Raw genomic sequence first — 281,319 nt, 5'->3', positions numbered from 1 at the left:
TTGTGGCGCTCATCTCACTTTATTGGCCGAGGGAGCTGGCGTGCAGCTTCCGGGTCATGTGGCCAGCATGACTAAGCCGCTTCAGGCGAACCAGAGCAGCGCATGGAAACGCCGTTTACCTTCCTGCTTGAGTGGTATCTCTTTATCTACTTGCACTTTGACGTGCTTTCGAACTGCTAGGTGGGCAGGAGCTGGGACCAAGCAACGGGAGCTCACCCCGTCGTGGGGTTTCGAACCGCAGACCTTCTGATCGGCAAGTCCTAGGCTCTGTGGTTTAACCCACAGTGCCACCCGCATACCTTATGGTATTATTAAATACCAGCAAATAATCCTTTAGAACAGAGATGGGGAACCTATCGCTCTTTCCAGTGTTATTGGGCTCCAACTCCCTTCACCCTCAGCTAACAAAACTAGGGGTGATGTGAGGTACAGGTAGTGCTTTTTTCTGGGGGTACGGTGGGGTGTGCACACCCCTAAACTTTTTGTGAATCTTTGTACTTTTGCCCATTTACTGTATTTATTTTCCCCTGATTTGAACTATAAAGTGGTGATTTTCTTGAGTCAAAATGAGAGTATCCCTTTTAGTGCAAATTTAAACATGTTTTGGGATGCAGTTTCCCCTAATATAAGGCATTTTTTCCTTGCTATTTTGTGCACACTTTACTCTAGTGCAGACATGTCTAAGCAGTCGGCTGCGATCGACAGGTAGATCCTTCCCCTAAAAAAAGCTCAATAACTTTGGGTGAAATTGAGAGTGGATTTCATGCTCTTTATTCAGCTCATAGTGGTGAGGAGGAATAGAAGTCCCCCCAAAATGTCTGCTTTATAGACATTATTTACACAATGGGCACCACGTGATTGGCTAATTCCGGGATTCTCCTGTAGGCCAATCAGGTTGCGGATTCACTTCCACCTGGAGCTGGATTGGGTGGCTCCTGTGGACCAATCAGACTGCTGCATTCTGGATCCTATTGTTCTGGGACCAATCAGACTGCTGCATTCTGAATCCTATTGTTCTAGGACCAATCAGACTGCTGCATTCTGAATCCTATTGTTCTAGGACCAATCAGACTGCTGCATTTTGGATCCTACTCAACTCAGTACATAACAGGGAAGGCTGTGGCTGCCCCATTTCTCCATTCCCAGTACTTTTGTTTGAAGCATGTTATGATGAAAGTTCTCTGTTTACCACTGCTTGCATCGCATCCCTGAACGTGCATGCTTTATCACATATTAACGCTGAATAAATGTGTTTTCTATGCTTCTTATTTAAACAAGAGCTCACATTTCGGTTTCTGACAGACACTTTAAATGATTCCCACAGCCAGTGACACAACGCCCGGTGCCATTATCATTTCTGTGCCATTGCCGGGTAAATAGTCCTCTGCAAAAAAACATATACATTACACAAATCAACGGGTGATTTATGCACTTGTCATTATTCATCGCTATAAAATATTATAATGCTATAAATAAGTAAAAACATTTTTGCAGCTGTAGCAAATGTTTGATTTGTAGATGTAAACTTGGCTGGAACCACAAGGAACCTTGCAAAAGTGCCAAAAACATAGTGAAGTAATTAGCAGATATATATAATATATATATGAGAGAGAGATGTGGAACACTATCTAAAAGTAATCCATGTTTAACTTTAACCACACTGATACCCGGCCACAAAGACAACCATCTCTCAGGGAAGTTTGCCCATCTTCTCATCCAAAGCCTGTGGAAGAGCAAGGATAAAGTGTTATACAACAGGAATGATGTTCCACATTACAGATGTGTAAAACAGCTGGGTGTATGATGTCATTCAAAACACTTTGCCACCTCTGCTACTTGCTGTTATTAAAAACAGACATTAATTTTCTTTACCTAATAACACTGTGTAAACCTGTTGTGTCAAATTCTCAAGTTCGCCCTGTTCTTAATTAGCCACGACAACCAACAGCTGCTTCCCATAAACTTCCTCAGGCTGCTTTGAACTTTGTCATGTCATGAGGCAGATGTGTTTGACTTCTGGAAGGCACGCATTTTTATTTCCATAACAGAATCTTCTTCAAAAGTGACTCTATACGTCCTAGGTTCCAAATCCTATCCCAGCGGAGGAGACACGAGAAATAATGGGAAAGGGGATGGAATGCATTCAAGGAACATGTTCTCCAGTTCGATTCCATTCTCTCTCTCTCTCTCTCTCTCTCTCACACACACACACACACATACAAACAGAAACACACCAGACCAGATGCTTCTCACATGTAAGTGTAATGAATGACATCAAGTTCACGCAAGTGTAAACCAGTTTGGGGTGTGTGTGTGAACTGGTGTTTTCTTATTTTTGCCAAAACAATATTATATATATATATATATATATATATATATATATATATATATATGGGGTGCGGGTCGCGCTGTGGGTTAAACCACAGAGTGTAGGACTTGCCGATCAGAAGGTTGGCGGTTCGAATCCCCATGACAGAGTGAGCTCCCGTTGCCTGGTCCCTGCTCCTGCCAACCTAGCAGTTCGAAAGCACGTCATGTGCAAGTAGATAAATAGGTACCACTCCGGCGGGAAAGTAAACGGCATTTCCGTGCGCTGCTCTGGTTCGCCAGAAGCGGCTTAGTCATGCTGGCCACATGACCCAGAAGCTGTCTGCGGACAAACGCCGGCTCCCTCGGCCTATAGAGCGAGATGAGCGCGCAACCCCAGAGTCAGTCATGACTGGGCCTAATGGTCAGGGTTCCTATATATAATATATCTGCTAACAACTTCAATGCTTCATTGTTATCTCCCAACCCAGAGAGAGAGAGAGAGAGAGAGAGAGAGAGAGAGAGAATAGGGCTCTGAATGATATGACTAAAGATTTACTCATATGATTTATGACTAAGACAAGCCCAGCTAGATCAGACCAAAGGCCTGCCTAGTACCACATTCTGTTTCCCACAGTAGCCAGGCGGATGCCTCTGAACAAATCACAGGCAGGACAGGAGGGCAACAGCCCTTTCCTGCTGTTCCCTAGCAACTGGTATTCAGAGGCTTCTGATCCTGGAAGTGTTATATGATCATCATGACTGGCAACCCCTGATAGCCTTTTCCTCCATGAATCCTACATACCCTCCAACATTTCTCCGATGAAAATAAGGACGTCCTACTGAATAATAAGGATAATACAGTGGTACCTCAGGTTACAGACGCTTCAGGTTACAGACTAAGCTAACCCAGAAATAGTACCTCGGGTTAAGAACTTTGCTTCAGGATGAGAACAGAAATCGTGCTCCGGCGGTGCAGCGGCAGCGGGAGGCCCCATTAGCTAAAGTGGTATCTCAGGTTAAGAACAATTTCATGTTAAGAGCGGACCTCCAGAACGAATTAAGTTCTTAACCCAAGGTACCACTGTAATACTAATAATAGTAATTATAATTTTATTATTTCTACCCCACCCATCTGACTGGGTTGCCCCAACCACTCTGGGCGGCTTCCAACATATATAAAAACATAATAAAACATTAAACATTTGTGGGGGGGACTTCCTTGTACAGGGCTGCCTTCAGATGCCTAGCAGTTCGAAAGCACGTCAAAGTGCAAGTAGATAAATAGGTACTGCTCTGGCGGGAAGGTAAACGGCCTAGCAGTTCGAAAGCACGTCAAAGTACAAGTAGATAAATAGGTTCCACTCTGGTGGGAAGGTAAATGGCGTTTCTGTGTGCTGCTCTGGTTCACCAGAAGCGGCTTAGTCATGCTGGCCACATGACCCAGAAGCTGTACGCCAGCTCCCTCAGCCAATAAAGCAAGATGAGCACCGCAACCCCAGAGTCGGCCACAACTGGACCTAATGGTCAGGGGTCCCCTTACCTTTACCTATCTCCTTACCTTGGAGGTAGCATACCTCCATACCCTCCAACATTTATCCAATGCAAATAGGGATGTCCTAAGGGAAAGCGGGACATCCCGGGATCAAATTAGAAACCGGGACGTCTTCTGTAAATCCCTGGAAACTGTCCCTCGGGGACAGGGGTGGTGGTGTCTGCATTACTTTCCCCTTCTGAGAATGTTCACCTCCTCCACCCTGGTCATGTTTGGTGGAATTTTTGACTTCCAAGCCATCATTTCAGCTTTTAGCTTCCTTAAAGAGTCTCTGGAGTTTGAGTAACATTAGTTACCAAGCTCCAGTGATGCTCTCAGAGCAGTACTTTGGGGCACAAAGGGTGGCAAATACGTTCCAGCAGCCTTAAGGGTTTTCAACGCAACATCTGGCAGAATGGGGACCTGCCTAAGCTAGATGGCTTTCAGGCAAAATTTCTACAATCTCTGCTGCAGGCACCCTAATGTGTCCCCAACTCCATACTTCTGTTAGAAGCTGGTGAATGCCCAATTTCAACTAAAGCATGTTGGGCTGCCCTAAAACATTGGCTCAGGATTTCAGTGTTTGATCAAGGGAAGGGTTTGTACCAACACCTGGGCAATGAGGAGTTTGTCAGCAAATGGCAGAAAACCATGGCTAGAAAAGCTACCTCTATTGGTCTGTCACCCCCCCCCCCAAGTTTATTACCTGCGTTATGAAGGCGCCCTAAGGACGTTAAAGCAAAGGTTATGGGATAATACACACAGTGATTTGCAATCTCGATCACACGCAGTCTGTAGTCCACTGGTAATAGGAGTACAATATGGGCATGTCTTTAAGTTAACATCTTACATTAAAAACCTGACAGTACCAAATTATCAAAGGTTATCCTCCAAAGCCAGACTAAACGTCTTTCCTTCTGCAGTGTTGGATGGCAGGTTGAGAGGAGTTCCCTACCAGGACAGACTTTGCTCGTGTGCTCAAGACATCGATTCTATAAAACATATTTTGCTGCACTGTGCGTAATATGAGCAAGCCAGGGCTGAACTGATATTACCCTTGCTGGTATCTTTCCAGTGTGGTGTAGTGGTTAAGAGCGGTAGTCTCGTAATCTGGGGAACCGGGTTCGCGTCTCCGCTCCTCCACATGCAGCTGCTGGGTGACCTTGGGCCAGTCACACTTCTTTGAAGTCTCTCAGCCCCATTCACCTCACAGAGTGTTTGTTGTGGGGGAGGAAGGGAAAGGAGAATGTTAGCCGCTTTGAGACTCCTTAAAGGGAGTGAAAGGCGGGATATCAAATCCAAACTCTTCTTCTTCTTCTTCCTGGGAAAATCAGAGGCTCACTATGTCAGGTTCCAATTGGAAGACCGGACAAACACTAGAACATTAGCAGTGGCGAAGTTTTTATTGGTGGTTGCAAGAACCAAGGATCCCTATCTTTAAGTCTGAACAAAATGCTTGTTTAACCTGGAGGTAGGCTGTCTGAATTGTGCATTGCTTTGTAACGATTTGTTGGGTCTCTGGACCGTAATAAAGATTGATTGATTGACTTTGGGGCAGATGTCCAGGGCCCCACTCAGCAGAAAAAAACAGGACCCGCAACATAGCAGGGCTGACCTAACACACGTTTATGTAAGTGAAGTAGTACACCCATTACTATCTAAGGCCAGAGTCTTAAAATGGCAAAATGTTACCAGGGAGTAACTCCAGAATTTCAAAAGCACCACTAGTGTTGATGGGAGTCCTATAAATGGCCTCTTTCAGAGTATTTTGGGGGTGAGTGGGCCAGAGATATTTGTGCCCAGCAAGCTCAAATTTTCTTTTTCGTATTTGGAGGCACCTCCACATCACCCCCACCCTGCCCAAAATATGTATTTGTGGTAGAAAGTACACATGTCACTCTATGTAAGTAAACAAAATACATGCTTTTTCCCCTACACAGCGATTCTCTATGTAATATATGGCAAAGGCTTCAAAGCTTTTCAGTATTAGCATTGCTGCTGTTTAGTTTGTGTCATGCATAACAAAACACACCAAGTAAAGGGCATGAAATCTTTGTGTCATTAAACCAGGGGCAGAATTTCCCTCAGTTTCTTCACGGAGACTTGGAAATTCACGCAAAATTCTCAACAGAAGGAACAAATGACCTACAACAGCTCTTGTTCTCCATGCTTGGAGAGGAGTGCTTAAAAATTAATCAGTTTAACAGCCACCTGCAAAACAAGTCTAGGTCACCCATCCAGAATTTGCTAGACTTCTCCTTTCTTCCTGTGTGTTCCATCTTCACATAGGCCTATTGTGATTTTGTGTTCATCCAACTGCTGTTTCCCCTGAGTAGTCATCTGTTTAACTGCCCTTAGCATCTGATTAAGTCCTTTAGTGACCGAGTGTATTGGCTCACTGGAGCTGGCAGACCACATGCAAGGGCTTCGGGAGTGTGCAGGGCTATCAATAAACTTGCAGCCCATTGGTGCTCACAAAGAAGCATCATGTAGTAACTAAGAACATCATTGGTCCATCAAGCTCAGTATTAGCTAGTAGCAGAGCAAATGTATTCCATGCAGGTTCAATCCCCAATATCAAGAGTTTGGAGAAATGGTTAAGTATACAGTGGTACCTTGGTTCTCAAATGCCCAAAACTCGGAAGTAAGTGTTCCGGTTTTCGAACATTTTTCGGAAGCTGAACGTCTGATGCGGCTGTCGGCTATTGTGTCCAGGGCGCCTGCACCAATCAGGAGCAGTGCCTTGGCTTTCAAACATTTCAGAAGTCAAACAGACTTCTGGGAATGGATTAAGTTTGGTGCTTTTGCTATTTATTTCACGTTTTTGTTTTTGAGGCTTTTTCAGTTAATTTGTTTGTGTGACTGTGTGGAACCCAGTTCAGCTAATAATTGATTCATTGATTGATTGATTGATTGATTGATTGATTGTGTGACTATAGAAATGGATAAAAGCCCCCTATCCAAACAATGACTATCATCAGCGCAGGTAAGGGGGGGGGATTAAATTTTTTTCATCTACAGTACTGTCTTATTTATTTTATAGTACAGTACACTGATTATTGCTTTCCCCATCACGGGGATTCAAACCGCCGACATTCTGATCGGCAAGTCCTAGGCTCTGTGGTTTAACCCACAGTGCCACCCACATCCCATTGGTAAAAATACATTCCAAATATCATTGAATTTGCCCATGGCAAGTCTGCATTTATATGCAAGTTGTTCATATGTTGAAAGTTTCTTTAAGTCTTCAATCCAATCGCAGAAGGGAGCCACATTTTTATTTTTCCAGTTCCTCAGTATCAGTCCTTTTGCTGCGGTAAGGGCACGGAGAGTCCATTCGTATCGTCCTTGTGTAAGGTTCCATGTGCTGGGTATATAATTCAAGAGGATGTTTTGCTCTGTAAATGTAAGGTTGTTCCATACAGTCCTGTTGATAGTTTCAGTTACCTTCAGCCAAAAATATTTCAATATAGGACAATGAAAAAAACATATGTTTTAGAGAAGCATTATCCCTATTGCATCTCCAACAGTTAGATACCTTAGATAGCCCTTTTTAAAACAAATGTAATGGGCTCCAGTATGTTCTGAATAGTATTCTTTGTTGTAATGAGCCTCAGTTTAAGGTCCAGAGACACCCTGGTTATAGCTGTTAAAACAGTTTTCCACTGTGTGGTCAAAACTGAGATCTCTAATTCTTTATTTCTTTATTTCAATCCTGCCCCAGTACTTGTATATTGATGTACTTGGATGTTGATGCTGCAGCGATGGCGGTGGCAGAAGGGCGGCCACCGCCTTGACCTCAACCTCCACATTTCCCCTTCCTCTGAGGCTTCTTTCTCCATGAGCCTGGGCAGCCCCTGAGTTGTTGGTTCTTCAGTGGTGGTGGTGGTGGGGAAGCAGTCAGGCATGGAAGGCAGAGAAGGAGGGCCGAGAGTAGCAGCGGTGGCAAGGCTCAGGCAGCGCGATGCCTCCCTTCCCATTGGAGCAGCCCCAATCCCATTCCTACTTGCGTGCAAGCAGGAGGGGGTGGGGATCCCTCAACTGGGAAGGGAGGCTTCACACAGCCTTTCGGAGCAGCCCCATCCCAACTCCTACTTGCGTGCAAGCAGGAGGGGGCAGGGATCTCTCAGGCAGCGCAATGCCTCCCTTCTCATTGGAGCAGCCCCAATCCCATTCCTACTTGCGTGCAAGCAGGAGGGGGCGGGGATCCCTCAGCTGGGAAGGGAGGCTGCCCGTTGCCTAACTGAGAGATCCCTGCCCCCTCCTGCTTGCACACAAGTAGGAGTTGGGAGGCTGCTCCAATAGGCAGCATGAATCCTCCCTTCACAGCTCAGTTGCTGGGGTCAGGGAAGGTGGAGGGAGCCCAGAAGCTGCATCTTCGAGCCCCTGCACCACCATCACATGGGGACTTCCGAGCAGCTCCTGAAGCCAGCCAGAGCCAACTGCTCTGGGCTGCTGAGACTGCCGCTGCTGCGTTTCCTGGGGACATTAGATGAAATCCGGGGACATTCCGGGGATGGAATTTGTCCGGGGACTTATTCGCAAATCTGGGGACTTTTCCTTGGGAACGGGGACGTCTGGTAACCCTATCCTAGCTCCCATTCTCTCCAACCAGCTAGGCCCACGGTTAGAAATGATGGGTGATACAGTACCAACATTTAGAGTACCAGGGGTTCCCAATGCCTGATTTAGGGGGTTTCCATTTTCTATGTTGCGTTTCCACCTTCTCCTGTGACTGTGCAATGCAGGGGGACACAGGCAGTGGTGTGTAGCGATGCTTTTCAGTTATTACTGATATTCTCAGGAAGCGATCTCTGATAAGTTTCCAAGGTACCCAAGGTTGTCCTGGAATAAAATTTGAAAACCACAGGTGTAGGGCAAAAGAAAATCCCGATTCCCCCTTTTCTTGGATCATAAGACGAACATGGCAAAAATGCATGAGATCATCTTTGCTGGCTGTCAGCCAGGCGTTTGAGCTAAAAGTTATAACTGCAGAGTATCTATCGTGAGTCCATGGATCAGATTGCTTGTTTTATTTGTCTAAGGGAGCTATCAGTCAGAGTGTGTTTGCAATAAACATTTTGGCACTTGTTCTGTGGCTTTTCCTTTCTCTCTCTCCCCCCCCCCCCTTTTGCGTTTGAGCCAAAATTTATAACAAGGGGTTATCAAGGTCATATCTCAGTAAGGAGACAGCATATCAATTAGATATAATTTACCTCATTTTGGACTGTGTGGTATGTCTTAATAAAAAAATCCGCCTGTATATTTTCTCCCAACTTTGCACTGATGGTCCAGATATATATTATTCATACGCAGTCAAAGTGAAAAAGTTTCTTCTGTCCTCCACATCTAAGCCTGTGGGGAGATGGGGAGATGGCAATGTGTGGGGGAAAGAAGCAGCTTGGGAACAGACTAGGCTTACATCATCCATAGGATTGAAACTATGGCCCCCTGGAAGAAGGAAAAGAGCCCCCATTGCTAACCCAGTGCCCACCAGATGTTGTTGGACTTCAGCTTCCATCAGCCCCAGTCACATGCCTCAATGTGAGGAGTGATGGGAGTTGTAGGCCAAAATATCTGAAGAGTACCAAGTTGGGGGAGGCTGGGATAGCGCCTATGAAGGCCCTGCAGCTGCCTCCCCACACGGCAAATGGGAGAAGGAATACACTGGATCATAACTGACCATTATTTAGGGGAGTCAGAGGAGGACTTCAGAGGTCTAAAATTAGGATGAAGAGGGGCAGGTTGCAGTTGGTTTAGAGTCTAAAGGATATAATACTACATAGGCTTACTTACTAGGGACGCGGGTGGCGCTGTGGGTTAAACCACAGAGCCTAGGACTTGCCGATCAGAAGGTCGGCAGTTCAAATCCCCGCGACGGTGTGAGCTCCCATTGCTCGGTCCCTGCTCCTGCCAACCTAGCAGTTCGAAAGCACGTCAAAGTGCAAGTAGATAAATAGGTACCGCTCCGGCGGGAAGATAAACGGCGATTCCGTGCGCTGCTCTGGTTTGCCAGAAGCTGCTTAGTCATGCTGGCCACATGACCCGGAAGCTGTATGCCGGCTCCCTCGGCCAATAAAGCGAGATGAGCGCTGCAACCCCAGAGTGGGTCACGACTGGACCTAATGGTCAGGAGTCCCTTTACCTTTACCTATACTTACTAAGTTTTGGGAGAAAGCGTTGGGTTGTATAATTGTGACCGTTCGGAAGAAGCTAAAAAAATTTCAGCAGAGAGCATTCTTCTGAACTATATGTGGGAATGTTCAGGGACAGAGCCGTCTTTCCCATTGGGTTTACTGGCGCGTTGCACCAGGGCGCCAGCCTCTCAGGAGCGCCCCAGTGAGTGGGGGAGCTGCATGGCTTTGCCAGTGGCCTCCCTTTCCCTCCTACACACCTGCCAGCTGTGCCCCATCAACCACATGGCGGGTGGGTGGGCAGCTTGCCTCCCAAGCCTACACAGGAGGAGAGCGGTCCCCGCAGAGGCTTGGGGAAAGGTCAACAACTCTGGGAAATGGGGGGGTGGCGTGCCGGAGGGATCTTTGCACCATGACGCCAGATATGCTTAAGATGGCCCTGTTCAGGGAGGCAGGAGAGGATATATCGTTTAATGATATCCTTCCAAACTTGTGTTAGCAAGTTCTATGTCTTAGCAGTTTAAACATTCCCCTTTAAACACTCAGCGGTTTGCTTGTTGCATGTTCATCTGAACCTCTCTATATAATATTCCTGGTAAGATCCCTTCTTGTCCTTCTTAAAAAGAATATACACGGTAATCTTATTAAAGTGAATATAAAAGCAGTTTACTCACATTCATTCAGTTCACAGTTAGATCCCTGAAGGCAGACTTAGGTTACAAAAGTATATATACATGTGGGACTATCCCATAAGGGAGTTAGTCCCAAGTGACTGCAGACAGGCAGTCACTCCTGCTCATACATAGAGAAAAATAAAAATGAAGAAGAGAGGAGCAAAAGAAGATGGTGTGTTCGTCTGCCCCAGATTAGGCCACACCCCCTCTAGTCACATGCAGAGGAAGTTTGTCCCAGCGCAGGAGGAAACAGGAAGTTTTCTCCTGGCTGGTACAAAGCATCCCCTAGCCTAGCAAGTCCATTCTAGGAATGTTGTACTTGACTGCCATGTGTTTCATATTCCACACTAGATACCTATTGTATGGAAGTTAACATTGGGAAAATGGATTCTATGCGCTCTCATGGTAGCCAAGAGACTCATATTGATGAACTCGAAGAATAAATATATGATCCCCTTGAATGAATTGATCGACAATATGATAACACTTGCAACTTATGAACAGACGGCTCAAAGACGTAGTCTTTGCATGGATAAATATGGCAATATTTGGAATGAGTTTATACAAAACGTAGTAGGCTTTTAATATTTACATATGTATTAGGATAATAATATCAAATTTTAAAAAGAATGTATGGGTTGGGATATTGTTCGTATTCATTCATATGTTGTTGTTTTTCTCTACACATTTTTGTGCCTTTTGGTTTTTTCCTTCTTCTCTTTTTACCACTTTATTTCTTTATAATTGACAACTTTTCAATAAGATATTAATACCTCCCCCAAACAGGAATATAATGCACCCCCTAAACCTGTTCTAGGTTTCTCCTCAACCCTTCATAGCAGATTTGGGGGGTGGGGCAACAATTTAGCTGAAGTTTCAGAAGAAGTTAACTTGTGCCAGGGCTGGCTAACCATACCAGTCTTCCTGGACTTCTCCACAGAATGGGACACGACCCCATTCCCTCCTCACTGGTCCAAATAGCTAGCATGCTTTGCCTTTAATAAGTCTGTGGCCTCCTTAATCCCAGCTTTTTAATTAACCCTTTTTGAATGCCTTTTCCTCAGCAGTCCACGGTAGAATTTCAAATTCTCAGGAACAGCCCTTCAACAACAATCAGAAGCCATAAACTAATTTGACAGGAAGGCCTCGTTAACATTGTTACGGCCACCCAGAAGTTGCTGGATCCAAGGTGCTTGGCTCCATCTTGTAGAAGTAATTTTGTTTAAGGCAAAGTTGTTTCTACAATGTAAACAGAAAACTCTGCTCCATCGTTGCAGCTTAGCCACGACCAAGCACCTTCATCATCTTAATAATGACCATATGTCGAAACAGCAGGGCCTGTCAGCTCTCTCATAGCTTGTAAGTGCATTTCTGTGAAAAGTACTTTAGGGAATGATTGCAGCGCAACATTATCTTCAACCAATGGGAATCTTTGTATGGTAACTAAGTGCATCAAGTGTGGGCTTGCTCATAGCAGCAACTATTCCTCTCTCTCTCTCTCTCTCTCTTGAGAGGTGCTCTGAAGAACGGTAATCTTAACCAGCGAAGCCCTGCAACAAAATGTTGCAGTGTGAATTGTTCTTGTCCATTCTTGAATGATACAGTGGTACCTCAGGTTACATACACTTCAGGTTACAGACTCCGCTAACCCAGAAATAGTGCTTCAGGTTAAGAACTTTGCTTCAGGATGAGAACAGAAATCGTGCTCCGGCGGCGCGGCGGCAGCAGGAGGCCCCATTGGCTAAAGTGGTGCTTCAGGTTAAGAACAGTTTCAGGTTAAGAACGGACCTCCAGAACGAATTAAGTACTTAACCCGAGGTACCACTGTATTCCGTTCCCACCCCCTCAGTTTTCTGTCATTGTTGTACACCATCTTGCCTAAAATACGATTTTATTTTATTTTTGCAAGGCGTATTTTCCTTGCTGATTTTGAAAAGCGCATTTCCCTCTAACATCTATATATTTTCTGTATATTACTTTCAGCAATGCAGGCGTTTTTATGGAGGGCTGCATTGTGAATTTCGAAAGACAGCTGTGTTTCGGCTCACGTACACTTTGGGAAAGTGAAAATTAGGTAGGTTCATTTTTGCATGCAAAATGAATAAAATGTATTTCCCCCCATCTCTAGATAAGGTAGGGGTTGTGGGTTTGGGTGGGCTTCTTTCCATTAAATGCTTCTCCAGCAACCCGCAGTCTCCCTGGCTGTCCGTGCTTCCCGATATGTCAATGTCCCGTGAGAGGATTTACCTCCTGACAACTTCTCCTGGGTTTTATTTGAAGCATGGGAAATCAAGAAGGCTGGCTACCCTAGAACCTGGAAATAGTGCACATGCTGAGTTTTGAGAGCCAGTGTGGTGTACTGGTTAAGAGCAGCGGACTCGTAATCTGGTGAACCGGGTTCGCTTCCCCGCTCCTCCACATGCAGCTGCTGGGTGACCCTGGGCCAGTCAAACTTCTCTGAAGGCTCTCTGCCCCACTCACCTCACAGAGTGTTTGTTGTGGGGGAGGGAAAGGAGATGGTTAGCCGCTTTGAGAGTCCTTAGGGTAGTGATAAAGCGGGATATCAGGTCCAAACTACTACTACTACTACTACTACTACTACTCTTCTTCTTCTTCTTCTTCTTCTTCTTCTTCTTCTTCTTCTTCTTCTTCTTCTTCTTCTTCTGTTCTTTCTATCTACCTTTTTAAAAAGAAAACGCGACTATTTCTGCACTGATTTCTTTCAAAGTAAATCCCAGTGTTGCACTATATGTGCCATTGGGAATGCATTCCAGAGGGCAGGTACCAGCACACTAAAGGCCCGAGCCATAGTGAACATGCATTAAACCTCAGGAACACTATAGCATCTTTTGCACAACAGGTGGCACTATGGGTTAAACCACAGAACCTAGGGCTTGCCAATCAGAAGGTCGGCGGTTCGAATCCCCGTGATGGGGTGAGCTCCCATTGCTCGGTCCCTGCTCCTGCCAACCTAGCAGTTTGAAAGCACGTCAAAGTGCAAGTAGATAAATAGGTACCGCTCCAGCGGAAAGGTAAACGGCGTTTCCGTGTGCTGCTCTGGTTCACCAAAAGTGTCTTGGTCATGCTGGCCACATGACCTGTATGCCAGCTCCCTCGGCCAATAAAGCGAGATGAGCGCCGCAACCCCAGAGTCGGTCACGACTGGACCTAATAATCAGGGGTCCCTTTACCTTTAACAGCATCTCTCTAGGTTGGAGGCAAAATAGAGGGCAGTATTAGAGGGCTCAGAGAACCCTGAGGTTTGCAGCAATACAATTTTTCTTTAAAGCTCTTCCTAGAAGTTAAGGACAACATTTTCTTGCAGGTCCATCTTGTAACTCTTTGTGGCCTCGTCCCAATCCTTTCACCTTGCATGTACAGTAGTACCTCAGGTTACATACACTTCAGGTTACAGACGCTTCAGGTTACAGACTCTGCTAACCCAGAAATAGTACCTTGGGTTAAGAACTTTGCTTCAGGATGAGAACAGAAATCGTGCTCCGGCAGCGCGGTGGCAGCAGAAGGCCCCATTAGCTAAAGTGGTGCTTTGGGTTAAGAACAGTTTCAGGTTAAGAACGGACCTCCAGAACGAATTAAGTACTTAACCTGAGGTACCACTTTATGTCCATGTAGTCATCCTCTCCCCCTCTGCCAGAGTGCTGTTTGTTAGTACAGAGCAGGGAGTCAGCAACCTAAGGTCCATGGCCTGGAAGCAGCCCATGGAGGTCGTTTGACCAGCCCATGAGCCACCCTCAAACGAAGCTGCCTACTCGTGCTCTGCACTAAACTCGCTTCCACAGTGCTGAAAATTGCATCTGCGCAGACTAAGATATAGAAAATCGTGAGCGCGAATGCGCAGACGCTGAAAATCACGAGCGTGCGCACTCACTCACACACACAATCCGGCCCAAGGAGGGATCTCCATGGGACCGATCCGGGCCCAGCAAGATAAACCTTGCTAACCGCTGGAAGAATAATAATAATAATAATAATAATAATAATAATAATAATAATTTATTATTTATACCCCACCCATCTGGCTGGGTTTCCCCAGCCACTCTGGGCAGCTTCCAACAAAACATTAAAATACAATAACCTATTAAACATTAAAAGCTTCCCTAAACAGTGCTGCCTTCAGATGTCTTCTAAAAGTTTGGTGGTTATTTTTCTCTTTGACATCTGGTGGGAGGGCGTTCCCAGGCTGTGCACCTTGTCCTTCAGGGGCACAGTTACCCTATTCAGGACTAGGGAGTCCTCCACACCCGCCTGCCTCCTGTCCCCCAAAAACAGTACTTCTGTCTTGTCAGGATTCAGCCTCAATCTGTTAGCCACCATCCATCCTCCAACCACCTCCAGACACTCACACAGGACCTTCACCGCCTTCACTGGTTGCGATTTGAAAGAGAGGTAGAGCTGGGTATCATCCGCATACTGATGAACACCCAGCCCAAACCCCCTGATGATCTCTCCCAGCGGCTGCATGTAGATGCTGAAAAGCATGGAGGAGAGGACAAAACCCTGAGGCACCCCACAAGTGAGAGCCCAGGGGTCTGAACACTCATCCCCCAACACCACTTTCTGGACATGGCCCAGGAGAAAGGAGCGGAACCACTGTACAGTGCATCTGACACCCTGGGTCCACACCAAACACTTTCGAAACCAGTTTCACTCCGCCTTGGCATTCAACACTTGCTACGTAAAATCTGGCTCTCTTGAGTCCCAAAACATCCCATCCATTTGACAGCTCTCCTTCAATCCATCTTCTCAACCCCAAACACTGGTGATACCAGGGGTGCCAACTTGAGTAAATATGGGGGGGGAGCCCTGCCCTGCATAATCAATCACACGATGCAGTGCATTTGAATAGCAATGCCCATCAACTTTGGGGGACCACGGCGTCCCGCTCAAATATTTTATTGGGAGGACCAAAGGGACCTTGGCCTCCCAGGAGTTGGCTCCTATGAGTGATACTCCAGGCTGCTAGCTTCTAAAGACAAACCAACACACATATTTTGCCTTTTGTTCACACAGTGTTTTTGAATACCCTTTCCTAAGAGTCTGAGATCCCCTTTCTGTCACATTTCCAGTCCAGTGTTTTGTACTGACACTCTAAAAACAGAGGGAAACAGTGGGAGGTATCTGGTTCCAACTGAGCTTGCTCAGGCTCATAAACCATTTTCTGGTTGCTCCTGAGAACTATCCCAGCTCCTGGACTTTTCTCAATGACACTTCATTAGCCCATGTGTGGAGCTGACACATCTCGCCTCTCCATCCACTGACCTTTTGGACAGTCAAGCAGCTCACTGCACTAAGCTAACTCTCCCCACCACTGCCAAAGTTGGAATTTGTAGTTGAAACCAAGCAGGTGACTTGAAGGCAGCTGTGAAAAGCTGAGCAGTCATAAAAGCGCAAGCTGCCCATTCAAAGAGAACCATCACTGTGCAAGCGCCTAAAGCAGACATAGCCAGCACTGTGCTCTCCACAGTTTATTGGACTACAACTCCCATCAGCCCTAGCCAACACAGTCAATGGTGAGAGATGATGGGAGTGGAGTCCAACAGCATCTGCAGGGAGCAAGTTGAGGAAGGCGGATCTAAAGCAGTAATCCACAGCGCTCTCCACTGGCTGGGCTTACGAATCAGAGGACAGAAATGAGAAGAACTGGAAGAAGTGTGAGTGCCTGGAGGTGGTTGGAGGATGGATGGCGGCTAACGGATTGAGGTTGAATCCTGACAAGACAGAAGTACTGTTTTGGGGGGACAGGAGGCGGGCGGGTATGGAGGACTCCCTTGTCCTGCATGGGGTAACTGTACCCCTGAAGGAGGAGGTGCACAGCCTGGGAGTCATTTTGGACTCACAGCTGTCCATGGAGGCGCAGGTCCATTCTGTGTCCAGGGCAGCTGTTTACCAGCTCCACCTGGTACGCAGGCTGAGACCCTATCTGCCCGTGGACTGTCTCGCCAGAGTGGTGCATGCTCTAGTTATCTCCCACTTAGACTACTGCAACACGCTCCACATGGGGCTACCTTTAAAGGTGACCCGGAAACTACAATTAATCCAGAATGCAGCAGCTAGACTGGTGACTGGGAGTGGCCACTGAGACCACATAACACCAGTCTTGAAAGACCTGCATTGGCTCCCAGCACGTTTCCGAGCAAAATTCAAAGTGTTGGTGCTGACCTTGAAAGCCCTAAACAGCCTCAAAGGCCCAGTATACCTGGAGCGTCTCCACCCCCATCTTTCTGCCCGGACACTGAGGTCCAGAGTCAAGGGCCTTCTGGCGGTTCCCTCACTGCAAGAAGTGAAGTTACAGGGAACCAAGCAGAGGACCTTCTTGGTAGTGGCACCCACCCTGTGGAACGCCCTCCCATCAGATGTCAAAGGAATAAACAACTATCTGACGTTTAGAAGACATCTGAAGGCAGCCCTGCTAAGGGAAGTTTTTTAATGACTGATGTTTTAATGTATTTTTAATCTCCTGTTGGAAGCCACCCAGAATGCCTGGGGAAACCCTGCCAGATGCGTGGGGTATAAGTAATAAAATTATTATTATTATTAGAAGCCCATTGCCCTTCCTTTTCTTCATCCTAGCCCTGGCCACAGCTCCATCATCTTGTTTCTGGTATTATTCCTCACCCCTGCATGGGACCAAATCTCAGCCTCTACTCTGGCCTTAAGCTGAAGTTGACATCTGGCTAGGTTGGTCAAGGTGTCAACTCCAGAGAGAAAGGGTCAGAGTCACAAGCCTTCTAGTGAGCCGAGTCTGGCTCAGTGTTCTGGGGGTTTGCATGCAGCGGCCCAACTGATAAGGGACATTCAGGAATATTTCATTCATTAATCAATAAAATAATATGGCAGCCAGAGATGACATATTCCAAAGTATATCTAGACGGAAGCTGAAAACTAGGCCTGTGCACAGTCCCTATTCCTCATTCCCTGGTCCAGTTCAGAGACTGATTTGGCATAGTGGATCAGCCCCAATCTAATCTGGGACCAGTGCCAGATTTACATATAAGCTAAACAAGCTATAGCTTAGGGCCCCACTCTCTTGGGCCCCCCCCCAAAAAAATTAAAGGAAAAAAAAACCTGGATGTACATTTCCAAAATATAAGATAAAAAACAAAACAAAGAAAACCTACATACAACAACAGTGTTTTGTGTTGTGTCGGCTCCTATGCTGTAAGTAATGGGCCCCGCCTGCTAGCCTGCTCCCTAAAATATCACTGGTTTGCTCATTTACTTTGATGAAATACATATTTTGTTATGTGCAAAAGGCTTTAGATACCTGTTAGGTCCATAAATTACCATATAGCATATATTCAACACAAAAAACAGAGACAATTTGTTGTTGACAAAGGACAGCTGGATATATAAAGGTCCCCATTACCTTCAGTAGCTTAGGGCTTCATCAGACCTAAATCCGGCCCTGTCTGGGACAGTCCGATCCCAACCTGAGCCTTGAACCCAACTGGGAGCCTTGCAGAGCCTTAAGTTTAATTAAGATTTTAAATCCTAATGAAATGTGGTTTGGGGGGGGGGAAGAAGGAGGTGCAGGCGGAGACTCTTGCCTGTGTCTCCTTCTCCCCACCCCACATGTTTAATAGATTCCTGCATTGCAGAGGTTTGGACTAGATGATTCTTGTGGTTCCTATCAACTCTATGGTTCTATGTGGTTGGTTTCAAGGAAGGGGGAAATAAAGACAGGTGACAGTCTCCTTCTTCTGCCCCATGCCACTGGCCACATACTGTATTTAATTAGGGTTAAAAACCTGATTAAACATGCAGTTACTGTTAGAATTCCTGATCTATGGTTGCAGTCATGGGATTGTTGTCTATCACATGACGGTGTATGTTTTGACCCCACAGAGTGGGAAGTGACAGAGACAGGATGTCTGTGTTACTGTGTTCCGTGAAGTGGGACTATTGTCCTTTGTTCTTTTTCTCTTTGCTGTCTGATGCTAGAGAGAGAGAGAGAGGGAGCCATGTTGCAGTGCTCCATGTGTGTTTATATGTGTGCTGGTCCCGGGGGGGGGGTTACCGTGCGGCGAGGTCTGAGTCCGGTCCTGGGTCAAGGGTCTGGAGGCTGTCCATCAAGGGTGAAGCAGGGTCCAAGGCAAGGAGCCGGGCATGGTCAGGAACTTCAGAAGAGCAGGTCAGGCTCCTGGCCTTAAGGCGAGCACTCCTCCTGAGAGAACCCAGTTCCCTCCGCCTTTCTGCCCTGAGCCTCTGCAGCTCAGGAGAGGCTGGAGGGTTACTGGCTCCAGAGGCAACTTCACCTTCCCCTGACAGGGCTGGGAGAGGAGCACCAGCAGGCAATGGGTCCTCAATCACCTCCGGAGCCAGAGCAGATTCAGCTGGTGTCTGCTCCTGAGGATCCAGCACAGGTGGGGGCCCTTCAGATTCAAGCCCCTGCCCCGGCTCAGCTGGCCCTGGAGGCGGGGACTCCTGTGCAGGCTGGGATTCCTCCGATTCAGCCTCTGAATCAGATTCCCAGGCCATCACAATATGTAAATAAAGTAGATTAGCCAAAATGCTGAGTTGCTGAGGTCTGTCACACAAGTTGCACAAACACTGCAGATCCCTAAGTGTGCTGGTGTCGGTTGGCATCGGTCGCTGTGATGTTCGGGCTGAAGAAAGCTTTTGAAGCTCCCCAACGATCAACCAGGAGGGAGGGAACATGCCAGTCGGGCATGTGTCTCTGCCAGGGTTCTACTCGAGTGTAGGCTGAACTCCTGACAGTAATCCAGTCCTTGGTGGACCTTACCTGATCTGGGGCTCTCTCAAACCACTCCAGTGCACACCCCTTTTGAAAACAACTGTTGTTGTGTTGACATCTGGGGCCAGGTCAGAACCATCCTGCAAATGTCCAAAGAAATCATATTACTGTATATATTTTATGGAGACGTACTGGTGAGGGTCGGCACAGTTATCACAATCCCAACCATATCTCCGGGAAACGTGCAAAGGAGGGAGTGGTTTTCAACACTAACCAGCGAAAGCTAACACAGTAGCAGATTTTTCCAACATTCACCAGACCATTTGAGAGTGTGTAGTTAACATTTCCAGGTTTATCTCTGACTCCATCAACATTTTCAGACATTCGCAAGAGGAGTCAGAAAATGGCGACACCCACCAGTGGCCAATAGCAGTCACAGGTCTTCATAGTAACCTTATGTTACAAATCAAAAAGTTTCTGCCAAGTTAAAATGATGCCATTACAATTCTACCCGTCCTCAGGCAATCTGGAACTGGTATTTTTGCATCATAGTCTTGCCCTTTTTAAAATTGCCAGCAATGATTACATTTTGGCAGCAAACAGGGTTTCATCAGTTTCTGGTATGTTTAAAATAAAAGATCTGTATATTTCAGATGAGATGGTATCAGCTTTATTTTTGATGTGCCTGGACTGAATAGTTTGCTTTGGGAACAACCAATCGCATGGCCTTTTGTGAGGATAGGACCATTAAATGGGTTAGTCACAAGATGTCGCTGGGCTTAGCTACACCTAGGTGGAGTCAGGAGTTTCCTGTGTCTGTTGTACTTTCGTTTAAGATAGACAATAAACTTCTTGTCTGGGTTCTCTCGACTTGGAGTGACCTCTAAGCCTTCCATGACACATTTTATTTCTTCTTCTTTTTCCATGTACGAACTTGCTTTGAAGTTCTTTGAAGTTCTCGGCCCAACCCAAGCCTTTGAGTGTTGGGATGCTTGAGACCTGCCCCTAGAAGGAAGTGCGTAGCAGCAGTGCCCTTTCACAAACTTGGGAGGCAAAGAGGGAAGGGAGTGTGGTGAAGGAACCGGCAAAATGGAAAATAGCCATCTTAAGTATGAGAACTTCAAACGGGCACTACCAGATGATGCTCATTCAGCCCCCAAGTCTAACTAAATCTTACCTTTCCCTAGTTTGGGCCTCTCATGTGAGGCTGTGTTGTAACATCGTCAGGCTTTTACAAAGCGCAGTACACAGGAAATCATATTTGAAGGCCATGGCATGTGTGGTATTTTTTTAAAGGTCACTTTGCTTTTTAATAGAGCCCTGTACTTTTAACTGCATTTCCCCTCCCGATTCATTCTTCCGCTAATCTATTTTTAAAACGATATCCCTTCCAACAGGAGGCATAGTAATGTAATTCCTCAGAAAATTAGCGACTGATAAACATCCAATTTTTGTGTGTGTGTGTTCTAGTCCAAAAGTTAATCCACCGCTGATCAAATCCCTTTGGAAGAGGAAAGCATACATTGTTGCTGGTGTGTGCTTCAGATCCTTTTGCAAGCAATACAAGCCCACTCTATTCAAGCCTTCAAGCCAACATTTAGGAAAGGCCATTTACATGTTCCATATAGTAAAAGCTATGGTTTTCCCAGTAGTGATGTATGGAAGTGAAAGCTGGACCATAAAGAAGGCTGATCGCTGAAGAATCGATGCTTTTGAATTATGGTACTGGAGGACACTCTTGAGAGTCCCGTGGACTGCAAGAAGATCAAACCTCTCCATTCTGAAGGAAATCAGCCCTGAGTGCTCACTGGAAGGACAGATCCTGAAGCTGAGGCTCCAATACTTTGGCCACCTCATGAGAAGAGAAGACTCCGTGGAAAAGACCCTGATGTTGGGAAAGATTGAGGGCACAAGGAGAAGGGGATGACAGAGGACGAGATGGTTGGACAGTGTTCTTGAAACTACCAGCATGAGTTTGACCAAACTGCGGGAGGCAGTGGAAGACAGGAGTGCCTGGCGTGCTCTGGTCCATGGGATCACAAAGAGTCAGACACGACTAAATGACTAAACAACAACAACAACGTTTACATGTTCAGAAGGTTCAGGCTGTATGTACTTAATAAGGCACATTTATGATACTGAAATGAAAACTGCACTGTATTAGAAGATGGCACAGTGACAGGAGTGATTTGCCTTAGACCAGCGTTCCTCAGTCTTGGGTCCCCAGATGTTAGCAAGCTTAGCCAATGGCCAAGAATGATGGGACTTGTAGTCTCAGGTGAAGAACACTGCCTTGAACAGGGGTCAGCAAACTTTTTCAGCAGGGGGCCCGTCCACTGTCCTTCAGACCTTGTGGGCGGCCGGACTATATTTTGGGAGGGGGCAGGGGAATGAACGAATTCCTATGCCCCACAAATAACCCAGAGATGCATTTTAAATAAAAGGACACATTCTACTCATGTAAAAACACGCTGATTCCTGGACCATCCGTGGACTGGATTTAGAAGGTGATTGGGTCAGATCCGGGCCCCGGGCCTTAGTTTGCCTACCCATGGCCTTGAACCATCCAAAAGGAGAACTAATAGTGAGTGGAAGTAGCTGTGGGTCTGGCTCTCTTATTGACTCCATCTTGATGGTGACTGAGACTGCTGCTGTGGATGGTCCTTAAATACCAAAAGCATGGTTACAAATTTACCTACATCTGGAACACTGACGGCAGAACCACATGTCGTTGTTTTGGTTTTACAGTGGTACCTCGAGTTAAGTACTTAATTCTTTCTGGAGGTCTGTTCTTAACCTGAAACTGTACTTAACCTGAAGCACCACTTTAGCTAATGGGGCCTCCTGCTGCCGCCGCATCGCCAGAGCACGATTTCTGTTCTCATCCTGAAGCAAAGTTCTTAACCTGAAGCACTATTTCTGGGTTAGCGGAGTCTGTAACCTGAAGCGTATGTAACCTGAAGCGTATGTAACCCGAGGTACCACTGTACTGATATGCAGCTACAGTTGGTTGGGAATATCTTCAGACTAGCAAACAGGTTTTTATTATCTCTTTCGCAACCACACCATTTCCTCCATAGTTATTTTTCTTCCTGTGAGGCAAGCAGCAGCTAGGGGGTGGAAGGATTCTGATCAGGAAAAGGAGGCAGAACTGGTAGCCTTCACCTTCCTCCCTCTCCATGGCTGTATATCACGGTTTAAAATGGTCCAATGTGGACAGGTGTCCATGGCAGGAGTGGAGTGCACCAGAAAGAGGCTACCTCTCACCTATGCTGCACTGCATGTTCATGTGGTGCCCAGTGTCAAATCATTTGTGGGCAATCAGATTCTGGACCAGGGTTCCATACACAACAGGAGCAGCTTCCTCGCTACAATCTAGTGAAAGTCAGCTTTTGCCAGGATGCTGTCAGCTGCTCCCGGCTGGTTGCCCAGGAAAGAATAAAGACAAGGAATTGTTTCTTATCGTCTTTTTTTTTATTTCAATATTTACAGGGAGAGGCTATAGAACCCAGCCTCTTGGATAATGGCATTGTCCTGAGTGAATCTCCACCTCCCGTCTCTCCCACTTCCTCAATCATCTCTCTTACGGGTGCTGCTACATGCCCTCTGTCTTTGAGCTCTTTGCTCTCCTACTTTTAAGGCTCACCAGGCTCTGGGAGATGGAGGGTCTGGGATGCTTTCTAATGACAACGTGTCAGCCAGGTGTTGTTCTGACTCTCCCATGATTTCCCAGCTTTCCCCCTCACCTGCCTCTGAGCTGCTACCTCCCTCAAACCCCTGTTGTAAATCTGTACTGTCTTCCTCTTCCTCCTCTCTGGAGGGGTCGGGATGGGGAGGCAATCTCCACCATTCCTCCTCTGCCCAGTCCCTAACAGCCTTTAACAGAAATAGTAGCAGTTCAAAAGCACATGCAAGTGCCCCCCCTCCAAGTTGATGGGCATTGCCATTCAAATAGTGTTCATGCACCATTTTGGGGAATCGATTGTGTGGGGTGGGGGCTTGCCTGCTCCCTCCCAAATATTTTCTTCAAGTTGGCACCCCTGATTTCAACAAATGTCTTGTGCATGATAGCTCTCTTCAGGCATCGAAGAGTGAGGGGGCAAGGTCACTGGCCCGGACCCCTCCCCACTGCCCTTCATACATTGGGGGGAGGGCTAAATGCCTGCAGCTCAGAGGTTTCTCCACCCTAGGCTCTCACACAGTTTAGAACCTGCATAGTTAGATGAAGTTTACGGCATATAATGCCTTAAGAGATAATATTATGAAAATGATATACAGGTGGTACATAACCCCAGTCAAGCTTGCAAAAATCTACCATTTGCCCGATAATAAATGTTGGAAATGTAAAGAAACTGAAGGTACATTCTTTCACCTTTGGTGGACGTGCCCAAGGATTAAGGTTTTCTGGGAGATGATTTATAATGAATTAAAAAAGGTATTTAAATATACCTTCTTGAAGAAACCAGAGGCCTTCCTCCTGGGCATAGTCGGCCAATCGGTGTTAAAGAAGGACAGAACTTTCTTTATGTATGCTACAACAGCAGCAAGAATACTTATTGCAAAGCATTGGAAGACACAAGATCTACCCACACTGGAGGAATGGCAGATGAAAATGATGGACTACATGGAATTGGCGGAAATGACTGGCAGAATCCGAACCCAGGGAGAAGAGTCGGTGGAAGAAGATTGGAAGAAATTTAAAGACTACTTACAGAAATATTGTAAAATTAATGCATGTTAGAATGATGTTGGATTGAAGTTAAGTGGTTTCTAGCTGTAATGGTATAAAAGAACATGGAAAAATTGTATTTTCAATACGTAAAAACCTAATGCTATAATATATTAAGATTAAAGATTAGGATTAAAAAGGAGGGAAAGGAATTGCTGGACTAATAAATTGAACTGGAATACAAAAAAGGGAGGTATGAGGAGGTCCGGGAAACAAGTAAATGTAAGAGAAGTGATGAAAAGATGGAATTGTTTTTAATTGGGTTTTTTTTTTTGTATTTTGTATTTTTCTTTTTTCTATTTTTCTCTTTCTTACTTATGTATCCTTCTTTTGAAACCTTAATAAATATCATTTTTTTAAAAAAATAGAACCTGCATAGTTAGGGTTCGAAACTGCTCGGGGAGCCCTCATTTACTGATCAGGCTCCCTGCTGCAGACACTGAACTCCCCATTTTTGGAGAGTGAGGCTGATGGGTGACATGGAATTAACGCAATAATAAGAAAAATGTATTCCTTTACACAACAGCAGCTGCCAGAATATTGATTTCAAAAAACTGGAAGGGGGAGAAAATCCCATCACTACTAGAATGGCAAAACAAACTCTGTGAGTTTGTAGAAATGGCAAAATTGACGGCAATTATTAGAGGCCAGTCAAATCAGAGAATAATTAGAGAGTGGGATGGAGTGAAGGAATACATGAAAAAATATGGTTCCGGAATTGAAATATTAATAGAGAATGTGTAAAGCGTGCAAGGGTAAGCAAGAAAATAATAATAGAATCCATTGAATAATTATTAAATTATAACAACACAACAAGATGGAAGAAGTAAAATATTGAGATCACACATGGGTGAAGGGGAGTGGGGGGTATATGGGAACCTATAATATCATTTATAATATAATTTGTTAATTGCGTTGTATTTACATATAGCAAAGGGAAGCCTAGAGCAATTAGATATATTTCAATTTAGGTAATATATGTAATAGGCTTATGTTAGAAAATGAATACGGATTTTGAATTTGATGTTTGTAATTTTTTTAGGTTTTGAAATATATATATTTTTAAAAGGAATTAACACAGTAAACCTCTGAGTGACCACCACAGCCAGGATTGTGTAAGAGATCTCACAGAAGCCATTCTCAAGAAAACTAGTTCTGGTGGATGTATTTTGGCTGTTGTTGTTATTGCTATTATATTTATTATCTGCTCTTCACCAGTGGGTCCCAGAGTGGGTTACAACCTTTTAATGTTTAGCATTTGGAGGGGGGGGGGCCAGGAAGAACATATCACATGCATGGTGAAGGAAAAAGGGAAAGGTAAAAGGTAAAGGACCCCAGATGGTTAAGTCTAGTCAAAGGCAACTATGGGGTTGCGGCGCTCATCTCGCTTTCAGGCCAAGGGAGCTGGCGTTTGTCCACAGACAGCTTTCTGGGTCATGTGGTCAGCAGGACTAAACCGCTTCTGGTGCAACAGGACACAGTGACAGAAACCAGAGCGCACGGAAACGCCGTTTATCTTCTCACCACAGTGGTACCTATTTATCTACTTGAACTTCTACTTGCTTTTGAACTGCTAGGTTGGCAGGAGCTGGGACAGAGCAACGGGAGCTCACCCCGTCACGGGGATTCGAACCGCCAACCTTCTGACTGGCAAGCCCAAGAGGCTCAGTGGTTTAGACCACAGCGCCACCCGCATCCCTGCCATGGTGAAGTGAAAGAACAGGACTGTACAGTGTTACCTCTGGTTACGAACGTAATTCGTTCCGGAGGTCCGTTCTTAACCTGAAGCACCACTAGCTAATGGGGCCTCCTGCTGCTGCCGCGACGCCGCGACGTGATTTCTGTTCTCATCCTGAAGCAAAGTTCTTAACCTGAGGTAATATTTCTGGGTTAGCGGAGTCTGTAACCTGAAGCGTATGTAACCCGAGGTACCACTGCACTGCATGATGCAGCAGCTATGGGTTTTTTCTTCCACTGCAAATATATGACTGATATGTTAAGAACACATTTTAGGTTGCAATCTTATACACACCTGGAAATAAGGTCAATGGATTGCATTATAATATTGTTAATGCAACCCCAACCCCCCACAAAAAAGATTTTTTTTAAATCAAAAGTGTATCTTAATCAATGTAACTCAATCTCCTGCTAATATAAGAAATGCAAAATAATTTATTGTGTTTAATATTAGCATGATTAATAACAACCACGTTTATTTGTTGCATAATCTATAAAACGTCTCAGAGTGACTTACAACTGTAAACAGAAGTTTTAAACAGCATATTCACCTAAAGGTCCCATCCCACAATATTATAAAGAGGACAAAGAAGTAATAATAGATTGTGGTAAAGGCCCAGCAGAGTTTCAAGGCTCTGCCTTTGTAAAGATTTGTCTGAAATAAAATAAAAAATAAATGCTTTTCTTCCAGAATTTTTTCCTTTAATAAAGAAACAATGAGCTAGCCCGCATTGCTTTTTCCTTCAAGAAACCGATCTTGTTGGCCGTGACCTCTTAAAAAAAAAATCCAGTTAGTATGTTAATCTCCAAAACAGCCACACTGTCAACAGCGAGTAATGTTGTGAATTGTACAAGCGTACTTGAGTTTTTCTCTCTCATGTGCACATGGTGTCCAGGGAGCTATTAAATGCATACACATGGCTAATTGCATGCTGTGGTATAATGAGGTGAGCTTTAGGAATGGCAAAGTTTTCCACTCCCTGCATTTCCAGGTGATGTCTGATGCCCTGTATAGAATAACAAAAAAGTTGCAAGAGTTCCCGAGAGCATGGTGTGATTCATTCAGTTGCAGACATTCTGGAATAGAAGCCTTTGAGACACGCCAGCAGCAAAGTGGAAGGACTCTCTGGCAAAAGACTCTTGCTTTTTCCCTTCCCCATACCCCAACAAAACATTCTAAACATATTTTCCCACTTTCCAAATATCAGTTCTGTTTCCACTTTCCCCTACCTAGCCTACTCACACACACACACATCCTTCCCCCCTACCCCACCCCTGTGTGTCTTTGTGTTTTTCCTTGAAGTGGAAAATGACCTTTATGTCTGATCTTGAAATTCTAATCGAAATAATTCACCAATGCCAATGACGTCTGCTTGCCCAAAACAATAACCGACAGAGAGAGAGAAAGAACATTTGGCAGCCTCAAAAAGAGCAGAATTGGCTATCAAGGTACGCCTTGTCTAGGCACACAACCTTACCAATACTGCTGGCCACACGACTAAGCATCTTGAGCCTGCCTACTCCTCCCCAAAGATTACTTGCTCAGAGACACAACAAGAAGATTGTTGTGCTGCTGGCCCCTGCCCCTGGATGGAACTGGTGTGGTAGCAGCAGCTGATATTTTTTGAAGTGGTGGGGAGCGAAGAGGAAGCGTCCTAAAATTGAAGTAGTCTAATGTGCAGGATTAAGCCTAATGGTGAGCAGCTGGTTTATATACTTACCGAAAACCATAAGGGGCTGGCTGGATCAAACCAAAGACCTATCTCTTCCACTGTTCCAACAAGGTCAGCCAGATGTTTCTCGTATGCTCACAAGCCAAACATGAAGACTGCCGCTGTTTCGAAGTCCCCTGTTCCTCGCCGGTATTTTGTGTTCTGAAGTCTAATGCTTTGGAATATTGGTGTGTTTGCTAATTCATGCCTCTCACAAATAATGGCTCACAGGAAGCTTCAGGGTGGCTTATATGATAATGTGAAGGACCATGATTCAATGGTCCAACCTGTAATGATCTCAGGCAGGCAAGGAAGCCCGGATAAGAAGGAATGACTCTCCGGCAGTTTTATGTACATTTATTTACCCCCCAAAAAACCCATCCAGAGCACAGCTCCTCGCCTGCTCGCATTGACGATAGTTGGTCAGTCTGAATCTTCATCCCTCCCACAGCAGAAAGGGCACCTAATTCCTGCCCTTCCCCTCTTGCCCTTCCGTTGTCCTCTGATCTTATCCAGTCTCCTAGAACGGGGACTGAGAGGCTGGCCTTCCCCCTCCCCACTTTCACTTGACACAGTCTCAGTACTCTGCTTATCTGCTGATTGCCTAGCAACGCTCTGGCTGCCTCCCAACTCTCCCGCTTCTTGAGAGCTAACAGCATCCTCTATGGGATGGGGGGGGTCGAACTGCCCCTTCTCGGCTCTGTCAGCCAGCTCTCATCTGCAGAGTCAGTCCCCCTTTCACTTAGCTCAATTTCTGACTCTGTCTCTTCCCCTGCGCTCTGGTGAGCTACGTTCCTGACACAACCCATACTTTGACTGGAAATGGTTCAGTCCCCAGCATCTCCAGGAAAGACTTGTTCTGGAGAGCCACTGTCAGTGAAGTGTGTAGACAGCACCACTGAGATAAATGGACCAATGTTCTCGCTTGGTGAAAGGCAGCTTCTTATGGATGTAAAATATGAGCAATAGATAGATATAGATATAGATATAGATATAGATATAGATATAGATATAGATATAGATATAGATAGAGATAGAGATAGAGATATAGATAGATATAGATATAGATATAGATATAGATATAGATATAGATATAGATATAGATATAGATATAGATATAGATATAGATATAGATATAGATATAGATATAGATATAGATGATATAGACATAGACATGGACATGGATATGGATATAGATATAGATATAGATATAGATGATAGATGATAGATGGATGATAGATAGATGATAGATAGATAGATAGATAGATAGATAGATAGATAGATAGATAGATGATAGATAGATGATAGATAGATAGATAGATAGATAGATAGATAGATAGATAGATAGATAGATGATAGATAGATAGATGATAGATAGATGATAGATAGATAGATAGATAGATAGATAGATGATAGATAGATAGATAGATAGATAGATAGATAGATAGATAGATATAGATAGATGATAGATAGATAGATGATAGATATCTCAAAACATCAGAGGAGCAATGTATGAAATGCAACCATAAAATCCATAATAAGAAAGTCCCATTGATCTGTCATATCTGATAGTCCTACACTCCGCAAATCAAGGTGTATTTAGGTATTCTTTTAACTCATGTAGGAATGAGTATGGGAGGGAGAATGTGGCAATATAATGCACTTAACCATCAAATATGTAAAATTTATATAAAGCTATAAGAATATCATCTGTATTATTATATGTTACCTGTTAGGGTTTCAGGATCACCTTTTATGCATACCAACATTAAAACTAAAAACCAATAGGAAGAACTAAGAACAGGAGTTGATTTTATTCTACTATATGCGCAGGTGATTGATTCCTTTGGACTGACATGAGCAATAAATTTCTTTTAGGCATCAACATAATATTAAGTCAGGGTGGAAATCCTGAGTGACTTTTCAGAAACATCAATACAGTGGTACCTCGGGTTAAGAACTTAATTCGTTCTGGAGGTCCATTCTTAACCTGAAACTGTTCTTAACCTGAAGCACCACTTTAGCTAATGGGGCCTCCCGCTGCTGTCATGCTGCCGCCACACGATTTCTCTTCTCATCCTGAAACAAAGTTCTTAACCCGAGGTACTATTTCTGGGTTAGCGGGGTCTGTAACCTAAAGCGTCTGTAACCCGAGGTACCACTGTATGTCTTTACAAACGTAGTTAACGTAGTGCTCTACATCTTAAGACAGCTACAGTAATAAACTGGGTTTCACAAGAACAAAGGAAAACAAATATCCATTCTTAGGATTTAGAAATCAATGTGATCACAGATTCTATTTTGCTGTTTTTACAGAGTTTGTCACAGAACTCTTGCAAGGTTGCAAAATCTACCTAATACCTTCTTTTTTCTGATTGCCTTGGGTGCAGTTCTAAAACCTGCTTTCTAGTACTGAAACTTCTTTGGTGGTGAGATGAAGTTATATCTTGAATGATGCTCCTGACAGATCTCATGCAGAGGCACTGATAACCAGAATAAAGTGTTTCTCAAGGACGTAATCCAGTATGCTTTGCCATATGGAATGAAATCCCATACTGCCATCGTCAATATCCTTTTGGGGGAAACTTAATATGAGGAATAAAGTGATCATAAAGAGGTGTGATTGAGATGAAATGTCAGCACTGTATGAACCTTCGGTGGATAATTTAATGACACATATTGGGCTGGTATCAAAGAAACCTGGCCAGGATTTTGAAAATCAGATTTTAATATAAAAGGTGATGCCCAGCTTTGGACTGTTGAATAAAATGGATTGTCTGCTCTTGTCAAGAATGAACAGAACATGGTGGACAAAGTTCAAGCAAACACATTCACCATGTTCACCATGGCAAGTGGGCAACCACTTGTCAAGTATAGTAATTTAAATCACTGAAATTGTAAATGCTTGTATGCATTAATATGTGTTTAAATTTGATTGGTTGGTAACTGAATTCTAGAGAGTTCTCCAGTGGTTTTCGTGTGGTTGGCCAACAATGGTCACATGGGAAGTATCTAGTGAAGGAGAGATTCCATTTTATGTGAAGCAAGAGGACTGTGTTTTAGAATCCACTGTGAACACTGCCAAGTTGAACAGAGCGTTGGAGTGTTTCTTCTCTGCTTGAAAGCAAGAGAGCAAAGCTGCAGGAGAGGGTGAAAGTTGAAATCTCTCATAGGAGCTGCTAATGGAGATACAGAAGGCTGAGTGCTGAGCTCTGGAAAGGGAGGAAAATACAGTTTTTTGGAAGTTAGAAGAGACTGTAAGCCCATGCTTGGAGAAGCATATGACTGTATATAGGTAAAGGGACCCCTGACCATTAGGTCCAGTTGTGACCGACTCTGGGGTTGCGGCGCTCATCTCACTTTATTGGTCAAGGGAGCCGGCATACAGCTTCCGGGTCATGTGGCCAGCATGACTAAGCCGCTTCTGGCGAACCAGAGCAGCGCACGGAAACGCCGTTTACCTTTTTGCCGGAGTAGTACCTATTTATCTACTTGCACTTTGATGTGCTTTCGAACTGCTAGGTTGGCAGGAGCAGGGACCAAGCAACGGGAACTTACCCAGTCGCAGGGATTCAAACCGCCAACCTTCTGATCGGAAGTTCCTAGGCTCTGTGGTTTAACCCACAGCACCACCCGTGTCCCATGACTGTAAATAAGATTAATTCATCTACAACCATAAGTTTATGCAAGTAAAGCTTTTGAATGCTAAAGTCTGAACATTGGTTTAATTTCCTAAGAAGGGTGTCAGTCATATATATAGGAACTGATGTTCTTAGCTACTCACTACTCTTACACTCAACACCACTCTCTAGTGAGTGTAATGAGCAGAAATCTTTCTTCCCAACTTTGAAGCCACAGAGATGGATGGGTCTGCATGAGTGGTTGTGTAGTGAGTCCCACCACGAACTCAGCTCTGATGTCAGGAGGAAGATGGAGGCGTTGCTTTGTTATGTGCAAATGGATTTAGATACCTATTTGGTCCATAAATTACCATATAGCAGGGGTCAACAAACTTTTTCAGCAGGGGGCCGGTCCACTGCCCCTCTGACCTTGGGGGGACAGACTATATTTTTATTTGGGGCGGGGAAAATGAACAAATTCCTATGCCCCACAAATAACCCAGAGATGCATTTTAAATAAAAGGACACATTCTACTCATGTAAAAACATGCTGATTCCCGGACCGTCCGCGGGCCGGATTGAGAAGGCGATTGGGCCGGATCCAGCCCCCGGGCCTTAGATTGCCTACCCATGCCATATAGCATATATTCAACACTAAAAACAGCAACAATTTGTTGTTGATAAAGGACAGCTGGACATCACCTTCAGCGTTTCTGTGCGCTGCTCTGGTTCACCAGAAGCAGCTTAGTCATGCTGGCCACATGACCCGGAAGTTGTATGCCTGCTCCCTCAGCCAATAAAGCAAGATGAGCACTGCAACCCCAGAATCGTCTTTAACTGGACCTAACGACCAGGGGTCCCTTTACCCTTTACCTTTTACCTTCAGTAGCTTAGGGCCTCCTCAAACCTAAATCTGGCCCTGACCAGAGGCATGTTAGGCACCACTGCCTGAAGGTGTTCAAGGCACCAATAAGAAAGAGTAACATCAAAAAGGCTGTACAATGGTACCTCGGGTTAAGTACTTAATTCATTCTGGAGGTCCGTTCTTAACCTGAAACTGTTCTTAACCTGAAGCACCACCTTAGTTAATGGGGCCTCCCACTGCTACCGCGCCTACGGACAATTTCTGTTCTCATTCTGAAGCAAAGTTCTTAACCCAAGGTACTATTTCCGGGTTAGCGGAGTCTGCAACCTGAAGTGTATGTAACCTGAAGCGTATGTAACCTGAGGTACCACTGTACAGAGAAGGGGTACAATGAGTACCTACTTTCTCACCCAACTCCAGAATGTAGCAATTCCTGACAAGAAAAGCTTGTGACCTTCAAGGCATTGGAAAATTTCTGACAAGAAAAAGCAAGTAAGCAAGTACACAACCGAGGTGTATAAAATGAAGCCCGGTGTGGAGAAGGTGGTTAGGGAAAAGTTTTGCTCCCTCTCTCATAACAAGTATGTGGAATGACTGCATCGGGGGCCAAGAGAACAACGTGCACGACTGCCTCTTCCCACACAGAACTTCAGTGAACTTGTCTTCACAAGCCAGAGAGCAGATGCAAAGTGCATTCTTCACCCTCAGTGAATGAGGCACGAAGGCCTCTGCAAGGCTCATTAGAGGCAAGACATGCAAGGGTGCTGTGGAAATTTGGGAGTGCCGGGATTGGGAACAGATGCTGGTGGTTTATTCTGGCAGCATGGCTCCCGCAACTCTGCCTAGGCTTTCAAGTCTGAGGTTTAGCAGGCTGCGCTATATCTAGGTTATGATGATATGGCCTCTTACTGTGAGACATACGGATCTGTCTAGCCTCGTATCGTCGGTTCTGATTGACAGCTGCTCTCCCACTCCCAGGCAGAAGTCTTTCTCAAGTTGTAGGTGGTGGTGAATTAGCAGGTGGGGATGTGCATAACCAGCAGGTTTATAAAGCCAAAAAGCAGAACAAGGTGAAATATAATAATAATAATAATAATAATAATAATAATAATAATAATAATAATATATTATTATTATTTATACCCCGCCCATCTGGCTGGGTTTCCCCAGCCACTCTGGGCAGCTTCCAACAGAATATTAAAATACAATAATATATTAAACATTTAAAGCTTCCCTAAACAGGGCTGCCTTCAGATGTCTTCTAAAAGTCTGGTAGTTGTTTTTCTTTTTGACATCCGGTGGGAAGGCGTTCCACGGGGCGGGTGCCACTACTGAGAAGGCCCTCTGCCTGGTTCCCTGTAACTTGGCTTCTCGCAGCGAGGGAACCGCCAGAAGGCCCTCGGCGCTGGACCTCAGTGTCCAGGGAGAACAATGGAGGTGGAGACACTCCTTCAGGTATACTGGACCGAGGCTGTTTAGGGCTTTAAAGGTCAGCACCAACACTTTGAACTGTGCTCGGAAACGTACTGGGAGCCAGTGTAGGTCTTTCAAGACCGGTGTTATGTGGTCATCCAGTTTTGCCTGCCTAAGCTAATATGGAGGTTAGACAATGTCTGTATTGAACATTCATTATCATTTGGTGTCAGGTTCATTGAATTATGACCCTCCCCCCTCTCACGGCAGACAGCCAAGGAAGTAGACAAGGAAGCTCTTGTTGTTGTTTAGTCGTTTAGTCGTGTCCGACTCTTCTTGACCCCATGGACCAGAGCATGCCAGGCCCTCCTATCTTCCACTGCCTCCAGCAGTTTGGTCAAACTCATGTTCGTAGCTCTTAGCCAGTCTTGATTCAATACTCACAGCAAGCAGCCTCTGTACGCTTCCTCTTAAGTTAATGGCATTGCTCCAACTGAGCTCCTCCCCCCTTAGTTTGACTTCCGAAATGTTCAAAGACCAAGATACAGCTTCTGATTGGTGCAGGTGCTCCAGAAACAATAGCCAACAGCCGCATCGGATGTTCAGCTTCCAAAAAACGTTCGAAAACCAGAACACTTACTTCCAGGTTTTCAGCATTTGAGAACCAAGGTATGCAGTTAAATCCCTCCTGCAAAATTCTTTCTTTCTTTCTGCCTCCCTCCAAAATTACTTTGCGTCCTTTCACTAAAGGCTGTGAAAAGCTGTGAAAAACAAGTGATGCTTTTCGTGGGGGCAAAAATGGTTGCAAAATTGACTTTTTTAAAAAATATAATTTTTATTAGTTTTTTTTAAGATATCATTTTCAACAGTAATTAAACATACTTTTACATCTTATTCAAATTTTTGACTTCCATCAATCCTGTCTGAAAATTTTCCAATCTCTCAGTATGCATTTCTTATCTTCCCTATTACATTTTAAACTCACAACCAATATCTCTATCTTTTTATACTTTGTAACACTTCGTATATTCCCCCTTACAAAACTTCTTGTAGTCCTACTAGCGTAATTTGTTGATTACAGTTGCTCTACAAATAATTCATATACTTCTTCCAATCTTCTGTAAATCTCTGGTCCCGCAGGTTTCGAATCCTTCCTGTCATTTTGTCCAATTCTGCATAGTCCATTAATTTCGTCTGCCATTCTTCTTTCGTCGGAATTTCTTCTTGTTTCCATTTCTTGGCTAATAATACTCTTGCCGCAGTTGTTGCATATAAAAACAATTTAACATCTTGCCTATTAATGTCCTGACCTATAATACCAAGTAAAAATGCTTCTGGTTTTTTTAAGAATGTGTATTTCACCATCTTTTTTCATCTCATTATATATCATTGTATATATTTTCGTGATATATAATGATATGCAAAATTAACATTTAGAAAGAGAACAAATGCCATGCCCGTTGCTGTGGGTTGAACATAGGGGGGGAGAACAGAGGGTGGAGGTGGGAATCCAGTCTTCCTGGTAAGATGTAAAATCAATTGCAATTGCTCTTGTAGGTAACACCAGAAGAAGTGCTCCATAGCTTCCATGAACATAAGTCCATAAATCTGGAGTGGCGAGGGGCCAGCAGCCCTCCAAGTATTGCTAAACTACATCTACCATAATTCCTGACCACAACACCTCAAAAGCCACAGGTTCGCTACAACAGCAGCAAGAATACTCATTGCAAAGCATTGGAAGACACAAGATCTACCCACACTGGAGGAATGGCAGGTGAAAATGATGGACTACATGGAATTGGCGGAAATGACCGGCAGAATCCGTGACCAGGGAGAAGAGTCGGTGGAAGAAGATTGGAAGAAATTCAAAGACTATTTACAGAAATATTGCCAAATTAATGAATGTTAGAATGATGTTGGATTGAAGCTAAGGGGTTTCTAGCTGTACAGGCCAAAAGAATATGGAAAAATTGGTTTTAATATGTAAAATCTAAAATTTAAAGTTATATTATATCAAGATTAAAGATTAGGATTAAAAAGGAGGGAAAGGAATTGTTGGATTAACATATTTAATTAGAATACAAAAGAGGGAGGTAAGAGGAGGTCCGGGAAACAAGTAAATGTAAAAGAAGTGAGGAAAAGATGAAATTGTTTTTAATTGTTCTTTTTTTCTTACTTTGTATTTTCTCTTTTTATTGTTAATTCTTTCTTTATTAATGTGGTTTTTTTTCTTGTGAAACTTTAATAAATATTATTTTTTTTATAAAAAAAAAAAGCCACAGGTTCCCTTGCCCCTACGGTAAACTAAATAAGATCATCATTATATTAATTGTTGTCTTTTGTTCTTTAAAAATATCGAATACAACTTATTTAAAATTCACAGCATGCCCTCCACATTTTTAAAAAATAATATTTCTTAAAAGTTCCATTTTAACAATCCAATCAAAACCACATTAAAAACATTCCAATGCCCTCCCCATTTTAGCTTAGCACTGTAGGGACACGGGTGGCGCTGTGGTCTAAACCACAGAGCCTAGGGCTTGCCGATCAGAAGGTTGGCAGTTCGAATCCTCATGATGAGGTGAGTTTCCGTTGTTCGATCCCAGCTCCTGCCCACCTAACAGTTCGAAAGCACGTCAAAGTGCAAGTTGATGAATAGGTACCGCTCCGGCGGGAAGGTAAATGGCGTTTCCGTGAGCTGCTCTGGTTCACCAGAAGAAGCTTAGTCATGCTGGCCACATGACCCGGAAGCTGTACACCGGCTCTCTCGGCCAGTAAAGCGAGATGAGCGCCGCAACCCCTGAGTCATCTGCGACTGGACCTAATGGTCAGGGGTACCTTCACCTTTGAATATTAATTGTATTGTGCCAGAAAGATGGTCGCTTTTAAAATGAATATCAACTCCAATATGATCACGTTGTTGGAGATGGTGGGCCAGGAGAGGCAAGTCACCAGAGGATCAGGGCCGCCCTATGCATCAGGGCAGATCAAAGCCGGCCAGCCCCAGTCCCAAGTTGCAGGAGCAACATTGTTGGTTGCTAGTTCCTGCCTGAACCCTGTCCTGCTTTCCTGCCTGAGCTCCTGACCCGCCCTGGCTCCCTGCTTGCATGCCTGTTCCTGACTTCACCCGACTCCCTGCCCTGCACCCAGCTTCAGCTACTATGGACTGCCTCTACGTTGCACCTTTGACCACGGACCGGATTTGGACCTCGCCTCTCGGGTAAGCCACAGGACCAGCACAGCATCCCTGCCAAATCCTGGTGGATCAGGCTGATGGTCCATCTCTTCCAGCATCCTCTTCTCTCAGTGACCAACCAGACGTCTATGAGATGCCTACAAGCAGAACCTGAATGTATCAGTACTGGTATCCAGAGGCAGAATACTTCTGATTTTGTTTTTTCTTTGTAATGTTTTGAAATTTTGGAACAGCTGCTTAGAGGTGCTTTTGCTTTGCTTTGCTTTCATGTAAAGCAGTCACAAAATAAATAAATATATTGATCTTTCAGCCAGGGAGAAATTAATTTTGGCTGTAGTATGCCTTGACAGCTTGCGCTGCCTTTCCAGAAAATGACGGTTGATGATTCTGAAGTGATCAGAATGGAGCGTTCAATCTTTCAGCCGCATTCTAGGTCTTGTTCATGCTAAATTCTTTCTCTCTCCCCACAACTTACAGGTGCACATTCATCCGTCATGCTCCTGCCACTACTTCTGGCACTGCATTTCATTATGCTCATTCCTGGTGAGTGTCATTTTCTTTGCTGCAGCCAAGTCTTGAAAGTTAACTCCGCCTGCTAAAATTATTAGATCGCAGTGCCAACGGAAGCTTCCTTCGGGGACTAACAGCGGATTGAGCACTGGGGAAGAAGGGTACTTCCTTGGGACCACAGTGGGGAGGAGGGCTCATTCCTCCTTCCCCATGGTTCGAATCCTGATCGGGGGTCCCTGCTGGTGTTCGTTTAGGCACGGAGCTAGAGATGAAGAGTGTGGACTTGATATCCCGCTTTATCACTACCCAAAGGAATCTCAAAGTGGCTAACATTCTCCTTTCCCTTCCTCCCCCACAAAAAACACTCTGTGAGGTGAGTGGCCCTGAGAGACTTCAGAGAATTGTGACTAGCCCAAGGTCACCCAGCAGCTGTGTGTGGAGGAGCGGAGACGCGAACCTGGTTCCCCAGATTATGAGAATACCGCTCTTAACCACTACACCACACTGGCTAAATAAATGCAGGTACACATTTAGCATCTCATCTGCTTTGACCCTCAGTCAGGGCCGTCTTTCCCATTGCGCTTACTGGCACGTTGCGCCAGGGCGCCAGCTTCTCAGGGGCGCCCCAGCGAGTGGGGGAGCTGCGTGGCTTTGCCGGTGGCCTCCCCTTTCCCTGCACGCCCGCCAGCTGCTCCCCATCAACCATATGGCTGGCAGGCGTGCAGCTTACCACCCAAGCCTCCACAGGAGGAGAGCGATCCCCACAGAGACTTAGGGTGGAAACTGCGCCCCACCAACTATATGGCTGGCAAGCATGCATCTTCCTTCCCAAGCCTCCATGGGAGAAGAGCAATCCCTGCAGAGGCTTGGGAAAAGGTTGACAACACTGGGAAACGGGGTGGGGTGCTGGAGGGATCTTTGCACCACAGCGCTGGATATGCTTAAGACGGCCACTATACCACAGCTGCTCTACATTTGCACACACAGCTGCACATGGAAGTACAGGATCTGAGCATCCTTTTCAGGCAACGCACTTTCTGCTTCCTGCACGCAGTCATTGGGGATGGTGTGGTGGTCCTAGCGGTCAGAGATATATGAATTTGGCAGCAAAGATTGTTGCCTCAAGCTTGAATCATTCTTCGTTTGATACACCATCTAAAAAAACCCCTACTTCGGGAAATTCTCTTTTAAGTCATTAGTTGGTGCTACCTTGTGCATATTGTATGCCACTTGACTTGGAATGAAGATACAATTTGGTAGCTATATAAAGTGTTGTAATCGAATTATTAGCCTGTCATGTTGCTTTTAGGTTACCAGGGCTATATGAATGGTAGAACTTCCCATGCAAATTATTTTTAATATATTTTTAATATTCTGTTGGGAGCCTCCCAGAGTGGCGGCTCCCAACAGAATATTAAAAACACGATAAAACATCAAACATTAAAAACTTCCCTAAACAGGGCTGCCTTCAGATGTCTTCTAAGTCAGATAGTTGTATATTTCCTTGACACCTGAAGGGAGAGTGTTCCACAGGGCAGGTGCCACTACCAAGAAGGCCCTCTGCCTGGTTCCCTGTAACCTCACTTCTCACAGCGAGGGAACCGCCAGAAGGCCCTCAGAGCTGGACCTCAGTGTCCGGGCTGAATGATGGGGGTGGAGACGCTCCTTCAGGTATACTGGGCCGAGGCCATTTAGGGCTTTAAAGGTCAGCACCAACACTTTGAATTGTGCTCGGAAACATACTGGGAGCCAATGTAGGTCTCGGCGGTCACTCCCAGTCACCAGCCTAGCTGCTGCAATAGCGATGGGTTCAGATTGTGACTTTGAGGTGAGGGAAGGGAAGAGTTCAGCTATCCTTCCCTGTGCAGCCTTTCTGGTGTTATCACACACACACCTTTATAGCTAGGACCAAAAAAACCACATTGGTCCCACCATCTTGTTTAGATTAGCCCCAAGTGTAGTCGACCTTCCAGAATCACACAAGAAGAAACAGCTGGTGGTTTAAGCTATGAATATGGAACCTGAGGCACTCCAGGTGTCATTGAACTACAATTCCATCATCCTTGACTATTGACCATACTGACTGGGGCAGATGGGACTTGGAGTCCAGCGACATCTTGAAAGCTTCATTTAAGCTATTCACCCTTCAGAAGGAGTGAAATGCCTGACCAGCAAAACACTTTTTTAATGACCAGCCACTCATTGTGTCTCCTTTTCTTACAGCACTGAAAGTAACTTTCTTTCTTTCTTTTTTAAATTTCTCTTTATTAATTTTCATACACACATATACACACATATGTACAGAAAATAAATTCTTCACGAAAAAAACAATAAGAACAACATAACTTAATTATAAGAAGAAGAAGAAAAACAAAGACAAACATGTAAATTATTGACTTCCCTCCACCTCAGTTTTGGGTTATGTAATACATTTTCCCCCGCAGTTTTTCTTTAAAACTTTTGTATGTCGACGGGTTATATTAAGCCTACTGTGATCTTTGGATTTTTTAAATCTACTTCAATATAGGTTATGAATTTATTCCATTCTTTAATAAACTTTGTTTCTGTCTGGTCTCTAATTTTTTGTGTTAATTTTGCCAATTCTGAATATTCAAATAATTTACTTTGCCAATCTCTTACTGTTGGGATATTGATTGATTTCCAATTTTGGGCGATTAAAATTCTAGCAGCTGTTGTTGCGTACTAGAATAAGGTCTGGTCCTCTTTCTTAATTTCATTGCCAATCATTCCCAGAAGAAAATTTTCAGGTTTTTAAACAAAAGTATATTTAAACATTTTTTTTAGTTCATTATAAATGAGCTCCCAGAAGTTCTTGATTTTTTCACAAGTCCACCACATGTGGTAAAAACAGCACTGAAAGTAACTTTCAATAGCATACTAAAAAGAATCAGTTGTCGTTTTCTGTATGAATCCTGTTCTAATTCATGGAAATTACTTGCAGTTTTCCGTAAAGAGACACTGATTGTGCAACTTCAGCTCAAGGTGTGTTGAAATGGAGCCACCCGAGCTGTTTTGTGCAAATGGAGAGATGCCCAAGAGATCTCGACAGCTGCGTCTGCGTTCTTTATTTACAGCTTTTCCGCTTTTGCCAGATACGAAACACATACAAAAATAACACTCTAAAAATATACATGGCGCATACAATTTCTACATGGGAGGTGCCAACTATGGAATTCTTTCTCCCATTCACTGAGCATATAAAGCAAACATCCCAGTTGAGCATAATGCAATGATGAATCACGGCTTCACAGCCAGAACACAGTTTATCCTGTGCAAGCTATCGGCACAGTCCACTCCATGCCCTGTTCCTGAACAGTCACTATGCAAACGCTATTCTCAGTGCATAGGAATGGGGCTGTTGGGTTCAGCAGTAGGAGAATCTTCAAAGAACACCATGCTAGGATGGAAATTAAGGGACTTATCTCCTATGTTTTACAGTGGTACCTTGGGTTAAGAACTTAATTCGTTCTGGAGGTCCGTTCTTAACCTGAAACTGTCCTTAACCTGAGGTACCACTTTAGCTAATGGGGCCTCCTGCTGCCACCACGCCACCGCCATGCGATTTCTGTTCTCATCCTGAAGCAAAGTTCTTAACCCGAGGTATTATTTTTGGGTTAGCAGAGTCTGTGACCTGAAGCGTCTGTAACCCGAGGAACCGCTGTAATGGTTTACAGTCCAATCCTGTACATGTTTACGCAGATATAAACCCCACTGAGCTCAATGAAGCCTTCCCTGATGCAAGTATGTGTGGGACAGCAGCCTTAACTAGTACAGTGGTACCTCGGGATGCGAACGGGATCCATTCCAGAGCCCCGTTCACATCCTGAATAGCACGTAAGACGTGACGGCACGTCTTTGCGTGTGCGCGGGTCGCGTTTTGCCGCTTCCGCGCATGCGCGTGACGTCATTTTGAGTGTCTGTGCATGCACAAGCGGCAAAACCCGGAAGTAACGCGCTCCGTTACTTCCGGGTTGCCGCGGAGCGCAACCCAAAAGCGCTCAACCTGAAGCACATTCAACCTGAGGCATGACTGTATTTATCTCTTGATGCTTCCATTAAACAGAATAAAGTTCCATACATAGAGTCCTAGACTCCAGAGAAGTAGTTCCATTAGTGCAATGACTTTTGGCTGCATGGTGGAACTTCCGCTCCGTGTACAGCCCCTGTACGACCCCTAATTTTGTCCTGGGGGTTCCCACAACTTTCCACAGCAGATTTGGGGAGGGTGCAGGGGCACACAAGGAGAGGAGAGGAGGGAAAATGCTTGTGCAAATGGAATCATACCGCCCACAGTTCAAACTTGTTCCCATGGACTTTTCCTACTTTTCTGTTTCATTGTCTCAACATTTTCATCTGACCAACCTCTATATGTCAACCAACATTGTTTTGAAATGTCTTCTACCAAGCCTTGTGGCTCATGCTGCTGACAAGAGAAGCAAGATTTTCTATGTCAGAAATGTTGAAACGCACACTTTCCATCTCTACCAACTGATGAACCCAGTTGCTGAGGAACGCTAAATTAAACTGAGTGTACCCAATTAAACTGTGACACCACCCCCAACTCCAGGAACAGATTAATTCATTTTTAATTTAGTCTAATCATTCCCAGGGTCGCTTTGAAAATAAGCTACGATTTACCAATGCTTTTCATTCCCAGAGCCAGGGAGAACCTGGGAAGAGCCTCCTGATAACCATTCATGGTACCAGTCTCTGCAGGTATGGCTTGTTAGAACATACAGGGCAATAGATGTTTATGTCTTGGTTTTGCATAAGCATTGTAGTTTCAAATATATTGATTTGCATAGATTTATGGAATACACTGCTGAAGATGCAGGTAATCTTCCTCTCTCTATCCACAACAGAAGTGGTGTGATTTGGGCCCCAGATTGTGGGTACCCAGCAATCCATGCACGCGTGAGAGAGATCTCTCCACCTGAAGAGATCACGTGTGGTCAAAGAAGAAGAAGAAGAAGAGTTTGGATTTGATATCCCACCTTTCACTCCCCTTCAGGAGTCTCAAAGCAGCTAACATTCTCCTTTCCCTTCCTCCCCCACAACAAACACTCTGTGAGGTGAGTGGGGCTGAGAGACTTCAAAGAAGTGTGACTGGCCCAAGGTCACCCAGCAGCTGCATGTGGAGGAGCGGGGAAGCGAACCCGGTTCCCCAGATTACGAGTCCACCACTCTTAACCACTACACCACACTGGCTCAAAGAGGGTTCTGGGTAGCCATGTTGATAAACGGGATACTATATTAGATTATAGGCCTCTTGTCTGATTTAGTAGGGCTCATACTATGTTCTTATCAGTTAATAAGTCTCTTCCTTTATATTTTCACCACTTGGGAAAGTTCTTTCTTTTTTTTTTTTAGTTCTTCGTCATGACTTCTTGGTTTATTTCTGTCGCCACAATAATGAAGCCACAGGTATTCTTTGGTTCATAACTCCAGCAGGAAAGGATGGCTAAAATGTCTTAGGTATTAATGGAATAGACGTCTTTTATAAAAAAAAACCAGTCTGATATAGCTTGTAAGTAAATCTTGGTCAGTTGCGAAAAGCCATTTAGGTTCAAACACTTTGTTTTAGGTTCAAACGCTTTGTTTTAATGGTAAATTAGCAACTTCGGTAAGTAAAATAGGCTAATCGTTTAGGTTTGCTTCAGTTTGTTAGAAGTGTAGCCATAGACATACCCACGGGCTCGGGCTTCTCGTCAGCGGAGGGTTGCGGGAACTAGCACCGAAGAAGTTCTCCCCCTTCTTGCTCAACTTTTAGGAGCTTGAAAATGGTCTGGGGGTCCTCTTCTTTCTGCTGCAGCAACGCCATATCACCCTGGAATCTCCTTCCAAGGCTTCGGGGTCAGCTTAGCCTTAGCTTCCCCTTCTAGCTCCGCTAACGAATGCATACCTCCCGACCTTGGCAAAGTGGGAGATATGAGTCTGTCCGTGAGCAACGACTACCCGGAAGACCCCGGCAGGCATTCTCAATAAGGAAGTGAAAGTTGGAGGAGTGACAGTTGAAGTACTAGGCCTCAAACCTTCCGGCCTAAAAGAGCAGGTTTTAGCAGGGAAAGCCACCCACACACACACACACACTCAGAGGTGGAGATTTAAAGCACAGACCTGGAAAGAACAGGGCAAAATTTAAGTGTAGATAAGCCCTTAGATTTAAAAAGGAGATGTTCCTGCCTCTCTCATGGCGCTCAACTCTTCCGGGCTGCCCTCGGAATGTAGAATCACTGTCATTTCTTTTAAATCTATTGTGTTCTTCAGAAAATGGGAGAAAGATTTGAGGACTATGTTAAGACCATAGATCTTCTTCTGCAGAAACTTGACAACTGGACGGAAGATCACTTGGGGGCTTTAGACCAGTTGGTGAATGAACGTGTCATAAACCTATGGGAATGGCTGGAGCAACATAGCAAGGATCTCACCGCATGGCTCAATATGTACTTGTGGACCCTCCAAGAGCTCCATAATAGGTATATGGAAGGTTCTGACTACAGGCTGGGCAAAGAGATCCTACTTCATGACAAATGTTGGGAAGAAAACATCAGCAAAGCAGACATGTGGTTGAAACACCCAAATACTACCCTAAACAAGTGGCTGGAGGAGGACCTCATGACCTTCAACAAAGCATTGGAGATCCCGGGCAACAGTGTGGGCAATTCACGGCAAGAGTCTACAAAGATTCATATCCAGCACCCAGAAGACCATGTTAAAATCCTAGAGCAGTTATTGGCTGACTACACAGCAACTGCCACTAAGTGCCTAGAGGGGTGCAGCACACTGAGAGAAGCATCTTCTCAGAAATCTGCCCCAAAGCTAGGAAGAGCACAAGCGACAGCACTGGGGGTTAAGTGCCTCAATGTCATGAAATGGCTAGAAGAGAATGTTGATGCCTTGGAACAGTGGCTGTTGGATTCCATGAATTGGCAAAAGAAACGAAAGATCATCATCTAAGCATTGTCAGATGTATTTGAATGAGTTCTGCATGAGATATCTCCCACCAGGACTTACGAAACTTAAACTGTGGGTTTCTACAGTCTATGAACTTGCAGGCTGTAATATTCCAACATGAAAAAAACCTAAGCAAATATTTCCTGGATTCATTTTTTTATTATTTTGGCATATAATTTGCTGCTTCTTTTCTACCCTTCCAACGAACCCCCTACCAATCTTTCTTTTTTTTTTTTTTTAAATAATATTTATTAAGATTTTCAAAAATACAGAAAGTAAGAATTAAAATACATTCAGAACCTTATTTTCATATATCCACTTTCTGGGACTCCCCCCTTCCCCCACCCCTACCATATTCCTTTTTCATGTTGTTGACTCCACAAGCTCTCGGTTCTGATTAAAAAACTTAATTTGTTTAGACCATTATTCGAATTTAAAATTTCTACATTCCTCATCAATACCCTTAATAAAAAAAAACAAAAAATTTATTTCCCAGGGCCCACCCCATTTTTATTCCACAATTTCCCTTTTTTTAATAATAAAGACACCCCACATAATAGAAATATCAAAAATAAGAATTGAAAGATATAATAGATGAAACAAAGCCAGTTCAAAAAAAGAAGTTGACAAGCCTTTGGATTTTAGTTCTCCCCCCCTGTCCCCGGTTTAATTTCCCCCTGGCCACCAAACCATGTTATCCGCCTGGAATTCTTACAATCCATAAATCGCCTATTTCCCCCAACTCCTTGCTGGCTTTTTTTTTTTTTTTTTTTTTCCTTTCATAATTATTTTTAAAACACTTAACTTCAGATCTTTAATAAAGCTCCCCCCATTGTTCTTTCCAAATTGTAGTCCAGTTTCCTCTTGTTCCGCTGCTGAAACGTTCTAATTCAGAAGCTTAGTAAGTCTGCAGGGATTATTGTTATTCAGGAACAAAAACTTACGTTCAGTCCCTTCCTTTCTTCAATAGAAAATTCTATTGTCTCCTTTAGCTGAACACCCTGTAGACAAAATATTATTTCCGTTTTGCAGCTTTCCCAGAAGATAACCAGTCCTGTAAAATTCCAATGGTATTTTTCCACTTACGTCCATCTTTGTAATGTCCCTAAACTCCTCTAGGGGGATTGTTGTAACTTTGTTTTCTCTAGTCCAAAAGTCCAATTGTTATCCATGTTTTCGCCATTTTGTATCCAAGTTTTAACAAGTTGTAGCAAATTGTAACAAATTTAGCCAGCAAAGTTCTCATAATAAAATCCTCTCTGCTTTCCGACTTTGACAGCTACTTTGACAGCTGTCAAAATCTCCGACTCTTTTCACCAGGCTCTCTCTTCAATCACCCCGGTTCCCAGGGGGGGGGGTTACGTTTCTTCTCCCTCAATTCGTCCTCCAGCACAGTTCTTATAATTCCCCATCGTGGAATTCTTAGTTTTTATCAGCAATACAAATCTTTTTGGACCTTGGTTTCCCCGTCCTTGTCTTGGAAGGTTTACAATAGGGGGGGGGACTGACTTCCTTTTTGGATCCCCCCCCGCTCGTGTCCAATTCAAAAAGAAATTCTTTTTTTTTCCTCCTTTTAAACCCAGTTTCCAAATTACTCACAGGTTGTTGTTAAAAAGTCCGAATTTTCAATGGAAGAAGTCAGCGCTCTCCGCCGGATGGCATGCGGCTGCGCTCGGCAGGGATAGCAGAGGACTCAAAGCACCACGCTTCTCCCCGGCACCCGATCCGTAGCCTTTAAAAAGGCTCCTTCACGAGTCGGGAGGGCGCTGACGGTGCCAGCCGAGTCTCCATGTCCACGGCCCTCGTGGCCGTGGTTTTTAAGGGTCCCCGCATCGCCGGTGCGGTAGGACCCAGCCCCTGCCGAGCAGGCTCCCTCCGGAGCTCGGAGGGAGTCCGCCATTCGGCGATGGCGCCAACCCGGAAGTCCCCCCCTACCAATCTTTCTCTCTAGATTTTATTTTCCATTTATTGCCTGGGCTTCTCATTTGGGCATCTCAGGGACGTGGCACAGACCATCCCAGGAAGAGCTATTCTTACCGTATTTTTTGCTCTATAAGTCTCACTTTTTCTCTCCTAAAAAGTAAGGGGAAATGTGTGTGTGTCTTATGGAGCGATTGCAGGCTGCGCAGCTATTCCAGAAGCCAGAACAGCAAGAGGGATCGCTGCTTTCCCTCTTGCTGTTCTGGCTTCTGGGATTCAGAATATTTTTTTTCTTATTTTCCTCCTCCAAAAACTAGGTGCGTCTTGTGGTCTGGTGCGTGTTGTAGAGCGAAAAATACGGCACTTAGTGTGGTACAAAGGATTCATCCGCACGTTTTTCACTTGGTTTGCTGTGACCAATAAGCTACCTCAGAACAGCGCCCACAAGCAGCTTCCATATCTCCTCACCATAAACAGCATGCTTCAGGTTCTCAGTGGGGTCTGTTCACAGGTTAGCTGTGAGTCATCAGTAGTTAAGCCACCACAGTCATGTCTCCATAGGACTAGCCTTGTGTGTGACTGACGGCTTCAGCCTCACTCTTCTGATATTCAGACAAACGTAAATGCAAGCGGACACATTTGGTCTGAGCTATTTCAAACATATTGCTGTGGGTCTGAATCACAGACTTGGACACCAGCATTCCTGAATTTCCAGTGGTTCAGATCGAGATCCCAGGTGTTTCTTGGCCTTTGCCTGCTGTAGCGAACTATTCTTCAAGTTAATTATGAGTTTCATGAGAGCTGCTCGTTGCCTTTCCAAAGCCTGGGATATTTTGGATTAGACTTACGCTTCCCTTAATGTCACAGAGTCCCTCAGACACATTACTCTGAATTCTAATTCTTGCTGAAGAAACACAAAGCCTACAAAGCATACCGCAAGGCCTTCAAAGCATGTCTGTTTATATTTGAGCTCCAGCCTGCTGGCTCACTTTCCTCTTTTTCTCTTGGGTGGAAAAGGAAGAGCAGGAGGTCAGAAAAGGGTAATCTTTTTTTAATGCAGTGCTTTGGATAAAAACACACACTGACACAGCCAGAGTGAGACAGATATTAATGACATTATAGCTTATTCCTCTTAAGTTCTTAAATTCTATTTATCTACATTGATGGCTTTATTAAGACAGGGTCTTTTGCATCCATCCTACTGTGGGTGCAAATGTGCACTGCGCATGCATTCATGTGTGCACACAAAGAACCTAAAAGCATCTGCACAAAATTGATGCCATTATTATTATTATTATTATTATTATTATTATTATTATTGGATGTTTTTATTAAAGGATTTTCTTAGTTAACAAGGGTGCATGCAACATCTCTGTTTTCGATTCATAGAGTCTTTTCTACAGGTCAGTTACACAGTTACATTCGGTGTGAGTCAGTTACATTCTCCAACCAAGTATGCCACACAATCCCATACTTTGAGGATGGAACAAAACAATGGGTGCACATGGAAATGGATACAACTGGAAATATCCCCACCATGGTGTACAAACTGATTCCTCCAAAACAAATTAAGAAAATCCCCACAATGCTAAACAGGTTCACACAGTCCATCTGGGATGTATTTTGGAATACCACACTGTAGGGCTGCCATAAGTCTGGATTTTCCTGGACGTTACTAGGATTTCAAAGGCAGAATTGATGTCCGGGGAGAATTTTGTGGGCTCCTTCCTCGTTAGTGCTTGGATTTATTTTTGTCAGACTTGAGTTCTTTCTAAGTATGAACTGTTTTTAATTTGCTCTTATGGCGAACCACCTTGGGAGCCATTATGGCTGAAAGGCAATTATGAATATAGTAAATACGTAAAAATGAGCTGCTTAGATGTGCATAGCATCTAAAGGCCCTGGAGAATCTGATGATTGGCTTAGATAGGGATTCCCCACACTGAGAAAAACAAAAAGAGGCACAATGAGAAAAGTCATCCAGGAAACTGCCTTATCAGGCTGCTGTAATGTTATCTCAACTCCCTGCCAGATCATATTGTTAAATCACTTCTTCTGCTTGAAGGCCAAACAATGTGCAACATTCAATGTGTTGTTGCATTTAATGCATAAGGTTGTTCTTTTTAAATGCAAATTGAACTCGCTGGGAGGTCATGCTATAATTGGGAAGGCAGTGGGAATTTAACCCTTTCTTCCCCTGCTTCATTCCTGAGGGAATTCCCACATGCACACCCTCTGAAGGGGTTAAACTGTATGTGGAGGAAATCCCCCATGACACCAAATGGGAGATTTCCTCCCCAGGCAAATTAGCCATGATCCTTCTGGATCATGTAATTTTAATAATAATAATAATAATCCCCTCCACACTTGCTGAAATCTCAATAATTATTGTACCTCCCCCTCCCCAGCTGATACTATTTGCATTTAAAAAACACCCAACCAACTACACATCAAATGCAAAGGCACATTTAACACCTCATCTGGGATGTATTTTGGAATACCGCACTGCAGGGCTGCCATATGTCCAGATTTTCACGGACATTACCGGGATTTCAAAGGCGGAATTAACATCAGGGGGGTGTTCTGAAAGGCGGCACTTTGTCCTGGATCATAGGCAAGTCAATCAAAAAATCGTTTCTTTACAATTCTTTTCATTATGTATTTTACATGGCTGTTTCTTTATGATGTTTTATGATGACCTATACCTTTTTAAAAACCACAATTTCAATGGTTTCCTAAAAAACACCTCAACAACCTTTTGAAATATGGCAACTCTACCACATTGGAAGTGGAAGTATAGCACAAAATGCATATTCGCCTGCATGTGGGAAGCCCAGAATTCTTAAAAAAGAACAATTTAAGATTCTGGAAGTTGCATCTCATGCAAGGAATAAAGTCTTTACGCACATTTATTACAGCAGGATTGGAGGAAACAGAGGTTCATATACTTCCAAACAATGCTTTGGATTTTAATACAATGTTAATCACTCAGATTGTGCTGGCGAGAGAACTTGAATTTGCAGACGCCTGAACTAAGCTAACTATGGCCTTAATCCAATACCATAATGTTTTAGACTTATTTTATTTCAGACCCCTGGAATTTTGGCAGGGTGTGTGTGTGTGTGTGTGTGTGTGTGTAACAAGTAGTAACTTTATCCACTCTGATCTTCCTTTGTTAATTATTCCTTGCTCAACTCTGAAATCTCCAGGTCAAATAAGTGTCCTGAGAAAGATCCACAAACCAACTTATCAGCACATCAAAGGTGGAATCCTGAGGGACACAGCAAATGTTCTGTAGTTGCACCTGGAAAATGTTTCCCACTCTGTACATAGATTATAAGATCTCAACATGCTGGGATACAACAGATCCTCTGAGTCAGTTTGCCAAGTGGACTCAGAAGTCGACAAAAACCAGGACACCAAACTTCACAGGATGGAAGAGTGCCTCCATTGTCCCTCCATTGAGGAGAAAGCCAGCAGGAGAGGAGGTTTATACTAACACACATCATTGATCCTCCTGGTACAGTTATGTCTGATTTGAAAGGCAATAGCAGCCCAGGACCTCAAACTGAAATACCTGGTACCCAAGAACCTTCAAATCAGGAATAGGAAATATGTAGCCCTCTAGATGTTATTGAACTCCCAGCTCCTATCAGCTCCTGTTCACATGGCCAGTGGTGAAGGTTGTTGAGTGCAGCAACAACTGGGCAGCCTCAAATGGAGATATCTTCCAATATCTTAAGGTCTTTCACGTGGATGTTGGAGCCAGCTTGTTCTCTCCTGCTCCGAAGGGCAGGACCAAAACCAATGGCTTCAAGTTACAAGAAAGGATATCCCATGATAAACTGTGTTATGTACTGAAGTTCTCACCCTGGACCAGCAGGGGGATACTGTAGATAGTTCAGGTCCACATATGCAAATAAGGGATCGAAAGTGACATTCAGTGATTGGATAGTTACAGAAAGTTCTTACAGTTACGTTATACTGGAGCTCTATATAAGCAGGCTGACTGAACCCTTCAGTTCAGTTCTGTTCTGACCTGTGAATAAACAAGAGCTGTTTGGAGAATCACTGTGTCGTCTGATATGTTCACCCACAACTTAACATACTGGGCCAAAGATTTTGGATATAATATACAGCTAAAAGAATGGGAGAGGTTGTGGAAAGAATAAAATTCACAGCATGTAATGCTTTGAAAGAGAATATGATAAAAATGATGTATAGATGGTATATTACACCTGTGAAATTAGCTAAAATGTATAAGACAAATAATAAATGCTGGAAATGTAAAGAAAAAGAAGGATCTTTTTATCATATGTGGTGGGAATGTAAGAAAGTAAAAAACTTCTGGGAAATGATATATAATGAGATGAAAAAGATGTTGAAATATACATTTTTTTAAAAACCAGAAGCATTTTTACTTGGTATTATAAGTGAGAACATTAATAGACAGGACATTAAACTGTTTTTATATGCAACAACAGTGGCAAGGGTATTGTTGGCCCAGAAATGGAAACAAGAAGAAATACCGACGAAAGAGGAATGGCAGATGAAATTAATGGACTATGCAGAATTGGATAAGATGACAGGAAGGATTCAAAACCTGCAGGACCAGAGATTCACAGAAGATTGAAAGAAATATACGAACTATTTGAAGAGCAATTGTGATCAACAAATTACGCTAATAGGACTACAAGAAGTTTTGTAAGGAGGAATATATGAAATATTGCAAAGAAGATAAAGAAGAGAGACATTAGTTATGATACTTAAATGTAATAGTGAAATTAAGAAATGTAAATTAAGTGGAAAAGATTGGGAAATTTTCAGATGTGATTGATGGAAGTCAAAAAATTGTAAAGATTTAAAAGTATGCTTTATAATCGTTGAAAATGATATGTTAAAAAACTAATAAAAATATAGAAAAAAAGAAAAAAAGAAAGGTGATCCCAACTAAACATCAGGGAGAACTTTCTGGTGGTAGGAGCTGTTTGACCATGGAACAGACTCCCTCAGAAGGTGGTTGAATTCTCCTTCCTTGGAGGTTTTTAGGCAGAGGTTGGATGGCCATCTGTCGTGGATGCTTTAGTTGAGATTCCTACCTAATAGGGGTTGGACTAGATGACCCTCAGGGTCTCTTCCAATTCCGCAATTCTGTTTTTTATGGCAGGGATTGGCCATAGAACATTTTGCATGCAGGATATGGGCCTACCCCTAAGCTGTGACCCCACCCCCACCCCCCACCCCATCAAGATGCCATTACTATGGTGAATTAAACATTACTACAAACCTGTATTAAAAATCTGCTGTGGGCTGAGGGCGACATCCGGTGTCTGCAAGTGGACTTCTAATAATAATGATAATAATAAAATTTTATTTATATCCTGCCCTCCTCAGCCGAAGCCGGGCTCAGAGCGGCTAACAACAATAAAAGTAACACAGTTTACATAAAATCACAATCAATTAATTGGAATACATTCTAAAACCAATTCATTCTAAAATCAATTCAAAATCAAATTAATGGCAAACATTGGGCTAGAGTTCTGTGAGGATTACCAAAGGAGGGGGTCAGGCTGTGCCTTGGCCAAAGGCCTGGTGGAACTGCTTTGTCTTTCAGGCCCTGCGGAAAGATGTCAAGTCCCGCAGGGCCCTAGTCTCTTGTGGCAGAGCGTTCCACCAGATAGAGGCCATGGCCGAAAAAGCCCTGGCTCTGGTTGAGGCCAGCCTAACCTCCCTGTGGCCTGGCATCTCCAAGATGTTTTTGTTTGAAGACAGTAAGGTCCTCCATGGGACATACCAGGAGAAGTGGTCTGCTAGTGCAATGAGATTTCCCTTTCCTCTCCTCCCCCTTACAGCCTACGGTGTCCCCAGAAATCTGCTCTAGGGGGTCCGCTCACATGCTGGACCAGTTTTGTGAAGAAGGGTGGCAAGGATATCGGAAATGCATTCTGCCAAGCCATTGGTGGCAGCCACGTTTGGTTTTCACCCATTATAATATGTATCCAGTGCCAGATTTACATATAAGCTAAACAAGCTATAGCTTAGGGCCCCACTGTCTTGGGGGGGGGGGAATTTAAAGGGGAAAAAACTGGATGTACATTTCCAAAATATAAGATAAACAAATAAAATAAAACCTAAATACAGCAACAGTGTTTTGTGTTGTGTAGGTTCCTATGATGTACATATTTTGTTATGTGCAAATGGCTTTAGATACCTATTAGGTCCATGAATTTTGTTGTTGTTGTTGTTGTTGTTGTTTAGTCATTTAGTCATGTCCGACTCTTCATGACCCCATGGAGCAGAGCACGCCAGGCACTCCTGTCTTCCACTGCCTCCCGCAGTTTGATCAAACTCATGCTGGTAGCTTCGAGAACACTGTCCAACCAACTCGCCCTCTGTCGCCCCTTCTCCTTGTGCCCTCCATCTTTCCCAACATCAGGGTCTTTTCCAGGGAGTCTTCTCTTCTCATTAGATGGCCAAAGTATTGGAGCCTCAGCTTCAGGATCTGTCCTTCCAGTGAGCACTCAGGGCTGATTTCCTTAAGAATGAATAGGTTTGATCTTCTTGCAGTCCATGGGACTCTCAAGAGTCTCCTCCAGTACCATAATTCAAAAGCATCAATTCTTCGGCAATCAGCCTTCTTTATGGTCCAGCTCTCACTTCCATACATCACTACTGAGAGAACCATAGCTTTAACTATATGGGCCTTTGCTGGCAAGGTGATGTCTCTGCTTTTTAAGATGCTTGTCATCACTTTCCTCCCAAGAAGCTGGCGTCTTTTAATTTCATGACTGCTGTTACCATCTGCATGGAGCCCAAGAAAGTAAAATCTCTCACTGCCTCCATTTCTTCCCCTTCTATGTGCCAGGAGGTGATGGGCCCAGTGGCCATGATCTTAGTTTGTTTTTTTTTATTGAACTTCAGACCATATTTTGCTCTCTCCTCTTTCACCCTCGTTAAGAGGTTCTTTAATTCCTCCTCACTTTCTGCCATCAAAGTTGTGTCATCTGCATATCTGAAGTTGTTGATATTTCTTCCGGCAATCTTAATTCTGGCTTGGGATTCATCCAGTCCAGCCTTTCACATGATGAATTCTGCATATAAGTTAAATAAGCTGGGAGACAATATACAGCCATGTCATACTCCTTTCCCAAAGGATTATATGTATAGGCCTGATGTTGGGAAAGACTGAGGGCACAAGGAGAAGGGGACGACAGAGGACGAGATGGTTGGACAGTGTCCTCAAAGCTACTAAAATGAGTTTGACCAAACTGCGGGAGGCAGTGGAAGACAGGAGTGCCTGGTGTGCTCTGGTCCATGGGGTCATGAAGAGTCAGACACAACTGTTGTTGTTTAGTCAACAACAAATACATATAATCAATGTCAGCAACGGTATCATCTCACAGTCTACTCTGGTGGGGTGAGACCCAAAGGTTTTACTGCAGCCAACCTGGTGTCCTCCAGATTTTTGAACAGCAACATCCATTCCCCCCTAGACAATGTCCCTGTGCTGGCTGGCTGGGCTGACGGTACATAGCTGAAGTCCAAAACATCTGGGAAACACTAGGTTGGGCAAGTTTGGCCTTCTGTTTCCAAACCCAGCCTGGCTTGTCTTGGTCAGCATTAGGAAACATGATAAGAAGACAGTAAAAATCCTTCTTTGAGGCTGGCAAATGCCAATGCCTTTCTATGCTCCAACAGATGGAAAAATATTCTAAATGTTTATATCAATCCCAAGGAAGTGGCATTGCTCTTTTATTTTATTTTATTTTTTGCTTGGCTATAGGTGTGAGCCACAAGCATGTCTGGAATGTGTTTATTGTGAATGCAATGAAGCTGGGAGAAGAGGAGATATTCCTGTCTGGTTGAACTAAGGGGAAGTCCGACAGATTCACATTTTCTTGCGTCAGCTGATAGAATCAAGGAAAGCAATTGTTTCGTTCAACCCGAGTCATCCATCTTTTGGCATTATTACTAACACATTTGCACCATCAAAGCCCAGCTTATCTGGGCATTGGCCAGGATTCCCTACCCAATGGCCCCCCAGTAGTGGCAGCTTCCCTGCCTGCCCCCCATTAACAGGTGGTGGGAAATTATGGGACCCTTCAGACATCATTTTCATCACGGTTATTTTTTCTTTTCTTTTTTTAAAAATCATTTTTATTTGATTTTCCGATACAAAAATATTTAAAAAATTCAAATACATATCCATATACAGAGATTCCTTCAAATCTCAGGACTTCCCCCCCCCCTTCCCTGGAGTCCCATTTTAAACATGTAAAACTGTGTCTCCTTCCAAACTTGACCTATTATATCAATCCATATTTTCCATGGTAATTATTACACTACAAAAGAAATCAAAATCCTGCCAGTGTTTCCACCTGCTTAAATAACTTATAAATTCTTCCCATTCTTTTGTAAAGTTTTCCAGTCTGTCCTATTTCGGTATAGTCCATCAACTTGTTTTGCCATTCTTTTCTGGTAGGAACTTTATCATCTTTCCATCTCTGGACTAGTAGCATCCGGGCGGCTGTTGTTCCATACATAAAAAGTCTTTTCTGGTCGTTTAGGATGCCAGTACCTGTAATTCCTAATAAAAATGCTTCTGTTTTTTTAACAAACTTATTTTAAACATTTTTTTTCATTTCATTACAGTGGTACCTCGGGTTAAGTACTTAATTCTTTCTGGAGGTCTGTTCTTAACCTGAAACTGTTCTTAACCTGAAGCACCACTTTAGCTAATGGGGCCTCCGGAGCATGATTTCTGTTCTCATCCTGAAGCAAAGTTCTTAACCTGAAGCACTATTTCTGGGTTAGCGGAGTCTATAACCTGAAGCATATGTAACCCGAGGTACCACTGTATATATCATCTCTCAGAAAGCTTTTACCACCTTACAGGACCACCACATATGATAAAAAGTACCTTCTTTTTCTTTACATTTCCAGCAGGTATTTGTCCTATACATTTTAGCCAGGTTAGGTAAAGACAAAGGACCCCTGACAGTTAAGTCCAGCCACGAACGACTCTGAGGTTGCGGCACTCATCTCGCTTTACTGGCTGAGGGAGCCGACGTTTGTCCCCAGACAGTTTTTCTGGGTCATGTGGCCAGCATGACTAAGCAGCTTCTGGCGAAACCAGAGCAGCGCACAGAAACACCATGTACCTTCCTGTCAGAGCGGTACCTATTTATCTACTTGCACTTTGACGTGCTTTTAAACTGCTAGGTTGGCAAGAGCTGGGACAGAGCAACGGGAGCTCACCCTGTCATGGGGATTCGAACCGCCAACCTTCCAATCAGCAAGCCCAAGAGGCTCAGTGGTTTACACCACAGTGCTACCCGCGTCCCAACTTTAGCCAGCTTTTTGTTGTTGTTTAGTCATTTAGTCATGTCCGACTCTTCATGACCCTCTGGACCAGAGCACATCAGGCACTCCTGTCTTCCACTGCCTCCCGCAGTTGGGTCAAACTTATGCCGGTAGCTTCGAGAACACTGTCCAACCATCTCGTCCTCTGTCGTCCCTTTCTCCTTGTGCCCTCCATCTTTCCCAACATCAGGGTCTTTTCCAGGGAGTCTTCTCTTCTCATGAGGTGGCCAAAGCACTGGAGCCTCAGCTTCAAGATCTGTCCTTCCAGTGAGCACTCAGGGCTGATTTCCTTCAGAAGGGATAGATTTGATCTTCTTGCAGTCCATGGGACTCTCAAGAGTCTCCTCCAGCACCAGAATTCAAAAGCATCAATTATTTGGCGATCAGCCTTCTTTATGGTCCAGCTCTCACTTCCATACATCACTACTGGGAAAACCATAGCTTTAACTATACGGATCTTTGTTGGCAAGGTGATGTCTTTGCTTTTTAAGATGCCAGCTTAGCAGGAGCCAGCTTAGCAGGAGTCAAATACCACCAGTACATCATTTTCATATAATTCTCTTTCAAAGTACAACAGGGCCATAAATTTCATTGTTTCATTGTTATCCCCCCCCCACCCTTATCATAGTCAGTAGCGGATGGTGGTGGGTGAGGGTGACAACACACAACTGAGATCCAGGTAGTTGAGTTCCAGAGGAGAAAAGGTGAGTTATTAGGGTGGCTGATGCAGTTGTAACACACCAGCAGGAGAGAGAGGTCATCCTATAATTTTTCATACCCTAAATGCTCAAGGAAGAGGGGTTTCCCTTCTTGAGTTTTGCTCAAGAATACGCCTCCAGACGGCAACAACGCAGTAACGTTGGGGAAGTATCACAGAACAACTAATAAATGTTTTGGGGTTTTTTAACGTGTGGATGGTCCAGTATAAATCTACCGCAAATGCACTGTTATTGCGTCAGTGACATATGCCAGAATTCACCTACACACACAAAAATAAACAGCTTGGAGGTGCCTTATCAGACACCACTGGAAATTTACCAAAGCATCTCAAAACATTAGGAATGAAGGATTTCAATTTAGTTTGCATTTAAAGAGGAACCTATCAAATACAGTGGCACCTCGGGTTACATATGCTTCAGGTTACAGACTCTGCCAACCCAGAAATAGTGCTTCAGGTTAAGAACTTTGCTTCAGGATGAGAACAGAAATTGTGCTCCGGCGACGCGGCAGCAGGAGGAGGCCCCAGTAGCTAAAGTGGTGCTTCAGGTTAAGAACAGTTTCAGGTTAAGAACAGACCTCCAGAACAAATTAAGTACTTAACCCGAGGTACCACTGTACACCCTTTCTGAAACATTATTCAAACCGACACACAGCAATCCATAGAGATTTGCATTTACCTGAAATTTGCAATGAAGTTCTCCAACCAATGTTTGCAAAAAAAGGTATACATTATGGGAAAGGTTTGTATTTTTTTAAAAAAGACATTGGTGAAGATAACATGGACAAAGGCATGGTATTAGAGGAAATTGCTTGCAAAACTGTGTACGTTGGTTAAAACTGCATATAAAATGTGAATTTTTGTGGGGATTTTTTTAGAAAATGCAAATTCCTGCAAAATGAACTGAATTAAAGATTAGAAAAATGAGAAACTTGGAGAAGTGAAACTGACAGGTCATTCCAACCCCACAAAGCACCTGGAAATTCTGGGAAATTTAAAACAGCTGCTTGAGGCCACAGATGCATGAATCTCTTGATTCCCAGAGTGGTTTGGTAATCAATCCCTCTTCCCAGGGAACTCTAGGAATTGCAGCTCTGTGAGGAGAATGGGGGTTCTCCTAACAACTGTCAGCTCCATTAATAAACTACAGTTCCCATGATTCTTTGAGGGAAGCCATTACCGTTGAAGTGGTATAACAGAGTATTACGTGTGTGGCAGATGTGACCTCTGTCACTTCCATTCTGTATTGTGTTTTACAAATTAGATTTTTGCTGAGATGTGTAAATGGCTTAGAGATTTCTGCTGAGATAGAAAGCAACGTACAAGTTAAATAAATAATAATAAATCAGAGAGAAAGCATAGATTATCCAACATGAGATTCCAAATGTATACCTGCTCACTCTCTCAGCCCTTACTTTTCCACTCCAAAAAAATATTTCAAATATTAAAATATCTGATCTAATTTTATTGGCTGAAAAAGCCATATAGATGCTAGGTGTGACAGGGATGAGGCCTTTTAATATTTAGGGAAGGAGCCTAGAAGATATTTTCACTTTTGAAGTGTTGGCAGGTATGCCGTCGTCTAGAAATTTATTGATATTGTGTAATAGGTCACCTAAGTCATATGATGGTCCCTTGTGATTACTGGCTGAAGAGCAAACATTTAAAAATAGGAGTATCATAAATAGCACATACTAAATAGCCTTTTCATGTCCTTTTTGATGAAGAAGCGCCACTCCCTGCAACAAATGTCCTGTCCGTGCAAAAGGTTCATAACATAACAATAAAAGAAGAAGAATCAAGCAGCAGTTTGGAAAATTCCCGTGCCAGAAGGAAATATTTTTAGAAAGTTTTGCATGATTCTACTTAGCCTTTTCTGTGGAAAAATATTTCAGCTGTCATAAAAAGCCCCCCCCCCCCACCTTCATTTTGGTGTTTGGATAACTCAGCAACGGCTTTGATTTAAAGCTTCAAGCTTTGCTATTTCCCTTTTGTGAGGTAAGGTGGCCAGTACTTGTTTAGAGGAGAGGGAAAGTAATTGATGACTTCGAATGCTCCAAAACGTGTTTTTGCAGTGCAGCGAGAGCTTCGGACACTACGAAAATAAACTGTCCGTCTTCTGCCTTCCCTCTCCAAAGGTGAGAGGAAGTCATTTGCTTTTCCATTTCCTGCTGTACAAATAGCCTCAGCATATAGGTCTGGCCAAGGACTCAACCTGAACTGGCCTACATTTCTTTCTTTCCTTCCTTCCCCTGCCAGCATCCGTCCTTTTGGAGGGACTTCAGCACAAGATAATAATATCCAGTGTTCTCCAGTGTGACCTTTTCCCATATTCCTGTGAGAGATCACCACTTCTGTAGAGGAGCAACTCACTCCTTGCCATGCTTGGATACTAATAATTATAATAATTATAATAATTATATTCTGCCCATCTGGCTGGGTTTCCCTAGCCACTCTGGGTGGCTTACAATGCATAAAGCACTCCATCAACCATTAAAAAACAAGATATCCTATATAAGCAACAAACAAACTAATAAATCAATAAAAACTAATAACAACAATAATAAACAGTTTACAGTTATACCCAAATTAAAATAACCACCAACCGCAACTGAACATTTAACCAACACCAATCCGACGAAAATGACACAGAGGAACCAAAATTAGAACCATTTAAAATGAATTTCATTTAGCTCAGTGGGACTTACTTCTGAGTAGACCTGGTTAGAATTGCACCGAAACCCCAAACCTTAAGAATTAAGCGAGGAACGCACTGTTTCCTGTTTTTCAGCTGCCACTTATGCCAAAACACCTCAGCTTTGTCCAAACCCCTCAAAAATCTGCCCAAATTGAGGGAATTTAAGCCTGACGGAATATATTCTTGTGGGTAATGCATGGTTTCCTGGATTCGATAGTCATTTATTTGAATGCTGGATGTGAATTTTCTTAACAAAAACTATTTTTTCAAATGAAAAAATGACCTAAACCTACTTTGATGTCACGTTTTCAGTAATGCAGTAAAGCAAGGGGGGAAAAAATGATTATTTTTTTTTAAGTGCGTGGAGGAAGGGAGACTGCTACACCTGCAGAGTTTTACCAGCTCACATTACAAAGGCCTCTCTGAAGTGGTTGGGGAGCTATTTCCATTGCAAAACAGCAAGTGTTCTTGAAAGTAACTCAAAGAGCCAAATTAGACAGATTACATCAGAGTATATTTCCCTGCAGTAGAAGGTGCTTTTGAAACACCTGCTTGACATATTTGAAACAACCACAGAGGGTAATGGGAGTACTGACCAGTTTAAGGAATGGTGAAAGCACCAACAAAAGTAACGTGAAAATGTCAGGTGGATTTTAAGGGGGGAAGGGACCCTTGGGTTGGAGCCAGACTAAAAAAACACAAATCCTGTACTCAAATTGGGTTGGCTGAGCTGACGCAAGCAAGATGAAGCTGCCACAAAGGATAGCTTGGTACAACCGCTCAAATGGCAAAAATGCAACAACAGAACAACACACACATACGCAAAGGGGGTGGGTTTCTGGGTGGGATTATGGCAGCACATGAAAGGTAAAGGGACCCCTGACCATTAGGTCCAGTTGTGGCCGACTCTGGGGTTGCGGCGTTCATCTCGCTTTACTGGCTGAGGGAGCAGGCATACAGCTTCCGGGTCATGTGGCCAGCATGACTAAGCCGCTTCTGGCGAACCAGAGCAGCGCACGGAAACGCCGTTTGCCTTCCTGCCAGAGCGGTACCTATTTATCTACTTGCACTTTGACGTGCTTTCGAACTGCTAGGTTGGCAGGAGCAGGGACCGAGCAACGGGAGCTCACCCCGTCGCGGGGATTCGAACCACCGACCTTCTGATCGGCAAGTCCTAGGGTCTGTGGTTTAACCCACAGCGCCACCCGCGTCCGAACAGGCTAATGCCAATCCTATACTCACTCAGACCATTACCCTGTTCACAGTGCAACTTTACTCTGATTCAATAGCCCTTTAGCTAAATGCTGGGTGTGAATTTTCTTTTTTTTGCCCCAATTTTTTTTTCTTGATTTTAACAGATATGACATATATGACATACAAAAGAAAGAACATTATAATACTAAAAGAAAAAACAAAAGAAAAAACAAAAATAAAAACACGTATTCCTTCTGAAGTTCATTTTAAATTCCATTATTAACTGACTTCCTCAAATCCCCCCCCCAACTGAATTTTATTGTATCACCTTGTAGCAGTTCTCCAAAATCATCTATATACTACAATTTGCTATCTTCATCTCTTTTCTTATTGACTTAAATCCATATTACTATACAGCATTCTTATTTTAATCCTAGGCCTATTTGATACTTTCAAGTACCTTCTAATTATATTACAATATTTAGCTAAATAATCTTTAAATTTCTTCCATTCATCTTGATGCTCCTCTTCTTCCTGATCGCGGATTCTTGCAGTCAGGTCGGCCAGCGTGTGGTTTCATAAACGGTATTGGTCAGTTACAATCATGGGGTGCCTATCCAGACCTATAACTTCTGCTACCTGCTCTCCCTCACTAAACCACCTCTCAGATATTTACTTGTCTTCCTAGCCCCTAACTGTTCCTGACTCAGCTTATTTCGCTACACTAACTCAACCTACCCACAGACTCCATCCCAATTCACTCCCACTCCAACCAACCTCCCAACGAACTCCCCTTCACCCCTCCCAGAGCTGGTTTTATAGTCCCTCTGACTCCACCCCCTGGGTCCTGATTGGATAACCTGTTTAACTATTTCACCTCCAGCACTCTCATATGTTAACGTCACAGTGCCTCTCAAAGTGCTCTCTTGCCCTGCACTGTGAAAGAAGTGTAGGGCAATATATGTAAGACAGTGCCCCAGTATGACATCAGTTGTGGGGCAGATGGCTGTTGCTTGGCCAAATGGAGAGGACGAAAGGGCCTACTTAGGCTCACAGGCTGCAGATTCCTCACCCCTGATATTGTCTTCTCCGACTGACAGAGACTATCCACGCAGACAGTTATTTTCCGCTGCCTGCTAACTCATCCCTTAATCGGGCACTTGGAAAGTACTACATACAAAATATATATTTTTTTAAGAATAATTTTTTATTAATCGACCAATCACATCAAATCAAACCAAATTACATAAATTCCAAATTACACAGCCAAATTTTAAATTTTTGTTGGCGGTACCCATATTTCAAGTTCCGAAGGGGATCCAATCAACTTCTTGCTTCTTACTGCTGTTTTAATGTCCACAAATCTAACCTTATGATGTTCACAGTACTATCCAGTCCTTTCTTATTGTTTTTCCACATCTCTTGTTGTTATTTTCATATATTTTTCCTTTCTCTTTGTGACCTCTGATAGTCTCCACAAGCTGGTTAGAACAGTTTGTAATCCTGCGTGGATATTATTTTTTTTATCCAGTAGCCATATCCAGACGTTTTCCATATAACATCACTTCCATACATCAAAACAGTCTTAGCGTCATTAATCTTCACCAATCTGCCTCCTTTCTCAAAACCTCTGAGGAGATTCACCAGGAATGCAGTCTGAAAACAAGTCCGTTCCTCCTCCCGGCTATAAATCCTTTGGCAAGATGGCAACTCCGAATTAATTGCTGCGCCATTCCAAAAGCTCTTATTGCTTCTCGATCTCCATAAAGCATACTTTTCGTTAAAGTTTATCTCCACACAGACCTTAATCATCCTGCTTGGGTCAGTTCAACCGACGATTCTAATGAGGAGGGGTTCTTGTAAATCACATAGAAGGAAAGTAAAAAAGGTTCCCCCCCCCCCCATTCAGTCCCGTTGTCAACATACCCAGCCTTTGGTGTATCTTCATCATAAAATATTCCTGTTTCTCCAACCCGTCGTCTTCTTTCACAGAGGTCACTTAAATTAGCAGACTTCACTCCCCTTCTTCACTTGAAATATGTGCATTTGCTTCTTTTGTAATTAATTATTCCAAATTGCTGCAGCTAGTGCGCGATCAGAGACAGCGTCCAGGAGAGCCGAGGTCCACACGGGGGCATTCTGCCTAGGGCCCTCACCCCCTTCTTTCGAATTAGGGGGTGATTTATGGGCACAGCAGGCAAGGGCAGTGTTCCCCATTTCCTTGGGGCAACAAGGGAGGCTGCCTATTCCCATAACCACCTCTTAATTACCCCGTGTGGGTCGGAGAGATGGTATTGTGGGCCATCTTCCAATGCGCCCCTAGTGGCCCCCGAAAGTACTACATACAAAATACGTTCTCTGCCACATCTTAATTTTGATGTCGGTGATACAGCCACCAGCTCTGCTGTCTTCAAAAGGGAATTGGATATTTTGTGGAAGATAAAAGGTATGATTAAGCTACCGGTCACAAAAACTGTGGGCTACTTCCAAGTTCAGAGATGGAATGCCTCTGAAAAGCGGTTGCTAGGGAACAAGAGCTTGCAAAATTCATTTCCTAAAGGTACAGTGGTACCTCGGGTTAAGAACTTAATTCGTTCTGGAGGTCTGTTCTTAACCTGAAACTGTTCTTAACCTGAAGCACTACTTTAGCTAATGGGGCCTCCTGCTGCTGCCGTGCTGCTGCTGTGCGATTTCTGTTCTCATCCTGAGGCAAAGTTCTTAACCCGAGGTACTATTTCTGGGTTAGCGGAGTCTGTAACCTGAAGCGTCTGTAACCTGAAGCGTCTGTAACCCGAGGTACCACTGTATCTGGTTGGCCACTTTGGAAGACAGGAAGCTGAACTAAATAGGCCTGTTCTGATCCAGCAGTGTTCCCATATTTGTAGGGGAAAGTATGCACAGCATGGTTCAGTCACTAGGAATTACATAGCTAATAATAATAATAATAATAATAATAATAATAATAATAATTTATTTATACCCTGCTCATCTGCTCATGAGCTCCAGGATCCTATAAAGTCATAAAAGTTACCACTCAGCACTTAACAGCAAGCAGTAGGAGAACAGAAAAGAAATGCTGTGAATAATCACTTGTATGGAAGCTTAAGCTGCGAAAACTCACCCCGAGGCATCTTAAGTGTCCTCGTGGCAGTAGAACACTGGATTTATAGGTGTGGGTTCAGACGAAACGGCAACTTCGTTTCACTTCCTTTCATTTCCGTTCTGCCACAAGTAGGAACCCAGGAAGCGGCTTGATTCTGAGTCAGGCCGCTGAGTTCGTCTAGGCCAGTATTGTCTGCACTTATTGGCAGCTGCTCCTCAGAATTTCTCAGCCCTGGAAGGAGTTGAACTCAGGTCCTTTTGCAGAGAAAGCAGTTGCTCTACCATAATAATAATAATTTATTATTTATACCCCGCCCATCTGGCTGGGTTTCCCCAGCCACTCTGGGCGGCTTCCAACAAAACACTAAAATACAATAACCTATTAAACATTAAAAGCTTCCCTAAACAGGGCTGCCTTCAGATGTCTTCTAAAAGTTTGGTAGTTATTTTTCTCTTTGACATCTGGTGGGAGGGCGTTCCACAGGGCGGGTGCCACTACTGAGAAGGCCCTCTGCCTTGTTCCCTGTAGCTTCACTTCTCACAGGGAGGGAACCACCAGAAGGCCCTTGGAGCTGGACCTCAGTGTCTGGGCTGAATGATGGAGCTGAGTAGAACATTTGTGAACTAGGTATTCACAGGCTGAAATGCCAATGGACTCCACCGAGATCGTGATCCCACCTGTTGATCACCAGGTAAGCCACTTTCTGCTTGGAAACTGCCATTTACAATTATGTTACAAAAATCCCATTATGTACGTAATAGTGTTTGTCAAGTAGTTACTGTGATGTTTAAATGTCTGCCTGATGCCTGGTGACATTTATAGTGCCTCTCATGAGCTTCACGAGGTCCGCATCTTTTGCCAAGTTCTTGACAGCATTCATAACATCCGCCATACATCTCACATAATGTTTAATAATGCCTGCTAAATGCTTCATGATGTTAACGATGTATCCGCCAAGAGCTTTGCGCCATTTGCCAAGTCCTTGACCACATCTGTAACATCTGACTCATGGCTTGTGGCGTTTAAAGCACCAATCTGAAGCCTGATGTAATTTCACAGAACCACGCAGTGATAGATGAACTTGGCCTGTAATCTCTCGGTGCTTTCCAGTATGGTTGACACCAGAAGGAGGTGATTCCGACAGAAATGGCTTGTTTTTTTCAATTAACTTTGACAAGTCATAAATAAACCTACAGATTAGGATGGGGAACCTGTGGCCTTCCAGACGATGTTGAACTGCAAGTCTGATCATCCCTGACCATTGGCTGATGGGAGTCAGAGTCAATCAATATCTCTGGGATTTGTATTCCTGGAGAGTAACATAGTTGGCCATATGGTGAAGAGAGTGGATTGAGGAAGACATCAGCTCCTTATTTTGAGTTTCGGCATTGCCCTTAAATATTGGGCTGTATCCAACAAAGTTGTCCTATTCATGCAAGGCCTTGTGCTCCTGCAAAAGAACTAAAATTTACATTTCATTGAAATTAAAATATCAGAACTTCCATTTCCTCTCCTCCCCAACCCCATTTGTTCAGGAATTTTCTCCTCTTGGGAGCTGGGTATATTGTTGTTGTTTAGTCGTTTAGTCGTGTCCGACTCTTCGTGACCCCATGGACCAGAGCACGCCAGGCACTCCTGTCTTCCACTGCCTCCCGCAGTTTAGTCAAACTCATGCTGGTAGCTTCGAGAACACTATCCAACCATCTCCAACATCAGGGTCTTTTCCAGGCAGTCTTCTCTTCTCATGAGGTGGCCAAAGTATTGGAGCCTCAGCTTCAGGATCTGTCCTTCCAGTGAGCACTCAGGGCTGATTTCCTTCAGAATGGATAGGTTTGATCTTCTTGCAGTCCATGGGACTCTCAAGTGTCTCCTCCAGCACCATAATTCAAAAGCATCAATTCTTCGGTGATCAGCCTTCTAGCTGGGTATATACTCAGAAAATTAAGCAGTGCTCTAACTCATAGAAATATCTCTGGAATAACAAAAGCAGAAGGGTTAAAGCAAATACCCTGGATGGTGAGAGAGAGAGAGAGAGAGAGAGAGAGAGAGAGAGAGAGAGAGAGAGAGAGAGTTCTGGCAATCACAAATCAGAGTTTGTATTATATCACAAAGTACATAAAATGGTGAAATGGATACTGCTTTGAGGTTATAATGTCATTAGGATAAAGTCGGTAAAAGATCATCTCAAATTGCCTAAATATATTTGATTCTTCTATAGACTTATTAAGCCCACATAGATCCCTCTTAAACTCTTACCTGGAAGGTTTGGATTCTGATAAAGGCTTAGAATACAGAGAGAGAAGAAACTATTCCAATATAAACTAATCAGTTATAAACTATTCAGACTATTTTAAAAGAAATTATATGATTGCCTATTCTGAAATTAGAAAATATATACACTCAGAAAATCCACCATAGTTTGAATAGCTTCATATAACAGCTAATCTTATTAGAGAATTAACAGAATTCAAGGTACTGGTTATAAAATCCGACATTAATTATTTGGAATTTATTGTCTGCTTTTGAAATATGGTTAGGAGCCTGAACAGGAGAAAGAATACATGATCAAGCGGCACAAGATGTCAGAAATAATATCTACATGACAACCTTGGAGGATCTTTGGAATAAAGCTCACAGGCTCCCCAAAAATATAAAGGGAAACTGGTCTAAAATAACACTGAGGTGGCATATGACTCCTGACATGGTAAGTAGAATAAATAAGAATTACTCAAAATCATGTTGGAAAGAATGAGATTATTAACATATGTGGTGGAAGTGCAATTTGCTAAAGGAATTATGAGGAAAGGTTATAGATTTAATATAAAAAAATGGGATATGAAATTATACCTGAATAAAAAATTATTAGTAGCATTAGTAGTATTAAACTCTATGGGTGATTTAATAAAACAAAGGATGCAGATAATTATTTTCTGATATAGCAGCTGCCACCAGCATATTGCTTGCAAAAAACTGGAGGTCTCAGGGACCACCAAGTATTAATGGCTGGAGAAAGAACATAGGGGCTTTTGCTTTAATATCACAGTCCTAATCCCACTTACAGGGACGTGGGTGGTGCTGTGGGTTAAACCACTGAGCCTAGGACTTGCTGATCAGAAGGTCGGTGGTTCGAAGCCCCGTGATGGGGTGAGCTCCCGTTGCTTGGTCCCAGCTCCTGCCAACCTAGCAGTTCAAAAGCACGTCAAAGTGCAAGTAGATAAATAGGTAAAGGCGGGAAGGTAAATGGCGTTTCCGTGCGCTGCTCTGGTTCGCCAGAAGTGGCTTAGTCATGCTGGCCATATGACCCGGAAGCTGTATGCCTGCTCCCTTGGCCAGTAAAGTGAGATGAGTGCTGCAACCCCAGAGTCAGTCACGACTGGACCTAATGGTCAGGGGTCCCTTTACCTTTACCTTTACCTTAATCCCACTTACATGGGAGTATTCCCCACTGAAATCAGTAGGGTCAGCTTCTAAGTAGACTTGGTTAAGGAGTGTGCTATTAGTTGGCATACTTTCTGAGGTCAAAAAAAATATCCTTCTTCCCAAGATGTAATATGGTTTTGAGATGTTCTGAAGTCTGAAGAACTGTTTGTGCTTGGTTTCTTTTTGTAAAGATGGTTTAGCTGGCAAACCAAACTGAAGAAGTGTGCTTGCACACGAAAGCTCATACCAAGAACTAACTTAGTTGGTCTTAAAGGTGCTACTGGAAGGATTTTTTTTATTTTGACTATGGCAGACCAACACGGCTACCTATCTGTAACTGTAAGCAAAATTTGGGTAAGTGAACATTTTGAAGAATAACCGTGTGTTCAGTTCGTATGTTGTTTTGGAAACTGTGAATTCGGTCAATTTGACTTCAAATCGAATTTGCTCCCTCATCCCTAGTCATGGCAGGAGAGAGAGAGAGATGGAGAGATTGGGAGAGAAAGAGAAAGAGAATGAAAATGATGGACTATATGGAACTTGCCAAACTGACCGGAAGACTCCGAGACCAGAGAGAAAAGACGGTGGAAGAAGATAGGAAGAAGTTTAAGGAATATTTGAAAAAATATGTTAATATTTAAACCTTAGAATAGCTTTGGAAGTGGATATAGGCTGTAGGGTTAGAAGTAGAAGATAGGGTATTTTAAAATAGTATTATTCGTAAGTGATAAAATGTGAAGTTATTTTAAGTGTGATTAAAAAAAAAGATGGTTAGAAATTATTATATATGTAAACTGCTAAAGATGAAGTAAAATGAAAATCAGATAGGTGGGACTTGGGGAAGACCAGTTAACAATGTTTAGAAAAATAAGGATATGACAAGAATTTGTTTGCTTGTCTTTGCTGTTTGTGTTTTTTATTTGTGTTATAAAATGAATTTAAAAAAAATTGGGGGGAAAGAGAAAGAGAGAACTAGGAAATGTATAAAAAGTTGAAATTGACTCTGGGCATGTCACATTAAACTGAGCACAGGAAGTGAAAAAATCAGAGAAGAGGTGATGTAATTACTGTCACTTACTTGCCAGTAGCACAGTGATGGAGGCTGACCACATTTCCCTGTCTCTGCTAGCACTGTCAAGAGGACGGCCAAAGTGAGACATGGAGAGGCCCAAGAGAATTGTTTGGATGTGCTCCAGTGGATGGGTTGACCAAACAGGAAATCAAGAGAGCAAAAACCTAGAAGTCAGGTCCATGTAGATCTGGTCTTGGGTTCCAAACTGCTGCCTGCATAGCTTCAAGCCACCCATCTCAATGGCCTCTTGTTGGCTACCTCTCTTTTGAGAACTTTCAACTGTTTGAGTGACAGCAGCCATGAAATTAAAAGACGCCTGCTTCTTGAGAGAAAAGCAATGACAAACCTAGACAGCCTCTTAAAAAGTAGAGACATCACCTTGCCAACAAAGGTCCATATAGTAAAAGCTATAGTTTTCCCAGTAGTGATGTATGGAAGTGAAAGCTGGACCATAAAGAAGGCTGATCGCCGAAGAATTGATGCTTTTGAATTATGGTGCTGGAGGAGACTCTTGAGAGTCCCATGGACTGCAAGAAGATCAAACCTCTCCATTCTGAAGGAAATCAGCCCTGAGTGCTCACTGGAAGGACAGATCCTGAAGCTGAGGCTCCAATACTTTGGCCACCTCATGAGAAGAGAAGACTCACTGGAAAAGACCCTGATGTTGGGAAAGATTGAGGGAACAAGGAGAAGGGGACGACAGAGAACGAGATGGTTGGATAGTGTTCTTGAAGCTACCAGCGTGCGTTTGACCAAACTGCGGGAGGCAGTGGAAGACAGGAGTGCCTGGCGTGCTCTGGTCCATGGGGTCACGAAGAGTCGGACACAACTAAATGACTAAACAACAACAACTGTTTGAGAAGGGGCAAGTTGTCACAATGGGTTTTGATGACGCTGCAACAGGTGAGCTGCATGTGGGGAGCAGTTCAAGCATGTCGACGGAAGGAAGCGACCAATGACAGCATTAAAGGAAGGAAGCATCCGTCGAGCACATGGGTGGTGTGCTATACATACAATTTTGACTGTGCCGCTCACATTGGAACAGAGGCAGCAGTAAACAAGAAGGGTTATAGCAAACAATCTCTAAACTGAAGCAGACCCAAAGATTGCTATCATTAGTTTATTTTCCTAAAGCTATTTATTATCATCTCCCATCATTTTGCAGCACTTCTTTTTGTGTTCATTGGCTTAACATTTTACTGTTTCCTTCGCTTCTGAAAAACAATCCAATAGGGGGCGGAACACCATGTGGCAAATCTCCTTTACATCTTTCCATAGTAAGAGCTTTTTATTTTTTAAAAAAAGATTACTGCAGATTATTGTATTAAAAGAGTGATTTGCAGAAATTCCAAGAATTTTCTGCCAAACATTCGCAGCCTATATTTGATACAGGTGCTTATTTGTAAGAGCTGGAGACAGACAATCTTTTAAGACAGCCGAGAGTTGCTTTGCTTCCCCCATGGCAGGCATCCCCAATCTTCAGCCCTCCAGATGTTTTGGACTACAATTTCCATCATCCCTGACCACTGGTCCTGTTAGCTAGGGATCATGGGAGTTATAGGCCAAAACATCTGGAGGGCCGCAGGTTGGGGGTGCCTGCCCCATGGTATATGCAGATCTCCTTTGTCCTACTGTGTAGCCTCTGGACAAACGGGTCCAGCAAGCTTTTGAAATATTACCTCTGAAATGGAGAAATGCTAGCTTTCCGCTTTCACCTAGAGTGGAACCTCTCTCTCGATGCAAACTTCTCCGCTTTGCAAATGCAAACCTGTACACAATTTTTAACTTCAGTGCATATAGACATCACATTTTATGAAACTTTGTGACTTTAACACTGCTCCTCATGGGTACAACCAGAGCACTTTGTGAAACGGTTGCAGACCCAGATCCCTGGCCTGCAGTGTGGGGGCAGAAAGAGCATCAGCACTGTGTGTGGGGGGGGGCTGTGTTATATTAAGGCTCAACGGTGCCAGCTGCTAACCCTGGGCCTGAGTGACTGTGAATTCAATGTTTTGGGTTTTTTTCAAAAAAAATTATTGATTTTCCAGATTTTTAAACAAACAAACAAACATCTTAACTATACTTAATCCAATCTTAGTGACATTGTTAAATGACTTCCTTGAATCCCCCTGGCTGAGTTTCACTGTATATCATTGTAACAGTTTTCCAAAACCAATTTTCTCATAAAATTAACTTAGTCACTTAACACCTTTCTTCCTTTTCATTTTAACTTTAAACATATTATTCTCTAACATCACATATTTCAATCCTAAGCCTTAGCCTATCTGGTATTTGCAAGTTTTTCCAATTAAGTTATCTTTACATATTTAACGAAATAGTCTTTAAATTTCATCCAATCGTCCTGGTACTCCTCCTCCCTCTGGTCGCGGACTCTTCCTGTCAGGTCAGCTAGCTCCGAAAAGTCCATCATCTCCATCTGCCATTCCTCCACTGTTGGGACTTCCGTGAATTCAATGTTTGGAGAATATTAGGTTCCTCAACCAAACCTGTAGTAGATTTCTGGTTTATGAGTAGTCACCCAACTACATTACAAGATGCATCCTCCTGAATGTTGGATTGTCCTCAAAGGGAATAAGGACTGGCCTTTGACCTTTATCCATTTCCAGGTACCTTTGAGTAAATACTTTCTGGTGCCCTCATCACTGCTGAAATTTTCTTTTGCCTGGTTGCTTCTTCAGTTTGCCTCCTTTGAGACTGAGAACCAGAAAACAGATTCAAGAATGCTAGTCAGCCAATTGCACAGTGACATTTTTATTCCGTGTAAATAATACCAAGGCATACAGGCAGAGTGACCTAACTTCTGAGTCAAGGGTATCTATGGTAGGAAAAATAATAAAGGTGACCCATTAAGTACTTCACCATTTTTTCCTAAAGACTTCATGGTTGTCACTTATAAATCACGGGCATTTGTTCCAGGCTGGCTTTGCTAATTACGGCGCTGAACATCTTTGAGAGTTCCCTATGACACAATGGCTTGTTGACTGGAGGTATTTACATCAAATTTGGGCCCAAATGTCAGTGATGTAATAATAGCTCTACAACAATTAGGAAGAGGGGGAGGCAGAAAATGCTAACCTGCAGGCCAAAAGTCTCATATAATCGTCTTCTTTTGGAGGGGGGGAGGAAATGCTCCCAGAGATTATATTTACTTCCTAATCAGGCAGTACAACGATACCAAACGGATCTGACCCTTTTTAAGTCAGAGAAGAATTTGTTAAACTCCCAGCAGTGGGATCAGAGCTTGATACATTTAAATCTTTCCAGGCATGTGTCAGCCAGCTCAAAAAAAAAACCCCATGAGCTCCAGGTTCCTATAAAGCCATAAAAGTTACCACTCAGCACTTAACAGCAAGCAGTAGGAGAACAGAAAAGAAATGCTGTGAATAATCACTTGTATGGAAGCTTAAGCTGCGAAAACTCACCCCGAGGCATCTTAAGTGTCCTCGTGGCAGTAGAACACTGGATTTATAGGTGTGGGTTCAGACGAAACGGCAACTTCGTTTCACTTCCTTTCATTTCCGTTCTGCCACAAGTAGGAACCCAGGAAGCGGCTTGATTCTGAGTCAGGCCGCTGAGTTCGTCTAGGCCAGTATTGTCTGCACTGATTGGCAGCTGCTCCTCAGAATTTCTCAGCCCTGGAAGGAGTTGAACTCAGGTCCTTTTGCAGAGAAAGCAGTTGCTCTACCATAATAATAATAATTTATTATTTATACCCCGCCCATCTGGCTGGGTTTCCCCAGCCACTCTGGGCGGCTTCCAACAAAACACTAAAATACAATAACCTATTAAACATTAAAAGCTTCCCTAAACAGGGCTGCCTTCAGATGTCTTCTAAAAGTTTGGTAGTTATTTTTCTCTTTGACATCTGGTGGGAGGGCGTTCCACAGGGTGGGTGCCACTACCGAGAAGGCCCTCTGCCTGGTTCCCTGTAACTTGGCTTCTCGCAGTGAGGGAACCGCCAGAAGGCCCTCGGCGCTGGACCTCAGTGTCTGGGCAGAACAATGAAAGTGGAGACACTCCTTCAGGTATACTGAACCGAGGCCGTTTAGGGCTTTAAAGGTCAGCACCAACACTTTGAATTGTGCTCAGAAACGTACTGGGAGCCAGTGTAGGTCTTTCAAGACCGGTGTTATATGGCAACCAGTGAGTTATGGCCCAGCAGCCTGAAAAAATATTTCCATTTGTGGTCCCAAGATGTCCCACAATGCTGTGTCTGTTACTCTTTCGTGTGCTTGAGCAGAATCCACATCACATTAAAAGCACCCGTCAATTTCCCACTGATAACAATGTTTGTGGATTGCTCTACTCATCCCTATTTAGGATTCCAGTTTTGGAATGCTGGATCTGGTGGCTACACTTTGCACAGAAACAAAGGCAAGGCACACAAGCATTTGACCTAGGCTTCATTATGGCCTGATTTCTGTGAATATTCACTCCACTCAATGCGAAACAGGATCAGGTTAGCAAATGAAATGCATGTCTCAAATACCTTTTCCACAGACCCTCCAAATGTCCCTATTTTCCAGGGACAGTCCCGGATTTACAGAAGCCATCCTCGTTTCTGATTTCATCCCAGAATGTCCCGCTTTTCCCTAGGACGTCCCTATTTTCATTGGAGAAATGTTGGAGGGGATGGAAGTTTTGCAACTCCTGAGCCAAGGAGATAAGGAACTATACAACCTTTAAAAGACATCTGAAGGCAGCCCTGTATAGGGAAGTTTTTAAAATGTTTGTTTTATTTTTATTTATATATATATGTTGGAAGCGGCCCAGAGTGGCTGGGGCAACCCTGTTAGATGGTTGGAATATAAAAAAAAATTATCATCATCATTGAAGAGGACATCCCTATTTTCATCAGAGAAATGTTGGAGGGTATGACAGATGCTCCAAGTGACCTTATTTCCAGGGACAGTCCCAGATTTGCAAAAGCCATCCTAGTTTCTGATTTGATCTCTCACATTGATTCCTATAAACTTGCAGCATCATTCACCAGTACGGAAGGGAAAGCAATTAGATTCAGGTTCCATTTAAAGGTGTGCTTACCTAATTCACATTTTTCCGAAACAATACGTGAACCAAAACATGTCCTTCCTTTGAAATTCTCACTTCACTGTATTTTCTGCAGTGCATTTCTCCAGGCAAGAATCGTGCAAGAAGATATGGATAAAAATTCATCCACTGGTGAAAAAGAACATGCAAAAATGCTGTGCATTAGGCAAGATTGCACACATTTTGGACTCGCACTCAGATGCTGGTGAATTTTCATGGAGACTTTTCTAAAAAATGCAAACTGATGTGGAAATGTGGAGATCTGAATCAAAACTGACGTTTTCACCCATCCCTAGTTATGAGCCAGACTGTTGTCAGAGTTAGGTTCTGGGCAGCAGCTGGAGGTGAACTGGAAACCATGAGACCAGCCAGTAGTCAGGACTGAAGAGCCAGCCAGGACCAAGGGAGGAGGCAGGAGAAAGAAGCAAGCCAGGATTCAGGACCCGAGGATAAGCAAGGAACATGACAAATCTCAGGGATATCTTGTTACTTGAGCAAGGCTTGGCTGGGACAGTAAGCCCTTGCATACTGTTCTTGCCTGAGGTCAGGTGGGACGAGTCAGTTTGGGAACTGAAGAAATACTTAACTGAGAAGTTGACCCCTGCAGTTCAGTGGTTATTCTTTGGTGGTCACTCGTAGCCGAGTAAGGTTGTCTTCCATGAACATGGTTTTAACAGTGAGTCCGTAAGTGACTGTGGAGGCCAATTCTGGATCCACACATCCTTCCACAGTGGGGACATTGGTTTCCAGGCGGGAGCTGATCACAGTGAGGGTTTGCCAAGCGTGCCTTCCTCTTAGCACGTTTCTCCCTTTTGTCCTGAGTTTGAGTGTCTTCAAAACCCATGACACCTTTGGTAAAGGTTGTTCTTCAATTGGAGCACTCGCAGGCCAGTGTTTCCCAGTTCTCAGTGTTTATACTACATTTTTTTAGATTTGCCTTGAAAAAGTCTTTGAACCCCTTTTGTTGACCACCAACATTACGCTTACCATTTTAAGTTGGGTGGCGCACTACACTGGGTAGCCACAGAGGGACCCAGCAGTTCCCAACGACAACCTGGGATGGAAAAGTTTGGTGGGAACCATGTTGTTGTTGTTTAGTCGTTTAGTCATGTCTGACTCATCGTGACCCCATGGACCAGAGGACGCCAGGCTTCCACTGCCTCCCACAGTTTGGTCAAACTCATGCTGGTAGCTCTTTACAGCATTGGATTTTCCTTTCGCTTCCAGGCATATCCGCAACTGAGCGACCTTTCGGCTTTGGCCCAGCCGCTTCATCAGCTCTGAATCTACTTGTACTTGTCCTCCACTCTTCCTCAGTAGCATGTGGGACGCCTTCTGACCTGAGTGGCTCATCTTCCAGCATCATAACTTTTATATGCCTGTTGTCTTTGTCCATGGAGTTTTCTGGGCAGGGATACTGGAGTATCCTGCTCCAGGTGGATCACGTTTGGTCAAAACTCTCCACTATGACCTGTCCATCTTGGGTGCCCTGCTCGGCATAGTTCATAGCTTCTCTGAGTTATTCAAGCCCCTTCGCCATGGCAAGGCTGTGATCCATGAAGGGGGGTGGGAACCATGTTGTTTAGTCGTTTAGTTGTGTCCGACTCTTCATGACCCCATGGACCAGAGCACGCCAGGCACTTCTGTCTTCCACTGCCTCCTGCACTTTGGTCAAACTCATGCTGGTAGCTTCGAGAACACTGTCCAACCATCTCGTCCTCTGTCGTCCCCTTCTCCTTGTGCCCTCCATCTTTCCCAACATCAGGGTCTTTTCCAGGGAGTCTTCTCTTCTCATGAGGTGGCCAAAGTATTGGAGTCTCAGCTTCACGATCTGTCCTTCCAGTGAGCACTCAGGGCTGATTTCCTTCAGAATGGAGAGGTTTGATCTTCTTGCAGTCCATGGGACTCTCAAGAGTCTCAAAAGCTTTTGCTGTGTGACTGTACTCATATGCGCCTGCCATAATACGAGATGCATCTTTGCATAAACAACAAGGTCATGGAATAGCAGAGTGACAGGCTGCAAATTCAACACTAATCCTCAACTATTAAAAACACCATTGTGGCATCTATTTGAAACCAGCCTAACATCTGGAGATCAAGTTGTAAGAGAAGCTGTCAGACTGGTGTCATTTCACAAGGAACAGCTAGATGCTTGCCAGGTTTTTTTGTTTTTTGTTTTTTGGGGTTTTTTCCCCTTTTTTCTTGGTGAGGCATTAAAAAGTATTACAGATTTTGGCCTCTTCCAAGGGGCAGGAAAGTCACTCCCACCTGTCAGCTCCCATTAACCAGGAGTGCAACCTTTCTTCTCCCATCTCTCAGCTATGTGTTCTAGCTGGGTTTCAGGGGACCCCTTGAAATGGTGAGTAATTTGGGAATACTAATCGAGAGCCCACATCTGCCAGCAATTACACTAATTCACCGAGGCACAGGGAAATTTTGCTAGCTTGCGTAAAATGGTAAATGCAACATGGCACTGGGATTTGAAGCCTACAGATAAGTCTGTCATTACTTCAGTCGCGCAACGCGCATTGTCAACGATGTCTGAGCGATCCGGCAGCGTTTTCGCCTCTTTGCTACTTCCCGACGTTCTTACCCGCAACTCAGAGGGGGCCCGTTGCTCAGTGGCAGAGAGCACATTCCTTTGCACGCAGAAGGTCCTGAGTTCAAATCCCAGCACATCTTTCAAGGTTCTGTGGTAGCAGAACAGGGAACAGTCTCTGGCTGAGATCATGAAAAGCTGCTCTGAGAGTTGACGGTACTTGGCTATTTTTGTTTTATTTCTTGACTGAAGAAGATTCATATAGCGCTTCATCAACAGCAACAAATCTAAGTAGTTAGCATAAAGTCCACCACTTTATGGACTTTATGGAGTGTGCCAGTCAGTAATCACACAGTTCAGAGTTGGAGCTAACTCTTTATTAACGAAAACATCATCTCCACAGACTTGGTTTTCATGCCTAATGAGCAGAGCAGCTCAATCCTGGTGGGGCCTACTCCAGGAAAATCAGTTGCCAAGACTGAAAGTTCCCACCTCGGGGCAAAGGAGGGGCAGAAATCCTTGCACTGACAGAACGATCAAAAGAGTGTTATACAGTGGTACCTCAGGTTACATACGCTTCAGGTTATAGACTCCGCTAACCCAGAAATAGTGCTTCAGGTTAAGAACTTTGCTGCAGGATGAGAACAGAAATCGTGCTTCGGCAGCGCGGAGGCAGTGGGAGGCCCCATTAGCTAAAGTGGTGCTTCAGGTTAAGAACAGTTTCAGGTTAAGAACGGAACTCCAGAACGAATTAAGCACTTAACCCAAGGTACCACTGTATTGAATTCCTCCCTCAATGATCAAAGAGAACCAATAAGAAAGAAGGACTTTTTCAGCTGCCAATTTCAGAACTGTAGAATGGACTTACAGAACTCCCAATCTGGCCATTACATAAAGGCAACTCCCCAACCCATATCAGATGAACCATAACTTCCAGAAGCATATGCACATGCAGGGAGTGTGCCAGATGTTCCCAGATACACCCTACTGTTTCCCCCCCAAAAAGGCGACCAAGGGAAGCAGATGGAGAGAGGCAGAGGCAGCGTAAAAAGGCTGGAATGGACCCACAGCTTCTGCCTGCACCAGTCTCCGGAAGCGACTGTGGTTGTTGTTGTTTAGTCGTTTAGTCGTGTCCGACTCTTCATGACCCCCTGGACCAGAGCACGCCAGGCACTTCTGTCTTCCACTGCCTCCCACAGTTTGGTCAAACTCATGCTGGTAGCTTCGAGAACACTGTCCAACCATCTCGTCCTCTGTCGTCCCCTTCTCCTTGTGCCCTCCATCTTTCCCAACATCAGGGTTTTTTCCAGGGAGTCTTCTTATGAGGTGGCCAAAGCACTGGAGCCTCAGCTTCAGGATCTGTCCTTCCAGTGAGCACTCAGGGCTGATTTCCTTCAGAATGGATAGGTTTGATCTTCTTGCAGTCCATTGGACTCTCAAGAGTCTCCTCCAGCACCAGAATTCAAAAGCATCAATTCTTCGGCGACGGTAGAGATCAGTAAAAGAGACAGAACACTGGGATAACCTGACCTCCTCAGTTTCATTTGCTTTAAATGCTGCATGTTTCTTATCCTCAGTAGAGGAAACCGCACAAGTCTAGCGTGATCCAACACAATCACCCATCAGGTTAAAATGTGTGTGTCTACGGATAGCTGAGGATTGAATCCTGCCCGCAAAGAAAGTGCTGAGGGAGTTCCCGGTGGCCACCGGGCCTCCTTTAACAGAAGATCCATCTGCAAAAGGGGACAGGGCAATTCCTGGCTACTCTTTGCCAGCTTCGGCCAAGGAGGGATTAGTCCCACAATGCATTTCATAGAAATGCTAGCCGAGCATTAATAATGTGGCTGAATTAGAAGCACATGTGGCAGGGAAGACGTGTGATATAATTGGCATGACAGAGACTTGATTAAAGCAAGACATTGACTGAGAGATTAAATTACAAGAGTGTAGAGCACGGAGGAGGAACAGAGGAAGGAGGAGGAGGAGGAAAGGGAGAACATTGTGTCAGCAGAAGCAGCAAAACAAGGAAAGCAGAGTCAGCAAAATCTGGGGATATTAAGCAAGGGAGGAATATGAAAGGAGGGCTGCATCATACACTTGTAGCTCAGCCGGGATGAAAAGGAGACTGGAGGTGGCAGAGTCATTGCAGATCAAGCAGCTTGGCCATCTTCATCTGCAATGTAGACAAACCTAGATCCCACAGAAGGGAGTAGCCACTACAGCCTAGGACCCTCGTACCTACGGGACCGCCTCTCCCGGTATGCCCCAAGGAGAGCCTCAAGGTCCATAAATAGCAACACCCTAGTGGTCCCAGGCCCTAAGGAAGTTAGATTAGCCTCAACCAGAGCCAGGGCCTTTTCAACACTGGCCCCGGCCTGGTGGAACGCTCTGCCTCATGAGACCAGGGCCCTGCAGGATCTGATTTCTTTCCGCAGGGCCTGTAAGACAGAGTTGTTCCACCTGGCCTTTGGCATGGCGCCAGTTTGATTCCCTCCCCCTCTTTCTTTTTTCTTTTCCTTTCTCCTCCTGCCATGAGGCTACATTTTAATATTTTAATGTTTCAATATTTTAATGTTGTATTTTAATTTTGTTTTTAAGTTGTATTCATTCAGCTTGTTTTTATTATTGCTTGTAAGCCGCTCTGAGCCCGGCCTTGGCTGGGGAAGGCGGGGTATAAATAAAAAATTATTATTATTATTACATAAGGATTTCTTATAATGCAAATAACCATGTATGCATTTGGAGAAGATGGCTGGTAAAAAGGAAGCAGCAGCACTCTTTAGGTTTCACGACTCCTTCAATGACAACCCAAGCAGGGTTGCCCCATTTTGTGCTGTATTATTTGTACATGCGTGCACACACACACACACAGAGAGAGAGAGAGAGAGAGAGAATGAGAACTGTATCCTGCAAAATTGTTGTGTGTTTCAAGAAATGCTGAGTGGGAAACTCAAATGAGCTCAAGAAAACAGAGGGCGAAAAACCCACTGCTCTGCCACCATGGGAATAAACTCCTAGGGGCCAAGGTCCCTTCGCCCCCTCCTCCCAATAAAATATTTTAGGAGGCTGAGCCTCAAATATATTCAAAGGCGTGGTGGGAGGAACTAGCTGGGGAACCCCCAAGGAAAGAAGGCTCAGAGCCTGGGGAGTGGTGGTGGGACAATGATGAGTGGTCAGAAGAAGAAGACTGGGAGATGTTGGAAGCTGAAGAGGTAACAGGGCTTGGTGAGCTGGGAGAGTGTAGGCCAGGCATAGGCAAACTCTGGCCCGCCAGATGTTTGGGACTATAATTCCCATCATCCCTAGCTAACAGGACCAGTGGTCAGGGATGGTGGGAAGTGTAGTCCTAAACATCTGGAGAACCAGGGTTTGCCTATGACTGGTCTAGGCAGAGAGGAGCCCAGAATCAGAAGTAGAAGCTGAAGGAGGAAAGGAGGGAGGCCAAGGGGAAGAGATGGGTCAGACAGGTGAAGAGGCACAGGTGTGACAAGGTTCTCTCCCCGCTGGTCTCCCAAAACCAGAAGAGGCATGAGAAGGATGGAGGAGAGATTTAGGAGGAGAGTTAGACAGCTCTGGGGAGGTGAGGACCTTTGGTCTCAACAACTGCTTCATGGGGGCCAGACATATCAGGGAGGAGTTCCTGTGTTCATTAGGCCTGACAATCAGCAGATCATGTTTTTGCTAATAAAGAGTTGACTCCAACGTGCTCAGTTTGGTGCTCCTGATGCAGCCTAGATTTAAACACATGGTCTAATAATCATAATTATAATCATAATAATAATTTATTTGTACCCTGCCCATCTGACTGGGTTTCCCCAGCCACTCTGGGCGGCTTCCACAGAGACCAAAAATACACTAAAATGTCACCCATTAAAAACTTCCCTGAACAGGGCTGCCTTAAGATGTCTTCTGAATGTCAGGTAGCTGTTTATCGCTTTGACATCTGATGGGAGGGCGTTCCACAGGGCAGGCGCCACTACCGAGAAGGCCCTCTGCCTGGTTCCCTGTAGCTTTGCTTCTCGCAATGAGGGAACCGCCAGAAGGCCCTCAGCGCTGGACCTCAGCATCCGGGCAGAACGATGGGGGTGGAGACACTCCTTCAGGTATACTGGGCCAAGGCCATTTAGGGTTTTAAAGATCAGCACCAACACTTTGAATTGTCCTTGGAAACATACTGGGAGCCAATGTAGGTCTTTCAAGACCGGTGTTATGTGGTCTCGGCAGCCGCCCCCATTCACCAGTCTAGCTGCCGCATTCTGGATTAGTTGTAGTTTCTGGGTCACCTTCAAAGGTAGCCCCACGTAGAGCGCATTGCAGTAGTCCAAGCGGGAGATAACTAGAGCATGCAGCACTCTGGTGAGACAGTCTGCGGGCAGGTAGGGTCTCAGCCTGCGTACCATGTGGAGTTGGTAGACAGCTGCCCTGGATACAAAATTGACCTGTGCCTCCATGGACAGCTGTGAGTCCAAAATGACTCCCAGGCTGCACACCTGGTCCTTCAGGGGCACAGTTACCCCATTCAGGACCAGGGAGTCCTCCACACCAGCCCGCCCCCTGTCCCCCAAAAACAGTACTTCTGTCTTGTCAGGATTCAACCTCAATCCATTAGCCGCCATCCATCCTCCAACCGCCTCCAGGCACTCACACAGGACCTTCACCGCCTTCACTGGTTCTGATTTGAAAGAGAGGTAGAGCTAACATAACAGTTGTTGCCTTTCTTATTGTTTATTTCTTGCTCTGTCTGGGGCCAGCATGGCTATGAAGACTTTGATCCATCAGAGAAATCCTCTTTCTGAATAATTTCTTATATTTTGTAGCAGTAAAGGGTTACTTCCAGTTCAGGAACAGAGATGGGTGATTTCAGCAGGAGGGGACACCAACATTTGTGCAGTTAGCGGAAATGTAGCACTTAGAAAAACCAAACCTGTCTTGGCTCACTTAATCATACTCACTGTCAGCATGGCCAAATCCTGCCACCAACTGTATAGGCACAGAGATTAGAAAAACTAAACTCAAAGGATCTGATCTGTTAGAGAAATTTTCCTCCCTCGGAACAGGCTTGCTACCATGAGCAAATTGTTTGTGCTGCCCGGGTTGCAAATGCAAATCGGCACCTTTCTATTTTTCTCTCCCGAACTAGCTGTCTTCGTTTAATCTATATAGTTATAAATCAATAGGCTCAGCTGCTAAGTGACAATGATGCATTTACAACGTCCAGGCACTTAAAAGAAAGGAAATGAATAATTACCAGTGTCATCATCAATCTTTCGCAAACCACATAGTAAGTAACAGACTCATTATTCTTAAAACCAAGCGCAAAGAAAGGCACACTTAGACCATTCCTCTGATGCTGCCCTTGAAAGGTCATGAACAGCCTATGGTTTGAATGTAACACAACCCCCTTGGGACCTTAGCATCAGTGGTATCCAACACGTTTCTGAACTAACCAATGTGCTGATGCAGGCATCTTATCAAGTTCATGGGCGCAATGGAGGATTTGAGATAACCAAACATTTTCGAAACAGAGCTTCAACTAATTAGATTTCAGGCATCATTCAAACTGGGTTCCCTTTACTTTGTTGTTGTTGTTTAGTCGTTTAGTCGTGTCTGACTCTTCGTAACCCCCTGGACCAGAGCACGCCAGGCACTCCTGTCTTCCACTGCCTCCCGCAGTTTGGTCAAACTCATGCTGGTAGCTTTGAGAACACTGTCTAACCATCTCGTCCTCTGTCATCCCCTTCTCCTTGTGCCCTCCATCTTTCCCAACATCAGGGTCTTTTCCAGGGAGTCTTCTCTTCTCATGAGGTGGCCAAAGTCTTGGAGCCTCAGCTTCAGGATCTGTCCTTGCAGTGAGCACTCAGGGCTGATTTCCTTCAGAATGGATAAGTTTAATCTTCTTGCGGTCCATGGGACTCTCAAGAGTCTCCTCCAGCACCAGAATTCAAAAGCATCAATTCTTCGGTGACGGTAGAGAGCAGTATGGTCCAGCTCTCACTTCCATACATCACTACTGGGAAAACCATAGCTTTTACTATATGGATCTTTGTTCCCTTTACTTATATCCTCTCTTTTTTAAAAAAGGGGAACACACACACACGGTTATTTCTTGTTTAATAGCATTGGGAGAAATTCAGTGCTGCACTAGAGAAATGCTTCCCCCCAGCATGCTGTCCCAGGGGTTCTTCTGACAGATGCACCCGAGCCAATTTTGGGGGTGCAGGAGGGAGGAAAGCCTATTGAGCAAGTGGAAATCCTCATGCAGGGCTGCCGCAGGATGGATCCGTGAGATGAATCCTGTCCATTAAGGTGTAACCAAGTATTGTGCTTGTTTGGAGAAGAGCCACAGCTCAGTAGTAGCATGTGCCTTGCAAAGGCCAGAGCTGAGAGTTGAGTTACGAGAGAGTTGAGCTGTTGGAATTCAAGGCGCCTTGAAGGAGTGTCTCCACCCCGTTCGTTCAGCCCGGACACTGAGATCCAGTGCCAAGGGCCTTCTGGCGGTTCCCTCATTGCGAGAAGTGAGGCTACCGGGAACCAGACAGAGGGCCTTCTCGGTAGTGGCGCCCGCCCTGTGGAACGCCCTCCCATCAGATGTCAAAGAGATAAACAACTACCTGACATTCAGAAGACATCTTAAGGCAACCCTGTTCAGGGAAGTTTTTAATATGTAACGCTGTACTGTTTTCAACACTTGATTGGGAGCCGCCCAGAGTGGCTGGGGAAACTCAGCCAGATGGGCGGGGTATAAATAATAAATTATTATTATTATTATTATTATTATTATTATTATTATTATTAGGCTCTGGCTATGGGAGAAGCAAGACCCTATTGGGGTGTTAGTGCTGTGAGCATCACAGGCTCAGCTTGTATATATGTGTAAATAATCCATATATCCTAAAGACACCACAGTCTCTGCTGTTCCTCATTCCGAAGAAAACATGAACCCTGGGTGAATGCCTGGAACCCCTGGAATCTCACCCTGCTTGGAGACTAGAATCATACAGCAAGACTGAGCTTAGATGTCTTGATGGTCTGACGCAGTGCAAGGCAGCCCCCTAAGTCCATATGTTAGCAATTCTGGAAGGAGAAGCATACGTTACATCACCTGAGCTGCTGGGGTTTTTTTGAAGAAAAGATGCCAAGTATTGAAAAGCTCACCAGAAATTCAAGCGAAAATTGTAGCAGGGAGTGACATGGCAACAGCTGAAGTAATAAAGTGGCTTCATTAAACCAAAGAGAAGGGGAAAGGGTAACATGAAGGCAAAAGAGACGTGAATTATTCTATTGAGTCTTACCATAACAAACACCAGTCACAGTATCTTGGCTCTCTAACAGCGCTTAATAAAAACCTTTTTAGCAAAGGGCGGAGAGTGCTTGTTTTTTGCTCTTCAGATTTCTTTTATTTGCTCGTGTGACGGGCTCGACAAAGCAGCCCCATCGCACCAGTTGTTTAGATTGCATCTGGAGCGTTAATCCTAAGCGGGGCAACTGTCCCAGGATATCTATTCCATTTGCAGATTGCCTCTGCAGCAGGGATGTTTTCAGCTGCTTTCTGATCTTGTACTTATTCAGCAGTTTCCAGATACAAAGAGAACTTCGCTAAATGCCAAACACTGTCCTCAGCCAGGGAAAAATATACAGCCAATTTGGAGCCTGACACCGTAGCTGATCTCAGTCTCTCTCAGCAACCCTCCAGGAGTCTTTCTGGAGCGTTGCCAGGCCTAGATAGCCAGTGTCACTGAGAAAAGAAAACTCTGGAGGACATCGTGCACTTGTGCCTTTTGCCCATTTTTAATTTGGATCACGTCTCAGGCTCAAGACAATCCTTTCTGGATCGACCAAAGCAGATGTAAAAATACACAAACCTTTTGGTGATGAACAGATACAACAAAAGGAAATAGACGCTAAAAATAACTGAAAACCTGCTAGATCCTAGATGGTATATATTGCTTTCACCTCAGTTCAGCATGACAGAAATTAATTATCCCTGTGGTGAAGCTTCTGAGGGAGCAGGCAGACTAGCATCTAAAAAGTGGAATGGTGTGATTTGGGGGTTGCCAACATGGCTGCCTTGAGTGTCTGGAGGCGGTTGGAGGATGGATGGCAGCTAACGGATTGAGGTTGAATCCTAACAAGACAGAAGTACTGTTTTGGGGGGACAGGGGGTGGGCTGGTGTGGAGGACTCCCTGAACCTGAATGGGGTAACTGTGCCCCTGAAGGACCAGGTACACAGCCTGGGAGTCACTTTGGACTCACAGCTGTCCATGGAGGCACAGGTTTGTTCTGTGTCCAGGGCAGCTGTTTAACAGCTCCATCTGGAACACAGGCTGAGACCCTGCCTGCCCGCAGACTGTCTCGCCAGAGTGGTGCATGCTCTAGTTATCTCCTGCTTGGACTACTGCAATGCGCTCTACATGGGGCTACCTTTCAAGGTGAATCAGAAACTGCAATTAATCCAGAATGCAGCAGCTAGACTGGTGACTAGAGGTGCCAGAACATGCCATCAACAGCTCCCTCTTTGTCTCAGAATGACAATGGCACCCACCTGAGAGGTGCCGGAACGGATTTCCACTGAATTCTGGCTGAAAACAAAGCCCTGAGTTAAACTGTGAAATTTGCAATGATGGCCACCAACTTTAAAAGAGGACTGGGCAATTCATGGAGCAAAAAGCAACTAATGGCTTCTAGTAGCCATTAGTAGCAATTCAAAGTGTTGGTGCTGACCTTTAAAGCCCTAAACGGCCTCGGCCGAGTATACCTGAAGGAGCGTCTCCACCCCCATCATTCAGCCCGGACACTGAGGTCCAGTGCCGAGGGCCTTCTGGCGGTTTCCTCACTGCGAGAAGTGAGGTTACAGAGAACCAGACAGAGTGCCTTCTCGGTGGTGGCACGCATCCCGTGGAACACCCTCCCTTCAGATGTGAAGGAAATAAGCAGCTATCTTATTTTTAAAAGACATCTGAAGGCAGCCCTGTTTAGGGAAGTTTTTAAATATTTAATGCTGTATTGTTTTTAACACTCGATTGGGAGCCTCCCAGAGTGGCTGGAGAAACTCAGCCAGATGGGCGTGGTATAAATAATAAATGATGATGATGATGATGATGATGATGATGATGATGATGATGACACATTCAAGGATACAGGCATATGTATGGAAAAGGGGATAGTGAAAGGAGATACGATGGCCATCTTCAAATATCTCAAAAGCTGTCACATGGAAGAGGGAACAAGCTTTTTTTCTCCTGCTCCAGAGGGTAGGACTAAACATCAGGAAGAACTTTCTGACCATAACAGCTGTTCGAGAGTGGAATGGTCTCCCTCAGGAAGTTGTGGACTCTTCCTCCTTGGAGGCTTTTAAGCAGAGGTTGGGTGGCCATCTGTCATGGATGCTTAGTTGAGATTCCTGCATTGCAGAGGGTTGGACTAAAGGACCCCTGGGGTCCCTTCCATAGCTGTGAACTTTTCCCTTTTCTTGCGAGGAATCCTATTCGGAATAAGGGAATTTCCCTTAAAAAAAAAGGAAAACATTGACAGCTATGGTCCCTTCCAACTCTATGATTCTATGGCAGGCACGTCCAAGAGGTGGATCACTGGACGTCTGTGGTAGATCACTGGCAGATCAGTGGCTCCCCCCAAAGAAGCTAAAAAAAGCTCAACAACTTCTTTGACCTGAACCCCCCTGTGATGTTCGTACAGAGCCCCCAGTCATCTCACGGACTATTGACACGTACACCACTAATCCGCTGCCACCAACCAGGTCCTCCCTGGTAAAATCACTTCAGTCTCAGTCAGGTTCTCAGTTAATAAAGAAGAATGTATTTTATTTCAGACACAAACTTTTCCGGCATTCCAAACGTTGTTGCTCTTTACTTTCTTAGTCTTATTTTCTTCTCTCTATCTCTTCTACCTCTCCTCACTCAAGAACCCACTGCCCTGTCTCTTTATTACCAACTGCCTACTGTTAGGATATTTCTGTTCCACCTTAAAAGGGAGCAGGCTTTGTGAGTCACAGAGTCTGCGTATTTCCTGTTCCACAGGATGTTTCTGTTGTGTCTTTGTTTTCGCGCTCTCTGTGTCAGAGACACTGAAGCAGGCAGTCATGTTTTTCTTTGTTCTGATCAATGCTGAATAAAACTTGTAAATAATGCTCTCCTGAGTGCAACTTTTGCTGTGCATTATCTGCTGATAGAACGTGCATGAGCTCGAGAATGATGGCAGGCTATTTCTGGAGCTCGTGTCGCTAATTGCTGATACTGTATCTACAGGAGATCGATGGGACGTCCAGAGATGGCTTGGGGGCCATGATGGACTTTGTCTCCCTGGCAGTATCCCAACAGTATCCCTGGCAGTATCCAAACTGCTTCTCCAACTGTTTTTCCCAACCAGCCAACCCACTAAAACTAACCAACTACCCACCAACAACCACAACTCTAACAAACTTTGGGCTAAGCCCTTTTATACACATGTAGGCTCCGCCTCCAGCTTTCCTATTGGTCTATATCTTTAACCCTTTCTTTTCCCCATGTACAGACAGGCTCTAAACGAATGGGCAAACACCACACCCCCAAAATGGGGTAGATCACTGCCAGTCTTCAACTCTGTGAGTAGATCACAGTCTCTTGGGAGTTGGCCAGCCCTGTTCTATGGCATAGGGAATGGAGGAGACAGTAAGTCACATGCTAGGAAGGAAAAGGGAGAGGGTGAAGCATGTTTTCGGAAGGATGAGGAAGGAATACACACACAAAAACAAAAAAATCTGTTCATCTGGAACCAACAGGCACAGCTGCAGTGCCACTTAATCCTGGGTTTACACCTGCTGAGGATTTGGGCCAAGTGATAGAACTTCAGTAATGTCAAGACTGCAACCCCCTTCCCCACCCTAAGCAAACAAGCAGCATAACCTGTTTCCTGAGCTGGCTTCAGTCAAGTGGAAAAGGTGCCAAACACCTGAAAATGCCATGTGTTAAATACCGAGCTAATAATATGCCTTCGTCAAGCCAAACATATTGCCGGTAAAACTCCTTGGCCCCTTTTCAGTAGCGGAACAATGACATCCAGCGGACAGTTCTGTTAATCACAGGGGTGTTGCAGAAGGCGGGGGGGGGCGTTGATGAATGCCTTCTAATTATAAAATAAAAAAATAGCCCCACCTAATCCTGTTCCCGTAAAGGAAGTTTCCACCCATTCCCAGCTCTGCTCCATCCCTTGCAAAACTTTAAGACTTTCACGCTGCCCGAAGTCGACTCTTTAAGAAACATCTCCCCCCTTTTCCGATTATTATCTTTGTCAGCTCGGTGGTTAACTAACAGAGGGAGCACCACTAAACACACATTTAAAGAGCTTCGTCCTCAGTTGCTGGTTAGCTCCAAGCTGCAATTCTAAGTCTTACTCACCTTAAAGCCCTAAATAGCCAAATTGCCTTGCTGCAGATGACCATCTAGTCCAGTCATCTGTTTCTGATGGTAGCCAACTAGGTGCTTCAAGGAAGACCCCAGGCAGGATATGAAAGCAACAGCCCTTCTCCAGCAACTCCTATTCAGCAGCAAGCCTGCTGAACCACTGAACACAAAGCTTTTTCATTTAGCTGTCATCATAGTCCTCTATTTCGAATGTTTGGAGATGAGTGCCATTTCTAACGTGGTTACCTGTACTTACCTGTACTTGTCATATACATATGACTGTATTTCATCTGATCCATCCACTGCAATGATTAAGTTTGCAGATGATACTACCATAATGGGTCTAATTACAGGTGGAGATGAATCAGCGTACGGGGGGAGGTTCAAAAAGTATCTACATGGTGCTTAGAGAATAACTTGCACCTAAATATTAAGGGACACTGGTGGCGCTGTGGGTTAAACCACAGAGCCTAGGACCTGCCGATCAGAACGTCGGCGGTTCGAATCCCCGCAACGGGGTGAGCTCCCGTTGCTCGGTCCCTGCTCCTGCCTGCCTAGCAGTTCAAAAGCATGTCAAAGTGCAAGTAGATAAATAGGTACTACTCCGGCAAAAAGGTAAACGGCGTTTCCGTGCGCTGCTCTGGTTCGCCAGAAGCGGCTTAGTCAGGCTGGCCACATGACCCAGAAGCTGTACACCGGCTCCCTTGGCCAATAAAGCAAGATGAGTGCCGCAACCCCAGAGTCAGCCATGACTGGACCTAATGGTCAGGGGTCCCTTTACCTTTAAATATGAGCAAGACAAAGGAGATGGTGTTGGATTTTTGGAGGAAGAGAGAGGAACTAGCCCCATTGTATATCACACTTAGTGAAGACCTCCCTTGGAAAAGCAGTATAACTCAGGTGGTTAGGAAGGCCCAACAGAGACTCCATTTCTTCAGGGTGTTGCGAAAGAACAATGTCAAACAAAAATTGATGATCTCCTTCTACTGGTCCACAAGTGGAAGTAGAAAGTGTCCTCTCATATTGTATCACAGTGTGATACGTTGGCTTGACAGCCACGGACAGAAAGTCTTTACAGAAGGTGGTGAACACAGCTCATGATATCATGGGCTGTCCCCTGAGCCCACTAGATGACATCGCAAGGGATCGTAGCCTTAGGAGAGCAAGAAAAATTCTCAGGGACGATTCACACCCAAGCCAGCACCTCTTTAATCTTCTACCTTGGGCAGGAGATATAGAAGTATGATCAGTCGTACCAACAGGCTAAAAAACAGTTTCTATCTGTGAGCTGTTATGCTACTGAATGGAAAATAATATAGTGTAACTGACAGTGTTGTGCGACAAACACACAAAGTGCAATGAGATTGAGTGTTTGGTGGGGGAGGGATGCTCGGTTAATTTCATTGTACACAGGTTGTACATTGACAATAAAGGTATTATTATTATTATTAAACAGCGCCACTAACACACAAGTATCAGCAGGCTCAGAAAAAACAAAACAAAAAAACAGTGGCTAACGCATTTCAGTTCCTACCTTAATGCCTCCTGCCATATACAGTGGTGCCTCACAAGACGAAATTAATCTGTTCCGCGAGTCTCTTCGTCTTGCGGTTTTTTCGTCTTGCGAAGCACGGCTAATAGCGGCTTAGCGGCTATTGGCGGCTTAGCGGCTTAGTGGCTATTAACGGCTTAGCGGCTTTAAGAAAAAGGAAACAAACTCGCAAGAACTCGCAAGACGTTTCGTCTTGCGAAGCAAGCCCATAGGGAAATTCGTCTTGCGGAACGACTCAAAAAACGCAAAACCCTTTCGTCTAGCGAGTTTTTCGTCTTGCGAGGCATTCGTCTTGCGGGGCACCACTGTAATTCACCATTCGTGGAATGCTTACAGGCTAAATCAGAATTTCCCAAACTTGGGTCTGCAGCTGTTTTTGGACTACAGCTGCCATCATCCCTGACCACTGGTCCTGATAGCTAGGCGTGATGGGAGTTGTAGTCCAAAAACAGCTGCAGACCCAAGTTTGGGGAACCGAGGACTAAACATTGGATCAGGGATATGAAAAACCAGGTGGTTGTGTTGGAATGAAATGGAGTATCCTGTAGGACAACATGGCTGGCAGACTGGAACAGGGAGCAAGCGCACTCCAAATTGCAACTCTTTGTTGTGGCACTACATGGAACTCGCTCCCTAGTAAGGCACATCAGGCTCATTTTGCATCTGCTTTTAGACATCTGGTAGACTGTTAAAACATTGGTTAACTCTACTGTGCTGCTGCTGCTGCTGCTGAGCTTATTTTCTATTTCCAGCTTTTTAATTTTATTGTTGTTTTACACTGATGGTTTTATTGTCCTTCTTGGGGTTGTTGTTGTTTTTAATGCTTTAAGTTTATGGTATTTATGGCTATTTTTATGGCGCAAACAGCCTTGAGGGCCTGGTATGAGCCAAAAGGGCGGGTTTATATTAACAAAACAAGTAGCATAAACAGCTTTTGACCCGGTTTGCAGCTCAGAGGAAGTAAACCTGGCTTCCCCCTCCAGACAGCTTTATCACCGGGGTTGAGGGAGCCATGTTGAGCGCCCAATCCTCTCATTTACTTATCCTTTAAGCAAATGGAGGCCATCCATTCTGACCTCCCTCCTCTCCATAGGTACACCTCTGACATTGGTTCATCCAGCCTATACTGACAAATAATTGAACGAGGAGGAAGTCATGTTTCTCGTCACCCTCACAAAGGCAGATTCAGAACAGTGCCAGATTACCAAATAGGCAGAGTAGGCCCTGTGCATTATAGGGCCCTTATGACAATGGATCAACATAATATTGATTTGATCTTGAATGAAAATTGCAATCCAGCTTTCCACTTGATTGGGAGCTGCCCAGAGTGGCTGGGGAAACTCAGCCAGATGGGCGAGAGATAAATAAATTATTATTATTATTATTATTATTATTATTATTATTATTATTACATAACATTATCCACAACTTCCATGTCATTCCCCCAGAATCCTTGGATGTACTTTTTCACACAGCACACAGTTGAACTGTGAAATTTGCTCCCACGAGATCTGATGGCCATAAATGTAGATGGCTTTAAATAAGAATTAGGTAGATTCATGGAGGGTAAGTATCGATGACTGCTAGCCATTGTCCAGTTTCAGAGCTGTATTCCTCTGAATACTAGTTGCTGGGAATCACAGATGGAGCAATTAGGTTCTGCATGACAGCCTCCCATAAGAGAGCCAGTGTGGTGTAGTGGTTAAGAGCGGTAGTCTCATAATCTTGGGAACCGGGTTCGCGTCTCCGCTCCTCCACATGCAGCTGCTGGGTGACCTTGGGCCAGTCACACTTCTTTGAAGTCTCTCAGCCCCACTCACCTCACAGAGTGTTTGTTGTGGGGGAGGAAGGGAAAGGAGAATGTTAGCCGCTTTGAGACTCCTTAAAGGGAGTGAAAGGCGGGATATCAAATCCAACTCCTCCTCTTCTTCTTCTTCTTCTTCTTCTTCTTCTTCTTCTTCTTCTTCCCATAAGCACCTAGTTGACCTCTGTGAAAATAGGATGGTGGCCTCTACTGTATGAACCTTGGGGCTCCTCTTGTGTACATTATTTGCAGTTGCCTAACTCCTCAGACTTTTGAATTATGGTGCTGGAGGAGACTCTTGAGAGTCCCATGGACTGCAAGAAGATCAAACCTATCCATTCTGAAGGAAATCAGCCCTGAGTGCTCACTGGAAGGACAGATCCTGAAGCTGAGGCTCCAATACTTTGGCCACCTCCCTGGAAAAGACCCTGATGTTGGGAAAGATTGAAGGCACAAGGAGGAGGGGACGACAGAGGACGAGATGGTTGGACAGTGTTGTCGAAGCTACCAGCATGAGTTTGATCAAACTGCGGGAGGCAGTAGAAGACAGGACTGCCTGGTGTGCTCTGGTCCATGGGGTCATGAAGAGTTGGACACGACTAAATGACTAAACAACAACAACTCCTCAGACCCCAGTTAATAGGTACAGAAGATGGGGTCTCTTGTCCCTTACTTAAGCATCCCACATATTAGTTCAACCATTTCCCCCCACAACTTCCTTCCTGACTTGAGAGAGATTGAGAGTCTTAATGTTGGAAGAACCAAGACAAAGTGTGAAAGAGGCAATAAAAAGAATGGAAGAGTTTGGGAAGGTATCAGGGTTTAAACTCAACAAAAACAAGACGAAAATGCTAGCAAAAAATCTGAAGAAAGAAGAGATGGAAGAATTACAAGTAGACTCAGGAATTGCGATAGCTAAAAAAATAAAATATTTAGGAATTTGGATGACAACGAAAAATATAAACCTGTACAAGGACAACTATGAGGTGGTATGGAAAGAAATTAAGAAAGATATGGATATATGGAGCAGACTAAAATTGTCATTATTAGGCAGAATCTCTGTGATAAAAATGAATATACTACCTAGACTGTTATTTTTATTTCAAGCAATACCAGTGGTAAAAGGGATAAGACAATTTAAGGATTGGCAAAAAAATTTAGTGAAATTTGTCTGGCAGTGGGAAAGGCCAAGGATAAAAATGAAGATACTAGTAGATAAGAGAGAGGAGGTTTTGATTTACCAGACCTGACTTTATATTATGAAGCTTTGTGCTTGGTATGGTTAAAAGATTGGCTGACTTTAGAAAACACTGACCTATTAGATCTAGAGGGCCACGACAATAGATACGGTTGGCATTCGTACCTATGGTACAACAAAGTAAAGGTACATAAAGGTTTTCTAAACCATGTGATTAGGAAATCTTTATATGAAGTATGGGATCGGAATAAAAACCTCCTGGAAAGAAAGACACCATGGTGGATATCACTAATTGAGGTGTTGACAACAACAAAAGTAAACATGGAAGGGGAAAGAGTAACATATGAGGATATTACTAGGAAAACAGACCAAGGGATAAAGCTCAAACCATATGACCAAATTGAAAAGATGTTAACAGGGTGGCTGCAATACCACCAGATCAGTGACTTATTAAAGGAAGATAAAAAGAGAAATGGGTTTGAAGATAAAAAATCAAAATTTCAAATTGAGTTAATAGACTGTAAAGATAAAATTTTATCAAGAATGTATAGTTTATTGCTAGAATGGTATACAAAAGACGAAGAAGTAAAAGAATCAATGATAAAATGGGCAATTGATATTGGGCATAACATTGAATTAGATGCGTGGGGAAGATTATGGAAGGAGGGTTTGAGATTTACAGGATGCATGGCTTTAAAGGAAAACTTGCTAAAAATGATGTATAGATGGCATTTGACGCCAGTAAAATTAGCTAAAATGTATAGGAAAAAAGAAAGAAAATGTTGGAAATGTAAAAAGGCAGATGGGGACTATTTCCATATGTGGTGGACCTGCGATAAGGTAAAAAAAAATTGGGAATCAATTTATAATGAACTCAAAAAAATATTTAGATATACTTTCCCCAAAAGACCGGAAGCGTGTCTATTAGGCTTAATAGGAACAGAAATTAAAATAGAAGATCGAAATTTGTTCATGTATGCTACAGCTGCCGCGAGGACCCTTCTGGCCCAAAGATGGAAAGTACAAGATATACCAACTATTCAGGAGTGGCAGGCGAAGTTGACAGAATATGCAGAACTTGCCAAACTGTCAGGGAGGATACAGGACCAGGGAGATCAAAGATACCAAAATAACTGGAGTAAATTTATTGAATATTTAAAGAAGAATTGTAAAGAGGTCAAGACACTAGCAGGATTGACATAATACCTCCAATGTATAATAGTACTAATATGAGAATGATGTGCCTGATGGAAAGAGGATAAATTTACCAGTTGTGGGGAGGGAGGGGGGTCGCGACTCGGCAGAGTCAAAGGGAATGTATGGTGCTATTACAATTTGTTGGAAAAGAATATGTAAGGAAAACAATAAAAATTCACTTGGGGGGGAAAAAAGAGAGAGATTGATGGTGTTGGGTGCCACTTTCGGACAGTTTTAAAACAAAGGGATTTGATGGTTTACACGTTTTCGCTGCTAGCTTTAAGCAGTCCATAACTTCCCATCGAAGCCTCTCTCTTCCCAAGCAAAACAATCCTTAGCCTCCGCAATTTATCCCCATACATCAACCCCGCCCAGACCTCGAACCATCCTGTGGCAAACTCTTGTCCAATTTCCAAGCCAAGAAAGGTTTCCAGAACAAACCTCCAAAACGTCTGAGGTTTCCCCATCTCTGCAAAAGCCACTTTCCAAGAGCACACTCCCAGCAATTTTGGACACAGCCTTATAAACTAACCATCATGTAGTCAGGAACATGTCTGGTTATATTTTATAATGAACATCTATGTTCTTGGGAAGTATTAAGCAGTGATGCGCAAACCTCAAACGTATTAGAAGTTCTCTGTTTTGATCTGAAAGGCTGGCAAAATGGCAGCAGGGGGCAATTGCTTCCATGCTGCAACAAGACTTTTTTTTTTTCAGTTGACAGTGTTGAAAGCCTCTTCTCAATTCATACTGCCCACAAGTCTTTTTTTTTTAAAAAAAAATAATATTTATTGCTTTTAAACCTTACAAAGAGAAGAAAAGAAAAGAAAAAAGAAAAGAAGAAGAAAAGAAAAAAAGAAACAACACAATACAATATATAAACAATACAGAACGCAACAATAACATTAACACATTAAACAAAACAAAAGCAAAAACAATTCAAAAAACACACATCATACCATCTCAATATCCTCTCTTTCATTCCCTCATTTCATCGACCTCCTCTCACCTCCCCTCCTGCATTCCACCTCTATTAATTGTTTCAGCAAATCCTTTCCATCTTTCTCTATTTTCTGTCATGTAATTATCTTAACATATTTTAACCTTATTTTCCATTAATACTATAATACTTATTTATGCTTAATTCCTTAAAATATTTCTACTAAAGCCCATGCTGCCCACAAGTCTTGTCCTTGGTAGGCTGATACCATTGCTCCAAATGGTACTGTAGAAACTGGGAAAGAAATACTCCTTGTCAATTTTTCTAAGGGCGCATGTGTGTTTTTCTCTGTGGAAGGTATAAACACACACAGTGCTTTTTTTTCTATTAAAAAAAAAACACTTTTAGGGGTACTCTCATTTTGACTCAAGAAAATCACCATTTTATAGTTCAAATCGGGGAAAATAAATACAGTAAATGGACAAAAGTACAAAGATTCACAAAATGTTTAGGGGTATGCGTACCCCTGCAGAGGGATGCGGGTGGCGCTGTGGGTTAAACCACAGAGCCTAGGACTTGCAGATCGGAAGGTCGGCGGTTCAAATCCCCGCGACGGGGTGAGCTCCCGGTGTTCGGTCCCTGCTCCTGCCAACCTAGCAGTTCGAAAGCATGTCAAAGTGCAAGTAGATAAATAGGTACCACTCTGGCGGGAAGGTAAATGGCGTTTCCGTGCACTGCTCTGGTTCGCCAGAAGTGGCTTAGTCATGCTAGCCACATGACCCAGAAGCTGTACACTGGCTCCCTTGGCCAGTAAAGTGAGATGTGCACCGCAACCCCAGAGTCATCCGCAACTGGACCTAATGGTCAGGGGTCCCTTTACCTTTACTTTTTATGTGTACCCCTGCATACCCCCAGAAAAAAAGCAGTGTGTGTGTGTGTCTTAAAAATGTGTGCAAACTAAGACATAACTGTGTGTAGGGTTGCCGTATTTTGAAGAACAAAAAAGAGGACCAATTTGCTGACTTCTACTTTTAACTATGGATTACTATGATGACTCTCATTTTACATTCCCATGAAAAAGAGGGTGTGTCCTGGAAAAAGAGGGCATATGGCAGCCCCTACAGAACCACACATGGGGTATACTGAGTATAAAAAAACAAATTACAGAGATGCACTTACATATAGCAAAGTTTTCAAGAGAAGTCTATATAACTCAACCCCATATTGCTGCTGTCTGAACTTTGACTTTGCAGAGAAACACCGTGCTCTTTCCTGAAAAGATGCCATATAAAGTTTGCTATAAAGGCGCTTTCGGGTTGGGTGAGCAAAATGATTCCAAGCAAGAGGGAGAGGTTCTCTGCAAAATTCAAAGGCCGTCCGTATGTGTCTTTGGCAGGGAAAGAGCCCATCCAGATCTCCTGGAGGAGTGAAAGGAAGGTGGGAAGAGCTGCCGCCATAAAGCAATGGTCAGGTAAGGTAAAGGTAAAGGGACCCCTGACCATTAGGTCCGGTCGTGACCGACTCTGGGGTTACGGCACTCATCTTGCTTTATTGGCCAAGCGAGCCGGCGTACAGCTTCCAGGTCATGTGGCCAGTATGACTAAGCCGCTTCTGGTGAACCAGAGCAGTGCACGGAAATGCCGTTTACCTTCCCGCTGGAGCGGTACCTATTTATCTACTTGCACTTGCATCTGGAGACAAGACTAATTGCACAGCCCTTCCCCTCTTCTTCCTCTCTGCTCAAAATCACATGAACCCGTAATCAAAGTTACTGTTGTGCAGTGGTGGTGAGACCCATGGCAAACATTAGCTTGTAAATTTTAGTTATGCCCCAACAAGCAGTGTTCATTTCCGCAACTTTCCTGACCCTTGACCACAGTATCTGGGAGGGATGGGAGTCCAACCCATCTGGAAGCCCAACGGGTTAACTATCCTGATCCAACTTTTGTCTCAATCTTTGCACAGTATCTACTTGATACACGCCATTACCTGCCAGCAATGCCTTTCTTCATTCGTACAACAAACATGCCAGACTGTGTGCACTAGTTGCAAGTTCTGGTTCATCTTCAAGGGTAGTGTCATCTAAAGTACACTCTTAACCAACCATCTTGGAGGCTACCAGAGCATTTATCGCTGTAGGCATGCTATCCCTGTCCAGAAAAAGCTATAGAGTGGTACCTTGGGTTAAGTACTTAATTCGTTCCGGAGGTCCGTTCTTAACCTGAAACTGTTCTTAACCTGAAGCACCACTTTAGCTAATGGGGCCTCCCGCTGCTGCCACGCCACCAGAGCATGATTTCTGTTCTCACCCTGAAGCAAAGTTCTTAACCCGAGGTAATATTTCTGGGTTAGCGCAGTCTGTAACCTGAAGCGTATGTAACCCAAGGTACCACTGTAGTTTACAAAAATATGTGCACTGTCTCTTTTTTCAACTTGTGTTTTCTACAGATCAGTTTCATTTGTTGTGAGACACCTACAGTGTTAGGTTAGGAAGAAATGAGGTGAGTGGCATGGGGTCAGGTGGTTATGCTTCTATTTTTCTACTTAGTGTATGTGTGGGGTTTTGTGTCAGTGTCACTTGTGTGGGTTGTCTTTACTATTCGCTTGTATTTCTTTGGTGGTGATAGGGGTTGGGGTGGCCTTGGGGGTGGTTGGTTGTCTTTGATTGGCTGTGGTGAAATTTGTTTTCGCGTGTGGGTGGTGGGTGGGTGTGGGTGGGTGTGTTTGGATCAGGTTAGCCAGATTGATTTGTATGCTGTTGGTGGATTCTTGTCATTGTCTTGTTGGGCTGTGTGTGTGATAAAGGGGAGCAATTCCAGGGTGAAGGCGTCTTCTATTTGTCCTCGTGTCAGTTTCAGTTTAGGGGACACGGGTGGCGCTGTGGGTTAAACCACAGAGCCTAGGGCTTGCCGATCAGAAGGTCGGCGGTTCGAATCCCCACGACGGGATGAGCTCCCGTTGCTTGGTCCCTGCTCCTGCCAACCTAGCAGTTCAAAAGCATGTCAAAGTGCAAGTAGATAAATAGGTACCGCTCCGGCGGGAAGGTAAACGGCGTTTCCGTGCGCTGCTCTGGTTCGCCAGAAGCGGCTTAATCATGCTGGCCACATGACCCGGAAGCTGTATGCCAGCTCCCTCGGCCAATAAAGCGAGATGAGCGCCGCAACCCCAGCATTTGGCCACAACTGGACCTAATGGTCAGGGGTCCCTTATCAGTTTCAGTTTATTGGTTAGTTTTTCTCATAAGGCTGTTTCCCATACTATTTGATACCACTGGTCCATACTTACTCCTGATAGGTCTCTCCAGTGTCTGGGTATGATGTTTCTGGCTGCTGAGAGTAGGTGGATTATGAGCTCTTTATGATGTGAATGGGCATTATTATCTTGGAAGATGTTTAGTAGGGCCAGTTCTGGAGAGAAAAAGCTATCGTTGATGCACCAACTGAAGACGGACGTAGGCATGCCTCCCCACTTGGGCCTTCTGAGCTTCAGGTTATCATGAGGGTTCTAGGAGCACCCCAAAAATACAAACCTTCTCCCTTCAGGCACCAATTTGGGGCCTTCACTGCCTCTCCTAATAAGGATGGAACAAAGAGAGGAATCTGGGTGTCATCAGCATATTGACGGTCTTTCTTTCCAGAGCCCTGCTCCATCTGTATGTAACACATAGTCCACTTTTTAAATCTGTTAAGCAGGATCCAGTCTATGAGCAATTTTTACTATCACGAAGTCCAGCTGAACAATATCTGGTTTCTAATTTTAACTTCTGAGAGGAACTTTTCTGTTTGGCCTGGCCTGGGTGGACAGGCATTGGCCAATGACTGGCGGTGGTGTTAATATGTCAGGAATTTAGGCTGGCATCCCACATCCTCCTGGAGTTGGTGAGGAGATTTATTGCTTCTCGGTGAACTCTCGCTTTTCCTGTCTGCTGCAGAAGATAGCCTGCAAGGAGGTCAGAGAACAGGAGACTTTGAGGGTCAAGCTTTGGAACCATTCCCAGCCTTGGAACTGGTGAATGAACTTGGTTGCCTGTGTCTGAGCCACTTCCCAGTCCTCAGGTGAAGCCAAGGTCAAGTTGGGAGACGGCTATCTGGGAAATGTCAGGTTGTTTAATTTTGTGTCAGAGGTCAGTTCATCTGGAGCGTTGCAAAACACAAATTGAACTTCTCTTTCCAGGGTATGTGTGTGTGCCCATGGTGAGGGAGAGTTCAGGATCCTTGTTCTGGCTGGGATGTTTTCTGCCTCAAGGTGGATAAACACAACTAATTTCCCCCCCTTAAACTGTGTTCAGGCAGAAGCATGTTGAGTCCTTTACAAAATCAGAAAGGGTTTGGTCGTCTCCTGTATGATGTTAAACCGAATGGGTGGGAGCAATATTAGATAAAACCCACAATTGCATGCAAATATCAGTTGCTACAGGACGAAGGCTGCTCTCAGGGACAAAAGACTTCCTTTTGGTGGTGCACACCTACAAATGGAAATACTGTCTTCCCTAATCATAATGGTTTCAACCTATTTCTGGTACTTACACTTGCAAAGGAGTTAAACAATATCTTCTGTCAACCAGCAGAGGTTGCCTATGAGGATAGGGGAGACAGCCTTACTCTTGCATTTAAAGGGTAAGAGAAGATTGTAAGAGATCCAGGGCATGGGAATTTATAAAGATTTTTAAGATCTTGATACTCTGGAAAGTGGTGTGAACATTGATGGTGCTAGGAAATTAATTCTGAAGGCCGCAAGATGGTGAGGCAGTAACAATGGCTTCAGAGATAATCTGAACCCATCCAACAACTTTCCTCAGCAACTCCACGCTTCCCCAGTGATCCTTCTGCCATTGTTCCCTACTGGAAGACACCTTGTTAAAAAACAACAATATTTGATGACATATTGACATTTAGTTTGCAGACCTGCCCCGATTTCCTTAGTATATACATCATTAGAGATTGCATTTGGGGAGTTCTCTTTCTTTTCTTCCAACAAAGCCTTGATTTAAATACGCAGAGACAAGAATAGAGTGTCCAAATTCCAGTGCAAATGATGATTCTTGGCTACTTTGAGCCACAAAATTTCATCCTCACTTTCTCAGAAGCCATCTCACTGCATTATCAACAGTCCAGCCCTAAGGTTCTTCTCTCAAAAAAATATAGCAATGCCTTTATCTGTGGTGAGACCACACCAAAATGATCAAGGCAATGGTGAAACTCCACAACATGGAAAGGTTGGAACACTTAGGGTTTTTTTGTTTACAGATAAGTAAGGGGACGCAGGTGGCGCTGTGGGTTAAACCACAGAGCCTAGGACTTGCCGATCAGAAGGTCGGCGGTTCAAATCCCCGTGACGGGGTGAGCTCCCGTTGCTCGGTCCCTGCTCCTGCCAACCTAGCAGTTCCAAAGCACATCAAAGTGCAAGTAGATAAATAGGTACCGCTCCGGGGGGAAGGTAAACGGCGTTTCCGTGTGCTGCTCTGGTTTGCCAGAAGCAGCTTAGTCCTGCTGGCCACATGACCCGGAAGCTGTACGCCGGCTCCCTCGGCCAATAAAGTGAGATGAGTGCCGCAACCCCAGAGTCATCTGCGACTGGACTTAATGGTCAGGGGTACCTTTACCTTCACCTTTAAGTGATTAAAAGAAAATATGACAGAGGTGCCTAAAGTTAGGCATACAAGTTTTTCTCCCTTTTTCATAACTCTAGATCTTGTGGACATCCAATGATGCTGGATGTTGGGAGATTCAGGAGAGATAAAAGACAGTACTGTACATATTCACATCATAGCTGTTAACTTTTCCCTTTTCTTGTGAGGAATCCTATTTGGAATAAGGGAATTTCCCTTAAAAAGGGGGGGAAAGTTGACAGCTATGATTTACATGGTGCATAGTTAAAACAGTGCTATTTTTCCTAGAAAAAGAGGTGCCAGAACTCGCCATCAACAGCTCCCTTGTTGTCTCAGAATGGCAATGGCACCCACCTGAGAGGTGCCGGAACGGATTTCCGCTGAATTCTGGCTGAAAACAAAGCCCTGAGTTAAACTGTGAAATTTGCAATGATGGCCACCAACTTTAAAAGAGGATTGGGTAATTCGTGGAGCAAAAAGCTACTAATGGCTTCTAGTAGCCATTAGTAGCAATTCAAAGTGTTGCTGCTGACCTTTAAAGCCCTAAATGGCCTCGGCCGAGTATACCGGAAGGAGCGTCTCCACTCCCATCGTTCAGCCCAGACTCTGAGGTCCAGCGCCGAGGGCCTTCTGGTGGTTTCCTCACTGCGAGAAGTGAGGTCACAGGGAACCAGGCAGAGGGTCTTCTCAGTAGTGGCACCCACCCTGTGGAATGCCTTCCCATCAGATGTCAAGGAAATAAACAACTATCTGACTTTTAGAAGACATCTGAAGGCAGCCCTGTTTAGGGAAGTTTTTAATGTTTGATGTTTAATCATGTTTTTAATATTCTGTTGGGAGCAGCCCAGAGTGGTTGGGGAAACCTAGCCAGATGGGTGGGGTATAAATTATTATTATTATTATTATTATTATTATTATTATTATTATTACCCCAATTGCTATGTTCTGCCTGTCCTGTTGGAAGCAGTAGGCCTGTGAAGACCGATTTCTGGGACTCTCAGGTGGGGAGAGGGCTGTTGAGTTCAGGTTCGGCTTTCAAGTTTCCCATGAGTATTTGGCTGACCGCTCTGAGACCAGAGAGTTCTGGACCAAATGGGCCTTTGCCCTGATCCAGCAAGCTCTTCTTAAGTTTGTACAGGTGAAACTCGGAAAATTAGAATATCATGGAAAAGTTAATTTATTTCAGTAATTCAGCTTAAAAGGTGAAACTAATATATGAGATAGACTCATGACATGCAAAGCGAGATATGTCAAGCCTTTATTTGTTATAATTGTGATGATCATGGCGTACAGCTGATGAAAACCCCAAATTAACAATCTCAGAAAATTAGAATATTAAATGAAATCAGCAAAACAAGGATTGCAAATAGAGCAATATTGGACCTCTGAGAAGTAAAAGCATGCATATGTACTCAGCACTTGGTTTGGGCCCCTTTTGCATCAATTACTGCCTCAATGTGGCGTGGCATGGATGCTATCAGCCTGTGGCACTGCTGAGGTGTTATGGAAGACCAGGATGCTTCAATAGCAGCCTTCAGCTCTTCTGCATTGCTCGGTCTCATGTATCATATCTGTCTCTTGGCAATGCCCCATAGATTCTCTATGGGGTTCAGGTCAGGCGAGTTTGCTGGCCAATCAAGCACAGTAATCCCATGGGCATTGAACCAGGTTTTGGTACTTTTGGCAGTGTGGGCAGGTGCCAAAGTCCTGCTGGAAAATGAAGTCAACATCCCCATAGAGATCGTCTGCGGAAGGAAGCATGAAGTGCTCCAAAATCTCCTGGTAGACGGCTGCGTTGACCCTGGACTTAATGAAGCACAGTGGACCAACACCAGCTGATGACATGGCTCCCCAAATCTCTTTTCTGATGAGAGCAGCTTTTGCATCTCATTTGGAAACCAAGGACCCAGAGTCTGGAGGAAGAATGGGGAGGCACACAATGCCAGATGCTTGAAGTCTGGTGTGAAGTTTCCACAGTCTGTGTTGATTTGGGGAGCCATGTCATCAGCTGGTGTTGGTATGGGACGCTCCAGCCACGCACATCCTTGCCTCGCTGGGGTAGGGTTGCACACAAACCCCGGTTGTGGCCATTGTCAGCTCCAGCTTCAGGAAAACTGTTGCTGGATTGCGAAGTTGTGCCAAAGAGACCAAGGGAATGAAGCATCCAGTTAAAAAAAATGTGCCGAAACAAATGGGAAGACCGGTGAGAGCAAGTCAGCAGGAGAAGCAGGTTCTAGAGCAGACAAAGGGGAGTGGGGACGAGGAAACAGGAAACAGGAAGGAAGAAGGGAAGGGAAGCTCCCACTATGGTTTCTCGCAACACGCCCCGCAAGAAACGCTTGCCATGTTTCCCTTGTGGTATTGTAGCCACCATTAACACAGTCCTGGAACTGCATTTGCCATTCTGAGCCGAGAGACTGTTATGGATCCAGGAAATATTAAATCCAACTGCTGTGGAGAAAATGTGTTTTATCAACAAAACTTTTTACAAAAAACCCATTTGATTTATCGTCTAGACTCACGGCTCAGACGAAGGCACTAAGCTGTGCTATCTCATGTGGTCAGACATGGACTTCTGTCTGGGCATTAGTCACTGTGTTTACTTTTCCCCCTTTCCACCGCCTTACTCATGTGACCCCTCCCACCTCATTATTGCTTTAGTCTACTTGATAGATCATAATTTATGTATTAAGGGGTGAGGCTTTCATGCCTTTGTCCGTAACCTGAGCTGAGGAATAGAGTTCTTGTTTTTTTCTTTCTTTCTTTCCTTTTTTTTGCCTGTCCCTGCTTGCCCGTCTGGTGCTCCCATCAGCTGGAATCTTAACATACGTTTAGAACGTACAGCCGCAAAGCCAACGCCAATAACTTAGCAGGATCATTTAATCATCGGCTTCACTTCCTCCCATTGACAGAGTGTGAATGTGTTAGTGTTGGATCTGTCTCATCGGCATGACTTAGCAACTCCCATCCAGGAGAGAGGGGAGGGTGCGCCCGTCTGTGAAATGTGCAGTGTTGCACACACAGACACACACACACACACACCAAGAGTTAACTCTAACTCTAGGTGCAGGCTGGGTACAAAGCATACACTGAAAGCACATGGCTTCCTCCAAAGAACCTTGGAAACTGTAGTGTGTTGAGGGTGCTGGGAATTGTAGCTTGGTAATTTACAGCAAAAAATAAAAAAAGTAGAAAGCAGAGACATCACCTTGCCGACAAAGGTCCGTATAGTTAAAGCTATGGTTTTCCCAGTAGTGATGTATGGAAGTGAGAATTGGACCATAAAGAAGGCTGATCGCCGAAGAATTGATGCTTTTGAATTATGGTGCTGGAGGAGACTCTTGAGAGTCCCATGGACTGCAAGAAGATCAAACCTCTCCATTCTGAAGGAAATCAGCCCTGAGTGCTCACTGGAAGGACAGATCCTGAAGCTGAGGCTCCAGTACTTTGGCCACCTCATGAGAAGAGAAGACTCCCTGGAAAAGACCCTGATGCTGGGAAAGATGGAGGGCACAAGGAGAAGGGGATGATGGAGGACGAGATGGTTGGACAGTGTTCTCGAAGCTACGAACATGAGTTTGACCAAACAGCGGAAGGCAGCGGAAGACAGGAGTGCCTGACGTGCTCTGGTTCATGGGGTCATGAAGAGTCGGACACAACTAAATGACTAAACAACAACAATTTACAGCCCTCTAGATTCTTGTGGGGGTGGGCAGGGGAGAATGTGTTTTAAGTGTATGATGTGCACACAGCCATGGCAGGAATATAGGATGCTGCCTTTTACTGAGTCAGACCTTACTGTATCACAGCTGAAAACATCCCTCCAGGCGTATGGTGCTCACCGACAGCACATCAGCTGGCAAAGGGCTTATTACTAGGGCCCCAGAAATGGAGTGAAGATATTCAGCTTGTTGCTATAGAAAGCAGGAATCCCAGAGATTGCCTAGTCCATAAATAGCATAAATAGTCCATAAATAGCAACACCCTAGTGGTCCTGGGCCCAAAGGAAGTTAGATTAGCCTCAACCAGAGCCAGGGCCTTTTCAACACTGGCTCCGGCCTGGTGGAACGCTCTGTCTCATGAGACCAGGGCCTTGTGGGATCTGATTTCTTTCCACAGGGCCTGCAAGACAGAGTTGTTCTGCCTGGCCTTTGGCTTGGAATCAATTTGATTCCCTCCCCCTCTTTCTTTTTTCTTTTTTCCTTTCTCCTTCTGTGTTGGAACTCCTATTTGGGGACTTCCCTGGCTTTTTTCTGGCCCGTGTAGGACCAGTCTGGATAGTTAGCCTTGGTGAAGACTTGACGTTTTCATCCCCCAAAAAGTTTTTGATTGAGTTTCCACTGAAATGCATTTTAATGCATTTTAATGTTTTAATGTTGTATTTTAAACTAGTTTTTTTTAAGCTGTATTTTAATCAATTGTTTTTATATTTGGTGTTAACCACCCTGAGCCTGGTCTTGGCTGGGGAGGGCGTGGTATAAATAAACTTTATTATTATTATTATTTGTCAGGGCTGCCTCAAGTCTCAGCTCACAAAAGACCAACGCCTATCTCTTCTTATATACAAAAGTGTTTATTGCAGTTCATTGTTTGCTTCACATCCGAGGCGCGCAGCCCTACGTCTGCTAGGCTTAGACCGCTGAAGTCCCCTCTGAATCCGTCCCTCCCCTGCACCAGTTTAAGAGGCTTGCGCTGCTCCACCTCTTTCTCTCTTTCCTTTTCTGCAGGGTCTTTCTGCCCGCTGGGGTTTCGCCCCTCCTGGATTCCTCTGATGCGGAATCAGACTGCTCTTGCCCCCTCCTGCGGGCTTTGGGACCTGGCCCCTCCTCCGGGCTCCCTGTACTTCCGCGCGCCTCTACATTTGAACTTGGCGCGCGCGCCCAACCTCTAACCTTCCTTTTAACAGCTACACTACTCCCTTCACTACTCCCCTCCCCTTCCGGGAGGGTGGCTTGCTCCGACCTCCCTCCTTTCTCTGCTGCCGGAGCTGCTTCCCCTGATACACTGAAACCTCCACCCCCTTCGCTGCACTCTGGCGGGGAGGCTGGTCCTGACGCCCAGCTGCCACTTTGGGATCCCCCGCTGGCCCCCTGCTCCTGACACGTCCCCCCTGGAGCTCCCCTGGCCTTGACCACCGGCGCCCCCTTCTGGGAATCCTCTGATTCGCTGGAAAGACTCATGGAATCTCTTGAGTCATTGTCATCCTCTTCCTCGCTGTCCTGGGATTCATCCCCATCGCTCTCCATCTCCTGCCTACCCTGTGCCTCTGTCCCTGAACCCCTGACATCCATCCCCCCCCCGAAGCCCACCCTTCCCACCTCCCGCTGCTCGGGCGCAGGTTCCGGGAGCTCCGTTGTAGCGGAGGTAGATGCTGGATACAGTTCGTCGACGTCGATCTCCTCTGCTTCCAGTTCAGTGTATGAGTGCTCGAAAGCGGGGTCCTCCCCCAACACATCCAAACCCTTCCCTCCCCCTGTTACTTCAGGCGATGCTGCTTGCCAAGGCCCCCTTCGCCACCCCACTTCTGGTTGATCGTCCCACCAATAAGAGCGGTCCTTGTCCACCCCCGAGCACGATCCCCTTGGAGGGCTCGATTCCGGCGTGGTCTCCTCTGCGGAGGAGAACCCCCGGAAGGTGCTGCCTGAAAGTGTGGGCGTAAAAAGCCAGTCGTCAAAATACTCCGCTGGCATGGGCCTGTGTGGGAAGAGTGCATGGAACTCGTCTTTAAGAAGAGGTTCCTCCAGAGCATAATCTGGCACCCAACTGTTGGCGCTGGCCGGGGTACCTTCCCTGGCGAGGAGGTATTCCACTCCCTCCTCCCCCCATCTCGAGTCCAGAATTTCCGTGACCTCGTTGAGTGTTGGGGTCCTCGGTGACTTCCCCCCCCCCTGGTGACTTTCTACGTGGGTCTGGTGCCGTCCCTGGCTCCTGAAATCTGTGTGGGGCCTTGTAGGGTGTAAGCACCGACCTATGAAAGACCGGGTGCATTCGGGAATCTTCTGGGAGGGTCAACCGAAAAGCTACGGGATTGATCCTGCCCTCAACTTGGTATGGCCCTAGCTGTTTGTGTCCTAGCTTCTTCTTAGCTAACGACTTGGCCGGCACCGCCTGGGCTGCTAACCATACCCAGTCCCCCACCTGGATGTCTTCTCCTGCCCTCCTGTGCCTGTCTGCCTGCACTTTGTAGGCGTGTTTAGCTAGTTCCAAGTGCCGTCGTAGCTCCTCGTGGACCTCCTGCAATTCTGCTGCTAAATGCTCAGCTCCCTGCGACTCCCCCTGCGTCGTTGTCTCCAATGCCGGGAAGGTTCTGGGATGTCGCCCATTGTTGGCAAAGAACGGTGTCACCCCCGTTGACGCGTGCTTCGTGTTGTTGTAGGCAAACTCGGCCATCGGTAAGTAGTCCACCCAAGTTGCAGGCTTTTGATTGGCGTAACATCGCAGGTACTGCTGCATGATGGCGTTGACCCTCTCCGCTTGGCCGTTGGTTTGCGGGTGTCTCGTCGACGCTAAGTTGATCTTGACATTCAGGATGCCCAGGAGCTTCTGCCAGAAACTGGAAATGAATTGGCGACCCCGGTCGGACAGGATGGACCGTGGTAAGCCGTGCACCCGGAACACGTGGTCTATGAACAGCTTGGCGGTCTGTTCCGCTGTTGCCACCTTCGCGCAAGGAATGAAGTGCGCCATCTTGGTGAACAGATCTACAACCACAAGCACCGCCGTCTTGCCCCGCGAACTGGGCAGATCAGTAACAAAGTCCAGCGCCACCCTTTCCCACGGCTGTAGGGGCGTCTCCAGCGGTTCCAGCAATCCCGCTGGCTTCTTGTGCACTGGCTTGGACCTCTGACAAGTGTCACACCTGGCGACGTAATCCGCGACCTCTCCCCGCATCTGGGGCCACCAAAAGTCTCTGGCTACTAAGTCCGCCATCTTTTCTTTGCCGAAGTGACCCGCGCTGGGTGCGTCGTGTAACTGCTGTAAAACCTTCGCGCGGAGATCGTCTCCCGGCACGTAGAGAGCACCTTTGCGGGTCAGCAGGCCGTCGCGTATCTGGAATTCGCCGTCCTTTGCTGTCCCTCTTCGCACCTCCTCCATCTTGGATTGTGCGAACGGATCCGTCTGTAGCGCGTGTCGTACCGCGTCCAGGTCCACGGCGGCGGAAGCGCACGCCCACGCTTGCGGTGCGAAAATGTGCCTGGCTGCGACTGGTGCCGCTTCCTCGAGATACTGCGGTTTCCTGGAGAGCGCATCCGCTATGACGTTGTTGTCTCCCGGGATATACTCTATCCGGAAATCGAAATCCGCAAAGAACTCCGCCCATCTCATGTGCCTCTGGCTCTGGAGCTTCGCCGTGCGCCAATACTCTAGGTTCTTGTGGTCCGTGCGGACCTGCACGGTGTGCTTGGCTCCGATGAGGAAGTGCCGCCACGCCTTGAAAGCCGCGTGGATGGCCAACAACTCCCTGTCCCAGATGGTGTAGTTCTGTTCCGACTTGCTGAGCTTCCGGGAATAGAAAGCGCAGGGCCTCCAGTTCCCTTGCGGATCTTCCTGCAAGAGGACGGCCCCCACTGCTCTGTCAGATGCGTCAGTCTCAACCCGCATGGGCCTGCCGGGATTCACGTGTAGCAGCTGGTCTTCGGACGCGAAGAGGCTCTTAAGTCTCCTGAAGGACTGCTCCGCCTGGTCCGTCCAGGTGAACTTTTTCTTCTTGGAACTGAGGGTGTCCGTGATAGCTGCCGTCTCTTTCGCGAAACCCCTGATGAACTTGCGGTAAAAGTTGGCGAAGCCGACGAACCTCTGGACCTCCTTCCGATTGCGCGGGCTGTTCCAGTCCAACACCGCGCAGACCTTGGCGCTGTCCATGGCTAGTCCCTTGTCGGACAGCCGGTAGCCCAGGAAATCCACCTCCGTCACGTCGAACTGGCACTTCTCCAGTTTGGCGTAGAGTCTGTGCTCCCGTAGCCTCTGCAGGACCTCCTTTACGTCTCTCTTGTGAGTCTCCTGCGATTCTGAGAAGATCAGAATGTCGTCGAGGAAGCATACGCACTTCTTGTAGAGGAGTCCCGCTAGCACGTGGTGCATGAATGCTTGGAAACAGTGGGAGCCATTTTGGAGACCAAACGGCATAACTCTGTATTCATAGGTGCCCAGCGGCGTGAACATGGCCGTCTTCCACTCGTCACCTTCCCTCATGCGTATTAGATTGTATGCTCCGCGTAGATCCAACTTGGTGAAGACCCTCCCCTTCCTCACCGTCGCGAGCAGGTCGTCAATTTTGGGCACGGGGAAGGCCTTGGGCTTTGTCATCGAGTTTATGGCCCTATAGTCCACAATGAGCCTTTTTTGGGGCGTGTCCTTCTTCTTCACGAAAAACACAGGACTGCCCCCCACTGCCTTGGATTCTCGGATGAATCCCCGCTTCAAATTGTGATCTATGAACTCCCTGAGTTCCTGCATCTCATCTTCAGACATGGAATACAGCTTCGCAGTCGGCAGCGTCGCCCCTGGTAAGAGGTCAATTGCACAGTCGTAGGGCCGGTGGGGTGGTAATTGGTCAGCTTCCTTTTCGCAGAAGACCTCCAAAAACCCCTTGTACTTGTGGGGCACCGCCTGCACCATGCCTAGATGCAACTGTTGCCCTTCCTCCTGGCCCTCCTCCTCCTGGCCGGTCTGGATGCAATGTTGTGCGCAGTAGGACGAGCCAAAGGTGAGCTGCCGCTGGTACCATGCTAATGATGGGCTGTGTCTATCCAGCCAACTCATGCCTAACACTATAGGCGTGTCTGACAGTTGGGTGACATTGAAACTGATGACCTCGCGATGATTCCCAATTTTCAGCAGCATGGGTGGCGTCTGTTGTACCACTTGCCCACCCAGCAACTTCCTGCCATCTACCGTGACGACGTTCAGAGGCAGCGTGGCTGGTAGTAGCGCTATGCGATGCTGCTTGATGAACTGCATCCCCACGAAGTCTGCGTTGCTCCCTGAGTCAATCGTAATGGGGACTTCCAGGGTGAGTCCATTAGGTAGCTGGAGAGTAGCAGTGAGCTGCACCACTGGCTTGGGTGGTAAGGGGTCTGTAGGCTGCAAAAGCGCTGGGGACTGCTTCACTGACTTGCCTGGCGGAGCCCCAGCATCTCTGCTTCCAGCCAGGCATTCTCGTTTCCCTGAAACTGTTCTCCTTGGAACGCTTCCCCTGTTACTGTTGCTAAGGCTGCAGTGTGCTTCTGAAGCCTCTGGGGACACTCTTTAGCCATGTGCTGTGCACTGTCACAGATGTAACACTTCCTGGTCCCTCTAGGAGGCTTCGCCTTGACTGCTCCGGACGCTGAGGCTCCGGCAGCTGTCTGAGCCTTTGCACCACCCAGCTCCATTGGTTCCTCCCCTCCCTTCAGCATAGGCGAGGGATTTGTACGTCCCAGGTCCCTGGGAAGAAAAGGAGGCGCTCTAGCTGGTGGGCGGACGTGACGCCCCTCCTCACTGTGCCAAGGGCGTTCTTCGTGGCGCACCCCTATCGTGAGTGCCCTCTGCACGACGTCTGCTAGGGTTTGAGGTCTGTCTCCCCTAGCCAGCTCATCTTTTACTGAGCCATGAAGCCCCTCCCAGAACAAGTCTCTCACTGCCAGGGAGTCCTTTTCCCAGCCCAGCACATTCAGCAATGCAAAAAAGCGAGAATGGTACTGACGCACTGTAGCCTTGCCCTGCCGCAATCCATGCATCTCCTGGCGCGCCACATCAACGTCAACGGTAGATTGGAAGCAAGCGTCCATGGCTTTGATAAATTCGTCAGAGTCCCTGCGGGCAAGACCATCTTCGCGCCACAAATTGCGTAACCAGGTTCTAGCTTCCCCATGCAAATGGGACACAATAAAGCCTACTTTCTCCTCCTCATCTTTGAAGTCTTTTCGAAGCAAATGCAGCGCGTATACGACGTCTGCTCTGATATTGGGATAATGCTTCAGGTTCCCATCGAAGTGGGCTACTAAATTGCCCCCCCTCCTTCCGAGTCCGATTCCCTCTGATCTGGACCCCGGGAACCCCCCTTTGCACGCCTGATCCCACCTGGCTTGCAGATCCTGGCATCGCGCTTCTGCTTCGGCAACTGTCTTCTGAGAGACCCGTACTGCAACGGAGAGTTCAGCGACTGCGTTTTGCAGGGTCGTTATCTGTTCCTCAGTAGTCATGTTTGCCAAACTTTGTGAGCTTTGCAAAAAAAAATTTTTGCGGTTTGGGTGAGGGGACTTACTGTCAGGGCTGCCTCAAGTCTCAGCTCACAAAAGACCAACGCCTATCTCTTCTTATATACAAAAGTGTTTATTGCAGTTCATTGTTTGCTTCACATCCGAGGCGCGCAGCCCTACGTCTGCTAGGCTTAGACCGCTGAAGTCCCCTCTGAATCCGTCCCTCCCCTGCACCAGTTTAAGAGGCTTGCGCTGCTCCACCTCTTTCTCTCTTTCCTTTTCCGCAGGGTCTTTCTGCCCGCTGGGGTTTCGCCCCTCCTGGATTCCTCTGACGCGGAATCAGACTGCTCTTGCCCCCTCCTGCGGGCTTTGGGACCTGGCCCCTCCTCCGGGCTCCCTGTACTTCCGCGCGCCTCTACATTTGAACTTGGCGCGCGCGCCCAACCTCTAACCTTCCTTTTAACAGCTACACTACTCCCTTCACTACTCCCCTCCCCTTCCGGGAGGGTGGCTTGCTCCGACCTCCCTCCTTTCTCTGCTGCCGGAGCTGCTTCCCCTGATACACTGAAACCTCCACCCCCTTCGCTGCACTCTGGCGGGGAGGCTGGTCCTGACGCCCAGCTGCCACTTTGGGATCCCCCGCTGGCCCCCTGCTCCTGACACGTCCCCCCTGGAGCTCCCCTGGCCTTGACCACCGGCGCCCCCTTCTGGGAATCCTCTGATTCGCTGGAAAGACTCATGGAATCTCTTGAGTCATTGTCATCCTCTTCCTCGCTGTCCTGGGATTCATCCCCATCGCTCTCCATCTCCTGCCTACCCTGTGCCTCTGTCCCTGAACCCCTGACATTATTATTATTATTATTATTATTATTATTATTATTATTATTATTCCCAAGCCATCTCAGGTCTGCAGCTTTGTAGCTTCAGGAATGCTACAGTGGCCAATCTCCCTGGGCACCTGAACACAAGACAATTGACCACACAATCCCACCCTCGCTAGTTCAGTGGGGAATTCTGGAAGATGTGATGGGCACCAGTTTAAAAGGGGGTTAGACAAAGTCAGATGCATCCTAACACCAGTCACTGAGGATCATGAGCAGGATAGGGCTCTTCTGCTCTATTCCTTTATTCCCTATTCATCTGAATATTGATATACCATCTGCTTACGTTATGGTACATCTGCAGCAGCATAACTGGGTGGCTTCATCTGCCCCACCTGCAACAAAACATATCTCTCCTGTGCCAGTCTCTTCAGCCACAGAAGGTGCTGTAAGCTTCCCACAGTTTGACCTCACCCCCGAAGGCGCACTCATCCATTATCTTCCAAGAAAAGACGGGTGCGAACTTTATGGTCACAGGACAGTGTAGAAAAATAAAACAAGTACAGTCTTGATAAAAACTACACAAAATTAAAACTGCAGCAAAAACAAAAAAGAGCAAAATCCAAACCAAACCAAAACAGTACAACAGAGGGAGATGCATCAAATTCATCCAAACCACCCTAAATTCTTTTGAAAAATTTGGAAGAGGTGTGTATTATATCTATCTATCTATCTATCTATCTATCTATCTATCTATCTATCTTACCCATCATTCACCATAAGGTCCCAGGGCAGATTGTAACAATTTTTTAAAAATAAAATATTAAAACAGTTAAAACAAATTAAAATCAAGAGTATAGGGTGTCAACCACCAGAATTAACAGGCATGTCTTCAGCATATGATGAAAACTCCATTATGAAATGTGTGTCTGAGAATGAGGTGTGGCAGAGAGAATGCCCTCTCTAGGGTTGTAGTCAACCCACTCTGGAGTTCTTTTTAAAAAAAATTAAGGATTTTCTAGGCTTACATAAGTACGTGCATCGTTTCTACTGATCAGTTACATTCAGTGTGAGACATTGATGTCGTATACAGTATATGGATGGGGAATAATAATAATTATAATAATAATAATATAACAACAACAACAATAATAATAATAATAATAATTAATAAATAATAAATTTATTATTTCTACCCCACCCATCTGGCTGGGTTTCCCCAGCTGCTCTGGGTGGCTCCCAACCAAATATTAAAAACACAATACAACATTAAACATTAAAAACTTCCCTAAACAGGGCTGCCTTCAGATGTCTTTTCAAAGTAAGATAGTTGCTGATTTCCTTGACGTCAGATGGGAGGGTGTTACACAGGGCAGGTGCCACTACCAAGAAGGCCCTCTTCCTGGGAAAGGGGGTGGGGGGTGAACTTACATCCATTTGCTTAGGGGGCTTTGGGTCAGCGTCACTTGGGTAGGTTCTCTTTCTCTTTGTTTATTATATTTCCTTGGTGGGCAGTAGACTTTGGTCACAATATTGGATTTGATATCCCGCCTTTCACTCCCTTTAAGGAGTCTCAAAGCGGCTAACATTCTCCTTTCCCTTCCTCCCCCACAACAAACACTCTGTGAGGTGAGTGGGGCTGAGAGACTTCAAGGAAGTGTGACTGGCCCAAGGTCACCCGGCAGCTGCATGTGGAGGAGCGGAGACGCGAACCCGGTTCCCCAGATTACGAGACTACCGCTCTTAACCACTACACCACACTGGCTCTCTTGAGATATTGAATTGGATGCTTGGTATAAATTATGGAATGTAAATATGAAATTTACTGCATGTACGGCTTTAAAAGAAAATTTGATGAAGATGATTTATAGGTGGTATCTAACACCTGTAAAGTTGGCAAAAATGTATAGGAGGAGGGCTAAAAAATGTTGGAAATGCAAGGAGGCTGATGGAGATTTTTATCATATGTGGTGGACTTGCAATAAAGTTAAGAATTTTTGGGAGATGATTCATAATGAACTGAAGAAAATATTTAAATATACCTTTCCAAAAAAACCAGAAGCCTTCCTGTTGGGTTTGATGGGGAAAGAGATCAAGAAATCTGACCAAAGACTGTTTATGTACGCCACAGCAGCAGCAAGAAACATGCTGGCCCAAAATTGGAAATTACAAGAAATTCCGACCATCGTGGAGTGGCAGATGAAAATGATGAACAATGCGGAGTTAGCCAAGCTGACTGGCAGGATTCGGGATCAGGACGATCAGAGATTCATAGAAAGTTGGAGTAAATTCATGGTGTATTTAAAGGATAATTGTAAATCTTTAACAACACTGACAGGACTGAAATAACTCCTGCAATGTGATAAGAGGTTTAGTATCAGAATACGCGATTAAAAAGAATAAGGGATACCTGTTGAAGAGAAGGAGGGAAGTCACAAGCTCGGCAGAGCTAAAAGTATGGATGTGGTTTGATGTATTGTATAAAACTGTGTTGAGAAAATAATAAAAAATTATTCTGAAAAAACAACATTATATTTCCTTGGTGATGAGATACGTTGGGAGGGCAGGGCGTGGTTGGCTGGAACCCACTATGAAACGTACCTACAGGTGGAACCTAACACTACGGAAACTAGCGCTGATACACCCAGATTGTTGTTGTTTAGTCATTTAGTTGTGACCGGCTCTTCATGACCTCAGAGCACGCCAGGCACTCCTGTCTTCCACTGCCTCCCGCAGTTTGATCAAACTCATGCTGGTAGCTTCGAGAACACTGTCCAACCATCTCGTCCTCTGTCGTCCCCTTCTCCTTGTGCCCTCCATCTTTCCCAACATCAGGGTCTTTTCCAGGGAGTCTTCTCTTCTCATGAGGTGGCCAAAGTATTGGAGCCTCAGCTTCAGGATCTGTCCTTCCAGTGAGCATTCAGGGCTGATTTCCTTCAGAATGGATAGGTTTGATCTTCTTGCAGTCCATGGAACTCTCAAGAGTATAGGATACACCCAGGAACCTCGCCTAAATGCTGGAGAGGCTGCACATCCAACCCTTTTGCACTGCAGTCCTATAACTGGCACTCTGGAGTTCTGAGAAGAGGGGAACGACCAAGAGGGCCCCAAGAAGGTGTCGGGAAGGTGGTGGTTTTTGGAAGACACACCTCAGTAGGGAAGGTGTTCCATATGCAGGAAGCCACCAATGAAAGGTCCTCCTTGTGGATACCCCATTTGGCACACCAGCAGGGGAACTTGGATCTTGCACTAGATTGGCCTTGGGTCTGCTTCCCCAGAGTTCTTCATAAATGTGCTTTTGACTGGAGCCTTAAACCAAGTTAAATCCCTGAGCTCCTGATTCGGTATGCAAGAGTACCCTGGTTCTGCCTGAACATCTGGTAACAGGAGAACACTATTGCCTACACATCCTACTTGTGTGATTCCTATAAACATCTGACTAACCCATGTTGGGACACAGGTGGCGCTGTGGGTTAAACCACAGAGCCTAGGGCTTGCCGATCAGAGGGTCAGCGGTTTGAATCCCTGTAACGGGGTGAGCTCCCGTTGCTCGCTCCCTGCTCCTGCCAACCTAGCAGTTCGAAAGCACGTCAAAGTGCAAGTAGATAAATAGGTACCGCTCCGGTGGGAAGGTAAACGACGTTTCCATGCGCTGCTCTGGTTCGCCAGAAGCGGCTTAGTCATGTTGGCCACATGACCCGGAAGCTGTATGCTGGCTCCCTCGGCCAATAAAGCGAGATGAGCGCCGCAACCCCAGAGTCGGTCACGACTGGACCTAATGGTCAGGGGTCCCTTTACCTTTAACCCGTGTTGGAAACAGGATACGAGACCAGATAGGCCCTTTGTCTGATCTAGCAAGGTTTTGCTTATGTTCTTCAGTTCATTCATGATTTCTTACTAATTTTTTTGCATATTAACACTTTATACAAGGCCACCATTTCTTATAAAAGGCTAAAACTTTGGGATGGTTTAAAACAAAATTGAAAGAGGGGGGGATTGTGAACATTTTGTTTAACTCCTATATATGCATTTGTTCATTTGTTTTAAGACTGAAAGCCTGGTATGTGTTCTTGAAAATATTTCCATATGCTAAAGGTATGCAAGCTTTTGCCAAAAAAACTGGCTATTAGAACAGCAGGCCAGTGGTTCTCTCTCTTGCTCTCTTTAAAGTGGGGGAACTGCTGTAGAGACTAGCTATTCACAGAGGAACTAAACCAACCCTAACTACAGTCACCTCGAGATGACCTACAACTCCTCAGATTACAAAAATGAAAAGGTTGTTAGTAAATCTGAGGCCAATTAGGGGTTCTTTTTCCTGGAGACATGATGAAATTTCCTGAAACAAAAAACTTTTTGCAAACTCTATAAAATATTTCTAACTTTGGTGGAAAAATAAATAATCTCCCTTTTTATCTTCTCATTCCTGAGGTGCAAAGCTAGCCCATTTCTGTTTGTGCAGATGGAGGGGAAACACCCCAAGACAGAGCCAAACGACAAGGTTTTTGGCAGGAGGGAGTCGAAATGTGAGGCTCGCTTTTTCTTTTCTTTTCTTTTCTTTCTGGCCGTCCATTTGTCACTGGAGCAGGAATCATTAAACTATGTACTATGTGGGTGCTGGTGGAAGAAACCAACGGGATGCGATGGGAGCATTACATGAACACAAAGTTTCTTAGGGTTTGAGGTTCCTCAAGTCCACCTCTTGTCCTGTATTACCTTGATAGCCGCCACTGCCCCTTTGCCAGTAAGCCACACTTCTCCTGTACTCACTTTATGCCCTGCAGAGGCCCTTAAGGTCCATGAATAATCATAGTTTAGAGGTCCTGGGCCCTAAGGAAGTCAGATTATCCTCCACCAGGGCCAGGGCCTTCTCAGTGATGGCTCCGACCTGGTGGAATGCTCTGTCCCAGGAGACCAGGGCCCTGTAGGATTTAACTTCCTTCCGCAGGAAGCTATTCCGCCTGGCTTTCAATTTGAACTTAGCCTGATCTTTTATTCCCCTTCCTTCCCTCCCCCTCCCCCTTTTTATGAAGATTACCCGCTCTGGGATCCCACAGCTGATTCTACCCTGGTCTCCTCGTTGGCCCAAATAGGACTAACTTAGCCAGCTAGCCCTGGTGATCGTCTAATGTTTATTGGATGGATTTCCCCCCTAAATTGAATTTTGATTTCTGAATTTACTGTTATTTATGTTTTATACTGTATTTTATGCTGTTTTTTGTTGCATCAATTGTTTTAAATTTGTTGTTAGCTCCCCTGAGCCCGGTTTTCTGAACCGGGAAGGGCGGGGTATAAATAAAAATTTATTATTACAGTGATACCTCGCAAGACGAATGCCTCGCAAGACAAAAAACTTGCTAGACGAAAGGGTTTTTTGTTTTTTGAGCTGCTTCGCAAGACGATTTTCCCTATGGGCTTGCTTCGCAAGACGGAAACGTCTTGCAAGTTTCTTCCCTTTTTCTTAACACCGTTAATACAGTTGCGACTTGACTTTGAGGAGCAACTCATAGAACGCGGTGTGGTAGCCTTTTTTGAGGTTTTTAAAGACTTTGGTGATTTTTGAAGCTTTTCCAAAACTTTCCCGACACCGTGCTTCGCAAGACGAAAAAAATCGCAAGACGACAAAACTCGCGGAACAAATTAATTTCGTCTTGCGAGGCACCACTGTATTATTATTATTATTATTATTATTATTATTATTATTAGGTCAGGTCTATAGCAGGCATGGCAGACTCGGCCCTCCAGATGTTTTGGGACTACAACCCTCATCATTCCTCGCTAACACGACCAGTAGTCAGGGATGATGGGAATTGTAGTCTCAAAACACCTGGAGGGCCGTGTTTGCCTATGCCTGGCCTATAGTGATTGACTCAAGCTCACCCAATCAATTTTATTTGGCAGAATGGAGATTTGAGCCTAGATCTCCTCAGCTCCTGCCTGGCACCCAGGTTCTCAGTGGTGGCATCAGGGCAAGACTTTGGGGGCAAACGTCAGGGGACCCACTCAGAATGAGGCGGACGGCCCCCAAATACAGCAGGGCTGGCTTACCACTGTAGCAGGAAACCCCCCCCCCCCCATCATTCAGTTTGTACAAACTTCACACACACTCACACTCACACACTACATACGCTACACTTCTGTAATAAATTCATAGAAAATCAACCATGCATCGGATTTGCACTGTTCCACTTTTATTTTACTCCATGAAGGAAAGACTACAAAATGGGGGAGGTTTGATACAGGGCACCATAATCCCTTCACCATACCAGCACATCCACAGGAGCCCTGCCCAGTTGCTATGCCAACCCTGATGATCCCAGACAGAAGACAATCAAGATCACAAAGAACTTGCATATGGGAGTGGATTCTGCATGGACTGGAACAAAGGACAATGATCAGATCTTCCCTCAGGGGGCAGGAAACAGCGACTACCTTTTGTCTTCAGAAAATGACTCATGGGGAGGGGTAGAAGGGAACCAGCCAGGTGACAGGACACTCTGGTTACCACCACAACTCCTCCCTCAACCCCTCCTTTCTGTAATGTATGCATGATGTTTCTGGGGGTGGGCTTGACCTAGAGGATGGGAATTTCAAAAGTTTTTCTAAGGTCTTGCACACCATTTTCTGTGTCTTTTCCTCTTTCCTGTAAGTGAGGGGAGCACCCTGTTGCAACAGTTCAATAAAGGCCAAGCCTACAGGCTGCTGATTTGCTCCAATTTACTCTGGTTGGTGTCTTTACTTTTTGTCCAAGGGAGCCCTTGGATTTTTCCGGTAACACCACATTGTGAAGAGCTTTCAAACAGTGCCCCACCCCCACCCCCCGGACTAGGAAATCCAGTGTCTATCATGGTCTTACTCAGGGGTCAGCAAACTTTTTCAGCAGGGGGCCGGTCCACTGTCCCTCAGACCTTGGGGGGGGGGCGGACTATATTTTGGGTGGGAAATGAATGAATTCCTATGCCCCACAAATAACCCAGAGATGCATTTTAAATAAAAATACATATTCTACTGATGTAAAAACACCAGGCAGGTCCCACAAATAACCCAGAGATGCATCTTAAATAAAAGCACACATTCTGCTCATGTAAAAACACGCTGGTTCCCGGACCGTCCATGGGCCGGATTGAGAAGGCAACTGGGCTGGATCCGGCCCCTGGGCCTTAGTTTGCCTACCCATGGTCTTACTAAACTGAAAACTATGGAGAGACCTGGTCTGAATAGAGATTGGATTCTTGTCTCATTACATATGCTAAAGCTATTCTTTGTCATCTGCATACTACCCCTTGCTTTTTCCTGTAGGACTAATTGCAGTCGTTAACAGTTGTCAAACAGGTTTACCATACCCATTGAGTCAATCACCCACCTCCTACTACCCTCCTGAGAAAAACCCAACCCCACCCTCCCACAATATATAAGGGTCTGGTGACTTCTGTGTATCTGAAGAAGTGTGCATGCACACGAAAGCTTATACCCAGAACAAACTTAGTTGGTCTCTAAGGTTTTAGCAATGCCTCAGTGCATGTGGGATTGTGAAGCTGCCATTTGCTCAGATCTACCAATGTTTTTGGAGGGACGCAGGTGGCGCTGTGGGTTAAACCACAGAGCCTAGGACTTGCTGATCAGAAGGTCGGCGGCTCAAATCCCCGCGACGGGGTGAGCTCCCGTTGCTCGGTCCCTGCTCCTGCCAACCTAGCAGTTCAAAAGCACGTGAAAGTGCAAGTAGATAAATAGGTACCGCTCTGGCAGGAAGGTAAACGGCGTTTCCGTGCGCTGCTCTGGTTCGCCAGAAGCGGCTTAGTCATGCTGGCCACATGATCCGGAAGCTGTACATCGGCTCCCTCGGCCAATAAAGCGAGATGAGCGTCGCAACCCCAGAGTCGGTCACAACTGGACCTAATGGTACTTTTACTATCATTTGTGTATATTGGAGATTGTAGGATTGATGACAGAAGCCCATTCAAAACTACACGGGAAATACAAATACCTTATTTAAGCCATTCAGAATTAGAACATTGGTTGAAGTATAATAATGTTGGGTTAGTAATATGGACAAAAAGGTGTTTAGAATTTTTTTATTAAGCACATTCCACAGTACAAAGCCTTATATCATGAACAATATCTGTACAATTCAACAGTTGTCCAATAAGCTGTTCATACACAAACTTTCCAAACAGGTAACTGGCAAACATAATTACAAGTTAGAATAAGACTATCCCAGTGCTTTGAAACATTAATCTAGCAGTAACATATAGCTGCTCAGTAATGATTAGCGAAACAAAGTCCAGAGTACAGCCAGGATCACTATCATTAAATCCCAAGAGTCAAGCTCCCTGGGTGCCAGTCACAAACTCCACAGCTATGTTACACCAAGCACAATCAAAAGTAGTTTAGGCTGCATCTTCAAATACCATTATTTCCCATGGAAAAAAAACATGAATTTCATCTTACACATGCATTAAAAAAGGATAGTTTTCCATAAATACCTTTTTCTTCAGGGCTGCAATAGAAAGTCTTTCACATGACAGCCATTCAATGACATGAGGGGGGAGGGTCATTCATATTACAGCTATCATAAGACAGTTGTGTGACTGTCAACCATATTAAAAACCGAGAACATGGGAAAGGCATCCTCTGATGGATTTGATCATATCCATGTCTTAAGTCTTTGAAGCAGTGCTCCGAGGGGGGAATTCATGAATTCAAAAAGCAGTTGATTTGTAACATCTAGGAAGGCAAAGAGTGGAATACCAGAAGCAGATCAAAAAGTTGCGCCTTTTGTTCACATCTCACGTGTGCTTTCTTTTGACTGACAAGCTGGCAGGTGTGCAAGTGAAAATATCCAGCCATAGCTGTTCCACTAAAATAAGCGATATTCATTCATTGGTCTTTTTTTTTAATATTGGTTATCAACATTCCTTGACCCCTCAACCAAAAGAAAAAAGGGACGAGGGAAAGAGAAAAGAGAAATCAGGAGTGGCGGCAAAGGAAAAACAAATACAAAACCATATGACTAAGGAATGACAGTATCCATATCCATGCCAACTACACAGTTCTTAGACCATCCAGTATTATATTTTATTAGTTAATAATTTTCAAAACTAGCATTAAGAAGAAGCCACTAAACAATATTGCCCAGCAATAACTTAAAAAGATGAGAGAGAGACTAGGAAGTTTGCTTTTGTACAGGGAAGCATATGACTAACTGCCACCACCAGTCATACTTTAAAGGAGAAGACATTCCAATGACGCGTTGCCATAATCCGCCGGGTTTCTCAACAGAACTGTTAAGGAACACAGACCATCTCTCTTAAAAGATCACAGTGGAATTGCAGTTTCTGCTTCAGTTCAACACATAAGCATGGTAAGATCAAGGACTATCTGAATGGATTGTAAAAGTTGTTTCCAGGTATGCAACTTTGGCCAACGGCTTAAGATGGTTTGCAAATATTGCAGCATGGAAAATCAGAACCACTTTTAACTTTTATTTTTCTCTTAAATAAAAAAAAGTTCTTGAAGTTTAACATTAAGATGTTTCACTTCATTTTTTCTTCTTTTTCTTTTTAAAAAAATCCCAATGGATACCAAAATCCTCCTATTCACAGAGAAATATTTCTAAAGCAATTCATCCCAACCCCATTATGGTGCCAGTAGTAAGAATGCCTTGATGCTTAAAAACTTATTCCTTGAAATCTGCATACAGTATCAGGAGACCCTGACTCCCAGCACTTGGAGGTTACAATGTTTATGTACAATATATCTACATGCTTATACAGTTACGGTATTGGAAATTATGAGGCAAGCACACATGAAGGATTCGACTATACCAAACATGAGGATGAAGAGGAGGAGGAGGAGGAGGAGGAGGACGGCTGTAGTACAAAGCACAATTAAAAGGACAGTGCTGTACACCTAGTTTAGATACTCTAGCCCAATTTACAATCGTTAAATTAAAGCAAATTACTGTTGCAGAAATAAGTAAACAATCATCCAAAATATTACTGATCCATTCAGAAATATCTCTATCAGTCCAATTGACACTCCTAGCCAACAGAAGAGGATCCGCATCAGTCGTGAAACGTAAAGTCTACAGGAGAAGGGTGGCTTTGAGAGCAAAGCCCTGTACATTCTGGGTATGTTTGGCACCCACATTTCACTGAGAATGTTTTTCTTCTTCAGAGTCAGATAAAAGTGCAAAGCAAATATAAATTAGGTCAAGTCCTTCCTTGACATCTGATTTACTCCTGGAAAAACAAGCCATCAGTTCAGTGTATATGGGCAATTTACTCATGAAGCTTTGGATCTTGCATTGCAGTGAAGGACAGACTGAATTTCTTCTAGCTGGACTCAGTGAATTCCTAGTCAATTTCTCAGAGGAGACCAGACTGAGTGGAGGAGGACTGGAAAAGGTAAGTTTAGATATAGACTTGTGCTGCTTTGCATCTACACAGCATCTAGAACCACTTCTGACTTTAGCGGTGGCTGATGTCTTCAGGTGTGTAATTGCCAAATGTCCAGTAGTTCAAAGACTGTGGAATCCTAAAAAAGAAGAAGTCTGAATTAATTTCAACAGTCTATAGTTGCTTACTGTCAGATTTTAGGCAACGGTGCACACATCTACAAACACCAGTGGTCACAGTTGTCATTTAGGGAACTCTTTGTTTCAGATGTTCTGCTTTTTCAGTGGTATTTCACCACTCTTTAAATACATAGTTTGTCTGGCAAGTATTTTTAAATCCTCTAGGGCTGGCTTGTTTTTGGTACAGTAGTACCTCGGGTTAAGAACTTAATTCGTTCTGTAGGTCCGTTCTTAAGCTGAAACTGTTCTTAACCCAATGTATCACTTTAGCTAATGGGGCCTCTCACTGCTGCCACGCGATTTCTGTTCTCATCCTGAAGCAAAGTTCTTAACCCGAGGTACTATTTCTGGGTTAGTGGGGTCTGTAACCTGAAGCGTCTGTAACCTGAAGTGTCTGTAACCCAAGGTACCACTGTACTTTATTTGGTTATTTGCCATTCTGTCCACTTCTAACCAATACATTCTGTGGCTGATATTTGGCTGGTGAGATGGTTTCTTCCCCCGTCTTCCAGCCATGCTCACCTGACCTGCAACTGATGTCGTATGACGTCAGGTGTAAGCCAGGTAAAGCTGTGGCTGCAATTTTTCCCAGTTTTTCCTCTGCAAGCCTAGCAGGGACCAGCTCCCCTTGGCAGCTCCTGAGCAGAGCCAACCCCCGTCAAAAGCAGGAATGGTGTGTGATGAGGAACAAAAAGCTACAGTGGAAGGGGAAGTCAGGAGACATCTATAGGGCTATCCACACAAGACAGCTCTGGAGCTAGGGCATTATCAAGATAGATTCAACTGATTTAAAGGAAGACCTTTTAATGCAGGCAAGAGTTAAGTTCTCTCTGCAATATTACAGTTATACAAGTGCAGTGCTTTATTGGATCTCCTGAAACTAATGCAACTTACTGAAATTAAGCACACAGTAATTAAACCTAATCTTCTATATATATTTTTCTTCCCAAGAGAGGCAAGCTTTGGTGCTCAGTTATGGACATGGGAATTTTGCCGCTAAGAGGCTAAAACATTTTTTATTTTATTTTCCACTAAAGTGTTTAAATAGCGGATTATATTAAGATTATCATATGGTAACAATTTTGATCCTGTTACAATAAAAAAGGAATTCAACAGAAGGCAATAAAATTCTCTTATGGCCAAGAGCGCCAGGGTTGTCAGAAATGATCGACTTTAAAAGGCATATTCATTTGGGACAGCGAGAAGGGAAAAGGTGCAGGATTTGGTTAAAAAGTTAGAAACCTACATTACTTGAGCAGAGCACATAAAACGGCTCCTCTATCATTAGTAATATTTGTTATTTTACAGCTTTATAAAACGGAGCAACATTTCTGCCTTGTGATGTGGGAAACACTGCAGAGAATAGGAAGCCGTTTTAAACAGAGCCTAATCACTGGCTGTCCGGCACAATCCACTTGGATTGGCAGTGGCCCTACCCTCCAGGGAAACCTGCGACCCTCCAACTTCCATCAACACCAGCTAGCATGGACAGCAGGCAAGGATGGTTTATTTTTATTTATTTCTATACAACCCTTCATCTGAGGATCACAGGGAAGTTTACAATATAAAAACACAAAAGTACTGTATTTTTCACTACATAAGACACACTTTTTCCCTCCTAAAAAGTAAGGGGAAATGTGTGTGTGCGTCTCATGGAGCGAATGCAGGCAGGAAAAGCCCCCAAGAGCTCTTGCGATCCATGCGGCTCTTGCGGGCTTTTTCCCAGGAGGGAGAAGGGACTGACTGGACGCTTCAGTCCCTTCTCCCTCCTCGTTTAAAGGGTGTGCGGCTCCTGCGGGCTTTTCTACGAGGTGGGGGACCCGCAAAAGCCATGCGCTCTTTAAAGGGTGCACCGCTCTTGGGGGCTTTTCCCTGAGAAGGGAGAAGGGACTGACTGGCCTCGTCAGTCTCTTCTCCCTCCTCATAGAAAAGCACGCAAAAGCCGTGTGCTCTTTAAAGGGTGTGCGGCTTCTGAGTATCAGTGACGGGCTGCCCTTCTCCCTCTGGGGAAAAGTCTGCAAGCGCCGCACACACGCTCCATGCGGCTCATGAAAGGAAGCGCTGTGCAGAGCCTGGGATGCATAAATGCTCTGCTCAGCGCTCCCTTTAAAAATATTTTTTTCCTTGCATTCCCCTTCTAGAAACTAGGTGCGTCTAATGGTCGGGTGTGTCTTATGGAGCGAAAAATACGGTAGGTAGCATATTAACAAGCAGAAACATTGCCCCCCACCCCAACAGTTTAAAAAACCATAGACTGTTTAATTAGCCAAAAGTCTGGGGGAAAAGGAATGTTTTTGCCTGGCGTCCATTGGAAGTTGCAGTTCGACATCTGAAGGTGCCAAGGATCAGAAACTGAAACGTCCAGCTTCCAGGGGACGTTGTTTTGCTACGGAGTTTTGCACTTTTCTGACAGCTGTTCAATGACTTGCCTACCTCTTTCTCTCTACTTAAGGGAGACACGGCTTTATGTTTCCAGGGCAACTCAAGTGTAAGCCAGGGTTTGGAAATTGCCCAAGGCCTGTAACAGCAAAGAGGTATTGCCTACAACTGCCCCCCACCCCCATTCACAATTATTTCCTGTTGTACATGATTCCCACAACCATGGCAGATCACGCCTCTCAGCTGACTGGTGCCCAATAGGAAAGCATGGGAGTGAAATCCCTTCACTGGTGATTGCTCCCTCCTCCAACATGTGCCTCTAGCCCATGGGTAGGCAAACTAAGGCCCAGGGGCTGGATCCGGCCCAATCGCCTTCTCAATCCAGCCCACAGACAGTCTGGGAAACACTGTGTTTTTACATAAGTAGAATGTGTGCTTCTATTTAAAATGCACCTCTGGGTTATTTGTGGGGCATGGAAATTCATTCTTCTTTTCCAAAATATAGTCCGGCCCCGCACAAGGTCTGAGGGACAGTGGACCGGCCCCCTGCTGAAAAATTTTGCTGACCCCTGCTCTAGCCAAATAACACACCGTCTCAAGGAGCCTGGGAAGGGGACATGAGATCCCCATTCCTTACAATTACTGTCCTCCTCATAGGAGGCATACACACTTCTTTGGGGAAAGCAGGGTAGAGAGGAGGAGAGGTGTGTTTATCACTCACAAGTTTTTGAGCATACCCTAGTGATAATTCGCTTTGTCCAGTAGCACCTTAGAGACCAACTAAGCTTGTTCTTGGTATAAGCTTTCGTGTCCAGGAGAGACCTGGTCTTAATAGAGATAATAGTGGTACCTCGGGATGTGAACGAGATCTGTTCCAGAGCCCCGTTCGCATCCTGAATAGAACGTAAGATGCGACAGCGCGTCTGCGCGGGTCGCGTTTTGCCGCTTCTGCGCATGCATGTGACATAATTTTGAGCGTCTGCGCATGCGGCGAAAGCCGAAAGTAACGCGCTCCGTTACTTCTGGGTTGCCGCGGAGTGAAACCCAAAAGCGCTCAACCTGAAGCACATTCAATTCGAGGTATGACTGTATTGGATTCCTGCCTCATTACATATGTTAATCATCTGCATACTACCCCTTGCTTTTTCCTGTAGGACTAATTGCAGTCGTTAACAGTCGTCAACAGGTTTACCACACCCATTGAGTCAATCACCCATCTCCTACTACCCTCCTGAGAAAAAAACCCCTCCCCCTGGCACTATATATAAGGGTCTGGTAACTTCTGTTTCAGTGTATCTGAAGAAGTGTGCATGCACATGAAAACTTATACCCAGAACAAATTTAGTTGGTCTCTAAGGTGCTGCTGGACAATTGTTTTTTTTATTTTATCTAAAGATGGTTTGTGCTTGTTCTACTGAAAAATCTCACTGAAAGTATGAACGACAATTCACTTTTGCCAGACCCACTACCAGGGATGGCAGTATAGTGGATACAAAAAGGGCATCCTTAAGATAGCAAGTCTTACCTTGGAGAGCAGTACATTGCAGACTGTTATCTGGAGATGTAAGTGTATGTTCTTGATGGAGAGCGCGTCTCATTTTGTGCATTGGGGGGCACATTTAAAAAATCCCAAATCAAAATGGTATCATCATGGGAACTACTAATGATCTGAAATTCATCAAATTGGAGTCTAAACACACGTCCTGAGTGTTCCTGAAAAATGGCAAAAGAGTTTGCAGTTAGGAGGGCAGAAGACTCTGTTTACCGTGTTCATACTTGCACTCAAATATTCATTTCTACTTGTAGCTGGAAGGAAATATGAATGCAACGATCGTGAGTTTTATAAAATGTTAGTCAAACTCAGAGTAGACCCCACTGAATTTAATGTTAAGTTAGTCACACTCATTTCTGCATTGCAGGGGTTGGACAAGGTGACCCGTAGGGTCCCAATTCCACAATTAATTTCAATGGGTCTACTCTGGGTTTGACTAACAAGAGCCTCGTGTCATAAAGGATTTCTTAAAGGAAGGAGGAAGCGTGTAGGTTATCATTCAGAAGACAAAGGGACTGGAGTAATTTAGCACAATAGTGACACCTTGGGACATTTTAGAAACTAATCAGGAAGAGCTGAATTTCACACAGACAACATGCCAAATATTTGCTTTCAACAACTACTGCATTCATTGAATTAGTTTATTTAATTTGTGCACCACCCTGCATGCGAAGATCACAGGGCAGTTCACGATCTAAAATGAGAACACAAAATGCACAATAAAAACAAGGCACACCAGTAATGCCCCCACTGCCTGCCTACAAACATGTTTAAAAGGGAACAGAATGCTGATCAGCAAAAAGCCTGGTTAAAAAGAAACGTTTTCACCTGGTGTCTACAGATATGTAATGAAGGTGCAAGGTGAGTCTCCCCAGAGAGGTAATTAAGAAAAACAGAGAGCCACCACAGAAAAGGCCCATTCTGGTGTTGCCATCCTCTGGCATAAACACACCAAATTTCCACTCCATTACAAGGTAGTAGATTTAGAAACAAGCAGACAAAAGTATGGTCAACATGTACTACTGTTGTACAATAATATCTGTATAGTTAATGTACATACCACCAATGTACGTAAGCATAGTGTACTTGCTGGGGCACGGGGGTCAAGAGCAGCTTGCAAGTCCCAAACTTTGATTTTGCTATGAAGCAAAGAGAGAAAAGGCAGTGAGAAAACTACAACACCCTCCGAGTACTAAGAACCACAGAAAACCAACCTCTCAAGTGAAAACAGAACTTTGCTTTCAAGCACATACCCATCGTAGGCTCCGCTTACAATCCTCTTGTTATCAAATCTGATGCACCTAACCAGTTCTTCGTGTCCTTCTAGCACTCTTAAACAGGCCCCGCATTCGATATCCCAAAGCCTGAAAGAAGGAACGCGTACAACTTTTTTCAAAAAAATAAAAGCAACAACGCATGTATTCCTTCTTATATACCTTTTGCAATTTCCATCACAGCTTGACCTAATTATTTCTGAAAAGGCTATACTCGACACAATATTGGTTGTGGATGCTGAATCACTTGGGGGCCACGCTGGACAGATTCCCTGGAGTAGGGCTCACTACTTCCCTCTCGCACCAATGGTTAAGCTTGATTACTTGGCTCAAAATAATTTAATGTACTAAGCAGAGCTTGCGTTAAGACCATTTTTCAAAACGGTAAGCGAGTTTCCATACAGCCTTTCCCTGTCCCAATTACTTTTGACCCTAGCACTGTCTCTCCTCTGAGCTGAAGCTACTGGGGAAACCCAGCCAGTTGGAAATGGTATAAATAAATTTGTTGTTGTTGTTGTTGTTGTTGTTGTCATTATTATTTGGCCAGACTCTGTGCAACACTGGCCACACATAACAGGCCAGCAGCTTTGTACATGTGCAATGGCATCTTCCTCTGACCTGCGGCCAACTGCTACTTGCACCAGGGAATCAAGTTTGTGACAAACAGCTAACCGAACTAAGAATGGCCGAGAAAAGCACACAGATCCCTGGGGGCGGTCTGAAGGCACGTGAGGCTGCTGCCTAGTTTAAGCTAAGCATTCCTGGGTCTGATCAGTGCCCTCCTGCGAACTAGATGTGTATCGCCTAGGTTCCACAATGGAAGAAAGATAGGACAGGCTATACATAAAAAACAAAACCTTTAAAAAAATGGGCAGTCAAATGAAAAAGGGGTTGCAATGAAACAATACTGTTTCCATTTATATTCACAGATTCCACCCATTCCTTACCTAATGGTATTGTCTGATGATCCACTCACAACAAGCCGATCCCTATACTGCAGGCAGGCAATGCCTCGCTTGTGCCCATTAAGAGTGCGAACAAATTCACATGTGCTTGTGCTCCAGACCTAAGAGGAAAATAAATATTTAACTGCAAAAGATAGAATGGCAATTTGGCACGTTTTGAAATTCTGCATTAAAAGAGAGAGATGAAGTGAGATGAAGGCAAAATGCAGTTTTCATTCCGAAAGCCTTCCCTTTTTCCCGACTGTAGATCACATCCCCCCCCCCCCCGGGAAGATTGGAGGGGGGGCACATATGTCAGTGGTGGGCGTGGTCAGAGGCCAAAGTAATGGATGTGACTCCAACCTTAGTACAGTGGGCTATATTTCAGCTATGCAAAAAGTCAGAGGATTCTACACAACCTGCCCGCAATCTCCCCATCCTTCATCTAGGCACACACCAGCCAAGCAAAAGCCCTTGAGGAGAGGATGTGCTTGGGGAGAATCACAAGGGCTAGGCAGAGAGAGCTGGAAGGTCACATTCTGCCCCTGGGCAAGAATAAAGTTTTCCCCACTCCCACTTAAATTGCTCTGCTTAACCTCGTAACAACAGTGTGCTACAAAGGGAAATATCTAAAAAAGCTTAAAGCTATTAAAGCAGCCTTTCTCAACAGCAAGTTCCCAGATGTTCCTGAACTACAACTCCCATCATTACTGGCCAAGCTGGCTAGGGATGATGGGAGTTGTAGTCCAACAAGATCTAGGGCCCCCTGGTTGAGAAAGGTTGCATATGGGGAATGCCAGACATACAACCACAATCCTTAGAAACTACTTTAATGGGTGTTTCAGCAACACGTTAGTCAGAGACCAAACTTATTCTCCCATAACTCCTTTCTGAATTTGCTATTTTGAGAAACTGGTTGTCCACTTACTTTAATGGTCCTATCACCAGAAGCAGATACAATATACTTGTCGTCGAAGTCAACGACGTTAACAGCTGCCCGATGGCCAACTAATACGCGGCGCAGAGTGATGTCAGTCGGTGAGGCCATATCCCAGACAGCAATAGATCTGTCCTTTGAACAGGTCACCATTAAGCCATTGCTGAAACGCAAGTGGAGCACAGCCTCGTTGTGATGAATCAGTGTGTTGAGGACTTCACCTGTGTTCACATCCCAAACTCTGCAAAAGCACATATACACACATCAAATCATTTGGGATCAAATGCTATGCAATCAAAAGCAAGTTTCATGGGTGGTGGTAGTGGTGAGCCTTTAATTGTTTCAAACCACAAACTGCTAATGTCACACTATTCCTGAACACTTATTTTCTAACCTATAACAATTAAATATCAGTAGTATGGCAGCATTGTTGCAGTCACACCACCGTCCATCTCCATGTTCAAGTGCTCAGAAAGCCCTGTCCACTTTCAGCGGATAATAATAATACCTTTATTGTCAATGTACAACCTGTGTACAATGAAATTAATCGAGCCTCCCCCCTCCCCCAACACTCAATCTCATTGCACTCTGTGTGCTTGCCGCACAACACACCAACCCCGAAAGTCAGTTGCACTATATTATTTTCCGTTCAGCAGCCTAACAGCCCACGGATAGAAACTGGTTTTTAGCCTGTTGGTACAACTGATTATACTTCTGTATCTCCTGCACGAGGGTAGAAGATTAAAGAGGAGCTGGCCGGGGTGTGAATCATCCCTGAGAATTTTCCTCGCTCTGCTAAGGCAACGATCCCTTGCGATGTCATCTAGCGGGCTCAGGGGACAGCCCATGAGATCATGTGCTGTGTTCACCACCCTCTGTAAAGACTTTCTGTCCGTGGCTGTCAAGCCAACGTACCACACTGTGATACAACATGAGAGGACACTTTCTACTGTGGATCGGTAGAAGGTCAGCAATTGTTCTTTACCATTGTTCTTTCACAAGAGCCTGAGGAAGTGGAGTCTTGGTTAAGCAAGGGTGGTAAGTCACTTTTACAGGGCTGCTAGGAGACAAAACCGCACGACTAGGGGCAGACCCAGGTCTTGAAAGCAATGTTGGCTCTCAAACTGCTGTAAGCCATCAGGATGATGTAAGGCAGCAGTGGTGTGTGGGAGAGGGTGCTTAGCCCTTCCTCTACGGAGCTTCTGTAACTGTCTTCCCAAGGTCTCCCCCAAATTCAACATCTTGGCTATATTATTGGGAAATGTGGCTGGCAGAAGAGGGTTATATCTTTTCCTCACGCCAACCCATTATCCACTGCCAACAACATTTTAGGTGTCGCACAGAGACTGAAGTGTTTCTGCAATCGTAACGACAGAAGCCATAATTCACAGTATTTAATTAATCTGTTCTGGGGTTTTCCCCAATCCTCCAGATCAGATTTACGGGGTCATGCAAGGAGAGGAGGAGGACAGGGACGTTCCACTGCACAGCTAAAAGTAGTTGTTGTGCTGGCAGAACTGCTTAGTTGGATACAGTCCTTAACTGGCCTGTAAACCCAAGACTGACTGACTAGTACCAGGAACATGGAAGAATCTAGAGAATTCCAGATTTAGGTGGGCAACCCCTCTTTTCTCAAGAAAGGTCGTACCTTTCACTGGCTGTGAATTTTCCCTTTGCATCATCCTTCTCACCAGTTTCGCAGCTACAAAAATGCTCACCTCACAGTGGAGTCAGAAGATCCAGTTACTATTACTCTTTCATCATATTGCAGACAGAGAACGGAGCCAGTATGTCCTGTTAATACTTTCAAACATTCCAATCCTGTTTTATCCCAGATCTGCCAAACAGAAACCGAAGAGAATTAGATGACTGCAGAATCACTATCTGTAAAGCCATGTTGAAATGACTCCACAGTCCCTGTGGACATAGGTTTCCCCACTTGTTTCTTCTATACTTTCTATGCCTTTCCGGAAACGCAGAAATACATAATTCACCTGAATATCTGAATTACAGCGTTGTGCAGAGGGAGGTTTTTTTATTAAAAAAAAATAATCACAGAATCCTGACTGCCATTATTCCTACATACCCCAGCATTACAACATTTTAAATAAAAATTATATTCTGGTTTCCCTGCTTACAAATAAGCTTGAGAATGCACATGTGGTTTTTGCAGAAGCAACAGAAACCAGAACTGGGTAAGATGGTGCAAAAGTGACTTCATTAAGATCTATGGTCCTCTAATGGCCCACAGTGCCCAAACCTCTTTTCTCCTCCTTCCCAAACACTGTTCATGTGTTTTCCTTCACACATTCCCAACTGCATGGGGAGCAGGGGGCACACAATTGTTTGCCTTGCATCTTCTGCCACATTCCTAGCAGCCTGGCAATGCCACCTTCCCAATGTTGAGGCTCAACGCAAAAAGGAAGCATTCACTATACTCTCATAGGGTGCCCATGTCGCTTAGAACCCTGAATGAACAGTATGGGGAGCCTATACAAGCCTCCCCACTGTAGAGTTTCAGCCTTAGCACATCGAGGGACTGCAAAGACAGGCTGCCAGAACACAATGAAAGGGACAGTGCCAGTGAGCACATTCTCATTCTCCTCTCTTGTGATGAGGAATGCTTAATTCAAGGAAATGAGGCAGGCTACAAGCACAGACTTTTTGTGCGTGTTTAAAAAAAAAATTTTTTAGAAGGTATATATTGTATTCATCTGTGTTATGCTCTGACATGCTCTCATACTGTGATAGCTGCCTTGAGCATTCTCTTTTAAATTGAATAACAGGGTTTAATACATGCTTAAAGGTAAAGGGACCCCTGACCATTAGGTCCAGTCATGGCTGACTCTGGGGTTGCGGCACTCAACTTGCTTTATTGGCCGAGGGAGCCGGCGTACAGCTTCTGGGTCATGTGGCCAGCATGACTAAGCCGCTTCTGGCGAACCAGAGCAGTGCAGAGAAACGCCGTTTACCTTCCCACCGGAATGGTACCTATTTATCTACTTCCACTTTGACGTGCTTTCGAACTGCTAGGTTGGCAGGAGCAAGGACCGAGCAACGGGAGCTCACCCCATCGCGGGGATTCGAACCGCCGACCTTCTGATCGGCAAGCCCTAGGCTCTGTGGTTTAATCCACAGCATCACCCGCGTCCCTTAATACATGCTTAACCAATAATAAATACATAAACCTCTGGAACAAAAGAGAAATTTTAAGAATTACATCCTGCTTTTTCAGATCTGCTCTTTCTTCTTCTTGCGAAAAGCAGAAAGTAGCAGAGGCTCAATGGGCAGCATGTTGTATTCTAGACTATTAGTAAGGGCTCAAGACTTCTTCATCTTCAACCAAGCAATATTCTACTTTTGTGCAGCAATGAATCATATAATTGTACAGTTGGCAGATGTGAACAAATGATCTCACCAGAAACAAGACAAAAAGTAGTCAAGAAAGGCCTTCTTACCTTGATGGAGTTGTCCCTTAAGCCACTGATAATCTTCTCATCATCATACTGTAAACAGTAAACCCCTTTACTGTTTTCAGAACGGCATTGAATTCTTTGCAAGTTGTGCCTTCCACATCGCCAGTTAGACTCTATAGTCTAAAAGAGACCAAAAAAAGGGGGGTGGGTGATGTAGAATCCCGACACACATGTATCACACATGTTTAAGACTACGTTGCAATTCCATACCCACTTACCTGGAAAGAAGCCTCACTGAACATAATGGAACATGAGTAGACATGCCTATGAGTAGATATGAAGAGGATTGTTCTCTAACTTATCCCAAGCCTTCCCTTAACCCCCCTCAGAGTTGTCATATCAGGTAGAAAGCAGCATCTGAGTTAATGAGCATAGAATTCTGTGGCAAAAGACGATTCAGTCTGCAAACCCAGTTCGTCCAAAGGAAAATCACACGTCAACATGCAAGTCACTGCAGTGTGAGACACCTAAATGCCAGAATTAACCTGGAAAGAGGATTTATGTGTTAATTTGAACAGATTGGCTGTTACAGCAACCTGAGAGGTAAGAGGGATTTTTAGATTGGGAATCCAAACCAGTCAGCTTTTGCCCAATCTCTAACTTGCAATATTAACAGTGGACTACCCTGCTGCTACACGATACGTTTTCAACCCAACTTGCACCATGGAGATTAAAAGCAGTGGATTTAATGGAAAGGTCGTCATAAACTACTCTCAGCCCAAACTTAGACCCTCTATTGAAGGTTAATTCCTCTGGGCAATGCCATAGGGCTGTTGTAAACCATTCAGAGCCTACCCTGAAATATTCAGTGTGGCACCATAGGGCTGTCATGGTCACTGTCTCACAGCAAGAGTCTCTTCAAATCTGAAATACTGGGACAGTGCACTGAATGTTCTTAGGAATTTGCATAATCAGGACTATTTTTTAAATGTGTCTGTTTTAAATAAAAACTGAGTTAGAAAGCACACAACTCTTCTTTTTGCTGCTGTATTTTGGAGGGTGGCCAATCTTGGGTTATGCTAAAATCTTGAATTTCTTCCCCAATTTCTATAGGCAACTCTCACTTCCATTCCTAGGGACATTTTAAAATAATCTAGGGCTGTATTCAACACGGCAGCTAGGCTTGCACAAGAGACATCTGTGCACCTGTCAGGGAACTGCCATCGGAAGGAAGGGAAGTGAAAGGGCTCACACAGGTTGGGAGAGACTCAGCAGCTGAAGAGGGAACCAGTAGGGGGAGAGGAGCTGGGCTGAGGGAAAGGGAGCTGGAGGGATGGCTCAGAGACACTTCCAGCGAAAACAGTGGGGAGGTTTCAGGACCTCCTGTAGGGACACCCACTCCTCGCCGGAAACTGTCACGCAGAGAGTCCAGAAGACGTGTTTCCGTTAAGGAGCTTTATGTTGGAAGCGATTCCGAAAGCAACCACTGTCGGAATCTGCCAGCGACTGACGGAGCCATGTTTAAGGGGCTCCGTTACAGACAGAGGTTTGCAAACTTGACCAAACTCTGAGGGACTAGGATTTTACACACAAGCAGCTCATCGTCCCATCACAGCATTCCGACAGTCTTCGTGAGCAGCTTGTGCAGGAGAAGGCATCATGAGCAACCCAGCCGGAACCGGAGAAGCAGGAGCTGGAGCGGGTCCAAGCCTGGAAGAAAGGTACCGGGTGTTGGAGGTCCAGCTAGCGCTGCAGACGGCGAGGCTTGAGGAGAGGAGGGCTCAGGATGCAGACAAAAAGGGGAAAGACACCCAGCTCGTCAGAAAGGTACCAGGATTGGTGCAGAAGTTTGGGGGGGAGCCCAAAGACTATCATGGCTTTCGGACAGAGATGCAATATGCCCTCAATCTGCAGTTTGATGAATTCCCTGACGAGGAATCACGAGTGGCTTTCGTGATTGGGCATCTTGAAAAAGGGGCGAGAGACTGGGTTAGACCCCTGATGGCAGCGAATAGTGACGTCCTAAAGGACACGATGAAGTTCTTTCGCGCCATGGATCTGATGTTTTCCAGCGATATTGAACAGGGAGTGGTCCGCAGACAGTTAATGGCTTGCAAACAGGGGAGCCGATCTGTCCGTGAGTACTGGACTGACTTCACCATGTTGATCCATAAATTGGGGTGGGATCTATCGGCGGAACCCATTCAAATGCTCTTTGAAGAAGGGCTTTCTTCGGCTGTGAAAGACGAACTTTCCCGGGCGCCCAGGGCGGAGTCTATGGACCAGCTGACCAAATCAGCGCTGACCATAGGAGCGCGCCAGGAGGCGAGAGCATTGGAGAGGCGGGAAGGGAAGGGGGAACGTTGGAAGGAGTTCCGCATTCCAGACATTCCAGAGCCAACTTTCCCGCCGGCAGAGCCGATGGAAATCGGAACAGCGCGCGCGCGCGCAGTTTCAAAGCCCAGTGAGGGGGGAAAGAAGGAGGGAAAAGGCGCCCGGAAATGCTATCTCTGCCAACAGCCAGGTCACTTTGCCAGAGTCTGCCCCCAGAGGAAGGAATGGCAAGGGATGGTAGGAGCTGTGGAGGGAAGAGAGGAAGAAATACCGAAGCAAGTAAAAGCCAACGCCTGGCTGCCACCGTCGGGGCACAGCAGCCAGGCCAAAGAGCAGTGAAAGTGCCCACGCCAGAACCTCCTAAACCCGCCCTAGTGATAGAAGTGGCGCTAGAGCTGCCAAACGGACACCCTCTAAAGATAAAGGCGCTGTTGGACTCAGGCAGCTCCTGCAATTTCATGAGCAAAGAGTTTGCAGCTGAACACCAGATACAGACGATCCCTTTAAGCAACCCCCTGCAGGTGACCACGATCGATGGCAGGGAGCTGTTGGGAGGAGAAGTCAGCTTGCAGACCGTCCCAATGATAATGAAGGTGGCAAGGCACACCGAACTGATAGCGTTTAATGTGGCCACCTTGGGAGGAGCTCCCATTATATTGGGGATGAGCTGGCTAGCGTTACATGATCCGCTGGTGGGCTGGCATCAGAGAGTGGTTTCTTTTGGTTCAGCACATTGCTTAGAACACTGCAAAGAGGGAAAGGGTTTGGCAGGGGCCCAAGCCACCCTAGCAGGGACTGAAGTAACGGAGAACGTGAAGGTACCACGACAATACGCAGATCTCCGCGACGTCTTCAGCGAAAGGGAAGCTGACCAATTACCCCCGCATAGACCCTTTGACTGTCAAATCAATTTACTCCCTGGGGCACAGCTCCCTGTAGGCAAGCTGTACGCCATGTCAGACAGAGAGATGCAGGAGCTAAGAGAGTTCATTGACAAGAACCTGAAGAGAGGGTTCATCAGAGAGTCCAGGGCGGTGGGGGGCAGCCCAGTGTTTTTTGTGGATAAAAAAAACACGAACAAGCCGAGGCTTGTGTGTGACTTCAGGGCCTTAAATGCAGTGTCAGAACCAGTGGCTTTCCCTATGCCCAGGATTGACGACATTTTGACAAGGGTCAGGAAGGGAAAGATTTTTACTAAACTGGACCTAAGGGGGGCGTACAACCTGATACGAATAAGGAAGGGGGATGAATGGAAAACCACCATGTTCACCCCTTTGGGGGCATTTGAATATTTAGTTATGCCCTTCGGCCTACAAGGAGGCTCCGCGTGCTTTCAATCGTTTATGAACCACGTCCTGGGGCCTTTGCTTTACAAGAATTGTGTGGCCTTCTTAGACGACGTGTTGGTGTATTCTGAGAATGAGGAGCAGCATGTGAGAGACGTCAGAGAAGTGTTGAGCAGGCTGCAAGCCAACCAGCTGTGGGTGAAACTGGAGAAGTGTCAGTTTCATACCAAGGAGGTGGAATTCCTGGGGTATTGCCTGTCAGACAAGGGATTGGCCATGGATCCCGGCAAGGTCCAGGCGGTGCTGGAATGGAAAACACCCAAAACAAGGAAGGATGTGCAGAGGTTCCTAGGATTTGGGAACTTCTATCGTAAGTTCATCCGAAACTTTGCCCACCTGACGGCGCCCATTACGGACTGTCTCAGCAGTAAGAAGAAGTTCGTTTGGACTGAGGAGGCGGAGCGAGCATTTGAGGAACTAAAAAGGGCCTTCGCCTCGGAACAACAACTCCTGCATGTGGATTTACAAAAACCGATGAGAGTGGAAACTGACGCATCAGACAGAGCTATTGGGGCGGTGCTTCTGCAGCCAGGGAAGGAGGAGTCAGAGTGGAGACCGTGTGCCTTTTTTTCGCGAAAGCTGAACAAATCCGAGAGGAACTACACGGTGTATGACCGAGAACTACTAGCCATTCATGAGGCGTTCCGGAGATGGAGGCACCTGCTAATTGGCGCACAACATAAGGTGCAAGTGTGCACTGACCACAAGAACCTAGAGTATTGGAGGACGGCACGAGTGCTCAACCAACGGCAAGTGAGATGGGCCCAGGAGTTCTCCAAATTTAACTTTGAGATTTGTTACGTGCCAGGCCCAGAGAACATTAGGGCGGACGCTCTCTCACGCAAACCTGAATATTTGGAGGGGGAGGGAGCACCCGAAGAGAGACATGTCATTCCAGAGGACCGCTGGGTGTGTGGGGCGGCATTGGTGGGACAAAGAGAACTGGTAGAGGAAACAGAGAATGATGAATACGCCCAGAATAAGCTCAGAGGTCTTAGGGGTGAGGGAGAGGAACCAGGGGGTTTCGAGGAAAGAAATGGAGCTTTGTATTACAAAGGGGCACTGTATATCCCTGAAGGAGACTTAAGGGGGAGGGTACTCAAGCAGTTGCACGACAGCCCCACGGCGGGGCATTTTGGACAACACAAAACCATGTGGTTGGTCACCAGGGAATTTTGGTGGCCTAAGGTGAGGGAAGATGTACGGGAGTATGTAAGAGGGTGTGAGCAATGCCAGCGAGCCAAAGGGGAGAGGCGGGCACCGGCGGGGCTATTAGAACCCTTACCAACCCCAGAACGACCTTGGGAGGCAGTGTCGATAGATTTTATGACTGATCTGCCGAAGTCCAAGGGGAAAACAGCCATCATGGTGGTGGTAGACCTACTAACAAAGATGTGCCACTTTGTAGCCTGCTCGCATGCAGTCACGGCGGAAGAGACAGCGAAGTTATTTGTAGAACACATTTTTAGGTTGCACGGGGTGCCATTGAGGGTGGTCTCAGACCGAGGAAAACAATTTACTTCCAGGTTCTGGAGGAAGCTCATGAGCTTACTGCAGGTGGAGGTCAACTTTTCGACTGCCCGGCACCCTGAAACCAACGGGCAGGCGGAAAGAGCAAACGGGGTCCTCCAGCAATACCTGAGGTGTTATGTCAATGACAGAGAGAATGACTGGGTAGAAAAGTTGGCGCTGGCGGAATTTGCCTACAACAATGCCGAGAATGTGTCCACAGGGATGAGCCCCTTCTTGGCTAATTATGGGTGTCATCCCAGGGCTTTCCCAGGGGGAGAAGGGGAGAGATGGGGTGTCCCGGCAGCCGAGCATTTTGTAGAAGAAATGGAAGCAATCCATCGTCAGCTCCAACTCAACTTAGAAAGGGCGAAGGAAGAATACAAGAGGCAGGCAGACAAGAACCGAAGGGAAGGTGAAACCATAAGGGTGGGAGATAGGGTGTGGCTGTCAACCCAAGGGTTGCCGTTCAAAGGAGGTTGTAAGAAATTAAGACCCAGGAGATTGGGTCCCTTTGAGGTCATTCAACAGGTCAACCCAGTGGCTTTCAGGCTCCGGTTACCCAACCACATGAAACTGCACCCAGTATTTCACAGGTCGTTACTGTCACCGTATGAGGGGGGACGAGAAGGGATGGCCACTCGGGGACCGGTCATAGAAGAAAGGGAATGCAGCAGCCATGTGGCAGAAATCCTCGACGCCAGATGGAAGGGGGATCAGGTGGAGTATTTGGTAGCGTGGGAAGGAGAACCGGAGTCAGAAAACACTTGGGTAATGGCAGAAGATATCAATGACGAGGTATTGATAGAAACGTTCCATCAAAGGTTCCCAAGGAAACCTCAGCCTGTGGAGAGGTTCCGGAGGGAATACTTTGGGACCACCGATGAGGAGGAGGAGTTGGAAGGATTCTCGGAATCGGAAGGGGAAGGGGAGATGGACTCTGAGGAGGAGGAGTACTTCGAGACCAGGAACCGCAACAGGTGGAGAGAAGTGTTCGGGACATCGGAAGATGAAGGAAGTTCATTCCGGGGTTTTGCCTCCTCACCGCCCGTAGAGGAGGGGGCGAGAGGGGATGAAGGGGGCCCTGGAGGGGAGGTGGATGTCAGGGAACTGCCATCGGAAGGAAGGGAAGTGAAAGGGCTCACACAGGTTGGGAGAGACTCAGCAGCTGAAGAGGGAACCAGTAGGGGGAGAGGAGCTGGGCTGAGGGAAAGGGAGCTGGAGGGATGGCTCAGAGACACTTCCAGCGAAAACAGTGGGGAGGTTTCAGGACCTCCTGTAGGGACACCCACTCCTCGCCGGAAACTGTCACGCAGAGAGTCCAGAAGACGTGTTTCCGTTAAGGAGCTTTTATGTTGGAAGCGATTCCGAAAGCAACCACTGTCGGAATCTGCCAGCGACTGACGGAGCCATGTTTAAGGGGCTCCGTTACAGACAGAGGTTTGCAAACTTGACCAAACTCTGAGGGACTAGGATTTTACACACAAGCAGCTCATCGTCCCATCACAGCACCCAACAAAACTTGCTCTTCTTCGCAAGTTCCCTTCACCCCCCTACGTGCCTTCAAAATTAAGTCAAGGGGGTGTTGAGGAACGCTCCAGAGCAGATTTTGGGAGTGTGAGGGGCAGGGAAGAGGGGAAGTCCCACTGCACAAGTGGAACTCTGCTTGCACAGTGTTTCACGCAACCCTTAGTATTTATTTATGCATCACCCATCCAATTTGCTGGGAGGTTCACACAGACACATAAATAATTCCAGGTGTGAACTATGAAATGGTTCTCTGTACCTTTTTTATATCTATGTGCCTCTTTTGTCATCCTCTTTTGCTCAATTCCCTGGGAGGGAGAAAGAGAAGGGGAATAATGGAGCACAATTCAATGGAGGAAGAGGCATAGAGAAATAACTGCCTTCTGTACCCCTTGTCTTGAGTCTTCACTAGCCTTTTCTGCCTGCCAAGTAATCGGTAGCATTTTGTTGTGCCATGACCACATCTTCTTCTTCTTCATCAGTAACTTCCCACCAGACTGCTAATTCCTCTCTCTCCCCCAATTACCTGCTTTTCTTTTCCGTCTAACTCAATGTTCGGTGTCTTGGATTGTTTTGTGGGGTTTGCAACTCCCTACAGAGGTTTTCCATGCCACAAAAAAGGGGTTTTGTAAACATTACAGTATCCCCCAAGCCTACTTATACCTCTCTCAGGTGCAGAAGTGGTGCAGTTTTGGCAACAAAAAAGATTTTAACTCCTCTCCAAAATTTGCAAATAGAGGGAATAGAGGTCAGAGCTTTCCAAACTGTGTGCGTCGACTGCGTCCAAACATTCGTGCGTCGACTGCAGTGTATAGATGTGTCGGTGAATTCTCCCTGCGCTCCTCCCAGGGCTGGAAAGGGGTTAGTTTAACCTCTGGCTCGCTAGTAAAACAGAATTACTGTGTCATGAAATGATGCATGTCTAAAAAGTGTGTCACCAACATGAAAAGTTTGGAAAGCTCTGCAGTAGATTATATATTTACTAGTGTGGCAAACAGCCAAACAGCGTGGACATTTACTTTCCCTCTCATGGGGAAACACTGTTTTGCCCTGTAGCTAATCACCCATAATTCCAGATTGTGCACACCTAGCTTTGTCTTAGAACAAGTGACCTTGCATTGTTTTCTGCATGCAAACACATAGCCAAGGAGAAATCTGTAAATTTCACAGTTGTTCCTCTTTGTCTACACCACTACAAATGGGTTGTACAAAAGGCGCAGGAGTTGCATGACCAAAAGTTCTGGACTGTACTCTTAGGTAATATAAACACTCCCAGGAAATGCATTTATTATAAAATGGGAAACTTGATATAAACCTGTCTTTTCTCCCCTTCAAACAACTGATTGAAACATAGATTTAAAATAAATTCAGTCTATGTTGGATGGGCATAAAATAGCCCTGCAAGACTCAGGTTGTACTCAACACAGAAACCCAGTTGATTAGTATTAACTGGCTAATTCATATGGTTATACATATGTGCTTCAGTTGTTTACAGTTCCCCACAGTGGCCACGTGGGCACTTGAATCGGTCACATATTTTGGCGTGCCACTGATTCTTGAGGTATTGCACATAAGTGCCTGTTCACCAAATAAAACACCAGTCAAAACAATTCTACCTAAGGGTTTAGGGAGAAACATGCTTTCCATTTTGTGCAATTTTCAGATTTTTAAAAAGCTCCTTTATAAAGTTACCAGAAGAAAATGTGGGCTGCAAATCAAAGCAACTGGAGCGTGTTATTCATCCTCGGGCCAGAGAGCTGTGAATCAGTAAGATCCACGCAGGTGCACAGTTTAATTCTATGAGTAGATGTGATTTCAGAGACACATTAATGTGGTGTTGCTACTGTGGGAAAATATTTTGTATTTTTGAGAATTTTTAAAATCCCCTTTGCCGTGTCAGTTGCCAGTATACTGGGAAAGTAGCCACAATACACAAAAAGTATACAGCTTCACAGAAATTGGCAGGAGTAGAAACATATGCGACTACAAAGCAGAAGGATTCGAGAGAACTAAATATAGCTGAGTGGGTGGGCCCTTTGAGGACCATCAGGAAAAGGCCCTGCTGAATGCAGCCCTCTGTAACCAGGCACATTGGAGGCTGCGGGTATGAAACATATTACTAATATATGCAGATCTGATGCAGGCATAACAGGCCAATCACAAAACCAAGAACCAGGAGCACCTAACACTGGTGCGCTTTCACTTTGCCATACTTGTGACTGATGCCTTGTGATGCCTCATGGATTGTTTCAACCTACTCTAATTGAGGTTGCCCTTGAAGACTGTACAGATAGAATTCTGATGCCTGGCCTTTAGCAGGAGTTGGGCTCAGGTAGGGCGTATTAAGTCATCTTCTTGCTGAATTGGCTGAGCTCTGGTCTCATTCCAAGGCTCTGGGTGCGATCTATGAAGACCTAAATGGCGTTGGCCCTAGGGAGCACCTTTTCCCACGCGAGTCTTCCCCTCTCGTTAAGATGTGCATTAAGATTTCAGCATCCTCCATATTGAAAATGGCAGAATTGTGAAGGGAAATTATGCAAAGCTTGCAGACTTTATAGGGGTTATGGAATCCAGCTTTTCTTAGTACAGAATTTGAGCTGCCTGATTGCTTATTTTATTTATTTCAGTATTGAGTGCATGCACTCCTAGCATCAGCTATGGAAAGTGACCATTTTCCTTGGATGGTCTTTCCAATTTATCAGCCTTGTAATTTACAACTGCCTTCAGGAGTCTGAGGCCACTGCTATACTATGTACTGTACTGCTGTACTATGACAATTACACGTGGGTTTTCTTTTGTTAAAAAAGGCTTCTAGCCAGACATGTAATTCTTACTAAAGTAGGAAGTCTGCGTGTCTGGACCATACTGTTTCAGTGCAATTGAGGGTTAATATGACATAATGCTCTTACCAACAAAACAAAACCCTCCATAGAGAAACAAGCATATTAAGCGAGAGAGAAACCCAGCCTAACCTTCTCTTTGATATTCTCACTTTCTTCACTGAGCTTGTTTTTTGTATGGACAAATGATCAAGTCATATGTGCCTGTCCTGCAGTTGGTGAGTGGTGTCACCCGGACAACAGATCTACTACATCAGAGCGGAGAACTAATCCTTAGAGATATTGACATCAGCCTAGAAGTAAATGATGCCTTTCTGCAACATTCCTAGCACCATACTACATAAAGAGAATACGGCCACAGAAGCTGCATGAGTGGCTCTCGATCTTCGTTCTAAGCCTTAATAGTTACTGTCACTTTGATTAGAAGGAAGAACAAGAGGAGCAGGAATAATGATCTCCATAACGCAAGGCAGCACTAAGGAGGCTGCATGTGTGCAGCTCTTAACTTTCATTTTTGGTCCCTGCCCTAGATAGCACCTGAAATAGCTCCACAGCAACTATAAGAGTGTCTGTGGTGGCGGTGGTGGAAGGAAGAAGAACTCTGAGGGCAAGTAGGGCAGAGATTCTCCAATCAAGTGTTCACAGGGCTGCAATTCCATTTTAGTCTACTTACTCTGAGGAAGCATATTGCTCATTGTGTTATCTTTCCAGCATGGCTGGAAATACCGTATTTTTCGCTCTATAAGACGCACCAGACCACAAGACGCACCTAGTTTTTGGAGGAGGAAAACAAGAAAAAAAATATTCTGAATCCCAGAAGCCAGAACAGTAAGAGGGATCGCTGCGCAGCAAAAGCAGCGATCCCTCTTGCTGTTCTGGCTTCTGGGATACCTGCGCAGCCTGCATTCGCTCCATAAGACGCACACACACTTCCCCTTACTTTTTAGGAGGGAAAAAGTGAGTCTTATAGAGCAAAAAATACGGTATATTGAAAATCAAGCAATAGATCAAGCCCAGAAGTCCTTGTAGTGAATAATGCTTCAATTCCTTGGTCACTTCTGGATGGATATATATCCATTTTTCTATCTTGTCTCGACGGACGGAGGGAATGTAGGTGGATATATTACCCCTCCCTTCCTTGGGTCCAATAGGTGGAATCTTTTTAATAGCTTGGCCACATTCTCTATCCCCACTTCAAAATCTTGCAGGGGAGGGGGGAGACAGGGAGCTTCCATATGTCACAAGACAGGAGAGCAAAAAACAGTGTTTGTAACTGCTCATGAGGAATAAATTATATCTGTACTAATTCTAAAGGAATAATGAAGAATTTGGCCCAGCATCATGGATAATATGGAAAAGGCCCAGGGATTTAGAATTGGGAGATCAACAGTACACCTGGCAATCTGCCTATTAACACAGTCTGCTAATAAGAGTCAAATTGTACTACAATATTTTGGGACTGTGTCCAAGCACATGATTAACTGAACCAAGTCAGATTTCCACAAAAACAAGTTTTGCATACCTAAATAAAATTTCCTGGGAAGAACCCAAAAGTAGTCTTCCCTTTAAGGGAGTTCCTAAAACAGTTAAATCTGGCAGGTCAGCACAATGGATCCAGGCAGTATCAGAAGTTATTGGACCACCCTGAATGCAAGAAAGCCTCTTCATAAAACTATTGCCCTCAACTGCCTGCCACTGTGGAAGGAGAGAAACCATTTACCTATTTCCAATAATCACCCCCTCCCAAACACAATGGCATCTTGTGCGTTTTAGGCACAACACTGTGTTCTTATAAGACTTTTGCTGGGGATTAAACACACATTGATGTCAAGTCTACAATGTCACTTGCCAACTCCTACTTGCAGCTGCATGTATTTTTGGCCCCAAATTTAAAGAGGGGTCAAAAAGGCCAGGTTACAACTCTGCTATGCATAATTCCTCACTGCCATTGAGTTTAACAGTTTCCTTTTAAACTGAATCAGTGCACTGATGTAGCTAATCACAATAAATTAAACAGTTTCCCGCTCACATTAGTAGCAAGAAAAATTATGTGCCTCAGATCTCTGTGTCCCCCTAGAAATAGCTGCTCCACGGTAGTGTAATTTTTGGTCCTTGGTGATCTGTTGATGTCCAAGCCTAAGCATCTTTTGAAAAACTTTCTTTTTGTTAGCGTCTAGCAGCAGGAGGGGAGAGGCTAGGAAAGGTTCTTAGCATTTTTCATGTCTGATTTACTTCTATTAACATTTTTAAAATGAATGAGCGGCCCCAACCTTTTGGAAACTGTGCAGGTTGCAAATTTAAACAAATAAAAAAAGATTGACTGCTGGGAAATAACAGATATAATAAAACTATTTGTATTACGTTGTACCTTGATGCCAATCTTTTTACTGTAACTATTAAACAGTAGGGCTGGGCGATACCAGCTTTTCAACATCATGGTATATCGCCAGCCAAACATTGCGGTTTGGCTATGTAAATGTGTTCTTTTATTGGGGGGGGCTATTGGGTTGTTGCTTTTATTTTTATTTTGTGGTTTTATATCTTGATTTTATTCTGTGAACTGCCCTGAGACCCCCGGCTATAGGGCAGCATATAAATTCAATCTATCTATCTATTATTATTATTATTATTATTATTATTATTATTATTATTATTACTACTACTACTACTGCAATGTTGAAAAAACAAGATGCCTTGGCCTCTGCTCGTGAGACACTGGGTGAAACTGCCCCAGCTCTCACCTTGAGAGCTGAGAGGGTTTCACCCAGGCGCTTGCAGGCTGGGATGATGCAACTTCTTTGCACAGCTCAGCTGGGGATCGAGAAGGTTCCCCCTCCCCAGCTGAGACAGCCCCGGTGCATTTCATGCAAGCGGGCGGAACATTGGGGTTCCTTTAACTGCTCGCTGCGGGGAGCGGCAACCCCGCTCCCCTCAGCTGAGCAGTTTCAGGGAGCTCCCACCCTGCCGGAGCCAGTGCCGACTGCTCGACATAGCTGTCAACCTTCCCTTTTTTTGCAGGAAATTCCCTTATTCCAGCGCCGTTTCCCACTGTTTCCCGCTGCTATCCCGGATTGTTAGATATCCCGTAGACTGTCCCCGGGACAGGAGAGGCTGCTGATCCCTTATTTTCGAGGCTGCTGATCCCTTATTTTCAAATCTGAAAGTTGACAGCTATGCTGCTCGACTGAGACAAGGGCAGCTGCACGCACCTCAGTCAAGCAGTTTCAAGATGCACAGGGAGGCACAAGCTGTAACAGCGCCTCGCTGATACAGCTTGTTTCTCCCTCTGGCTCATATGAGGGCAGAGTGCGATGGCAGTTGCACTCAGCGATATATCACTGGTGAAACCGCCGTCGCTCCTGAGTCCCTCTGCTACCACTGCCTGCTGGAAGAAGGAACTGTTGACTCCCTCCAGCGAACGCTGCTGGCAAAGGGACTCAAGAATGGTGGCGGTTTCACCAGCGATATATACTGCTGAGTGAAGCCGACATTGAGGTCTGCTTCTCATACCAGTCCTGGGCAATATATCTCCCAGGTCTACTAAAAAGCTATAAATACTCTCCTTTTACTCATAAACAAAGATCTCTAAAGAGACCATTCCCTTCAAATAAGAAATAAAATCCTCTAAATTTATCAATTTAGGGGGAGGGAAATAAAACGGTCCCCCAGAACAGATTACGTTCAAAAATCGAGGTACCACTGTATGACTATTCTGAGTGTGGGTAGGGTACAAAAATGTTCTTTCTACTAAAGTCTGGGAGCACAACATGCTGAAACGTTGCAGGCTGCATTATCCAGTCTATCATTATCAGCACCTTGTCTTTAATTAATTTAATTTGAAAGTTGTAATGTAATGTTCACTTATACTATATAAATTTATCTATTTATTTATTTATTTGTTTGTTTGTTTGTTATAGCTGGGTAAGTAACAAAGAGCAGAGGTTGCCAATCATTTTTTCCCTCTCGCCCCTGCAATTTAAGCACCCATTTGGAATGGGCAAAAAAGAATAAACCTCCTCTCCCAGTTTTTGAACCACTGCCCTCTCCCTTGCTTTCACCACCAGAAAAGCACAAAGCACAAAGGTTAGCTAGAATAGAAATTCTCATGATAATAAAGCTTTGAGACCTATGTACTCCAATTATCATCAGGCTTGCGATATGCTATTAGAAAAAAACCCCTAAGGAGAAATTTGATGATCTAAACTTATATTACTAATACTTTTATTATTTTAAAGCAGAAATAGTTACTTGGCCCTATTCTAGTGACAGGGCAGGATTAGTGACTAAGCTAAATTCTCCTGCGCTCTATTTGAGTAATTGTAACTGAGCAAAGAGATTTGCAAATATTGGAAGCTTTGCTCTGTTCAGCTTTCGGTAAGGCCAAGAGTCCTGATCCTCTGGGCACAGAAATGCTGACGTATACACCATACTCAGAGAGAACAAAGGAACGCAGACATGGATCTTTTGCCTCTGCTGTAATAAATGGAGTGGCCACCATCTGCAGACCAGCTCCATGTGCACAGAAAACCTGGATCAGAATACATTAGCTTCTTCCCCTGCAACTCAGTAAGTTATTGTGAGTTTATCACATCACCTAACTTACTCTGCTTTGATACTTTCACATTTCTCAATTCCTTACTTTACGGTAACACTTCTTAAATCCACAATTCTTTAAATCCACGGCTGCTCGTTCTCATAATTCTTTTTTAAATACTTCTACCAAAGATCCTTATAACACTGAAACACATTTCTAAAAAGCATGGCAGAAGAATGAAGTTTCATGAAAACGCAGCTTCAAACTCAGTACAGTTTAAAACAAGGTTTTCGAAAACATACCTCTATATCTTGTATTATCTTTGGGTACAGTGACCTGTAAAATGAATTAGGAGGGCCATCTGTGGGTCTGTTTTTAAACAGGTACTGATCCCTATAATAATAAAGAAGAGAGAGGTGAAATTTCGCGTTTAGAAACAACAAGCCTTGCAAAATGCACTAAGGGTAAAAGCTATAGTCCTTAAAGCTGCCTACTTGACAAGTCAACTGTTGCTATGGCAAGAACAAACCACGAGCGGAGGATGCCCAGTTATATTTGCCCGTCTTTTCTTATGCCCCACCAACCCACAACCCTGCTCATAGCCTGAGCTGGGGGTAAGAGTAGGTACAACTGCAGTGACATGGATAAGGATGGACCTGCATAGCTCTTGCATGCCTCCTGTTTTTGCTTTTCCTATAGTAGCAGAGAAACCGGACCCACCTCAACTTCCTGAGCAAGACCAAAGGGCAGGAGTCACCTAACAAACCCTGCCAGCTGAAGACCTGTGTGAAGGCTTCCACTTGCACAACAGGCCTTCCCACCCCCTCGTGTGTGTCCCCTGAAATTGGCTCAGGATTTGTGTCAGGAGAGCATCCATAAAAATCAGGTGGGGGAAGGTAAGGGGAGAGGATCGGTCTGCCTGGCAAGCTAATATGCTTGTGCAGACAGAATGTTTGCAATAGTACAATGTTAAATTCCACCCAAAGAATTGTGGGGCCTAGAGCATCTATGGCTTGCATGGCTCCTCCCATATCTTGATGGCGCAGGGGAGCATACCTGGGTATGGGTGTAATTCTGGGAGACCACTCCTAGCATTTCTGCTGCGTACAAGTTACATTGCTCATATGGAGTTTAACATATTCTACCACCTCATAGAAATGCACACTTAAGGTGGTTGGCATAATGGCTATTTACAGCAGAAAGGTAGCCAAGGAGCAAGAAGGCTGAAGGCCAAAAAAGGGGGAGTAAGAGCACACAAGTACCAATTTTTGAAGTCATTTACTGTCATGTAATCTTTCTACTAAGAGTTTAAGTAGCCCAGATGTGCCCAGTGTGTCTTGGAACTGTATCTGTTCTAAAGCAAAGGAGCAAATTTTGCACAGATACTTACCAGCCCCTTCTTTCCGATAGCCCCTTCCAAAGTGGATCGGTTCGTACCATTCTTTCAATAAGCTTCTTCCATAGCATTCCTTCTGAAATAACTCGCTGCCATTCCTTACACACCAGCTCTGCTGCACAGAGTGACCTGGCATCAAGGTAGGAGAGGATATTTTCTGCTATGTGATCTAAGCCTTGCTCTAGCAAGAGAGAAAAGAAAAAGAAATCACTGTCAGTCTTTTCATAGCCAATGACTCTCTTGCCTGCAAATGTACTGTGCATGCTATGAGGCTGTACTGCCTCAGGGGGAAAGCCACACACAACAGATTTAACCTTTTTTCTCATATTTATATCCAATTTATGGGACACAGGTGGCGCGGTGGGTTAAACCACAGAGCCTAGGACTTGCCGATCAGAAGGTCGGCGATTCGAATCCCCGTGATGGGGTGAGCTCCTGTTGCTCAGTCCCTGCTCCTGCCAACCTAGCGGTTCAAAAGCATGTCAAAGTGCAAGTAGATAAATAGGTACCACTCCAGCTGGAAGGTAAACAGCGTTTCCGTGCACTGCTCTGGTTTGCCAGAAGCGGCTTAGCTGTACACCGGCTCCCTCGGCCAATAAAGTGAGATGAGCGCCGCAACCCCAGAGTTGGTCACGAATGGACCTAATGGTCAGGGCTCCCTTTACCTTTACATCCAATTTATTACTGCACAATTTTGGATAAATGCAATGTAACACTGACTATATAGCAAATTGCACAGCACTGTGATAGACTTTGAGGAGCTCTTAGGCCTATGGGACAAAGTGCCTATGGATCCAAATGATGTTATCTGAAAAAAATGCCTGGGCTGGGATCCCAAGAGCTACTTTAAGCATGCCCAAAGGCTTACTTGCTCCCAGTGAAGTTTTTACATTTTTTCCCTAAGAACAGATCCCATCACCCCCCAGAAACTGTTTTGAAAGTGGCTTGCCATATGGCTAGGAGCCTGCCATTCCAGTTCAAAGCTCCATACTGCTCTGGATCCTGGCCTTCGTTCTTTATGGTAACATTGGTTACCAGGCTTCTAAAAAACCATTTTATCAAAGGCATGCCCACAAGCAGAGGCTGGATCAGAGTAGCATCTACACTCAACTAGAAGTCTCAAGCCATTTTCTCTCCAGAGCATTTATTTGTTTAAAGTAAAATAACTGTACATCCACACACATGACATCCACATACATTACATACTTGTTGGTCTTTTCTTACGTGTCGAACCTTCAGTCTAACACATTAGTATATTTGCCTGGAAGAGTCAACATGGTTGAATTAACCACCACGTGGACTGCCTGTGTTTTGATTCTTAACAACCCTCTTCCCAGGAACCTAGTGAGTTATGGATAGAACTTGGCAAGCTTATTATTTTCTTGGCTTTTCAAACTCCATTACTGGTTATCTAAAAAACATAGTATTTTACTAGTTAGAACACTGAAATACTGGTTGGCCAACAAATTGAAAAGCCACCCAAATTGTAGAACAGAGACCCAAGCCTCTTTTGGGGGGGCTGGGAGCCCCGAGGTTCTCCCATATCCTACAGATAACTATTTTGTGGGGTGGGGAGCCCCCAAGCACTGTTCCAGCAAGAAGTCCTGGGATGAATTCTTTGGGTCAGGAAAATGTCATGGTCTTCTCCACTGGAATTAGGAGACAATTGTCCAAAAGGATTAAACTGTTATTGATATTTTATTAACCAATTAACCTAGTACTAGGGAAGGCAGGAGATTGACAGTCATGGTCTTTCATTCCTGACACATTTTTAGGGTAACATTGAGAAAGTGTGGAGGTGGATATAATGGGAAAGTATTCTCCTGGTCTCTTGAAAGAGATTCGGAGCTCTTTGAAGTATTGGTTCTTGGTGCATTTTCTTCTGTCTTTGCACTGCTTGGCTGGAAACTGATTTCAGGAACAGGGGACGCCATCCCTGCAGTAACAGCTCAGTAGCTGGTGCTACCATCCTGAACTAGACACGCTGCTCTAAAGTTTCAACATGTACAAGCCTAGCAACCAATAATATGCACTTTCTACGCCAGCAAAGGAAAACCACCACATAATTTGGCACTGGCTGCAGAATTCAGTAGCCTGAGAATCCCGGCTTTGATGTTTCAAGAAGTTTCAAGCCGTTACGGCTGCAAAGACAAGCTTGGTAAAGTGTGGCTAATGCCCCGTTGGAAGCCAGAAAAAGAAGCTAAGTATGATTTGCAGTGGTCAATGAAGAGGCTTCAGAACTATAACCCTTTCCATGCTTTGAAGTGTCAGAATAAAGCGAGGATGGCATGAGCCATGTCTGTTCAATACCTGGCCAGTCAATTTTCCTTGATGCACAGAGTACCCACAACCCTGTGTCAATACTGTTCTGGCATCTGATGAGGAAACTATTGTGCTCTTGCACATTATATAGTTCAGGGGCAGCTGAAATCAAAGGGCAAAGCTTCCTCCTCAACACAGATGGAAGACAAAAACAAAAGTACCAACCACAAAAGCTATTCATATTGAAGTGTGCCAGCGGCATCTAACCGTGGTGACTTTATTAGATGGGAAGACGGAAGTGGCAATGAGCTTTTGGGAGATGACAGAAAAATTTTAAAAATGTTAACAGCTTATGCATTTCAAAAACAGTTTAATTTCCTTCAGACTTCACAAGCATCCTCTCTCTTGTGGTAAAGCAAAATTGGCGTGGAGCAGGTCAAAACAATTCTATAATCCAAAGTTAATGGATGAAACTAAGACTTTATAATGGAAGCTAGCAGCAGCTCACTTTCCAATAGCAACATTCAACCTTTGGACACTTTGGTTGCTTATATAGGCTGAGATTGCAGTTTATGAGTAATCAGAGCCCAAATTAAAAATATAAACACTTCTGTTTCTACAGTTCAAGGTAGACCAATCCATTCTCCTATAGATATTGGCCAGCCATTATAATGTATGGGAGTCTACCTATTCTGGCCAGTAAGAGGCAGACCTGCCAGAATCCTCACAGAAAAAGACTAAGGAGCATTCCTTATCACCAGTTAATTCTCTGTGTACAGGAAGGTAAAACTGCAACAGATGTTATAGCCTGCATGAGCAGTTGTATCAAAAGCATCCCACAGATCAAAGTGGTAGTGAGCTAAGTTCCCGACTCTAGCAGACTTGAGGGATGAGATAATAAACATTCATTAAAATGCTAGAATGCTCAGTTTATGTTTCATCCACTGTAGTGTAGCCATGCAGATGTATTCAGAAGCTGAGTGACAGCTCAAAACAGCTTTCCCCAACCTTGGGTTCTGCAGATATTGTTGGACTTCATCTCCCATCATATGAAGCCAGCATGGACAATAGTCAGAAATGGTGGAACATGTGGTCCAGACCCCAGAACACAGTAACTTCTTTGGAGGGGAGACCAAACTACTTGAAGACCGCTCCTGAAGACAGTTCGGAAACTTCAATTGGTCAAGAATTCAGCAGCCAGACTACTGGTCTCACACTGGTGAAATTCTCTTTCATCTGACACACACTTGAGCAAGGTCCTTGTTAGCATACCTGTAAGTTATCCATTATATCCATTATATCTGGCTACACTCACTTTTTATTGATTTCAATTTTGTATTGATTTTAATTATGTCAGTTTGGTTTGGATTGAACAATATTGCACAGATATTTTTTGGATACTGCTGCTCTGGGAACTTTTGGAAATTGAAGAGCCGGTTATAAAATCTCCACATAAAGTATTGTTGATCAGATTTTAGTTATATCCTTTCCTGCCTTCTTCTCCATGTTTTATCTTAACGGAATCATTTTTAAAAGAAAAGTTAATGAACGATCCCATGTGGCAAAGAACCAATCAGAACAAATAAATCCTGATGACTGTTACAGTGTGGTGATTTATCCCATGTGGAACAGAACTAAAGGATGTATTTTTACTGAAATTAGTGTTCACAGACATGTGTGTGCCTGGTTTGCTGTACTACTAAAAAAAGAACACACACTGCTGGTGACATGACTGGCTTCTGACAATATTTAATATATTATACTTAGTACTACATATAGAAACAGAAAACAGTATTCCATACCTAAAATTACTGGTTTCCCCCCTTAAATATAACTTACTTTAGTTTACCATGGTACCTCGGGTTAAGTACTTAATTCGTTCCAGAGGTCCGTTCTTAAGCTGAAACTGTTCTTAACCTGAAGCACCACTTTAGCTAATGGGGCCTCCCGCCGCCGCCGCGCCACCGGAGCACGATTTCTGTTCTCATCCTGAAGCAAAGTTCTTAACCCGAGGTACTATTTCTGGGCTAGCGGAGTCTGTAACCTGAAGCGTATGTAACCCAAGGTACCACTGTATTAGAATTCTTGATTTACCTTATATTCTCAATAACTCTTTCCTAAGGCCACAAAAGACCATCACAAGTTACTCAATATAAAAACAGATAAAAGCTAAACAGGATAACTGGAAAGCCATCAAAGTTAACTATGCAGGTTATATATAGCCCCAGGTCAGTTTTGCTTCTTAAACATAAGGATTTTTTTAATCCTTCTTGTTCAGTGTTAGAAATTCAGATATATAAACTAGGTGCCAAATAGCTTCTTAAACCAGGGTTACAGTCATCAAAACAGAATGTCTAGTTGCCATTTTGGGGCCAGACAGCTCTAGAGTCATATTTTTCAGTACAACTTTTTGGTTCCTCAAATTCATTCTGATCGTGCAGATAAAATATCACAGACAGAATTCTACAAGGTGTGCTGCTAGTGCATGAAAACAGTCAAGCTCCAAGGATCCACAGGCATGCATCTCCAGATGGTGGAGACGTCAGGTGCCATGAGGACATCTTCACTTGATGACAAGTGGTTGATAAAGGTAAAGGGACCCCTGACCATTAGGTCCAGTCATGACCGACTCTGGGGTTGCGGCACTCATCTCGCTTTACTGGCTGAGGGAGCCGGCGTACAGTTTCCGGGTCATGTGGCCATCATAACTAAGCCGCTTCTGGTAAACCAGAGCAGCGCATGAAAACACTGTTTACCTTCCCGCCGGAGGGGTACCTATTTATCTACTTGTACTTTGACGTTCTTTCGAACTGCTAGGTTGGCAGGAGCAGGGACCGAGCAATGGGAGCTCACCCCATCACGGGGATTCGAACCGCCGACCTTCTGATCAGCAAGTCCTAGGCTCTGTGGTTTAACCCACAGCGCTACCCGCGTCCCTTAAGTGGTTGATAGCCAGGTGCAAAATGTGCCTGGTGGATTTCTAACACTGTTCTGGTTATAAAGTGAGGGTGGGTAACTTATAGCCATCCAGCTTTTGTTGGGACTTCAACTTCCATTACCCCTACCCACTGGGAATGCTGGCTATGGCCAATGGGAATCTGGAGTCCAACACAATCATCTACTATGGTAAAGGAAAGAATTGCCTAGTGGCAGATATCTCAAACCATTAACTTATACCCTGGTGTACAACAAAAGGTACACTTGGGTCACCTAATGCTCTCTCATGGACTCAAGGGCAAAGAGCTAACTCAATGAACAAAATGGTCTTTTCAATCCAAGCCTGCTAGGTGCTAAGAGAGACTTAAGAGTGCCTTTTCATAGAGCAAACTAAGCAGTGGAGAACAGCTAAAAATGCAAAAGGGTACAGTTATTCAGGCTGCAGCACTCCTTCTCCACAAGACATTGTTTCTGTCAGATGTTCTATGAAAAAGTACACTGCAGTGAAACTTTCAAGAAAATATAAGCCAGCAGTAAGAAAAGTTGAGGCTATCTAAACACAACACCTGCAGGGTCAATTCCAGGCTCTATTTCAACAACATCTTATTCACAGCATGACAATACATCTTGCCTCGTCTGAAGCATACGCCTTCATTGCTAACCACAAACTAACTTGACAAGAACAGGCTATGCAAACTAAACATTCTACCACCATTTTTTGAAAGTTCATATCATAATTATCACTTTTTCCACTCAAAGGAAGCCAGAGACCACAACTATTTTCCATCTTGTCTGCATGCGGACAGGTGCAAAATCCAGAATGGATGGTAGCAAGCGAGAGCAACTTGAGCGTTATTTAAGTTTATACGAGACTATCTTTTTCAGAACATTTTATTTTAATGTAGCATTAGCCAATTATGGGATTAATTCAGAACAGCTGACAGGATAATCGGCCAAGGCCATGTGTGTGCCATAATCAAGATTATGCAAACATCTTTTCCCCCCTCTTGATTTCTAAGATTTTAAGATTGCCCCAGAACACTAATCTTTCAATGCCACTTGGTGCTTGCTCACAGTGCTAGTATTACAACACCATCCTTACAATTGCAAACTAACCAAACATGTAACAGGAAATGGAAACTGCTCTTCATACAGAATGCACAATTTGTATCATATACCAAGGTTTCATGCAGCCCAAACAACAGGCATTTCATTGCTCAATGAAGATAAACCAAACAAAACCTTTGCAGAAAGTATATTGAAAGGCCAATGGGCAGGTGTTAGAAGATCCAAAATTCTAGTATCTTCCCTCCCCCAAATGGGCAGTGGAAATTTTCTAAAGCACATGACTGAAGATTCTAGATACTGCAATGTGAAATCAAGACATTTAATATTTAATCAAAGCTGGGACATGTCAGATGGTAAAATATCGCCAGAGATCAATGGTGTTCCTGCAATTCCAAGTGCCTTTTGCTATGGATGGTCTAAAATTTGCATACAAAAGACTGTGGAAAACAGCGCAGAAGGAGAACAAATATCACAGCTGGCTTTAAAAAGGCATAAGGTTTTAGGACTACTAAATTGGCATGGTCCATATCTGCAAGGCCCATCCAGCCAGGAAACAGGCATAGGCCAGCTTTGTAGATAAGCCCACAAACGTATTAGCCTGCAAAAAGCCCCTCCCACCTTCTTCCCAAGGGATGTGGGTGGCGCTGTGATCTAAACCACTGAGCCTCTTGGGCTTGCCGATCAGAAGGTCGGCGGTTCAAATCCCCACGATGGGTTGAGCTCCCGTTGCTCGGTCCCAGTTCCTGCCAACCTAGCAGTTCGAAAGCACGCTTAAAAAAAGTGCAAGTAGATAAATAGGTACCGCTCTGGCAGGAAGGTAAACGGCATTTCTGTGCGCTGCTCTGGTTTTGGTGTTCCGTTGTGCCAGAAGCGGCTTAGTCATGCTGGCCACATGACCTGGAAAAACTGTCTGCGGACAAACGCTGGCTCCCTTGGCCTGAAAGCGAGATGAGCGCCGCAACCCCAGAGTCATCTGCTACTGGACTTAACTGTCAGGGGTCCTTTACCTTTTTTACCTTCTTCCAAAGTTGGGAAAGTGCCAACTAGGCTTTGGGAAGGAGATGGGGGGGGGGGGCTATAGGACCTCTGTCAGAGCCCTCTTGCCTCCTTCTCAAAGCCCAGGTCTCGCTTGCCTGGCTTTGGGAAGGCAGCATGAGGGCTGTGGAGGGAGGGAGGGTGTCAAATGTTGCCGAGGGCAGCTAGAAAAGGCCTCGAGGGCCGCATGTGTCCACTGGGCTGCTTGTTGGACCGCCCTGGCTTAGGGTGCGAGCTAGATCCAGGTTATGGAAAGAGCATGGAAAAAACTATGGAATCAGGAGTGGGGGAAAGTGACAAAGGAGGCTAACAACAGGTACCCTTATGTATAGCAGAGAGAAGAAGGAAAGGTCCAAAAATTCATTTCTTCAGGTAAGCCCATTATCACTCCTACAGACCTGCGCTTGACTAAATGCTTTAGAAAGATATACTAGAAATAGATCTCTCAGGAGGCCACTGGAGGACACATGCCATTGTATAAGGAAACATTTTTATATTCGCTCTTTCTCTTTACAACATCTCTGTAGGTAAATAATAGCCCCTACAATTTTGAGAAAGGCATGCAGAGGTTTCGGGTGAACAAAGCAAAGCCTCAAGGTCACATAGAGAGTTTCTGCAGACTCAACTAAACTATGCCAGCCCGTTGCCAACCATAAGGCTACCTTTAAAAAGAAAAAAATTACCTGTCTGGTGAGCCTAATACTGATGAGTCTAACCGCTTACCAATTTATACAGCTTTGACCTTCTGCTTGTTTTTAGATTCAGAACTTGCTTGCTTGCTGCATCAACCTGCCACTATCAGACAGCAGCCCATGCAGCACTTATCCTTTTCACTTATTCCATGCCATAGAGCAGTGTTGTCCAAACTTTTTTCAAAGAGGGCCAGATTTGATGAAGTGAAGGGCCGTGAGGGCTGACCAAAGGGCCGACCAAAGTTGTTGACCTTTTTTGAGGATTGAAGTTGTTGCGACTTTTTTAGGATTTTACCCCAGGGAAAAAACTGCCACTGGGGCCAGATTAAACCAACCAGTGGGCTGGACTAGACCCCCAAAATAGACTTTGGACGTGCCTGCCATAGAGAGTTTTGCGACCCATTACAGGTTCAAAGACAGATCCTCAAGCTTTTGGTGCAACAGTAACACCTCCCCAAATCCCACTCTTCTCCCCATACCATAAGAAGCTCTCTGTCCTATAGCATCCCTCTAGGTTACGGGGTCCTTCCTCATGAGTCAAGGCCGTGAGATACACAGCCAGTTTCTCATGCCTGTTTTGTATTACAGTTTCCAACTAGCTGGGATGTGTGGGCAAAACTCACAGGAATCGTTACTCATATGTCATTTAGGAGTGCCTCTGGCCCGTGTCTGGGATGAGAGGATTGCCTGGGCACCTTAAGTACACTGCTCTGAGCTCCCTGAGAAGGATAGAAACAGACATTATGCTCAGATACCAGAACTGCAGGAAAGTTAATTTAATGCACTCATTGCACAATGGTCATAAAAGTCTTCAGGTTTACAAAAGGAAGCCAAGCATCACTGCAGCTGTCCATTCCTTGCTCCCTTTTTATCTAGGGTTTTATAATATTCGAAGACATCCATATCAAGATTATACTAGGCACAAAACAGTGAATATATCTAATCAATATGTTGGGGAATAGGAAGACCCATTTCAGCATAAATAAGTCTAAAACTAATTACAATCCAAGTCCTGATGGCTGTCAAAGGAAGTCACAACAACTTCAGTGGGCTTATCTGTCTAGGATCAATGAAGTGTTACATCTAGCACAATAATACTGAGTCTCATAATGAACAAGTGTATGAAGCTGTTTCTTTAACTACCCATCCAGTTTTGAAACAAAACTTTTAGAAAGAAAAGCTACTAGGCTAGTTTTAATACAACGCACCTGGTACATGAAAACCAAAATAACTAGGTTAGTTGAAAAAGTATGGACCTTGTTTTACCTCTGAGACAGTTTCTAACAGTAGCTAGGAAACACAGCACTGAAAAATGCAGCACAAGTCTTGCATGTAAGTTTGAGAAGTTTAAAATACAATTCGCACTTCAGATAAAATCCCATTTAAAGACAAACAAGGCATATTCTATGTTTCGATGGAACAATACTGGCATCCAGTGGCCACTGCAATTATTCAGACATAGCTGACTGTTTTTTTAAATATGCACCGTACTGACTCCATTAACAAGAAATGATATTAGATCATAGCACACACCCATTTTGTACATTCCTTCTTTTAAATGTGATGCAGCTTACCTGGTAAAGCAGTGATGAAATCCCTTTGCAACATAGGCTTTAGGTAAGAATTAATATGTCCATGCTGATAATGACACATTCGTGAAATAAGGTGTTCCACAAATTCAACCTGATCCGATTCAGACCACTGGTCAAAATATTTAATACACAAGTCTTTTTCCTTTTCGTAGTTTCCTTCAGATGGTCGTTTCCTTGAGACTATCACAGATGAAGTTCCATTGCTTATCTGTTTTTTAAGAACACAAAATTAAACTATATCAGCATTTCAAATTCTACTTTTGGGGGAAAAGGTTAGAGTTAACTAAAATTAACAACAACAACAATCAATCAATCAAAAACAAAATAGCTACTGGAGCACCTTTTTTGCACTCTGGACCAGAATTTTCCCATCAAACATTAGTCTGCACACATTTGGTACATTCTTTTGACATTTCATTTCTATGTGGGTACTATTATGGATTTCAGCATCTGAATTGCTGTCCGTTGATCTCCCCCCTGCCCCATAAAGGAGTAAGTTGTGCACATTATTCCAGCAGTTGTTTATGATCAGTTTCTTGAACAAACAATACTTTTGATTGACGTACGTATACACAGTGATAAAGACAAACTAGCTAGTTAAGTGGCTAGATACAGATAAGCTTGCTGCCTTTAAGATGTACAGCATGAACAAGGCACCAGAGTTTTCACAACAGCTTGATCCAATTTCATAAACTGAAACTGTTGCAAGAGCTGCAGTCTGACATAACGAGTGTGGTTTCACGTAAAGCCAACCTGAACAAATTGGGTCAGCTACCAAATCAAATATCTGAGTGCATCTGGAAACTGCATCAAGACAGGCACCTATCCTAACTAGACTGTGGAAAAAATGTTCTAATCTCTACAAGTTGTCCACAAAATAAAATAAGATTCAGCAAAGACAGGAGAGCTGTTAGGGTAATTTCCACAGTTATTAACCTTAGGCTACTAAAAGCAATCATGTCAGCTAATTTCCTAATCTCTGATGAGAATCTCAATCATTGCACTCACAGCACCACCTAGTGACTGCAAAAGGCAAAACAGACGCCCAGAATTTGTGAACAAGGAATCCGAAATTTACGATCCACAGAGAAAAAGATTAATTCACAGTACCATGTATTAAGGCACTAGACAAAGCCCATTGACTGTTGAACTTTGGCGATAGCCCACAGGGGCTTCAGACATCAAGCAAGAACACTGACAGTCCACCTTAGAACTCAGAAAAAGCCTCCTGAAACTTATAAATATGAACCTTACAACTGTTCCTTGACCCCTTATTCAAGGGTTGTTAAAAAAGTAGAACAAATATTAGGAGAAATACGTAACATCCTTGTAATTTATATTTGCCTAGAATGAGGGCATGCGTGGATAATCAAGTGGCAAACTGAGCCTGCCACTTTTCCATAGCCACACAGCAATATACCGTATTTTTCGCTCTATAAGACGCACCAGACCATAAGACACACCTAGTTTTTGAAGGAAAACAAGGAAAAAAATATTCTGAATCCCAGAAGCCAGAACAGCAAGAGGGATCGCTGCGCAGCAAAAGCAGCGATCCCTCTTGCTGTTCTGGCTTCTGGGATAGCTGCACAGCCTGCATTCGCTCCATAAGACGTACACACATTTCCCCTTACTTTTTAGGAGGGGAAAAGTGAGTCTTATAGAGCAAAAAATACGATACCACATTTCTTGGCCAAGAAAATACAATCCATCAGCTTGCAGCTCTGAGTTGTATCCAACACTACCATTCCAGTTCTGCACAACAGAATTTCTTTCTCCTCTGGCACCCCCTGAGCACACTCCAAAATCTGCAGGCAGGGAGAGGAAGGGAAGGCTCTGCTGCACAAGGGGAACAGTGCTTGTGCGGTGTTGCATACAACCCAAGGCCTTTGAGCCTTAATGAGTTAGGGCGATGTGTTAAAAGTGTAGTTGCTATAGCTCTGCAGGTTCTGCGCTGTTCCGCTTTCCATCTTATAGCCAGAACAGCTAGTGTCACACAACCACTACATCCCTTCATGCTCACCCAATGATAAATGCCAAGTGACAGTGGCATGTTGAATGAACCCCATTTCCAAAACGGCTGCATTTGTAGCTGAGTAAAGTGCTATTTGAGATTAGGGAGCCTGAAGCAAAGAAAATAAGGATTTTGGCCAACAGAGCAGTGATGCTGTGATTATTAAAAGCTCCAGGAGCAAACCCTTCCAAAGTGAAGATGAAACTTAAAATATTATCCATCTGCGTTTATGTAACTGCCACCCTGTTGTAGACCACCAAGAAACCCAAAAGTTGAATTACCGTATTTTTCTGTATATAAGACTAGCCCCCCCCCAAATAATGTCCAAATTTTGGGGGCGTTTTATACATGGGGGCCATCTCCCCCCCCCATTTTCTTAAATCGGAGTCCCCAAAAATAGAGGGTGTCTTATATATGGGGGCGTCTTATAGACATAAAAATACGGTATATCCAAGCCATAACTAATAATAATAATAATAATAATAATAATAATAATAATTGTATACCGCCTTATACCTGTAGATCTCATGAGGCCTGAATTTTGTCTGGTAGCTCTTGCATATGCCAAACTTAAGAACATACCAATAGCATCTGAAGACACTATGGCTGGGGAAATGCCAAAGGTAATAATCCCAAAACAATAATAAAAGAAAAAGAAGAGAAAGGTGACATCAATTTGCTGCATTTTAAAGAAAAGCAGAAAGCCTACCTGCCACAGTGTGTTTTTCTTTGGAGACTCATCTTCATTCTGATCCTCCATTACTGATGTGTTCTAGGAAAAGAATACACATATAAACTAAATAGGCATATAAACTGAATTTTCTTTTGCATTATTATGAAAATTTTACACCAATTTCAGAAAGCAAATTCATAGTTATAAAATACATGCAACAGTTGTGTTTCTAGGTACTGATACCCAGCTATATAGATGCGCCAGGTACTGATATATAAAGTAAGTCTGCAACTTACACACATTTAATTTGTGTGCATTTAGCAATCTGCATGTGGCGAAAAATTAAAAAGGGGCCAGAAAGGAGGTGGGGTTCCGGGGGAAATGACTTTGGCAAACCCACCCACCACAGATCCCAATGTGTTTTGACAATATGCAGTTTTGGCTTTAAGCGCAACCCCCAAAATGGAACCCCCACATAAGTTGTGGGCTTAGTGTTTTAGTAAAGAGTAAGAAAGGAAGAGAAATGGAATTTCTTTGATCACTACTCATTTGGTTTTTTACTGGAAACAGTCCATTTTAGACATCAGTTTCTCATCCGAGAATAATGAAAAAAATGTTAAGCGACACACTTCCTTGTACGAAAACAAAGGTCTTTTAAAAAAACTTTGAACCTATAATAAAAAGTTATTGAACTCTGAGCCTTTGTCTATATAGTACTACTTCCTTCCTACATATCAGATTCTTCAACCTATGCATATTTCAAGTAAGAAGATAAATGCAACTGTGAGTTGCATCTAACACTATACACCGGTGCTGCTAACAGAGCGGTTTTGACTTCACACCCAGAGGTGCACTCCATTATATTTCAAGACAGATGGATGACAACAACAACTGCAGTTCCAACTCATGAAGCAGGATTTCTCTTTCTACTCCTCACTGGTGAAGCCATCTGCACCACCACCCACATCTTCTCTCAAGGGTCCTCCAACCCTCTGGAGCTGATTCTGGGGGCATGTAGCAGCGGGGGCTGTAGGGGAGAGGAGGAGAAGTAGAAATCCTGCTGCGTGGGCAGGAATCTGTTGTGCCTTACACAACAACACTGTCCCAAAGCCAGCTTCTTCTCTCCCAGATCTCCTTCCCAGGCACTACTTTGCCAAAGATCTCAACCATTGGCTATGAGACCTCATAATGCATTATTGAGGAGCAGCAGACCAATGATGGAGAGGCAATAGCAGGGTGCTAAGGGTCAAACTGTGGGACGTGGGTGGCGCTGCGGGTTAAACCACAGAGCCTAGGACTTGCCGATCAGAAGGTTGGCAGTTCAAATCCCTACGACAGGGTGAGTTCCCATTGCGCGGTCCCTGCTCCTGTCCACCTAGCAGTTCAAAAGCACGTCAAAGTGCAAGTAGATAAATAGGTACTGCTCCGGTGGGAAGGTAAACGGCATTTCCATGCGCTGCTCTGGTTCGCCAGAAGCAGCTTAGTGATGCTGGCCACATGACCCGGAAGCTGTACGCCGGCTCCCTCGGCCAATAAAGCGAGATGAGCGCCGCAACCCCAGAGTCGGTCACGACTGGACCTAATGGTCTGGGGTCCCTTTACCTTTACCTTTAAGGGTCAAACTACATGTGAAGTTAGTCATGTGCTTAAAACAAGCATGCTAATAATAATATACCCCGCCCTCCCCGGACAGAGCCGGGCTCAGGGTGGCTAACACCAATAAAATCACAGTAAAAACATAATAGGGGGAAAGGGGGGGGGGGACAAAAAAAACCCCAATTTAAAATACAGGTTAAAATGCAATTTAAAATGAAGCCTCATTTTAAAATAGCCTATAAATCAAGACCATAAGGGGAGGGAAACATAAAGGTGAGACTGAGTCCAAACCAAAGGCTAGGCGGAACAGCTCTGTCTTGCAGGCCCTGCGAAAGATGTCAAGTCCCACTGGGCCCCAGTCTCTTGTGACAGAGCATTCCACCAAGTTGGGGCCAGTACTGAAAACGCCCTGGCCCTAGTTGAGACCAATCTAACCACCTTGTGACCTGGGACCTCCAAAATGTTGTCATTTGTGGACCTTAAGGTCCTCCGCGGGGCATACCAGGAGAGGCGGTTTTTATTGTAGGTATTATTTATTGTCCACATTTGTACAGTGGCCCAACAGCACATGTTCTCTGAATGACTCACAAAATAAACAAACAAACCTCAACATTGAAAATACAAAACAACAAAAGCTGCATCAAAATTGGTACTTTCTGGCAGATATACAGTACAATGAAACATGAGTCATAAACTGGGACACTCAGATTTGAAAAAAACACTCAAGTTGAATATAAAGGTTCTCAGCTTACACAGAAAAGATGCTTTAAAGTTTTTGGAGAAAAAGCAGCCACAGGGCTGCAACCCAGAACATGCTCCTGACTGGGGTCCCCTGTTGGTTTTCTAATGAAAACCACTCCTTCCTGGCTGTTTTTTGCTCCCCAAGAGTACTGTTTAATGCAAACAACACCATTCGGGGCAAAAAGAAGTCAGGTTAGGAAGGACGGAGGCTTCAGCAGAAAACTGGCAAGGGGCCTAATTTGAACCCTATACAGTGGTACCTTGGGTTACAGACAGAAGAAGAGGAGGAGGAGTTTGGATTTGATATCCCGCTTTATCACTACCCAAAGGAGTCTCAAAGCGGCTAACATTCTCCTTTCCCTTCCTCCCCCACAACAAACACTCTGTGAGGTGAGTGGGGCTGAGAGACTTCAGAGAAGTGTGACTGGCCCAAGGTCACCCAGCAGCTGCATGTGGAGGAGCGGAGACGCAATCCCGGTTCCCCAGATTACGAGTCTACCACTCTTAACCACTACACCACACTAGCTCTCTTACAGATGCTTCAGGTTACAGACTCTACTAACCCAGAAATAGTACCTTGGGTTAAGAACTTTGCTTTAGGATGAGAACAGAAATCGCGCAGCGGCAGTGGGAGGCCCTATTAGCTAAAGTGGTGCTTCAGGTTAAGAACAGTTTCAGGTTAAGAATGGACCTCCAGAACGAATTAAGTACTTAACCCAAGGTACCACTGTAACTGCGTTTTCTTCAAAATAACAACAGCTAGCTTAAGCATGCTTGATGAAACAAGACTGGCATCTTATGTAATTTGGCCATAAGAGGGTTCCTTAAAGCCAAACCAGAATCACAGTCCCAAATGGAGATAAGTTTCTGTGAAAGTGTTATGGTTGATTCCCCAACACATTTCTTCCTCTCGTCAACAGTTGTGGGCTCTGTTCTTGCAACACCAGAAATCTGCGGGAAATACTGGCCTATTTAGGAAAACCAGCTTTGTAGGCACCCACTCAAAATTTACCTGTCTGCCCAAATATAGCTTACGTGTATAGCTATGTCAAAAAAGAAATAAATTATTCTGCAAGAGGCAGCCCAATCATGAAAATAAAGCAACTTTTATTCTTTATTTACCCATCCATCTATTACTGCAATCTAAAAGGACACTGTTCCTTCCTTTGGGAGGAAGGGTGGAATAGAAATTTAACAAAATAAATAAATTAAAAGAGTGCATTATTTATTTGCTAGACTTTCCAGAAGGGTATACCTGAGCTAAATCAATTCAGAGCAAAATGAAAGTACTCCACAGTTCTTTGGAAGAACTTTTCATCATATCAGGACTTTTACTTTGATCCCTTCTGTTTCCATATGTTGAGATCAAGGTGTGCTTAAAGCAGTGGTTCTCAAAAAAAAAAAAAAAAAAAAGAAATTCTATGGGTCACATTTTCAGAATAATAATTTGCTTGCACCACACCTCATTTTTTTATTGATAAGAAATACATTGGAAAACAGTGCTTGATTTATAACAAAGAACACAACTACTTTATAATATGATCATGGAACATCCAGAAAGTATAAGCCAAAGCAGCTATATAAGAACATAAATCGTTCCGAAAATATAATTACAGTGGTACCTCAGGTTACATAAGCTTCAGGTTACATACACTTCAGGTTACAGACTCTGCTAACCCAGAAATAGTGCTTCAGGTTAACAACTTTGCTTCAGGATGAGAACAGAAATCGGGCTCCGGCGGCGCAGCAGCAGGAGGCCCCATTAGCTAAAGTGGTGCTTCAGGTTAAGAACAGTTTCAGGTTAAGTACGGACCTCCGGAACGAATTAAGTACTTAACCTGAGGTACCACTGTATAAACGAGCCTCTTACATATGTACCTTAAGTAGGTATAAACCTACTTAAGGTGTGAGTTTGCTTTTGCCAGGTAATCTCATATTCTTCAGAATTGAAAATCCGTGTTCACAACAATATGTCAGAGAGAACTATAGCAATGCTCTTGAAGAGGCATGGATACTGTTTCTGGTTGTGTTTATGTACACACACACACACACACACACACACACACACACAATTTTAATTTGACACTATACCATACTGTACTGAAATGTTTAAATGTTTCTCTGATTGTCCTTGAATCTTCCCACCACATCCTCTCCTGCCACACCAGTGTGATGTGCCACACCCTTTGAGAACCACTGGCTTAAAGCACAGGAGCCTCTGGCTCAAGAGGGGGCTGATTATCGGGGGGGGGGGGACTAAAAAAATAAATAAATCAGGATTTTGAGAGGCAACAATTAAAATGTGCTAGCCAAACTATAATGGATGCTAGGCATTGCTCTGACATTCTGCAGTGTTCCTATGAACAGCAGGAATGGGGAGGCATAGGAGTTCCTTCAGCCAAAAATCACAGTGCTTTACTGAGTTACCCGACTAGTTGTGTGTGTTCATAATGGAAATATCAAGACTCTTTGTTGTTGTTTCGTCGTTTAGTCGTGTCCGACTCTTCGTGACCCCATAGACCAGAGCACGCCAGGCACTCCTGTCCCCACTGCCTCCCGCAGTTTGGTCAAACTCATGCTGGTAGTTTCGAGAACACTGTCCAACCATCTCGTCCTCTGTTGTCCCCTTCTCCTTGTGCCCTCCATCTTTCCCAACATTAGGGTCTTTTCCAGGGAGTCTTCTCTTCTCATGAGGTGGCCAAAGTCTTGGAGCCTCAGCTTCAGGATCTGCCCTTCCAGTGAGCACTCAGGGCTGATTTCCTTCAGAATGGATAGGGTTGATCTTCTTGCAGTCCATGGGACTCTCAAGAGTCTCCTCCAGCACCATAATTCAAAAGCATCAATTCTTCAGCGATCAGCCTTCTTGATGGTCCAGCTCTCACTTCCATACATCACTACCGGGAAAACCATAGCTTCAACTATACGGACCTTTGACGGCAAGGTGATGTCTCTGCTTTTTAAGATATCAAGACTTTTAGTATACTGAAAAGTGGTCTAACGCACAGCCCCTGAGGCCGTTTTTTGTCAGCCCTCAGTAACATTTGACCCACCCCACCCTCGCAGCCTTCGTGTTGCCTTCCCAAAACCAGGTAAGTGAGGCTCTGTGCTTTGAGAAAGGTGTGGGGGTTCTGGAGGGCTCATAGAGTCCTCCCACACCCTTCCCAATGCCTAGCTGGTGCTTTCCCAGCTTTGGGAAGGAGATGGGAAGGACCCTGCCAGAGCCTCATGCCTCCTACCCAAAGCCCAGCACCTTGCTTAACCAGTTTTGGGAAGGCAGAATGAGGGCCTGGTGGGGATGGGAATCAGTTTTTGAGCTTGCTCTCCACACACACACACACACACACACACACACACACATGCACAAGACAAGGCAGTGTGCGGCCTGCAAGTTCCATGTCCAAGTACTCTTGTGGCCCACTTGGTATGAAAAATTGGGCTGCCCTCGTATACTGTATGACCGCAGGCTAGAGAGAATAAAAGAATCAGGCAAAACCAGTTAGAGAGACTGGGCGTTTATTCCATGTTGAGAGTAAATAAGGCAATTATACATTTCCACAGCCTAAAGAATTATGGCTACAATGCACTAATTTATGCTTATTTTAAAAACAGTCTAAATACAAGTTTATGTTTTACTGAGATATTCATGATTGCTCTGTTTTGTTTGTAATCATGGCTTTGCCTGGACTAGTTAAGCTTTTAAGGACAACAAGGAAGATTCAATTACAGTAACACAGAAGACAGTGGAAATGAGATTGGTTATAAAACTAGCTGTTTGTTCATTCAAAAGGAAGCACCTTTCTGAAGAACACAACTGATGTGGAGAGGGGCACTGCTTTGGTCTAAGGATATTCATATCATATGGTTGGAAAGTACCTCTCCATTTCATCTAGTTACTCATTTTTAGGAAAAATAATTATTCGTGCTCCACTGTATCTGAGGAAATATGTTAATATGTATCTAAGCAAATACCATGTTCCCTAAAAACAGCCTCTAGTATAAACTTAAGTCTTTATTCATTTGTGAAGAGTGAACATTTTTGAATGCTGTGAAGAGTGGAAAGCCCTTTGTCATAATCAAGTAATAACATTAGCAGCTAATATCTGAAGAACATCAGAGGTTCACAGAATAGTTCTACTAGTGCAACTTTCAAACTGTATTAATCTAAATGTATTTTAATGTGGACACGATCTATTGTAAAAAAGAAATCTCTCTGTTTTCATACGGAACTATGAACCTGGTCACACGAAAGAAGAGAAAAGGTGGCAGAAGAAAACGGTCTGTAGAGAGCTTTTGGCCACAGTATGTTGACTAGATGAAAAGCCTAAATGTAACAAATAAAATAAAGGGCTGTACTAAGGTAGTGGCACCAGTTAGGGAGCTGATGGGAAGAGGAAAAAATAGGAGGGAGGGAGGCATCACATGAAATTCGAAGTAAGCTGAAAAAAAACACCCTCAGAAATACAGTGTTACTCCTGGATGCGAACGCGATCCGTTCCGTAGCCCCATTCACATCCTGAAATGAACGTAACATGCGACTGCATGGGTCACGTTTCGCCGCTTCTGCACATGTGCGTGATGTCATTTTGAGCATCTGTGCATGCAGTGAAACCCGGAAGTAACACGCTCCGTTACTTCCAGGTTGCCACGGAGCGCAACCCGAAAATATTCATCCCGAAGCTACTTCAACCCGAGGTATGACTGTACAAGATATTATTTCTTGTTTGGATGGCAGAATAATTTGGGAATAGTGAAGTACAGTGCGCACGCACACACACACGCGCACACACACTTATACTGTAATTAATTGAAATGTCAAACATGCTCTGTTATGTACAGAATTTTAAGGCATAGAGTACAAATTTAAATGCCAGTCTTGCAAGCAATTATTTGGAGCTGTAAGCCCTGAACTCCTTGACTGCCTGCTCCTCTTCCTCCAATGACTCTAGCTTTGCCTCCTTTCCTCCTCTTCCAAGTACGCTTCTTTACCCCCAAACTCAATGCCCCCCACACCCCACATGAATTCTGCTGAATGGGGCTTCTACATTGGACAGGACACCGTATTGATTGCAAATATGGCTGACACCTCCCTTTCTAAGATACTAAGAGCTTCTGGCTCCTGGTCACCATGAGGAAAGTAACCAATCCCCACCATGCACATGTCCAGTGCAAGGGCAGTAAATGGTCTAGATGAATGCAGAGGTTTAATTTCCCTAAATGGACCAGACTGCTCCCCAAAGAGTGACTGCTAAGTGAGAACAAGACACATTCCCCACACTTAGAGATATAAGCTCAATGACTGGAAGGAAGAAATCCCAAGGCAGGTACCATACTGCTGCCACTGTGAGGCTTTCTGACTCCCTTCAGCATTTTAGCGTGTGACCCTTTAAGGTAAAGGGACGCGGGTGGCGCTGTGGGTTAAACCACAGAGCCTAGGGCTTGCCGATCAGAACGTCGGCGGTTCAAATCCCTGCCACGGGGTGAGCTCCCGTTGTTCAGGCTCAGCTCCTGCCAACCTAGCAGTTCGAAAGCACGTCAAAGTGCAAGTAGATAAATAGGTACCGCTCCGGCGGGAAGGTAAACGGCGCTTTCGTGCGTTGCTCTGGTTCGCCAGAAGCGGCTTAGTCATACTGGCCACATGACCCGGAAGCTGTACACCGGGTCCCTCGGCCAATAAAGCAAGATGAGCGCTGAAACCCCAGAGTCGGCCACGACTGGACCTAATGGTCAGGGACGCCTTTACCTTTACGGCAAGGAGGGAGAAAACCGTATGATCAATCATGAAAGCACAACACAACTTGGGGGGAAACACAAGGGCAACAGCCTGGAGACTGCATGCACACGAATCTATCCATACATCAAGGATGTAATTTTAAATCTCCCTAGGCCAGGCATGTCCAAAGTCGGTTTTGGGGTCCTAATGCGGCCCCCCGGCTGGTTTTATTTTATCCGGCCACTGTGGCAGTTTTATCCTAAAAAAAGCTCAACAACTACAACTTTGGTCGGCCCTCTCGCATGTTCACTTCATCAAATCTGGCCCTCTTTGAAAAAAGTTTGGGCACCCCTGCCCTAGGCGATCTGACGGATGCCATTTGTAAGTCCATTAAATATCACAAGAAATTACGGAATTCTTACTTTCTGTGGCCAGCACAGCACCAGCACCATCTGATCTAACAACAGGAAGTAAAAGGCATGAAGACCTCTGGAAAGTGAAATAACAAAGGATTATTCAAACTACCATGAAAAATATGTAAGTGAGAAAAGGGAAGCCCATTTAGCAAACCAAAGGTACTAACTATTCATATTTTGTGGTTAACAACAGAACTGTAAAGGCTAAAAACTATTTAACACATTTGTGAATCTTAAGCAAGTTGTTCTATTAAATGTTTTATATGACTAGCTACAGAGACCATCAGTTATTGTACTATCTTATGATACAGAATACAACTGAAGAGTGGCAAGGTATCCACGAATAACTCATCTAGTCTAGAACTGGCTCAACTAAGCAGGAAAACCACATTATAGATTAAAATTTAACATGTCAAAATCAAGAACCAGGCCTTAGTTAAGATCTACCATTTTCAGGTATTAATAAGCATACCTCATCCAAACTAGTCTACCTGCAAAGAACAAGAGCTGGGATCCTGAGTATACATACCAGCCAAGGGCTCTCCTGTTAAGACTAAATTTCTCAAAATTTGCCAGACACTCTGTTTTCCTCCCTCCACTGGTACCCACTATTTCTTGTTTTCTCTGCACTTTCAATAGAAAATACATCTTCCCTCACTTTGTCTTCTATCTAAATTTGTTCCAGATTAATTTCCTTTTTTCTCCAAACCTCTGGCTCTGTATTCAAAGAGCAGCCACATAATTGTTGCAAAAGTTACCATATTTTTCTGTGTATAAGATGCCCCCATGTATAAGACGACCCCTATTCTTATTTTTATTTTTATGAAGCAAAAATCAAAAAGTCAATATTTCTTGGGTTCTTAAGCTTTTTGGGGGGCGGGGGGAGATTGCCGTTGAGTTGTTGAGCTTTTCCTGCACAGATCACCCAAAAGTTGTTAAGCTTCTTAGAGTGCAGTTGTTTGGCTTTTGTGGGGATGCCACCACCGCAACAAAACATTATCTTGGACCCGGAAAAATTGTCTTGGACCCAGAAAACTTCTGTTTCTTTTAGGCGACAACCTTCTACTGAACCACAATAGGAATATGTGGGCTCATATCCCATATGTATTTGCAAAGTTACAGTAACAAGTATTAGAATCTGCAGACTGCCTAAAATATGTAGTGCAAGAATTGGACCGGGAGGGCAGGGAGGACACACCCATTGGGCCATTACTACAACCACCTTGTTTCTAAATCCAAATATTAAAACATGTGCTGTGTTGCTAATCTATATTCAGCTATCTTGTGCTTCTGGTTCTTGATCTCCTTTTCCTTTATTCTTCTCTTCCTCAGTGCCAGAAACTGCAATCTGCAAATCCTAATTTCTTACAATCTTCATCAATAGGGCGGAGACATGGATCAAAGTATGCCAAGGAAGCTTAATCAATAAGCTTAAGCAGCTTGTTTCGGCCCCACGACCTGAAAAATCTGAACGATTTGTGAACATGATATACTTTCCCATGCAGTGTTTCGATTTCATTCCTTCTCATAATTCTTGTACACAACAGCTCCCTAAGGCTTTGAAGCAAAATAAACAACTGCTTTCAAAGGCTACTATCCAACACTATTCATTGGCTCACAGTAAACACGAAATCTGCCATTTTGTATGCACCAGGCTTCCTATAAGCACACATTTAATTATATACCGGAGTAGCAACTCTTCTTTACTATCTATGCAGTTAGTCTCCAAAGGCACTTTTTACCAGAAGAGCTGCTGCCATCAAGAGAGATAATGGGTGGAATCCAAACACCTCCACCTGGTTCCTTGGGCAAAGGGCCCCAAGGGTGATGACCCCCCCAAAAGGGCACCCTCTGAGGGTGACACTGCCACTCTTATGTGCACGATGTGGAAGCACTTTCCCCAAATGCATGAAGTTTGAATAAGTGAAAAATTGAACCCAAGACTGGATTAAAGCCCTAAGGCAGGCATGGCCAAACTCGGCCCTCCAGCTGTTTTTAGGACTACAACTCCCATCATCCCTAGCTAACAAGACCAGTGGTCAGGGATGATGGGAATTGTAGTCCCAAAACAGCTGGAGGGCCAAGTTTGGCCGTGCTTGCCCGAAGGCTTGCAAAATACTTTTAACATGTGGTGTGCAATTGAAACATAAAGTTGGAAAGCTTCCAGGCAACGGCCCTGATCTCCAAAACAGCACGTGCACTAGAATTCATTTTTGTGTGTGCTGCAAGTCATTGCAACTACAGGCATCAGCACTAGCTGTCATATAGACACACCTGTAACAAATCTTGCAGACTGGAAGTGCGAGGGATAGAACTTATTTTCCTCAACTGATTTTGTAGCTCCATGTCAATAATAATAATAATAATAATAATAATAATAATAATTTATTTATATCCTGCCCTCCCCAGCCGAAGCCAGGCTCAGGGCGGCTAACAACAATAAAATAATACAACATTCTAAACATGCATGCAATGGGGCTTTAGGCCTGGTTTTGGCACAGAAACTGCTTTGATCGCCCAGTAGAGGCTTGCCTGGTGTCTCCATTACATATCTTTAGGCACTTAGGTGAAAACAACAGAGGGGAGGGGAAATATTTTATTTATTTTTATTTAAAACATTTATAACGGTTATAATATTTAAAAAAATATCTCAATGCTGTACAACAGAAAACTGCAAAGAATATAAGTAAAACAGTATACAACATAAAACCAGCAAAATAGTATTATAAAAGCATATAAGAATACAAACAAGAATTCAGGGAATTTATAGACAAAAATAGGGTCTGATCTTATAGGTCAGGGAAAGCTTGGGCAAAAACATGTATCTTTACAAGAAATGTGCCTTTTAGAACTGCACCTTACTGTTTTTAAAAAATTCCTACAACATGCAGGAAAAACAAAATCCAGGATGTCATGACCTTTTCAAAACCAGATTCCCTGCAATTAAAAATGTGATGTAAGTGCTGAATAATCTTAATTATTGGTGCATGATTATATGAGAAAGAATGGTGTGGAAATGCCTAACTGCAAGTTTTACTCACTCTATGCAATCTTTCCTAGCAAAGGGTCTCTTGAGAATTATAATTACTAACTCAGTAAAGCAACACAAATCCCAAAAGCATAAGTAACACTTTTAGCCATTTATATTAAATCCAACAGATATAGTTAAATATGTTTTATAAATATTAACACCCTAACCAGTCTTCAAAGTACAGAAGAATGCAACCTCAAGCGTTTTGGCATACAAAGTTTTATTTTCAAACACAGAAGAGGGGATTGACAGACATAAGATTTCAAATGCAGGTAGAAAAGAAAGAATTAAATTCAAGCTTTCTGGGTTGTATCCAACTGTGTCCCACCATTGATGGAAGGCTCTTTGATCAATTAGAGGCGCCTTTGAGCAATAAAGGGGGGGGGGTGTTTTCAAAAATACCCTCTTTTCTCCTGCAGGCCCTTGCATCACGTATCAATGCTGTTCCAAAGGGTCCCCCAACTCTCTGGAACGTATTGGCATGGCAAAGGGAGCTGCAAGAGGGAAAGTGGGATCAGAGAAAATTGCCTGTACCCACCCTGCTTTCCATTCACTGAAGCCTCTGTTGGTTCAAAGAGTATTCTGTCACAACTGATAAGAGGACACAAATGGATCCAATTTTCTGTATACAGTATATATCATGTTTGCTTGCAAACTATTGGAAAAAAGAAGAAGTAATATTTGCAGTTGAGAAATGGGGACGGGGTAGAGGTCTAAAAGTCCCTTAACATTATCCAATAAAAGTACATTTTCGACTGCAATCCCATTATCCAGTTCATTACATCCAAATCACACCCAAGCTTTTATGACTTCAGGGCAACATATACCGGGCTTTTTCATTTGATCTTCAGACTGAAAGGGAATGGTGAAATGACTCAGTGGAGATTTCATCCCCATGTTTCCCGAATCAAAATCCAACATACCCATTATATCACAGTGGCCAAAAACAGTGCAATAAAAGGTGCTATGTACAAAACTGACCTTTCGCCCTAAAACAATTTATTTCTTTCCTTATCTTTATCATCTGTCTACAGTTGATTTTATCTTCCTAAATTTTACATTTCTTCAACCTTCTAATTTTAATTTGGGGAGCAAGCGCCAAACAAACACAGAAACACAAAGTGCAAAGAGAATTGTCAGCCTAAACAACACTGTGCTGAAGGGCCCCTCACCACAGTATCAAAGCCTTTGGGGTGGGGAAAGCACATTCATTCATCCAGGGTCTCGCATGAGCGAGCGAGAAGCATGAATGAGCCATATAAAAGAAGGCTTCCTGCCCAAACAGTCAGCCAAATGGGGCAGACATAACAGCAGTTCAGTTTTGTTCAGCATAATATGATCAGTCCAGATACTGTTGCAATAATTTAAAGTGAGAGACTTTTCACCACTTTGGGGAACAAAATGGGACCTTACCATTCAAAGTTTGACTCTGGCTTTTTAAGAAAAACACTGTTAAAAGAAATACATTCTCACAAAACTCTACATACACAACGTACGCAAATTTAGATTAAGACTAAATATCTTTCCTGAGCACCTGTAAAATACTCTTTAGTTTTTCAGTGCACAGAGATTTCTATTCATGTGCTTACTGTCATCTTCCTCTCTGTTGTTTTTGAAACTTAAGAAAAGCAACACACCTCTTTCCCAAATGGGACAAAACCTAGGAACTGAAACTGAAGTTGACCTAGTTTTGTCACGCAACGGCTGAGGCAAATGTAGGTCAGTAGAACATCAAGTAAGCTACAAGGTAGAATACCAGGTTATCACTTAGCACCTCCCAACTTTACTCACACACACCTCGAAACCAAGGATAAAAACAACTACTTGCTTTGGATTTAATTCCTGTATTTCTTTGCTGTTTACAGCACTTTACTATTTTAAAATATTTATTTAGCACTAAGGTGTCAGGCAGTGTGCAAAGCCATGAAACTAATATAATTGCTGCCCAGAAGGCATATGATCTAAAACTGAAACAGGACCAAAAAGGAGACTAGACAAACTTCAGTTGGAAGAGGCTGGAGAGTATTAGCTGGTAGAGAAAAACTATAGTGGCTTCAGAAAGTCTTTATGAAAAGAAAGAAGTATCTCTAGTGCTGAAATCACTCATGCCTTTTACTGTTTTCATCATCACTCAGGAATCTTTCACCATTTCTGTTAATGCAAACGAGCCAGATCATAACTTACTATCTTCCCTGCGTTAAATAGATTCCTTTCAGCTGTTGCAGATAAAGCCACTCCTTCCCACCTACCTATCCTGGTAAAAACCAATCTGGATTCTGATGAAATCTCACATAGATGTTTCTAATGCACCCCATTGCCATTAACTCATATAGGGAAATCTGGTAGGGAAAGACGGGGTTCCACAGCACCATGTGGTGTCACAGTGTTACAACGCATACAACGCATATAAAACACTTTTACTTTACCAATCTAGCTGAGTCCTTAGTTCATTGTCCAACTTCTGCTCAGCAGAAACTGCTGAAGTCAGATTCACCAATGACTTCTCTCTCTTTTTGTTTTTAAAAGTATTGCTGAGCAGCAGTGTGCATGTCCTTTTGAACAGGAAAAACAAAATCCACCTGCATTTCCAAGCAGCTTCAACTGTGGCAGAAGAAACTGGAACTGATGCAACTGACAAGTGACAAGGTTTTCCAACCATACGTTTAAAAAGTGCAAGTGGGGAAATGGTGGGTGGGCTAAAAATGTGCTTAAGATAGAACTTGTCTATTCATTACAGGTAATACCTGCAATTGTATATCCATCTTCCAGTATGGCCAAAAACCATTTTTTTAAAAAAGCTACGCATTTAAAATTGCATCTCTGTCTTTCACATAGGCACATTACAGCATGGGAAATAAATCTAACTATATAGTCCAGATCAAAGAGTGTGAAAACAGCACTGCAATTAGCTTCTGATGTGAAGTACCACCCAAACTGATCACCTTAAGATATGCCCTATGACAAGGGCAGGGGGACCACTGATTTGTTTTGGAGGGGGAGGAAAGTTTCTTCGCAAGACTGCCTTATATTTAAGGGCTAAGAGCTCAGAGACAACACAGACATAGTAACAAATCTAGTACAGTGGTACCTCTGGATACGAACAGGATCCGTTCCGGATCCCCGTTCGCATCTAGAAGCAAACCTAACTAGCAACAGCACGTCTGCGCGCACACGCGTCACTTTTTGCCGCTTCTGCACATGCGCGTGACGTTATTTTGAGCATCTGCGCATGCACAAGCAGCGAAACCTGGAAGTAACGCGCTCAACCTGAAGCGCATTCAACCCGAGGTATGACTGTACAGAGATTAATAGCCATCAAGACTTGCAACAGGACTGTCGAATGCTATAAAACAAAAAAATAGGCACATACTTTTTATTTCTCTAAATATTTGTAGCCTGCTCTTCAGTGTCCAAGCCTTCACAAGGCAGCTCATGTTATAGCAAAGCAATATAGATCCAATTTAGAAATACCCACTAAAACTGAAAACTAAACAAATAACTGAACTAAAAACACCCCAAAGAATTGACATAGCCAGAGCAAGTTAGTACAGTCATGTCTCGTGTTGCGTTAGGGTCACGTTGCGTCTTTTCGGCTTGCGAACGCGGCAAACCCGGAAGTGGATACTTCTGGGTTTTGCCAGGCGCACATGCACAGAAGCACTCTATTGTACTCCACGCTTGAGCAGAAGCGCCACTCTAGATGCAGACTTTTCGGGGTACGAACGGCACCCCGGAACGGATTGTGTCCGCAGCTAGAGGTACCACTGTATGTGGAAGAAGGAGCATCTCTGCCAGCAGGCAGGAGTTTCACCAGTGAGTGGGCAATGCCCACTGCAAAGGCCCCTGGTATGCCTGCAGAATGGCCCTCAAACAGAGTGTTTTGGGAGGCTGGGACAGATCAATGGTGGCTTGGGATGCAAAGCTCCTTTGCACTTCCAAGAGGCCCCAGGATTAGGCTAATCAATTCCCCCCTCGTTACAATGGAGGCAAATTCTTACAAAATGGAAGCGTGGTTGATATGCCCCTCCTGACTCCCCATTGGACTGGACTGGACTGTTACATAACAAAGGAATAAAACCTAGTATTCGACCTCCAGCAAAATACGAGTTTAAGAGGTAGTTAATCTAAGCTGCTCCACTGTGCCAGAGACAGTTGGTTCTGACAGAATGTACACCAGAACTGAGAGTTTTCTTAGTGCTGCATTCAAGTGATAGCATTTTTTTAAAAATAAAAAAAAACCAAAAATGCCTAAAGCCACAGAAACAGAGCCATGGGGACTGCCTGGTAGTGGAGGAATGTAACAATAACAAATAAGGGAAGGGCAAGGAGGAAACTGGTTGCTTCCAGATTAACAGAGTTTATAACTTCTATGTATTGATGTAACGTTTTTATAGTTGTTTATCCCAATGTCTACCATAGCTTCCCGTGACAGTGAAGAACTTCATTTTGCTGCTCAATTTGTAGTCAGACAATTCTTGTGGATAACCCTGGATCCTTGCATTTTGAGGTAATAGCTTTCCCCGACTCACTTTTGCCACTCAATTTTAAAAGCACCTACCACATCCTCAACAGCAAATTTATCACCTTTTAAGTTTTTCTCCATTATAAATGGATTATCATTTTAACTTGCCTTTCTTAAACATAATTTTCCCAATTATATGATATACTGTTTGAGGTAAAGCAATGTCAAAGAAATGCAGGTACATGTAGCCAAATTGTACCTACAATTCTAATAATCTACAACTAAGATGGCAATTTCTTGCTTTTTATCTGCTCTTAAAATTCTTTATATTACATTTGCTTTCTTCATTATCACGCTGCTCAAAGTTGACATTTTCACCCTGCTCAGTTGACATTTTCAAATGACTGCAAAGTATTTATCAAATAGTTAAAGTCAATTAAGATATCTGTATGTACACTTGGGGGTGAATGTGTAGGAATAATGGTTCCAAATGCCATTTATTTATGATCAGCACTGAATTTTATTTTGCATTCTCTTGCCCAATTTCAAAAGATCCTTAGGGGAATAATCTTCTTTGAATTTTACTATTCTGAATAGCTGGCCATCTTCACAATTTACTCCACTCTACAGATTTGTGTTTAAAAAACATACAGAAAAGGTCTCAAAACACTTCCATGTTACACCACAGAGAATGACACCAAAAAAACTCTGGTTCTGTAGTTTTCTCTCAGTCAAATGACACCTTCCTTGTTATGTACAGAGCATCATGTACAAAGATCAATTTATTTAATACACAAATATGACAGCAGCTCACAGATAAGAGTGGTGATGAGAGCTAAGGCTTAGATACATAGCTAAGCAATTATAATAAAAAGATAATCATTTACAAAGAAAGAGAATGGTAATAGAAGGTTGCTTTTCATGCATACAATCTCACATTGCGAAGCAATCCTGTACTGTCATCCATAGCATCCCAAACTCTGAAGCATGCTTGCAATAGACTCCCAGCAAATAACACAGCCATACATATTTCATGGGCAAGCTCATGCATTTTCAGGTAATGATCAAGGGTGGATTTATCATGTGTAGTCCAACACATATCAGATTCAATAATAATATTATTATAATCATAACAACAAATTTATTATTTATACCCCGCCCATCTGGCTGGGTTTCCTCAGCCACTCTGGGAGGCTTACAGCATATCTAAAAACATAATAAAAATTTCAAGCATTCAAAACCTCCCGAAACAGGACTGCCTTCAGATGTCTTCTAAAAGTTGTGTAATTCTTTATCTCCTTGACATCTGAAGGGAGGGTGTTCCACAGGGAGGGTGCCCCTATGGAGAAGGCCCCCTGCCTGGTTCCCTGTAACTGCCTGGTATGCATTAATTCAATTTTTCAGGTTTGCTGAATTTATGGTAGTCAGGAAATTAACATACAAGGAAAGCCTCCCATACACTAGCAGAAGAAGTCTTCAAAGATTTGGCCATCCAATGGATAAAAGTTCTGCTGGTCAACCCCAAAATGGATATTTAGATTACTATTTCCTTTGTAATGACTGAAAATAGAGAATATTTTCCCCCTTGATATGTAACAAATTTATTATCTGATGTTTAACACAGCTAGAAGGTGTCAGTTCAAAAATATACCATCAGTTATTTACTCCTTTGCCACTATTTTCTATACATAGTGCATATTTTGCATAAGGTGTACTTTTCAGTGCAGGCTACCAGTGCTACAAAGCAGACTCAAACATTACCTTGTACACTTACTTTCAAGAGATAGTGTGGTATTATATTTATACCATAACAAGGTACCAAATAATGGATTATATTTGCATTTCTCTAACACATAACTTAACTGCTGATAAGCACTTTTGCAATGGAATCATAGAGTTAGAAGGAACAACGAGGGTCATCTAGTCCAACCCCCTGCGATGCAGAAATCTATTTACCCAATGTGGGGCTCAAACCCATGGCCCCAAGATTAAAAGTCTCATGATCTACTATCTGAGCTATCCCAGTGATGTTAAGAATGACAGGGGGACAGCGTTCTGGCTGCTTTAACATTTCTATAAACTTACTGAAGAGAGCCATCTGAAGAGAGAATATACAGAAGGAAATCTATTTTATTTACATAGAATATGATAACTAAATGAAATACAGTGGTACCTTGGTTTAAGAACAGCCCTGTTTATGAATGATTCGGTTTACGAACTCAAACAAAACTGGAAGTAGTGTCCCGGTTTGCGAACTTCACCTCGGTCTAAGAACAGAAGCCGAAAGGTGGAAGGGCACCAGCAGCAGGAGGCCTCATTAGGGAAAGTGCACCTCAGTTTAAGAACGGTTTCGGTTTAAGAACAGACTTCCAGAATGGATTAAGTTTGTAAACCGAGATACCACTGTATAAGGGTCAATAGCTGTACAGTGGTACCTTGGTTTGCATACGTTTTGGATTACAAACACGTCAAACCCGGAAGTGCGTGTCCCAGTTTGCAACCTTTTTTTTATTATTATTACAACCCATTTTTTTTGGATTACGAACAAATTTTTTGGGGAGGCCCCATTAGTGAAAGTGCGCCTTGGGTTACAACATGTTTTGGTTTACAAACGGACCTCCGGAACAGATTATGGTTGTAAACCAAGGTACCACTGTATTTTAAAGGTTTTAGTTCTGCCACTATCCAGGGAGGTCATATAACATAGGGTGATAGAGATATGGGTCCTAAGGCATGACACCGGTGGAAGCATCCACAAAAAAAAAACACCAATTGTCTGGTTGTTGTTGTTGTTTTTTAGTAAAGTCTCATATCAACAACCTAGGTGCAAATAAGCTAGAGAAAAAGAAAACAAATGTCGGCATTTTGTTGTGCCCCTGGTTAACAATTTAGACTGGAAACCTATTTGATTTCTTTATCTCACTATACTGTATGACTCATGGAAGAAGGAGGGCTGGATCCTTAAATTCCCAGGAAAGCCTCCATACAACATACCCAGACACCTTGTCAAATCCAGTATGTCACATTCAATTTGCATCAACACAGAGAATTACAGATTTACATTATGATCAACACAGAGAATTACAGATTTACATTATGATCAACATTCCACTATTCTCTGTGGGCATAGAGGATTCATGTTTCAGAAGACTTGGGACAACTCATATTTATGAGATTTATTAGGGTCAACAGAACCCCCCCCCTAAAAACACTAGTTATTTTCCTTGTGCATTTTGAGGTGCAGGGGTTGGGGCGGGAGAGACAGTGAGAAAGAACAGGGCTGCCTCAAATCTCAAAGCACAAATATAAGTCCCATCCACCTGCTGCATGGCCTGTGGCCTAACTTATGTGAAAGTTATTTCTCATACTTGGGAAAGACCAATTAAGCCCACACAGTGAAATCCCAGAAAGCGAGAAGTGCACAAAAGTACTGGTGGGTAAGCCACTGAGTTTGGCCACTAGAGACAATTTAAAATGATCCCAGTGGCCCAAAGAAATTACTAATCATTTGCCATACTTAGTTCAGCTATGTCCACAAACGAAGCCCTCAAAAATTAAGAAACGCCACTACCATATGCTATTACTTAGCAATACCTATACAAAACTAAATGTACCATTGTGAAATCATTGCTAGTGATCCATTGCCATGTTCTCAGGCTCCACAATTAAAAAGAAATAAATTCATTCATTTGAAAGAAACTCAAGCCATTTTACTGGGTTCCATGCTAGCACCATTGTAAGAATTTTAACACTGGCACAAGAGAGCCCCTGATTTCTTCCATCTAAAAATCTCTTCTCTCTGAACATTACAAAAACTTTCTCAGGAACATTTGCTGTATACATGGAGGATTCAATGTAGTCGAGAAAGGAATTAAACTGATGTATCAATGTATTTGTTTGGCGGATTTATTTGTTTATTTTGTATTTTCACACCACCCATCATCAATTATTCCAATGATTTTACTGTGGAAACTCACAAACAAAAACAGGCAGCATGCAAGCCTTATTTGCATCGCAACTGGAGGCAACAGGCAGAGCAAAATGCGTACTACTTTCAAATTAGGAGTTTTATCATGCAGGGCCCTCTTAAGGAGGGCTCCTACAAAAACTGAAGAGGATCATACAGAAAACATTCAGAAGGCTATAATATTTAAATTGAACCCAGCGAGATTTTAACAATGACCACAGCATAAGCATAACACATTTACAACAAGAAAGAAGAAAGGCACCTGGAGACATCTGACACTGGGCATGCTCTGCAGGCATCTCAGTGCGCACATGCTCTCTACCAGGTTGGAGCAGCCTAGCCACAAAGACCTTGGCACAGAACACTGCAGGATGACAAAAAGGAAGGAAGAGAAGAAGCAGTTAGATGCCACAAGTTACTGAACGCAGGTAACTTATTAGTATGTTAAAGTGGATAACCAAAGGCAAGCAACCAAAAACATCTAATCCCATTCCAAACTGCTTAGCCAGATCATCAATCGAGGGCTGAATCCACCAAACACTACAATTAACCTACGCTATCTGAAGCATAAATTGGGTTGAATTCACACCAAGGGATTGTCCACATTTGAACATGAATTAGCTGTTAATCTACTATCTCTCCATTCACATTAGGCTAGTGTGGTCCACAAATGCCTATATTTGAATCTGTGCATGGGAAACAACTAATAGGCATTCCCTTTTGGATGTGTCCCTACCGTCTAATTTGTTGATTATTTTATGCCAGGGATGTCCAACAAGTCAATTACGATCTACTGGTAGATCGTGGTCGATCGCTGGGTCCCCTTCCTCAGCAGTGCTAAAATTGATTCCTGCCCCGCCCCCCATTGCTGCACCATCTGCAGAATGGAAGACGGAATTTACTGAGTGAGGTTGTTTGTTTCCCCAGCAATTTGTTAGTGAGCGTCTGTTCCTCTTTTCCCCAAAAAACCCTTAAAAGCGGGGCTTTCCTCCTCCCTAAAAAAAAGTCAACAACTTTGACCTGAACACGCCCCCCCCCCCAAAATGGGGGTAGATCACTGCCAGTTTTTAATTCTGTAAGTAGATCACAGTCTCTTGGGAGTTGGCCAACCCTATTTTATGCCAATGCATGTGCACAGACAGCTTTTTTTGGTTTGTTTGTTTTTTAATAAAAGCCACTTATGAAGTGGGCAAGTCAAGCAACTGTAAATTTGCTTGTGCAGTCTTCTGGTTTTCTGCAAATCATAAGGGATCAAAGGCCGGGGTGGAGGGGAGAACCTCTGTTCAGGAGCTCACAGGAAATAGTCATGAGCACAGGCAGAAAGAAATGAGAGCATCAAGGAAGTAGTGGGCATGGGCAGGGGAATGGAAGAAAGTGAAAATTGAGTCACCCAGTCAAAAACACCCAAATAAAACCATCTGTGACCCTGAGGAGAGTGGTTTAGAACCCAATTTCCCTCAGTTTTTCAGATTATCTCCATAACAGGTAAGCATTGAGACAGGTGTTGTTTGAGGGTATTGCATGTGGACTATGCAAATTAAAAGGTAATACAGTAAACACTGGTGTTGACAACCCCCAAGTTAGTTGCTCTTGAATCTCACTGATGTAAACGGATCCTAAATTTGTCAAAACTAGTTGATTTCTTACGGGACCAAAATGCAACTAATTTTATCCGCCAATCTACTGGAGTTTTCAACAGCCCCAATGAAATGGAGCTTGCAGAGTAGCAATTCTTAGTGCTGCAATTATCTAGTAACTTTCATTGGTCTAACCACTTCAGCATTTATGAGCTCCGAAAGGAAATAAATGAGAACAGAGCCCTTGAAAGTGGAGCCCGGAGTGCTCTCAGTGTTAATCGCTTTTTGTACAAAGCCACTCCCAATACACTACCCAAACAAAGAGAATCACAAATCTGGCACTGGGATACAAGTGAGGAACTTGATTCAGTGTTTTACGCATAAGTTTCTCACTGCTGAGTTTGAAAAAGCTTGCTGATCTATTGTGCGTAACTTGCCGTTGAATCAATTAGTTTCTCTGCAACTATTTCTAATGATTCATTCCGAGTCTCATATACTTAACTTGGAATGAAAAGAAGTTGAATAGTGCAGGCAGTTATGATGAGCCTATTACATAGCTCTTCTGTTATTGTGGACAGAAAGTGTTACTGTTTAAAGAAAAATAGAAGTTTCTCATAATTGATGTTGAGGACTGAGCCCTACTAAGGATTTATTAACTTGTACAGCACATAATCCCAATTAGTTGTTAATGAGCCAAACAATTTAACATCAGATTACATAATTTAGCAGGCCACTAAGTCTACCCAGGTCACAAATACTTAACAGAGAGGCAACTTAAGGATAATTCATCCTGGTCATAAGCTAAATGAGTTTAAAATCATAAGACTTTAAAGCTTCAAAATGGATCATAGGCTTTCAAATAAATCTAAAACCAGTCCCCCCCCCCCCCAGTAATAAACACCAGGGAAGCTCTGAGCATTGAGTGCCCTGGCTTTAATTTAAACAGGCATATTTACTTATAGTAAATAGATTTTACACCACCTCTGACATTAGCAAATATGTAAAAGTTAAAGCTATAATACAGAAAGCTACCTTACACTTGACAAAATGCACTGAATAAGGTATCTCTTTTGCATTGCAAAGAACAAACCACTATACCATAAGCTGCTTTTGAAACTCCCAAGTTTCAAAAGCAGTTTATTGTACTGGAAGAAACTGGGGCTGCAGTTTGAGAAATGCAAATCTAAAGTTGATGGGAGTGGTCATTAGTTTTGAGGCAAGGTGCCATCAGTATGCTCAGCTCTATCTCTCGATTACATCTGGATTGGGAAAAGACATGCAGTCCTTGGATTGGTGCCTGGAAGCAATGTTGAGATGGATGAGGAAAAACAAGCTGAACTTGAATCCTGGTAAGACAAATGTACTGTGTGTGAGTGGGTCCTGTGTCTGTGAAACTGGTCAATTTTTCACCCTGGATGGGTCAAATAATGCTATTGCTTTATACAAGAATGCTTGCATTTTAAAATACTGCAAATTAGTACTGCTGGCTCGTATCAAGTACTTGTATTTCAATTTAAGGCCACAAGTCACATGGTCATAAGCAGGCCATCAGGTACTACCATTTACCTCTCATGTTAGTGAATAAGAGGGCACAAAGTCTGGCTTTTAAGTTCCTGCACAACTTTGGTAAATTGGTAAATTGCTTATTAATTAAATAAAAGTGCTAACCCATGCAAGTGGGGGGGGGGGTATTGCTATCACGTCTGTTTTTAAATGACCCAGAGAATTAACTTTGGAAGTGTTCAAAGGCTTATCTTATCTACTCAAAACAGGCAATCCTTTCCCCAATTAATCCAGATCACAGTGGGCCACAAGACAAAGATGGTTCTTGCACAGATGTCAATGCAATAAAGTCAAACCAAGCACTATAGCACAGGAAAGCAAAGAGGGCATCACACCGCCCATCAGTATTGCCGGTCAATCTTTCCTGGAAAAACATGTCTTCCCAGAACAACATATGCTGGCCAGCTAGCACTAATTTATTTAAACAACTACTGGCATACATCTCCCCATATTTTACAGCATAGTGAACTGCTGCTTCATGTGCTGGTCAGCATTCTTGGCTAAGTAAGTCTAATCACAAGAGGTGGATTTGCCCTGCCAGACCTTAAACTTTATTATGAATCAGCTGCTTTTTGCTGGCTGAGAGAATGGCTGCTTCTTGAAAACACTGATGTGCTGGATTTAGACGGTTTTAACAATGCATTTGGTTGGCATGCATATTTGTGGTACGATAAGGTAAAAGTACATAAAACGTTTAAAAACCATATTGTTAGAAAAGCACTGTTTAACATTTGGATAAGATATAAGGATTTGTTAGAAAAGAGAACTCCAAGATGGCTGTCACCAATGGAAGCGAAGGCACAGAAAAAACTCAATATGGAGGCCAAATGGCCGAAATATTGGGAAATTTTGGAACAAGATGGAGACAGAATAAAATTGCAGAGTTTTGAAAAATTGAAAAACAAAGTGCGAGATTGGCTCCATTATTACCAAATAATGGAGGCATATAATTTGGACAAAAAAGTTGGTTTCCAGGTGGAAAAATCAAAATTGGAAACAGAACTGTTAGAACCCAAAACCAAGATTTTGTCAAAAATGTATAACTTGCTGTTGAAAAGAAACACTCAGGATGAAACGGTGAAATCAGCTATGATTAAATGGGCACAAGATGTTGGACATAACATAATGATGGCTAACTGGGAACAGTTATGGACCACAGGTATGATATTTACGGCATGTAATGCCTTAAGAGAAAATCTAATGAAAATGATTTACAGGTGGTACATGACACCAGTCAAGCTTGCAAAAATTTACCATTTGCCCGACAATAAATGTTGGAAATGTAATGAGACTGAAGGTACATTCTTTCACCTTTGGTGGACGTGCCCAAGGATTAAGACATTCTGGGAGATGATTTATAACGAAATGAAAAAGATATTTAAATATACTTTTTTGAAGAAACCAGAGGCCTTTCTCCTGGGCATGGTCGGCCAAATGGTGCCAAAGAAGGATAGAATTTTCTTTATGTATGCAACAACAGCAGCAAGAATACTCATGGCGAAGTACTGGAAGACACAAGATTTACCCACCCGGGAAGAATGGCAGATGAAGGTGATGGACTATATGGAAATGGCGGAAATGACTGGCAGAATCCGAGACCAGGGAGAAGAATCGGTGGAAGAAGACTGGAAAAAGTTTAAAGACTACTTACAGAAATACTGTAAAATTAATGAATGTTAGAAAAATGTTGGAATGAAGTTATAAGGCTTTAGTAGAAATGTTATAAGGAATTAAGTATAAATACAGTGGTGCCTCGCAAGACGAAAATAATTCGTTCTGCGAGTCTTTTCGTCTTGCGATGTTTTTCGTCTTGCGAAGCACGGTCCATCGCAACTGCGCCTCTTCAAGTGGCTTTAAGAAAAAAGCGCAAGACGTTTTCGTCTTGCGAAGCAAGCCCATAGGGAAATTCGTCTAGCGAAGCAACGCAAAACCGAAAAACCCTTTCGTCTAGCGAGTTTTTCGTCTTGCGAGGCATTCGTCTTGCAGGGCACCACTGTAGATTAATAGAGTATTAAAGGGAAAAATAAGGTTAGAATGTGTTAAGATAATTATAGGATAGAAAACAGAGGAAGATGGAAAGGAATTGCTGAAACAATTAATAGAAGTGGAATACAAAAAGGGAGGTGTGAGGAGGTCGTGGAAATAAGTGAAAGAAAGATAAGATATTGAAATTGGACTGTGTTTTAAATGGTTTTTGTTTTGTTTTGTTAGTTGTATGTGTTAGTGTTTTGTAGTTTTTTTGTACTGTATTGTATTGTATGTTTTTTTTTTTTGTTTTTCGTAGTGTTGTGTTTAATTTGTTGGGAAATTAATAAATATTATTTTTTTTAAAAAAAGTAAGTCTAATCACTACAGTCCTTTCAGTAAGGGGGAAAAACATAGGGTAGATCAACTATCAGTAAATTTTGCATTGAACAGCAGGAAGCAAACATGTTAAAGGTAACACAGTTCAAAAGCAAACTAAACTAATTTAGCAGTAAACATTAAACACAATCATTTAATGCTACATTTATGGAACATGTGAACTTTCTGAAAAGTGATCTAAATGTGATTACATAATTTAGGGAATTTGTTATTGCAATCACAACATATTGCCATAAACTGGACATGCTTCAAGTGGTGATCGATGCACAACCCAATGCATTCCTATCAGTACAGGTCTTCCTGTTTTTGACTATGTGATTAGCAACTTTCTTCAAATCAAGTCAAAACGTTTTTTTAAAAACCCTAACACAGAGCAATGGTTTTGCTTTCCAATAATCGACTCATGGGCTGACATTTTCTAAAACATTAACGTAATTTTTGCTCTCGTGTACTCTGGTGTGCTACTAACGCTAACCTTCTGCACCTTTTTAGACTGACAGGATTATTTCATTGTAATATAGGCAGTTCATTTGTAGGCAGCAGACACACTAGAGCATTTTGGCATTTAAGCTAGAGCATTTTGGCATTTAAGCTCAGCAAATGCTTTGAATAGTAGTGCTCCTGTAAAAAACAAACATCTGAAGATGCCTTACAGTTAAGTAGATCACTGGCCCATCAAGACCAGTACTGGCAACTCTGTTGGCCAACCCCTCAGGGAACCTTCTATATTCTGCTCTCCAAGATCATTTAGTTAACAGATGGACTCCCAATTCCCATCAGTCCCATCTAGCATGAGCAATGGTCAGGGATGGCAGGAGTTGAAGTCCATTATCATGTGGAAAGCCACAGGTTTCCTGCTCTAACTGGAGATGTTGGGCACTGAAGCTGACACCAGCTACGTGCTAACCAGGTTCTCAATCAGTGAGCAATGGGTCTCCCTCCCCCTTCTTGCAAAATGAAAAAAAGGAGGGGGGGAGAAAGTGCAAACCTAAAATTTGAAAACAGAGAATTGGAAGCATTTAATAGCTTGCACAGCTCTGATAGAAGTCGAGTAACATAACACCTGTGTGTTTCATCAAGCCATTACATTCCTTCACAACTTTAACAATATGCTAAGATTCTTCTGGTCTGATGCCATCCCCTCCCTATTTGTCTCTAATATGAGACTGGAAAAAGTCTTTGGGCAGGGAGAAGTGAACATCTGAGCAAGAAGAACCCTGTGGTCATTTGATGAGGTGCCTCCTTTTACCTAGAAAGAATTAACCCTCCTTAAGGATAATAGGGGACGCGGGTGGCACTGTGGGTTAAACCACAGAGCCTAGGACTTGTCGATCAGAAGGTCGGCGGTTCGAATCCCCGCGACGAGGTGAGCTCCTGTTGCTTGGTCCCGTTGCTTGCTCCTGCCAACCTAGCAGTTCGAAAGCACGTCAAAGTGCAAGTAGATAAATAGGTACCACTCCGGTGGGAAGGTAAACGGCGTTTCCGTGCGCTGCTCTGGTTCACCAGAAGCGGCTTATAGTCATGCTGGCCACATGACCCGGAAGCTGTACGCCAGCTCCCTCGGCCAATAAAGCGAGATGAGCGCCGCAACCCCAGAGTCAGCCACGACTGGACCTAATGGTCAGGGGTCCCTTTACCTTTACCTTTAAGGATAATGGCCAGGGAAGTTTTGTTTAGCCTTACGTGGCTGACTTTGTCTGCTTGGCTTTTAAGTTTTAGTTGAGCCCCTCAATTTCACTTGACAGAAGTTCCAAGTGGTTCATTAGTGTGGTGTTATTAGGAGGGAACACACTCTCAGCACTGCATCATTTACACAGTACTATTAGTGTACATCTCCTCTGCAGAACAACTAACAAAAAGAGACATATTTTTGCCCATAGGACATAATCGCCTAACTTTTGACATTGAGGAAGGCAACAAGGAGAGACAGCTGTGAACAAGGGATGAATGCAAACAGTATGAATGCAGCATGTAAATACACACACTTGTCCACTGGGGGATGAGGACTGAAGAGAAATTAAGCTGGAGGCTTCACAGGAAAAGTGGGTTTTGAGGAGAGATTTGAAGAAGGGAAAAGAGATTGCACCACACAGGCAATCTGAAAGGACGTTCCATACACAGCGGAGAAGCAAGAGGATGAGCAAAGACAATACGTATTTCACACACATATTTTACATGTGTGCAATTCATATTTTACATACATACATACATACACACACACACACACACACACACACACGGTGTCCCAGTCAAATGAAGTTTCACTTAACTAGTAGTGGAAAGAAGACTTCTCTCCTCTTAACTCACTCTAAAGAAAATTCACCTTGAAAACGAGGGAAGGGGGAAACGATGGGTTGCTGCTGGTCACATCAGTGGCAACTTCTGAGTTCATATCATTACGGCCATTTTACAAGGACTGTATGTATTGCTTCATGGCAGGAAGGAAAATTGCTCTAAAAGTGAGAGCCAGCAACAGATGTGGCTGCAAGTTGGCTGCATCATCAATAGTTTTATAAAAACCCTACAAGATATAAAAATCAAATATTTCTTAAAACATCACCAAGGACTTAAGCAGCAAGGGGTGCTGGTTCCTTTTATGGATGACAATATTATGCACCCTTTTTTCCAGTCTACTAAGAAAGCACCATTCAATTTGAGAGGTCTCAACCCTTGGCTCATATGGACCAGTCCTGTAGCAACAGCAACAGGCTGCATCTTGCAGGGAACAGGGCTGCTGGTTGAGATCTAAAGAGCTGCTTAGACTCACAGAATGGGCTTGCATGAAACTTTAGGCTTCTCATTCTTCTTTGAAAACAGCTGACATACACACCCCACATCATGTGACAGAGTGCTTTTGAAATCCTTCATAGTTTTCAAAAACTCAGTTTGCCAGGCACAACAGCAGACTGCTGCTAAGAGAAAAAGTGTAAAGCCCTCTTGGGCTCATGGAATTAATCCCACAATTCCTTGGATCCCTGCCCATAGCCTCTGCTTCCTAAGGAGCTTCTTTCAGCTACAACACAGTTGTTACAGGGAAGAGATTGAGAAAGGCCTAACCCAGTGTAAAGCACCAACACTTCTGATGGTGATAATACATTTCTGGGCATAGAACCCCTGATGTAACACATTTACATGCCTCACTCTCCATAGCTTTTTTCAGGCATTCTCCCTTCCATGTGTTTACAAATGAGCAAGGGGGAGAGCAGGGCTGAACTTGCTACCCCTGCTGCCATGTACTCACAGACACCACTCCCATAATCCACATGGAGGGAGGGACGTCTGAAGTGAGTAGCCTGCTGTATACTTATGGGCTTTCCTTATGGCGCTGTGGTCTAAACCACTGAGCCTAGGGCTTGCCGATCAGAAGGTCGGCGGTTCGAATCCCCGCGACGGGGTGAACTTCCATTGCTCGGTCCCAGCTCCTGCCAACCTAGCAGTTTGAAAGCACATCAAAGTGCAATTAGATAAATAGGTACCACTTTGGCGGGAAGGTAAACGGCGTTTCCGTGTGCTGCTCTGGTTTCGCCAGAAGCGGCTTAGTCATGCTGGCCACATGACCCGGAAAAACTGTCTGCGGACAAACGCCGGCTCCCTCGGCCAGTAAAGCAAGATCAGCCCCGCAACCCCAGAGTCGTTCGCGACTGGACTTAACTGTCAGGGTCCCTTTACCTTTACGATCTCTAATCCTGCAAACCAGAGCAGTAAATTGTGTGGGTAGCCTACATGTATGCAGCAGACTCTCCTGCTTCCAACCTCCCCAATGCATGAATGGCAAGGGTGAGGAGCAAATTCAGCTTCATTCTTCCCCTTCCGTGATTGCAAATGCACAAGGGCAAAATGCCTGGAAAGTGCCACAAAAGTTCAGTACGGTTTTTGCCCCCTGACTGCTGAGACTGCCACAGGCAGATGCAGTCCCCTAATAATTCTAACTGACCCCCGGTGACCCTAGGAAATTTTTGTCAAGATGTGGATTTTGTATACAAATGTAGGTATTTTGTATATTATGCTAGACTGCATGTGCACTGCAACTGTGAAGCCCTGACTGCTAAATGATGACAACCTTGTTATGGGGCCTGACCACTCATGGGAGAGCTTATTTCTGATCCCACCTCTCGTACTGGAGGCAGTTCATAACTATTAGAAACAAAAACCATCAAAAACCTTGGAAAACCAGCAGTAAAAAAATAATACAAACACACATAAAACAACCCAATTTCGCAACAGCAATTTTATTTCATTGGTCTACGTAGGAAAACATGCTTCTGGAACCCACACCACTGTCCCAATAAAAGTGACTCCCTTCCGCTCCCCCAACTCAAGGCCAATGAATACCACACCAGAAGTCATGTGTGAAACATGGGGAAAGAACTACCAGACTCATTTTGCATATATGATAAGCATATGCTCCTTGACACTTCTGCCATACTACATCAATTCTATTTTCATTTGTTGACAAGTCACAAGAGTGCAGAAGGTTAAGTATGGTGCTTAGCCGCATTGTTCTCAGGTCACAAAGGGCAGTTTTGTTCTTCAAAGTGAGGCTGTTGTTTTCTTCCAACATGAGCATCATTTAGTAGACAAATACCAGGAAACTACAGCAAGTAAGCAGAACCATCTTGGGTTTTCCTCTTTAGCTTCCAGCCAACTTCACTGGATCCAGGATAGAGATTTAACACTGAGTGAAATCCTGTGAGCATCTACTCAGAAGTAAGCCCCACTGAGTTCAATAGTGCTTGCCCCCAGATAGGTAGGTCTAGGATTGCAGCACATGGGTCAGTTCAACTTCAGCATCTATATGTATTTCTTCATTAATCCTTTCATGCAACAATGAACCAGTCAGTTCAGCTAACGGTCCTATGTTGTGTTCATAGGGGTACAATAGCAGGGGAAATTATCTGTTTTTCATTTTGTTTATTTGGGTTTCGAGTCCACCTTATCCCTCCTGTTGATGGGACAGGAGATCAACACTTCCTTCTTCTGTACAATCTGGTTTTTTAACAAAACAAAGACCTTTGTGCTGGAACTCCCTGTCAGTCTCGGAAATACATGTGTGCACATGCCAAACTTGCCATGCAAGGGGATCATGCAGTTAATGTACGGATGAGCAGTTGCAGGTATCACACATTGCAAATAAGTAATTTGTAAACCACGCAAACTAGAATTTGAAAGCCCAATTTAAACCCTGGTTTAGTTAAACTGGCTTGTTTGGAAGCAACAACCCAGGATGCTAGACCTGCACATTATGATAAGCCATTGCTTATTGCAGTGGTTTTCAAACAGTGTGACATGGCACCCTGGGGTTCCCTGAATGATGGTCAGGGGTGCCACAGGCAACACTGGCCTCTGTCCTTCTTTCCCTCACCTGATGCTCTCTCGAGTATCTGCCTCCCAAAAGCTTGCACAGCTGTTTGTTGCAACAGCTCTGGCTACAAGCTCCCCAGGCGAATGGTGCCTCTGGTGTTGGCCAGGGGGTACTTCCCAGGCCTCTGTTGGGTGGTGTGAGAAGGCACCTCTCTTTGGGACGGGGGGGGGGGGCAACTCAGAGACTGGGGTGGCAGCTGTGGCTGCCCAGAGGACTATGAAGAAGAGGGGAGAAGAGAGGTGGCTGAAGGAACACTCCACAAAGGAGGGTGTTCAAAAAGGGGTGAGGGGCTGCTGGCTCTGCAGGCAAGGGGTGACTTAATGGGCTCCTGAGCCCCACAGGGGTGCCACAGAAAGAATGTAGTTCGTCAAGGGAGCCATGAACTCCGAAAGGTTGAAAACCTCTGGCTTATTAGTTAGTCTAAGCTGCTCACACAAAGGGAAAAGCAAAGCATGAGAGACCAGCAGGTTGCTCATTCACAGTATGCCAGGATAAACTAGGAATCCTGGATTTACCTTGATATGCATACAAGGACCTGGTATATTTCCAAGCTATCTAGAACACCAAAATACTATTACAGAATATGAGACCCTGCAGTCAAAAATCTCTGTTAAGCTATTATTTGCTTTCCCTCTAAAGTGCAGAGAAACTTCACAAGAATCAGTTTATACCTGCTGCTCTAAGCAATTCAACATGAAAGGTTTTAGACTATTTATTCAAGTAGGTATTTCAAGAACTACATTTCAAGATTAGTCTTAAGTCAATAAAAAGTCAAGAAGTGCTGTTCTTAGCAGCAATATGCCAGCAACCCCAAAATAACAGTTGATGTTCAAGGTCAACTATGTTCATCAGCTTTAAGGCACATGTTTTTGTCTTTCTAGAGCGTTATTACTAAGGATGTTTCTATTATTAGCTACTCAACACAGGAAGGTACAAACTGACAGCAAGGTACTAATTTCATTGTTTTCAAAGTTTTCCTTCTAAATTGAGGATAGGCAGTGTGGTTGCCTCCAGATGCCGCGGACTAAAACGCCCATAATCCTTGACTACTGGCCATCCTTGCTAGATCTGATGGGAGCTTGAGTCCAATAACATATGGAGTGCACCATGTTGCCTACCTGGGTTCTAGTTTCATTCGCAAATACAAGGCAACAAAGAAACAAAACCTCTATGTATGTAAGAAGAATGGAAACTGCAAGATTGTCTGAGTTGATAAAGTATTTGCATTAAAACTTTAACTCTGCAAATCACCTAACGCAGTAACGTTTCAAAGTTAAAACTGATATAAAAACATGTTATTTGCAAAGGATCGTGAGCAATAAGGGAGCAGCAGCAGGAGGTATATTGCCTCCAGAAGCTATCTGTCAGGAGTTTTGCTACCAAAATTTAGGAACAGCTCAAACAACAATGGGTACATTTCTTTCCTTGATGCAGCTCAACACACTGTAGTGTGGAAAAACTAGAGCAACCTGAGAAAGGCACTGGTGACCCCTAAACTCCTTAATCGCTAGCTCTTAAGCATGGCTAGTAACCCAGTTTTTACATCACATGAAATCATATGCTAATCATATGCTTTATCGTGAATACTAATGCCATTCCCACCTTGCTCCTCCTCTAGTGCAAGTGAAACCAGTAATTGCTTGACTTGCTGTGTCTGAACCAAGAATTCTGGTTTAGTTTGATCAAACAAAACATGATCAGGAAGCAAAGAGCAAACCTTGGCTTGTTTGAAACAATGGAAACCGTGATCCCTGGTGTGAACATAGTGCTAAGCCAGTGTTGGTGGTTTGCTCCTCTCACATGCAACAACTGAATGGATTGTTCATTTCTGTCGTACAGTCTCCAAAACCAGGCTCCCAGGGCTCCCTTACATGTCAAATGGCACACACAATAGTAGCTGATTCATTTGTTTAAATGCAGGCCACACCCCTACAGAGCATTTCAAAGGAAAATGGGGCAAGCAGGTGAGGAAAGTGGCCCACAACAGTCAATCATCTCTCCATACCCTCTCCTCTCAAATGCTTTCCTCCTAGCTGAGCTCGCTGATTTTCAGCCAAGCTCTGACACTGAAGAGTACCCAAGAGAGACAGATTGCAGAGAGGTAAGTCATAGGCCTGTCACCATCATGTCTAGTTTGGCCCCAAGCCCAGACTCATCCGCGCATTCTTTCCCATGTCTGTCTCCTGCTGTCACTGTACTCTGTGTGTGTGTGTGTGTGTGTGTGTGTGTGTGTGTGTGTGCAAGCATGCGCAGCTGGACAATGTAAACCCACACCTGGCAGATCACTCCCAAAGACACAAGAGACACTCCATCCATCCCCAGACTGCATGTGACCAACTTAAGAGCAGCCTCTGATGTTTTCTTCTACTTTAGTGTTCTGCAATATAAAAAAGGATTCAGCCTGTACAAGTAAACAGACATTCTTTGTGATTGTACAATGTTACAAGAAATGTGGCGTATAATTGTCAAGGAATCTATTTTGCACCCAGCTGTATTTCACTTAATTTGATGGTTCTGTGCTAGAATGTTTCCGCGATTGTCAGATTTTTTTAAAAAAACAACAACACCTGACTTGTTTAATCCTGCCTAATTGGCATGTATGTGTTACCATAAAATTTAAAATCTAAACTGAACGTACAAACAATTAACCCTGAGCCATCAGATGCAGGCTCTAACAACAATACAGGCATTTATGTAACATACATGCTCCTATAATCATGACAATAATTCTGTAAGGTAAGCCACTGTCATTACTTCCATACTGTCAGGAGTGGGACAGATGGAGGGAGCCGCCTGAATATACAGATCCTTGTATCTATAAAGTATATGTAAATTTATTTTCCCCAGTGAATCAACTAAGTGTGTTTTATTTACGCATGCAAGAAAATTTTCTTCATCAAGAAAAAGCTAGTTCCACAGGTTGCAAAGTGAAGATCTGGGTTAAATAAACCTTAGAAATTTAGAGATCAAGGTTGGGAACCTCGGGCCTGGGGACTGAATATGGTCCTCCTGGAGTCTCTATCTGGCCCTCTTGAGTCTCTATCTGGCCCTCTCCAACTGCACATGCTCTTCCAAGGCCACATCCCTCACTCATAGATCTTCCCTTGCTTCACATCCTACCAAAGTGTTTTTGCCTGGTTAAGAATGTGTGCTTTCAATTGACACTTGCTTGCCTGGATGGAGGATAAAGAGGTGTGTGTGTGTGTGTGTGTGTGTGTGTGTGTGTAGAAACTAGCCTATTGTACAAAGGTAAAATTTATACACATCGCTCTGCTCACATTTGCCTCTGATCCCACTCTCTCATATGTGCCATGAAAGCTTGCCCAGAAGGTAATGAAGCTCTGAGGCTGAAAAATGTTCCCACTCCTGCTAGACCTTCATGCAAAAGCATGCTTATCTAAGAAGTATAGCTTCCTCCACTTACGGAATTAGGGGATGATGGGAGTTGTAATCCAAAAACAGAACCAAGTCTGGGAAACTCTGATCTAGAGTACAGGTAAGCTGCCATTTTAGACAACAACTTGACTGGATTTGATTCTGGAAAAGCTTGGGATGTAGCAAATAAACAACAATCTTAGAAATAAGAGTGTCCAAGACAGGTATGGAAAACCTTTGGCTCTCCAGATGTTGCTGACTACAACTCCCATCATCCCTGACCACTGGCCATGTTGGCTGGGGCTGATGGGAGTTCTAGTGCAACAACACCTGGAGGGCCATGGGTTCCCCAGCCCTGTCTAGAAAAGAACAAACAGAAAGGGGTGGCTTCAAGCACTTGAATACATTCAAGGCCAGTAGTGACTTTAGCATTGTTCAAAGCTAACACAACTGCAAAAAATGCTGCTGTAAACACGGACGATTCAGATGGGAAATGGACGAGGAGTACTACAGATAAACAGTGATTCCTCAATGATGATGATGCCCAATATGGGCAGCTTTCAACACATATAAATACATAGTAAAATGTCTATCAAGAGATCCCTCAAGAGAAGGAATCTGAACAAGTTGTAGGAACAAAACTCATAGCACAGCCAAGAGTTTAGAGTCTACAAAAACACAGCTAGTAAGCGGCAGTTTTTATGCAGCCTCGTGATTCATGCTATAGAAGGAAGAGGGATGAGGAAATCAGTGAATCAGCAATTTTGTCCAGCAACAGATCCAGCTGCCACAGCAAAAGAGAAAAGCAGAAAAGTGCGAAGCACTTGGGATCAGGAGATTCCTCATCCAATGTAAGAACATGCATCTAAGAATGACCTTAGGCAAAAGCCTATCATGCTCTAAAATGGGAATGGGGCAGATGTTTCCAAAATACTGTTCCCTTTGAAAATTAAGAGTCAAATGCCAAAATAGCTTTTAAAGTAACTATATAGAATAGATTTCTGCAACCCCTATTGGATTTTTCAATTTCTTTTGCACAGTAGCCTTTAGAGGCTTCACCCCAAAATACATTATGCAATTTGCTCTCTTCTCTCCCCCCTATGGGGGGGGGCTGTCTTTCAAACTGCAAAAGGTATTTCAAAACTCACCTAGATGCAATTATTAAATACTTAAAAGTGCCAGCACAGGTCCATTTTCCAAACACTTTGTTTGGCTTGGCATCTGAATCAAGCTTTTCCGTGTTTTAGAGTAGCTGTTCTCTCAATTCATCCCCTTATCAAATGGAGTTACTTACATATATGAGGATCAGTGTCAAACAGAGACCAGTGGAGAAAGAATATGTGGCTCAGAAAGCAGGAGATCAGAACGACAGTATTGTAAGCCAGAAATAATTTTCTCAAATAACAATAAATGGCTGGCGGGGGGGGGGGGGTGTTATCAAGAACTGTTCTTTCTTAGACCCCTTTCAGTACCAGTAGTAAGGATTGGCTTGGAGGCAGGAGAATGATTTTGTATGAAACAACTTCCAGAGTATTAACCGCTGGAAGTGAAAACAAATCGTTTCAAGTTGCCACACTATTGTTTTAGACTTTATAGTGTGCAACTGACTTATTGTAGTGAAAAATGAACTCAAACCTGAGTGGAGCAGATTTTACCACATGCATTTTTGCATAAATAGGACCAAATTTCAAACACCGGTGGGAGCACATAAAAAACTACTAAAAGACCTGGGGAAATGTTTCACTACAACTGAGTACCCGGTCGTTTTTAAAAATGGTGAACTAGCAATTTTTGTGGATCTTTAAACATTTTCTCACTTTCTTCAGCCCAGGCTAGAGAATCATGCAACGCTAAATTTAAAAAATGTTTCCAAAATGAAAACTTGGTCACTGCTACCAGAAAACAAGGGGTACACAAGTTAGCCTTGTACAGAGCTTTGTCTAAACAGCTTTAAAAATAGAGATGCAATCCTAAATACATTTACTGGGAAGTAAATTCCACTTTAGAGAGATGAGCGAACATGCATAGGATTACACTGTTGGTGACTGTAAGCTTGTCAAAGTTGTTTCCAACTCTCCGAAGGTAAGACAAAACATGTCATACCACTGTACTTAAAAATCAAGCTGCTTTCATTTGGCCAAAAGTTGTTTTTGTACACCATGAACTACCAAGTTTATGAACACTTTACAACCAGCTGTTCAAATTAAAATGATAGTAAAATCCAGCCCTTAGACTACAAAGTCATAAACTAGACCTCAACAGACTTTCTTATTTATTTAAGAGAATCACATATTTTACTCAGATCTACCAATGACATTTCATTGGAGATAAATGATTTAGAAATCTTATCCATGAGGAAAGCGGTATAGTGAAATAAATACACTGAACAGACCTGCCATCATATACGGCTTAAATGTTTTTATAAACTCTATGCAGCCAGTTTTGGTTAACCAAACTCTGCATTTGTAACACTATTGAGTACAGGGAATTTCTTACCTGAAACTCTGTTTCTGTGCTTCAGATCCACCAATCCAGAATGAATGGAATTTCGAATGGGGTTTCCTTTTCACACTTGTCTGTCAAAAGAGAGCAGCCAATCATCTTCAGCTTGGTGTATCTACTTCTTTTCTTGAACGAAATCCCAATATGCACTCCTAATGTTGTTAGAAAGACAAGGAAACCTGTACAGCTAGCAGGGTTCCGGTAGCCATTAAATCAGATGGGTCACCGGATTGGTGGATCTAAGACAAGAAACTACATTAAAGACAAGAAATTGTACTTCCTCATACCTGAGACAACCGATCCAGAGTAAATGACCTTGGTTATGCACTATGCATGCTGCTATGAATCTCAAACAACAGTACAGGCCTAAGGAAAGCATTAACTTCAATTTCAATAGGATAAAAAAATGCTATTTCTCCTTAAAATACAAAGTACCTATAGATTATCTATGCCAGACCCACAAACTATAGCCAGGAATAAAAGAGTTAACCTGAGTGTGCTTATGGACTTTGGTGTGACAAGTATGATTTTTCTTCTTCTTCTTTGAAAGGGCATTCCTCCATGCCAAATCACAAACAACTCCTGAAATTTCCTTCTATTTCCCAATAGGCATTCTATATAGCATTGCAGAAGATGGGAGCTACTGTTCAAGATACGCCAGCCCAAAGCTCCCTTGGGCTCATGGAACTACTTTCTACGTTCTTTGGATCATAGCAAATTACGTCTTTCTTATCACAATGTCATGTATGTACCCATGGTGCTTGTATTAACCAATAACGCCTAAGACTGCATTAAGACATTGTGCCCAATGATTTGACCCTACATCTAAAATCAGCTTAAGTAAAAGTGGCAACACTTATCTCTGGAAATTTAAAAAGGGAACAAAATGGCACCTTCAATAGAGAATGCAATCATTATACACTGTTATACATGGTAATGAAGGAAGCAGTCCTATTTTATTTATTGACTCAGACAAACTTATTCTGTTTAACCTATAAACTTTAATTATATCATTTCCCAGTTTGCATGCAACCAGCTAGGCCTTGCTACCTGCCCTTGACAAGCCTTCTGGTGCCTATTTTTTCTTACTGCCAACACAAACCTCGCTTTTGATCAAGTGTGGGGAAACTCTGACCCTCCAGATATTGCTGATCTACAACTGCCATTAGCCACAGCAAGCAGGACAAATGGCATGGGATAATGGAAGTTGTAGTTTGGCAATTTCTGGAGGGCCAAAGGTTCTCCAAACCTGGTTTAACTGAAACACACACACACACACACTTCAAGGCTACATTTCAACACAATGTAGGGTCAACAGCTCTCAGTGAACTAGGTCCTTGACAGCACAGGTCCTTGACAACTGTATCAGATTTAGCTCCCTTGTCGGATGCTGCTTAGATTATCCAGATATAAATGTTCACCAAATGCTTGTTAGTGTGCTGCCCATGAAGATGACAAATGAAGCCTCATGGAAACTCCTTTGTCAGATACATCAACTCAGGATAAAGGAAAAACATTGAAAAATAGCAGCTGCGACTCATTGCACTCTGTGCATAATCAATTATTTTAGATACTCCTTAGCGATTAGGACAAAAGCCTGGTTTTTACATTCTGAAGCCTCTTTTAACAAGAGAACACTTGGAATGGATATTTACAACAGAAGTATCATTGCAGATGCATTTGCACAACTAGCCAATATATGTGGGTTGATTTAAGTCACTAGTAAGATTAAGACAGAGCAGGTAAAGCTAACACACAAGACTGCATGGATGTTGGGTCACCAGAGGATCTGTTTAACCACATGATACATTTATTGTCAAAATTAAATAGTTAGGAAACATGTTATGTCTTTGTTTTCTTCTTCCCACTATAAACTGCAGAGGGTCAAAAGCTTCGTTGAATCCCATCCATGGAGAGGGAAACAGCACATTAAGTATGAAGGTATGGAAAGAACGGCATCCCATCCACTCCCATACCTTTGCTAAGAAAGGAGAATGGAAACACATGGTTTTGATATATATTCCGCAATTTCTCAGTTACATGAAGTATTCCGACCTGTGTTCATAGAAAGACACGTAGTTACCTTTATAAGGATACTGCAATTTGAAACTTCCACATTTTGTAACCTTTTGTCCAATAAATAAGCCTTGCTGGAAGGCATCTCATGACACACCAAGAAGAGATATTCATTCAAGTCTGCTGCAGATTCTCCGCAAACCCCATCAAGTCAAAATATGCAGTGTCTGCAAAAGTACAGCACTGCTGAATCAGACCACTGGTCTACACCCTGTCATCCTTTTTCTTACACAGGTCACCCATCAGTAGGGCCTGAAAGCAGCAGGTCTCCCCTGCTGTTGCCTCTTAGCAACTGGTTTCATTTTCAATTCTTGGCAAATAAGAACAACCCTGCTGGATCAAGCCAAAGGCCCATTAGGACCTGAGTGCAATAGCACTCTCCCCACTTACAATTTCTAGGAACTGGTATTCAGAGATATACGCCTAAGATGCCTTTCATATGTGCTGTGTCAGGAAGATTTGGGCATCACATGGCAGGACAGAGTCTCAAACAAAGATATGCTCTCCCAAGCACACATTCCTTGCATGTTCGCACTTCTGTCCCAGTGACATGCTCTACAGGGAGCTGGCTTCAGTCACTAGGCCTATGGCAGACCAACTCCTATAAAGATGTTTGCAAACTTGACATGAAGGCTGGCAACATTAACCCCGCCATGTGGGAATCCCTTGCTGATGATTGCAGTGCCTAGAGACAGGCAGTCAGGTCGGGTATCCACAGCAGTGACCAAAGGAGGAATGACCACTGGAAGGAGCACAAACAGAAGGAACACCATGGTGCACTTGTAGCAGGTAAACCAAAACACTTTCATCTGCCTCAATTGGTCTCTACAGTCACAACACGTGCTAAAACTCTTCATCGGAACTCTTCCATTGTCTCCAGAGACAGATGGATGCCAACTCATTCACTCAATGCCTCCGATACTGGATGTAGTACACAGACATCATGATTAGCAGCAATGAATAGTCTTAAACTTCATGAACTTGTCTAATCCCCTTTTAAAGCTGTCCAAGTTGATGGCCATCACTACATCTTGTGGGTGCAAATTCTATAGTTTAACTTTGTGCTGTGTGAAGAACTTCCTTTTAACTGTCCTGAATTTTCCAACATTCAGCTTCATCGGTTAACCCTGGGTTCAAATATTTTGAAAGTAAGAGGGAAACATCTTCACATCAACCTTCTCTACTCTGGGCTGAATTTTATATACCTCTATCACACTCTTTCCTGCTACACCTTTTTTTAAAAAAAGCCCCAAATAGCCTTCCACTATGAAGAAACTGCTCCAGCCCTTGATCATTTTGGTTACCTTCTTATGAATCTTTTCTGGCTCTACTATAACCTTATTGAGATATGGTGGCGACATCTGTACAGAGTATTCCAAGTGTGGCTGCATCACAGATTTGTATATTATTATATTGGCAAAATTATTTTCAATCCCTTTTCTAATTCACCCTTTTCACAGCTGCCGTACACTAAGTCCACATTTTCATTAAACTATCCACCATGGCTCCAATATCTCTTCCCTGGTCAGTCATTGCCAGTTCAGACTCCACTGGCATACATGTGAAGTTAGAACTTTTTGATCCAATGAGCATCACATTATACCTCCTTACACTGAACCATATTTGCCATTTTAATGCCCACTCACCTAATATGAATAAGTCCTTTTGGAGCAGCTCACAGCCCTTTTTCATTTTAAACACCTAGAAGGCACCAGTCACACTACAAATCCTTGGGAGATCTCACTTCTTACATCATTCCATTGTGAGAACATTCTGTTTATACCTACTCTCTGCATCTTGGTCTTTTAAGAGACCTTCCTGAGAGGGTCTGTAGAATGACTGCTAAACTTAGTCAAGAGTTTCTGGAGAAGAACTTTATTAAAAGCTTTTTGGAAGTCCAAGTACACAATGTCCACTAATTATTCACATGTTCTTGACACTCTCCAATAAAAATTTAGATACAACTTACCTTTGTGGAACCCACACTCCCTCTTCTTCAGCAAGACTTGTTCTTCTGTATGCTTGGTAATCTTAACTTTAATAATGATTTCCAGCAGTTTTCCTGGAACAAATGTTAAGCTAACCAGTCTCTAAATACCCAAATCCTTTTTAAAAAAAATAAAATGGTGTTGCAATGCTAAATAGCAGTTCTTAACCTGTCTAAGCTGTTTTTAAAGTGACTAAAGCTCATGGCACTCATCACATTTTGTAACAGGAAATTCTGTAAAGCTAATTATTCATTCTGTGAATAATTACTTGCTTTTTCCAATTCTGAATCTACTATCAATTAATCTCATTGGCTGATCCCAAATTTCTGTGTTACGAACAAGGAGAGAAATTCTCTGTCCTCTTTTTCCACACGATGCACAATTCTGTAAGACAGCCATCCCCAACCCAGTGCCTTCCAGAATATTTGGACTACAACTCCCATCAGTTCCCTTACTTTGTTCTACTTCTTAAATTGTAAATAATGTAAACTTCTTAAACTGTAAATAATGTGAGGCACTGAATCTTTAAGAGCCAAATGTATAAAGAAACAGTACTTCCTAGGGATAGTCACCTGAAAAAAGTTAAAAGCTTTGATTTTAGATCACCAAATATTATTGGTATTGTACACATTCATAATTTTACTAATTAATTTCATAAAACCATACATATCTATAAATGGTAAAATTTCAGCGGAGAAGCAAGTGCAGCAGAAAATTTTCATTCCCACTTCACTGGTTATGACCAAGCATCTCATTGATTTCACTGAAACATACTTTCAGTAAGCATGCCTACGATTGTAGGCTAACCTGAACTTATACTCACCTCCATAGCTCCACCAACCATTTGCAACAAGGAGTCTGCCGAGGTGCAATGAAGTTCAGCATCTATAATTTGCAACGTAACAAGTAACCATGTTGCTACTTGTTTAAGCAGGGAAAGTGTTTAAGCAGAGAAATGCCAAACACCGTGAAGTTGACTGGCAGTAGGCTCAGGACAGACAAGTGGCATTTCTTGGAATTGAACTTGCAGAACTCACTAACACCAAGTGCAATTAGGCTGCAATCATAATACTACTTACCTGGAACTTGCTTCTGAGTGGATGCAGTGAGGATTGCACTGATGGAGGATAGCCATTGTGCTACTAGCTGATAAAACTAATCAGAGCATCCAAAACAGTGACAGTATACACCTAAGCACTAGAGGCAGGGAACAAACAGAAGCAGTCACCCTCATGCCTCCTCAAGGACTCCCTGAAAGGAGACTGATCTTTGGCCTGATCCAGAATGGCACTTCTGTTTGAGATATAAAAATTAACGGTATAATTTCCATCTCAGATAAATATAACAGTGAGACTATTTTGCCCATCATATCTGCAGTGATTACTAAAACAACAACAACCACCACCACCCGGTACTACTATAAACCACACGTGCCTAATACACAGAAGAACAGCTTTGCTTGAGCAATCCGGTCATAATTTTAAAAGCAAAAGTATTTCTGTACACTGCATTTTTTAATTTATCTCATTCCATGGCATGCATGGTTACCGTCAAAATTATTATTAAAATACATCACTTTCCCCCATAGATTTCTGTGATACTTTGAATTTCTATATCAGGCTGTCCTGTCTATTGCAGCATCCATAGGTCCTGAATGAGTCTCAATAAGTCCCACTTTCATTTGCCTCATACTAATGCATATTACTCCAACTTAAGTTGTTTTATGTCTGAGCAAGAGTTAAGCTGAATTTTTAAATGTAACAAAAAAAAATGAAACATGGACTAAGTTGCCATATCACATAACTTTAAATGTGGTCATCATAGGTGTGGTTAAATTTTGCTGTAATACAAAACCTGAATTAGAACTTACTAGGACGTGGAAATTTATCACCGCCACCCTCACTTAACTTTTAACAGAGACCAAGAAAATTAAGCCACTGATGGAGACTTCGCAACATTGTTTTGTCTAGAAATTCAAGTAATAGCTTGTCACATCTACTTATCCAAAATAGAGATAGCAATAAAAGAAGATCCATCCTTACTCTCAGGTACACATCATGATTAACATCAATTATCTTTATACTAGACTACCTGCAAACCCCACATGGGATTAGCTGTTAACAGCCAATTATTAAAAAATTGGTACAGAATGCTGTAGCCAGCTTTTTGCTAGCACATTGTAAAAAGGCAACACTGTTCCCAGAATTTCAGAAACCCACAAAATGGCAGACTAGCCGTAAATTGTTTTTTGCAACTATCAGCTCTTTCTGATAGTTTTTAACTAGGCTGCTATTCACTGACATACAATGTACAAGAACAAAGTATTATGTAGGTTTGGTCTTTGAAAGTAACTCCTTTCTGGTTACTGGCAAAACAATTTTCTCGTCAATGCTGGACAGACAGAAAGATAGGAGGAGGATGGAGACGGGTACACGGAAGAAGGCATTTCAGTTATGGTTTTTCATTTGTTTAAACATATGTTAATTACACTCTTGCTCGGCAACAACCTTCAACTGATTTAGAGACACACAGAGAAGAAAGAACTTCATATAATGTTCATTTTACATATATTCCCAAAGCTCTCCTTCTCCCCAACCTTACTTCATACCAATAGCAAGATGTTCAAGATGGCAAAGACTTGTGAAACATATAGAAAAACTAAGGTCATAATATTACTGTCATCGAATTCTCTTGAATTTCGGTCCTGAGAAAATGGAAATATGCTCTGCTACAGTCTGTTCATTTTCGCTACTTGCTAAAGTATATATTAATGCAAATTAGTGCACTTCTGTTCACGCAATGGGACTTTTCCTTCCTCTCCCCCATCCTGCAATCCCCACATCTCCTTCAGATCTGCTCCAGAGGGCTGGGGGACCATTCAGAGCAGATTTTGGGGGTATAGAGAGAAGGCTTCAGAAGGACGACGTCCCACATAGAAATTGCAACTTTGTTCTGCTTATGCACAGACAATGGGTAAAAACCTGTTCATTTTCTTGCTACAGTTAGAGCGCCTTCATGCAGAATTGCAACCTAACAAAAATATGGAGGGTAATTTAAAATTAATGGAAACATATAGGCTACCGCAAGCTATGACAAATATACAAGTGAAAAACAATATTGCATAGGATTTGCTGAATGACAACAAAAACTGAATATGGTACAGCCATTGATTAAAGATCTGGAAACAAGAAAATTATCAAAATGAAAAAGAATGCTTAGCAGAAATCAAGACCATCAGAACATCAACTACTCAGTTCATTAAACATATGGAAAAAAAAATACTCACCCTATTTTAAGTACAGATAAATCCCACTTTGCACGCATTCAAGACATGCATGACTCCTGACACATGCGCCGTTTTTGGCCCCGGAACAAGGTGAGGCGGGCTTATGCCTACCCTGCTGATGCACGCAATGACCAAGAACACAATCCCTGTGCAAATGGGGACCTGCCTGGAGTCCTCTATCAAGCTTGGGGCCACTTTGATTCATAGTTGCTCTTGTGTGGCAGCCCAATACACTAAGGACCATCTGCATGCAAAAACACACTACCATGTAGAGATCAACATCTGGGAAAGGTCTCATATATAATAAGAGTGGCACAATATGGTACAAAAATCTTTTACCTAGGTCTCCAGTAATCACTGCCACATGAATTCTACATATCAATTCTCATCATGCACATGATCAACACAATCAGCTTGATGGGAGTGTTCGGGAAATGAATCTAGGCCCTGGTTACTAGGCAGTAGCAAAGTTTACAGTGAACTGTGTTGAGCTACAGTTATTATTTTCCTAAATATACTGATTGTTACTGTCTTTTCTCATTTTGACTCATTTTTGTATGCTCTACATACATTACAAAACAATGCTTATGCTGCGTTGTTTCTGTGTACGCATCCACTGGGAGCTGAGCATTCTCAGTCTCTAGATTTTATTTTAGATATAACTTAGATTAGTTTAGTATTTAGCTCAATCAAAATATTGGCCACATATAATTGAACTACCCTTCCCCTCAGAAATCTGCTGACCTTTGAGCCAGTCCTGCACATTTGAAAGTTTCTTGCTCGCTCTCTCTACCTAAGCAAATACAGCAGGCACTCAAGTTTGATAACCAAGCATTCTTTATTTCTTGATGGGCTGGGTAGTAACAGATCACAAGTGCCTCTGCTGGGATTATAAGGAGTGCAAGATCAGGAAATGGGAAATAGCCCAAGCATCATTGTGGGGATCTCTAGGACAAACTCTTTTTGATAGGAAGGGCACCAGGTGACAGAGGAGCAAAACTCACTCACCCAGCTCACATTTTCTAACTGGAGGGGCTCTAGGCAGTGAATGGGATTCACTTGGATAAGAACACTACAGAAATGCAATTCTTAAGAAGTATGTGAAAGAGAGGGGGAGAAAGCAAGATTAATGTTTAAGCAATTCTTCTGCTGTTTATGGGTAGACCGGGAGGGCAGGCGAAAGAGAAGCTGCATGCACAAGACCAGCCACAGTTGAAAACATTAATGTTTGGTGATCTACCTAGGTAGTGCGTATGCTTGATTTTGCAGGTCAGATGGAATTTCCATGTATATTTGCATTATCCCCTCATATATAATAAATGTTTTAAAAACACTAAAAACCATTAATCTAAAAAAAACCCTCAGAGGTTTCCTTCCTTTGCTTTGCTAGAAAGTAAGCTTAAGAACAAAAATAATGTTGATTTTAATTATAAACATCTGTAAAAGTAATTAATCAAAGAGTCATCCCCCTCTCTCTCAAAAAAAGCTTTCACCTTAAAGTCAACAGACAACAAGCAAATGTACCATAAATAAGCTGGTATAAAAACAAATCATGTCTGAACATCAGGTTCAAAACACTTGCTTTTCACCTTTCTAAAATCCAAAGACAGTAAAACAATGGGTGATATCTAACGTTAGTCACAGAATAGGGCCACTGAAATTAATGGACTTCAATTTCAAAGCGTTTACTCCAAGCATGAAAATATTGGAGATCACCACAAGCCTATAATTTTTGGCACTTTTAGAATACAGTCAAACCTCAGGTTAGATGTGCTTCAGGTTGAGCGTTTCAAGTTACTCTCCGCAGCAACCCTGAAGTAATGGAGCGTGTAACTTCCGGGTTTCGCCGCTCGCGCATGCACAGACGCTCAAAATGACATCACGCACATGTGCGGAAGCAGCAAAACACGACTTGCGCACGCGGTCGTGTCTTACGTTTTACTCAGGATGCGAACAGGGCTCCGGAAGGGATCCCATTTGCATCCAGAGGCACCACTGTAATAACTTCAATGCTTAAGATTAACAATGACAAAATTAAGCCACCTGGAATTGGCTGCTTGATTCATCATACCTGTCCATGCTAATTTTACAGTACACTTTTTCACAGAGGCGCTTTTTAGAAAAAGTTTTGCTATGTTATCAAAACTGAAGAGCAGCAGTCAACAACAACGCCACACTGTCAAAGTTCAAACATTTCAACAAATTATTCTTCATATTGATGATTCAATTACTGAAAGTAAATGCTGCAGTCATCTGACAAAACTCATTGAAGACTGAAAAAAACAATGCCTTGATCCAGTGTCACATTTCATATTACAAAAAGAGCTTTCGACTTGCTGTCCAAGACAAATGCAGAGTCTGTTTGAGTACCTTACCTATCTTAATGTTTTCTTTCATCGTTCTGATTTTGAACTCCCACACCAAATATCAAGTCAAGAGTTGAAAGAAATCATACCCAAAAGAAGCAAGTGGGGAAAATCTGCTCCAAGAACACCACAAAAATGTGGCTGTGCTTACAGGCAATATCTATGTAGTATAAGTTTGATCCGCACTACAACATACTACCCTAAAATTCAACATACTACCCTATAATTCAGTTCACTTATTTTGAATCTGCAATGCTGTTTGTGAGTACTTATTTTACACATTTTTCTTCTTTGAGTTGTCAAACAGCTATGACTTCCCGGATATAATGTGCAGAAAGGACTATTAAGGTTTTCAGAGCAGGACAGAGAACTTCCTCCTCCCTATGGCACTGTCATGACTCACTTACTGGGATTTCCTCATTCTCCTAACATTTAATAGCATATCTGGATGGGGTGGGGGTTGCGCCAGTACAGAATTTCTTGGGAGTGGAAAAAAAGCTATTACCCAGCAATGAAACCCAGTTTGTCCAATTGGTTTCCAGGCTGCTCCAGGTGGGAGGGTTGCTGTCCACAAAACAGACTGGACCTTATAAGGTAACCACTGCAAGTTGTTGTACTGGTACACTGATCCCAATGGGTGAGAAAGGCCAGGATAAAAAAAGTCACCTGTATTAGGATTCAGTCCCTCCCACCCACCTTGCCACAGCCTTCTGGAAGGGAAAGGTGCTACCTTGCTTCACTCAAGTCACATCAGAGGGCATAGTTTAAGAGCAGCTCTCCATAGTATTAAGATACAGATCTTTCCTAGTCCTAAAATCGTTTCAATAATGATGCCAGACACCGAATCTGGTACTCTGTGGGTGCAAAGCAAATGCTCTACTGCTACTATAGCATAGTGACCAGCACTAATGGATTAAGAAATACAAGAACACACAACCATAATATTACTGTAATGTTTGGCCATGATTAGAATTCTTAAGACAGAGTTTACATGTTTCCTAAAACTAGCAGTTTGCTTGTCAGCTTAAATAAATCCCAACTGCTGTCAAAACCCAACTGTAGCAAAGTGCAGTGTTTAGTGTCAACAACTCAGTAAAATGTTCATTACAGAGAAGGCTACATAAAATATACATATAATTCATAGCACTCTCCTGATCATTGCCAAGTCACTTCACCCCATCCTTATTTTAAAAAAATGCTTCTACTTAACCAAATTTTACTATTGGGCCTTTGGGTTTGTTACAGCAATGTTACCCTCTTCATTTTCCCTGTGGCCATTTTATCTGCTATGTGCTTTTCCAACAATGTAGAATTGAGCAGTCTTGCCCTTGCACTTCACTAAATTATACTGCTTCTGTAAAACGAATGGTTCTACTGAGGAAAATTCAGCACATTAATGTAAAATGAAGATAAACAAATTTAACATTCTACATTTATTCTGCACACTTTCTGAAGTCCATAAAAGGAGCTTCTGCTTTAGTATTGACACACAAAAGGAAACAAAATTTCCAAGAAAAAATAAACAAATAAGCACATTCTTCACATTATCAACCATGTTTGTATATATGACAACAGGAAAGTGACTAAAAATGTAATAATCAGGTACTGGCCCCAGTTTAATAGCTCCAGAACATATGTGAAGGGTTGTCCCCATCACAGAGACAAATGGAAAGTTTCTTTATATACCTTTCCCTGACAAAGAATGACTGCAACTAAGGACTTCTTTGGTTGTGATCCATACTTGAACTCACAAAAGCCGAACTGATCTCCAGGGAATCTCCATCAACAAAGGCAGATTTGTAAGATAACAAATTTCATTGTTTTGTATAAACATTATTCCATTCAAAACAGATTTCTTTTAAAGCCCTTTCATTATTATGGTAATTTTAAAACAAAACGAACAGAAAACCTCCAGCTTCTTCAATGTTCAGAAGGTGTATAGCTGACATTAAGGACTCATATTTACAAGGATCTGAGCAAAACTAACCACCTTCTGTGTCCGCCTCTGGACATAGAAACGTTGCACAAGGGCTGGGAGCGAGCTCCATAGTATGTTGAGCACACCACATTTCAGACATATTGCGCATATACAACACAGCTCCACAATATCCCAGGACAGACATTTCCCCTTTTTGGCTAAAAGTGTCAAAGTGTTGCTTGCTAAAGAGTCTTTTGCATTAAAAAACAAACAAACAAACAAAACTCAAAGTACCAAAATAAATAAGTACGTAAGCAAGAAGAACACTAGCTTTCTAACTTTCTACGGTGGTAGAGCATAGTTCAGTAGTCATCCAAGACAAATGTACCCAAAGAGAACTAAGGCTACCAACTGATACAAAGGATTTAAAATCAATTCAGCATCACCATCTTAATGTTTATATGATGACCAATTTTAATTACCCAATTACAATTGAAAGTGCACACAATCAACAACATTCAATAAAGGTACTCTAAAGAAAGAGGTCAGCATCTCTTGAAGATGGTCACTTATGATTATGAAATCTTAAGTTACCACACTGCAAGGGGGGGGAGGGACACCCGCCATCTTTAACCAGCACATCTGTGCAAGCCTCTCTGCATGGCAAGTAGGCCACTTAGAAGTCCTGAGGCCCAACGTCTTTGCCTGTCATCCACCCCAACAATGATCTTTTTCGGAGGGGTGAGAGAAGGGGCCGAATCAAACCCGCTAGCTGTTCAATCGCCCTGATTGATTGATCAAAGCTTTGCAGTCCTAAGGAGCCTGGAAGCTGAAATGTACACACAGCAACAGCCCAAGCACATCGCCCCTCCAAACCATGCCCCTTGCTTTGTGAAACTGAGTTCTTATGCTGCGAGAGACAACTTGGCTTGCAAATGTCACCTTCAGCATATTCTCTCTCTTTTTAGGGGGTGAGGAGTGGCACATGTACCCAGAGGCCTTTCACCTGCACGGATGCCCAACACCTTGCGTGGCTTTTGTCCTGGTTGCTTGGGACAGTAATAATAATAATATTAATAATAATGATTTAATAATAATTTTTATCATTTGTCCCCATCTGACTGACTGGGTTGCCCCCAACCACTCTGGGTGGCTTACAACAGGGGAGGAGGGAGGCGAAACACCCTGGGTGTAGAGGTCGGGGTGGTGGGGAAAAGAAGGGGAGCCAAAAGGGGCCGATCTCTCCCCACCCCCATCTTCCCCAGCTGACACATAACGGGCAGCGGCGAAAGGCGGCTTTCCGAGGATCCCTTTGCGAATGAAAGAGCAGGAGAGAAAGAAACCTGGCCTGGAAGTGCGAGGCCGGCCGGCCGGCCCGCCCCCTCCTCCTCCTCCCCCCCCCCCTCGCTCCCCACTGCGGGGACGGAAGAAAAGGAAGGAGGGAGAGGAGGATGCGCAGGCGAAACCCGAGGCCTACAAAGACCAGCTCCCACCGCGCCGGCGCCTCCCGTTCCTTCTCTTTTCTCTCTCTCCCGGTTCCCACCTCGCCACCCCTCCCCCCCCCCGCCCGGTTGTGGCGTCGCCTCTCCTCGCGAGGCCTCGCCCGCGTCTGTGGGGCCTGAGGGAAGAAGGCGGCAGAAAAGGGCTCCGGCGTCGGTTTCGGCCCCCTCATACTCACCATCAACTCGATGGTCTTGTCCTCGATCACCGACTCCGGCTCCATGGCGGCGGCGGCGGCGGCGGGAATGGCGGCGGCAGCGGCTCCTCCTCGGCGGCGGCTGAGGAGAGAAAAGCCCGTATCGACCCCCCACCACCACCTTTTCCTTTTCCCTCAGAGGAGGAGGAGGAGGAGGCCGGCTGCCGATAGATCGACCGACTGACCCGCCGCCGCCTCCTCGGCCGCGCGCCCGGAAGAGGAAGTGACGCAGCAGGCCGACGCGGCGCGCGGGCGGGCGAACGTTAGCAACGGCGGCGACCGTTTCCCCCTCAGCAGCCGCGTCGGAACCGCCGTCGCGACCAAGGGGGGGGCGGGGAGGAGGAGGAGGAGAGGCACTACGGCTCCCGACAGGCTTTGCGCCGGCCGGCGGGAAAAAGAACCACAAGGCCCGGCATGCATAGCGCCGAGGTGGGGAGTGCTTCGCGCTCCTCGCGGCGGAGGGGCTAAAGGGACTACGTTTCCCGGCATGCAAAGCGGTGGCGAGGAGGCTTCCCCCTCCCCCAACGGCGGATTATTTTAATTTTTTTTTAAGAAGTCGCTCGAAGGTGCTGCGGCTTTGCTTCTTCCCAGCTGCCCGGGGCGAGGCCCTTTTTGGGGGTCCCGGTTGCTGCCGGCGACGGGGGGGGGGGCGGGGAAGCAAGCCTAGGCCGCAGGCGCCGGGAACGCAGGCGCAGTGGAGCTGCCTAATGGCGCCTCAGGCCGCTGTTTCCTCACAAAAGGCTCCGTCGTGGGCGCCTTTACCTCAGGCGTGAGGGCGCCGAGAGCCCCACGCTCGTGTATGGCAGCGCTAGAGGGTGGGGGCAGCTATTCCCTTTAATATTATTGTTATTATTGTTTATTACATTGGTATACCGCCCACCTTCCGTAATTTACCGGTTCTCAGTGTAGGTTTATCGGTTCACTTCCTTTATATTCGTCCTCACAGGACTATTTGCAGCATAAGCCTGTGGGGATAGTTATTCTCCCATGAAAATGGGGACACCCTGTTCCATAATAATACGAATAATTGTGTTATTTATACCCCACCCATTCCACTGGGTTGCCCCACTCTGGGCAGCTTCCAGCATATATAAAACATAACATATTTTTAATGCTTTATTATGTTTTTTTATATATGTTGTGCTACAAGTATTCTCCCATGAAAATAGGAGTGTCGTATTCCATCATAACAATTTTATTATACACTGCCCATCTGACTAGGTTGCCACAGCCACTCTGGATAGCTTCCAACGCATATAAAAAACAGAATGAAACATTCAACATTTCTTTAAAAATTCCCTACGCAGGGCTGCCATCAAACATCTTCTAATATAGTCCCTTATCTCCTTGACTCAAGGGTCGCAAAACTGCATACCCTCTGATGCAGCAGAAGAATCTTTTATTTGCATCTGCCACTAGCTATAGCAATAAAATAAAATAAAATACTGAAGATAGAGGTAAAAACTATAGAAAAAATATTTTGGGGGTTTACATCAATAATAATAGCTCTTATTCTAATTGCCCCCAGTTTGCAGTTTTTGCTGTCACCTGATCATCTTGATCTACTAAAAGAAAGGACACAATAGCAATGGTTGAGCAACCCGTCGTGGACAATAGTAGAGAGGTAATAACCTCACTCCTCAAATCTATAAAGAGTGCAAGCCAGAAGCACATGAGCCACTGACTCAGTACTGCCATCTCCACATGGACGTAACCGTTTTTCCAGTGGGATTTTTTGAAATCAACCCTCAAATACAGCCTCAATCTTGCGAAATGAAAGCGCATCTGTATTTTGCAAACAGGGTGCCAAAGTGTCAGAATGACCAGGTGGAAAATAATCATGCCATGGACAAAATTTCCTTATTGTGGCCAGATTATTTTGTTGCTCGATATCATATAGGCGCTGTCTAATTAAATTATTTGCCTTACCCTCCAGTGAAAATATGAATGTCCTAAGGGACAGCTTCTGTAAATCCTAAGGGACAGCTTCTGTAAATCCAGAACTGTCCCTGGAAAATAGGGTCACTTGGGAGGGTCTGGAAGTGGCCCAGGGTGGGTTGCTCCACAGCAAGAGTTGGGTATATGCCCTTTGTACATCACCCTCATTAATCAAATTTAAATACTTCAGTGGAAGTTCACAGGGCGGTTTACAGCATAAAAATCTGAAATGAAAATATCCAATACATAACACAATGGCAACGTGAAACAACAGCGATTCCAATCCTGTTTTATAGGCCCCAAAAGAACAAGAAGAGCTCCAGTGGATCAGGCCACATTCCAGCATCATGTTCTCAAGAGCAGCCAGCCAGAGTTTCTCTGCATAGTTTACCAAAAAATCTTAAAAGAAAAAGACGTCACAACTGAAATTGGCACAGCGATCCCTAGGCAGCGTTTTCCTAACCTTGTTCTTGCCTGGAGTAATGCCAGGCAACAAAAAGAAGGAAGTACATCTACTAAAACACTGGTTTTCAACTGGGGTGGGGGGTGTCCTGATCCAAGATGAGTCACGACCGGACCACTACCAAATGGTAGAAGATTAATAAATGTGTCTCCAAATACATGTTTGGGTTAAAAGCGACTTCTGGGTCTGAAAATATCTGTTCTAAAAAACGGGCTGAAGTGGCAATCAATATAGCACTGAAAATCATTTCTTATACATTTTTTCAGAGCGGTATCTGCAATGAAGCATAATTTGTGTCAACTCATTATTTTCTCAGATTTCATGAACACCCGGTTTTGCCCAGATTTTCTAATGGTGCATTTAGGAGAACTCTGGAATCTGAACCATTCACCAGGCTGGCCCAGTGCACTGTAAACAGTCAACTTGCGTTGACTTTAGTGTGACAAGAAAAATGCTGCGGAAATCTCCATATTGGGAAGAAGAAGAAGAAAAAGTGGCCTAGCCCTCTCCTGGTGAAGGTGGATTTATCAAAAGAAGAAGGAAGTGAACTGGACAGTGTTGTCCTCTAACATGGAGTGCAAAAGCAGCCCTATCGCCATCAAATGTATGGTAAAAAAAAATAAGAAAAGGGTCTCAATATTTGTGCTATACGTCAGGTCCAGGGTCTGAAAAGGTTGAAAGTGACTGGCATGAGTCATGCTTCTTAAGGTCTTTGGCAGGAGGAACTTCAGAGATGCCACACCATAAAGGTCTTCCCTTTGCACTATAAGGGAGCAAGGGGAGGAGTCTCACATATTAAGTAGTCTTATGTTACCTGGTCCAATTATGATACACATACATCCTTGAAATGAATCAAGAAAAGAGTATTGTCATCTACTACCATACAGGAAACTTGTCCTTCACTTGTGCTTCTGCGTTAATAATATCAAGCTTTGTTGTTGCTGTTTAGTCGTGTCCAACTCTTCATGACCCCATGGACCAGAGCACTCCGGGCACTCTTGTCTTCCACTGAATATCAAAGTCTAGACTGCTAAAATGTTGGTCCACAAGCCATTCTAGGACATGGATCTGCCCACAAGTGAGGGCCACATCTCAGTTGCAAGTTTTTCTCGAAACAGTCACTGAAACTAAAACTACCATGTCTGACTCATCCTTAGTTTGCAAAAACAACAGAACCACCTTATAGGGAGGCAGTTCCCAGCATCATCGGTCCATAACAGAGCTGGAATTTAAAACTGGGTAGCCACATTTCCCATATCTGCTTCTCCCATCACCCTGCCTGTATCCTAAGATCTGATGGAGGTCGTTCGTTTTTGTCTGCACAAACTCTGGCCCAGTTTGCATGTCGATCTGTGCCAACCCATATCTCCCAAAGAGGCAATTGAGGTTCCTTTGCTCCTCCCCAGATCATTTTGCTGCTGCGCAGTACTGAGCTAAGCTATGGTTTGGCTTAGTGTGTCATTCAAACCCAGACTCGTGTTTAGCTCTCCTAGACAACTCCCAGACTGTAAACCGGGTCAGCAACCTAAGGCTAAGGTCGTTTAAACCTAAGGGGTCGTTTAACCAGCCCATGGACCCCTGCCGCCCGCTTGGGGACGCCCGCTTGGTCAGCTCCCGTGCGCCGCACTAAACCGGCACGGAGCAGAGCGGGGACCGCCTTCAATGATGCTGGCCAGCTTCCCATTGGGAAGCTTCCCAGTGGGAAGCTGCGCATGAACTTTGCTGACCCCGCCAGTGTAAACCATAGGACAAGCCTTGGTTACAGCGGAGAGAGCTAAACCATGAGCCCACATTCAGATGACACTCTTAAGCAAAACCATGTCTTGGTTCAGTACAGAACAGAAGCAGAATGAGCTGGGAAGAGCAAAGCAGCCTACCAGTGCTATTTTTCTAGAAAAACCAAACCCACCGTGAACACCTCCCTTTTTCTCTTAGAATGGCAATGGCACACACCTGAGAGGTGCCGGAACTGTGTTCTGCTGAGTTCCAGCTGAACAAAAGCCCCGCTCCTAACTTTTAGGCCCTGTTCACATGATTCTTTTCCAGACACTGTGATTAATATGGTTATAGCTTGTTCATCGTTTATATATAGAATATTTGTGTTTCAGGGCATCTGCACACAATAAGGAGAAAATTGCATTATGGATGGAGTTTGTTGCTATTTTAAGACAGAATCACATGACTGAGTAAAGTCAGTTCTCCCTTCAGTTTCAAAAGAATGTGCTTTTTCCAAAGGAGAAAGCAACAACCCATCGAGGCAACAAAGAGTAACAGTAAGTTTGCTTTTAAAAAAGAACCTTTTTCCATACCTACTCTGGCAATTGAAATTACTATGGACCGTTTTGGGTCCATCTTCAATGACTATTTGAAATTATCCACCTGTTTTTAAACTTCACATTTAATCTAAACTAAAACATGTTTAGATATCCACTGCTATTCTTAGTTGCACTAAATCCCTAAAATGTTACATTAATTTTTGTTCCCTGACATGATGAATGGCTAAACTACCCCCAATTTGCCATTATAAGCCTGCAATAGATCCTGTGCACACTTAGGTTGGAGTAAATGCCACTTAATTCAATATAGCCTGCTTCTGAGAAGACATGCATAGGATGGCGCTATCGAAAGAGGAGATTAAGCTCCACCTCATAAAAATATTTCATGTTATGAAGGAATTCTAGTTGTACTCTGTGGAATATTATTGTTTTACAGAATATTATTCTACAGTTGTAGTATATTATTGTCTAATATACCATGAGCATCACAGCTGCTGCGATCTGATATATCTGGTTCAGAACAGGGGGAGGGGAGCGCTTTCTATAGAAAAAAATGTAGGTTAGAATTTAATTAACATCCTTTTATGATTTTTGCCAAGTGTAAATGGTTCTTCCTGGTTATTACAATGACTCCTTTGCCCAAATCAATGGCCCATCAAATTCGGAGCCCTTCCTTTGTGTAAGTCTTGGTAGCTAAACCTGCCACCCAGAGTGTTCCTGCTTATTTCTTTGTTAGAGATGTAATCCTATTACCTATGAAGTTCCTGCAGGAAATTACTTCCAGAGGCGTAGCCATGTTAGTCTGTTATAGCAGAAAGAAAAGAGAGTCTTGTGCTACCTTAAAGACTAAAAAATTATTATGGTGCCATAAGCTTTCATGGACCAGAGACCCCTTCAGATGCGCCAGACAATAGCTTATGCCACAATAAATTCATTAGTCTTTAAGGTACCACAAGGCTCTTCATTGTTCAAGAAATTACTTTACATCTTAGACGATCAAGTAACGCTGGGGCTCCCTGAGAACTGAGGTCTGGAGTTAGCTAAAAATTATGTCACCCCTCCCTTATTTAATCTTTTTCTTTCTTTCAAGTTTGTCCCATGACTTTGGGCTTTGATCTGTTTTGTTTTCTGCTTTTTAATTTGCTTTGGACTAGACTAGAATTTCTCTGATCCCAGGTGTCCATTTTGAATTTGTAGGTCAGAGAGTCTGTCTGGGGAGAGCTAATTCTTACTAAATTGTTTGATTTGAATTCTTTTACGAAAGCAACTAAAGGTCTCTGCAGCTTGCCTGGGCACTGACTACCATCAGTGCCCAGGCAAAGTTTTGCTTTGTTTTGTATGCTTTTCTGTTTTCTCAGTGTCTGAATTCTGCACCAATACCTAATTTGTTTAAAAGAGATTCCACTGGTGGTTATAACTTTAGCAACATTAACCTTTACATTCAGTGATGTTCCATCTGTCAGTATATTTAAAATATTGTGCAGATAATAACTGCAGTGAATTTACAGAGCACACTCATCCATCCTATATATCTGTTTTACATGCTTGGCCAAGGTTTGAATGAAAATGGGGGTTTTCAGCACCGAGCTTGTGGGCAGGGTAGCCAACCAACTCTTCAACATCTCCATGGTAGAGTAGAGAGACCACTTGCCAGTCTCTCAATATGATTGCTGGTGACCTCTTCTGAGCTACCCTCTCCCACAGAGTTGGTAAAGGAATGGGATTCCCCAGGAGAATTCAGGCCAGTGGTTTTAAATACCCCTAGCTTACACCTGGTCTATGCATGTAGCATAATGAGGTGGTAGAAACTTGAGGGGCCTGTACCATGGATGACACAACCTTGATGGCAGAAAGTAAGGAGGAATTAAAGAACCTTTTAATGAGGGTGGAAGAGGAGAGCGCAAAATATGGTCTGAAGCTCAACATCAAAAAACCGAAGATCAAGGACACTTCGCCCACCACCTCCTGGCAAATAGAAGGGGAAGAAATTGAGGCAGTGAGAGATTTTACTTTCTTGGGCTCCATGATCACTGCAGATGGTGACAGCAGCCGCGAAATTAAAAGACGCCTGCTTCTTGGGAGGAAAGCAATGACAAACCTAGACAGCATCTTAAAAAGCAGAGACATCACCTTGCCAACAAAGGTCCGTATAGTTAAAGCTATGGTTTTCCCAGTAGTGATGTATGGAAGTGAGAGCTGGACCATAAAGAAGACTGATCGCTGAAGAATTGATGCTTTTGAATTATGGTGCTGGAGGAGACTTGAGAGTCCCATGGACTGCAAGAAGATCAAACCTCTCCATTCTGAAGGAAATCAGGCCTGAGTGCTCACTGGAAGGGCAGATCCTGAAACTGAGGCTCCAATATTTTGGCCACCTCATGAGAAGAGAAGACTCCCTGGAAAAGACCCTGATGCTGGGGAAGATGGAGGGCACAAGGAGAAGGGGTGACAGAGGACGAGATGCTTGGACAGTGTTCTTGAAGCTACCAACATGAGTTTGACTAAACTGCGGGAGGCAGTGGAAGACAGGAGTGCCTGGCGTGCTCTAGTCCATGGGGTCACGAAGAGTCGGACACGACTAAACAAATACTTTCCACCAAAGAGGGGTGTGGGAAAGAACCGTAGCCTGGGATATCAGGGAGAAAGGCTTGAATCCTGCTCAATCTGTCCTGTGTTAATTTGATACTTGCACAGGAATTGAGTGGTTTCCACCAGCACCCCATTGTTTACATAAGGGAACATTCAGAAACCCTCCAGTAGAGATGGGGGAGAAATCAATCCAGTTTGTATTTAAAGGTGAACATACCTAGTTCACATTTTCTGGAAAAGCATGTGAACCGAAACACAGCCAGCCTTTAAAATTTGCACACTTTTGAATTTTGCAATGCAGTTGTCCCCCCAACTAATGTGCACAGAAGAGCATATACAGTGGTATCTCAGGTTAAGTACTTAATTCGTTCCGGAGGTCCGTTCTTAACCTGAAACTGTTCTTAACCTGAAGCACCACTTTAGCTAATGGAGCCTCCTGCTTCCGCACTGCTGGAGCACGATTTCTGTTCTCATCCTGAAGCAAAGTTCTTAACCCAAGGTACTATTTCTGGGTTAGCGGAGTCTGTAACCTGAAGCGTCTGTAACCTGAAGTGTATGTAACCTGAGGTACCACTGTACTAAAGTGTGCCTATAAATTATTATTATTATTATTATTATTATTGACATTTATATACCACCCTTATCTTCCAAGGAGCTGAAGGTGGTCACATGGTTCTTCTCTTCCCCATTTCATTCTCACAACAACCCTGTGAAGTAGGTTAGGCTAAGAGATAGTGACTGGCCCAAGGTCACTCCCAGTGGGCTTCATGGCTGAGTGGGGATTCGAACCCTGAGCTCCCAGGTCCTAGTCCAGCATTCTCACCATTGCGCCACAATGGCTTGTGAAAGTAACATACAGTTGTACCTCGGGTTAAGAACTTAATTCCTTCTGGAGGTCCGTTCTTAACCTGAGGTACCACTTTAGCTAATGGGGTTTCCCAGTGCTGTTGCACCGCCGGAGCACGATTTCTGTTCTCATCCTGAAGCAAAGTTCTTAATCCGAGGTACTATTTCTGGGTTAGCGGAGTCCGTAACCTGAAGCATCTGTAACCTGAAGCATATGTAACCCGAGGTACTACTGTACTAGTGATACACATTAGGGAAAGCAACATACAAAGCATGCTTCATGGACTGATTTGCAAAAGGCAAAACTGCAGACAAAAACGTGTATATTAGTAGGAATTCACACTAAGAGGTTTATGAGGATGTTTTTTAAAAAGAAAATTACAAAGGATTATGGAGAACTGACTGGCTGGAAAAATTAGAACCTTGGAGAAACTGAAGACGACAGATTCTCCCATCCCTATGCTCCAGAGCCCAGCAGTTTAAGTGGGACAGTCCGTTCTAACATTTTGCTAATGAAAGCCCATGTCAAGGGCACCAGAAACTTGCTTCCCCTGGTGCTGGGAGTTTTGTAGAGATCTTTTCATCTTGGTTAAGTATCGATGGAATACTCCTGGATGAAAGAGGAAGGGACCCATTGAACAAAGCACACTCACCAGGAAATTCTGACACACAGATTGACAGCAGGGTTGTGGCAGGCGGGCCCCATCCGATCTCGAAAGCTGCAAAGTGCATTGTTAGCAGAGACTTGTTTTCCCAAACGCCCGTCAGCTAACATAGCTGTCGGCTCCTGCTCCCAGCCAGCTAGTCATGATCCTTTATCCGTTCCATCAGTGTGATGTAGGCTGACAGCTTGAACTTGCTCTCTGATGGGCCCTGGCAGCGAGAGAAGCTGTTGGATGGATTGGTGCATTCATAAGCATAGGGAGAGAAGCCGATGGCAATTAAAAGTTCAGGTGCTACAATGAACGGCCAAGGTCACTCGGGAGGAAATGTGATGCCGTCGACATAGCAAGTGCTGATCGCCTCAAGAATTGCCAGAGATGGCCGGCAGATATTGCTCTGAGCTAGCACCCGGGGACAGACGCTTGCGAAGCACTTCTTTTAAATGCGGCAGCTAGACTGGTGACTGGGACTGGCCACCGGGACCACATAACACTGGTCCTGAGAGATCTGCATTGGCTCCCAATACGTTTCCGAGCACAATTCAAAGTGTTGGTGCTGACCTTGAAAGCCCAAACAGCCTCGGCCCAGTATACCTGAAGGAGCATCTCCACCCCCATCATTCAGCCCGGACATTGAGATCCAGCGCCAAGGGCCTTCTGGGGGTTCCCTCACTGCAAGAAGCCAAGTTACAGGGAACCAGGCAGAGGGCCTTCTCCGTAGTGGCGCCCACCCTGTGGAACACCCTCCCTTCAGATGTGAAGGAAATAAGCAGCTATCTTTAAAAGACATCTGAAGGCAGCCCTGTTTAGGGAAGTTTTTAATATGTAATGCTGTATTGTTTTTAAAACTTGATTGGGAGCTGCACAGAGTGGCTGGGGAAACTCAGCCAGATGGGTGGGGTATAAACAAATTATTATTATTATTATTATTATTATTATTATTATTATTATTATTAAAGTAGTTTTTAGTCACCGCTAAAGGATGAGGATCATTGGCCAACCTTAGGGCAAGTCGCTATCAGTCTGGTCTGCCTCACAGAGTTGTTGTAAGGATAAGATGGGAGAAGAATGATGCATCCACCATCTGAGGGCAGCCAGTTGGCATTAGGGGCACACACAACACACTCACAGCTCTGTCACAACCATTTCCTGTTCCCTCAGTATCACCTGCTTCCTGTCTCTACCTAATAGTAGCCTAGCCTGACCCCAAACTATTCAGGCACTATTTATCCATATCTGGGTAATGAGAAAGAAATGAAAAACTAAGCAAATATTCTGAAATTTGTCTCAATTTGACCCTTTCAGCCTTCTTTCCAGTAAGTAAGCCAGATGGATCAAAACACATCTTGCTCTTTCCTCTGGGAAATTTGTCTACGATCTCAGAGCTACTTTGTGTCCTTAAAAAAAAAACAGGCTTAGTTGTCAACTTCAGTCTCTTCTATTTTGTGTCATCTATTTTGCCTGAGGAATGTGTCGACTTCAGACAACAACAACACATTTCAGCAGCTAAGTTTTTGGTACAAAAGCAAGCATCGTATAAACCTTCGGAAAACCAGCAGAGTAGTTCTTTGCATATCAACTCACTGAACTCAAAAGGGCTTACTCCCAGAGGATAATAGGATGGTAGCCCAATTTCCTGATTTTGAACCTAAAACAACAGTGTTTGTGATTTTTTTAAGCTTGCATGCGAACTTTGGGTATCACTCAGCTCCAGCCTCTGAAAACTACAATGGGGGGAACTAGCAATGCTCTTTTGGAAACTACCATAGAAATAAAGGACAAGCAGGTGGAACAGTTATAGAAGAGCCCACCTTGTGGACTTGCATAATGCCCAAAGAACTGCATTGCTATCATTTAACAAAGAGGAAAAAACCATCATGCAGATCATAGAATTGTAAAGTTGGAAGGGACCTAAAGGGTCATCTAGTGCAACGCAGGAATCACCGCTCAAGAACCCCAAAGCTCTTTGCTGGAAAAGTCTGAGCATACAGCCGCACAATTGTGGACAATAACCCCACCAGAATTATGGTACACTGCAGATTTAAGGGCTCCAACCAACCCAATTATACCTTCTAGCAGACTTACTGTATTTTTCACTCCATAAGATGCAATGGCGCAAAAACATGGTTACAAAGCACAGATCCACATGGATTCTCAGGATTTTTGCATTGGGCTACCCCAAACTCACTGTCAAATCACATGTCTGTGGCCACAGCATGAACCACAAAAATCATACATCCACTGTTTCGTTCAGAATACAGTGGTACCTCTGGTTACGTACTTAATTCGTTCTGGAGGTCCGTTCTTAACCTGAAACTGTTCTTAACCTGAGACACCACTTTAGCTAATGGGGCCTCCTCCTGCTGCCGGAGCACGATTTCTGTTCTCATCCTGAAGCAAAGTTCTTAACCTGAGGTACTATTTCTGGGTTAGCAGTGTCTGTAACCTGAATCGTATATAACCCAAGGTACCACTGTATTTTTCCCCTTGTTTTCCTTTAAAAACTAGGTGCGTCTTATAGTCAGGTGCATCTTATGGAGTGAAAAATACGGTAGCATTAAAGAAGTTATTGATCCTTGTATCAGATCTTGGGAGAACCATTTCTTACATGGCTCCTTATTCTGGATTCAGTGGCTAGTGTCAGAAACCGAGAGCAAACCAAACTGATTCAACCACCATCCAAGCCCAACCCGCCGAGTCCTTACCACAGAAAGACCTACCCAGCCTTAGCGCAGCAACCCAGCCGCTTCCTTCAGAAAGCGCTCAGAACCACTGAGCAAGGGGAGACGTTGCCTTCCATCATAAACCCTCCACTATGACATCACCAGACTTGGAGGGGAAGAAGGGATTCAGATGCGAGTTTTGCTTTCAAATTTTGCCTAGAACGGAAGGGATATTGTTGGAGTGGCACACAAAGGATGAACAAGTGAAATCTGTGATGATAGATTGGGCAAGAGATGTCGGACATAACATAATGTTTGAAGATTGGGAAAGGTTGTGGAGGAAAGGGGTCAAGTTCACTGCATGTACGGTGTTAAAGGAAAATGTTATGAAAATGATGTATAGATGGTTCTTAACCCCTGTAAAACTAGCAAAGATTTACCATACGAGTGATAATCTAGGTTGGAAATGCAAAGAAAAAGAAGATACATTCTATCATATGTGGTGGACCTGTCCCAAGGTGAAAGACTTCTGGGAAAAGATTCATAATGAATTGAAAAAGATGTTGAAATATACATTTATTAAGAAACCAGAAGCCTTTCTACTTGGAATAACAGGTTCAGGATTGCCCAAGAAGGATGTTAGATTGTTTTTGTACGCCGCAACTGCAGCTAGAATTTTGTTGGCCAAAAACTGGAAATTACAAGAAGTACCAACAGTGGAGGAATGGCAGATGAAGATGATGGACTTTTGGGAGCTAGCCAACCTGACCGGAAGAGTCTGCGACCAGAAGGAGGAGGAATACCAAGAGGAATGGAAGAAATTTAAAGACTATTTAGCTAAATATGTTAAGATAACTTAAATAGAATTACTTTCAAGTATCAGATTGGCCTAGGATTTAAATATGTGATGTTACAGAATAATATGTTTAAAGTTAAAATGAAAAGAAAGAGGTTAATTGACTAAGCAAATTTTAGTTGAAATTAGTTTTGGAAAACTGCTACAATGATATAAACGGAAATTCAGCCAGGGGGATTCGAGGAAGTCACCCAACAATGTTAACAAAAATGGAATTATTACAGTTAGGATTTATGTTTGCTTGTTTTTCTTTTTGATGCTTTCTTTTATATGTTTGTCATAAATTTGGAAAATCAATTAAAAAAATTGAGTGGGGAAAAAATAGAATGGAAGGGATAGGCAAACGGCTGGGTGGTGAACATCAAGTTGTTAACCCGCCTGTAGTTGCTCAGCCCTGCCTTCTCACAGGTTGCCAGGAAAAAATAATCTCTCACACTGGAAATGACAGACTTATTTATATCTAGTGTGCATGTTTATATGTATGCATGCAGGAGGGGTGCGTGTTAGAGGAGAGGTAGTACCTCTGGACGCGGGTGGTGCTGTGGTCTAAACCACTGAGCCTAGGGCTTGCCGATTGGAAGGTCAGTGGTTCGAATCCCCGTGATGGGGTGAGCTCCCGTTGCTCGGTCCCAGCTCTTGTCAACCTAGCAGTTCGAAAGGATGTCAAAGTGCAAGTAGATAAATAGGTACCGCTCCGGCGGGAAGGTAAACGTTTCCGTGCGCTGCTCTGGTCCACCAGAAGTGGTTTAGTCATGCTGGCCACATGACCTGGAAGCTGTACGCAACCCCAGAGTCGTCCACTACTGGACCTAACAGTCAGGGGTCCCTTTACCTTTACTAGTACCTTTGGTGGAGGGCACATCGTGCTCCCCCTGGGGTCCTTTGCACTCAGCTCTCACCTGTGGCTCTTAGAAGCTGTCAGCATGCAATAGTAGCCACAGTCCAGGAAACGGCTTTGACTGGAAAGCTAAACCGGGCGAGGGTGGCCGATGGGTCTCAAACCCTTGGTGAGTTGGGGGCTTCCCCGGCTTGCGAAGACAGGCTCTGGTGGATTGAGCACATGAGACCAATTTTGTGGGTCCTACGGTTAAGAAGGCAGTTTTTGTACCCGCTGTAGAGGGAAGTGAGGGGTAGATAGGGCTCTGCAACCTGGAAAGGTAGCCCATCTAGGAGAAGGAAAACTCTGATCCTAAACCTCCACTGCTTTGGCGGGCGGGTATCTTCAGGAGAAGAAAAGATTAAGGAGCAAACCCTACACAAACTCCAGAGTGGAGTCCCGAAGACAATTGGATGGCAGCCTGTACGCCTCCTGCCAAACAACTCCTGCAGCCAAGTTGGTGCCAAACGTCTTGGTCTGCTTCCCTTTGGACCACATCAGTGAGGCTGAGGGCAGTCTTATCGTCTGGGCAGGCCAGGACCCTCATACACACTGCCCAGGATTGCGCCCTGGGGAGGTCACTTCAGTGCTGCTAAGGCAGCAGTTTGACTTCACCCCCGGAGGCGCACACCACTGTCTCTCGAGACAGAAGGATGCCAACAACATGCATGCAGGAACGCTCTTTTTCCATGGCGAAAAACCAGCCTAATGTGGGGAGAGCTGCCTTCTTCCTTTGGTGTACACACCTGCATGAACCCTGCCACAAAATAGCCATCCATTTAACTCTTTCACAACTTGCAGCTAGCAAAACTGGTGGCCTGGACCCAGCCTAGGAGTGACAATATTCAACGCACGCAAAATAAACAGGTTGTTATTGGCAATGATTTTTTATTTTCCCCCCGATCAGCTTTGAAAGGCCAAAAATTTGGCTCCCTTCCCATTCCACCTGGAATTTCTATTCTGTGAAATTCAAAAGCTTGCATGCTCTTCCAATCAGCCTAAACCAGGGATGCCCAAACTTTTTTCAAAGAGGGCCAGATTTGATTTGTCGAGCTTTTTTAAAGGGATTTAAGCGCTTTTTTTAGGACTGAAGTTGCTGAGCTTTTTTTAGAATTTTAACCCAGGATATATACTGCCATGGGGGCCGGATTAAATAATAATAATAATAATAATAATAATATATAATATATAATATATAATATATGATTTATTATTTATACCCCGCCCATCAGGCTGAGTTTCCCCAGCCACTCTGGGCGGCTCCCAATCAAGTGTTAAAAACAATACGGCATTAAATATTAAAAACTTCCCTGAACAGGGCTGCCTTCAGATGTCTTTTAAAGATAGGATAGTTGCTTATTTCCTTCACATCTGAATGGCGGGTGTTCCACAGTGTGGGCGCCACTACCAAGAAGGCCCTCTGTCTGGTTCCCTGTAACCTCACTTCTCGCAATGAGGGAACCGCCAGAAGGCCCTCAGCGCTGGACCTCAGTGTCCGGGCAGAACGATGGAGGTGGAGACGCTCCTTCAAGTATACTGGACTGAGGCCGTTTAGGGCTTTAAAGGTCGACCAGCGGGGCGGATTAGGCCCCCCGAAACGGACTTTGGACATGCCTGGCCTAAACCGAAGGTGATGACAAATGCAGAAGGAAAAAGAGCAACCTTATTTCAGCCCAATTACATGAATGGAAGACACCGATTGCAGGATAACATGGTGGAGGTGTTCAGTCTTCCAGAAATGACTTGTTAAAAAGTGCCCTTGCTGCAAGAGGCTGCTCATCATGGTGGTTATTATAACCTCAGATCTGGTTGCTCTTCTGTTCCCGGAAAGGGAGGTGCTTTCTGCCAACATCCCCTTCCATATCCTAGCCCAGATCATTCCTGAATCCCTGTCAGATCAGTTTGGGGAGAGGAAAGATGCTACAGAGCAATGCAATGGGGGACACAGGTAAGATAAGATCCCAACCAAAACTTTTGTATTATCCTGTACTATGTGGCTTGGGTCTCCTTGTGCCACCTAGTGGTTTTGTGAAGTTTGAGCTTGCACATCATTTAGGGCTTCTGACTTTGCAAAGTCGTAGAGCAGGGGTCAGCAAACTTTCTCAGCAGGGGGCCAGTCCACTGTCCCTCAGACCTTGTGGGGGGCCGGACTATTATTTTGAGGGGGAAATGAACCAATTCCTATGCCCCACAAATAACCCAGAGATGCATATCAAATAAAAGGACACATTCTACTCATATAAAAACATTGTGATTGCCAGACCGGATTTAGAAGGCAATTGGGCCAGATCCGGCCCCCGGGCCTTAGTTTGCCTACCCATGTCGTAGAGTCATAGAATTGTAAGAGTCCCTGAGGAACATCTAATCCAAACTCCTTGCAATGCAGGTATATACAGCTGTTGGGGACCAATCCTGCAACTTTGGCGTTATCAGCACCATGCTCTAACCAACTGAGCTATCCAGGGACTTGATTCCAACTGGCCTTGGATCTTACTCGGCTTCCTCTGCCAGTAAACAGCTATTCATAGCTCAAGGAGGACTCTTCTATATCAGGGGTAGCTACTCTGTGGCTCGTCGGCACCCCAACACGCATGGCCAATGGCAAGGAACAGTGGCAATATCTGAAGATCAGCCATCCCCGTTCTATATTGAGACTTCTTTGCTGGGTGCTTGGTGGAGTTCATTGCACTTTAGGCCAAGAAACACAAGATCCTGAGGGACTTGGGACTACAGTGGTACCTTGGGTTAAGAACTTAATTCGTTCTGGAGGCCCGTTCTTAACCTGAAACTGTTCTTAACCTGAAGCACCACTTTAGCTAATGGGGCCTCCGCCTCCGCCACTCAATTTCTGTTCTCATCCTGAAGCGAAGATCTTAACCCAAGGTACTATTTCTGGGTTAGCGGAGTCTGTAACCTGAAGCATCTGTAACCTGAGGTACCACTGTACTTATATGATCACAGTCAGGGTCCCCTAGCAATTACTGCTTGTCAAGTGTGCCTGGTAGGGACCTTACAGCCATAGAAAAATGTCAAGCCAGATTGTGTTTGTATCTCAAGCTAAATTATGTCTTAATTCTCATGCTGCTGGACGAATACTGCGGCAATTCTGTACCAAACGGCTATCAAGCAGGGCATCCGAGAGGAATGTGTCAACATGACCTAGAAAACAAATCAGTACTGAGTAAAAGAGCTAGTGCGAAGCATTGCAGTGACAGCTACAGACACATCTGAGACGAATGCCAAAAGGAGTTGTTGTGTGCCAGCCAATTGCTGCAAAATCTTGGAAGTTGCTTATGGCACCTTAAAGGCTAACAAATGTATAGCTTTTCTGGGTCAGAGCCCATTTTGGCATCGACGTATTCTGAGACAGTAGTTTGGTTTGGAAGACCAACCAGCCAATATATGTTTAAAATCTAGCTTTTAGTGGTGTCCACTTGGGTAGCAACAATATGCTGGTGTGTTAAAGCAGTGTTTCCCAAACTTGGGCCTACAGCTGTTTTTGGACTACAACTCCCATCATCCCTAGCTAGCAGGACTAGTGGTCAGGGATGATGGGAATTGTTGTCCAAAAAACAGTTTGAGACTCAAGTTTGGGAAACACTGTGCTAAAGGCACCGCTGACCTATTGCCAGATACGCTGGTGCAATTGTTTAGTATCAGGCACTAGCCAATCCTACTGTTTGGTTCATAGTAACTCACTATTGCAATCCTTCCCCGAGTCAAATAAAATCAGGAATCCAGGGTATATTCTTAAATATGGTTTAATACTCTTCTCCATTCTGTACATCACAACACCAAGATATCACTGCTTGGGAGCTCTCTGAAGAGGCTATGTAGTATGCAAAAGGCTAGGATTCTTACCCTTTTAATGTGTTTGTGTAAGTGTAATACATATCGGTATATATTGATATACACATCAATATATAATGCAATATATATCACCAGATATAACACATTGATTAAAGAGATACAAAAATTTGGCATCATTTCCAAACTTAAATAGTAAAAATAAAACTACAAAAAAAGGAGCTGCATACCCTAAATGTGAAACAAGCAGTATATTCAAAAATGTAAATTTACACCCAATTTTTCTGCTCTTGTCATGTCACAGCAGACCCATTTACAATGGCAAAATCCAAGTGTACTGCTTTCTGGAAGAGACTTCACCCTACGTGAACACTTCTCGTGGACAATCACACACACTGCCTGCTTGCGGAGTTATAAAAAGATACAAATTCTATTGCTCACATGGACAGAAAGTCATTTTGGACCTCTTTTTAAGAATACACTGTGAGGAGGTTTACGTTAAGACAAACCCGCCCTCCAGTTCAAGTGAGACAGGATTATTGGAACGATATGCAAAGTTTGCCAGCTGGGGAGTTTTACCAATACATGAAGGACAAGAGGAAAATGTGAACACAGCTAGGCACTAAAATATCAAGAGTATCCTTTAGAAAACCAGACAGTCCCTGGGGGGGTTCGGGAAAGTGAGCTAACTGCCTTGCGTGAGTGATCCCACAGTGTTTAAAGTGAACCTTTGGCGCCAAGCTTCTAAAAAAAGAGAGAACTTGCTAATTTCTACAGTTGCTTCACAGCCCCCAGTGCCAAGGTTGACATCAGTCACATTTTGCTAGCTACTTGCATTTAAAGCAGTTTGTGAAATTTTGATGTTAACTCACACCAAGGCAGCTTATGCAGTCCCAAAGCAGAACTAAAAAAACACCTCCCAAACCCTGGTAAAGAATAGAACCAAGCATAAGAAGCATTAGCTTGCTTGTGGAAACTGTTTATTGACTGACAAGAGGGAAGAGTGAAGGCCACACGACTCATAATCCCCAATCAAGCCTGCCGAGACCCTGGCATTTTGATTGCCACAAATGAGACATACTTCTTGATTGAAACAAGCAGCGCTTTTGCAGTCTTAAGATTAAAATGGGTGGAGCTCCCAGACTGTCTGAATTTACACATCGCACCTTTGAAAGCTGGCATGCCATAAGGGTTCAATTTCTTTTACTTCCACCACTGTAGACCAAGAGCAATGGGTGCACCTCCTAAGGTTCTTCTTCCGCAGTCTAAGCCAAGAACGCCATGTAAATGGGTCGTCTCACTGCAAAACGCAGCGACTTAATTGCCTCCAATCAATTTAAGAAACAAACCAGTATAATCTATTAATTTTTCAAATGAAGGTTTTACAGCAGTTAATGTAGCATGAAGGTTAAAAAAATCATTTTCATAAAATACAAGAGCAACCAATTTCACCATTAAGTAAAAGTAAAAACTGGGATTTTTTTTTTTTTAAATTAGTCCAAAATGGCATTATAGAAACTTAGTAGATTGCTGCTGTACTGACACTATGACAAATCAGTAGGGTTTGCTTCTTTCTTCTTCTTTTAAACCCGGTGTTCTGGATAAAGTTCTGGAAAAACTCCAATTCTAAGGCAGGGATCTGTTTTGTATTCCATCGCAAGCTTTCTCCTTGGGTTGGATGCTGGAGGGGTGAGGCACGTTTTGCCAGACCCAGGTCGACTACCTAGTAGTCATCAAGGTCAAAAAATTCATCGTCTCCTCCTTGGTATTCCATTCCCTGGAAGTCCACTCGGTACCGCAAGATACCTTTGGAAATAAACGTTAGAAGGAAGATGTTACAAACACTTTGTACCCCGGAGTCGAAAGAAGACTATACACGTTTCCTTTCCACCTGTATTGATTCAATTTCTCAGAAAGACCTGTGTAAAGCTGCAAGGTGGGAAGAGACCTGTGCCTAAGCTGGCAGGTGAATTCTTCAAGTGAGGCATTTGACTGGCAAGACAAATCTAAAGTCAGAGGAGGTGGTAAAGAATTCTTCCAGCCTGAACAAGCAAGCACTCACAGTCTGACCCAACTGCAGTTGAAATTTGGGATTCAATTCTGAGAAGTAAAAGGCCTGTTATCTGTAGTGAGAGAAGCCAACATCGAACGAGCCTATACTATATGTGCAAATGAAGAAGTCCCCTTTTTTTCTTTTTTGTAACCTTTATTAATGTTTCCCCCCCCCTTTTTCATGTTTAAAAGTTCTGATTCGTATGTATCTACAATATAACTAAAACAAAACAAACAAACAAACAAAAAAACCCCACCCTTTAAATTCCTGTCATCTTGACCAGCAGCCAACAAGAGTGCTGGGAAATTATCACATTAAGTTATTCTCCATCAGTTATAAAATATTGACAGAGATGTGTCCGTGTATGCACTATTGGGGTCTCTCTCTCTCTGTAAGATGAGTTACTTGTAAACCGATTCCCTCTGTGCTCGGTAGAATGTACGGTTTCTGCTCTGGGTGGAGCATACAGGATGTACTGCCCCAAGGAAAACCATACCCCTTTCCTGGTTACAGGTTGTGTCCCCTTATGGGGACGTAAGTCCCTCTCTATGATGCAATTCCTCCAAGATTACCCTGAAAAGCTTGTTAACAGACTTGAGAATGAAAGATGGGAAGCATCCACTAGAGAAGGTGGACATAAAGATACAGCAGATCTGTACAGAATCTGAATTTGTTTTTATGAATATGAAATCTCATTATTCTATTATCACTTTGAGATATCACAAAGCAGCATGAACCACAACTGCCTCAATCATAGATACTTATATGCGGCCTAGGACCCTCGTACCTATGGGACTGCCTCTCCTGGTATGCCCCGCGGAGGACCTTAAGGTCCATAAATAACAACACTTTGGAGGTCCCAAGCCTCAAGGTGGTTAGATTGGTCTCAACTAGGGCCAGGGCCTTTTCAGCACTGGCCCCAACTTGGTGGAACGCTCTGCTACAAGAGACTAGGGCCCTGGGGGATTTGACATCTTTCTGCAGGGCCTTCAAGACGGAGGTGTTCCACCTGGCCTTCGGCTTAGACTCACTCTGACCCCTTATATGGGATTTGGTATATAAATTTTCCCATGGGTTTGTTTTTTTGCTTGCCCATGTAGGACCAGCATGGATAGCTGGCTCGGGTGAATATCTGATGTTTCCTCCCTTTATGGTCTTGATTTATGGGCTACTACTAAAATGAGGCTACATTTTTAAGCTGTATTTTAAGCCATATTTTAATTAACTGTTTTTTTCCCTATTACATTTTATTGTAATTTATATTTGGTGTTAGCTGCCCTGAGCCCGGCCCTGGCCGGGATGGTAATAATAATAATTATTATTATATTTAACAGTTGTAAGAATTCACTAAAGTAATGTAGGGTGCTGCAATTGTGGGTTACAAGAAACACACCACTCTGCCATTTCCCCTTTCCAATTACCTCCAATTCCTCCAAATCCTTTCACAAACTGGGATCCTTCCTGTGACTTATCTGTCACGATCTCCAACGTGGCTCCAAACTTCTTGTAGTTGTTAGCAAACCACTCAAGCAGAGGCATGCTTTCTATCAGCTCGTGTTCCTGTCCAGTCTAAAGATGAAAATGGAAGAGAATTGCTAAGCAAATCTATTTCCTGTACTTCCATCAATAGCTAATATGCCAACTGTCTTAGGTTGCTTCGTAGCTAACGTACGAAAAAGATGCGGCTTTGCATAAATACCTCTTTATCTGTGAAGTGAGATTTATCTTTTTCTTGTTCTGGTGTCAGATAGAGAATCTTCTCCTCTGTAAGGGGAAAGAGAGAGAGAGAGAGAGAGAGAAGTTTAAGAGGCATATTAGTAAAAATTCCCCAAGACAATCAGATTGCACACGCACCTGACAAATGAAAAGCCAAATGTTATTAAGCTCAGGGAACTAGAACATCAATTTTTGTGGAGAGGCATTTTTAGCCCAGTCACCATACTTGGAACATTATGGGGAAAAGGTGCAACTAGAATGCAAGCTGGGCCAAAAAATATTGGGGGATGTGTGAGAAAGCTACTGGCTAGAAGCCGGGACCACCTATATTCTTCAAGGAGAGAATTATATGTTCGATGTGTCGTTAAATGCCATCAGTGTGAGCACATCTAAGAGCCAAACTGCTTTACATTGTGATCTACCCATGTTAACATACAATTCCTATTCCCCTAGATCCCAATATTTGTGTACGTAGGAGCTACATACCTTCTGTGCCTTGGCAATGGAGAACATATCTCATTATATCCAGGTTCTCATAAACTATCAGAATCTCTACTGCTCCCATTTCTAAGGCTTTTAGAGTGTCTTCAACACCAAAACAGTATTTTCCTGTGTCCTGACTGATCTCATCAAAGTATCGGCCTACATTTAAAGAAAACAAGAGAGATGGAAATGAACATGTCATACATATTTTTAATCAGTGCAGACTGGAACACAAGAGCAACTAAATTTCACGAAGATCACCGCACTGCTGTGACATTAGGGAGACAATGTTGATTACGTTCAGAAAGGTGGAAGATAATTACTTTGGCAGTACATGGACAGTTGACTCACTGACACTTTCATAGTTACCAGGTTATGTACCCTGTGACCTGGTTCAGAAGTCACGCTAAACCACAGCTTAGCATGACAAGAATGGGTCTTGGTAAGCTTCAATCTCACTTGCTTCCCGCCCCTTTCAGCAACGCTACAAGGAGGAATCCAACACCTTGTTGGGTTGTTCAAACCTGAATGACTGTGGTTAGTCTTAACTATGGTTTATTTGAAACATGCCAATTTCAAACAGTGGTTTATGAAGCTGGCTTGTTTAGAATAACAATAGTTATATGATGAGGAATTGACACTAGATGTCGCTATCTGTCAATATAATTAGGACTATACATCAGATAGATAAGGACTTGTCCCTCACTTCATTATTTCATGAGAATTAGGCATCAGATGTGCTATACATCAGAGGACTTGACAGCTGGCCTGAGGAGAGGAGGAGCCAACTAGCGGTCATGTAGTTGGCCCAGCCATGGAACTGCCCTGAGACCTCCGGGTATAGGGCGGTATATAAATTCAAACAACAACAACAACAGACAATTAATTTTGATTCATCGCTGGGAACAGAGGGAGGATGGACACTGTGCCAACTGCAACAGATAAGAGAGGACCTGCTATGAGATTATGCTTGCAAGCCTCTATTTAAGCGTCTGACTTCAGAGGCTTGGCGAGCCTTTGCACAGAGTTCTACCGGTGAATGGTCAGTGTTGGTCTCACCAACTGAGCGAAGGATCTGCTGCACCTGGGGGCTTCGCAGCAAATGAGATGAACCACAAACTTCGCCTTTGCAGTTATTTCCCCCAATATCCTTTTGTTCTTGCACTTCTGGCTTGGTATCTTAAGTGCAACTGGTTAGTGAGTATGATATATAACTGCTAGACGGATTCTTTTGTTTATTAGGTGCTGTCTTGTAGTATTGTAATATTTGCTAACCAATAAACCACTTTCTTTTTTATCTAACAGTCTGCCAGTCTTCCATCCGCTGGGATCCTAAAGAACCTATTGCCTGCCCCTTGCTCTACCCACTAGACAATACACCCTTCCCAAAATTGTGCTTTACCAACACCTTGAGTGTCAGCTTATGATAACTGATTAATTATAGTATTTTATTCATACCTATTAGTTTCTTTTCTTGAATGAATTTCACATTAGATAGGACCTCAGTGGACAATTCAATTGCTTGATTGAATCCATTTTCACCACCATATGAGATGTCAACTAGCTTTAGTACTTTGGACTGCAATCGCTATAAATAAAAAGATGTGGTGTTAGAAGACACATTGCATCAGGCATGAGCAACCATTATGTCTGTTGAATGAAGGCAGCATTCCCTTGGGGGTGATATGTTGGGGGCCAGCAGCCAGCAGCTGTTGGGGTCAAAACCAGTAGCTGTGGTTGTCCCCTTCTCTTTTTACCTCTGGCCCAATGGACTGCTGGGGGAGAGGGAAGAGCACAAATTGAACTAATAGCCTGCAAAGGGCTTTTGAAATCAGGCCAATGCTTGAAAGCTGCTCACCAAAGTAAATTAGAAGCCTATAGTTTTACACTGTGGAGTTAACACAACCTCTGGTTGCAAATGAGGTTGCCTCATACTTTATCAATACTAAAATCAGGAGAAACTGGATAACTAATATCAGGCTTTCACCTCGAAGGCAGTGAAATCCCACCCTCAAAAAAGGGTAGCAAATAACTCTTGTTATCATTTCAAGAGGAAATTTGCAAACCCTCTGCAAAGAATGCAAATACACGGGTGGCATTTGGTGAACACCCAGATCTAGACAGAATAATCTGAATGATTCCAATGGTCACATGATAGAACGTTAGTGCCTGCACATCTCTTTCAAGCTTCTTCTCAGAGTTAATGGCGCCTCTTTTTATTTTATGTATTCACTGAATAAATCTCTATACTATTCTTTGTCAATAACCTCAGAGAAGTTTTCATATATACAGTGGTACCTCGGGTTAAGTACTTAATTCATTCCAGAAGTCCATTCTTAACCTGAAACTGTTCTTAACCTGAAGCACCACTTTAGCTAATGGGGCCTCCCGCTGCTGCCATGCCATCGGAGCACGATTTCTGTTCTCATCCTGAAGCAAAGTTCTTAACCCGAGGTACTATTTCTGGGTTAGCGGAGTCTGTAACCTGAAGCGTTTGTAACCTGAAGCATATGTAGCTTGAAGCGTATGTAACCTGAGGTACCACTGTAATTAGAATTATCATCATTAAAACTGTAAAGCCCAATATCACATTAGAAGCAGTACTAAAATCTGTATCAAGTCAACAGCAGAAAGCAGTCCCTCATTACAAATGGGCAATTCTCCATCAGCCAAAATCCCCATTTACCTGATCAAACATGTCTGACTGACTTAGTTCAGTTTTGAAGTCAGCTGACCCAGCTAAAACGAGACCAGCCACGTTCACCTTGTCGCCAGAAATGAACAGCTGTACAGCTGTTTCTGCTACTTTCCTTACATAGTTGTGCCGCTTCTCCATTCTCAAACGAGCAAAACGCAAGGCAGACTGACCTCCTCTTCCTTTGAGAGACAGAGGTAAAAGCACAGCAATAATGAAAGTTGTTTCCATCCCCGGGTTTTCCCCCCACCCCCATTTTTTTAAAGCCAAATGTTTTAGAATTCTTTCATGTACTTTGAAGTGCTTGGACCACATGTTTGTCAAAGCATATAACCAAGTTCACACAAAATACACGTCTATATTAATGTTCACAGACACTTGTTTCAAGGTAGATTATTATAAATTATGACTCAACTGCAATTACCACAACAGCATTATTGTGTGAGGACATCGTGGATGGTGCTCATCACATGAAGCCAAGCCTATTTAGTGATCATACTTGCTGCACAAAGCACTATTACTGGCTGTGTCGATTGACTGCTTTATTAGTGCAATGGCAGCTTTCTGCAAAATCACAAAGCCTTTAAGCAATGGGATGCTGGTCTGTATCTATCTGCAGTATTACTACATTCAAGTTACCCAAATAGCATAGAAAACAATAATTTAGGTATGCAATATCCCTCCTTCCAAACGACATGACAGAGCCACTTACAAATGTTCCCAATCATCTTCTCTTTCCTTGATAAGCCATGTTTTGTCCTATCTACTATTAATAATTCTTGAGCTATTTTTACACATTACCATGCTTCTTTGGGAGGTCGACTGTGAACTTGTGCAGCACCTCTCTGGTGTTTCCTTGAAGAGTTCCGAAGAGTGCACCACTACCATCTATTACAATAAAACCAAACTTGCTGTCGTCTGACAGTAGTGCTGTAAGGGCCTGAAAATCAATGCAGCAGATGCCAGTGTTATACTTACGATATTCAATAGTTATGGAAAGTCTGTATCAATACGATCAATCTAGGAGGAGGAATGTTCTCCTGAAGGAATGCCTTTATCCCTTCTTTTAGACTCTGAGAATCTATCTTGACTCGCTTCAAACTCATGTAAAAAAACAAGTTAATTATGTTCATCTAGGGCCTTTTTGAATTTAGGAATGTCACTGCTCACTGTGCAGCATCCTTTTAAGCTTGCTAGAGAGAACTGTTAGCAAGTTATTTCTGATTATGATGACGTGCAAGCTAATTAAGGGGAAATAATCAGAAGCAAGTCTGAGTAAGTAGCAAATGGGCAACCCAATAAAAACACTTCTACACAAAAAATATGCATTATTTTGTGAAAGGGAAAAGAAAAGCAAGCATCAAAAGAGAAAAAGCTCAAACTGGTGCTTGATGGAGAATGTATGAGTTATACACAATAAAAGTCTGAAGCTTGCATTTTGTGCCATCCCTGCAATTAATTGCTCACCTAAGGCAACCAGCAATTGTTTGAGTAAGTGAGCGTCAAACGGGAACATCAAAGCTCTAGAACCATGACAGCAACAAGCACAGGTGCAATATGACTCAACTGGAATGGCCAGCCCCAAGTGGCCAATTTAGCATTTCTGACTAGAAACAGTGTTAGGGGTGTGCAACAATTTAAGCTATTAAAAGCCTTTCACAACTCCATTGACTGGCACACCACATGAAAGAACTGGACGTTACAAATATGTTCTGAGATGCAGGTGGCTGTAACACTGGCAAAAACCTGCCCGAAATGTATATTAAAAAGGAACCATAAGCATACTGTTACTGTTTTATTTAGATCAATTTGGAAAAAGCAAGTTCAAGTCTTTCACTCTGAACTGGTGTCGCATGAACACCAGACCTTTTCCTATGATATTTGCTGCACATCTTGGAAACATTGAGCAGGGTTCAACTAATGATGGATGATGGACTCAAGGGCATCCTGATCAAATTTGCAGATGACACCAAACTGGGAGGGGTGGCTAACACCCCAGAGGACAGGATCACACTTCAAAACGACCTTGACAGATTAGAGAACTGGGCCAAAACAAACAAGATGAATTTTAACAGGGAGAAATGTAAAGTATTGCACTTGGGCAAAAAAAATGAGAGGCACAAATACAAGATGGGTGACACCTGGCTTGAGAGCAGTACATGTGAAAAGGATCTAGGAGTCTCCTACTGGTTTCTCTGTTTTGTGATTCTTGATGTCAGATTTATGTCCGTTTATTCTTTGGCGTAAGGTTTGGCCTGTTTGTCCAATATAGAGAGCTGAAGGACACTGTTGGCATTTGATGGCATACACAATGTTAGACGATGAGCAATTAAATAGTCCCGAGATGGTATGTGTGATGTTGTTGGGGCCAGTAATGGTGTTGTCCGGGTGTATGTGGCAGCAAAGTTGGCATCACAAAACAGAGAAACCAGTAGGAGAACACTTCAATCTCCCAGGACATTCTATACAAGATCTCAAAGTAGCTGTTTTACTACAAAGGAATTTCAGAAATAGACTGGAAAGAGAAGCTGCTGAATTACAACTCATTACCAAACTTAAAACAATGGAGAAACCTGGTCTGAACAGAGACATCGGATTCTTATCTCATTATACATGACTAAGCCATTTCTCACCTTCTCACCCCTTGCCTTTTCCTGTAAGACCTATTACAGTCGTTAAGAGTCGTCAACAGGCTCATCTCAGCTATCTGCCAATCTCCGATTCCCACCACCCTTCTAAGTAATACCCCTCCCCACCTTCTCAATATATAGAAGGATCTGGTAACTTCTGTTTCAGTGTATCTGAAGAAGTGTGCATGCACACGAAAGCTTATACCGAGAACTAACTTAGTTGGTCTTTAAGGTGCTACAGGAAGGAATTTTTTTATTTCGACTATGGCAGACCAACACGGCTACCCATCTGTAACTGAGCATAACACAGTACACCAATATTAATTGATCTGAGCATCACTGACATGGTAAGTTCAAAGGCTGATCAAGAAATGGTGTCCCCTTGCTATCGCTACACAACAATTCTGAGTTAACCAGATATCCAATGGTTGCCTGGAAAAATTAACCAATGAATCAGAATTGTTTCTGGACTAAGAAATAACACAATAGCTATCACACATTTTATCTATAATTATGTGTTTGAAGTGGAAGGTAAGGTCTAGTAAATCACAGTGTTCAATTCCAGGGGAAAAATAAATCCCTGTATCTCATTGGAACAGTCCACTGAAATCACTTGCGTGGTCTGGCATTTTATGTCTGCAATTTGCTCAGCTCACAATTACATTTACAACCTTCCAGACAAAAATGAACACATGGATCCCAACATTTGTGATGCTATCAGCCTTTGTTTCTGGAAAGGTCTGGACCCTTGATGTATAAGTAAACAACCTTGCTTAGTATCTTTGTATGTGAACAGAAACAGGAAATCATGTTTTCAAGTAAAATACACAAGTGTATGTTGAATTCAGAAATAGGTTGTTATAATTAACATCTAGTAACCAACACATTGTATACGATAACTATTCATGAGCATACTGCAAACTGAGCAAAGTTATCATGAGCCAAATTTACAATCTGGCTAGAAATGCAAAATGACACTTACCTCTGTATGGAATTTATTATCGCACAAATACAACGATGTATTTATTGGTTTGAAAGGTTCAAAATCAATGTTCACTTTCTTCTCCTTTCCTTCTTCTGTCACAATTGTTCCACAGTATACAACAAGACCATTTGGAGGTACTGTAAAAAGCACAGGGTGCAACCTTAGATGATGCCAAAGCAAGCACAAAGTTATTCATAAAGTAAGCAGAAGAACTTTTTACCTTTGTTATAAAGTTTTAGCCGTTGCTGTACAGATGTAATGGCGCCGAGGACTGAAAGGCGATTCACTCGAGATTTAATGTTTGATGCTGTACCAAACTCATCCGCTAACATCTTTGCTACTCGTGAAATCTGGTCTTTGGGGGGAATGATCAATGATATCATGCTGGTGCCATTGCTAGGGAAGAAGGAAAAGAAACTATGTTAACACAAGTTGTGTGACTTCAAGCCTGGAAGAAAGCATGCCCAAAACTAATCTCAGATGTTCAAGACTTATTCTCTTTCCATTATTTGCAACATCCTTTTGGAAATAAGGCCTTCCATGCAGGCCAGTTGCTTATACTGACCACAGGACTACTATGAGCCTATGTACACACCAAACTGGTAATGTTCTATACAGTGAAATAGCAGGCACACCTTCTGGGTCAAAATCACCTGATATGCAGTCCCAGAATCAAGCTGTGGACTAAAGCTTGCCACCCCACAATTTAAAACAGGCTACCTCTTAGAACATACTAGTCTAGCTGTTATAAAGACTCGATGACATAATCAGCTCCCACAGCTTTCTTTGTGCTTCTCGTCTTTGTATAAAGGAAGTTCCACCAGTTATTAGGGAGTTCCTAATATTTACGGTAAGAATATTTAAAAGTTTCATCACAACTTTCATCACAATGAGAAGCACATTTTTATTCTGATTTGTTTTGAGCCAACAATCTATACCTTTTCTCCAAACAGAAATAGTTCTTATACCTTTAAAGTTGCCTTATCTGAACTGAAAGGACCAACCCAGAAGGTAAATGAAACTTTGAGGCTACAGCATCTTGAGAAATACCAAATCTTTCTTCAGGTATTTTCATCCCTGAGGTCTATGTGCTTTATGAGGCATTAATGCCTTAACTTCCTAGCTGGTTCCTTCCAATGTAAGGGGCAGAAGAGAATGGGAAACTCAAATAGCCTTTGGAGGCTGCATACTTCTATTAGTGCTATTTTCTGAAAAATGTTATCTCTTAGATAGTAGCAAGCTTCCAAATGCACACAGAGGGGAGTTTTATGTGTTTTAACACATTTCTATACCTCCCTTCACTGGATCAGATGTCATAGCAGTGAGCCATATCATTCACAATACAATAAAATGTAGCCCAAGAGACAACAGCTAAAACCACAAAACATGCCAAAGTATACAAATTTTTTAAAAATGCTTTAGTAAATAAAAAAGTCTTAACCTGACATTTAAAAGCCTGGCAAAAGATTTGTACTGCAACTTATTCTGTTTGCTTTAAGTGCTAGGGCTAGCAAGATTGCTAGGAAAGCTGTACAACAAAGTCAAAACAAGATGCATAGTTCAAGCACCCTGAATATTAGATCAAATTGAATATACAATATTTACTTCTCCTCACCCTGAATTTAAGACAAGAAGTCTGACTCGTAACAAGTAGCCTGTACTCAATAAGAGAGCAAGCCTACACAGATAGGATAGAATGTACTGGCATATGGGAGTTCCACAGTTACACATTTTTATGGAAGGGAAACCCACGAGAAAGACTCATAACGGCAGCCAGGAATGCAAATCTAACAATGGGACAAGCCTACCACATGCCTCAGTAATTTTCTTTTTTTTAGTTTATTGAATTGTTTAAACAAGCACAACCCCCCATTCCACCCCCAAAATCTCCACTTCCTCCTTGTCAACTAACCCACACAGATCACACACCCTCCTATTGGGGAAGAGAAAATTTCTAGTACACTAAAAATTTAGCAGCTAAACATTTAACCATGCTTACAAAATGCAAGCTTTTAATATGTCAGTTACTAGCACTAAGGTAACACTCCTTTCTTTTATGTCTTTGCTCTCCCAACCATCACAGCTACAATCAGGGTTCAAAACTAGCAGGGTGCCAGGCACATTTTGCACCTAAAGGTTCTCCATTTGAGAGCATCTTAAAACGTATGGGTGCCATTTGTTGTGCCTGGCTGACACTCAAGAATTACTGAAATGTATGGCTTTGAAGCCTCAAAGTATATGTTAAGGATGGACAATATGTTAAGGAGTTTAACAATAAAGAGTAGAGTGTTTCGGAAACTGAAGTATGCTACCAATATTTTTTACTGTAAACACCAAATTAAACATGTATTAACAATTTCTGTTAAAAATGTGATATTAAAAATGTGTCACTTATGTGAATTGTGTATTAGTTCATGCTTGGGCTCCTAGCTTTTCTATCCCATTTTCTAACATTGGCTATGATGGACAGAGGAAGTCGTCAGACCTACTCCTTTTGATTCATGGATTTTCACTGTAGTGCACTTTACAGCACCTATACCGTGAGACTAGTACAGTAAATGATTTAGCTGAATCGGGTTAGATGATTTTTTTAAGGCAAGAGGCAAGACCATTTATGATACTTTATCTATATACGGTAAGTTTACATCTTATATAAAAAGTTGTATGAAATCATCCATATATTGGACCTATACTGCAGGGTGCTAAAATATGTTTTGTAGTTCAGACAAGGGGCAGTGTATTAAAGCTACATGGCAGTCTTACTGCTATAGCTAATTAGATTAGAAACTCCATGAAATTAGTTTCAGTGACTTCAAGATACAAATTGTTAGAATAGCCATTTAAAAAGTTTGTACTGTACCATACCACATTATTCTACAGTTGGGTCGAGTTTCTTTAACTTTTCAAAAAATTCTAATTCTATTAGTATATACTTCAGTTGCAGGGGAGACCTTTTATCTTATCACTTCAGTTGCGGGGGAGACCTTTTATCTTATCACTTCAGTTGCAGGGGAGACCTTTTATCTTATCTTAATTTCCACTCAGATACAGTACAAGCCAATTTCTACATCTAACTACTCAAGGATGCAATGAAAAATCATTTCAATGACAGTAAGGTTTTTTCACTTCCTTATGTCATTTTAAAAAAGGATACCAATTGCCACCTCGTGGAATACACTGCTGCCATCTGCTGGTTAAATATCTTATCAGAACAAACTGTGATCAAGAGGAATGATAACAGATCTGTGCTGTCTTAATCAAGATTCAGATTAACTTTCAGCATACCGTAGTTTCAGTGCTCTAGAAACTGATCCCTGAATACTGTCAATTATTCAGACGATTTGGAATCCTCAGTTGGCTTCAGTAATCAAACACTGTGTGTAGATTAACTAGAACTCAGGCTATCTTGGTATTATCATGCTAAGATAGCAGAAAATTTGTACAATTACAACACAGGCTAATGGTAAAATATCTTTAGAAACTACCACAAATAATGTTTTGCCTTTCTAGGACCAAAATTGTTCATTCGTTCTCTCTCTCCCTCCCTCTCCCACACTTGCGTGTGTCACAAGTGAAAAACCAGGAGAAGCATACCTCAGCTCAGTTAAGGAAGAGCCTCTCCAGAGAAATGTGCCCAGAATCATTCTTGTGGTCTTTTTTGCACTTTTTTTTAGTCACTCAGCTCTTTTAAACAAGATATGCTTAATGATCTGGGCATCTTCATTTATAATTTGTGTTCTATTGCGTATTTATGTTAATTGTTCTACTTTTTCCGCCAGAATTCATTTATGCTTTTTCAATACCGCATTTCTTTAAAAAATTATGAGCCAACAAGAGAACATTTGCTATTGGGCAGTCATACAAATGCAATTAGCACTGCTTATTATTTAATAATTAAATTATGAAACAAATGACTAAGTAACAGCTCATGAGGTCATTATATGGATTACCAAAATGCGGCTTCAAAACACTTTATAGTACAAAACCACACTTCTTACTGCTCCACAACTGAGGCGTTCGCCACAACCACCCAAGGAGCTTCACAAATAGTAATTTAAACCTATGTCGCTTACGTCCAAGTTCAACACTTTCACAAGAGCATATGGGTAATATTTCAATACAGTGCACACATTTGGGAGTTCTCTTGCGCATCAGAGCAGTACAGTCACTAGAGCAAATGACTGCTCTCACAACTTACGCATGCTAGGATATGGATTATCATTAGAGAGGCAAAGTGAGTGCCAATTTACTAGCCAAACAGGAAGCTTGTATAAACAGCTGGTGCAGCAACACTCCAATCCCACTTTGGTTACTAGGCCACTATAGCAGTTGCCTAGCTGCTGAAATCACACACACTGGTGTTTTGACTCCACCCTAGGCAAAGCTTGTTGTGGGTGCTAAGAAATAAATCTATAGAGCAATGACAAATGGTTTCTTTTTCTTTGGGGCTACTCTGTTCGCTGAAAACTGCTCTCTGAGGGCAGGTAGCATATTCTGCAACAGGAACTGCTCAGGTTCTAGAATAAGGTTAATGTCAGCCAGAATGCGCAACTGATCCAATGCTTTCTTTCCTAACCCCATCCTCCTCCCACTTTGTACACTGTCTACTAGAATCTGAGGCTGTAGGCAGGAACAGTCCTATGTTTTAATATCTGTATGGTGCTTTGAAAAGTTGAGGTACTTTATATTAGATAAAAATAATAATCTAGCAGCAAGGGCTTCACAAAAGTGGTACGCACATGCTAATGGATATGATTACTTACAAATATGTGTTCTTATATATGGATGCAGAGTGGCGATGTGGATTGGAATTTATACAGCTTCTTTTTTTTTTTTTTTTTTTAGTAAAGTGGTTCTTAGCTGTAAATACTCCTCAAAACAAATTGGGGATCATGGTGGACAGCATATTTCAGGCCATCTTACGGAAGAGGTAGGAGCCCGGGCTACACAGGTCAATAAAAAAATCTGATGGACTGGGAGCATTTCTGCAAGGCTTTGCGCCCCTGAACTATTTAATGAAATAAGCTTCCATTATGTAACTACCAGCCCATGGTTCTGGGCAACTAAACGAAAAGCATCTGAGCATGTTCTAAGTCTTAAAGTTTTCCTGATCTAAGTCAGTGGAGACCTCGCATGCCATTAAAAAATCCCAAACAACCCACTGCTTTACATGCAATGTATTTTTATTTAATACCCTTTTTCTACCTCCACCTTAGGGATATATAATGCGACAATAACTGGTGGATCCTGGGCCCAGAGGACTGCACACTGAAGCTCCCCAACTCAACATGCACTATGAAGACACAGAAAGGGGCGCAGAGTCATGAAATGCTAAGGTGGTCTGAAGTGAAATGTGGAATAATGTGATAATGAAAAGGTTAAGCAACAGACACAAGAGTAGGCACACGGTGAAGTCATAGTCTGAGTACAATCTAAGTGCACAAGTGGGTTGTCTCCAACAAAGCCATCCTGTTAACTTCCACCTCTGTAGCAGGCCTATTTCTTCCTCTCTAATTCGTTCAGGGCTTCTCCCCAACCCTCCAGGGTAGATCTGGGAGGAAGCACAGGGCAAGCACAGCGATAGAAAGTCCCATTGCATAGACATAAATTATTGAGCTAACAGGACTTTGCTGGATACCCTCAGATATGATATAAACAGAAGGCACTGGCAAAATAATTCTGGGAAACATAGACCAAGGTAGAACATTTTATTTACAAAACTGCTCATGCACAAATTGAAATCTTTATTTAAAGACAAAAACACAGGATCTGTCTCTGATGTAACTTTCTCATTAAGCTCCCCACAAAAATGAGGCCTACTTTCCTGACACCCCAAAATGTGCAAGTTAAGCACACTAATACCAAAACCTAAGTTTTTAGGTTTTCTAGCCAACCTATTGCTTGTGTAAAATAAAACGTTTTTTTAAAAGCACAATGAAGAATGGAGTTGAGTATATACTCACTTAGAGATATATAATTACAAGTGATTCATAAATATTTAAATAAATATGAAAGAAAGGGTAGGCAATTGGTTGAGAAGGGTCACTTTGGAAGTTGCATTCCGAAAGAGTTGCTAACATCATGCTAGATAATTCCTGCCATCAGCACTAAACAGGAAAAAACATTAGGTAATGCAGCTCCTCTATGGAAGAGCAAGGAAGCAAATACATCAGCCAGTGAGACCAGACTCTCCGAAGGCAGACAAAAGAGCAGTCTGTATTAATACTAAAAATAAGTGGCACTTCAAGTGAAGAGAACACACGTCTTCTCCAAATGAGGCTTCATGTAACAGCACAGCCATGCTGGTGATGATACAAGTTGGGCACTAGGTTGGCCAAGGCTGTTATGGACAAACAGATTTTCAGCATGGCTCCCCATCTTATGTTTATGGCTTTCTCTTCTAAATATCTGAATTTCAACTCCCCGCTCCAAGCCTTGTAAGAGTCCAAAGCTTTGATCTGCTAGGCTATCAGCATGCACCTTAATGTGGTTCCTGCTCAGATAAGCACAACCAGAATGGCACAACCATCTTGCAAGCTTCTAATCAAAGCAATCAGATGGCAAAAGAAAAGAAAAGAAAAAAGCCTAGTGCTGGGCAACTCAAGAGTACAGGCAACGACCGTTTTAGGCGCATCCAATATGTGCACGACCATGCTCATGCGCTGAACCTGGAAATGACCGAAAAACATCACAAAAAGCAGCAGCACAGGGTGTCTGCAGGCTTTTGCAATGGTGTTTCAAATAAACACAATTTCACTTAAATGCACAGTGCCTTGGAACATAACCCCCACTTAAATTCTGAGTTGCCTGCACCAAAGAAAAGCCTTGAAAAAATGTAGGATGCTTTCCCACTCACCACTTAAAAGCCATGCTGGGTTGCATCCTGAAGTGAATCTGCAAGAAGTGGAGCTTCCTCAGCAAAGTTGTGGGCCCTCCCTAAATAATCTTAGTTAAAAACTCAGTACCCACTTCCGTATTCATTATATCTTCCAAACAGTTTTTGGAATAAATTCCATGTCAAGTTTCAATATGCTAATTTATTTCAACTATTTATATGCCACTTAATTCCAACCATCTCGAATCAAGAAGAGTATATTAAACTTCCTAGATCTTGCTTCTCTAGGTGTGAGCATAGTTTAATCTGCAAAAAGGCAGCAAGGCCCAAGATACAACCTGGGCATCCAAAATTAAATTTGGTCCAGAACAGTACCTATGGCTTCAAGCACAACGCAGCTCCATTCAAAAGAAAACACCCCCCACCACAATGCATGCACACAGGTCCCACAGAAGGCTTAAGAATGTGTTTGTCTGGATTCAAGCTTATTTACTCTCATCGGACATACCATTGTTGCTTCTGGGTCACAGGAGAATAATATAGCTGGGTGTCTTTAGTACTTCAAAGACACCACACTCCAAACCTCCAGACAGTCCTTCTCAGTAGCTTTATATAGATAGTGAACATAGGAGCCAATTTGAAACTGTGCAATTCCCCATAGGTTAACTCCCAAGTCCAACCTCTATCCTCTGAAGTCATATTGGAAATAAAGAGTGCAACCTGGCAATCAGGCAGTTCCCAACAAGAGGTGATACATTTTTCTTTTGTTCTGGATATCTGTATCCATAAACTTTAAGACATTCCCTGTACTTCAGATATATGAATATGTGTGGAAAGAATAAAAAAGGATCACAGGAGTCAGGACTACAGTGCTTTGTACGGCTTCCTATCCTTCTACATCTGCCACAGTCCCACTCCAAATTCAGCAGGCCAGCTAATAAAATTTCCATGTGATTTCTTAATACTCACACAAAAATGTATTGAAGGTGGTAGTGGATTGTATTGAAAGTGGATGACCAATTTTATACTTAGATTACTGTTCAGTCATTGTTGGAGCTTCTTCAAACTGCTCAATTAAAAAAGTCCAGTATTTGTACTCCTGAGAAAGGCTATTGTTTATTGGACCACTTAATGGAACAGAGGATTGTATAAGATTTGAAACAATTGTACTGTTAAATCCAAGCAGTAAATATTATTTGTTGTGGTTTTATAGCTCCTTTGGTAATAGTCTCAATGACGAATATAATGATTAAAGTAAGCAGGATGTAATATACTGCCTATCTAGCAGTAGTGTGCAATAACAGAAATTTAGTATAGGATTACTGTTTGATCTTAATTGTTGGGGCATGGACTTTGCTTGTCTCGCCAGCTTTGCTCCAGACCATCCACCACACAGGAGAAACAAATCAAGACCCCTGGTTTGGCCTTATGACTGAATCAATTATTGTGGTTTATTTGGAGTGAAACGAACTACAATTTCTGGATTGAATGCAACGCTAAACCGGGGATTACGGATTGTTTATACCACATGTGTAGGCTGACTGTTTGGCAGTAATAATAAACATTCATTATACCACAGGCAAGAGGGGAGAAGCAAAGCAGTACAATAGACAATCACCTTCAGATTCTAAACCCATGAATTCATCCAATCTTTGCTACACTTGCCCCCCCCCCCCCACAAACACACTTGTATTTTTGTCAAAAATTTTCAAAGAAAACATGCAATGTTCTTCCACGTTGCCAACAGCTGATTGAAGTCAAAATAATCAGCATGGTATGATAATTAACCAATGCCGCATACAAAGCCCAGAGATGCTTTGGGCTGCCTGGGGTGGATGACTTCATAAAGCAGATTATCAAGAATCTCCACTTGCCAAAAAAGTTTTAAGTTTCCTATTTAATCTAAACCTCCACATTTTGGAACGCAGTAAACTGAGAGACCATTTCGCTCCTGCAGTAATCTGTACCCTAACACCAGTTGCTAGGCATTAGAATATTGTGAAGTAAAGAGACATGAGAAAGGCTTTTCCCACAAGACACAGCACATTCAACAATAATCTTAATCCTAACATGCATTTAGTAGGGTACAAGTTCAGCAAGTTCACCACAAACAATAAGTCCAGTTCCTCAAAGCAGGACTCACAGCAGCATGCAAAAGGTTATGCAATTATCCTCAGCTATATATACACATGTCTTTTTAAAAGCCACAGTTTGAAAAATTAACATTAGGATCTGTCTCGAGTCTTCTTAGGGTCATGGTTTTTCTTTTTATAAATATACCAGGTGTAATACTTACTGAAAGGTTATGATCAGTGTTCAAAACTCCCATTGTTCTAGGTGCATTTTGCGACAGGGAATTTCATTAGCGCAAACAGTTTCTGAACTCTGGGCACAGTACTGTGTTTAAGATTTTAGATTAAAACTGCAGAGTGGAAGGAAAGGAAGACCTTTTTCTGCCTCCCCACTTCCAGCTACTCTCTGAAGACTGGAGAAGAGACCATCTCAAGAATATTAGGCAGGTGGGCAGGGGAAGGACTATCCCATGTGAAAAATGAACATAATATTTTAGCTGCAGTTCATTAACTTTCAGCTGTGTATTCTTGATACAAAAAAAGTGTGCCTAGACATTTCATTGTTGCGCCTGTAACCTAGGTTTAAAGTGCCACCCAGCTCCTAGCTTTCATATCTCAGTTTCTAACACTGGTTATGATTCTGATACTATTCTTTTTAAGCTTTCAAAAAAATTGGGCCAGTTCATTTATACTTGACGGTGAGGGCATAGCTGTAAGGATTGTGCAACCTTAGTATTTACTACACAGTATTCAAAACTCAGAGACTCAACATCAAAAGTTGTCCTCCAGCCTTTTCCCCAAATTAGCAGCAAAATCTAATGAGGCGTGTTACTGGAATGTAATGTTTATTAAAATTTTGATACATGGCAATGAGGCCATATGGAGTATGCAATGCCACACACACACACACACACACACACACACACAACGGATGGGATTCATAGACAGACTATCCCACATGTGGCATTTTGGAAGCTGCTCCTACTTCAGATATGCACAATCATTTCTAAAGTCTCACTGCTGTGTTGCACATTCCACACACTGAAAGACCACCCTGGATCATTCCTTCTTGACGTTTAAGTTTTCACAGTTCGTTTTTTATTTTTAAAACACACCACACATTCCTATTGCCCTTATTATTTCCTTGTGAGACTGTTAACACCATACTCCAGAAATGTCAACCTGAAGCCTCAGCAACCTAAAATTCAGTACAACAAGCATTAGCAATGATAAGCAGACCTTCTCATGCTGCTTTTTGACTGCTATCAAAGTTTACTATCTGGAAACAGTATCCAATCAACTACCAACACAGAAATTCTCATTATCAACAATTAACCAGTGGGTGGGATCCAGGCAACCTAGTATACATGCACAGAGCACTTCAAACTTCGGAAAGGCATTTTAGATGTCTGTCACCAGAAGGAGGGAGTTTCCTTGTGCGAGACACTGTCTGTGGCACTTCGTATCCTGACGTTGGCTACTACAGTCTAAGAGAATTTACACCTCACTTCCCAGGCTGCTATAAACACTTGGAGCTTGTAAACAATTTGTATTCCTTGTCTTCCTGACACATGTTCAATAGTGAACACTTCTTTTCAGTGGCAGCACATTAAGTGCCAGCAGAAATCAGAAGCATGTCTCTCTGTCATGTGGATTCCATGTTTCACATAATCCTCCAACATGGGAAATGTAAGGTTGCATATAAAATTAATGCTTGCAGTGTGAGGAATAATTGCTAATATGCTGAAAAAAGCCAGTAATTTCTCCTTAGACATAAGCAGTTGCCATTGAATCAGACTACTAGATCAGCTATACCACTGGGATTTAACTATAGACTCCAAACAAGGTACAATAAATCCATAATGAAGAGCTAAAGTGTCCAGCTCCTTTAGCAAATATTCTACTTGGATTCAGAGCTATGAGGCTGGGAATACACAAAGGTATCAAGAAAAATGTTTCTGAGAATGTACTAATGATATACAGGCATAACCTGCACAAGTTTCCACTAGAGCATATCAGTTCTTAAGTTTAATGTCTAGCAACCTGTCCAGTCACACAGCAAACGCTAACTTCATTTAATTATAAAACGAGAGCAAGAGTTTAATGAACAGAGCACTCAAGTGTGGGTACCATGTGCCTTTTCCCAAAACCAGGCTGTCTGTCGTATTACATGCTTTCAGCTCAGTACATAAAAACCTACAAGGGCAAAAACTTTTTTTTGGGGGGGGGTGATTTAACTTCACCACAAAACACACAGCAAAGTGGCAAATGTATAGCTCCCATGTGTATCTAGGAGGGTAATTGGTCTGGCCTATGCTTTTCTTTGGCAGCTGAAAAATCATAGGATCATACAATTATAGAGTTGAAAGGGATCTGAAGGCTCATCTAGTCCAACCCCCTGTAATGCAGGAATAAGCAGGTGGCATGCATGGAATTTATAGCTAAGTAGCCTCCCTCCTGAAGGGCCAACCAATTCTGGCTGGCTTTTATAGTGAGCCACTATTTGTGATCCCCACTAAATTCACACCACTCCCAAGTCCTCTGGCACACAGATAATTCAGGAGAAGAAAGGCATCACTCTCACTTCATGATAGGCTTGAGAGACAAATTAGTCACCAAAGCACAGCACCTCCCCTCTCCCAAGTCATCCATGTATGTAGGGAGGAGGAAATAGGCATGGCCTGTTCTTCCCAACCAATATAAAGTGAGACTCTCCCACTCTCTTCAGTGCATGGAAAACTTCAGAGCTCTGAAATAAAAACAACTGCCACAAAGGCTACTATTACCTGGTGACCCCCTGGTAATCTCATTTGCAGGCCTTCATTCCCCACTATGGTTCTTTATTAGGAAAAACTAAGCACAAAAAAATAGTCCTCCAAATGTGTACAATACAGTGAGAATGGAAGGAAAACTGAATAAGGAAACATAGCTTTATAATCAAGGAGGCTGCATTTTTGGCTCAAAATTAATCTCTATATAAATAAAGACGCTAGTGTGGGTTTTTTTTAAAGTCACTCCTGCTTCACAGGTGAGTGTGACTACCAAGCAAGCCATAGCATGTAATTCATTGGAAGTGGAAAAATGTAGCCGAAGACAACACAAGGCAGAGAACTGCACCTCACTTATATACACCTCTCTACGAAGAATGGAAAAATTTAAAGAAACCCAAGAGTAATGGAATGTCTCCACTCCAGATGACGAAATGCAGGGAATGGGGTGGGGGTAAGATGACTCTTGATACCAAGAGACAAAGCTAAATACAGCCTTTGAAGCAGGGCCCAAGTCACAGGAAACCACATGCTTCACATTCCTTGTTTGGGGATTCAAGGTTGGGACCTGGGCACTTAAAAAACATTCACCTTTCTCTTCTTAGGTGCCCAAGCGGGACAAGCCCACAAGGCTTCCCAATGCCTTCTATGCACCTGTAGCTCCATATGGACCTCGGCCTCCCAAAAACAGAGGCAAGAGGAAGAAAAGGCCTACCACTCTCTGGGGGGGGGCTAACTCTTTGGGGGGGGAACCCAACCCATATGTCTGGACTGAATCGCTTTATAGCTGTCTGAAAGGGGGGGGGGTGAGTTGAAGGTTTCCACACAGGTGACATCCACATGACTGAATAGTTCTCCATATAGGAGCGAACCAACCCAGTTTTGAAAAGGGGGGGGGGAGAGAATACTTGAGCCTGGCTTCCTCTCTAAAATTTTAAGCTTTCTATACAGTGGCGATTATTATTTTTTGGGGGGGGAGGGGAGCTGAAGCGACTCCTGTTCCACCCCCACCCCCCTTTTATAACCCGAAACTGAAGGTGTCTTCCACCCCCACCCCAGGCCCTTCCCCGCCCTCACCCGCGAGCCGCCTCGAGGCTCTTGATGAGCTTCTTGATCTTCCAGATCTCCACGTTCCTGTCGGCAGCGCTGGGATCGTCCGCCATCTTCTCCCTCCTCCTCCTCCTCCTCCTCCTCCACCGCCCCTCCTGCGGCTGTTCGAGTCAACCGCCAAGGCCGCCGCACGGAGAGAGGGGGGGGGGGGGAAGAGAGAGAGAAAAAAATGAGAACGGAGCCTCGGCTGAGGTAAAAGTAAAAGCCGTCCCCTCCCAGAACAGGCTCTGCTAGGCTAGGCCCGCCCCGGTCTCCCGTCACCGCGGGAGTGCGGCCACCACAAGCCCAGCCAAGCGCTCCTCTGAGGCGAAAGAACGGGCGGGCGAGCGCGCGCGCGCGTTTTTACCTCAGGCCTCGCCGCCGCCTCCCTTCCCTTCCTTCTCCGGACGGCAGCGAAGGGCTCCTCGCGACGGCGCCTGTGACGTCGCTGACCGGCTTCTTCCTTCCTTTCCTTTCCGCCTCCCTCGCTCGCTCGCGCCCCCTCCCTCCTCCTCCTCCTCTCCTCCGCGCTGCATGTGTTGCAATCGCCTCACATGGGGCTCCTGACGTCAGTTCCGGTCCCCGCACGTACGCACGCAGCGAGAGAAGGGAGGAAAGGATGCGGAACGCGCGTGCGCGAGGCGGAGGAGAGAGAGCGCTCGCCGCCACTTCTCCTCCTCTCATTGGTTGCCTAGCTTCCTCTCCGCGGAGGAGGCGCCGCCCCCACCACCAGCTCCGTCACGCCTTCCGCAGCGCGCGGCATGCCGGGAGGCGTAGTTTGCTGCCACGGGGGGAGGTCGCGCAGGGCGGATGCGGGGCTCTCGCGTTGTCCGTGTCAGCGACGTTTTTTCGCGTCAGGGTGCGTTTCCTTTAAAGGAGACGCGCACGCGTTTTGGGGGGAACGTGTGGAGCCGCGTCCACGAGTTCCGCAGGGCGGGGTGGACCAACAGCATCTGCTACGTCGACGTGTGGAAGAAGCTGGAAGGAGACCCTCCCCAAAGTTTCTGTTGCTAAATCAGGGAGCCCAATTAACAGTAATTGCTGTCATTGATTTAAGACTGGCTCCCATGGAATTAATGGACCAGAGCACGCTTGTCTTCCACTGCCTCCCGCAGTTTGGTCAGACTCATGTTGGTAGCTTCGAGAACACTGTCCCACCATCTCGTCCTCTGTCGTCCCCTTCTCCTTGTGCCCTCCATCTTTCCCAGCATCAGGGTCTTTTCCAGGGAGTCTTCTCTTCTCATGAGGTGGCCAAAGTATTGGAGCCTCAGCTTCAGGATCTGTCCTTCCAGTGAGTACTCAGGGCTGATTTCCTTAAGAATGGAGAGGTCTGATCTCCTTGCAGTCCACAGGACTCTCAAGAATCTCCTCCAGCACCATAATTCAAAAGCATCAGTTCTTTGGCGATCAGCCTTCTTTATGGTCCAGCTCTCACTTCCATACACCACTACTGGGAAAACCATAACTTTAAATATATGGACCTTTGTTGGCAAGGTGATGTCTCTGCTTTTTAAGATGCTGTCTAAAGCAATTTATGGACACATAAAGACATCCCCAAATAACCTTGCCCAGCTGTTTCATGTAGATGGAACGGACTGTCCTGTGATCCTTGGATGAAGGGCAGTATAGAAATTTAATAAGTAAATAATAAAGCACGTTGAACAAAATAAGAGCTTGACAGTACTCCGTATTGTGTCAATTGTGCCATGGAGCAAAGCAAATGTGGAGCATTTAACTCCCATTTCCACTTTAGAGGGTTATCAGAGCATTTGGTATCCAAAGCTTCTAAGTCTGTTGTTATTTTAATTCTGTCTCAAGAGAAGCAATAGTTTTTTTAAAAAAATAATATTTATCACGTTTCCAACAATTCAAACACACACAAAAATAAGAAAAAAAGAACAACACAATACAAAAACACTACACAACACACTAAACTAACAGAACAAAAACATCAAGCAATTTCCGTATCTTATCTTTCATTCACTTATTTCAGTGACCTCCTCACACCTCCCTTTTTGTATTCCACTTCTGTTAATTGTTTCATCAATTCCATCTTCCTCTGCTTTCTATCTTTTAATTATCTTAACAGATTATAACCTTATTTTTCCCTTTAATGCTCTATTAATTTATTTATACTTAATTCCTTATAACATTTCTACTAAAGCCATATAACTTCATTCCAACATTTTTCTAACATTCATTAATTTTACAGTATTTCTGTAAGTAGTCTTTAAACTTTTTCCAGTCTTCTTCCACCGACTCTTCTCCCTGGTCTCGGATTCTGCCAGTCATCTCCGCCAGTTCCATATAGTCCATCAACTTCATCTGCCATTCTTCCCGGGTGGGTAAATCTTGTGTCTTCCAATACTTCGCGATAAGTATTCTTGCTGCTGTTGTTGCATACATAAAAAAAGTTCTATCCTTCTTTGGCACCAATTGGCCGACCATGCCCAGGAGAAAGGCCTCTGGTTTCTTCAAGAAGGTATATTTGAATACCTTTTTCATTTCATTATAAATCATCTCCCAGAATGTCTTAGTCCTTGGGCATGTCCACCAAAGGTGAAAGAATGTACCTTCAGTCTCATTACATTTCCAACATTTATTGTCGGGCAAATAATAAATTTTTGCAAGCTTGACTGGTGTCATGTACCACCTATAAATCATTTTCATTAAATTTTCTCTTAAGACATTACATGCCGTGAATTTCATACCTGTGGTCCATAACTGTTCCCAGTCAGCCATCATTATGTTATGTCCAACATCTTGTGCCCATTTAATCATAAGTGATTTCACCATTTCATCCTGAGTGTTCCATTTCAACAGCAAGTTATACATTCTTGACAAATTCTTGGTTTTTGGATCTAACAATTCTGTTTCCAATTTTGATTTTTCCACCTGGAAGCCAACTTTTTTGTCCAGATTGTATGCCTCCATTATTTGATAATAATGGAGCCAATCTCGCACTCTGTTTTTCAATTTTTCAAAGCTCTGCAATTTTAATCTGTCTCCATCTTGTTCCAAACTTTCCCAATATTTCGGCCATTTGGCCTCCATATTAAGTTTTTTCTGTGCCTTCACTTCCATTGGTGACAACCATCTTGGGGTTTTATTTTCTAACAAATCCTTATATCTTATCCAGACATTAAACAATGCTTTTCTAACAATATGGTTTTTAAACGCTTTATGTACTTTTACCTTATCGTACCACAAGTATGCATGCCAACCGAATACATTATTAAAACTTTCTAGATCCAACACGTCAGTATTTTCAAGAAGCAGCCATTCTCTCAGCCAGCAAAAAGCAGCTGATTTATAATAAAGTTTAAGGTCTGGCAGGGCAGATCCACCTCTTTCTTTGGCATCAGTTAGTATCTTATATTTTATTCGAGGCTTTTTGCCCTGCCACACAAATCTAGAAATATCTTTTTGCCACTTCTTGAAACAGTCCATCTTATCCAAGATTTGCAATGTTTGAAACAAAAACAACATCCTTGGCAGCACATTCATTTTTATCACAGCAATTCGGCCTAACAATGATAACTTCAAATTTGTCCATATTTCTAGATCCTTTTTCACTTCAATCCAACATTTTTCATAATTATCCTTAAATAAATTCACATTTTTAGCAGTCATATTAACCCCTAAATATTTCACTTTCTTAACCAATGTTAGTCCTGTCTCCTCCTGAAACTTCTCTTTCTCATTCACAGTTAAGTTTTTCTCTAACACCTTAGTTTTCATCTTGTTCAACTTAAAACCTGCTACCTGTCCAAATTCTTGAATCAGTTCCAATACCCTTTTAGTACTAGATTCTGGCTCCTGTAAAGTCAAGAGAAGCAATACAGTGGTGCCTCGCAAGACGAAATTAATCCGTTCCGCGAGTCTCTTCGTCTAGCGGTTTTTTCGTCTTGCGAAGCAACCCTATTAGCGGCTTAGCGGATTAGCGCTATTAGCGGTTTAGCGGCTATTAAAGGCTTAGCGGCTAAAAGGCTATTAGCGGCTTAGCGGCTTAGAAAAAGGGGGGGGAAAGCGAAAAAAATCTCAAGACTCGCAAGACATTCTCGTCTTGCAAAGCAAGCCCATAGGGAAATTCGTCCTGCGAAGCGTATCGAAAAATGGAAAACCCTTTCGTCTAGCGGGTTTTTCGTCTTGCGAGGCATTCGTCTTGCGGGGCACCACTGTAGTACAGTGGTACCTAGGGTTACATACGCTTCAGGTTACAGACTCCAGAAATAGTACCTTGGGTTAAGAACTTTGCTTCAGGATGAGAACAGAAATTGTGCTCTGGGGACATGGCAGCAGTGGGAGGCCCTATTAGCTAAAGTGGTGCTTCAGGTTAAGAACAGTTTCAGGTTAAGAATGGACCTCTGGAACAAATTAAGTACTTAACCCGAGGTACCACTGTATTGCATTCCTGCTATTTTCTCCCCCTGGTGTAGGTCCTCTACTAGAATCAACAGTTGTGTTTCAGTCCCAAAACCAGGCTAAAAGCCAGACTGAAATGGGTACAGACAATCCGTGTAATCCCAGAATGCTTGGAGTTGAGCCAACATAGAAACTGGATAGACTATCTAGCTCCAAAGTTTAATTCGTGTGCCATGAATCTATATAAGCCTTAAAAACAACCACAACCCATGAACAGTCTTGCTGGGTCAGACTAAAAAGGTCATATTAGTCCAGCATTCTGTTTTCAATGCTGGAAAACCGGTATTTCCAAAAAAAAAAAAAAGGAAAAAAAAAGGAGACAAGTGGGGCATGAAAATAGCCTTCCTTCATTTTTTGGCCCTGGTTAACCTATTAGAAGGTATACTGCTTCCATATGAAGAAGAACAGGAGTTTGGATTTGATATTCCGCTTTATCACTACCCAAAGGAGTCTGAAAGCGGCTAACATTCTCCTTTCCCTTCCTCCCCCACAACAAACACTCTGTGAGGGGAGTGGGGCTGAGAGACTTCAGAGAAGTGTGACTGGCCCAGAGTCACCCAGCAGCTGCATGTGGAGGAGCGGGGAATCGAACCCGGTTCACCAGATTATGAGTCCACTGCTCTTAACCACTACACCACACTGACTCTATGTGGAAGTTCCATCTAGTTCTTATAACTAGCAGGTGCAGAAAGTAACAGCTGCCAACATGTGTGCTTTGGAGAAAGTGGTATATAAATGCATTACAATAAATAAATAAAATACAGACACCATTAAACTGGGGACTAGACAAATTCATGGAAGACAAATATCAGTGTCTAGCATTCCTTATGGCTGTGTACTACCTGCAGTATCTGAGGCAATATGCTGCCTCTAAGCAGGGGTCAGCAAACTTTTTCAGCAGAGGGCCGGTCCACTGTCCCTCAGACCTTGGGGGGGGGGGGCGGACTATATTTTGAAGAGAAAAAAGAACGAATTTCTGTGCCCCACATATAACCCAGAGCTGCATTTTAAATAAAAGCACACATTCTACTTATGTAAAAACATGCTGATTCCCGGACCGTTCTTGGGCCAGATTTAGAAGGCGATTGGGCCGGATCCGGCCCCTGGGCCTTAGTTTGCCTACCCATGCTCTAAGGGCTAGGGAAAGCTAGCAGAGTGTGCTATAGTGCTCATATCCTAACTTGTGGGCTTCCCAAGGGTATCTAATGTGAGAACAGGTTGTGGTCTAGCTGTGACTTTGGCCTCATCTTTCTTTTGTCCATGAATTTGCCTAACCCACTACAGTGGGACCTCGGGTTACATATGCTTCAGGTTACATACGCTTCAGGTTACAGACTCTGCTAACCCAGAAATATTACCTCGGGTTAAGAACTTTGCTTCAGGATGAGAACAGACCTCCAGAACGAATTAAGTTCTTAACCTGAGGTACCACTGTACTTGATTTGTCATATTCCACCATTTAGAACAGCACGAGTCAGGTCGCCTAGTGGGGCATTTTTCTCTGAGCTCATCCTACAGCTCTCCTGCAATATTTTCAAAGGCCAGCACACATATGCTGGTGACCGCATAGAAGTTTCCCAGAGAAGTGGCACTTCCAGAACCTGCATTGCTACTGGTAAAAGCACTTAAAGGTAAAGGTAAGGGGACCCCTGACCATTAGGTCCAGTCGTGACCGACTCTGGGGTTGCGGCGCTCATCTCTTAACTGGCCGAGGGAGCCGGCGTACAGCTTCCAGGTCATGTGGCCAGCATGACTAAGCCGCTTCTGGCGAACCAGAGCAGCGCACGGAAATGCCGTTAACCTGCCCGCTGGAGTGGTACCTATTTATCTACTTGCACTTTGACGTACTTTCAAACTGCTAGGTTGGCAGGAGCAGGGACCGAGCAACGGGAGCTCACCCCGTCGCAGGGATTTGAACTGCCGACCTTCTGATCGGCAAGTCCTAGGCTCTGTGGTTTAACTCACAGGGCCACTTGCGTCCCAGTGTTACAGTAAAAAGTAAAGGGACCCCTGACCATTAGGTCCAGTTGTGACCGACTCTGGGGTTGCAGTGCTCACCTCGCTTTACTGGCTAAGGGAGGCGGCGTACAGCTTCCAGGTCATGTGGCCAGCATGACTAAGCCGCTTCTGGCGAACCAGAGCAGCGCACGGAAACACCATTTACCTTCCCGCCAGAGTGGAACCTATTTATCTACTTGCACTTTGACGTGCTTTCGAACTGCTAGGTCGGCAGGAGCAGGGACTGAGCAACGGGAGCTCACCCCGTCACAGGGATTTGAACCGCTGACCTTCTGATCGGCAAGTCCTAGGCTCTGTGGTATAACCCACAGTGTCTTATGTACACTCTATTATTCATGCACTGCCAGATTCTTACTCTCTTGTGCATTGCACACTGGTGTCTTGCCACTATACATGTTGAAATCAATGCTGCAATCCCCCCTGAGAATGATGGGTGTTTAACCCACAGCGCCACAGAAATAGTACCTCGGGTTAAGAACTTTGCTTCAGGATGAGAACAGAAATCGTGCTCTGGCGGTGCGGCAGCAGCAGGAGGCCCCATTGGCTAAAGTGGTGCTTCAGGTTAAGAACAGTTTCAGGTTAAGAACGGACCTCTGGAACAAATTAAGTACTTAACCCGAGGTACCACTGTACAGTTGTACCTTGGATTACAAACACATCAAACCCCAAAGTGTGTGTCCCAGTTTTTTTTTTGGATTACAACCCATTTTTTTTTATTACGAACAAGTTTTTTGGGGAGGCCCCATTGGCGAAAGCGCGCTTTGGGTTACAACCTGTTTTGGTTTACAAACGGATCTCCAGAACGGATTATGGTTGTAAACCAAGGTACCACTGTAAGACAAAACTGTCTTATGCATTTGCTTTTGTAGCTGGAACCAGCATGACTTTTTGCCTTTAGCCTATTAAAATGCTTCCGATGGTTTCTATGCCATTTAAATTTTCTCCAGCCATTTCAGTCACCTGTTTTGCTTGTTTCGAAAGCAGACAAAGCTAAGACATGCTACTTATAAACCAGCAGAGGTAGGCATTGTTAGATAGACATAGGATTGCTCCCACAGCAGCTGTAAATTCCAATGACCTCAGTAAAACATGCATGGGATCAGGTGCCACTTCCTTGGTAAGCAAACAGTATTTGTTGCAATACCCCCTTATGCCCGTACCTTTTACCATTACTTTAAGATGAAGGTGCAACTGCTGAAAAGCCTGGGAGATTTATTTCCTAAGTGGGACAATAATTCCCCCACATCTAACAGAATCTTATTTTGCCCCTTGTGCTATGTGTCTGATGAATGTTAGGATATCACAGAATTAAAACTCTAAGCCTGCTAATCAAACGAGTTTCAGTTTCAGTTGCCTGCACCTATGTACATCTATGAATAAGATGACCCCTATTTTTTTGAACCAAAAATTAAACCAATCCATCTTTCAGTCAAAAAGATTTCCGGTTTTGTACTGCTTGAAAACTCTTTAATGAAGGGAGACAGATTCCATTATCTTGGAAACGAACCAGAATCATAGTCATGGGTAGGCAAACGAAGGCCCGGGGGCTGGATCCGGCCCAATCGCCTTTATCCAGCCCGCGGATGGTCTGGGAATCAGCGTGTTTTTACATGAGTAGAATGTGTCCTTTTATTTAAAATGCATCTCTGGGCGATTTGTGGGGCATAGGAATTCATTCATTTTTCTTTCCAAAATATAGTCCGGTCCCCCACAAGATCTGAGGGACAGTGGACCGGCCCTCTGCTGACCCCTGATCATAGTGTTACCTCCTGCTGCCGCACTGCTGAGGTGGGGGCCTCTTTCTCGCCCGCCTCATCTCCGGGCCATGGGCTCCCTGCGCTCGCCTCAGCTCCTCTTTCCTGGCCGCCCCGAGCAATTGAGCGACAGACCTACCCCTTTGGTCTCCACCTCCTCAACACCAAGTATATTGAGCTTTTTGGGGGGAGATCGGATCACCAAGAGTTACTAAGCTTTTTGTGGGAGATGGGCAGTTCCAGCAGCTTCTTCGCAGCAGCAAAGGGAAGATAATTTGCTTGTGGTTTTTTTAACACCTGTGCATTGAATATAAGATGACCCCCAATTTCGAACTAAAAATGAAGCAAAAAAATTGTCTTATACACAGAAAAGTACAGTAGTTGGTGACGGCTTAATTGTGCTTTGCAGTGTGGGAAGTTGCTTCAAACCTGAAGGTGAGCTATGGATGGCCTTCATGGCAGAAATGAAACTTCTCTTACGGTCAATACTTTAACAACCCTTTAATCATTATTGTTTTATTTGACCCACTGAATACATTAGTTGGAATTGTATGTAGGGTCAGATGCCCAAAGCACACTCAATTCTATGAAATGCCAGTGTACACTAATACTGGAGAATGGCTTCTGGATTACTCAGGAGCAAACCTGTATTAAGTGATGCACTGAAGAGGGAAGAAAAAAGGTACACTTGTGAGCTTTACTCCTGTGAAGGGATGTTTCAAAACACCTGTTTAAAATCTCTAGTACATCTGACATCTTATATCTGTAGTAAAAAGGTAAAGGTACCCCTGCCCGACAGGGCCAGTCGTGACCGACTCTAGGGTTGCGCGCTCATCTCGCTCAAGAGGCTGGGAGCCGACGCTGTCCGAAGACACTTCCGGGTCACATGGCCAGCGTGACGAAGCTGCATCTGGTGAGCCAGCACCAGCACCGCACACGGAAACACCGTTTACCTTCCCGCTATAAAGCGGTCCCTATTTATCTACTTGCACTTTGACGTGCTTTTGAACTGCTAGGTTGATAGGAGCTGGGACCAAAAGACAGGAGCTCACCCCGCCGCGGGGATTCGAACCGCCGACCTTACGATCAGCAAGTCCTAGGCACTGAGGTTTTACCCACAGCGCCACCCGCGTCCCGGTATATCTGTAGTAGCAGGGAGCAATACCAGGCTGGGGGGTGTTTGAAACAGAAGACAGCTGCAATTTTTAAAAACACACAGGATTGATCAAATAAGAACATTTTTATTAATAGGGAAGCTGTTTTTCTGCAAGAAGAGACACTGGGCAGAGCAGAAAGCCTAGACAAGCAGTGCATGGAACTTCAGAGTAGCCTTATTCATATAGTAACAGCTACATTAAAAACAACTCATTTCCTTCCAGACAAGGATACAACGCTAAGGTGCAGTTCTGTGTTTTCTCTGCCAAAGCAGGCAAGAGCTCTGCCTCTGCCCAACCCAGGCCCTATTGAAATCCCTTCACGCTAAAGCAGAAATCTGTTCCCAAAAGGAGGATCCATAATTAAGGGCGGAATATACAGTTCAGGCACCCCATGGGCCTCATCGTGCCACCCTCAAGCTGTGAGACATGGTTTCTAAACCTTTAGAAATCACTGCTGTGCTTACTCCCCCCATTCAATAAGAGCTCCATGAATCCCCAGGATGCACTTGAAAATGTCACTGACCCCGAGGAGCTGTTCCGAAATAAATTTTTGATCAGGTGATAATTTCACTAGTAGGACGCCATCACTAAATTTATACATTCAGGAAATTATGTATAGTATACTGCAAAAACACAGTAAGACATAAATCTGCCCACAGCTGCTCAGGAAGGTCCATTGGCTCCCAAGCTTCGGAACATTGTCCTCTTCCTGCTCCAGTCCATGCGAGACAGGGGAATTATTGCTTTTCTTCCTTCTGATCCCCAGAGCTTGAAGAGCTTCCTGAACTCTCAGAACTCTCCCGCTCAGATGCCATCTGAAGAGGGGGGAAAAGCAGTGTTAGCTCAGAAGGGCACCGACTAACAGGAGGATGTAAGAACAGGGCTCCCTCTTACTTACTTCTTGCTAGAAAGCTGAGCCACAATAAAGTGTTGACTGGACCCAAAAAATTAATTCTTTACTTTCGCCAAGTGCTCAAATAAATTATGGAAATTTGACATCTCTATCTGCTACTCCGATCAACTGAGCTGAGGAGCCTGCAATCTTCTCCCTTAATCACCAGATCTCAAGATGCAAGCATTCAAAACTTGTAGTACATTTTTTTCTTTCCGATCACCTCTCATTCCTAAGGTCAGCTATGATCGGCTAGTCCTGGCAGTGTCCAGCTTACACCAGAAGCACACACACATTGGAAATTCCAAACCATCTGCCCTTGCCCGCCCAAACAAACAAACAAACAAACAAACAAACAAAATATTTATTGTCAATGTACAACTTGTGTACAATGAAATTAACTGAGCCTCCCTCCCCCCATACACTCCAGCACATGGCCCTCCTACCTTTTTATAGGCCATTTCAAAGAGTTTGAGGGACGCCTGCTGTAAGGTGGATGCTGCCTGCCTGATGTTCTCGCCGGTTTCGCTGTCTTTACGAGCTAGCAGTTCTCGCATTTTTGCAATTTCTTCTCTCAGTTTGTTGCACTGTAAAGCAATTGCAGGGAAACACATGTCCGTAACCCTTTCGGCATTTATCAAAGCGGATCTTGACCTCAATAAAGCCACATAGTCTACAGTAATTAGAAGGTGCCATCAGCTGCCAGGGTGGAAGGTATTTTATCGATACCTTCAGCAAGGGGGAAGCCATGGAAAACAATCTGCCTGCCTTTACCCCCGTTAGTTAAAAAATAAAAATAAATCACTTGCCTAATAAGTTTTTGTTCTCCTAGGTCTTGCTGCAGGTGACTGAAGTTTAAAGTCTATTTATTTGATTTCTATCCTACCTTTTCTACAAGGAGCTCAAGGTCACATACATGGTTCTCCCCCACTGGTCCTCACAACGACCCTGTGAGGTAGGTTAGGCTAAGAGACACTGACTGGTGGTCCAGGATCACCCAGTGAGCTTCATGGCCAAGTAGGGATTTGAACCGTGGTCTCCCCGGTCCTAGCCCAACACTCTAACCACTACACGAGCTCTCAGACATGCATAGACTGCCACAAGCATCAAGGTCAGCTCTATATTATATTTAAAAATCAGTTGTTTATTCCAGTGGGTTCATGGCTTGCGGGCACAGCGAAAAGGTAAAATGTACTGAAATTCACAAAAATAATGAAAACGTGTAGATCAGGCTTCCTCAACCTCTGCCATCCAGATGTTTTTGGCCTACAACTCCCATGATCCCTAGCTAGTAGGACCAGTGGTCAGGGATGATGGGAATTGTAGTCTCAAAACATCTGGAGGGCCAAGGTTGAGGAAGCCTGGTGTAGATGCTGCTGTTGTGATCAGCTTCCCTCCTCACTGGTCTCCTAGAACCAGAAGAAGAATGAAGAGGGCAGGGCAGAGACAGGCACATTGGCATAGTCTCAGATTGCTTGGGAAGGACTTGGGAGAGACAGCAGCTTTGGGAAAGGTGGGGAACCTTAAGTCCTCACAACTGCCTCATTGGGGCAAGATCTATCAGGACAAGTTGCTATGCTCACTATACCTGGCTCCTGAGTCGACCTAGTTTCCCTGAATAAAGAGTTAAGTTCATGGACGCCATGTGATTTATTGCTAATTTGCTCCCGACATCGTGAAATGTTGTCATGAATGATTACAGCGTAAACCATGAACATCGCTGCATAGCTGCCTCACCTTCACTGGCAAAGCAGCAGAAAAATCAGTAGGTGGGAGAAGCAACCAGGGGCTGTAATGTTTGCTTTGCACAAGACCAACCACACAAAATCAAATTTTGTTACTCTAATGGATTGATCATAAATTTAGCATCATCACTAGTTATTAAGAGAACAGAACAGCATTTGATTCTCATAAGAGTTCCCTTCCCCCAAGTTGACTTGGCCCCTTCATGGCTTTTCCAGCAACCTTTCTCACACAGGGGATACTACCCCAATATAACAAAAGCTTACAAGATTTTCTCTTTTTAATTTCTTGGGAGAAGTCTGCATTTATTATCTCTGCCAAAAGCTTTCTGGAATTAAAATTAAAGATCATGAATTATTTTAAAAGCCTTTTCTCATTATCGTAGGCTGCTTAGTTTCTCCGGTGATAAATTAGCACAGCCAGGAAATTGCTGTATGAAGGATTATACAATTTAGAGAGCATTAGTTTTGCACATTCTGACAAAAAGAGGAAGCAAATTCAGTACATGCCCAGGCAGCGTGTCAAATCCATACACAATTAATTTTAGACTGAGACAAAAGAAAACAATTCGTTTACCGCAAGGCAGAACACCTACCTCATCAGCAGGTAGCTGATCTTTGAACTCTTCCATTTTGGATTCTGTATCATGGATTATTCCTTCTGCCATGTTTACAGCTTCAACACGTTCCTGAATAAAACAACAACTTTGGTGAAATACCCCATTTGTGCCCCTAACACTCACATATCAATGAGGATCATGAAGCTGACACAGAATTAGGCATCTAAATATATTTCACCCAAATGTAACTCTTCGGATACGCATTCATTCATTGTTCTGTAAGCAAAAATGCTCCAATTCTATCAACTCAAGGATTTTGAAAAGCTAGTGTAGCATCTATTTTAGTTTGAGGACCTAGACATCTGCTCCAAAGTTCTCCAAAGACATAACTGCATTGGGAATCAATATTTCAGTCTAAAGTCATCACTGCAAACTTACCTTTCTTCGCCTGTCTTCTTCTGCATATTTTTCTGCATTCTTCACCATATTCTCAATATCGTCTTTGCTAAGACCACCAGAAGACTGGATCACAACTACAGAAATATGAAACGGTATTTTGTTTACAGAATGCTATCTGAAACCAAAGCAACACATGCCTAGTAGGCATACAAGACCAATCCCGTAGACCACAACAATTATCTGCCTGACCCTCACTGTAACATTATGACGTCTAGCATTTACACCCCACATTTGTATAAAAATTGCCAAAACTGACTTTCTGCAATCCCTATCTTCAATTAGTTTGTTCTCTTGCTTTTTAAAGAGCTATAGGCCTCCTATATTATTTGACATTTTCTACCATCTGATGTAGTACTGTCATTTTTAAGAACAAGAGTGCTTATGTAACAGATCTCAAAGCCAGGAGAAACAAGCTTCTCAGTTGTGTTGTGCTCAGTTAGAAATCTTCCACACGTGTTTTCAGAATGATGTGTTGATAATAGCATCACTGCACACACTTGATTGGTTCTGGCCATGAGCAAAGCTCAGAGATCTTATCAAAAGCTTCCAGAAAAGAAATTAAGCTCAGGTGGGAACTGCAAACTAAACAATGGCCACGTTTTATAGCTTGACAGAAGTTGCACACTAGTGTCTCCTTTCTTCTCTTTTTCCTTCCTTCCCATGATATCACGATAGTCCTTTACTGTGCCTGACTGCCATAACAATTTCATCTGTTCACATTCCCTCTCCCCTCCAAAGAAGCAACTATCTAGCACACTTACTCTGTTGCTCCCGTCCTGTGCCTTTATCTTTTGCAGAAACATGAACAATTCCATTGGCATCAATGTCAAAAGTGACCTCAATCTGGGGGACTCCCCGTGGAGCTGGCGGAATCCCAACCTAAAATCACAAGGTGCATTGTTGATAACCAAGAGGGAACAATTACTAATAAGCTTTGCGCCTCCTTATTAATTATGCAATAAATAGTAAGCATTTGAGATCAATTGCTGATTCTACTTGCTACTCAGTGAAGCAATCTAACACTGAAGTAGTACTGTACAATCTAATATTGATCCCTGATCAGATGTCAAACGGATGAACAACTATTTGACTTTTAGAAGATATCTGAAGGCAGTTCAGGGAAGTTTTTAATGTTTTATTGTGTTTTTAATATTTTGTTGGGAGCTGCCCAGAGTGGCTGGGACAACCCAGTTGGAGGGATGGCATATAAATAACAAGATGATGATTTCCACAACTCTTGTAGTTTCCTTGTAGTTGGCATCCATCTGCCTTGGAAGACAACGCAAGAGTGCACCTTTGGTAGTAAAGTCAAAATGCTGGTGCGTTACAGTGCCTGCTGTGGCTGTAGAGACTAGTACGGGAAAAACATTTTATTGCAGGCGGGGTAGATGAAGGCATCTGGTTTTGCTGAAAACCCACTTGCAGGTTAATGCTTATTTGAAGGAGGATTTTCACTCAATGAGCACATGCTTTGCATGCAAAAGGTTCAAGGTTCAATTTCTGGCATCTGTACGCAGTGGAAAGACGTCTAAGAGTTGCAGCCAGTGTAAATAGTACTTTGCTGGATGAGCAAACACAGTTCCCTGTGTTCTTATGCCACTTTTCTATGCTATGACTACATACTTACACCCATTCACAGAAATTTAGAGAACTACTCAATGTCAATCAAACTCTTATTTCAAACACACTTTCAGTGGGTCTACCCTGGCTATGACTTAGTACAGCAAGTCCTGTACAGAAAATCTGCACATGACAGTGGCAAAATTAATGCTATAGTTCATTTTTTCCAAGTATTGTTAAAAGGAAAAAATAATGAACTCTTCTACATGTTCTGGGGGGGTTTTTTGGCCGCAGAAAAGGTTTGTTCCTATGCAACAATGTCTTTCAACCCTAGTGGGCAGAATGAAACTACTTCCTATAATTTTCATACCATAACGGCAGATGAAAACAAACTTACCAAAGTAAATTGGCCAAGCAGCTTATTGTCACCAGCCATTTCTCTCTCACCCTGATGCACTTTGATCTCCACCTGAGTCTGTCCGTCAGCAGCTGTAGAGAACACCTGTCAAAATGAAACACATTTGGTATCAGCAGGGTTACACAGCCGTGTTGTGTAACTAAAAAATAGCAGCTGAAGGGAAAGCCAAAAGAATAGAAGGTAGCCAAACCAATAAGAGACAATGTAATTTCTTCCAAGCAGTACTACAACTACCACAGCCTCTAACTTATTAGCTACTGGAAAGCATAATATGTACTAGCAAATGACTGAAGTTCTGGGAGAAAGTATCTTATGCCTTAGAGGTGTAAGACAAAGCAGTGCTCCCAATGGATCTCCTACTCCCCCACCCTTCCCAGCAACCTGTCTCCATAGCGATTGTTAGGTTCTCTGGCACAGCTCAGTTGGTAGAGCAGGAGACAATCTCAGGGTTGTGGGTTTGAGCCCCATATTGGGCAAAAGGTTCTTGCATTTCAGGGGGTTGGACTAGATGGTCCCTACCAACTCTACAATTCTATGGTTCTTACATAACTGGGCAGCATACATCAGTTACATCCTTAAAAATCATAGCCATTGCCATAGTGGAGGAACAGCTTAGTCCTGCACGACCTGCAAATTACGAAAATCTTCAGTTTTTTTCTATACCGTCTAAACCTTTGAGCACAAACAGCAAGAGAATGATGACCTCGCAACAGAACAATAGGAAGGAATGCTTTAGCGGCAGGGACATTGCATAAACCATAGAAGGGTACGAAGAACACACGGTACCATTTCACATAAAAGCAATACGCAGACCACGGTCTCCCATGCACATGCACGCTCTCCTACCTGGCTCTTCTTGGTTGGAATAGTCGTGTTCCTGTTGATGAGCTTAGTGAAAACTCCCCCTAGCGTCTCAATACCAAGGGAGAGAGGAGTCACATCCAGCAGCAGCACATCAGTGACATCGCCAGCCAGTACGCCTCCCTGGATGGCAGCACCAATAGCAACAGCTTCATCGGGATTAACTGCTTTGCTAGGAGCGCGGCCAAACAAGTCCTGGACAGTCTGCTGTACCTGAATGGATACATAAGACATGCATGCCTGTTAGGTTTTGGGGGGGGGGGCAGGGGTTTAGAAATGGCAAAAAATCCCACTGAATCTGCAGGTTCCTCTACAGTAGACACATTCTCAGTTTCCCTCTAATTCTAGTAACAACATGCAGCCCAGTCTGAATAAAGAACCGAAGCTTTGAGATTTATATACAGTGGTACCTCGCAAGACGAAAAACGAGCAAGATGAAAGAGTTTTTCGTTTTTTGAGTTGCTTCGCAAGACGAATTTCCCTGTGGGCTTCCTTCGCAAGACGAAAAACGAAAAAAACGAAAACGTCTTGCAAGTTTGTTTCCTTTTTCTTAAAACCGTTAATACCCAGGGTGACTTCGAGGAGCAACTCATTGCACGCCGTGTGGTAGCCTTTTTTGAGGTTTTTGTAGACTTTGGGAAACCGTGCTTCGCAAGACGAAAAAACTCGCAGGACGAAAAAACTCGCAGAACGAATTAATTTCGTCTTGCGAGGCACCACTGTACTTAATTCGTTCCACAGGTCCGTTCTTAACCTGAAACTGTTCTTACCCTGAAGCACCACTTTAGCTAATGGGGCCTCCTACTGCTGCTCTGCCACCAGAGCACGATTTCTGTTCCCATCCTGAAGCAAAGTTCTTAACCTGAAGCATTATTTCTGGGTTAGCGGAGTCTGTAACCTGATGCGTATGTAACCCGAGGTACCACTGTACATCACTGCACAGATCTGCAGAAAACCACCACCATTATCTTACAGGAGACAAATACAGCCTTCTCATATGCCAAGAGAAATAAAATTATAAAATGCTTGCCTTTTGGACCCACAGCATTCTTTTATATAACGATCAGCCCTATTCAGTTATCCCCTCCCATCCTCCAGACGATGGACTTGCCCCAGCCTCCCGGCCATCCTCCGCAAGTTGGAGGGCTATCATCTCTAGAAGGCAGTCTACAAGAACAGAACAGGCTCCCCACTGCACACAGTCACCCTCCAACATGTGAAGGATGAACTGGGAATATGATAGGAGATGCGGGCTTAGTGCATTCATCCACCTTCTATGTGATTAACATGGGACAGAACACAAGACTTGGATAGGGCCAAGTGCTGTGCCTTCACACGACAGATACCGTATTTTTCACTCTATAGGACGCATTTTTTCCCCTCCAGAAATGAAGGGTAAATGTGTGTGCGTCCTATGGAGCGAATGCAGGCTTTCGCTGAAGCCTGGAGAGCGAGAGGGGTCGGTGCGCACCGACCCCTCTCGCTCTCCAGGCTTCAGGCAGCTATCCGCAAGCCTTTGGATAGCCTTCAAAGGCTTGCAGATAGCAGCCTGAAGCCCGAGGAGCGCAGCGCCAACTCCCGCTGTGCACCCCGCAAGCCTTCGGAGCCCAGCGGGAGTTCCTGCTCCCAGACCTGTTCTGGGGGCTGGGGTCGGGGGAAGCTCGGGCTTCCCCCGCCCCAGCCCCGCAGCTAAAAACGAAGCCAAGACAGCGAGCGGGATCCATCTCCCAGAGGCTTCTCCTTTATCCCCCCCCCCAAAAAAAAACTAGGTGCGCCCTATGGTCCGGTGTACCCTATGGAGCGAAAAATACGGTATATGACATTTGTCCACAAACAAAAGGCACAGCAGCAAACCAACAGAATAATCTGAAAACAGGAGGACAGAGGCTTGAAAGGAGGCCCCTCCCATGCAATGACACCACTGTTCTTCTCCTGACCCTTCAGTGCCTCAGTGAGGGCTTTTCAGAGCCTTCAGCCATCATGCATAAACCTCTGGGCACACGTTGCCTCATTTATAACTTAAGAGAGATACGCTGGTGAGCTTGGAAGGAAGCCCAAAAGCAAAGACCTCAAAAAACAAAAAACACAAGCAATTCCCCCTGCAAAACAGACTTTAAATTCAAGCTACCAAGGTTTTAGCCACAGTTAAACTTTAACAGGCAAAGTCACGAGTGGCACAGGCAGCAGAAAGGTAATGTTAATTTCATGCCAACACCATCTGCTGAGTTGCTACTCACTCCAGTCACTCTTGCTGTCTTAAGAGTTAAGCAAGGTCCAAAGGGCACAACTGATGATATGGGGGTCCAAGTATATTAAGTCACAGGAAATCTATTATACCTTAGGCATCCTGGTCATGCCACCAACTAATATAACTTCACCAATGTCGCTCTTGCTGACTTCAGCGTCCTGCATGGCTTTCTGGCAAGGTGCTATTGTCCTTCTGATCAGATCGGCCACAATCCCCTCAAACTGAGAACGAGTCAGCTTCATATTCAAATGCTTTGGTCCTGAAGCATCCATTGTAAGATATGGCAAGTTAATGTCTGTCTGCAATGCAAAGAAAGATCAGCTATCAGAGATAAATAAAAAACAAACAGCACCCTTTCTGATCTGACTCTTTCCTCAAGTCTGTAAAGGTAACCAAATTGTTGTTCGTATTTATTCCATCCAGATGAAGAATCAAGGACTTCTTTCAAACCAAATTTTTAACACACCAACTCAAAAAAATGTACAGTAATTGTTTAGTTAAAACAAATCCTCCTTTGTTGTTACAGAGAAGATCTCTGGCCAAAAAGCAATGCTTGATTGCAAAGCTTGAATAAAAAATGTACTTGTCACACAGTTAAGAACACTAGAACAAACTATAGCTCACTACATGAGCTACAGTTATAGGATATGGCACTTATCTATTACTCTGGCCAGAAAGAAAAGCTATTTATTTTTTCTCAGTAATAACTAATTCCCTCGGAGCACTGAAAAAGGCAAACCCATCAGTCACCAACATCTGGGGGTTCTCCAGTCATTGTACTGTACATGATTAGTAGTTTACGCATCTGGTTAGGCTCTAGGAATTTCCCCCAAAGCAACACTTCCATTCGTGTATTATCACATTTATCCAGGACTGCAATACTTCCGCTACTGGGAAATACTCCCCACCCCTTGGTAGTGCTTTTGCTTGGAGTGAAATAATTCATTTACTCACCTGGACTGAGGAAGAGAGTTCACACTTTGCTTTTTCTGCAGCTTCCCTCACCCTCTGTAGAGCCATGTTATCTTTAGTTAGATCAACACCTGTCTGGAAAAGGACAAACAACATGTTCATAGTATTATACTGTGAGATAGAACAGCATTACAAAACCCACATTCTCTTTCATGTTCAATATTTGAAGTGGCTCTTCAAAATCACATGTGCTTTATAGCACTGACAGTACTAATGGCACATGTTACTACATAAACAGCACAGTACAGTACAGTCATACCTTGAACGTCCAACAGAATACGTTCCAGAAGCTCATTCAACTTCCAAAATGTCTGGAAACCAAAGCACGGCTTCTGATTGGCTGCAGAAAGCTCCTGCAGCCAATCAGAAGCCCCGTCGGGATGTTTGGGTTCCTAAGAACTTTCACAAACCAGAAAACTCACTTCCAGGTTTGTGGCATTCGGGAGCCAAAAGGTACAACTGTACTACCAACAACTTAAAAGGCTTTGCAGTATATGTGATGTAACACACCAGAGATTTACCTGACTTGAGCCAATTTACTAATTTTCATTGAGTTAATGGATCTTTAAACAGTAAGGCTGGGAATTCGCTTTCCTTCATTCCAGCTTTTTAAACTCCAGCTACTAATACTAGACTAGCTACATCTTGGTACACAAATGCCCTCTCGGTTGCCAAGCGATCATTTCCAGTCCCAGTCATGTTTTGCTTCTCAAGTACGCATCAGTCCTGCCCGAGCTACGTTTAAGGGAGAAAAGGTAAACCTTCTACTGCCACAAAATGCATGCCAAACGGTATTGGATGCTAACTAAATCTGGCAGCGCTGAATTGCCTATTAATGTCAACATTATATAATCCACTCATTAAAACATCCAGCGAGCACCCAAGCCTTTTCTACATAGAACCATCAATTTACTTCAATGAATTTGGATGGGCTGTTCACTAAACTTTATCTGACACAACTAACAAAAGGAGACTGACAGTTAACCAAATTTTAGTTGCATCCGTAAAGAAAGGCACTGCACTGAAACTGTGTGCTCTGGGGGAGGCTTTTTCTTCTACATCCATTCCAGCCTCAAATAGCCATGCAAGGATGGAAAGTATAGCAGCCATCATATGGCATGGAGATCCATGGCTCATGACCATGCAGGCAACGTGTGTCAGGGAGCAATAGCCAAACACAGCACTACAGCACACAAATACCTTGTGCCCCCCTCGCTGCAAGTATTCAGATACATGTCTCCCCCAGCTTCATACTTTTTGTGAGGGAAATGCAGCAAACATGCCCACCACTGTAAAATGTGCGCTGGCCTTCAGAGAGTTAGGTAAAGGGACCCCTGACTGTTAGGTCCAGTCGTGGACGACTCGAGGTTCTGGCGCTCATCTCACTTTACTGGCCAAGCATGACTAAGCCACTTCTGGCAAACCAGAGCAGCGCATGGAAATGCAGTTTACCTTCCCGCTGGAGTGGTACCTATTTATCTACTTGCACTCTGACGTGCTTTCGAACTGCTAGGTTGGCAGGAGCAGGGACCGAGCAACGGGGATTCGAACCGCCAACCTTCTGAGTGGCAAGCCCTAAACCACAGAGCCACCCGCATCCCTCCACGGTGCCACCGAGTTAAAATGCACTAAACACACACATCACATGCCTCCCCCCTGCTTATGTTCAAGAGGTGAAGACGTGTTTAAAAGCGAACTACAAGAGGATTTCAATAAGGCCAGTGGTAAAGGAGCAGAGAGTGAACAGCTTTATTGTCTTGGAAACCAGTGTGGCTCTTCTAATAAAGTTAGTCAGATCCATGCAGGTCTCCCTTTTTTAAGGTTAAATGAACACTTGAAAAAGCTCTCTGGTGGTTCCTTCATCTCCAGTCCATGAAATACAAGCGACTTACCTCTCTCTTGAAGTCTTTCACAATATGCTGCAACAAGGCCTGGTCAAAATCTTCACCACCCAAGAAAGTGTCACCATTGGTGGATTTGACCTCAAAGACTCCCTTCTGAATTTCCAAGACAGAAATATCGAATGTGCCACCACCCAAGTCGTAGACTGCAATACTAAAGGGGGCGGGAGGGACAAATTGATTAGCACCTTCAGTCGTGGGGGAACACCAGTTTCCTCTTTTTAATCAAAGACTAACATGTTAAAGGAGTGAGACTGTTGCAAGTTGCTTCGTTTAATTACTTGGAATCTTAAGATTTCAGAGGATGTCCAATTTTTGCCACACTATTTAATTTTAATCCGACAAACAACTTGTTGAAACAGAAGCAGCTGCTTATGAAGGCAGGTATCAGGAATTAATGCGTTTATTTCCTTCTTGGCATGAAGGTCACTGTACCCTGTGTAGTTGCATGGAAGAGAGAATGCCACCAATTTCAGAGGTTGCCCTGAATCTCTGCTTACAGGAATATAATATTTTGCTATACTGAGCACAGAGGACTACATATGAAGGTATGCTCGAAAGTCTTTCAGTTCCATTGTTTGCCAAAAAACTGGAGGAAGCCGCCCAGAAGCTGGCAATTCATTTATCTGACCTAAGAAACATGAAAGCGATGAAGTTCAAGTTTTCAGAAGTTTTATATACTTACACTTTGTCTTCAGACTTATCCAAGCCATAAGCTAGTGCTGCAGCTGTTGGCTCATTTATCACCCTCAAAACATTCAATCCCGCAATCTGCCCAGCATCTTTAGTAGCCTTGGAAGAAAATAACGGCGTATTAAAACATTGCTTGATTACAAAAAAGGCCAGTGTTTCCTCTGCAAAAAAAGCTTTTGAGAGAACTCTTGTAAAGCAACTATAATGGGGAATTGCCATAATTCAGTGGCTAGAGCATCTCCTTTGCATGCAGGTTCCATATCCAGCCCCAAGCTTCACTTAGTAGGACTGACTGCCCCTTTTCTGAAATCCTGGAAGCTGCTGCCAAGTCAGTGTAGACAATACTTAATTAGATGGCCCAAGGGTCTGATTCAATATAAAACAGCTTCCTAGGTTCTTAATGGAGTCACATGCATTTTGGACTTCAGGCATTAACATATCCATGGAGAAATATATATGGAAAAGTATTCATGTATACTACTGCAGCAGAAGACAAGATATTGGAAACAGCCACACAGATGAAGCAAATTCAGATTTCAGCAATCTTACCTGCCTCTGAGAATCATTGAAATAAGCAGGGACCGTGATGACAGCATTTTTTGCTGGATGCCCCAGGTAATTTTCTATTAAGTAAAAAGCATCATTTTAAATAGGTTCATATATAGACATGTCAAAGCAGAGGTTCCAATCTGGATGGCTTCCAGCTAATGAAATGATTTAGACTCTATGAAAGTTTGGGAGTGGGTTTGCTTTTTAAACTATTTGTATTTTGACCTTCCTCCAATGAGTTCAGGGTGGCAGACAAGAAACAGTCCCATTTCCTCCTCACAACCACCCTCAGGGTAGGTTACACAGAGTTTCTGACCGGGCTCCTAATATTTGGATTAAATTTGAATCCGGGTCCCTTTGGTTACAATCTGACACACTATCAAATCACCTACAGTAACTCTGTTAAGTAGAGATAAAACATGGAATATTTTCCTGTGTGTTATCCCATTCCTACTCAGGATGTATTTGATGCTTGATGTTTTACTATGTTTTATATACAGTGGTACCTCGGGTTAAGAACTTAATTTGTTCTGCAGGTCTGTTCTTAACCTGAAACTGTTCTTAACCTGAGGTACCACTTTAGCTAATGGGGCCTCCTGCCGCCGTGCGATTTCTGTTCTCACCCTGAAGCACAGTTCTTAACCCGAGGTACTATTTCCGGGTTAACAGTCTGTAACCTGAAGCAGCTGTAACCAGAGGTACCACTGTATGCTGTAAGCCACACAAAGTGGCTGGGAAAGACTATGCATGACTGCAAAATACAGGTTTATGAAGTGCATACTATTTCCCCCCCCCCCATTGCCTTTCTCCTCTTTCTTTTATAATCCTTAATAAAATTAATTCATTTGAACCCGGGTCTTGACTGGATTCTCTACCACCAAAGGGAGAGAGCTCCTTCCATGCTGCTCACAGTGCTTAAGTCAAGCAAAATGCTTCAAATTAAGAGGGCAAGATGAGCTGGTGCTGGACCAGTGTACACTGTGGAAATTTAGCTGGGAAACCCCCTACAATCTGGTAGATAATTCACGGGTCATGGGCACCTCGTTGGTGTGGGGATGCTGGGTCCCTCTACTTCCCACACTCCCAGCTCAGATGCTTTACAGTACAAACCTGCTGTCTCCTTCATCTTCATCAATATGAAGGCACCAATCTGGCTTGGGGAATACAGCTTTCCATGAGCTTCTACCCAGGCATCACCATTAGAAGCACGGACAATTTTAAAAGGAACGTTTTTGCTGGAAGCACAAGTATTTTTAAAAGGTTACAGAGCCTGTGTCAACTAATCAATCACGCATCATCACCATCACTCCACCGGCATTGTTCTTTAATGAAGCAACAAAGCAGGCAAAAGGACAACTTTAAAAGAACGAATGTTGCATTTCTATAAAACCATCTCTAGACTATTATATGACAGAGACCCTCTAGTCCAAAGTCCAATCTTGGTCAGGAAAACTGGCCAGTGAAGGCCACTTTATTTCAATTGTTTTATTCTGATCATCCACAACTACATTTGGAGCTTACAAAGCTCCACAAGTGCAAATATGTTTAGGTTTGCAGCACGGTTTGCATTAATAGAAAAGATAACCTCCTTACATATCCTTCTGCACTTCCGAATCATCGTATCGCCGCCCAATTAGTCGTTTTGTTGCATAGAATGTATTGGGGGGATTCGTGACGGCCTGTCTTTTAGCTGGCATGCCAACCAATCTCTCCCCATCGCTTGTAAAGGCTACAACAGAAGGGGTCGTCCTGGCACCTTCTGCGTTTTCCAGCACCTATGCAAGATAAAAGAATATGCAACAGTGACTGTAGTTGAAGCAGCAGAAACTGGGTTTTTCTATTTTATTGTCAGGAAGGATTGGTTTTTATTTAAGACTATAAATTCCTTTGTGGAAGAGGTTCCTCAAAAATTGGGGTGTACATTTTAAAATAAATCATGAAGTGGATAAGCAGTTATTTTGAACTCACTTTCGCTTGCTTCCCTTCCATGACTGCCACACAAGAGTTGGTCGTGCCGAGATCAATGCCAATGACAGCACCTTTGATTGCTTCTGATCTGAAAAGATAAATTTAAATGTATTTTAAGCAAGAAAATGTCTACCTACCATCGTACCATAAAAGCAGCAAGTCTACTACTGTTCTTCCAGCTGTATCATAGTTAGACTAGTGACTGCATTATAAGCAGTACAACAAAATGATCAAGGCCATACTTTATTTTGTCTCTAATCTATGCCAAGCACACACTTCAGCATATTTAACAAGCACACATATTTAACTACACTTTAACTGAGTCCAGCTTTTCAAAGGCAAAGTTATGGTTTTGGCCATCACTACTCAGAAAAACAGAATAACTTTATAATGGGGACTTCCTATGACCCTTTCCACTACTGCTGTTTCACACAGCAGTATGCTGAGAGACAACTGGTAAGGCACTTGTCCTCCCTCATCACTAGCCAGAGAAAATTCTGGATTGACCCAGGTTGCTTACAGCAGTGCCCTGCACCCTAACAGCACAACCTCGCCTTTGCTCCCGGAGTTTGCAGGGCTGGGGGCGGGGGAAGCCCGAATTTCCCCCGACCCCAGCCCACAGAATGGGTCCGGGAGCAGTGGCAAGGTTGCGAAGCCGTTGGAGCGCAGCGCAAGTTCCTGCTGCGCTCCAAAGGCTTCAGGGATAGCCGCCTGAAGCCTTTGGAACGCAGCGGGACCTCGCGCTGCGCTCCAAAGGCTTTGGGTTCCTTTCGCTGAAGCCAGGAGAGCCTTGCCCTGAAGCGTGGAGAGTGAGAGGGGTCGGTGCTCACAACCCCTCTCGCTCTCCATTCACTCCATAGGACGCACACACATTTCCCCTTCATTTCTGGAGGGGAAAAAGTGCATCCTATAGAGTGAAAAATATGGTAATTTCCCCCTTGAAATCCCTTGGCGCTGGGATCCATCCTCCTGCGTTTTGTAGATGGTAATATATTTAAAGAAGAATTATGGAAGACACTAGGATTTAAGTCTTTTCTCCAACCAGAATCCATGCCCAAGCAAACCGCTAAATTTTCATGTCAGTATTAACAGATTTCAGAAAACGGGTTATCTACACAAACTGAAATTCTCAGATTTTTATTTTTTCTTGAGAGCGAGACTGCATTTCCCAACAATTACTTTTTTTTACCAAAAAGAAAACAGTACGAAGGTTAATACTTGTTTGGCATACGTGCCCCCAACTTATGAGCCAGTCTCACCAGAAATTTCCAGTTCTGTCACCTGCCATTTCTTTTTAGTGATTGTCTTTCTTCCCTCTACTTTTGGAGAAAGAGCTCTCAAGAAATGTTTGGTCTTCACACCACCCATGGGTTCTTGATAGGACCATAGCTTTTCCAAAAGCAAAAGCTTTGAATGCCTACAATCTGAGGAACGAATTGACATCTTTGTGATGCTCCTTTTAATAGTGAAGTAAAAATTTGCTTTTGCACTTTCAGTTCACATTGCCATTTCAACAAGACAAATAATGCTAGCTTGTTCAGCTATGTTACTTACGCATATTGCCGGCTTGTTACAGATCTGAGGATATCTTGACTTACGCCATTCCAGAAAACCTAAAAAACAAATGAAGCTAATGAGATGTATTCATAAACAGCTACTATATGTAAATGAAAATGAACCACCTTCTGCCACCACTGTTAATGCTCTTAAAACTCAAAAACATGTCTTCCTATGAGAAGACTGTACCAGTTAAAAGATTGATGATGGCTTCTACTTGGAAAACCTCCTGATTTCTGTAGTTTTTATTGCCCTACCTGCTACATCCAGTTTACATTCCGATCCTATGCATGTTAACTAAGAAGTCCCACTGAGCTAGATGGAACTTACTCCTAAACAAGCCCACACAGAAATTCAGCCTCATGAGCTATATCAAACACACCTGAGCGAGCTTGCTTTCCAGGGGCAATTCCTTACTAAGGTGTAATCTCAAGCATACTGCTTTTCAGTTCCCAAGCATCTCTCACCTTACCAATTACTACTTCGACAGAAGCCAGTTTAGTCATGATATATGCAGGTCCCAATCATTCTAATCCACCAAGGCTAATTCTGCTGCTCCCCACGTTCTGAAAAAAATTGATTTTTAACATACCCTTTCAGATTCTTATCTACCGTGCTAAATAATCGCTGCACCTACTAACTAAAGCATGGGTAGGCAAACTAAGGCCCAGGGGCCAGATCTGGGCCAATCGCCTTCTAAATCCGGCCTCTGGACGGTCTGGGAATCATCGTGTTTTTACATGAGTAGAACGTGTCCTTTTATTTAAAATGCATCTCTGTGTTATTTGTGAGGCCTGCCTGGTGTTTTTACATGAGTAGAATGTGTGCTTTTATTTCAAATGCATCTCTGGGTTATTTGTGGGGCATAGGAATTGGTTCATATTTTCCCCCCAAAATATAGTCCAGCCCTCCACAAGGTCTGAGGGACAGTGGACCAGCCCCCTGCTGGAAAACAAGTTTGCTGACCCCTGAACTAAAGGGCAGAAAGCTCAGAAAGCAAGGGGGCAGCTGTACTATTCCCTTTTTTTTAAAAAAAAAAAGTTCCAAAATCCAGCCTTGCAGCAATACATTTTATTAGGCCAACCAAAATAATCAAGAAACAGTGCATAACAGTTACATAAATTATTCGGCGCGTTACATAAATCATTTAATGGAGATCCTCCCCGCCCCCCACCCCACCCCACCCGCTTTAACACACGTGCGCTCCTCACTGGATGCTTGAACCCCTCAGGCCCTCGAGTCGGGCAAGGATCTGACACCCAGCGGCAAAAAAACCCTCATTTTTTTTACCCCCCCCTCACACGAGCAAAAAAAATATATAATAATTTAAAAAATCAGCAAAAAGCCGGTCAGATTTCACGAAGCACATGTCTGCCTTGACACACGTGTCCTGCGCGACACACGTGAGCCGCGGAAAGGTCGTGGGAACTAGCGGGTTTTGAGGCAGCGCGCTTCCGAGCTCCAACCCCACCCCCCAACCCGCCTGAAGGGCACGGAAGGGGGCCCTTCTTTTCTGAGGGGGCTCCCGACGCCCTTGCCCTCCCCCTCTTCGCTCGTCCGTCCGTCGCGCCTTCTCCCTCTCCGCCCAGGGCGCCTCACCTGAGCAGGCCCTGCGGCGGCCCCTCCGCGGCGCAGAACCAGCAAGCGGGCGGCAGTCAACATGGTGGCGGCGGCGGCGGCGGCGGCGGCGGCGGAGGCCTGAGGAGGAGCGGAGAGAGCTGCGCGCGGCCGCTGCGGGTGCTTTCTCGAAGCCTCTGGCCCACGTGAGGGAGGCGAGGGGGCGTGGTCCAAGCGCTCGCGTGCGTCGTGCGAGGGAGTGGGGGCCTCCGCCTTCCCGCGGCTGTCCTAGCAAAACGCCGGGGGAGAAACGGCCGTGTCGGGAAAACACACACGCATACACGTGCCTCAGTATGGCTTTGAAACGCACCAGTTTCTTTCTGTAAGGTGTTTTCTTTGTTTTGCTTTTAATTATCCCTCAAGGAACGCATCGAGAAAAGTGCCGGATCAGGCACTTTCCTAAGGCAGCTTTGTGGGTGGGCCCTTGTGGGGCGGCAGCCGCCGCGCAAAGCCTCAAGGTCAAAGATTGCTTGATTGACGCACGACGGAGGGGGGAGGCGGGACCGGAAGCCGGTTTTTTTCGCAGGCGCAGGGGAAAGAGGGCGGGGGGAGTTTGCGCGGGGATTTCTCGGCGCGCGTGCGCAGTTCGCAAGCGCCTGACGAAACGGGCTGCAATGCTACGCGCCCGGATGGACGCAATGGGATGTACTAAATGCGCAGAGTTAGGACTGGTTTGCGAGAGTTCGCCTCTGCGAGGTCGAGAGCAGAGGAAGTGATGAAATTCTCCACAGGGTGGCCATGGCTGTTTAAAATTTGTAGCCCCCAAAAGTCCCTTTTAAAAGTACATTTGACGAACCAGTGTCGGTTTTACGTATAAGCTAAACAAGCTATAGCTTAGGACCCCACTCTCTTGCCCTCCCCCCAAAATATACATACATACATATATATATATATATATATATATATATAAATTTTACTAACATATAAAACACATACATATACATTTACACAATATGCATACGTATAAGCTAAACAAGCTATAGCTTAGGACCCCACTCTCTTGCCCTCCCCCCAAATATACATATCTATATCTATCTATCTATCTATCTATCTATCTATCTATAAATTTTACTAACATATAAAACACATACATATACATTTACACAATATGCATACACAACACACTACCTTATTTTCATAACATAAAACATACCTACTGTGATAGGAATTTTGAGGTCTTAGATATAAAGGTAAAGGGACCCCTGACCATTAGGTCCAGTCGTGACCGACTCTGGGGTTGCGGCGCTCATCTCGCTTTATTGGCCAAGGGAGCTGGCGTACAGCTTCCGGGTCATGTGGCCAGCATCACTAAGCCGCTTCTGGCGAACCAGAGCAGCGCACGCCGTTTACCTTCCCGCCGGAGTGGTACCTATTTATCTACTTGCACTTTGACGTGCTTTCAAACTGCTAGGTTGGCAGGAGCAGGGACCGAGCAACGGGAGCTCACCCCGTGGTGGGGATTTGAACCGCTGACCTTCTGATCGGCAAGTCCTAGGCTCTGTGGTTTAACCCACAGCGCCATACCGGTATGTTAAACGTTCATAAGTGTACCAACCAAGCATGTACGTAGATCAGCACAGGAAGACTGACCTGGAACCATTTTGATTCCTAAACTGAGCAAATGTTTTCTCTGCAAGGTCAAAGTGGGAAACCTCCCATTGTTTCTTTCCTCACAAATCCTGTCTTAAGGGCACATTTAAGATATGAATAGGGTGTGAGCCTGTGACCTGGCCCAGGAACTAAGTATTTATCATTACAAAAGACTGGCTGGGCTCCCCAGGCAATCCAATCAAGTAACCTGCCAGACAGGAGAAAAACAACATTCAAATTTCTGTTTTAGACCGCCTTTTCTGTGATGTAGGTATAATGTATCTGGGGGGTGGTCTTAGGTTACACCCCTTCTGTGATGTATGTATGATGTTTCTGGGGGTGGTCTTGATCTACAGGGTGCCAATTTCAAAAGTCTTTATAAGGCCTTGCACGCCATTGTTCTGGGTTCCTCCTCCTTTCCTGCGGGTGAGGGGAGCACCCTGTGGCAACAGATCAATAAAGATCAAGCTTACTAGCTGCTTTGCTTCTCAATATTCTCTGGTTGACCTCTGTTATTTTCTCCTACTAATAGGGAACCTAACGTAAGGACTCTATATGGGCTCTTGGATACCCCATAAGGGAAAAGGGCAATTTTTGTTTACAACACTACATTAATCTATATAATACCTACCTATACTGTACATATCAACATATCTACATGTTATGTACTGAAGTTCTCACCCTGGGCCAGCAGGGGGATACTGTAGATAGTTCAGGTCCACATATGCAAATAAGGGATCGAAAGTGACGTTCAGTGATTGGATAGTTACAGAAAATGGTTACTGTTGTGTTCTAGTAGAGCTCTGTATAAGCAGGCTGACTGAACCCTTCAGTTCAGTTCTGTTCTGGCCTGTGAATAAACAAGAGCTGTTTGAAGAATCGCTGTGTCGTCTGATATGTTCACCCACAACTTAACACTACACACCTACCCCACACGGACACCCACCAAGTGACTTGACTTCCAGCCGTTCTTGTTATGCTACTTTATTTTTCCAACTAGCTTAAATGCATTTCATTATTTCTTTAATCTCTTCTTCCATCTTGACTCTACTCTCCTTTCACTCTAATCATTTTCTGGATTCACTCAATATCTGTCAGAAATTCTACTTTTTCCACATAAATTTTGATGTAAAGATAGCCCACTCCTTATTCACTTTTTGTACCATATCTCCTCTTATCCTCCCTGTTAGTTTGGCAATATGGAAGTATTCCATCATTTTAGATAACCAGTCTGTTTTAGTTGGGACGCTGCTGCTTTTCCAATTTTTGGCAATCAATAACCTTGCTGTCGTAGTTGCATACATAAATATTGGTCTGACCGTTCTTTTTATTTCCTCTGACATGATACCTAGGAGAAAGGATTCTGGGTTTTTTCCAAATGAAAATCTAAACATCTTTTTCAGTTCGTTATAGATATTTTCTCATAATCCCTCTATCTCTTTATACTCCCACCACATATGTAGAAAGGTTCCTGCCTTCTTAATTGTATTTCACTATTAATATACTTCTTATTAATTTTATTTCAGTTCAACAATTACTTTGATAAAATACATATTTTGTTATGTACAAATGGCATTAGATACCTATTGTTTAGTCGTGTCCGACTCTTCGTGACCCCATGGACCAGAGTACACCAGGCACTCCTGTCTTCATATACCTATTAGGTCCATAAATTATCATATAGCATATATTCAACAACAACAAATAAACCGTGACAATTCGTTGTTGACAAAGGACAGCTGGACATATAAAGGGCCCCATTACCTTCAATAGCTTAGGGCCTCATCAAACCTAAATCGAGCCCTGGACCAAACCCAATGGTATGATCGATGCAGGATAGCTGTGCAATAAATTTTTTAAGGTCTTATATATAATAAATGTTCATAAATGTACCAAGCAAATACGTACATAAATATATAAACCATATGTCCGAAGCAGCACAGGAGGACAGTCCTGAAACCATTTTGACTCCCAAACTGACCAAATGTTTCTCTGCAAGGAGGAATTGTCTTAGGAATTAAGTAATTACCATCTCAAAGGAATGGCCAGACTACCAGAAAAGGCAATCAGATAAGGCATTATCGGATAACCTGGCAGACAACAACAACAACGTTCAAATCTCTGTTGTAGACCGCCTTTTCTGTGATGTAGGTATGATGTTTGGGGGGGGGGGTCTTGAGCTCCAGGGCAGGGAATTTCAAAATGTCTATATAAGGACGGGCACACCTTTGTTCTGGGTCCTCCTCCTGCCTTTGGGGCGAGCACCCTGTTGCAACAGCTTTAATAAAGATCAGGCTTACTAGCTGCTTTGCTTCTCAATATTCTCTGGTTGGCGGCTGTTATTTTCTCCTGCGGATGGAGAACCTACAAAGGACTCTATAAGGGCTCTTGTGTACCCCATAAGGGAATAAGGGCAGATTTTGTTTACAACAGCTGGCAAAACCCGAAATGGCAGAAATGTTACAACCAGTGTTAGAACCTGAGATATGAAAGCTAAGAGCTGAATGGCACCACAAACCTAGGTCATGGGTGCAACAATGGAATGTGTTGGCGTGCTTTTTATATATAACAAAGAATACAAAGCTGAAAATGAATGAACTGCAGTTAAAATATTCTGTTCATTTTTCACATGGTCTAGTCCAGGGGTCTGCAACCTTTAAGACAAAAAGAGCCACTTGGACCCGTTTCCAAAGAAAAAAAAACTGGGAGCCGCAAAACTCGTCATTATAAAAATAACTTTTTTGTCACTTTTTTATTATTTCTTTGTTTGACCCCTCAGAATTACTCCTCCTCATAGAAATAAACGTTAAATTAACAAGTTACCTTTTTGTGTGTGTGTGTTCTTCACTCCCCTTCAAAACAGTGACCAGCGTACATGCCCCCTTTCAATGCAGTGACCAGCGTACATGCCCCTTACAATGTAGCGGGCGGGCGGGAAGGTGACGTCGGGACGGTGCGTGACTAACGCACGCACCGCCCCCATGCGACATCACAGCCAATACAGTGCCCGCTACAGTGGGGAGTGTCGGGGCGCACAATGCGCCTCCTCCCCTTGCTAGTATCCGCCCCGGAGCCGCGGCAAAGGTGTAAAAGAGCCACATGCGGCTCTGGAGCCGCGGGTTGCAGACCCCTGGTCTAGTCCTTCCCTTGCCCACCTCCCAAATATTCTTAAAAGGGTCTCTTCTCCAGTCTTCAGAGATAGCTGGAACTGGGGAGGCAGAAAAAGGTTGTCCTTTCCTTCTACCATACAGTTTTAAGTGAAATGCTTCTTCAGGTAGTTGAATCTCAAACCGCGCAGGGGTTCTTATAACAGGATTAACACCTTAATTC

General features: G+C 43.8%; 4 protein-coding genes and 1 long non-coding RNA gene across 12 annotated transcripts; 2 read left to right on the top strand and 3 right to left on the bottom strand.

Moving 5' to 3' along the window:
* The first annotated feature begins 37,100 nt into the window (after positions 1–37,100).
* LOC308473588 (uncharacterized protein) lies at positions 37,101–44,261 on the top strand. Of its 3 annotated transcripts, XM_080999346.1 has the most exons (3): positions 37,101–37,180; positions 41,826–41,884; positions 43,436–44,261. In XM_080999346.1, exons 1-3 carry the CDS (start codon positions 37,132–37,134, stop codon positions 44,123–44,125), a joined length of 798 nt encoding a protein of 265 aa, XP_080855472.1. In that variant the 5' UTR covers positions 37,101–37,131; the 3' UTR covers positions 44,126–44,261. The 3 variants fall into 3 exon arrangements, with proteins under 3 accessions (XP_080855472.1, XP_080855474.1, XP_080855473.1); XM_080999348.1 differs by lacking the exons at positions 37,101–37,180; positions 41,826–41,884 and adding an exon at positions 42,414–42,592 and having other exon boundaries at positions 43,490–44,261; XM_080999347.1 differs by lacking the exons at positions 37,101–37,180; positions 41,826–41,884 and adding an exon at positions 42,414–42,592.
* A 73,711-nt stretch (positions 44,262–117,972) lies between these two features.
* FBXW11 (F-box and WD repeat domain containing 11) lies at positions 117,973–217,745 on the bottom strand. 5 transcript variants are annotated; one of them, XM_080999165.1, is made up of 15 exons: positions 208,727–209,282; positions 195,409–195,488; positions 178,934–179,035; positions 158,785–158,847; positions 156,047–156,272; positions 146,473–146,659; positions 145,385–145,475; positions 131,035–131,172; positions 129,295–129,413; positions 127,568–127,817; positions 126,643–126,761; positions 125,675–125,785; positions 125,482–125,560; positions 124,395–124,582; positions 117,973–120,450 (listed from the first exon to the last, which is right to left on the bottom strand). In XM_080999165.1, exons 3-14 carry the CDS (start codon positions 178,982–178,984, stop codon positions 124,421–124,423), a joined length of 1,596 nt encoding a protein of 531 aa, XP_080855291.1. In that variant the 5' UTR covers positions 178,985–179,035; positions 195,409–195,488; positions 208,727–209,282; the 3' UTR covers positions 117,973–120,450; positions 124,395–124,420. The 5 variants fall into 5 exon arrangements, with proteins under 5 accessions (XP_080855291.1, XP_080855290.1, XP_080855293.1 ...); XM_080999164.1 differs by lacking the exon at positions 195,409–195,488 and having other exon boundaries at positions 208,727–209,283; XM_080999167.1 differs by lacking the exon at positions 178,934–179,035 and having other exon boundaries at positions 208,727–209,281.
* Positions 209,354–213,960, top strand: LOC308473663. Of its 2 annotated transcripts, none has more exons than XR_013984161.1 (3): positions 209,354–209,559; positions 210,979–211,749; positions 213,254–213,960. It is a non-coding gene; the product is annotated as an uncharacterized lncRNA (long non-coding RNA). The 2 variants fall into 2 exon arrangements; XR_013984162.1 differs by having other exon boundaries at positions 210,979–211,754.
* Positions 217,746–225,659: 7,914 nt separating the features above from the next.
* ETF1 (eukaryotic translation termination factor 1) lies at positions 225,660–249,559 on the bottom strand. The gene is made up of 11 exons (XM_080999230.1): positions 249,415–249,559; positions 249,036–249,169; positions 236,504–236,679; positions 236,281–236,420; positions 233,470–233,608; positions 232,660–232,850; positions 231,432–231,561; positions 229,977–230,132; positions 229,474–229,538; positions 229,196–229,343; positions 225,660–227,527 (listed from the first exon to the last, which is right to left on the bottom strand). The coding sequence occupies exons 2-11, from the start codon at positions 249,119–249,121 to the stop codon at positions 227,445–227,447; spliced, it is 1,314 nt and encodes a 437-aa protein (XP_080855356.1). The 5' UTR covers positions 249,122–249,169; positions 249,415–249,559; the 3' UTR covers positions 225,660–227,444.
* An 8,907-nt stretch (positions 249,560–258,466) lies between these two features.
* On the bottom strand, positions 258,467–276,553 carry HSPA9 (heat shock protein family A (Hsp70) member 9). The gene is made up of 17 exons (XM_080999129.1): positions 276,382–276,553; positions 274,780–274,838; positions 273,226–273,313; positions 272,851–273,032; positions 272,368–272,492; positions 271,258–271,331; positions 270,701–270,807; positions 270,007–270,169; positions 268,097–268,189; positions 267,232–267,441; positions 264,880–265,107; positions 264,013–264,117; positions 262,817–262,934; positions 262,035–262,129; positions 261,633–261,725; positions 259,741–259,881; positions 258,467–259,217 (listed from the first exon to the last, which is right to left on the bottom strand). The coding sequence occupies exons 1-17, from the start codon at positions 276,442–276,444 to the stop codon at positions 259,140–259,142; spliced, it is 2,022 nt and encodes a 673-aa protein (XP_080855255.1). The 5' UTR covers positions 276,445–276,553; the 3' UTR covers positions 258,467–259,139.
* Between the last annotated feature and the right edge of the window lie 4,766 nt (positions 276,554–281,319).

The sequence above is a fragment of the Podarcis pityusensis genome, assembly GCF_964106645.2.
Source record: "Podarcis pityusensis genome assembly, chromosome: 3".
Lineage (NCBI taxonomy): Eukaryota > Metazoa > Chordata > Lepidosauria > Squamata > Lacertidae > Podarcis > Podarcis pityusensis.
This window is presented reverse-complemented; position numbering and strand designations above follow the sequence as displayed.

Excerpts from the sequence above, each read along its gene's own strand:
- FBXW11 (XM_080999164.1), bottom strand. The coding sequence starts at position 208,771 with ATGGAGCCGGAGTCGGTGATCGAGGACAAGACCATCGAGTTGATG. Across the intron at positions 179,036-208,726 it reads ACAAGACCATCGAGTTGATG|TGTTCTGTGCCAAGGTCTTT; the intron begins GTGAGTATGAGG and ends GTCATCCTGCAG. Across the intron at positions 145,476-146,472 it reads CTATCGGAAAGAAGGGGCTG|GGATCAGTACCTGTTTAAAA; the intron begins GTAAGTATCTGT and ends TTATTATTATAG.
- HSPA9 (XM_080999129.1), bottom strand. The coding sequence starts at position 276,444 with ATGTTGACTGCCGCCCGCTTGCTGGTTCTGCGCCGCGGAGGGGCCGCC. Across the intron at positions 271,332-272,367 it reads GAAGATGAAGGAGACAGCAG|AAAATTACCTGGGGCATCCA; the intron begins GTTTGTACTGTA and ends TTTACTTAATAG. Across the intron at positions 265,108-267,231 it reads GCATGACCAGGATGCCTAAG|GTACAGCAGACTGTCCAGGA; the intron begins GTATAATAGATT and ends GTATCCATTCAG.
- LOC308473588 (XM_080999346.1), top strand. The coding sequence starts at position 37,132 with ATGCTCCTGCCACTACTTCTGGCACTGCATTTCATTATGCTCATTCCT. Across the intron at positions 37,181-41,825 it reads TTTCATTATGCTCATTCCTG|AGCCAGGGAGAACCTGGGAA; the intron begins GTGAGTGTCATT and ends TTTCATTCCCAG. Across the intron at positions 41,885-43,435 it reads CATGGTACCAGTCTCTGCAG|AAAATGGGAGAAAGATTTGA; the intron begins GTATGGCTTGTT and ends TGTGTTCTTCAG.
- ETF1 (XM_080999230.1), bottom strand. The coding sequence starts at position 249,121 with ATGGCGGACGATCCCAGCGCTGCCGACAGGAACGTGGAGATCTGGAAG. Across the intron at positions 236,680-249,035 it reads AGCCTCGAGGCGGCTCGCGG|CAATGGCACCAGCATGATAT; the intron begins GTGAGGGCGGGG and ends CTTCTTCCCTAG. Across the intron at positions 232,851-233,469 it reads CGACCTCCCAAAGAAGCATG|GAAGAGGAGGTCAGTCTGCC; the intron begins GTAATGTGTAAA and ends TGTCTCTCAAAG.